This window comes from Homo sapiens, chromosome 14, assembly GCF_000001405.40.
Source record: "Homo sapiens chromosome 14, GRCh38.p14 Primary Assembly".
In the NCBI taxonomy this organism is placed as follows: domain Eukaryota; kingdom Metazoa; phylum Chordata; class Mammalia; order Primates; family Hominidae; genus Homo; species Homo sapiens.
This window is the reverse complement of record NC_000014.9, coordinates 76,673,798-76,880,967: the sequence shown is the minus strand read 5'-3', so window position 1 is coordinate 76,880,967 and position 207,170 is coordinate 76,673,798. Positions and strand designations below refer to the sequence as shown.

At 46.6% G+C, this 207,170-nt stretch overlaps 3 protein-coding genes, 2 long non-coding RNA genes and 1 pseudogene across 30 annotated transcripts, besides 13 other annotated features; 4 read left to right on the top strand and 2 right to left on the bottom strand.

Moving 5' to 3' along the window:
• Positions 1-10,663: 10,663 nt before the first annotated feature.
• On the bottom strand, positions 10,664-54,560 carry LRRC74A (leucine rich repeat containing 74A). 13 transcript variants are annotated; one of them, NR_169572.1, is made up of 15 exons: positions 54,234-54,560; positions 52,549-52,677; positions 51,805-51,877; positions 49,593-49,765; positions 44,654-44,761; positions 42,997-43,093; positions 36,496-36,545; positions 36,067-36,148; positions 28,518-28,603; positions 27,558-27,682; positions 23,493-23,588; positions 20,129-20,275; positions 14,893-15,000; positions 13,530-13,612; positions 10,664-10,843 (listed from the first exon to the last, which is right to left on the bottom strand). NR_169572.1 is itself a non-coding variant. In XM_017021035.3 (14 exons), the coding sequence occupies exons 1-14, from the start codon at positions 54,268-54,270 to the stop codon at positions 10,802-10,804; spliced, it is 1,491 nt and encodes a 496-aa protein (XP_016876524.1). In that variant the 5' UTR covers positions 54,271-54,560; the 3' UTR covers positions 10,664-10,801. The 13 variants fall into 13 exon arrangements, 11 of the variants coding, with proteins under 11 accessions (XP_016876524.1, NP_001372035.1, XP_047286968.1 ...); XM_017021035.3 differs by lacking the exon at positions 51,805-51,877 and having other exon boundaries at positions 13,472-13,612; positions 27,558-27,752; NM_001385106.1 differs by lacking the exon at positions 51,805-51,877 and having other exon boundaries at positions 27,558-27,752.
• Positions 47,988-48,282: a silencer, noted in NCBI's record as "tiled region #2360; HepG2 Repressive DNase matched - State 5:Enh". NCBI's record gives its function as "represses a minimal TATA promoter and a strong SV40 promoter by Sharpr-MPRA in HepG2 cells {active_cell/tissue: HepG2}" and the evidence as "EXISTENCE:reporter gene assay evidence [ECO:0000049][PMID:27701403]".
• Positions 51,949-52,636: an enhancer, noted in NCBI's record as "H3K4me1 hESC enhancer chr14:77294675-77295362 (GRCh37/hg19 assembly coordinates)". NCBI's record gives its function as "activates a minimal SCP1, AML or CMV promoter by ChIP-STARR-seq in naive H9 embryonic stem cells {active_cell/tissue: H9 hESC(naive)}" and the evidence as "EXISTENCE:reporter gene assay evidence [ECO:0000049][PMID:30033119]".
• Positions 58,154-58,934: an enhancer, noted in NCBI's record as "NANOG-H3K27ac hESC enhancer chr14:77288377-77289157 (GRCh37/hg19 assembly coordinates)". NCBI's record gives its function as "activates a minimal SCP1, AML or CMV promoter by ChIP-STARR-seq in naive H9 embryonic stem cells {active_cell/tissue: H9 hESC(naive)}" and the evidence as "EXISTENCE:reporter gene assay evidence [ECO:0000049][PMID:30033119]".
• Positions 67,897-68,470: an enhancer, noted in NCBI's record as "H3K27ac-H3K4me1 hESC enhancer chr14:77278841-77279414 (GRCh37/hg19 assembly coordinates)". NCBI's record gives its function as "activates a minimal SCP1, AML or CMV promoter by ChIP-STARR-seq in naive H9 embryonic stem cells {active_cell/tissue: H9 hESC(naive)}" and the evidence as "EXISTENCE:reporter gene assay evidence [ECO:0000049][PMID:30033119]".
• Positions 68,019-68,448: a silencer, noted in NCBI's record as "silent region_5959". NCBI's record gives its function as "represses an Ori minimal core promoter by ATAC-STARR-seq in GM12878 lymphoblastoid cells {active_cell/tissue: GM12878}" and the evidence as "EXISTENCE:reporter gene assay evidence [ECO:0000049][PMID:35858748]".
• Positions 68,086-94,959, top strand: ANGEL1 (angel homolog 1). Of its 4 annotated transcripts, none has more exons than NM_001370746.1 (12): positions 68,086-68,204; positions 71,325-71,909; positions 72,820-73,046; positions 73,466-73,535; positions 74,119-74,552; positions 75,966-76,083; positions 76,553-76,593; positions 77,056-77,182; positions 77,487-77,597; positions 89,602-89,671; positions 90,194-90,357; positions 94,376-94,959. In NM_001370746.1, the coding sequence occupies exons 1-12, from the start codon at positions 68,141-68,143 to the stop codon at positions 94,597-94,599; spliced, it is 2,235 nt and encodes a 744-aa protein (NP_001357675.1). In that variant the 5' UTR covers positions 68,086-68,140; the 3' UTR covers positions 94,600-94,959. The 4 variants fall into 4 exon arrangements, with proteins under 4 accessions (NP_001357675.1, NP_001357676.1, NP_001357677.1 ...); NM_001370747.1 differs by having other exon boundaries at positions 91,580-94,959; NM_001370748.1 differs by lacking the exons at positions 75,966-76,083; positions 76,553-76,593.
• Positions 68,471-69,045: an enhancer, noted in NCBI's record as "H3K27ac-H3K4me1 hESC enhancer chr14:77278266-77278840 (GRCh37/hg19 assembly coordinates)". NCBI's record gives its function as "activates a minimal SCP1, AML or CMV promoter by ChIP-STARR-seq in primed H9 embryonic stem cells {active_cell/tissue: H9 hESC(primed)}" and the evidence as "EXISTENCE:reporter gene assay evidence [ECO:0000049][PMID:30033119]".
• Positions 94,244-99,235, top strand: VASH1-AS1 (VASH1 antisense RNA 1). Of its 2 annotated transcripts, NR_104183.1 has the most exons (3): positions 94,244-94,883; positions 97,117-97,275; positions 98,192-99,235. It is a non-coding gene; the product is annotated as a VASH1 antisense RNA 1 (long non-coding RNA). The 2 variants fall into 2 exon arrangements; NR_104184.1 differs by lacking the exon at positions 97,117-97,275.
• Positions 96,097-96,146: an enhancer, noted in NCBI's record as "active region_8772". NCBI's record gives its function as "activates an Ori minimal core promoter by ATAC-STARR-seq in GM12878 lymphoblastoid cells {active_cell/tissue: GM12878}" and the evidence as "EXISTENCE:reporter gene assay evidence [ECO:0000049][PMID:35858748]".
• Positions 97,953-119,500, bottom strand: VASH1 (vasohibin 1). 8 transcript variants are annotated; one of them, XM_047431082.1, is made up of 9 exons: positions 117,838-119,500; positions 117,325-117,409; positions 111,496-111,679; positions 110,917-111,005; positions 109,722-109,778; positions 107,757-107,831; positions 104,695-105,076; positions 102,897-103,009; positions 97,953-102,022 (listed from the first exon to the last, which is right to left on the bottom strand). In XM_047431082.1, exons 6-9 carry the CDS (start codon positions 107,825-107,827, stop codon positions 101,950-101,952), a joined length of 639 nt encoding a protein of 212 aa, XP_047287038.1. In that variant the 5' UTR covers positions 107,828-107,831; positions 109,722-109,778; positions 110,917-111,005; positions 111,496-111,679; positions 117,325-117,409; positions 117,838-119,500; the 3' UTR covers positions 97,953-101,949. The 8 variants fall into 8 exon arrangements, with proteins under 8 accessions (XP_047287038.1, XP_047287039.1, XP_016876576.1 ...); XM_047431083.1 differs by having other exon boundaries at positions 117,325-117,390; XM_017021087.2 differs by having other exon boundaries at positions 117,325-117,370.
• Positions 104,471-105,429: an enhancer, noted in NCBI's record as "H3K4me1 hESC enhancer chr14:77241882-77242840 (GRCh37/hg19 assembly coordinates)". NCBI's record gives its function as "activates a minimal SCP1, AML or CMV promoter by ChIP-STARR-seq in primed H9 embryonic stem cells {active_cell/tissue: H9 hESC(primed)}" and the evidence as "EXISTENCE:reporter gene assay evidence [ECO:0000049][PMID:30033119]".
• Positions 118,974-119,243: a silencer, noted in NCBI's record as "silent region_5958". NCBI's record gives its function as "represses an Ori minimal core promoter by ATAC-STARR-seq in GM12878 lymphoblastoid cells {active_cell/tissue: GM12878}" and the evidence as "EXISTENCE:reporter gene assay evidence [ECO:0000049][PMID:35858748]".
• Positions 119,344-119,533: a silencer, noted in NCBI's record as "silent region_5957". NCBI's record gives its function as "represses an Ori minimal core promoter by ATAC-STARR-seq in GM12878 lymphoblastoid cells {active_cell/tissue: GM12878}" and the evidence as "EXISTENCE:reporter gene assay evidence [ECO:0000049][PMID:35858748]".
• Positions 129,541-130,100: an enhancer, noted in NCBI's record as "NANOG-H3K27ac hESC enhancer chr14:77217211-77217770 (GRCh37/hg19 assembly coordinates)". NCBI's record gives its function as "activates a minimal SCP1, AML or CMV promoter by ChIP-STARR-seq in naive H9 embryonic stem cells {active_cell/tissue: H9 hESC(naive)}" and the evidence as "EXISTENCE:reporter gene assay evidence [ECO:0000049][PMID:30033119]".
• Positions 137,636-137,836: a silencer, noted in NCBI's record as "peak2205 fragment used in MPRA reporter construct". NCBI's record gives its function as "represses an SCP1 promoter by STARR-seq MPRAs in K562 erythroleukemia cells {active_cell/tissue: K562}" and the evidence as "EXISTENCE:reporter gene assay evidence [ECO:0000049][PMID:32103011]".
• LOC105370577 (uncharacterized) lies at positions 154,257-170,538 on the top strand. Of its 3 annotated transcripts, XR_001750834.2 has the most exons (3): positions 161,968-162,382; positions 169,107-169,285; positions 170,153-170,538. It is a non-coding gene; the product is annotated as an uncharacterized LOC105370577 (long non-coding RNA). The 3 variants fall into 3 exon arrangements; XR_007064273.1 differs by lacking the exons at positions 161,968-162,382; positions 169,107-169,285 and adding an exon at positions 154,257-154,449; XR_007064272.1 differs by lacking the exon at positions 161,968-162,382 and having other exon boundaries at positions 168,971-169,285.
• Positions 160,309-160,468: an enhancer, noted in NCBI's record as "active region_8771". NCBI's record gives its function as "activates an Ori minimal core promoter by ATAC-STARR-seq in GM12878 lymphoblastoid cells {active_cell/tissue: GM12878}" and the evidence as "EXISTENCE:reporter gene assay evidence [ECO:0000049][PMID:35858748]".
• On the top strand, positions 190,170-190,952 carry H1-8P2 (H1-8 pseudogene 2; annotated as a pseudogene).

The following is a 207,170-nucleotide window of genomic DNA, read 5'->3' as shown; positions in this document are numbered from 1 at the left end:
GGGCTCAAGCAATCCTCCTGCTTCAGCCTCCCAAAATGCTGAGATTACAGGCATGAGCCACCTTGCTTGGTGACATAGGATGCTTATTGGTTCACTTGACAGGGAGGGGATTGGGACAGTGTTGCCTAGCGAGACTGCCTCATCCCATCTTTCTGCTCAGCCATCCTCAATGCTTTTGGTGATGCCACAATACCGAGCATTATATCCGCTTATTGAAAACCAGAGTGGAAGGGCAGGCTCTCCTGTACCTGTTCCTTTTATCAAGAAGGAAAAGCTTTCCCAGAAGCTCCCATCAGACATCCTGTTACATCTAATTGGCTCAGCTAGGTCACATGGGCATGGATAGCTACAAGGGAGGCTGGGAAATGGAGTAGCCTGCATTCTCAGTTCTGTATCAGTAGAAAACAGGACAGAGGAAATGGCACGGAGCTGGAAAGAGGTTATCTGCCCCTGCTTTATCTAGAACAGGTGCTCTCAACCACAGAATGATCAACATTCTGGCCTAAAAAATTACTGTGAGGGCAGGAAGTTTTGCAGCGTCCTTGGCCTCTAGCCCCTGGATGCACCCCTACACCTCTCCTCCAAGCTATGACAGCCCAAAACACTTCCAGACATTGCCAAATGTCCTGCTGGGGAGGGAAGTGAAATCACCCTCATCAGGTTGGTCTTGAACTCCTGGCCTCAAGCAATCCTCCTACAATGGCCTCCCAAAGTGCTAGGATTACAGGTGTGAGTCAAGGTGCCCAGCCCACCCTCCACTGAGAAGCACTGATCTAAGAGTCTTCACTAAGCCATACTGAGAAGTTAGGGAAGGTTTCCCTGGAGGAGGTACTGACTGAGCTCAGATGTGAAGGGTGTGGAGTTGTAGAGCTGGGGAAGGGGGAACACGGGCTGGAACCAGGTCTTTAAGCCCAGTGTTTCATCCACTATACCTGACGCTTATGAGGCAGCACTGATAAGGGAATTGCTACATGACCGATGCCCACTGCTACGGCTGGAGCCATTTTCCTGGCGATGTGGGCACACCAGTGGGCAGGAGGGGTTGTAGGAGAAACTGCCCTAGTCTTGGAGACCATGAGATTGATGACTTCTGCCCAGTGTCTCCTACCTCTGATTTCCTCCCAGCTAGACAGAGAGTCCTTGAGTTCTGGTGTGACAGTGACAACCAAAGACTAGAGTGGGGTCCTGTTGGGAGAGTCGGAGTTTAGTGCCTGCCCCCCTCCTTTGTTGTCAATCAGACACTTGGGGCCCACCTGTGCTGTCCTCGCACTGCCCACCCACCCCCACTGTTTTTGGGAAAGACTTTGCGGGGCCACCTTTTTGCTTGGTCACTTTCCAGAACCCCACACTCTGGGCTGTGCACTCACTGGGCTCTCCTCTCAGTCCCCTTTGCTGGGTCTTTCCCTCCTGGCAGTCTTCGTCACGCTGGTGTTCCTCGGGCCTTGGTCCCTTTTCTTCTCTGTCCGCACTCAGACCCTTCGGGACCTCATTTGGCCTCATGGCATTAAATAACATCTACACACACAGCACTCCCAAATACGCACCCTAGTTCACCACCCCCAGCCAAAGCCCACTTTTGGATGTTTTTTTTTTTTAATTTTTGAGACAAGGTCTTGTTCTGTCACCCAGGCTGGAGTGCAGTGGCGTGATCTCAGCTTACTGCAGCCTTGATCTCCTGGGCTTAAGCGATCCTCCCACCTCAGCCTCCTGAGTAGCTGGGAACACAGGAACACACTACCATGCCCAGCTAATTTTTTGATTTTTTTGTAGATACGGGATCTTACTTTGTTGCCCAGACTGGTCTTGAACTCCTGGGCTCAAGCGATCATCCTACTTCAGTCTCCCAAAGTGCTGGGATTACAGGCCACCACACCTGGCCCATTTTTGTATTTCTAATGGCCACCTGACTCCTCTCCACAATACCTAGTAGACTTCCCCAAAGTAATTCCTGATTTTCTTTCTCTCTACCTCCCAACACCCAAATCTATTCCACCAGTGTCTTCTCCATCTCAGGTGATGAAGACTTCATCCTTCCCATTGCTCAGGCCCCAAGCCTCGGGGGCATTCTTGACTCATGTTTCTCCAACAGTCCCTATCCCGTGTGAGGGAATCTTGTCTTCACCTTTAAAATATATCCAGGCTCTGCCCACATTTCATCACCTCCACTGCCTCCACCTTCTTCTCTTGCCTGCATTATTGCAATGGCTTCTCAGTTTATTTTCCTGATTCTCCCTGGGATCCCTAAAGTTGGTTGTCAACACACCAGCCACGGTATTCTCTTAAAAAAAAAAACAGAGATGGGGTCTTGCTATGTTGGCCAGGTTGGTCTTGGCCCAAGCAGTCTTCTCACCTTGGCCTCCCAAAGTGCTAGGATTACAGGCATGAACCACTGTGTCTGGCCCACAGTAACTTTTTTTTTTTTTTTTTTTTTTTTAAAGGACAGAGTTTTGCTCTGTCACCCAGGCTGGAGTGCAGTGGTGTGATCTCAGCTCACTGCAACCTCCATCTCCCAGGTTCAAGCAATTCTCCTCCTTCAGCCTCCTGAGTAGCTGGGATTACAGGTGCCCGCCACCACACCCAGCTAATTTTTGTATTTTTGTAGAGATGGGGTTTCGCCATGTTGGCCAGGCTGGCCTCGAACTCCTGACCTCAAGTGACCCACCTGCCTCAGCCTCCCAAAGCGCTGGGATTACAGGTGTGAGCCACTGTGCCTGACCCACACTATCATTTTAAAAAGGTCTTGGAGTATGCTATGACTCTGCCCTCACCCTGCAGAGCCGTCTCCTTTAGACACCCACGTTCCCTGATGGCCCTCAAGGCCCCACCTGACCTGGCCATGTTCCCTCTGAACTTGCTTGTACCACGCTTGCTCTCCTTCCCTCCATCTGCTCTGGCCACAAGGGACACACCAAAGGGCTCCTGCATGGAGACTTTTCTTCAGCTGTGCCCTCTTAAGTGCTTCCCCCAGATGCCGCGTGGCTTCCCACAAGGCCTGCAAGCCTGCCAGCCTCCTGGCTCTATTTTTCCCCATAGCACTTCTAATATACTGTATGATTCACTTATTTCTTACATTATTGGTCAGTCTTCTCTTGCTAGAATGCAAACTTCACATGAGAGACAGGTTTTGTCTTTTTTTATTCACTGATGTATCCCAAACACCCACACAGCACAGGACACACAGAGAGCCCTTAATAAGTATTTACTGAATGTCAGTGAAGTCATTTACACTTTGGTATAAATAAATGTGCATTCTCCCCCTTTACCCCAGATAATTTGCCTTCTGTTTTTTCCCTACTAATTTCTAGAAGGGGTTATTTCTTGCATCACAGTGCACTTGGGAAAGGCATTTTGGGGCTGTGGGTTTTACAGTCTTTTTTTTCTTTTTCTTTTTTTTTTTTTTGAGACAGAGTCTTGCTGTGTCGCCCAGGCTGGAGTGCAGTGGCACGATCTCGGCTCCCTGCAAGCTCTGCCTCCCAGGTTCACGCCATTCTCCTGCCTCAGCCTCTCCGAGTAGTTGGGACTACAGGCGCCCGCCACCATGCCCGGCTAATTTTTTGTATTTTTAGTAGAGACGAGGTTTCATGGTGGTCTCGATCTCCTGACGTGATCCGCCCGCGTTGGCCTCCCAAAGTGCTGGGATTACTAAGCATGAGGCACCACGCCCGGCCTACAGTCTTGAAATAACACTTAGTAGACTGAAGACCCACTGTGGGGCAAGGACTCAAGGAGAGAGAAGCCCAAAGAACTGCCTCACACTCCTCAAAATCAGAGGGGGTGGGTGGCAGCCTCCTGGGTTTGACAGAGAGGGAAGGAAGGGATAGCATCTCACCCACGTTTATTATGTGACCACAGCTGGCTGCTCCAAGGACAGGGAAGAAGAGAGAGGCGTGGAGAAATAGACAAGCTACTCGCAAGGTTGTAGTTGTATTCAGAAGGTGTCTGGTTGCTTGCCTGGACTTCCCTTCCTGCAGCTACTAGATGTGGCAGGTGGGCCAGAGTTGCTGAGAAGCTAAAAAAACTCAAGCTGCAGGGACCTGCACTGCAGTGAGGCCCCTTCCAAGGCCCTGGGGGGATTTGATGCTTATGGTCTTGTCAGCTTTAAGAAAATGTGTCATTTGTTGTGATTCTTCCCCCTCATTCTAAACATCCACTTTCTATCCCTAACATTGTATTTGTGAATTTGTATTTTTTTCTTTTTTTTTGAGACAAAGTCTCATTCTTGTCCCCCAGGCTGGAGTGCAATGGTGCCATCTCAGCTCACTGCAACCTCTGCCTCCCGGGTTCAAGTGATTCTCCTGCCTCGGTGCCTCCTGCCCCCCAACCCTGAATAGCTGGGATTACAGGTGCCTGCCACCATGCCTGGCTAATTTTTGTATTTTTAGTAGAGACACGGTTTCACCATGTTGGCCAGCCTGGTCTAGAACTCCTGACCTCAGGTGATCCACCCGCCTCTGCCTTCCAAAGTGCTGGGATTACAGGCGTGAGTCACCGCACCTGGCTGTATTTTTTTTTTAAAGAGGGCCCCTAAATTGTATAAGCTCAGCTCCCACAGAACCTGGACGTCGCAGGGAGGCTGAAGGCTATGGCCCAGGCTCCCCTGGTGCAATCTGTGTCACTGAAGCTGGCTGCATTGCTGCTTTTCTGAGGGCACCTAATAAGAATTTGATTTCCCTGAGCCAGTGTGGGGTCCTATTTTCTTCTGTGCATCTCAACTGAGCCTTAGGGAGCTGGGAAAGGCTATGGAGATGGGGTACTTGTGGGGTTGGAGCACCCTCTGCTGGGAAAGCAGAGGTACAGCCGGGAGTGGCTGCACTGAATCAGGGTTGTTAGACACAGGTCAGAAAGCAGGAGGGGCTTGGACTTAGCTCACAGACAAGCCCCTCTTTTGGGGCATGGGCACATTGGAGCACACACACCTCATCTCTGAAATTCAAATGCGAGTATGCTGCTGTGTACATGTGCTCCATTTCCATCCCACCTGGAGGAATACCAACAGGAGTAACCGCAATTCAGTTCTGACACTAACCCCCCTAGGGTTGGCAGCAGACTTTAGTTTTCGGGCTCAGTCCTCCACAAAACTGCCTCTGTTTCAGTACCAGCTGCAAGTTGGGCACCCAGACCACCTGCACTTCTGACCAGCCAGCTACAAATTTGAGCATCCCCACTGCTTCCCCAGTTTTGATAATTTGCTGGAATGACTCAAAGCTCACTGAAAGCACGATACTGTGCTTATAAAATCACAGCTTTATTACAAAGATACAGCTCGGGAACAGGCACACGAACAGTGACAGAGGGCAAGGTCTGGGAGGGAGCACAGAGCTTCCATGTTCTCTTCCCATGGAATCAGGGATCGCCAGCCTCTGGCATCTCAATGTGTTCACCAACCAGGGAGTTCTGCAGAGCCTCAGTGTGCAGAGTATTTACTGGGGTTTCATTGCCTAGGCTTGCTTGAGTGAACACTGGCCACATGACTAAACTCAATCTCCAGCCCCCTCTCTCCTTCCTGGAAGTCTATTGGCCAAAAGTACCAACCTCTAATCCTGTGGGTGGTCTTTCTGGTGACCAGCACCTGCCTAAAGTGATCTAGGGGTCCACCCTGAGCCACCTCTTTAGCATAACAAAGATTTTCATCTCTCAGGAAATTACAAGGGTTTTGAAGCTCTGTGCCAAGAACCGGGAAGAAGACCAACTATATTCTTTATCATCAAATAACACATCCACACAAGCACAAATCATGTCTCAGGTAGCCTGGACCCCACAGCATTTAGCCAGTCACTCTGTTTCATCCACAGACTGCCTAGGGTGGTGGCAACACAAGCCAAAGCCCTCTGAGGGTTCCCTGGATGACCTTCCATAAAAGGAGCTCCCGGGCCTGGGGCAGCCTCACCCCAGCTGCCCTTGGGTTCCCTCCCCTCCAGGACACCTGCTTCTTGAAGAATGGTTCAAGGCCACTGGGCAGGAGTTCGTGTTTAGGGCACAGGCTGGCCTTGCCAGTCATTGTGTTCTTTTGTTTAAAACAAAACAAAACAAATCCCAAGCCCCCACTTGGCAAGGCAGGCCTGGTCGCCTGAGGACACCACAGCTGCCACCATAGTCAGACACCAGAGGCTGCAGTTTGCATCGTGAACCTGCAGGCCCGGGACCATGAATGACACCCTGCACCGTTACCACTGCTGCCCCGGGAACTCCACTGAACTTCAACGTTGCAGCTACCACAGGGAATTCTCTGTAGCCCTTGGTTCTTTGGTGCCAGCTCCTGTATTTGGAGTGGCTATCTGGGTAGGCATAATCCTATGTCCCAGCTGCCTTCCCCAACACTTGTAAGGTAGGGCATTTTTCAGCCCAGGTGGGAAGCCAAAAAAAAAAAAAAAATGCCGGATGTCTCTCTGTCTCCTGTTCTTTCAGGCCTATGATACTGCGCTGCCCACACCACACCCCCCAGTGCTGCTGGCCCCTGGTCTTCCCACCCCACCCTCCAAGACCATGGACAAATTCTTCTGTTTTAATGCCAGCCTGAAGCCATGGCCTGAGATTGGAACACCCCCCATGGTATTTCCAACACCTATTAGTTGGGTGTTTCAAAGATAGCTGTTCAGTTTGGTCCCTCCTGTGCTCTGCTGGTCCTCCAGCTCCCCATACCTCTCCCTCTCAGGAGTGGAACACCACTGTAAGGAGGGCATGCTTATATTAGGCACTTACTGTATGCCAGGCCTTGGGCTTGGTGTTTCATGTGTGTGATTTCATTAAATCTTCACAGCCATGTTCTCTGATGGCCTTCAAGCCCCCACCTGACCTGAACACATTCCCTCTGAACTCACTTCCACCATGCTTTCCTTCTTTCCATCTGCTCCAGCCACAGAGGACACACCCTATAGAGGAGGTGGTACCACTAACATTCCTGTTTACAGATGAGCAAACTGAGATTCAGAGAGGATAAATGAATTGCTCAGAGTCAGAGATGGTAATTGGTGAAGCCAAACAGAATTCAAACCCAGGAGTGTCAAATGCCAGAATTCGCAGGCTTAATCCCTTCATAGTTCTAGTACACAGATATCCACACTCCGCTTCTCCCACCTGCTCCCAGCACAATTTCTGAGCCATGCAGCTGGTGGGGAGAGGGCATCAACTTGCCCTTGAGAATTTGGCCACACAGAGCACCATCTCAGCCTTCGCCGCCTTCCGTTAGCCAGTCCAGCCTGGCAGAGGGGCGGGGAGGCAACGTGGCTAAGCCCTCAGGGAGCCACAGCTGTATTGCCAGGGCCTGGATCTTGGCGTTGCTACTTACTGGCTGGGGCACCTTGGGCAAAATGCTTAAATTCTCCACACGCCCCCCTCCGCCCCCGTTTCCCTGGCTGCAAAATGGGGATTCTACAGTGCTCACTATGCAGAATCACTGTAAGGATGCTAGGAGTGAGTGCATGAAGCCGCATTGAGTCGGGTATGGAAGGACAGCAAGCACAGGGTGCCGTCTCTCTGGGTTGCAGCCTGACCACCTCTGAAGGCTGGGCCAGCGCCTCTGAGCCATCTTTGACCTTGACGCCCCTCCTGCTCCTGCAAGGCCCCTCTACCTCTGCCTCGTCCTCCATGGGAAAGCTGCAGCTGCTGCTGGGGTCCTCCTGCCTGCCAGCCTCCTGACCTGCCAAACTGACAAAGCGCTTGTGCAGTCCTGTCCTCATGGAGCAGGACTCCTCTCTGCGGTCTGCCCAGCTTCAGGGCGGGCTGACTGGAGAAGATGAATAAATATTCATGGAGCTCTTCCTGGGTGCCTGATTTTCTTCCTCACAAGGGTGCAAGATGGTCACAATGAGGACACGGAGCCTTGGAGAGGTCTGCCCAGGGGTTGGGCTGCTGGACCTTTCGAGGCTCAGATTCCAAGTTGGCGTTCCTCAGGGGCAGAAGTTTGGGAGATCAGAGAAACTTGCTAAGACCCCAAGTTTAGGAGAAGGCAAAGCACAATTCTCCGGATGACTTTTGGAGCTGACCTGACACCTAGCGGCCACAAGTGGGAATTACTCCACCTTTGGAGGCTCCCAGGGCCGCTGAGGCAGATGGGCTTGGCCACCCATCTCTTACTTGAGTGTCAAGGGGTGGCCTGGAGGGTTGGGGTGGGGTGTGGGGGAGATTTTAACTTCCCTGTAATCTCCATCATTTCGCCAAAGCCACCCAAACAAAAATAAGATTTGATAAGAACAACTGCTGCCTTTTCCATTTTATGCAAAAGATGAGAACAAAATTATCTTGAAAAAATGTGTTTTTATTGATCCATAAGCATTACAAATTTATAACTTGTCCATCACACATTTTGCTACTTCATAGCCTCTCCTTCTTGCCCACACATAACCCTCAGGGTTGCACCTGGGCACTCAGTTACAGGCAGGGAACTTGGAGAATTTTATGGATTATAAGAGATTTAAAAGACATGATCCCATCCAGGCACGGCAGCTCACGCCTGTAATCCCAGCACTTTGGGAGGCCAAGGCAGACAGATCACTTGAGGTCAGGAGTTCAAGACCAACCTGACCAACATGGGGAAACCCTGTCTCCACTAAAAATACAAAAAATTAGCTGCTCATGGTGGTGCAAGCCTGTAATCCCAACTACTCGGGAGGATGAGGCATGAGAATTGCTTGAATCTGGAAGGCAGAGATTGTAGTTAGCTGTGTTCACGCCACTGCACTCCAGCCTGGGTGACAGAGTGAGACTCTTTCTCAAAAAAAAAAAAAAAAAAAAAAAAAAAAAAAAAGACATGATCCCAGACGACAAGGACTTCACTTTATTCGGGGAGATAGAGCAGATGTCTACAGAGCACCCGATGTTATGGTAGATGTTTCAGCCCATAGACTCCTTATTGCATTTCGTTTTCTTTTCTTTTCTTTGTTTTTTGTTTTTTTTTTTTTTTTTTGAGATGGAGTTTTGCTCTTGTCACCCAGGCTGGAGTGCGATGGCGTGATCTCAGCTCACTGCAACCTCTGCCTCCCAGGTTCAAGCAATTCTCCTGCCTCAGCCTCTTGAGTAGATGAGATTACAGGCACCTGCCACCATGCCTGGCTAATTTTTGTATTTTTAGTAGAGATGGGGTTTCACCATGTTGGCCAGGCTGGTCTCGAACTCCTGACCTGAGGTGATCAGCCTGCCTTGGCCTCCCAAAGTGCTGGATTTCAGGCATGAGCCACTGCGTCTGGCCTTTGCATTTCTTTATATTCCTTTTATCATCCTCATTTTGACTCTGAGCCCCTAATCCACCCCGTTGATGGAAATTCCATTTCAGGAACATGCTCAGGGTGGTGCCACTGAGGCTCTGTGGTGCCCACTTGTCCCGAGAGGCCCTCTACCTATTGCTCACCAGTCCACACTGATTATTGCTGGGGGTCATTGGTCCCAACCCAGGGGGTCCCTACAGAGCTGCTGCTCTGATGCCCTCATGCTATGTTTGGGGCAGGGGAGCTCTGCCAGGCTGGGAGCCCAGACCAAGAGTCAGCCTCCAGGGCACAGCTCAGCTACTTGTTCTGAGGTCCTGCCGGACTTGAAGACCTCCCTCTCCTCCCGGCAGTGCTGGGGAAGCTCCTCTGAGGGCTGCTGTAACCCACCCTTCTCACTCTTCTCCTCAGTTCTGTTTTCACCAGTGAGCTTAGGCTGGGGGAAATGTGTACTAGGGAGGGATGAGTCTTGCTAGAAACTTCTATCCTGGCCCTAAACCTCATAAAGGCTAAGATTTTAATAAGGAAGAGAAAGGGGGGGAATACGGCACATGAGTGGGGACATAAATTATTTCCAATAATTCCGCTGCATGTGCAGAGGGGTCTTGGTGTTCACCTCCACCCTTGGTGAAGCCAAGTGAAACACAAGAGATAGTGACTTGGTTCCTAGACCCTTCGCTGCTGCGCCAAAGCGTGGGTTACCAAATATCAGCCTTCCCTCGCCCCCTAAACTTTCCCAACTTTCCACCACTTACCCCAAACAATCACCGGTGAATGTGCTCGTTCATTTCACAGGTGTTTATTGAGCATCTACTATGTGCCAAGCACTACATGGGGCTGCAGAGGGGCACAAGAAAGTTCCTGCCTTGCTAATCTACAATGGTGTCTGGTAAGATCAATCAAAACTCCCAAAGGTGCCTGTTCCACCCACTTAATCAGTGAATGCTGTTCTTGGCTATTCCTTTTATTCCTTCGCTAAGCTGTTCCTGTCTCCCCAGTTTCTCAAGGAATTTAAAGGTGAAATGCAGAATGATAGACTCCTAGACCGGACTGGGAAGGCTTTATTTCAGCTGCTCCATTTTCAAGGGGAGCCACTGGGGATCCAAGGTCATGTGGCCAGGATGAGATGCCCACTCTCTTGGTCTCCTGTCCTGGCTCCCTCCTTGTGACCCCACAGCATTTCTTTGCTTTTTAAAGGCCCCTGCCCTCATTCCCTCAGCATCTGTTCCCCCTGTCACTGCCTCCCACCAAGGAAGTCTCCCCTGGACTCAGGTTCTAATCACTGTGACAACTGCCCTCATGCTCTGACCTGCTCCCTGAGGCTCTTTCCCTGCTGCCTAGCAACCCCATCACGTTCCCAATTTGTCTGTGCAGCTCTTAATGAGGCTGCATTGACATGTCCCCTGGTGGTCACTAAAAGCAGAAGGTGGCCCCCTGGTGACGGGCACACCACCAGCAGCCCAAGACACCCAGAACCAAGCCAGACTTTATTTGCTTGTGCCCAGCCCCTGCCACAGCATCTGTCCATCGAGATTTCAGCCACCTCTTGCTCTCCTCCCTGCCACCATCCGACTTGCGAGGACTCCTCTCGCCGAGACTTCTTTCTAGACCAGACTTGTTGCTATGGCTTCATCGTGTTCAAGAAACTGGTACGAAAGGTAAGGGAAAGATGCTGAGCACCCGTACAGCCTCATGGCTGATGGGTGAGAATGTTAAGACAGGCTTAAATCCAAAGGAGACCATTTGTAAACCCATCTCTGGCCTTAGAGGTCATGCTGTTAACCATTATATCTCCCCCACTACACATGTGTGCATGTGTGTGCGTGTGCACACACACACACTTATAAGTATGTGGGAAAGGCATGCACATGTGCACCTAAGATCGTTTGCAAGAGCCCTTTGGGGAGGCAGAGTAAACTATGGAGGGAGATAAAAATGGACCTTCATTTTTTTTCCTTGCTATACTTCTGTGGGTTTAGAATTTTTTTTCTTTTCTTTTTTTTTTTTTTTAGATGGAGTCTTACTCTGTCACCCAGGCTGTAGTGCAATGGTGCGATCTCAGCTCACTGCAACCTCTGCCTTCCAGGTTCAAGCAATTCTCCTGCCTCAGCCTCCCAAGTAGCTGGGATTACAGGCGCCTGCCACCACACCTGGCTAATTTTCACTAAGTTTTGTGTTTTTAATAGAGGTGGGGGTTTCACCATCTTGGCCAGGCTGGTCTTGAACTCCTGACCTCGTGCTCCACCAGCCTCGGCCTCCCAAAGTGCTGGGATTACAGGCGTGAGCACCGCGCCCAGCCGGGTTTAGAATTTTTACAATGAGATATTATTTGTAACATAAAACAAAAATGAAAAGGATCATGCAACAATAAAAATTAAAACTCTGCTCTTCAATCACAGCTGATAAAGCGGCAGTGTGTGATCTGAAGGGCAATTTGAAGTGGCCCCAAGGGCTCCTGCTCAGGCGCTGAGACTCAGGGACCCAGACCCCAGTTCTGTCTCTCGATGGCCATGTGACCTTGCCTGCAAACCTGGGGACTTTGCTGGACGTGGAACCTGGTCTGGAGCCTCTGAGATGGGCACTTGCCATCAGCTTCCCCAGGAACAAGAGGTGCCACTTTAGGTACGGGGCAGGTGAGGAGGCACGGGGCAGGTGAGGAGGCACGGGGCAGGTGAGGAGGCACGGGGCAGGTGAGGAGGCACAGGGACAGGCCGCTGAGCAGCACAGGAGTGGGAGGCCCGGTGGTAGCAGGGCGGGCCTGAGCCACCTTTGGCGCCCTCTTGCTGGATGCCAGTGTCCCTACCGAGTGACGCCCCCTGTGCCAGCCGCTGTGTGCATTTCCCCCACTCACTCCTTGCAGCCCCCTCCCAGGTGCCGCGGTTATCTCCTCATTTTAAAGGGAGAGGAGATCCGCGCACAGCCGCAGCCTTGTTCCGCAGAGCAGGGCTTGCAGCTGGGTCTGGCTGCCTTTCTTGTCTGCATCGCGGTTTCTCCACGTGGACGACGCTGAGTGGAGCGAAGGAAAGAGGTACTGGGAGAAGGCTCGTGGGGCAGGGCCGGATGGGAGGCCTTGCTCCACAGAAGCTCTTAAGAACACAGGCCAGCCACAGGGCCACCAAGACAGATGGGAGCTCAGCTGCAGACCCAGGCTTGGCAGGGGCAACTGTGTCCTTCGTCTGGGCTGGGAGGTCTAACGCAGTGAGAGACAGAACAGGTGTGGACCCCTCAGGCCTGGAGTCTCGGCCAGAGTTGCCCTTCCCAGCTGCGAGAATTTGGCTGCTTTTCTTTTCTTTTTTATTTTTGAGACAGGGTCTCACTTTGTCGTCCAGGCTGAAGTGCAGTGATGCAATCTCGGCTGGCTGTAGCCTCTGCCTCCTGAGCTCAAGTAATCACCCCACTTCAGCCTCCCAAGTAGCTGGGACTTCAAGCATGCACTGCCATGTTCAGCTAATGTGTTTTTTTGGTTTTTAGTAGAGACGGGGGTCTTGCTATCTTGCCCAGGCTTGTCTCGACCTCCTGGGCTCAAGTGATCCTCCTGTTTCAGCCTCCCAAAGTGCTGGGATTATAGGCATGGGCTACTGCACCCGGTGAACTTGGCTTCTTTGCTGCACTTCTCTAGAGCTCTGTTTCATCACTTGCTAAGTGGGGTGATGGCAGCATTGCCATGGGGCACCGTGAGGCTGCAGAGCGTGCCTATTGGGCAAGTGGAGAGGACAGGCATGTGGCGGGGACTTATTATGGGTTGCTTACTGGCATCACCGTCATCATGGACCGGTCCTCTCTCTTCAAGGAGTTCAGTCTAAGATACAGCATCCCTCACTTGCCAAGCCATGGCAGAGTAGCGGGACCTGTAGTCCCTAACACACCGTTAGCATTTGGTGCTTGTGTGCCTCCGCCCTCTGTCTAGGTCTCCGTCTTGCCAGACTCGGCTGAAACATTGCCGCCTCCCGCCTGAGCGACACTTCCTCTTTGGGCTGCAAGGGCGCCTGGTACACACCCCTACGGCTCCTCTCACCTCACCAGGGCATAAAGATCTGCTCCCTTGCCTGCCCTCCTCCTGGGCTGTGAGTGTGGGCTCCGGCTCCTCCCGCTGGCATCCCCAGCATCCGGCCCAGCAGCCAGCAGCGCCTGATTGGGCTCAAGTTTCGCTGAACAAGTGAATTGGGGATGAGAAGGGGGGTAGACAGTGGGGCCCAGACTTGGCATGCAGGGAACAGGCAGGTGGGTGAAGCCTCAAGTAATAAAGTGTAGACAGGAAAGCTGGAGGAGCTCACATCAGCCCAGCCAGGGCCCCTTGCAGAGAACGGGGATCGTCGCGGGGCCTGGGCTGACCTGAAGTTCACCATGCCTGTCTTCTCATCGAGCTTCTTTATCACCTCCCTGACCTGGTACTGGTTCAGGGGGACCTTGTTTTGCTGAGGAGGTGGATGGAACATGTGCAGTTAATAGAACTCTGTTCACCCCTCCCTAGGCACACCCCCCCAAACACACTACCCCCCCAACACACACACCCCACCCCCCCAACACACACCCCCACACACACTACCACACACACACACACCCCACCCCCCAACACACACACTCCCCCACACACACTACCACACACCCCACCCCCAACACACACACCCCCCCACACTACCACACACACACCCCATCCCCCCAACACACACCCCCCACACACACACACCCCACCCCCCAACACACCCACACACCCCACACACTACCACATGCACACACACACCCCACCCCCAACACACACCCCCCCACACTACCACACACACACCCCACCCCCCCAACACACACACACACACACACACACACCCCACACACCTACCACCCCCCCCAACACACACACCCCACACAATGCCTCACTCTTGGGACCATGGAGGGCATCTGATTGAGAGCTCAGGGGAAACTGATTCCACAGCATGGAGGGGCTGGAAAAAGCTCCCTGCCCATGGGTCATTGTCCAGACTCCAAAGGGCCTCCCCTTTTTGGGGGCAATAAGGCAGGAGGAGATCAGAGTCAGGTGGAGCGAGTGACCGGGGGAGGGAACAGGACTCTCCTTTGCATCCTGTGAAGTTCATTCTCACTTCCTGCTGCTGAGTCCTGGCCAGCCTCTTCACCCCCGGCCTGGGCACCGGGCACCGACTGCCTTATCCGTCCCTGCCTGGGCCCCGGGAACTTCTCCTCTGGAGTCCTATTCCTGCAGGGCCCAAGTCTCTCCTGGGACGCTCTGATGATAGACCCCTTCAAGTATGCATTACAGGGGGCTTTCAGTACCTTTATTACATGGGGAGCGAGAGGAATGTGAGATTTCAGGAAAATGATTCCTAAGGTGGAAATGTTGGGACTTTGGGATGTGGTCTCCTCTCTCACTCCCTTTGTTATCTGCCCAGTAGTGAAATGCAATGGGGAGAAAAACCTCAAGATAGAACATGTGTCTCTGAGTGGCATCTCGGGTCACTGGTGGCATCAAGCCACAGCACAGGAATGACTTCAGCAGGGGTTGAGGGAGGTCTTAGGTTCCCCTCTGGGTCTAGATAAATGAGGGGAGTGTCCCATAGCCTGTCCCAGGAAGCTCTAGGAAGTGCTCACAAGCTCTTTTGCTCCTTCTCCTCCTCTCCCCTCTCTCTGACACACAAACTCACACTCACACTCACACACAGCCTGTTGCCACTAGGACCCAGCACACCTCTATCATCACTTTCTGGAACTCATCCACAGACATCTTCATTGTCCCAGTGGGGTTCAAGCTCTTGAAGAAGTCCACGATCGTGATTTTGTGTTGGTCTGCATAGCTCTGAGAGAAGCAGGAGAGACCAGGAGCAAACACTTGGTCTTGTAACAACGATCGCAGGTCCCCCTTCCCTCCCACAAAAGAGCGGCCCATGCTTCCAGGCCTAACAAGGCTAAAAAGGGCAGAAGGCCAAGGTGAGGAGCCTGCGTCTCCCGGGTGTTGGGTGTCCCCTAAGACCAAGAGCCGAGTGCAGACCCACCAGGCATGGCAAAGGTGCATGCCGGGATGATTCCTGTGTGCTCGCCATGCTTCTAGGAGCCCCTTGGCACTGCACAGACGCTCCCTCCATTCCAAAGTTGGAAGGACTGAAGTCAAGGCTGTTCAGGCACCGCAGTGCCACGAGGATGGGACAGTGATCATTATCTACAAACGCAATCTGTTAACACTGGTATAGATGGTGTGCTGTGGATGGCGCGCGGATGTTCAGAGATCAAAAGGTTAAATCACAGCTGTATAATGTGACAGTTTGGCTCTACGAATTCCTAGGATTCTCACAGTTTCACCTCAATGCTCATATGGAAACATACTTTGTTAGAATATTTTTAAAAGGATATTTCATTTTTTTCATTTAAAAAATATAGTCATCCCTTGATATGTGCAAGGGATTGGTTCCAGGACCCCCTCAGATACCAAAATCCACCAATATGAAAAGGCAGGCCCTCCATATCCGTGGGTTTCTCATTCCTCAAATACTGTATTTTGGATCCACATTTGCATATGCAGAACCCACAGGTACGAAGGGCTGACTGTATTTATTGAAAAAAATCCAAATACATAAAAGTGGATGAAATGGCACAGTTCAAACCTGTGTTGTTCAAGGATCAAGTGTATTATTACTCACGTTGCAAGGCAATTTTAGATTAGCAGGAGAAAATTTTAAAAATCACCCATAAATCCAATACCACCACACAGAGGTAACATCTTGGTGTGGACCCTTTTATCTTTTTAACTATCTATCTGACATCAATCTGTCTAACTTCTATCTATCTGTATAACATTTATCTATCTAATCTCTCATCTTTCTACTAAACCTATTGTTTTACAGAACCCACTGTTCACATATGAACACCTTTTCAATGTCATTATAATATTCTTTTCCTCTCTTTTTTTTTATTTTGAAACAGAGTCTCGCTCTGTCGCCTAGGCTAGAGTTCAGTGGCTCGATCTCGGCTCACTGCAACCTCTGCCTCCCAGGTTCAAGCAATTCTCCTGCCTCAGCCTCCCGGGTAGCTGGGATTACAGGCATGCGCCATCATGCACAGCCTATTTTTGTATTTTTAGTAGAGATGGGGTTTCACCATGTTGGTCAGGCTGGTCTTGAACTTCTGACCTCAAGTGATCCTTCCACCCCAGCCTCCCAAAGTGCTGGGATTACAGGCATGAGCTACTGCATCCGGCCTTACAATATTACAATATTCTTTTTGGTCCTTTTTAAGTATTTTTTTTTCTCTTCCCCGCACCCGGCCTTACGATATTACAGTATTCTTTTGGGTCCTTTTTAAGTACTTTTTTTCTCTTCTCCCCCGCCACCCCCCTTCCCCCCGCCACCCCCCCCCCCCCTTCCTCTCACTCTCAGAAACTCCCAGACAGCGTCCTACTGTATCGATAGCTATTTCTGGCAACGTCCTTCTCACGAAGCATTTCCTCAGGGTTCAGCCCTGGGGCCCTTGCTCTTTGTTCCCCACACTTCCCTTTCTGGAGTGCACGGCCTCCCACCCTTCCGGAGTGCCTCCCAAAGCTACATTTCCAGTTCTCCATCCTCCACAGCTGCTGGACACCCCACCGGCACTTCAATCAACACATCCAAAGTGCACCTCGTGCTCTGAAGCAGCACACTGCTGCTGAGCGCTATGGCAGATGCCATGGGTGAGCCCTCGGCACCCACTGCTGTTTCTTCACAGCAGGCTTCTCATCCATGCAGAGCCTGGAAAGCTGAAAGCGACATTCCCCAAGTCCCCTTGCAGCTGGGGGTCAGAATGGATGGCCTTTGCCAAGCACCTGCCTGAGATGTAAGTGTGAGGCTTGTGTCTGATTTGAGAGAGGCAGGTGGTGGGCAGCGGCTGTGGTTGCTTCATGACTGAGCGGGGCATTCCGCAATCATGCAGCTTCTTGATTATAGCAGAAGCAGCAACTCTTGGCAACTCAGTTGGGGTGCTTTGAGAGCCATTTCTGGAATCTAACAAGAGTCTGTTTGTTCAGCCCTCCTGACATTTCTTTGATCTCTCTCCTGTAATAAACCCCCGTGTGCTTAGCCTAGTTGGAGTAAATTCTGTGGCCAGCAACTAAGAACCTTGCCCAGCTACTTTGGTAGGTGCTACTACTAAGACCCCACACAGCCCTGCCCTGGAGGAGTTCACAGGTTGCAATGCAAGGGTGAAGCCAAGGGCTTCGGGAACACGAAGGGCGTTCGCTCTTGACCAGGGAATCCAAGAAGGGTTTCCCCAGGAAGTGACATTGTGTAGAGACCTGAGAACGGGTAGGAATGAGCGAGACCCAGAGGGCAAGAAGAAAAGTGTTCCAGGTGGAAGGACCTGCCCTGACCGTACACAGGCCTGCAGTGAAGGGAGAGCTGATGCAAAGAGGATCCGGAAGCAATCCAGTGGGGCTAGAACGTGGAGAGACAGTAAGGGCCAGGTGGCAGGCACTTTCCCCATCTGCACTTCCCTGCCTCTGGCAATCTTTCCTTCAGTCCCTTGGCCTTGAAATCTTGGGTTATCTTTGGGTTTCTTTTATCATCACAGGCCTTCCTATCCCAACACACACACACACACACACACACACACACTCACATGCATGCAATACACACCCCCACATATCCAACCATTCGCCAAGTCCTAGAGATGTTTCCATAATGATAGCTCTTACATCTGCCCTTCAATTCCATTGTTATTCTCAGCCAAGCCATCATTCCACATCTAGAGTGCTACAATAGTGTGCTTGTTTGGTTTCCTACTCTTTTTTCTTACCCTCTTCAATTCACTCCCCATTGCCAGAACTCCTCAATCCTGCTGGATTCGCATCACATCCACTGCCCAGCAGCTCTCACCGGCCCCCTGTTCCCGATGGAATCAAACTCGAACTCAGAGCCTAAAATCTGAGGGCTGCCACTTGCAGCCCAGCCTCCCTTGCCAGCTTTGCCTCTTGGGCTCCTCTATGAACCTGGAGTCATGTGTTAGTGTCCCCTGAACATGCTGTGTGCGGTTCCACCTCAGCACCTTTGCTGGCAGGAGCCTCTCGCCGGAACACCCTCCCACTCTCTGTGGCTCACCTCAATCTTTGACATTCTTCAAGGCCCTTACCCACTCCCATCTCTTCCAAGAAGTCATCCTTTTCTGGTTGCCGAATCCTACGTTGATCTCTTATTTGGATTCTGACTACATTTTCTGCCTCTGTCACTTATTTATTATTTATCACATGACACTTTTTTTTTTTTTGAGACAGAGTCTCGCTCTGTTGCCCAGGCTGGAGTGCAGTGGCATAATCTCAGCTCGCTGCAGCCTCCGCCTCCTGGGTTCAAGCGTCGAGCGATTCTTGTGCCTCAGTTTCCCAAGTAGCTGGGATTATAGGCATCTGCCACCACGCTCGGCTAATTTTTGTATTTTTAGAAGAGATGGGGTTTTGCCATGTTGGCCAGGCTGGTCTCAAACTTCTGACCTCAAGTGATCCACCCGCTTTGGCCTCCCGAATTGCTGGGATTACAGGCATAGCCACCGTGCCTGGCCATATGAAACTTTCTATGTTCTGTGGGTCGTCACTGTAGCCATCCCATCTTTCCAATGAGATTGTTGATCCCCTGAGGGGAAGGGCTATGTTGGACTCTGCATGTTTGGTCTCCAAGATTCTTTTTCTGTGTGTCTTTAAAACAAGAGGTGGGGTCCCCACTTTGCATCAGACAGCTCCATTCCTGTTCACTGGAGCACCCTGCTCCCCTTGCAAAACAGGTTTGCCTTGGTTCCATCTGAAGTCATCTTACCTGTACAAATACTGGACACCGCTTTGTCTTCTAGAATTTTTCACATAACAATTTTCATGTGGGAGCTCTTTTATTTAGTTCTAGAAACTGAGGCACAGAGCAGACCCACTGGGGGCAGGAAGCAGCCCGGGGACACACCCTGCAGAACGTGCATTGGCAGAGCAGCATCCCCACGCCTGCTCCCCAGGTAGTAACCGCTCTGCGGCCAGCAGCAGGCTCCTTGCCCCCACTGCAGGGTGAGAGGCCCGCTGTGGAAACACCAAAGCAGGGTCTGAGCACTGTTCTGCAAGACAATGGGACTAGAGGAGCAATAACATCCCTTTCGGCGCTACTATTCTCTGATTTTGTATTTCCACTGTTACATCTGCCTCCTGTGATTGCCAGAGCTAATCTAAGAAAAGATGAGTTGGGGGCAAGTTATCATTAGAAACAAAGGACTCGAGTGTTTCTCTTTGGCTGAACCCGCCAAATAGCCATCCTGACCACAAGGATGTCTTGACATCCTTACCAGCTGTTGGAAAGAACAGCTTTACCTCTGCCTCCTGTGATTGCCAGAGATAATCTAAGAAAACATGAGTCGGGGGCAAGTTACCATTAGAAACAAAGGACTGAAGTGTCTCTCTTTGGCTGGAGCTGCCAAATAGCCATCCTGACCGCAGGGATGTCTTGATATCCTTACCAGCAGTTGGAAAGAAACTATGTCTATAATAAGCAGGTGCTTGTTCTATACCAGGCATCCTTCTAAGCACTTCATGCATTTGACATAATTTGATTTTCCAAGCAATCCTACTGGGTGGCTACTGTTGTGTCCATTCTGCAGGTGAAGAGACTGTGACCCAGAGAGCTTTAGTAACTTGCCCTTGGTCATACGCTAGCAGGTGGAGGAGTCCGGGTGGGATAATCCATTCTGTCCACCTGCCCCCTTCAGCTAGATCTCAGCCCTTCCCTTCCTCTGGAGATCAGGAAGCACTGCTGAGGGATCTGGTAGCCACGGAGAATATTCATTCCATGTCTGCTGTCCAAGGGACTGAGACATTCCTTATCAGAGAGGGTTGTACAGACACTGTGGGGAGGGAGAAGTCTGGAAACTGATTTGGAGCCATTGGCCAGCTTTCCCCAGGGCTCCCTGGAGGCCCTGAGAGGAAGGCAGGAGCTCACCTGGATCAGTTTCATGGGGTTTGTCAACAAGAAGATGGTTTTCTTGGGAGAGAGGCCTTGTACTGCCTTGAATACCACGTCCAGCTGCGGGTGAACGGCATACACTCCGTCCAACGTTTTCATGAACTGCTCGGACACCAGCACGTTCTGTGACAGGGAGAGAGGGGACCCATGATGATGAGGGCACTGCCATCGTGCCTGCCCAACCAGTGCACCCTACCCCTTCCACCCAAGCCAAAGTCAGGAAGTTTTGTCTCTTCCAGTTTGTTCTCAGTGCTGCTCCTGGACTGGGATAGTTCGGGTATTTTAGAGCTTGTAAATTGACTTGTAAGTTTCCTGGGTAATTTTGATGGGATGTTTTTGTTGAGTGCTGGTGGCTTGTCACCTGCTGCCAGTTCAGCTCCACTCTCAAATGGCATCTGCATCTGACAGATGATTTACAGCTTTGGAGTGGCAAGATAGTCCTTAAACAAAGCCCTGAAATGTCCATGTCTGCGTGAGTGTTGTTTGTCAGAGAAAGTGCCCTGGAAGAGGATCCCTGATTCCAATAAGTGACCAGGGACAAAATGGAAACTTCCCCTTCTGGAAGTGCCCTCAGAGCTGGTTTGTAGGACATGGGAGAAAATGTGTCCTGTGAAATAGTGTTTGATCAAACCTGGGCTCCACCAGTTTGGTCAGCCTGCTTCATTCCTCAGATGTGGCTCGGAGTACATTTTGCCCTTTCAAAGAATTAAACCCCTGTTTAAGGGCAGAAGGCTTTGTAGAGATTCTAGAGAAAGTTCTAGGAGCATCTACAAAAGAGGAATTTCTATACTGTTCAGAGTTATGGAGGCATTGTTGACAAAAGGGAAGGAGAAGGCTAATACAGGCTCGATGTCTCAAGCCTGTAATCCCAGCACTTTGGGAGGCCAAGGTGGGTGTATCACTTGAGGTCGGAAATTCAAGACCAGCCTGGCCAACATGGTGAAACTCTGTTTCTACTAAAAATACAAAAAAATTAGCCAGGTGCGGTAGTGGGTGCCTGTAATCCCAGCTACTCAGGAAGCTGAGGCAGGAGAATCGCTTGAACCTGGGAGGTAGAGGTTGCAGTGAGCCGAGACTATGCCATTGCACTCCAGCCTGGGCGACAGAGTGAGACTCCATCCCCAACACCCAAAAAAAAAAAAAAAAAAAAAAAGGCTAATTCAGACCTATTTGTTCTGGTAGGCTTATTAAGTGCCACTGTGGTCACAGCTTACGGGTTTATGGGCCATCTAGGGCCTAAACAGCACCATTTCTTTTATGTTTCTTTTTTTTTTTTTTTTTGAGATGGAGTTTCATTCTTGTTGCCCAGGCTGAAGTGCAATGGTGCAATCTTGGCTTATCACAACCTCTGCCTCCCAGGTTCAAGTGATTCTCCTGCTTCAGCCTCCCAGGTAGCTATGATTACAGGCATGCGCCACCATGGCCGGCTAATTTTGTATTTTTAGTAGAGACGGGGTTTCTCCATGTTGGTCAGGCTGGTCTCGAACTCTTGACCTCAGGTGATCCACCCGCCTCGGCCTCCCAAAGTGCTGGGATTACAGGCGTGAGTCACCGCGCCTGAGAGAACATTTCTAATGTTCTCTCAAACACACCAAGGCAGTGCCTGGGTCCATGCCTTCCAACGTGTACTGCCTGGGAGAGGGAAATACAGATGCCAACAAAGTCTGAATCTGCAGTGGAGACTCAGGGGTGAAGGCAGCATCCTGGCCTGCAGATTGAGAACTGGAGCATGAGGATGGGGAAAGGAAGGAAGAGCCAGGAAGCACAAGAAGGGCCTGCGGCAGGGAGGACAGGTGAGAGAACAAAGGGAAAGAAAAGCAGCTATGTTTGACAATGTCTCAAAATCCGTGGCAAGTAAAAACCCACATTGTATTAATTATTCAGTTTTAAGGAGCTTGGGTTTACATATTCAAATGCCATCACTGGAGGCTGAGTGCAGTGGCTCACACCTCTAATCCCAGCACTTTGGGAGGCTGAAGTGGGTGGATCACTTGAGGTCGGGAGTTCGAGACCAGCCTGGGCAAAATGGTGAAACCCCATCTCTACTAAAAATACAAAAAATTAGCCTGGCATGTTGGCACACACCTGTAGTCCCAGATACTCTGGAGGCTGAGGCACAGAACTGCTTGAACCCAGGAGGCGGAGGTGAGCCGACATCACATTACTGCACTCCAGCCTGGGCAACAGAGTGAGACTCTGTTTCAGTTTACTTATATGTAAAATGGGAAAATGAGGAAAAGCACTTGTTATGGGTTGAATTTTGCCCCCTCCCAAAAAAAGATGTTGGAGTTCTAACCCCTAGGACCCGTGAATGTGAACTTGTTTGGAAACAGGGTCTTTGCAGATGGTCAAGTTAAAATGAGGTACTTAGGGTGGGTACTAATCTAATAAGACTGTGTCCTTATATCAAGGGGACATTTGGATACAGAGATAGGGAGAATGCCATGTGAAGCAGAAGGTAGAGATGGGAGTGTTGCTTCTACAAGCTAAGGAACACCAAAGCATGACAGGAACCATCAGAAGCCAGGGGAGAGGTCAGGAACAGATTCTCTCTCACAGCCCTAAGAAGGAATCAGGCCTGCTGACACCTTACTCTTGGACTTCTAGCCTCCAGAACTGTGAGACAATACATGTCTGTTGTTTAAGCCACCCAGTGTGTGGTACTTCACAGCAGCCTTAGGAAATTAATACAGTATTCTACCTACCTTCTAGAGTAGGATAAAAATGAGCTGGAATATATAAAATCACTTTGGGAAAAACAGAGTATAAAATGGTAGACAAGTATAGGCTATCATCAGATGCCACCTGTGTGCTGATTCAGGCAAGAGTTCCCAGCAGGATCTGAAGTCACCTCCTGGGGCTTTCCTCCTTTATCAAGAGATTTTCACCCAGAAATACTGCTCTGAGTCTAACAGGCCAACTCATGAAATGAAAATAAAGTATGTGTTTTAATACCCAGATTCTACAAATTTTGTGATTCTGGAACCATTCAGGGACCGAGGGCCACTCATCTGCAAAGCTGATGTTAAAGAATTCTGTTTTGGAGTCCTCCTGCCTTTCTTTTTGGCATTTTCTTATCTCTACTCTCAGGTTTTCATAGCCCTAGTTTCTAGCATCTGGTAAATTATTTCTCACTATGATGTTACTGACTAATAGCTACTCTTCCTAAAAGGATCCCTGGAGAGGGCAGAGCTGTAACAAAAGAAGTGACCCTTTCATGGAGCACTTGTGTGAGGGCCTGTGAGGGATAGAGCTGTTGGCTCTGGCCAACACAGAGTATAGAGTGGACAGGGTCACTGGCTTGTGCCCAGACGCAAGCAACTACCATTTGATCACTTACGGAAATATCAAGCTCTTCCATCCTGGATTTGGGGTTCCTCTTGATAGCCAGGATAAGTAAAATAGCCCCATCCATATTTATGGGATTCAGGAAAAGCTATAGAGGGAGAATCAAGACAAGAGGAGGCTGAGATGGGAGGAGAGGCTGGCCCAGAGCACAGTTTCTACATCTCATCAAATCACAACCTCTGTCTCACACCCAGACTTCACTGTAAGTAATTATCTCCTTGTCCTTCTGTTTGTTTATCCATCTGTCTGCCTATCTCACTGCTCATCCATCCATCCATCCATCCATTCATCCATCCATCTACCCACCCATTTATCCATCTCACTGCTCTCCCATCCATCCATCCATCTATCCACCTACCCACCATCTGTCCATCTCACTGCTCATCCATCCAACCATCTATCCATCCATTCATCCACCTATATACTCATCCATCTCACTGCTCATCCATCCGCCTATCCATCCATCCATCCATCCATCCATCCATCCATCCATCCATCCAACCACCAACTTATCCATCTCACTGCTCTCCCCTCCATGCATCCATCCACTCACCCACCCATCTATCCATCTCACTGCTCATCCACCCAACCATCTATCTATTCATCCACCTGTCCATCTCCTCATCCATCCACCTCTCATCCATCCATGCATCCATCCATCCATCCATCCATCCACTCACTTATCCATCTCACTGCTCATCCATCCATCCATCCATCCACTCACTTATCCATCTCACTGCTCATCCATCCATCCATCCATCCACTCACTTATCCATCTCACTGCTCATCCATCCATCCACCCATGCATCTGTCCATCCAACTGCTCATTTATCCAACCATCTCATCTACTCATCCATCCACCTGTCATCCATCCATCCATCCAGCCAGCCAGCAATCTGTTCATCTCACCGCTCATCCATCCATCCATCCATCCATCCATCCATCCATCCATCCATCCATCCAGCACATATTAATTAGAGGCTTGCCATATGCCAGCTACTGCACTAAGCACTGAGGGACACACAGGCAGACATGGCAAGGTTTCTGCCCTCGGGTAACTTAACACTGTAATTGGGGGAGACAGGCAAACAAGCCAATAGCATCAGAAGTGTTATGACAGCAGTGACAGAGGTACACCTGGGTACTGCAGGAGCAAGGAAAGGAGCATGCAGCATAGGGGAGGGGAACATGGAGCTAAGCCTTGCAGGACTAATGAGGATTAGTGAGGTCTGAGGAAGGGGGGCAAAACCAGAGGAGGAAACAAGATTCACCAAAGAAGAAAAGAGTAGGCAAGTGCAAAGGCATAGGGGTGTGAAACAGCAAGAGATGTTTGTGAGCAGAAGCAGAGAGAATGAGGCCACAGAGCTGGGATGGGCCACATCATGGAGAACCTTATAGGCTTGGAGAAGGAACAAGGACATTATCCCAGTGGAGCTAGGAGCTGCTGAAGCATGGATGGAAGTTAATGGAAGGGACTGTGGAGCCTGGTGGCTCTGCTTACCAGCTGCCTGGCCTTGCATTAATTCCCTGATCACTTTGTACTTATCACCTATGGCTGCTCTGAGGACTTACCATATCAATTCAGGCAAAGCATTAAAACAAGTGCCTGGTATGCAGTATGCTGTCAATGAACAATAGTTCTTATTATTGAAGGCTTTCAGCTAAGTGGCTTCAACATGAGGCAGCCAAAACTCTTACTGAGCCCCTAGTATATGTCAGCTGCGTCCCAGGCTCTGATGTACTCCAGTGAGAAAATGCAGACTAGGGCCTGGACCTCGTGGAGCTCAGCATCTGGAATCCTTTGCTGGACTCACTTCCTAATGGGAATTCCTTATTTTTCCAAGCTTAGGGCAAGGGGCATCAGGGCTGGATGTGGAGACCCATAGATAATTCCTGTGGCAAAGTTGATGTGGTCTCCATGATGGCCAAACTAAGAGTTTTGTCTTAAACTTTTCTCTTTTACTTCTAAAACATTTTAGAAAATTGAAATATATTCATTACATATGGTCATTGTGGAAAAATGAGAAAAGCGGTAAAAAATGGTTTAAACCATGTATACCCACAAAACAGCAAAGACCTCTATTGCCATTTTGCTGAGGCAACTGCTTAATCTTTTAAAATTCAGTTTCTCAGACTGTCCCTGGCTTCCTCAGCCACTGGGGCTGAGCCACCCACAGCCTGGGTCAGTCTCTGTCTGAGTTGTGCCTGGCCCCGCTCCACCCCAGCTGGGACTCCCAGATCTCCTGGTCACTAGATGGCCAGTCTGTTTGGTCTGTAGTCACTGTGCTCCTTCTGCCTGTCAGAATCTGGCTTCCTCCTGTCCTCTTAGCAGCTCCTCATGGTTGTCCTCTCAGATGGCAGCCCCTTCCTCACTGTCTCCTCACTGCTTTCCTTCTTCAGGACCCTCACATCTGTGGTCTCTCCAACCACCCTCACATCTTGAGGGAGTTGGAGTTGCCATGGAAAACCACGTACAGCAGGCTTCCCTCTGCCTCCTGCTACTTGTGTGGCATAAGCAATCACACAGCCTCAGTTTTCTCATCTGACAAGTGGGGCTAACAGAGCCCACATTACCAGGTGAGGCTATGAGTAACGACAGCTGGCTCTTGGCAGGTGCCCCAGAAAGGGGGATGATTAATAGAAGTCCTCACCTTTCATTTATTTTCCAACTGCTCAATAGCATCTATATTATAAATTAGCATCTACTAGTAAATTAATTTAAAATGAAATATGTATTCATTAATTCATTCATTCATCAGAAGCACACTGGGCTTCTACAGTGTGCCCAACACTATGCTAGGTATGAGGGACTAGGTATGAGGAGTTTAATGATGGGCAAAACCAGTCTTCATTCTTTTTTTTGAGACAGAGTCTTGCTCTGTCACCCAGGCTGGAGTGCAGTGGCATGGTCTCGGCTCACTGCAACCTCCGCCTCCTGGGTTCAGTGATTCTCCTGCCTCAGCCTCCCAAGTAGTTGGGATTACAGGCATGCACAATCACGCCTGGCTAATTTTGTATTTTTAGTAGAGACAAGGTTTCACCATGTTGGCCAGGCTGGTCTTAAACTGGTGACCTCAAGCGATCCACCCACCTTGGCCTCCCAAAGGGCTGGGATTACAGGCATAAGCCACCGCACCTGGCCCAAACACAGTCTTCATTCTGATGAAGCTTTCACATTTGAGGGGATGACAGGCGAGCAAAGAGCCCTCACATGCATGGAATTAGGAAGGGCAGCAAGTTCCATGGGAAGTAGGGAGCAGGGCTCTGGGAGCAGGTCCCCTAGACGGAGGATCCCAGCAGCAAGCAAGTGGAGGCGGAGTGGCCAAGCCTCTGTAGTAGGAGGAAAGGAGTGGAGAGAAGACCAGGGGGTCTTGGGTGCAGAGCAAGGGAGAGCACCGGGTGGACTGAGGCTGGAGGGGCACTTGGGGCTCAGCGAACAGGATCTGAGCAACAGGAAGCCATGCAGGGGTCTAAGCTGAAAGACAGGAGACTGAGGGGCTGGGGGAAGGGGAATGGATGTCAGATTTGTGTTCAAAAAGCACATTCTGAGGGCTAGGCACAGTGGCTCATGCCTGTAATCCCAGCACTTTCGGAGGCCGAGGTGGGAGGATGGTTTGAACCTGGGAGGCGGAGGTTGCAGTGAGCCAAGATTGTACCACTGCACTCCAGCCTGGGGGACAGAGCCAGACCCTGTCTCAAAACAAAACAAAACAAAACAAAAAGCACACTCCGGTGGCAATGTGGAGAAGATCCTGAAGGAGACCCAGATGGGAGGAAGGTGGAGAAGATCCCGAAGGAGACCCAGATGGGAGGAAGGAAGACCTGTTAGAAAGATCTGCAGTGTACCAGGGAGCACTGAGGGTGACACTGGCTTTATAGTAGAGAATGGTCACTGCATTTACAGTCAAGAGATGGTAAAAAGTACATGCATATATGAAGTACAGATATTCCCAATTATTCTCTCCAGTACTCTGCAGCCCCCAACTTATCCCAACACATACACAAACACACACACACACACACACACACACACACACCCTTTCCAGCTGAAGACTACCTTCAGAACTCTGAGGCTTTCATTGGATTCCAGTCCTTTGCTGATTTTGGAGGCCCCTTCATTGCCGATGTCATTGCCACCGATATCCAGGTAGACCAGGCAGCGGTTGAGTCGGAGGACTTCCCCTAGGGCCAGAGCCACCTCATTCCCAAAGCCATTCATGGAGAGATCCAGCTTTGTCAGGGTCACATTACCCTCCAGGAAGAGGGGAGAACAGCACCAGCATCAAGGTTACGCGTGACTCATCCAACCAAAAGGGTCCCGATTTCTACCCCCTGTTGGCATCCAGACCGGGTGCTCAGTGGTCCCCAGGACTGATGGGTCTGCCAGATCATTCAGAGCTCCCAGCTGGGCTCAGTCTCAAGTACTCATGAGACTCCCTCCCTTTGGCTTCTGGTCATTCCCTACCCACTAATTAAACTGTCCTCTTGAAGTGTATCCAAAGATGTCACCCTGGCCTCAGCAGATACGATTATACTAAAGAATAATGTGCAGGCCAGGTGCAGTGGCTCACGCCTGTAATCCCAGCACTTTAGGAGGCTGAGGTGGGTGGATCACAAGGTCAGGAGTTCGAGACCAGCCTGGCCAACATGGTACAACCCCGTTTCTACTAAAAATACAAAAAATAGCCGGGCATGGTGGCGGGCACCTGTAGTCTCAGCTACTCAGGAGGCTGAGGCAGGAGAATCGCTTGAACCAGGGAGGTGGTGGCTGCAGTGAGCCGAGATTGCACCACTGCACTCTAGCCCGGGCCACAGAGCAAGACTCCATCTCAAAAAAAAAAAAAAAAAGTGCATCCAGGAATTGTGGGAGGGAGAACAATAACTTGAAAAGTATTTGATGAGAGCCCAGTATGCCCTCATTGATGGTGACCATGAGGAAGAGGCTTAGGATGGCAGGATGGGAGGCCCTGGCTGTCCTCAACTGGGCTCCACACATCACTCCTGGAGAGTGCCTTACCCGGAGACCATTGCACAAGGCCACAGCTCCCCTTGTGTGGAAGTTATTCCAGCTCAGATCCAGTGACGTGAGCCCCACGTTGATGGCTGAAACAGGGAGGGAATCGGCTTAGCATCTCCCACAGCCCAGAAAACCCATTCTCAGAGTTAACAGATGTCCATGACACTGGGGATAAAGACCACTCAGTGGTCATGCAAGTAAAATTCTCAGATAATAATTTTTTTAGTTATTCATTTAAACACAAAATTGTAAGATGATCCCCAAAGCTGGCAAAGATGTGGTGAAATAATCCTCCTTACATAGTTTAGGTGGGAAGGAAATTGGTATAGTCTATTTGGCAGATATTATCTGATCACAGATATTTTCCCATTAAAATGTGCATACCCTACTCACCTCTGAGACTCTACCTAAGACTACAGCACAGAATATGGGAAGAGCAAGGTGCTTGTAGATGTTTACCATGGCATCATTTATAAAAGTAAGAATTAGCCAGGCACAGTGGCTCACACCTGTAATCCCAGCACTTTGGGAGGCTGACATGGGCAGATCACGAAGTCAAGAGATCGAGACCACCCTGGCCAACATGGTGAAACTGCGTCTCTACTAAAAATACAAAAATTAGCTGGGTGCGGTGGCGCGTGCCTGTAGTCCCAGCTACTCAGGAGGCTGAGGCAGGAGAATCGCTTGAACCCGGGAGGCAGAGGTTGCAGTGAGTGGAGATCACGCCACTGCACTCCAGCCTGGCGACAGAGCGAGACTCTGTCTCAAAAAAAAAAAAAAGTGAGAATTATTTGGCCAGGCACGGTGGCTCACACCTGTAATCCCAGCACTTTGGGAGGCCGAGGCAGGTGGATCACCAGAGGTCAGGAGTTTGAGACCAGCCTGGCCAACATGATGAAACCCCGTCTCTACTAAAAATACAAAAATTCACTGGGTGTGGTGGCACACACCTGTAGTCCCAGCTACTCAGGAAGCTGAGGCAGGAGAACTGATTGAACCTGGGAGGCGGAGTTTGCAGTGAGCCAAGATGGTGCCATTGCACTCCAGCCTGGGTGACAGAGCAAGACTGCATCTCAAAAATAAATAAATAAAAGCAAGAATTATTTATCTGGTGGAATATTATGAATTAAAATAGACAGAAGTAGCTGGAAAACATCTTCAGGGGCTGTATTTACACAGGAAGGCTGTGATGGACCTGGCATATTACGTCACATGATGCCTATCATGGCAGGCCACGGCTGCAGTGGTGACTCCAGAATTTCTCTCCAGCAGAGGCTCAGGGGCACAATCAGTTGGAAGTGGGGAGGCACCAGGCTTGGCGAGAAGCTGGGTTTGCACAGAAATCATACTTTTGTTTTGACCTGAAGATGATTTTGCTTACATGTTCCACAGGGTTGGAACATCCTATTTAAACACATTATTATTGTTGTTTTTATTTGGGGAGGGCAGTTATGCCAAGGAGGCCATTGATGGAAAGGCTAAAGTCCTCTTGAACCATTACTGAATGGGAGGATAATGGGAGGAATTGCCTTTAGGCCTCTGGCCCAGGAATAATGTCTTATTTCTTTTCTTTCTTTCTTTCTTTCTTTTTTTTTTTTTTTTTTTTGAGACAGAGTTTTGCCCTTGACAATCTCGGCTCACTGCAACCTCCGCCTCCTGGGTTCAAGCGATTCTCCTGCTTCAGCCTCCCGGGCAGCTGGGATTATAGGCGCCTGCCACCACGCCCAGCTAATTTTTTGTATTTTTAGTAGAGACAGGGTTTCATCATGTTGGTCAGGCTGGTCTCGAACTCCTGACCTCAGGTGATCCACCCGCCTCGGACTCCCAAAGTGCTGGGATTATAGGCATGAGCCACTGCACGGGCCTATTTCTTATTTTTCATGGACAGTGCACTACGTTCTGATCATGCTTCTCTTTGTGTCAACCCTGGGTGTGAGTTTTTAGTAAAGTGCACAACACCTTATATAATTTTGGGAACAAACTTTCTCCTGCCTTCATTACCCCCTCCCCTCCTTCACTCTCTTTTTACCCTTATTTCCTCTTCTCTGCCAATTCCCTCATTTAAGCTACACCTTGCACACCTGCATCACTCAAATGGCCACACAAGTTAGATTATAATTCTGATCTCACCACTTACTACCCATGTGATCCCAGGCAGGTTACTTATCCTTCCTTTACATCTGTTTCCTTATCTGTACGATGGAGATATCAACCTGTATAGAGTTGTTTTGTTTTGTTTTTTTGAGACGGGGTCTCCGTCTGTCGCCCAGGCTGGAGTGCAGTGGCGCAATCTCCGCTCACTGCAAGCTCCACCTTCCAGGTTCACGCCATTATCCTGCCTCAGCCTCCCGAGTAGCTGGGGCTACAGGCACCCACCACCATGCCTGGCTAATTTTATGTATTTTTAGTAGAGACGGGGTTTCACCGTGTTAGCCAGGATGGTCTCAATCTCCTGACCTTGTGATCCGCCCGCCTCGGCCTCCCAAAGTGCTGGGATTACAGGCGTGAGCCACCACGCCTGGCCCTATATAGAGTTTTTTTTAAATGAGGATTGATGTAAAATGCCCAATTTGATGCCTGTCACATAGCAATCACTTCAAATAATAAGTGTTGGGTTTTTTTTTTGTTTTTTGGGTTTTTTTTTTTTGAGGCAGAATTTCCCTCTTGTTGCCCAGGCTGGAGTGCAGTGGCACGATGTCTGCTCACTGCAACCTCTGCCTCCCAGGTTCAAGTGATTCTCCTGCCTCACCCTCCCGAGTAGCTGGGATTATACACCCAAGTCACCACGTCCAGCTAATTTTTTGTATTTTTAGTAGAGACAGGTTTTCACCATATTGGCCAGGCTGGTCTTGAACTCCTGACCTCAGGTGATCCACCCGCCTCGGCCTCCGAAAGTGTTGGGATTACAGGCATGATCTACCCCGCCCAGCAATAGTAAGTGTTTTTAAAAGCTGCACTTGCAGTACGATTATAACAATTTTAAAAGACAGCACAGGCCCGGGGCAGTGGCTCACATCTGTAATCCCAGCTCTTTGGGAGGCCGAGGAGGGTGGATCACTTGAGGTCAGGTGTTGGAGACCATCCTGGCCAACATGGTGAAAACCCATCTCTACCAAAAATACAAAAAATTAGCTGGGTGTGATGGCTTGGGCGTATAATCCCAGCTACTCAGGAGGTTGAGGCACGAGAATTGCTTGCACCCGGGAGGCAGAGGCTGCAGTGAGCCAAGATTGTGCCACTGCACTCCACCCAGCCTGGGCAACAGAGCGAGACTCCGCCTCAAAAACAAAACAAAAGAGAGAGCACAGTCTGTCTCATGTTAAATTTATGACCTCAGTTTTCAGACAGAGACTCAAACTGCCCCACATGGAAAGGTGCTTCCATTACATGTTGCTCCTCCCTCCTGCATGGTATTTTATACCTTCTGCTCTCCCATCAACCCTAGTGGTCTGAACTGAACTTTCAGCTGAAGATCTTGCCTCCTACTTCACTGAGAAAATAGCGGCAATGACAGGCTTCAAATGCCACCATGAAATCTACCCACTTACTGCACCCGCACCCACCCTTTCCTCGTCCATTTTTCAATGAATGAACTGTCCCTCCTGCTCTCTCAGGCCAGCGAGCTCCGCACTTTTGTTCTGGACTCTATTGCCTGCAGCCTTCTCATGGACTTTGCTCCTGTAATTACCTCCTCCTTCTTCTGTAGCATCAGTTTATTCTTCTTTCTTCCTCTCAGCATTTTCCATCCTTAAGAACTCTCCTTGGACTCTATGTCTCCCTTGGCTCCTGCCCCCTTTTTCTGTTCCAACCTTCCCAGCAGAACTTCTGTGGTTGCGTATAGTGTTCTTTTTGCTTTGCATCCTATTTTCTTTTTCTTTTTGGAGGACAGGGTCTCACTCTGTTGCTCAGGCTGGAGTGCAATGGCATGATCACAGCTTACGATAACCTCTAACTCCTGGGCTCAAGCAGTTCTCCTGCCTTAGCCTCCCAAGTAGCTGGGACTATAGGCATGTGCCACCATGCCCAGCTAGTTTTTGATTTTTTTTTTTTTTGAGATGGAGTCTCACTCTGTCACCCAGGCTGGAGTGCAATAGCAGGATCTCGTCTTTTATTTATTTATTTATTTATTTATTTATTTATTTTTGAAAGTAATATTTTATTTTATTTTTTTATCATACTTTAAGTTTTAGGTTACATGTGCACAACGTGCAGGTTTGTTACATATGTATACATGTACCATGTTGGTGTGCTGCACCCATTAACTCGTCATTAAACATTAGGTATATCTCCTAATGCTATCCCTCCCCACTCCCCCCACCCCAGGATCTCATCTTACTGCAACCTCTGCCTCCCAGGTTCAAACGGTTCTTGTGCCTCAGTCTCTCTAGCAGCTGGGATTACGGGCGCACACCACTACACCGGCTAATGTTTGTATTTTTAGTAGAGACAGGGATTCACCATGTTGGCCAGGCTGGTCTGGAACTCCTGACCTCAGGTGATCCACCCGCCTCAGCCTCCCAAAGTGCTGGGATTACAGGTGTGAGACACTGTACCCAGCCCAACTTTTGAATTTTTTGTAGAGAGTGGGTCTCACTATGTTGCCCAAGCTGGTCTTGAGCTCCTGGCTTCCCATCTTGGCCTCCCAAAGCACTGGGATTACAGGCATGAGCCACTGTGCCAGGCCTCCATTTTCAACTCAACCTCCTCCATTTGGGTTTCCATAACTCACCCACTCCACTAAAACAGCACTTTTTTTTTTTTTAAATTTTAAGTTCAGGGGTACATGTGCAGGTTTGTTATATAGGTAAACTTGTGTCACAGGGTTTGTTGTACAGATTATTTCATCACCCAAGTATTAAGCCTAGTACTCAGTTATTTTTCCCGTTCCTCTCCCTCCTCCCTCCCTCCACCCTCAGTTAGTCCCCCAGTGTCTGTTCCCCTCTCTGTGTTCGTGTGTTCTCATAATTTAGCTGCCACTTATAAGTGAGAACAGGTGGTATTCGGTTTTCTCTTCCTATGTTAGTTTGCTAAGGATAATGTCCTCCAGCTCCAACCCTGTTCCTGCAAGGAACATGATTTCAGTTTTTTTGTGACTGCATAGTATTCCGTGGTGTATATGCACCAAATTTTTTTAATCCAGTCTACTACTGATGGGCATTTAGGTTGATTCCCTGTCTTTGTTACTGTGAATAGTTAAAATAGGACTTTCAAAGCCACTAACACTCCATGCTGCCAAGTGCCATGGTTACTATTTTATCCTCGTCTTATTTGATCTCTCAACAGCATTTGATGCAACTGTCGATCTTCTTCCTGCACTGCACCCTTCCTCGGCTCCTGCCACCTCGCTTTTCTGGTTTCCCTCCTATTTGACTGACCACTCCTCAGACTCCTCTTCCTCCTCTGTGAAACCTAAAAATGTCGGAGTGACCCAAAGGTCAGTTCGACGGCCACCTACTCAACTCTGTCTACACTCCCTGACTAGATGACTTCATCTTGCCTCATGGTTTTAAATACATCTATATACCTATGACCCCAAATGTGTATCTTCAGCCCTGATCTCTTCACCCAGCTCTAAACTCATATAGCAAACCATCTACCTGACTTCTCTATGTAGGTTCAAATGGCCATTGCAAACATCACGTGGCCAAAATGGAAAACGGGGCTCCTATCTCCTGTCCCTGTTGCTCCCTGAGTTGTCTCCATCCACGTAAACAACACCATCATCCAACCAATAGCTGAAGCAAAATGACCATGAGTCTATCTCTCTCTTTCCCCCATTCTTCACATCAGCAAGTCCTTTTGGCTTTACCCCCAAAGTATATTCTGAATTCATTCACTCTTCTCTATCCCCACCTCCTCCCTGAGCTCAAGCTATTTTCCTGTCTTGCCTAGACTCCTGTGACAACTTCCTCTTTTGTACTCATTTGCCTGGGGATGACTATTTAGGTTGTTACTATTTTTTTTTCCTCTTTTATGGCGATGCTGTAATAACCTCCTCACACATTTCTCTGTGTATGTGTGAGAGCTTCTCTGAGACAATTCCCCTTGATGGGAGGGAATTTCTGCATCATAGAATAGACACATTTTCAAGTTTACCAAGGACCATCAAGTTGTTCTCAAAAGTGCCCGGCAGCTTGAAGTATTCTTATTTCGCTCGGTTGTCCGCAGCCTTTGACATTCACTGGCTTTAAAATTTCACAGCTTTAAAGATGACAAGGAGAACCTTTCATTTCTCTAACTAGTTAAGAGATGTGGGCACTCGACTTTCTTCTTTTGCTATGCATATGCCTTGACCATTGCTCTATTGAGGCTATTTATCATTGTCTAATTGAGCTAAGGATCTTTTATCAACATTCTGAATACTATTTTTTGTACTCTACAAATGCTGCAAATATCTACTCCCTGTCTGTTGCCTGTCTTTGTTTTTGTTTTTGAGCTGGAGTCTCCTTCTGTTGCCCAGGCTGGAGTGCAGTGTCGCCATCTTGGCTCACTGCAACCACCGCCTCTTGGGTTCAGGTGATTCTCCTGCCTCAGCTTCCCGAGTAGCTAGGATTACAGGCATGCACCACCACATCCAGCTAATTTTGTATTTTTAGTAGAGATGGGGTTTCACCATGTTGGCCAGGATGGTCTTGATCTCTTGACCTCGTGATCTGCCCACCTCGGCCTCCCGAAGTGCTGGGACTACAGGCGTAAGCCACCACGCCCAGCCTGTTGCTTGTCTTTTAAGGTTGTTCATGGTTGTGTGTCTTTTTATCATATGCATGTTTCAAATGTATTGTTGTCAAATATGGGAATTTTTAAAACTTTTAGGTTCAGGCCTACATGTGCTGGTTTGTTATATAGGTAAATTGCATGTCCCAGGGGTTTGGTGTACTGATTATTTCATCACCCAGGTAATAAGCATAGTACCCAAAAGGTACTTTTTCCATTGCTTTTGGACCGTTTATGCTTACTGGGCCATACTTAAGAGTCCTTAGCCTTCCTGAGTTGTTAGTTGTTTCTGTGTTCTTCTAATCATCGTAAAGTTTTACTTCCCATGTCCAGGTGTTTGCTGCTGCCCCTCCCCCTCCCTCTTCCCCTTCCCTTCCCCTTCTTCTTTTCCTTCTTCTTGTGCTTCTTCTTTTGAGACAGGGCCTCTCTCTGTTGCCCAGGCTGCAGTGGAGTGGCACAATCATGGCTCACTGCAGCCTCTACTTCCTGGGATCAAGGAATCCTCCCACCTCAGCCTTCCGAGTAGCTGGGATTACAGGTGTGCACCACCACACCTGGCTAATTTTTTGAAATTTTATAGAGACAGGGTGTCCCTGTGTTGCCCAGGGTGATCTTGAACTCCTGGGCTCAAGCAATCCTTCTGCCTCAGGCTCCTGAAGTTCTGGGATTACAGGCATAAGCCACTGCACCCAAATTCTGAATGTATTTTGGGCATGTTTACATCACTTTTATAATCACAACATTTAAAAATCATGTTTAAAAGGGAGATTCCGCTCTGCCAAGTGATTCTTCCCTATCCCTCCCCTTTGCTGTCCCTTCCTCCAGGGAGACTCACCCAGCATCTGGCCCAGGTGCTCCCCTCCTACATCAGAGAATTGGTTGTGACTGAGATCCAGCTTTTTAATTTGGTAATTGGTCTACAGAAACAAACAGGGGAAAGAGAAGGATTTTTTGTCTTCTGATTGCAAATATCTTACTTATCTCAGGGCAGTATGATGGTGGGGCTCTGATGTACCAAAAATTAGGTGAAGACAATGTCTTAGGCATTTTTTGTTGGACTGTTGATGGCTGCTGGGAGAACTTAGTGCCATATAAACAGCTCTACCATTTGCTGTGCCTTTGTTGGGGTTGGCAGGGTCTAAACACTCCCCAGTCCCTAACATGTGAAAGTAGCCTCACGTTACTGTGCCCATAGCAGCCCCAGGTTGCCCAGATCTCCCAGGGACATCGCCCACGTGGCTTGGCTGCACTCCCTGCCTCTTACCGACAGGGCTTGGCAGAGCAGTGCTGCGGAGTCTTCCTTGAAGTCATTTCCTGTAGTGAGGGTGGTGTGTCAGTGATGCACTGCTAGACCATGGCTCCCTTCCTCTCCCACCCCCTGCCCCTCCCAGTCCACTTCCCTTTAGAACAATCGAACAGAAAAAAGGTGGTAGGGGCCAGACGCATTGGCTTACGCCTGTAATCCCAGCACTTTGGGAGGCGGAAGTGGGAGGATGACTTGAGCCCAGGAGTTTGAGACCAGCCTGGGCAACATAGTGAGCCCTTGTCTCTACAAAGAATTTTTAAAAAAATTAGCCAGTCATGGTGGCATGAACCTGTGGTCCCAGCTACTTTGGAGGCTGAGGTGGGAGGATCACTTGAACCCAGGAGGTCGAGGCTGCAGTGTGCCATGTTGGTGCCACTGCACTCCAGCCTGGGTGACAGACCAAGATCCTGTTTTTAAAAAAAGAAAAGGAGCCTGGGTACTGTGGCTCATGCCTATAATCCCAGAACTTTTACAGGCCAAGGCGAGTGGATCACCTGAGGTCAGGAGTTCGAGACCAGTCTGGCCAATATGGCAAAACCCTGTCTCTACTAAGAATACAAAAATTAGGCATGATGGCGCACACCTGTGGTCCCAGCTACTCAGGAGGCTGAGGCACGAGAAATGCTTGAATCTGGGAGGTGGAGATTGCAGTGAGCTGAGATCACAACGCCACTGCACTCCAGCCTGGGTGACAGAGAAAGACTTCACCTCAAAAATAAAATAATAAAATCAAATAAAAAAGGAAGGGACAGGACAGGACAGGAAGGGACTTAAAGCAAGTATTACATGGACAAAAGAGAACAAGGCAACTGTTTACCCTCTCTTTTAACATTGCCTTTTCTCTCTGCCATGAACTTCCAGGAGTTGGTAGCATACCCTGTGCATTCATTAGCAGCATCAACCCCCAGCCTAGTGCCTAGAGTCTATAACATCCTAAAAATGCTCATCCAAGTTCAAGCAGCAGGACTGGGACACCTGTGAGTGAGACACTTACCATGTGTGCAAAATTTAAGAGGTGCCTAAAAACTCAGTAATCAAGAAGAATAATATCCTAATACAACATTTTAAAAAACCAAAATTAGTGTAAAATCATCTATATTGAACAAGTTTTTTTTTTTTTTTTTTTTTTTTTTTTTTTTTTTTGAGACGGAGTCTCGCTCTGTCACCCAGACTGGAGTGCAGTGCAGTGGCGTGATCTCGGCTTACTGCAACCTCCATCTCCTGGGTTCAAGCAATTCTCCTGCCTCAGCCTCCTGAGTAACTGGGATTACAGGTTGTGCACCACCACACCCAGCTAATTTTTATATTTTTAGTACAGACACAGTTTCAACATGTTGGTCAGGCTGGTCTCAAACTCCTGACCTTGTGATCTGCCCACCTCAGCCTCCTAAAGTGCTGGGATTCGCACCTGGTGTCTTTATAATTTTAAAATCTGACCCTGCACACACATGACTAGACCTTATTCACCTCAGTCCATTCAATCCCTGCTAGATGCTGTTTTTATTTAATGTCTTGATATTTTGCACATCAGGATATTTTGGCACTCCTTACATTTTGTGACCAACGCAAATGGCTCACTCACCTTACCTGAGTTGTGGCCCTGCTAAGCAATGTAAGACACTGGTGATTTCTGGGAAGTACATGACATAGAGCCTTATTCCCAAATTTCCTCCTTTGAACCCTCAATAATCTCTACCACCTAAATAGTGCTTGGCACATAACAGGTCCTTAGTAAAGTGAGTGAATGAATGAATGAATGAATGAATGAATGCATTCACTGGAACACAAATACTTGTTTGGCTGTGTCTGTTAGCAGTGCAATAAAGTGAGATAATAAGCTAGTCAATGCATAAAACTAGGTGATTAGTTATTCAAATTCTTGTGTTTAAATCAGTGGTTACAGATACTACAGAGCTGGTTGTAAGAGAATTATTTGTGAAATTTGATAAAACACAGATTCCAAGATTTCTCCTGCCAAAGATTCTGATTTCACCAGTCTGGGATAGGACTGGGTGATTTGTATTTTTACAAAGAACTTTCTGTACTATGTTAACACATTATGTTAGGGGTCTTAGCCAATGCAACCAGAAAAATAATTAGGAGATATAAATATTGGAAAAGAAAAAACTTTCATTATTTGCAGGTATAATCACCTATCTAAATAATTCTATAAAATTAATTAACAAAATGTTAGAACTCATAAGATAATTTAATAAAGTGACTGGATATAGAATTAATGTACAAAAATTAATAGCTTTCAGACACACCGGTAATGACCAATTAGAAAATGTGATAGAAAAAAACATTCTGTTCACATAAGATAAAATAATAGAAGACCTAGAAATAAACCTAATATAAATAATGCAAGGCTTATAATAGAAGAAACTAAAACTTTACTCAAGAATGTAAAAAGACCTGGGGCTGGGCACAGTAGCTCACACCTGTAATCCCAGCACTTTGGGAGGCTGAGGCGGGTGGATCACCTGAGGCTGGGAATTCGAGACCAGCCTGACCAACATGGAGAAACCCCATCTCTACTAAAAGTACAAAATTAGCTGGGTGTGGTGGCACATGCCTGTAATCTCAGCTACTCGGTAGGCTGAGGCAGGAGAATCGCTTGAACCCAGGAGGCAGAGACTGCAGTGAGCCAAGATCATGCCATTGCACTCCAGCCTGGCAACAAGAGTGAAACTCCTTCTAAAAAAAAAAAAAAAGAAAAAGAAAAAAAAAGAATATAAAAATACCTGAAGGAGTAGAGATAAACCATGTTCATAAATGAGGAGACTCAATATTGTGAATGTCAGTTCTTTCATAAATTAATCTAGAATATTAAATGGAACCCCAACCAAAACCCCAACAGGTGTTTTTTTTCTTTTTTTTCTTAAATAGAACTTGACAAAATGATTCTAAAATTCACCTGGAGGAGAAACTGCACAAGAATAGCCAAGACTACTATTACTTACAATACTAATAGCCAAGATTGCAGAATTATTTTGAAAAAAAATTCAAGATTACTTTGAAAAAAAGATTCAAGATTACTTTGAAAAAAGGGGTAGTCTTTGCCCACTCACACACGAAACATATTTATTGGCTGGGCACAGTGGCTCATGCCTGTAATCCCAGCACTCTGGGAGGCTGAGGCAGTTGGATCACTTGAGGTCAGGAGTTCGAGACCAGCCTGGCCAACATGGCAAAACTCTGTCTCTACTAAAAATACAAAAATTAGCTGGGCATGGCAGCAGGCGCCTGTAATTCCAGCTACTCGGGAGGCTGAGGCAGGAGAATCACTTGAGCCCAGGAGGCAGAGGTTATAACAAGCTGAGATGGCACCACTGCACTCCAGCCTGGGCGACAGAGGGAGACTCCGTCTCAAAAACAAAGAAATGCAAAATATTTATTATAAGATTTTATAACTTATATATTAAATAGTACATCATCATTTTTTGTATTAGTCACAACATCTTATGTTATAATATGTAGTAATTATAATTTTAATATTCTAAACAAATATTAAGACAATGCAGTGTTGACATAGAAATACATAAATAGGCCAGGTGCGGTGGCTCATGCCTGTAATCCCAGCACTTTGGGAGGCCGAGGCAGGCGGATCACGAGGTCAGGAGATCAAGACCATCCTGGCTAACACGGTGAAACCCCGTCTCTACTAAAAATACAAAAAATTAGCCGGGCGAGGTGGCGGGCGCCTGTAGTCCCCGCTACTCGGGAGGCTGAGGCAGGAGAATGGTGTGAACCCCGGGGGGCAGAGCCTGCAGTGAGCCGAGATTGTGCCACTGCACTCCAGCCTGGGTGACAGTGAGACTCCGTCTCAAAAAAAAAAAAAAAAAAGAAATACATAAATAGATTAATGAAATAAAATAGAGACTCTAGAAGGAAACCTATATTTATAATGGAAGTTTAATACATGATAAAGATGACATTTCAAATTAATGAGAAAAGGATCAATTATTACATTGATGATGCTGGAGTACCTGGTTATCAGTTTTGGAAATAAAACATCTGATTTCTACTTCATTCCATGCACAAACAAGTACTAGATATATTAGAGAGCTAAGAGTAGAAACCACAACAACAACAAAAATAGAAGAAAATAAAGGAAAATATTTTTACCTAATTTTTTTTCTTTTTCTTTTTTATAGATGGGGTCTTGCTATGTTGCCCAGGGGGGCCAGTCCTGGGCTCAAGCAATTTTCCCACCTCAGCCTCCTGAGTAGATGGGACTGTCGGTACATGCCACCACTCCTGGTTCAGGAAAATATTTTTATAAACTTTAGGAAAGAGTTTTAAAGCCAGGCTACAAAAATTAAATACATAAAGGAAAAAGACTATAAAACTTGACATCAATAAAAGATATAAACTTTGCTACAAGAAAGTACCATAAACAGGCTGGGCACGGTGTCTCAAGCCTGTAATTCCAGCACTTTGGGAGGCTGAGGCGGGCAGATCACAAGGTCAAGAGATCGAGACCATCCTGGCCAACATGGTGAAACCCCGTGTCTACTAAAAATACAAAAATTAGCTGGGTGTGGTGGCGGGCACCTATAGTCCCAGCTACTCAGGAGGCTGAGGCAGGAGAATTGCTTGAACCTGGGAGGCGGGGGTTGCAGTGAGTCGAGGTCGAGAAAGTACCATAAATAAAGCCGTATCTAACATTCTAACATTCAAGTATGAATATCTATAGTTTATGAAGAATGGCTAAAACTCAGTCACACTAACAACCCCATACAACAATTGACATTTCATAGAAAAGAAAATAGAAGTGGAAGTGAGCTTCTGAAAAAGTGTTCTATTTCAATAGTAATAGAATGTGTAACAGTAACAAAGACAATAATAGCGAGAAACACATTGAATACTTATGTACTAGGTATAGTTCTAGGAGTTTTAGATTTTAATTCACTTAATCTTCACAATAACCATCTGAGGTAATATAATTATCCTTATTTTATGAATGAGAAAATGAGGCACAAACTGTTTAAAAAACTTGCCCAGTGTCAAAGCTGGGATTTGAACCCAAGCACTGTGACTTCTACACCCACATGCTTAACCATTTTGATTCACAAATTGCTTGTTATTTCCCTTCTGGGGATGGTATAGGCAACAGTCCATTGGTAGAATTATAACCTGGCAGTCTTTTTAAAGGGAAATTTGGAAATCAGTTGTTAAGTTCACAAAAATGGATACATCTTCATATTCAGTAATTGTGCTCCTGGGTGTCGATCTAGAAATACAAGAACATGTGCCTAAAAGATACATGTACAAGAAAGTCCTTTAAAACATTACTTGAAGGCAAAATTAGAAATGACTTTAATCTCCTTTCTCCCAAATAGGGGGATGTTAAATAAACTATGGTATGTCCATAACTCAGAATACTAGCCAGCAGTTCAAGAGAATTAGATAAATCTATTTGTTCTGCCATAGAAAGAAATCCAAGACATATTTAGTGGAAAACAAGAAAAATTGGAGAACAATAACTGACATGTAAAAACATTTATGTTAAAAATACACGAACTAAGGCTGGGCATGGTGGCTTATGCCTGTAATCCCACCACTTTGGGAGGCTGAGGCGGGAGGATTGCTTGAGCCCAGGAGTTTGAGACTAGCCTGGACAACATGGTGAGATGGGGACAACCCGTCTTTATAGAGAAAAATACACAAACTTTATTTCTGTATTTTTTCCCTAGACACTCTTCAGATCTTCTCTGTGTGTTAATGGTTTTTCAGAGATATAATCAAGTGTGGATTCTTTTTTATATACCTTTCTTAGGAGTTACTGGGATTCCTGTATCTGCACATTTATCAATTCAGGGAACATGTTAGCTGTTATTTGTTCAAATATTGCTGCTCATTCATTTCTTCTCCTTCTGGAAACTAGTCATTCATTTCATTCTTTTATCTTTTATATTCTCTATGTCTTTGTCTTTCTATGCTGCAAAGATAGATAAAATGTTTTCCACTAATTCTATTCACCTGTAACTAATGTGCCATTGAATTTATTTGTTCAGTCTTTAATATCAGTGACTATAAATTTTTCATTGTAAGAAACCCTTGGTGTGGAGAGGAGGGGAGGTCTCTTTTTAAGTGATTTGTTCTTTTATGATTTTATTTTATGTTCTTAATCATATTAAACATAGTTTATGATTGGGTGCAAGATATCTCAGTTTGCTTGTGGTTCCAGTTAATTAATAGTTCCCTATTCAGTTTGGGTGGTAAAGTACATGATAAATTATTGTTTATATATCATCTGTAATGTCAGATATGGATGATAAATGGCGGGGGCTAGGGGAGTGTGACTGGGAGGGTTTAGCAGGCATAGATGCAGTATTCTGGTCTCCAAGACTAGAAGGACATGGTCTGGTTCAATGAGACATTGAATTCTCTGTTTTTCCCCTCTTCCCTCCCTCTGATTCCCAGTGTCTTCTCCCTCCCTTTCCATGTGCTCACCTGAAAGCTCAAGGCTCCAGATAGAAGAACTGTTTCTCTCAAAGAAATCTGAGATGATTCTGGCCCCCTCCAAACCAAGGTGATTGTTGGAAATATTCTAAAAGGCAAGAAAACACTTCGGTATGTAAAAAAGCTCACCAAAGGGCCCTCATGAAAAAATGATGTCTTTTGTGGTTTACTTGAGTCCTGTGCTGAGGGAGTAGGGTTGGGGTGGGAAAGGATTAGGAGGATTAGGGAGGTGCCAAGGACGAAGAGAAGGGCAATAGGAAACCGGGCTCTAGAGCCAGCTTTTCCAGGGCCTCCCGGTGGGACCCGTGGGCTAGCTGGTCTCAGTTTTTTGAAGTTGGCTTCAAGGACTCCCTGTTTTCCCAATTTAGCCTTGGTGCTTCAGATAAGCATACTATTTTGTTTCTTTGTATTAAAACCCAAAACAGCTTCATTTGGAGAGCTTGGCAGTGAAACAGTGAAAAATGAGTTTAGAGTGCATAATCATTGTAAATTCTACTCATTGATTTGGGAAGTATGAATTGTCCTTTTAAGCTAGTGGGAGAGACTTTATATAAAGTGGCCATTATTGTCTTAATTGGTTGTTCCCCCTTTTCTTTGAATTTCTTTTTATGATGGTAAAATAAGCATAACATATTATTTACCATCTTTGCCGTTTTTCAGTGTCCAGTGGCGTGGTATTAAGCATATTCACATTGTGTAACCATCACCGCCAGCCATCTCTAGGCACATTGTCTTTTATGACATTATTTCATGTCTTTACTTTCTTTAAGAAAGTTCACTTTAAGGCAACTATGCAGAGCTACATTTATCAATTTTTTTTTGAAACAGAGTCTCACTCTGTCACCCAGGCTGGAGTGCAGTGGCGTCATCTCGGCTAACTGCAACCTCTGCCTCTGGGGTTCAAGTGATTCTCCTGCCTCAGCCTCCCGAGTAGCTGGGATTACAGGCACACACCACCATGCACAGCTAAGTTTTTATATTTTTAGTAGAGGCGGGGTTCCACCATGTTGGCCAGGCTGGTCTTGAACTTCTGACCTCAGGTGATCTGCCCACTTTGCCTTCCCAAAGTGTCGGGATTACAGGCGTGAGCCATCATGCCTGGCCACATTTATCATTTTTAAGGGCTTCTAAGGTCCAGACAGAAGTGGTTTCTTTTTTTTTTTTTTTTTTTGAGATGGAGTCTCATTCTTGTCGCCCAGGCTGGAGTGCTGTGGTGCGATCTCAGCTCACTGCAATCTCCACCTGCTGGGTTCAAGCCATTCTCCTGCCTCAGCCTCCTAAGTAGCTGGGATTACACCACCATGCCTGCTAATTTTTGTACTTTTAGTAGAGACGGGGTTTCACCATGTTGGCCAGGCTGGGTTTGAACTCCTGACCTCAGGCGATCCTCCCACCTCGGCCTCCCAAAGTGCTGGGATTGCAGGTGTGAGCCACCGCGCCCAGCCATAAATTGTTTCTTAGGTTTTCCTACAGCCATAGGAAACACAGCCTCTCACATGTGGCCCTCCTCTAAGAAGTCGTGTGGGAAGGGCAGGGGCGGGCAGGAGCCTGGAGGCAGCCTGGGTCCTGGCAGGGCCTCTGGCTTGTCTCCAGTGGGTTGTGAATCCCCAGGGATGATGGTAAGAGCCAGCACAGGGGGGCACAGTACCATCTCCTGGAGGTAGTAGTTCTCTTGTAGCATCTCCACCAGGCTCAAGACGCCCTCCTCCATGATGCAATTGTCTTCCAGCTCCAGTTTGGTAACAGCCATGTTGGACTTCAGCCAGCACAAGGGGAGGGAGAGAGACACAGAAGTGGTTGGTGACCCAGTCAGTTCCCTGCTCGCCCTGGGCCAGCCATGTGAATGGGCGTGGAGATGCAGGCTAGGAATTCTGAAGGCCTGGCAAGGGCGAGGAGACCAGAACGGGGGCTGAACCAACCCGTGGAGTTTTGCTAGGACAATACGCTGATTCTGGGAGAATTTATAAAAGGATCCTGAAAGCAATTAAAACCCTGACAAGTTGGAGGCACAAGGATGAGCTAAACAGATTTTAACTATTTAGCCCTAAGGGGACAGAACTGTGACCTACTCCAAGATTAAGGAAAACTTGATACATTGAATAAGGATATTTAAACATAAAGATTCTTGCAAGGAGGTCCTTTAAAGCATTGATTTTGCTTTCTTCAGAGGCCTTTCTTCTAATTTACGCTTAAGTTTTATCTGGGACACTCTTTTTAATTTGTATTCATTTATTTATTATTATTTTTTGAGACGGGGTCTATGTTGCCCAGGCTGATCTCAAACTCCTGGGCTCAAGTGATCCTCCTGCCTTAGCCTCCCAAGTTGCTGGAATTACAGGCATGAGCCACCACACCTCGCTCTGGTACTCTCTTTACTAGGAGGTGACCTCAAGTCTGTTTGGAAGGAATTGGACATATAAATCTTTGGTGAATATCTAGATCCAAGATAGTCTGCATTTCTTTTTTTTTTTTTTTTGAGATGGAGTCTTGCTCTGTCGCCCAGGATGGAGTGCAGTGGCGTGATCTCGGCTCACTGCAACCTCTGCTTCCTGGATTCAAGCAATCCTCCCTGCCTCAGCCTCCTGAGTAGCTGGGATTACAGGTGCCCACCACCACACCTGGCTAATTTTTGTATTTTTTTGAGTAGAGATGAGGTTTCACCATGTTCACCAGGCTCGTCTTAAACTTCTGACCTCAGGTGATCCACCCGCCTTGGCCTCCCAAAGTGCTGAGATTACAGGCGTGAGCCACTAGTCTGCATTTCTATGAGGGGCAAGAGGAGAGAGAGGAAAGGATTCGCATTGCAGCATGAAGGACTTGGGTTAGCTCTAATCAGAACTTTGATCTTCCCTTCCCCACCTTGTTCCCAGTACACACAGGTACAGAGAACAGACACAGGTTTGGATTTGAGCATTTTCAAGGCCCACTAAGGAGCAAGAGAAGTAGCAGGTGGAAGGAGTGTTAATGCTGGTCCTCCGCCACCCTCTCCCCTGAAAAAGGAAAATGTGATAGTCCAAGCTATTGCAATGCAGGATGGTTCACCCTGGGGCTTCCTGAAATGTCTTCTGGTCTCAGCTCTCTGGGCTGAGCAAAATTCAATTGCCTTGAGTTGTGCTCAAAGGTGAGGGAGATGGCTCAGGGGGCCTCCCGTCTAGGTGCTATTTAGGAGTGTCTAGAAACATGAGTCGAATCACCACTGCCAGATTCATACTGGGGACCAGCACATTCCAGGGGGAAGCAGGAGGCCCAGTCCCCAAATCCATCCACATTTATTTCACACGGGCCATTGTCTATTTGTCACTATCTGTGTTCACTGCTGGGGAACAAGGATTAACAGAGAACATTCCCATTCTCACACCACCTGCTGCCCCCACATGCAAGGGTACAGTGCTAGGCTGTCGAGGGATACACACAAGGATGAAATACGATGCCTGCTATTAGCGTGCTCCTAATCTAGGCCAGGGAAACACAAACATGTGAAAAGTTAATCAGTACAAAGAGCAAATAGAAGTTCAGTCTACCAGAATGTCATGATGATTAATTGTCAAATGAATGATACAGAGAATGGGGGAAGAAGAAACTCCCCTCAAACAGAAACCGCTGTTACTACGAAACAAGTGGTCCAAGTCCTGAGAGGATGTCATTATCATCCATGTTTTTCCCACGAAGCTCATGAGGTAATGGTGCGTTCCTAACACTTCATTAATCAGCCTTTCCACCCTTGATAAATCTCAAGACGGCTTTGTTCTTTCTCGGCTCCTTTCTTCCCATCCCCGGAAAACAGTGCAATCTCACATTTTGTGTCACTTCTTAAAGTGCACACAAATGCTAAACGCAAATGCTGTTATATGTTTAAGAAAGAATGAGTGTGTTGGGGAAAGTGAGGAAAAATAAGACCATGTATTCTACAAATACACCATTCAATGCCAAGTGGGGGCTAGGCACTTGAATAGCACATAAGCCTATCCTTATCATACAAGGAACTTACATTCTAACAGTGATTACAGTAGTTCACCCCTATCCTTGGGGGAAAACATCAAGACCGCTGGTAAATGCCTGATACCAAAGATAGTACCAAACCCTAAATATACTATGTTTTTTTCCTATATATACTTACCCATGATAAAGTTTAATTCACAAATTAGGCACAATAAGAGGGTAACAATAACTAATAATAAAATAGAACATTTATTATAATATACTATCATAAAAGTAATGTTGCCAGGGCATGGTGGCTCATGCCTGTAATCCCAGCACTTTGAGAGGCCAAGGCGGGAGGATCACTTGAGGCCAGAAGTTCAAGACCAGCCTGGCCAACATAGTGAAACCCCATCTCTACTAAAAATACGAAAAATTAGCCAGGCATGGTGGTGCGCACCTGTAATCCCAGCTACTCGGGAGGCTGAGGCAGGAGAATCACTTGAACCTGGGAGGTAGAAGTTGCAGTGAGCTCAGATCATGACCCTGCACTCCAGCCTGGGAGACAGAGTGAGACTCTGTCTCAAAAAAAAAAAAAAAAAAAAAAAGTGATGTGAATGTGGCATCTCTCTCTCTCGTTCTCTCTCAAAATACCTTATTGTACTGTAAGAACAACTGAAACAGTAGACAGTGAAACTGTGGGTAAGGGTGGACTACTATACCTTCTAGCAACCAACAATGACAGTGTATTTCAAGACTTTTTGGAGCTTGCCATGTATTTCATAACTGAATAGACATGGACGCACAGAATTGCCTTCCTCATTCATCACTCTCTCAGATGTCTGCATCATTGAACTTGGCCAACTCAGTTTTCCTGCAGCTTGTGTTTGGCTGTCTCTACCATTCTGTAGCTTCTCCTGTCTTTCAGTCACTCATTCTCTATTGAATTCACTGACTCCTTTTCTTCTTTCAGATCCTTTATAAATAATATTTTTAAAGAATTATTTCTCAGTCCTGAAACTGTCCCTATCAACTTTATAAAATTGATCAGGGAAGAAGGGAGGGGAGAAATGGGAATCAGCCCAGCTTGCAGCACACACAGCATTGGTCATGAGGTCAGCTGCTCTCTGACCCCTTCCTCAGAGTTGTTTGCTGCCTGTTGCCCCAGAACCACATAGACTCTGTCACAGGATCATAGTTCCTTTTCACTGCTCTGCAGATAACATTGCAGCATTGTGAAATGTTCAGTTTTCCATCTGAGATGCTGGTGAAACTACTACTGACATCAGCTGGTCTGAAGGACCCCAAGAGGAGCTGACTCACCAAAAGCATGCAGCTGCTACCTCCTGATGATTTAATCCCCCTTGTCCCGACCAATCAATGATCCTAATTTTTCAGCCCCTTGTCCTCCAAGATCCCCTTAAAAACTGTTGGCCAGGCCAGGTCCAGTGGCTTATGCCTGTAATCCCAGCAGTTTAGGATCCTGAGGTGGGTGGATCACCTGAGCCCAGGAGTTTGAGACCAGCCTGGGCAACATAGCAAGACTCCTTCTCTACTAAAAATGCAAAAATTAGTTGGGTGCAATAGTGAATACCTGTGGTCCTAAATAATCAAGAGGCTGAGGCAGGAGGATCACTTAAGCTCAGGAGGTCAAATCTGCAGTGAGCCATGATCATGCTACTGCATTCCAGACTGGACAACAGAGAAAACCTGTCTCAAACAAACAACTCTAGACCAGAACTCCTTAGGGAAATGGATGGAAGGGTTCCTTTCATTTCCTTGCTTGGCCACCCTGTGATCATTAAACTCTTTCTTTGCTGCAAACTCTGCTGTTTCAGTGTATTGGTCCTTACTGCACAGTGAGCATATGAACCTGGTGGTCCTGTAAGTCCTCTTTATTTTTCTCTGTTCATTCTTTCCATGGATAATTTAACTATTACCAATTTTAAATGTCACCTCTAAAGACACATCTACCTCTCTACCTTACTGAGCTTTTTTATAATGGAATTTTCTGTTTACTTTTCTAAGTGGACAAACAGTGCTATGCTGACAGGCAGTTGTTAGGTTTTCTGTTTTTCTGTGATGGGAGTCAGTTTTGTGTGTAAATCAGTTATAATTATATAAAGTCATGATGAACTCAAGGTCAAGTCCTTGTTTGGTCATACCAAGCTGAGAGATAACACTATTTCTGTGGGAAAACTTGATTTACTCTACACCGTGGTCTTTATGAAATATAATGTTGCACAAGGCAGACATTGAATGGAATGGGTCAGTAGTAAACCCATTTACAGCAAAAGTGAGCTTTGGAATGAAGACCCAGGCTGGCATTTTGTTGGTGCTCTTACATTGATAATTGGGCCTGGTCACTTTTCCTGGGCCCAGGGGCTGGTGCCTTTGCTTCCTGAACAGCAAAGAGTATATAGACTTCTATTTTTTTCTCCTCAAAGTCTCTGCAAGGAGCATAGACTTCCAAGGCCCAGGTTGCTAGTAGCCTCCTACCAGGAGCTAAATAAATCATCTGGCAGCCAAGCAGAGCCCAGGGCAGTGTGGCATAAGGGCATAAAGTGTGGGTTTAGGCTCCATAGGAGGGGCCCTCTGAATCTTGGGCCTACCACTCTGCCAACCCTCCACCTCCTCCAGGTTTCATGAGCTCCCACTAGCATGCTCACCACCAGGGCTATAGCAATAGCCTTGGTACCCCTGGGGCCCAGGCCGTGGTGGTTGAGGTTCACGTAGGACTCCTCCATGTTCCGAATGAAGTAGGAGACAGGCACTACACCCATCAGCTTGCAGGCCTCCAGGTACAGCTCCTTTTGTCCAGTGGTGAAAAATTTCTCATCATCTGCAGAGAAAGATGGGCTGAAGTAGGATTTCTCTTCCACCTTTGCCTTCTCTCCCCTCTAGCCCCAGTGACATTCACTCATGTCTAGACTGTCCTCTGCCAGAGGATCTCTCCCTGTGGGTATGTGCTAAGAAGCCTGCTCCTGTCTGGGAAGTCAGTCCATGGTGGGAGAGGGAGACTCTAACTCCAGAAAGTCCCAGATGAATGTTTCCCTTTGGGTAGGAGATGAGGCCCATGGTTTTAGGCCAGAAGCTTTCCTAGAAGTGAGCAGTGGGCTTCACCCCACCTGCCCAGGTTGGCCACATCCAGTGACTGGTCATCAAGGACATAGAAGGCCCAAGCCCTCTTGCCCACCTTTGGACAATTCTGAAAGGCCAAACGCGGATGACTTTTGATGGTTGATGGAATCTTCATTTCACTTTTAGTTTCACCGCCACTATCACAAGGTTGTGAGTCATGAAAAAAGCTTCACCAAAGACTTAGAGAGGCACCAACATTTAAAAAGCCCAACTAGGACAGAGTGGACTTCTCAAAATGGCAAACCAGTGAATATGGAAAGACCTCCACATCAGCGAGAAACAAGCATGCTTGCATGTGAATGGTCTTTCTTCTTTCAAAAGCTTGCATGTCATTTTCCTTATAAAAAGGACTGTCATCCTTGCTTTATTGACGACAAACCTAGCCTCAAATAACACACAGTTGGTCAATGCTAAAACCAGCTAACAGAAGTGGGGACTGCACCTTTCCATTCTAACCCCTGGGGGCCTTTATTTCTTAGGCTTTAGGCCAGCCTGGCCCATGGTCACTGGGCATCGGGCCTCCCTGGATTCTGGGTGCCCCACAGCTGTGTCCTCATTAGGCAAGTCCAGCCTATGGCAGGGCTTCCTGAGGCCAGCTGGCGTCTATGTCTGCATCTGTTTTTCCTTCAGATCCCAGGGCCTTTGGCCAACCCCCTCCCCCTCCAAACAATCTAAGGCTGACAATGGGAGCTTTGTTGGTGAAAGGACAAGTGCTTTACAGGGAAGCTGATTTTGCAAGCACAACTACAAATTAGACTTCTCTTTGGGACGCTTGTACAGCAGCGCTTCTCAGCCTCAGCACTGCAGGTATTTTGGGCTGGATAATTCTGTTCTGAGGGCTGTCCTATACATAGTAGGGTGTTTAGTAGGATCTCTGGCGTGGACCCACAAGATGCCAGTAGCAACCCCCCTCCCCTAGTTTGCCCAATGTCCCCTTGGTGCAAAATTGCTTCCAGGTGAGAACCACTGTTGTGGAGAAAAACAGCTCATGGCAAGTGAGCAAACCAGGCTCGTCTCCCCCTTTTCTCTAGACTCACAGCCAGCACTGCTCCCAGCTGGCCCATTTCCCATGCCCTCCCTGCCCATTCCCAGTGTCTCAGCACCCACAGCAGGAGCACCAGGAGCCAGGGCTGCTGAGCCCCGAGTTACCATTCAGGACAGAGTTTTTGGTGCCACATTCAGCCATTAGAGGTTCCTGTTGGCAAAAGCAGGGAAGGTAACCCCCAGGTTTTGTCCCTGGGACTAATTCTGCTGGGTTTGATGCTGACCCTTTCTAGCTGTGTTCCCTATTGTTATATTTTATGGGCAGCTTGCGACAGTGTTAGCACTTGCTGCAGTCAGGGGAAGAGATGGGGGAATGAGATAGAAACAGGACCCTTTGGCCAAACATCCAGTGTTGTCCTTTGCTACCTTCTCCAACCATGTGAATGAAGTTGGGTGTTAGAAGCAACGTTAACAACAGACTTGAAGTGGACAAGAAGCCAGAAAAAGAGCAACAAGCTGCCTGGGGGTCAGCGGGGAGGAGGTCTGCGTAGAAGGGTGAAGATGTATGTTGTATGTTGACCATGGTGGGGAGGTTTATAAACTGACTCTATGCAGATGAACTTCACAGTTTAATTTGGCAGAACTGGCCTTCCTCCATCTCTGCTGCCTGTGAATCACTGCCCACCAGCCAGCTGCAAGGATGCAGGGGAGGAAGGGTGACTGGGCTAGGCTTGGCCTGGGAAGTTTGAGGCTGACCCTGTCAGATGGAACCAGCGTCATTCTCTTGCTTCACAAGTGTTCTCTTTCGGTGCTTCCCTTCTTGGGGAAACTGGGAGGAGAGAGAGGGTGGAGGTGTTATTTGCATTAACAGAGTCTTTGTTTCAGCTCAGCCAGTCCCGATACCCAGGCATGCTTAGATTTATCAAGAAAAGTAGGGGAAACCAGAGCTCTAAGGTGAGTGTGGGAAAGTCACTGGGATGCAAGATAGGCCACAGAAACACTCCAGGGGCCTGGGATATGGAATACAGAAGGCAGAACCATCAGAGTGAGTCAAACACGGGATCAGCCAACGTGCTGGGCAAACTCCCGCTGTCCCTGGGCAATGCCTATAATCTCTTTAAGGCCCAGTTCCTCTTCTGTTGAAAACTGGCAAAGATGCCTACCTCCTAGGACTATTGCAAAGATTGCATAGGATGCCCCACGTGGAAACATTTAGAAGATTAGAAAACCTTGTTTGTGTATTGATTCCGCTTTTAACAAGACGACGTGAGGGCACTGCTCCTGAGGCAGGTGACAAGCGTGGGAAGCTGCAGCTGCTCTCCCCTGCCAGCCCGGAGGAGGACTCCAGGCAAAATCGAGCAGGCCTTTCTGCCACATTTCCTCCACAGGCCATCCGCAGGGCAGACTCTGGAAAGGAGTGAGATGACAGCTCCTGGAAACCAGATTTCTCCAGTTTCTGAGGAGAAGCTGCCCTGACTGCCCCCAAATGCCCATGCTCGCCTTCAATCTCCAGGTCTGTTTCCGAATTCTCCCGGGCTGGTTTCACTTTTTCAACAGTCGGCGGGGATTCGGCCTCACAGTAGAGCATTTTATCGCTGCTCTGTCGTACTGGCTCAATTTCAATCTCATCTGGAAGAAAAAACTCATCTCCTTGATGCCAGGAATAAAACTTGCTGGCCTCCCAATAAAGCCTGCCGCTGCCGCCCCTCCATCTCTGCTCCCTTCCTCTGAGTCCCAGGTCCTCAAGGTGCCAAGCCCTGCCAGGGCAAGTCCACTCTACAAACCTCCCTTCCCCAATAGCGCTGCCTCCGGCTGCAGGGTCTACGGGAGCTTGTGAAACCAACTCCCTTCTGCTCCCTGGAGACCGGCTGCTCCTTCCCCCTTCCCTGTCTGAGGCGTGCCTTGGAGATCGGCTCCTTGCTCACACTTTCCCATTCTTAAGTGTTTGGGTGGGTTTTGGGGTGTGCTGTTACTCTTTCAGGTGAAAGGGTGGGTCCCGATACATAGGCTTCCTTATTGTCAGGCACAAATGGTGCCAGGGAGTATAAGGGGCAGGGCAGGGCAGGGGAGGTGACAACTTAGGTCAAATAGAAAATAAAATGGACCAGGAGCAGTTCCAGAGAGCAAGAGAGAGAACTTGATTCCTAAGAATTTGACTTAGCTTCTCTTCCTTCCAATCTAACATTGATTTGTGATTAGGAAGAAGGAGGGGCTTGAAAATCTCCCTTGGGTCGAAATGAATTACTATGATTAATTCATAGTAATGAATTAATCATATTCATTGCTGGGAACAGAGCTCCCCTCACACCAGTCCTCTGCACTTGCTAGATGTGGTTTTACCACCTCTGGGCCATTGACCTGGGATCAGCCATAGGCTCCTGAAAGCCATGGGCTTCTGGAAGCCACACATAAAATCCAGAGCTCAATCCTTAGGCACTGACAGGACTCAGTAGTTTCAAGAAGCCATGCCATGCCTCTGAATGACCTGTCAGAATTTAGCCAACCTACTCATTGGGTGGGCTGAGCATTTGTGGCAGGGGTCCCAAGTTTTGACCACCCAGATTCTAGGATGGTGGGGTTCCTAATGAGTCCATGCAGGTCTTTCTTAATCCTTGTCCATAGACCCAGGTTCCAACATTTATCTCCCAGACTGTCTGGGATACACAGTGCAGGTAGCAGTGGCCTGGTAGTTAGAAGACAGACAACAGCTTGGCTGTCAGACTGCTGAGTGCCCTTAGAAAAGTGATGAATTTCTGAGTGTTAATTTCCTTGTCAAACAATTTAGAATTCCATTCAACCAGTAGAATGCTGGTAAATTTTAACAATTGATTCTCCAGGAAAAAAAACAAACAACACCAAAAACATCCTGATTTATAGTGTTAGCCAATTCATGTGGTGTAAATATTCCCAATGTGACTGATTTCAAACTATAAATGTGGTATCAACTGGCCCACACAATAAAAATTAAAGCTGGCTAGAGCCAGTATGAGGTAGTTGTGGCATAGCACTGCAGCCAATTCTTCCTGTTTGCCAAGGCCTGAACCCAAGTCAGTATAACAAATCATCCTACTTCTAGAGGGTCCCAGGTGAGGAAAGAAGTGGGCTTCAGGGTCCTGTGATCACTAGGTGTTGTACTGAGGCAGCAGGGACGGGCCTGAGTGGTGAGAGATGGGATGCCCTTTCACCTTCTGTCTCAGGCTGAAGAGGCTTGTCATTGTCCATGGTGCCAGGACCCTCTTGAGGGCAGCTGCCAACTTCTTGCCACCTCTCGACTGCTTCCCTAAGAAGCACACCTGTCCATTCACCTCTGTCTCAAACTCTGTGAACTTCCCTCACCTGGGGGCATCCCAGGGGAGCCTGCAGTTATCCTTCCCTCCCAGCAAGCCCTGGGAAGAGTAGGCTTTGATGGGAATTGGATGTGCATGAATTTGACCCCAACTCTGTCTGGGAGAGGTAGCTACTTCTCCAGCTCATCTGGGAGAGTGGGACTGCTCTATTGCTGGGAGCCCTGTTGAAAGGATCCCCACCCGCCTGTGACTTTGTGACTCAGGAGCCACTTTCATTTCATCTTCAACATTCTGTGACCTCATGCAGTCATTGTGATTCACATGGTGGACCTGGCAACAGCAGGCTTCCCGCCCTCTGGGTGGTTCTGGCAGTCACCTGTTCTCATATGTCTACTGGGGCCAAGCCCAGGCTTGGCTGTGAGTGCTCAGGTGCTGTGGGGGGTTCCTCTCAGTGGTGTTGTATTTCCCTCTGAGTCAGGACCCAACCCAAGCCCCTTAATTAGGTGACTGTGAAGAGCTGCCATCATGTTCTTCTCGCAAGAGAGCTGTGCTTCAGGTATGAAGTATTTCAGTGACGGGTGAAGTCAGTTTTCTTCTGCCCAGCTCTTCTTCCTTTTTTCTTTTCCCCGTGGGAGAGCATCTTAACCTTGGAGCTGAAGATCAAAAGCACAGCGCAATGAACATATGTCCTATCACTACAGTTTGTTGCAGCCAAAGCATTGTTCAATCCAAACTATGGGGCTGCCTACCTTGAGACGGTTCAACTAGCATTCCCACACTCGGCCATTCTCACATGTGTTGGAGTTGAAGTCCAGTTGCAGTTTGGTTTCGGGAGAATCTGGAGGCACATTTGTTCTTTCTTGATAAGTTTTCAGGACATCAATGGTCAGGTCAGTGACTGGAGGGTTTGAGGATGTGAAAATTCCTTTTTTTTTTTTTTTTTTTTGCTACTCAGAATGAGGAAGATCTAGAAATGTGTGCAAGGAAAACATGATTAGAACCATGGATCAGAAGAAATATGTATACCTGAGATGTTACTTGTTCCTTCAAGCATTCATGCTGAGAAATACATATTGAGTCTCTATTACGTACGGGCGCTAAAATAGGCACCACTGTGGGGAAGGGATGCAGACATGATTAAGACAGGACCCTTTTAAGGCATGTGCAATGCATAATAGAAATTGACAGGGCCACCCTAGGGTGAGGGTCCTGGGCAAATATTTTTGGTAGAGTTCTTGCTTGTATAAACAATTTGAGTCACCCTAAATCGGCATGGCAGCACCATTCTGGTGGCCCAATCTCATGTGGTCCTTCTAAAGAAATACCAAACAGTCCAGGGAGAGTGATCAGCTCCTAGGATGATCAGGTAGACATGAGTCCTGGTGATCCTCAGGGCATCTGGCTGGCCCACACTATTGCAGAGGATAAGGAAGCATTAAGGGGGAGAAAGAGGGATCAGAGAGCATGTGTGTCCTGGTCTAGGGCTCTGGGTGCTCTACTTGGACGGCACCATCTGGTCTCAGGTACTGAAGGGTGAGTGAGAAAATCTAGAGGTAGGTGCTCCAACTAAGCCACTGGATAGAGGCACCACCAGCCTGGATCCAACAGCAGCAGGGAAACTGAGATGGGTCTTTGGGGAAATGCGCTGGGCGTTCAGGGGAGGGTGAGGTTTCTTCATATTGGGGAACTTGCTTGGGCTCTGGACAAGTAGAGTCTGGGGAAAAGGCATTTCCAGGAGGTCAGGATGAAGGAAGGCAGCAGCTCCCCGCATAGGAGTGCAGGCTGTGAAGACGAGTAGCAGAAGGGGAGGCCACCAGGGCCAGGGCAGCTTCAGGGAGAGATCCGAATGCAATTAAAAGGCAATAGGGAGACAATGAAGATTTTTGAACAGGAGAGTGACATCATCAGATATTTTCTTTAGAATGGTTGACAGCAATATTTTTTGCATAATAGTCAATTCTGGAAAAAATAAAAATGTTTAAGGACCATAATTTTTTTTAATTCTTTTTTTTTCTTTTTTTGAGATGGAGTCTCACTCTGTCGCCCAGGCTGGAGTGCAGTGGCGCAATCTCAGCTCACTGCAAGCTCCGCCTCCCGGGTTCACGCCATTCTCCTGCCTCAGCCTCCTAAGTAGCTGGGACTACAGGCATGCGCTACCACGCCCAGCTAATTTTTTGTATTTTTAGTAGAGACAGGGTTTCATTGTGTTAGCCAGGATGGTGTCGATCTCCGGACCTCATAATCCGCCAGCCTTGGCCTCCCAAAGTGCTGGGATTACAGGTGTGAGCCACCACACCCGGCCAAAAATGTGTATTTTTTAAAAACCCTGAAATGTAATACCTGTAAACTCTTTTTATAAGTTATTATTTTTGAAAATTTCTGTATTATTAAAGGGTATCTTTTTTTTTTTTTTTTTTGAGATGGAGTCTTGCTCTGTCTGTTGCCCAGGCTGGAGTGCAATGGCATGATCTTGGCTCACTGCAACCTCTGCCTCCTAAGTTCAAGCAATTATCCTGCCTCAGCCTCCCAAGTAGCTGGGATTACAGGCGCATACCACCACGTCTGGCTAATTTTTCATATTTTTAGTAGAGACAGGGTTTCACCATATTGGCCAGGCTGGTCAAGTGATCCGCCAGCCTCAACCTTCCAAAGTGCTAGGATTACAGGCGTAAGCCACCGTGCCCAGCCACTTTTTATTATTTTTTTTTTTTTGAGACAGACTTTCGTTTTATTGCCCATGCTGGAGTGCAATGGCACCATCTTGGCTCACCACAACCTCTGCCTCCCAGGTTCAAGCGATTCTCCTGCCTCAGCCTCCTGTGTAGCTGGGATTACCGGCATGCACCACCACATCTGGCTAATTTTGTATTTTTAGTAGAGATGGGGTTTCTTCATGTTGGTCAGGCTGGTTTGAACTCCCAACCTCAGGTGATATGCCCGCCTTGGCCTCCCAAAGTGCTGGGGTTACAGGTGTGAGCCACCATGCCTGACCCCAGCCACATTTTTTAAAATTAATCTTTTTATTTTGAAATAATTTTAGATAACAGAATTACAAATATAACAGAGTTCCCATTTACTCTTCACTCAGCTTCACCTTATGTTAACGTCTATAACCATGGAAAAATGATCAAAACTAAGTTAGTATCAGTACAATGCTATTAATTAAACTACAGACTATATTTGTATTTTACTAGTTTTCCCATTAATGTCCTTCTTTGGTGCCAGGATGCCATATTACATTCGTTATTGTGGCTCTGTTGATCTCCTCCAACCTGTGACATTTCCTTAGTCTTTCTTTTGTCTTTCATGACCTGGACACTTTCAAAGAGTACTGGTCAGATATTTAGAATGTCCCCAATTTTGGTTTGGCTGATGTTTTTGTCATGATTATTGGGAAGGGTGCCACATAGTTGATGTACCCTTCTTGGTGTGTGTCAGCAGTACGTGATGTCAAGATGTATTATATTGATCACTTGGTCAAGGTGGTATCTGCCAGCTTTTGCTACAGTAAAGTTGCTATTTTTCCTTTTTTACAGAATACAGACTTAGATACTTCAAGACTCTGCAAATATCCTCTTTCTGCTTAAATTTTTGCCCACTAATGTTAGCATCTATTAATGGATCGTGCCTCAACAATTACTGTGGTGTTCTCATGGTGATTTTCTGTATTCGCAATCCTTTTGCATTTATCAACTGGAATTTTTCTATAGGAGTTGCCCCTCTCTGCTACTTGTTTATTCAGTTGTTTGTATCTATAGGGACTCAGGTTTATTTTATTCCTTGGGTTACAATACAATACTATCATTTATTTTACTGTTCAAGTTCCAACTTTGGCCATTGAGAGTTCCTTCAGGTGGGCTCCTGTGCCCTTTTGTTTTTTTTTTTTTTTTTTTTTTTAATTTTTATTTTTTTTATTGATCATTCTTGGGTGTTTCTCGCAGAGGGGGATTTGGCAGGGTCATAGGACAATAGTGGAGGGAAGGTTGGCAGATAAACAAGTGAACAAAGGTCTCTGGTTTTCCTAGGCAGAGGACCCTGCGGCCTTCCGCAGTGTTTGTGTCCCTGGGTACTTGAGATTAGGGAGTGGTGATGATTCTTAACGAGCATGCTGCCTTTCAAGCATCTGTTTAACAAAGCACATCTTGCACCGCCCTTAATCCATTTAACCCTGAGTGGACAGAGCACATGTTTCAGAGAGCACAGGGTTGGGGGTAAGGTCACCGATCAACAGGATCCCAAGGCAGAAGAATTTATCTTAGTACAGAACAAAATGAAAAGTCTCCCATGTCTACTTCTTTCTACACAGACACGGCAACCATCCGATTTCTCAATCTTTTCCCCACCTTTTCCCCCTTTCTATTCCACAAAACCGCCATTGTCATCCCGGCCCGTTCTCAATGAGCTGTTGGGTACACCTCCCAGACGAGGTGGTGGCTGGGCAGAGGGGCTCCTCACTTCCTAGTAGGGGTGGCCGGGCAGAGGCGCCCCTCACCTCCCAGACGGGGCGGCTGTCCGGGCGGGGGGCTGACCCCCCCACCTCCCTCCTGGACAGGGCGGCTGGCCGGGCGGGGGGCTGACCCCCCCACCTCCCTCCCGGACGGGGCGGCTGGCCGGGCAGAGGGGCTCCTCACTTCCCAGTAGGGGCGGCTGGGCAGAGGCGCCCCTCACCTCCCGGACGGGGCGTCTGGCCGGGCGGGGGGCTGACCCCCCCACCTCCCTCCCGGACGGGGCGGCTGGCCGGGCGGGGTGCTGATCCCCCCACCTCCCTCCTGGACGGGGCGGCTGGCCGGGCGGGGGGCTGACCCCCCCACCTCCCTCCCGGACGGGGCGGCTGGCCCAGCAGAGGGGCTCCTCACTTCCCAGTAGGGGCGGCTGGGCAGAGGCGCCCCTCACCTCCCGGACGGGGCGTCTGGCCGGGCGGGGGGCTGACCCCCCCACCTCCCTCCCGGACGGGGCGGCTGGCCGGGCGGGGGGCTGACCCCCCCACCTCCCTCCCGGATGGGGCGGCTGGCCGGGCGGGGGGCTGACCACCCCCACCTCCCTCCCGGACGGGGCGGCTGTCCTGTGCCCTTTTGACATCCTCCTTCCCCTTTTTTTGAGCCCTCCCTCACTCTCTGGAGTCACAGAAATTACTTTTCTGGGCAGGCGTGGTGGCGCATGCCTGTAATCCCAGAACTTTGGAAGGCTGAGGCAGGAGGATCACCTGAAGTCAGGAGTTCGAGACCAGCCTGGCCAACATGGCAAAACCCTATCTTAGCTAGGTGTGGTGGCACGTGCCTGTAGTCCCAGCTACTCAAGACGCTGAAGCACAAGAATCAGTTGAACCCGGGAGGCGGAGGTTGCAATGAGCAGAGATCTCTCCATGGCACTCTAGCCTGGGTGACAGTGAGACTTTATCAAAAAAAAAAAAAAAAAAAAAAAAGGAAGAAGTTATCTCTCCAAGGAGAATTATATTTGGAAACCTAGATCTGGAAGCTTGTGCATTCATCACCATGTGGGTATCACTACTTCTAGACTTTTTGGTGAACAGAGCTAGGAAATGTGTGTGTGTGCATGTAAACTAATCCACCCATAACACACATATATATTTATTTCCATACCAGTCTATCTATATATGTACATTGAACAAAAACCATCTATAATGATGCCTCGATCCCCAGCCTAGCACTACATGACTCATTCATGCCTTCTCCTTTTTCATATTTGTCATTTCTTTCTCCTGGCCAGAAACCTGGCTCTTGTTTTCTACCATATATCTGCTTATTTGTTCATCTCTAATATATATACATAATTAGTTTCGGAATTGCTAAGCCATAGTCCTAGAAACAAATTTACTAACTAGAGCATGGTGTCAGTATATAAGTTGTGGTTGTTTATCCTTGTGGTAGCCAGTCAAAATACTTTTTTCCCCAGTTATTTAGGTCAACTCTTTCTTCCCACCCGCTTCAGTGGGTTATTTAATTCACTTGTAATACAGTTAGATTCATTTGTCAGAGTCTGCATTTCATCTTTCCCCAATATCCTGGTTGATTTTATTGTGGCTGACATATGGCAGAATTCATTCTTTGTGGTGTACAGTTCTACATGTTTTGACAAATCCATGAAGTCACATATCCACCACCACAGTCCAATTCAAAAGAGTTCCATCACCCTCAACAGCCTCTCATGCTGCCTCCTTTACCCCTCGTCCCTCCCTGTCTGCTGGAAACCAGTCTTCTCTTTTCTATCCTAATAGTTTTGCCTTTCCTAAATTATATTAATGAGGCCATACAATGTGTAGTTTTTTGAACTAGTTTCTTTCATTTAACAAAATGCATTTAAGAGTCATCCATGTTGCTGCAGAGTTCCTTTTTATGGCAGAGTAATAGTCTGTTACAGAGATGTACCACACTTTGCTTATGCATTCACCTGCTGAAAGACATCTTCATATTTTCCACTTTTTTGGTGATTATGAATAAAATGGCTATCAACATTCATGTGCAGGTTTTTGTGTGAACATGAGCTTTCTTCTCTCTTGAGTAAATACTTAGGAGTGGGATTGCTGTGGACTCATTTCTTTCCTTTTCTTTTTTTCTTTTCTTTTTTTTTTTTTTGAGACAGAGTCTTGCTCTGTCGCCTAGGCTAGAGTGCGGTAGTGCAATCTTGGTTCACTGCAACCTCCGCCTCCCAGATTCAGGCGATTCTCCTGCCTCAGCCTCCTGAGTAGCTGGGATTACAGGTGTGTGCCACCATGCCTGGCAAATTTTTGTATTTTTAGTAGAGACAGGGTTTCACCATGTTGGCCAGGCTGGTCTTGAATTCCTGACCTCAGGTGATCCACCCGCTTCAGCCTCCCAAAGTGCTGGGATTACAGGAGTGAACCACTATGCCCAAACGTGTATGCCCATTTTGAATTCCCACCAGGAATGTATGACAGCATCAGTTGCTCCACATCCTTGCCAATATTTACCATTTCCAGTTTTTGGTTTTGTTCTTCCATTCTAGTAAGTGTGTAGTGGTATTTCATGATGGTTTTAATTTGCATTTCCCCAATGATTAATGATGTTGAGCATCCTTTCGCATGCTTACTTGCCATTTATATATTTCCTTTGTTCTTGGTTCAGATCTTTTGCTCATTTCATTTTATTTACTATTTTTTTTGAGATGGAATTTCGCTCTTGTTGCTCAGGCTACAGTGCAATGGTGCGATCTTGGCTCACCACAACCTCCACCTCCTGGGTTCAAGCAATTCTCCTGCCTCAGCCTCCCGAGTAGCTGGGATTACAGGCATGCACCACCACGCCTGGCTAATTTTGTATTTTTAGTAGAGATGGGGTTTCTCCATGTTGGTCAGGCTGGTCTCGAACTCCCGACCTCAGGTGGTCTGCCCGCCTCAGCCTCCTAAAGTGCTGGGATTACAGGTGTGAGCCACCGCGCCTGGCCCTTTTACTCGTTTTAAGTTGGGTTGTTTATTTTTTTATTGCTGAGTTTGGCAAATTCTTGATATATTCTGGAAATAAGTCTTTTGTCAGAAATGGGATTTGCAAATATTTTCTCTCAGTCTGTGGCTTGTCTTCTCATTCGCTTAACAATGTCTTTCACAGAGTAAAAGTTTTAATTTTAATAAAGCCAAATTTTGTCAAAATTATACAAATATTATCTTTTTTTTCCTATTATGGATCACATTTTTGGTGTCATATCTAAAAATTATTTGCCTACCCCAAGGTCATGCGGATTTTCTCCTGTTTTGCTCTAGAATTTTTATAGTTTTGGCTTTTGCATTTAGGTTTATGATCCATTTAATTTTTTTATTGTGGTGAAACATGCATGATAAAATTTGCCATTTTAACCATTAAATTTAACATTTTAAAGTGTACAATTCAGTGAGTTTAAGTATATGCACAATGTTGTGCAACCATCACCCCTATCTATTTCCAGAACTTTTCCCGTGACCCATTTTGAGCTAGTTTTTGTATAAGGTGTGAAGTTATAGGTTGAGATTCATTTGTTTCACTTGTGGACGTTCAATTGTTCCATCGCCATTTATTGAAAAGACTATTCTTTTGCCATTTAATTGTCTTTTGACCATTGTTGAAAATCAGCTGAATTTGTACCTTTTCAATTTTGTTGTGGGGCTAGTATTTCAGAAACCACATAACCAGCATGTGCTGTACCCTCTGATTAAACTGTTGTGCTTTTGAACTACTGGTTTGTGAGGTAAGCCATCATGGTACTGAGAGGTGGGTCTGAAAGCAGTTAGGGGTGGGAGGTGCATTGACTGTACAGTTAATCCAAGGAGCTTGGCTGACATTTTGAGGACAGTGGGAGTTTGCACTAAAAGGTCTTAGGCAGCAGTGACCTGATACGATTCACACAGTGGAAAGATTGCTCTGGCTACAGTGTGGAAAATGGATCGAGGTAGGGGAGAATCAACACTAGTCAGGAGTGGCTGGAGGAAGTGGACCCATTGAATAAATACAAAGAAGGCCAAACCACATGGATCTGGGAATCAATCAGATATATAAGAGAAAGCAGAGAAGAAAAAAGCGGGGGCCAGGATAGCTCAGTACATGGCTGTGCAACTCCTAAAGGAGAGAACAAAGGAGCTGGGGCAGGGGTCTTTTGGAGGATGGTGGCGGGGAGGTGATGAGTACAGCTTTGACTGGGTTGAGTCTTTGAGTTGTCGCTGGAGTGCCCACTGGGAGAGGTCCACAGGCAAAAAGATTTATGGGTCTGTGACCCAGGAAAAGGATTTGGGTTAAAAATGTAGATGTGTGAGTTGTCAGCATATGGATGGTATTTGAAGCCATTGGAGTGGTGAGACTTTCTCAAGAAGGGACAGTGGAGTAAGAGGAGGGGAGAGGCCAAAGGAGAAATCCTAGGAACATCATCAGGAAAAGGGTGGTGGTGAGAGGAACAGAAGTGAAGGATACAAGGATAGGACATCCACCAAGACAAGCGGAAAACAAGAATGTCACAGAAACCGAGGGAAGAGAATCTTACAAGAAGGGGGAAGTTATGCAAAATTACAGAATATTCAAGAAATAATAATGCCTAGGGCGTGTTCTTTCTGCAGGACCCTACTATCCTCAACAAGGAAAGCATCAGGAACAGTGAGGAGGGAGTTTTGGTGGTGTAATGGTGGTGGAAGCTATATCTCAGTGGAATGAGCATGAATAAGAGTGAGGAATTGTAGACAGCAGCTGCAGACAACTCTTGCAAGAAGATTGGCTGTGAGAGGTGGGAACGCAGGGGCTAGCTGGAGGGGACCTGGCACTGAAGGAGGGCTTCTTGACAGGAGTGACTTGAGCATGCTTAAATGTTGATGACAAGGGGTCAGTGAAGGAAAGGAGAGGGGTAGTAGAAGGAACATCATCTCAGAGGAAGGGGGAGGGGGTCCGGAGCATGGTGGAAGTGCCAACTGCTGTGTTGGGAGAAGAGGAAAAGGTGGTTAGAGATGCTGGTCAATGCATTGTTGTGGCAACAGGGAGTAGAGAATTTACACTTGGTGGCTCTATTTTTTTCTCTAAAGTTGATGGGGAGATAATCTCCTAAGAGCAAGAAGGGAGGCAATAGGGCAGAAAGTTTGAGAAGAATAATCATTGTGAGAATGGGAGAGAAAGCTAATTAAAGAGCATAGAATTGCTGGGGAGGGTTGCGAGCAGAAGAGAGGTTGGAGACTAGCACACTAATGGCCTCAATCTTTGGGGTTGGTAATTTTATTCATTGTTGCTCAGCAGCCCAGATGTAAGAGCCAAGAAGAATAGTTTTACTGACCCACGCAGATATAATCTAAGAACAGTGGGCAGGAGAGTTGATGATATTGGGAAGAGTGATTTAAAAGAGGGGTCATGGGAATTCCATGTTGGATAGGGAAAGAAATGATGACTGAGGGAAAGCTTGAGAAGGACAGACTAGAGAAATCAAGGGTCTGATGGAGTTAAAAGAAAAGATGAAGTAGAAGTGGGAGAGGCAGAAAGCCATGAGAAAGCCATGCCATCAGAGTGGGTGTGTGAATTTATGATTTCAGACGGGAAACAGTGCCCAGTAATGACATATCCAAGGTGCAGCCAGGGAAGGGTGTGTCTGAAGCACATGGAAATGAAGGTCATTAAGGAGGTCATGGCAATGAGCTTCCAGGGGTTAGGATGGCTCATCCACACTGGTGACAGGAGGACTAGAGGTAGGGAAGAAGACTGTGAGTCCAGGGCTGAAGTTTCAAGGAATCGAGGAGTGGGCAGGAGGTCAAGGAAAGTCAAGGGTGAGGTTGGGGTAAACATTGATGACTGCCTGATAAATCTCTAATGAACACATGGATGCATGAATCAGTGAATAAGTGAGCAAATGAATGCATTAATTCAGACTAATCTGGCACATTCTGGGAATGCCTAGTCATAAATCTTGAGATTCCCAAAGAAAACACCAGGCTCAGAGAAGGCAGATTACTAGGAGTGTAGAGGCCTCAGGTTATCGTAAGAGTTGAAGATGAGCAAATCTTTTCAGCCTATCCTATCTGAGAAGCTGTTTGCACTCTCCAGAACAGCCCATGTTCAGTACGGTAGCTATTAGCTCCTTGCAGTATTCAGAACCTGAAATACGGCTAGTCCAAATTCAGATGTGATGTCCAAGTAAAATACACACTGGATTTTGAAGACTTAGTACAAAAAAAGAACATAAAATATCTCATCTTGAACTATTGATTACAAGTTAAAATACAAAATTTTTGGATCTATGGGGTAAAATAAAATATTATTAATTAATTTCACTTGCTTTATCAATTGATTTATTTTTACTTTTTACATGAGGCTACTAGAAAATTTTAAATTGCATATGTGGTTCACAACATATTTCTTTTGGGCAGCACTGTCCCAGGCGTTGGTCCGTAGCCTCTGTAATCCTGAAGAAAGCACTATGCCGCCCCAATATTTGCACATGTTCAACCAATAAGTTAATAAATGCAGCCACTCTGTTGGAATTCCACATATATTTGTTGTCATAAGTAAAATTTTAGCCCTCAAGGGCTTAAATTTCTTATAGACTGGAAATGTCCCTTTAAGAGAGCATCTTAAGTCTCTCAAAGTATTGCAAAACCTCCCACTTGCTCCATTACATAGGTTCTGCACCCTGGAAACCATGGTAGTGATGGATGCAGGTGCTCATACTTGTCTTCATTGTTAGCACAGCTGGAATGAATTGAGGGAATCGTCTCTCTTCTTGGGATATTTCTGAAACAATGAGGCTGGAGACTGTGCAGATTGCACTTGTAATTTTCCTCTGACTGGGGAAGCCTAAGGCTCCACTCCTTCGGCCAAGTCTCCTTGGAACCTGTAGTTATTGGCTTGCTTAGTAATACTCATTACAATTTGGAGGGCAGGAGCTCTATTTTAGCCAGAAATTGTGGAAGAAGATCCTACATCAGCCACGTCTGGAGCTGCTTTTCTGCCCAAATCCAAAAATGTAATAGTAAACATTGAGAGTTTATACTGGGTCAGGCACAATGAGGAAACTGAGGCCCCAAGAGCTTAGGCAACCTGAGAGATTCCACAGGTAAAAAGTGGCAGAGCCAGGATTTCAACTCAGTTGGTCTAACTCCAAAGCTTGTGATCCTTATATCACCCTACACCTTCCAACACGGCTGATTATGGACCAGGAAACAAAAAGAGGGAAGCCTCACTTAACTGGCCGCAGAAAAAGCCTCTGAAAGAACATAGATCAGTTGGGCTGACACATTGTGCCCACACTGTGCACTGAACAGCCCAGTTGAGACTGGATCCTTTAGCAGAGGTTCCCAAACCGTGCATTGGAATAAGTAAGTGTTTAAGGGCCTCATTCCAGGGCTGCTAAATCAGAACTCTGGGAGTAGGGCCTAGAAATTTGTATTTTGAAAGCATTTTCCCAGTGGAGATAAGGGAACCGTTACCCTTGATTAGGATCTGATTTGGAACTTGGACTTCTGGATAACTCATGGTACAAAATGGAAGGAGGGTACAAGGAGGGTTTTACTTAAGCTACATCAAAGGAGGGGGCCTGACCTCGGGAGCGCCTTTGGTAGATCCACCATTTGTGCACTAATTTCTAAGCAGCTTCCCAACCTTCAGATTGCTGGGCCTCTGTTTCATCTCAAAGGGATAAGTGCTGTTGCCTGAAGGCAGGCAGACATTGCCACCTCTAGAACTAAGGGTAAGTAGTGGGAAGGCCACAATACTAACTCTCTCCTTCTTCCTCCTATTAGCCTTTCAGTGTTATGATGTACCCAGCTGGTCCAGGATCTGGTGACTCCCCAGAAGGCTTCCCTGAACAACCAAGGCTCCAGCCACAAACTGGAAATCGTGCAACTCAGACACTGGGTACTGAAACTGGGTGCATTGTCCAGTCCCTCCTTCAGAGCCTGTTTGGGGTAGAAGATTGGGGGAGGGGGACTGGGGAAGAGAGACTCAAAGAGGTCGCAGGTGGCACAGAAGTGATGGCAGAACTGGCCTTCATTTAGTGACATATGCTTTGTTCAACCAGTCAGTAAAGGCTTATGTGGTGGCTAGTAGTGCTAGCGAATGCAGATTCGGCCGCTTGCAAAACCAACGAGCAAGGTCGTGGTATGGTAGAAGGAGACTGACTTTATTATAAACCAAAGCTAGCAGTGGGGAAAAACGATCCAGGCTTTTGCTTTAATGGAGCTGCTTCACATTTCCAAGCAAAATGCGAGGCTTTAAGAAGTTTTGGCATGGAGGGTATGCAAGGGGTGAGGCAGTGCAGGTCTTCATGACGAGTTCTGATGACTTGTCTTGAGTTACTGCCCATCTGGTGAATGGGCTGGCATCATCTCGGGCTGGGCTGAGTTATAAATTAACTGTAGCCTTGAATCAATCTCCTGGTGGAGATTTCCACAGATGCCTATATTGTTTCAAGATTTAGTCTCTGGAACTTTTAAGCGAACATACAATTAGATATGCTAACAGTGTGTATGGGGGGTGCTGGGGTGTCGGGGGGTGCCTAGTGGTTAACTGAACAAAAATAAAGAAATAGAAGTATATAACAAGAATATAACTTCCAAGCTGGGTACTTGGTTACAATAGGTGCTTGGATTGTATTAGAGATACCTCAAAGTGAGCAAACAACCAGCCAGAACTGGTCCCTGGCCTTGTGGAAGTTTCTCTCTTCTGTCTCTCTCCTCTCTCCCTTCTCTCTCTCCTCTCTTTGTCCTCTCTCCTTTCTTTCTTGACTTCCTTACCAATGGGAAACCCTGTTTTTCTAGATTAGGGAAAAGAAGGCCCGTTTAGAAAGTAGGGAAGGAGACAAAGTCTTACTTCCTGAAGCAAGGTAGGACTCAATTTGTGACCTAGAATCTGAGACAGGGAAGTAGAGGCAGGAAAACGGGGGAAATGGGGGAATAACTCGCTTCCTTTCTGGGTCGAGAAGGGCTAGAAGTCAAGGTTCAGTGGAGCCTTAGAGAAAGTCCAGCTCTTCATTTTACAGGTGAGGAAACTGAGGGGCGGAGAGGCTATAGTGTGGTAACAAGGTGGACACCTAGTCAGCTGCAGAAGTGGGAATAAACTGTGGCCTTTGAATAACACTATGGGGCCTCCAGTGAGGCGCTCAATTTTAATTCGGGACGCCTGGGTGGCAGCCGGGTGCTAGGGGTGGCTAGTTGCCATGGGAACCGGCTCCTCCCACTTCCTGCGTGCGCACCCGTAGACCTGCGCTCCCAATAAAGTTGTTGTTGAAGCGCGGCGGCGGCACCACGTGGGCCGGACCGGGCCGGGGGCGGGGCCGAGCTGAGGGAGGACCTGCTGGCTGCAGTGAGGAGCGGAGGCGGGCGCGGGCGGCCGGCCATGATCGCGTCGTGCTTGTGTTACCTGCTGCTGCCGGCCACGCGCCTCTTCCGCGCCCTCTCAGGTACCGGCCAGGCGTACCGACAGACAGGAGCCCGGCCAGGGCTCGCCTCTGCGGGGCTCCGCGGGCCTGGGGCGGCGTGCGGTTGGCCGGGCCTCACGACTACCGTGCCCCGGGCAGTGCCGAGGTGTAGGGAGGCGGTCCTGAGCCCCTGCCCCGCGGGCCCCTCCTGACCCCACGAGGCCTGGACCTGGCCGACGTCCCTCGTGGGCGGCCCCTCCTCCCGCCTGTTGTCAGATGGCGTCCGGCCGCGGTTAAGGTGGAGAGGAGCTGTGGACGGGCAGGGCCCTTTCCTGGCCCTGGGGGTGCAGAGAAATTGTGGGGTCGGCCAAGTCAGCACCCCGGCGGGTCGGGAAGGGGTAGTAGCTCGGACCTAGGCGAGTGCCCAAATTCTCAGCGGGCGAGGCGGGTCGGCTCTGGGAGGTTTATGGCCGAAGTACTGGACGCACCGATCTTCCCCAGGTTAACTTCACACTCGCCTTTCACTGCCACCTGGCAGCTCTCGCTCACCGGTGTCTTTGGTTGAAAAACGGACGTTCAATCAGAGACACATTTAGATCTCAGCTTTGGAGCATTCCTGCCCCCACTCCCGGCGGTTTAGAGGGAGATGTGCTGGGGTGGGGGCAATGCCCAGTCGATACCTCAAAGAGGGGGTGTTTATTTCGTTATTGTTTCATAATTTGTCTGCATTCTCTATTTCTGGGCTTTGAAATTACGGAGGGTTTTATGCGACCATCAGTTTCTGAGATCCCATGGAACTCGCAGACTTTTTGCCTTTAATTTATGGGACAGGACCAAGAAGTACTTAGGAATGAGGGCTCCAATTGTATATTCTGTGGTTTTCCTTTGTGGAACTTTACACAATTGGTACGCAATGTGTGTGTCATTGATAATATATATTTCATATAGAAATATTTTAAATTTTACTGTGTATCTGCCATTAGAATGCAAACTTCAGGAGCGCAGGGCCACGTCCATTTTGTTCGCTGTATCTCTGGTGTTAACACATTGCTTGGTATACAGTAGGCACTCAGTGAATTCAGGAATGTCTTGTGTGTCCATACTTCTGAGGAATGTGGGAAACTCCACAGAAGTAATTGTTTCCAGAGAACTAAACATATTCTTTTAACTATGTTGCTGTTTTTCCTGGAGCTCTTCTAATGCCTTAGTGATACAGTATACTAGTCCAGAGGTTTCCAGACCAGTAGAGTTCTAGGGATCTCAGAGGAGGGCCCCCCCCGCCCCCCCACCTACACATTACAGTAGTCCCACTTATATTTACTTGGCATATTTGGTTTCCAGATAAGATTTTTAAAAAACAAAAGCATTCTGCTGCTGAAAATCCACCACCACCACCACCAAAAGACATCTACCAAAATTGAAAGCTAGTAACTTCGTGCATATGAACCAAAGAACCTCTGCCATCTGGTATACACAGAGGATATTTCAAGGGGCAGATAATCAGGAAGTCCTTGAGGCTAAAGCTCAACGACCCAGCCCATACATAGGTTTAGAGCAGGGTTTCTCAATCTCAGCACTGTTGACGTTTTGGACCGGATCATTTGGTGTGGGTCTGTCCTGTGAATTGTTGGAAGTTCAGCAGCGTCTCTGTCCTCTAACCACTAGATGCCAGTAGCAATGCTGCAGTTGTGACAACAACAGTGTCTCTGAACGTTGCTAAATGTCTTCCGAGGGCAAAATCACCGTGGTTAAAACCATTGTTTAGAAGGACATAAATATACATAGACCCCAAACAAGATATTTGAACCGTCTTTCAATATTTGAGCCACTTTTAAGGTTTCTTCCCTTTAAAAAAAAATTGCCAATAAAATGAGTCTAGTGATTGAGGGCCAGCATCGTGCATGTTACTCGTCCTGTGCTGTAAATAAATGGTTGAGTGTGTGAGTGTAGGAGTTGTTTGCTCTCACCAAAATACTGTGCTCAGAGTTTGGGGGCTCTAATTTTAGAGTTTTTCCCACTTTCTTTCTTGCCTGTTGGCTGTCATTGGTGGCTGCAGTATCAGAGAGATGTCAGCTGTCTCTTACTGTCGATTGTTGGCACCTTGTAATTTATAGCCTCTGATGTGTTGTGGAATGGGAAAGCAGATAATGAAGTTTGTGAAGATTTTATTACAATAAGTAGCTTTGAGAAAAGGCTTAAGGGCCCTTGCTAAGATGTAAATTGTATAGATTTTTGAGACTGTCTACTTTAGGACTTTTTCTTTTGGAATACATTAATAGATTAGGGAATTTATACAGCTAGAAAAGCTCAGAGATTATCTAGTTCAAACTTGTCTCTATTTTTTTAAATTTAAAATTTATTTTTTTCTTTTCTTTTCTTTTTTTTTTTGAGATGAGGTCTCACTTTGTCTCCCAGGCGGGAGTGCAGAAGGGCAGTCATAGCTCACTGCAGCGTCAACCTGGGCTCAAGCAATCCTCTCATTTCAGCCTCCCAAGTAGCTAGGACCATGGGCATGTGCCACCGTACTTGGCTAATTTTTAATTTTTTGTAGAGATGAAGTTTCGTTATGTTGCCCAGGCTGGTCTCTAACTCCTGGCCTCAAGTGATCCTGCTGCCTCTGTCTCTGCCTCCCAAAGTGCTGGGAGCCACCACGCCTGGCCTCTTGTCCCCATTTTACAGTCAAGAGTAACTTCATCTGACTAGGGGCATTGTTCAAGGTCAGTTTTATTAATTTTGGTGCTAGATCATAACCCACAGTTCTGATTAACAGTCAGTTGCTGGTTGCAATGTAATGTGATTCTTAGAACCAAAGAGTTTGTTAATAGTAGTCTTAACTAAGTCATGTAAAAGGAGTGTGGGTATATGTGCCCATCTGTGTTCTAGATTATGTGAGACAGCTGTTCTTTCATGCACTGAATATTTATCAGATCCCTGCCATATAAATTAGTCAACACTTGTAAAGAACAGTGCCTGGCACATAGTGAATACTTTGCCCTGATGATGATGATGATGTTCAGGCATTAAGGTAGGCAGGCTCAGTGATGGTACAATGATGAGCAAGGTGGATATGGGTCTTGCTTTTATTGGGCTTATGTTTTAGCTGGGAGAATAGTGTGGGTTGGATGACAGTCTTATAACCTGGTATTTTGGCTTTCCTCCTAGATGCTTTCTTCACATGTCGAAAAAATGTCCTTCTGGCGAACAGCTCATCCCCCCAGGTAGAGGGCGACTTTGCCATGGCCCCTCGGGGCCCTGAGCAGGAGGAATGTGAGGGCCTGCTGCAGCAGTGGCGAGAAGAAGGGTTGAGCCAGGTGCTCTCAACTGCAAGTGAGGGGCCCCTTATAGATAAAGGACTAGCCCAGAGCAGCCTGGCACTTCTGATGGATAATCCTGGAGAAGAGAATGCTGCTTCAGAGGACAGGTGGTCCAGCAGGCAGCTGAGTGACCTTCGGGCTGCAGAGAACCTGGATGAGCCTTTCCCTGAGATGCTAGGAGAGGAGCCACTGCTGGAGGTGGAGGGGGTGGAGGGCTCCATGTGGGCAGCTATCCCCATGCAGTCGGAGCCCCAGTATGCAGACTGTGCTGCCCTCCCAGTGGGTGCCCTGGCCACAGAGCAGTGGGAAGAGGACCCAGCGGTGTTGGCCTGGAGCATAGCACCTGAGCCTGTGCCCCAGGAAGAGGCTTCCATCTGGCCCTTTGAGGGCCTGGGGCAGTTGCAGCCTCCCGCAGTGGAAATACCATATCATGGTGAGTCTGACAACTGGTTGAGTGAGCCAAGGGAACAGGGTGTCTCAGGTGTGGGCAGAGCCATTGCTAAAGAGAAGATTCTATGGTAGGGAGCTCTGCCACTGCATTCTATTTTTCTAAGAATCTTGGCATGTCAGATCTAGAGGGTCCTTACAGATCATCTCATCCAGCCCCATGGTTTTAAAGGTGAAATAATCAGAGTGCAGAGAGGTAGTAGAACATGACTAAAGTCATAAAGCCAGGTAGGGGAAGAACTGAAAGCATACTCTAGTTCTGATTCTCCACAATGTCATTTCTCTGGTGGTAACCCTAGGGCTTTCTGGAGGTAGGGATAGAGAGGTCTCAGGGCCTCTAGTCTCTGTCTCAGTCACAATTACCTCAGTTTTATTTGTGTTGTATATTGAGAGTCCGTTAAAATTTGAAGAATGGCGTCAATAGATTTGAAATCCACTATGCTGCCACATGCCATAGGGGAGATGGGGACACACCATAGTTTCTAGTCCCACAGACTCTTCCAGGTTTAGGGGTCAGAAAACACCCAGGGCTGCAATTACTCTAAAAATGTCTTTAACCTCAGGTGACTGTTAAGCACACTCATCTGAGTGATTCTCCGGAGATTCATGGATTTATCAAAAATGAGAGTGTGTCAGCTTCCATATATGGAGCATCTATTAGATGCTAGGTGCTGGGGATGTAGTGGTGAGCAGGCCAAGATTGTCTCTGGCCTTGTGGAGCTAACCATGTCATCTGAAGAATGTCCATAGAAATCAATTCCCCACAGAGAGGGATGGGTGACAGGGAAGATGGAAAAAGGAACTTCAGGCATAATATTACTGAGTCAGGAGTGGAGATGGCAGCACCTCTGCATTACTCATACTTGCCATTGAGTGCTTCTCCCAATCCTTTGCAGAAATTTTGTGGCGAGAATGGGAGGATTTCTCCACCCAGCCAGATGCTCAGGGCCTGAAGGCAGGAGATGGCCCTCAGTTCCAGTTCACTCTGATGTCTTATAACATCCTGGCTCAGGACCTGATGCAGCAGAGCTCAGAGCTCTATCTACATTGCCATCCAGACATCCTCAATTGGAACTATCGCTTCGTGAACCTCATGCAGGAATTCCAGCACTGGGACCCTGATGTGAGTGAAGAGGGGGAATTGCCATCTTGCATTGTTGCTGGACCTGGGCTGTTGCCCAGTGCTCTTAGAAGATGAGTTCAACCCATAGTTGTTCAAATGATTGGAGTCCTATCTAGGGCTGGAGCTTGCCTGCCTGGTGTCAGTGAGTTGTTGGCAGATGCTGAGAAGAATCTCCCTAGATGTGCACTTCCCAGCACCTTTATGCAGGAAGGGAGGCTTGAGGGATTCAAGGAGCAGGAAAATCCAGTGCACATCTCTAATCTCTTCAGCTTAAGTCTGGGCCTGTTCTTGCTGTTGGTGACTCTGGGAAGTTTCAGTGTGACCCAGCAGCTTCCCACCTGGCCTCAGGACCTGCTCCTAGAGGGTGGGGGTCACATTCCAGCACTCTGGAGTGATTGGGTTTCTTGTCAATTTCCCAGATCCTGTGTCTCCAGGAAGTCCAGGAAGATCATTACTGGGAGCAGCTGGAACCCTCTCTGCGAATGATGGGTAATGCAGCTCCCTGGGATGCTTGCCAGCTTTTCTTTCCACAGACTTGTCTACTCTCTCCTGAAGACCCCATCCTTTCCTTTTGTCTTAGTAAACCCTCAGTTTCACCTGTGAGCTAGCTCCTTCCATGTGTGCCTGAGAAAGTAGAATTCTGCAGTTTTATAGCAATTCTGACATACATTGCTATTTGATCCTTGAAGTAACCAATGTGGTGAGACTGTTATTCCCATTTTACAGATGAGGAAACTGAAGTTCTGAAAACTCATGTGACTTCCTCAGAATCACAAAGCTACAAAGCTAGTAGATGTGGAGCTAGGAATCCAGCTTGTCTGACTCTAGATTCTGTGCTCTTTTCTATCATGTTACATTGCTTCATACCCTTCCCTCCTTGCCCTTCCAGCCCCTCAGTCAGCTGGTTACGATGTAAGGGGGAACCTGCTGAACCAAGGAAGTGGCAAAGGCTCCTTTACTGAGTAGCAGGAACAATGCCTCAGGGGCATACACTGGGACTGCTGGTGCTGGTTGGAAGGGATTCAGGCTTTAAGGACTCTGACCCATCTCTTTGGTGGGATTTTCCTTGCAGGCTTTACCTGTTTCTACAAGAGGAGGACTGGGTGTAAAACCGATGGCTGTGCTGTCTGCTACAAGCCTACCAGATTCCGCCTGCTCTGTGCTAGCCCTGTGGAGTACTTCCGGCCTGGCTTGGAGCTACTTAATCGGGATAATGTGGGCTTAGTGTTGCTACTGCAACCACTCGTCCCAGAAGGCCTGGGACAAGTCTCGGTGGCCCCGCTGTGTGTGGCAAATACCCATATCCTTTACAACCCACGCCGGGGCGATGTCAAGCTGGCCCAGATGGCCATTCTCCTGGCGGAAGTGGACAAGGTGGCCAGACTGTCAGATGGCAGCCACTGCCCCATCATCTTGTGCGGGGACCTAAATTCTGTCCCTGATTCACCTCTCTACAACTTCATCAGGGATGGAGAGCTCCAGTACCATGGGATGCCAGCCTGGAAGGTGAAATGGGAGAGGCCACGGTGTGGGTGGGAACATGGTCTAAGAGAGATTCAGGCGTTAGCATCAGTGCTTCTTCTGTGGCAGGGACCTCAGTACACCTGCTCTGGCCTGCTCCTCCTTTTTCTTGTTATGTTGAATAGCTTGTACCCAAGCCTGGAAGTTAAGAATTCTTGAGTACTTCGGCATATTGGAATTTTTTTCAGTTTTTATCATTAATATTTTTAATTCACAAGTAATACGTAAGTACATACTTGAAGGAACTTAAACATTATACAGTAAGACACAGGCCTGTTTTATTACCCACATTCCCTATTCTATTCTCTTAGAGTAACATAATGACCGTTCTAAGTTTGGTGGTAGTCTTTTAGCTTGTTTTCTTTGCATTTACAGTGATATCTATGTTCCTATGATATTGTAATCAGTGTTTACATTTGTTAAGCACTTAAGTGTGTGCCATGTGCTATTTTAAGCACTTTATACTCATTAACTAATTAGTTTTCACAGTTTCCATCATGGCTTCCATTTTATAAATGAGGAAACTAAAGCTCAGAAAAGTGAAGTAATTTGCCCTAGGTTATGCGGGTAGTTAGTGGTGGAGCCAGGATTTGTAACCAGGTGGTCTGGCTGCAGAGCTCTTACCCTCAAATACTGTGCTGTCATTGCTTATAACAGCCAATATGTAATCTACCATGTGTGTTTTATAAACATGATACACTACTGTATGTTTCATTTGTAGCTTGTTTTTTTTCACTCAGCAATTTGCATATGGATCTCATTCCTTCTAACTGTTGAGTGTTGATGACAAACACCTCGTAGTTTTATCAGCTTGTGCTGATTTCTTTATGTCACTTAATCTCCTTGTTCCTCTATTTTGCCCCTACTGTTTCAATTTATTGACTAACTTTTGGCAAGGCACAATGGTGGAAGGACACAAAACGATTGTATTACTGTTGCGCACATGGGATTTTATGTAAATGAGCCAGATGTGTGCAGAGAAAGGCATGATCTTGCCCTAAAGGAGCTGTAATCAAGGAACTCAGGGAACGAGGAAAAGAATTTACTGACTGCCTGCCACATGACAGGCACTGTTAGGCATAGTGAATGAGAGCACTTGCTTTGAAGCCAGACAGTCCTGAGTTCAGATCCGTGCTCTGCCACCTTGAGCAAATTACTTAACTTTTTTGAACCCCATTTGCCTCATCTATACGATGGGGGATATAATGGGACCTGCCTCAGAGGTGTTTTTTTGGGTGGATTAAATAAAATAATGCGTGTAAAGTGTTTTCCAGTATCTGGCTCAAAGTCAGTAACCGGTAGTGATTATTAAGATTCTTAATTGTACATGGTATTATTATCCCATTTTATTTATTTATTTATTTATTTATTTATTTATTTATTTATTTTTTGAGACAGAGTCTCGCTCTGTTGCCCAGGCTGGAGTGCAATGGCACGATCTCGGCTCACTGCAACCTCTGCCTCCTGGGTTCATGTGATTCTCCTGCCTCAGCCTCCCAAGTAGCTGGGATTACAGGTGTGTGCCACCATGCTCGGCTGATTTTTGTATGTTTAGTAGAGACGGGGTTTCGCCATGTTGGCCAGGCTGGTCTCGAACTCCTGAACTCAGGTGATCCACCTACCTCAGCCTCCCAAAGTGCTAGGATTACAGGCGTGAGCCACTGCGCCTGGCCTATCCCATTTTATAGTAGGAGATATTGAACCCAAGAGAGTTAACTAACTTGCCAAAAGTCACACAGCTATTAAGTGGCCATTGAATTGCAGATCTGTTTTACTTCTGATGACATATTGAAAATTTATGCCCTTACAGGGCAAGGGGATTCTGTCTATTGCTGCTCTATCCCCAGCACCTAGCTAGTGTCTTTTGGCTTTCAAATATTTGTTGTTGTTAAATGGCATAAAGGGACTTTTGCTACACACGTTGGAGATGTGCAGATGACTGATGTTGCCGAATGTTTCCCCTACTACGTTTTGTCCGTTCCCAGGCTGCTCATTGGCTTTGACCGAGGATGGTGACGTAGATACGGTAAAGTGCTTTGGTGCTTTCCCATTTGGTTTGACCCTGTGGTTACCCAGTAATAGGTTCAGGATATTAGACCTTGATCCAGAAGATCCAAAGATGAGGATAAACCTTTAACCATTGCAACTTAAAGCCCCTGAGAGTTGATATTCCCTGTGGAGGAGAATTGTATTGATTTTTCAGAGGTAAAATTTAGGGAACCACATGTTCATACTATTCGATTCCCCTTGATTCAGTCTCTTACCCCTCCTCCTGTTTCATGGACATTTCAGTGTTGCCAGTGAAAAAGTAATGGTTTTAATTTGGTCCTTATTTTTAACCTGCCCCTGAGACTTATATGCTTGTTTATACCATGTACGTAGTGTGTGATTGTATGTGTTTGTATTTGTCCACATGTCCCAAAACATGGGCTGTTACTTCCTTTTTCTATCTTGGTTTCCTTATTCCCACCCTTCTTTTTCCACCCAGGTATCTGGACAGGAAGACTTCTCCCATCAGCTTTACCAGAGGAAGCTGCAGGCCCCACTGTGGCCCAGCTCCCTGGGCATCACTGATTGCTGTCAGTATGTCACCTCCTGTCACCCCAAGAGATCAGGTGAGCACATGTCACATTCTTGGTTGGCTGTGTCTTCATGCCCATTTTGGGAGAAAGCTGGTGTCTCAACGACAAGAAAAAGTGTAATCCCTCATTTCTCTTAGCAGATTCCTCTGTTTTCTCACTATCCTCCCAATGGCTGTCCAATGAAATGGACAACTTTAAATCATAGCCTTTGGAAAATCTCCTTGTCTTCTGAATGCTTCCTCTGTGTACCTATGCTGGAAGTTGCTTGGTACTAAGGAGGTCTCAGCATGTGGCTTCATCGTCTTTCTTTCACTATATGTCTTTTCCTGGTTTACAGAGAGACGCAAGTATGGCCGAGACTTCCTGCTACGTTTCCGCTTCTGCAGCATCGCTTGTCAGCGACCAGTAGGACTGGTCCTTATGGAAGGAGTGACAGATACTAAGCCAGGTAATGGGAACTAATCCCAGTTTCTTGGTCTTCTTTCTTCCTCATTCCTGATATTGGTCAGTTATGTGGTTTCCTGCTCTTTTCTAAGTATAATTCTTAGAGATTAGCTTCTGGTAATACGTATATTTAGAAGGAAGGTTAGTTGAGTTCAGTGGCCATTGCATGGATGTGCAGTGTGATAAGAGTGCCGGACCAGGAATCAAGACACCTGGGTTGTAACTAGCTTTGAGAGCTTGGGTAAGCCATTTAACCTTTTTAAGCTTAAGTTGCTAATGACTAGCATGTGTACAGCATATATAGGGGAGAAGTTACACATGATGGGGCTTTGAAAATCATAAGGTGACAGTGGTTCTGATTTTAATAAAAGTTGTTCCTACTGAGAAATTTCAGATTGAATATAGCAGAGTATACTTGACATTCTCCCCTTCTTGTCTCTGAAACCACTTCAAAGCAACAAGGAGAATGGAAAAAAGAAATGTAAACTCCATTGTAGACAAAACTGGGAAATTTGAAGATATCTGACACCAAGAACCACAACACAGAAGGAATGCCTGCAAGAAGCACTGGAGATCGTGCAGGGGTGCTAGAGGAAGTATAGAGAGACTTATCTGTGGGGATATGTGGATCTCAGAACTAGCTGAGTACTTTTTTCCATGTGGAGCATAAAACCCAAATCCCTTTTTTTTTTTTCAACAAGAGTAGAAAGCACAGGTCATGATAGGAGAGTCTCTGGACCCGTTTTGATCCTAAGAGGCAGTGGAGGAGGGACTGATCAAGGATCAAGCCATATTTCCATTAAGCAATCTGTTCAAGTGGTAGAGAGGGTAGATGAGATACTTGTAGAGCTGCCTATCTCTTTTGGCTTGGGAGAGAGAAAGATTTAAAAGGATGCTGACATAACCCTGTGTCAAAAAGAAAATTCCCGTTACTTGAAATACCCAGTCCTTCCCTTATATAAACTTTGTACAAATAGCTGGTGCAGAAAAACCTTAACTAATTCAAAGCTGGTTGTCAAAAAAGGAAAAGCATGGAATCTGTGCTAAAATACTGCAAGAAAAAAGGAACAGAAAAATAAAAGGCAGATAAAGAATGTTTAACTTCAAAGATAAAAATAATTGCCATGGAGCTCATAGAAATTACGATTACTTTCTCATGAATAAAGAAATTGTCTTTATTTTTTATTTTATTTTATTTTTTTTTGAGATAGAGTCTCACTCTGTCACCAGGCTGGAGTGCAGTGGCACCATCTCGGCTCACTACAACCTCTGCCTCCTGGGTTCAAGCAATTCTCTTGCCTCAGCCTCCCGAGTAGCTGGGACTGCAGGCACATGCTGCCACGCCTGGCTAATTTTTTTTTTTTCTTTTTTTGTATTTTAGTAGAGACAGGGGTTTCACTATGTTGTCCAGGCTGGTCTCGAACTCCTGACCTCAGGCAGTCTGCCTGCCTTGGCCTCCCAAAGTGCTAGGATTACAGGCGTGAGCCACCGCGCTGGGCCAAGAAATTGTCTTTATGAAAGAAAGAGCACAAAAATAAAATGGCTGCCTTTATAAAATAAGTTCAGGCATGTGGCAAGACATCAGAAGATGAAATGTAAGCTGCAGAGCTCAGAAAAGAAGTGGAATAAAAAATAAAAACATTACAAAAAATAAAGACAAAATTGTATGCAGCACAAGTAGGAATAGATAACTGTGGAAAACAAGGTAAGGAAATCCAAACAAAACAAATAAAAAAAACAGTGAGAAGTTAAAGGTTAGAAAGGATTAGAGAGAAAATGACAGTAGTGAAAGATAAAGGAGATTTAACTTATACATAATTGGAGTTCCCAAAGAAGAAAGCCTATAATATAATAACACAGAAGAAATATTTAAAGATAATTATCCAAGAAAGATTTTCCCAAAACGAAAAGATGTGAATTTTCAGATCGAGAAGACATGTGTCTCAGTAAAAAATGATACAGGAGCCAGGCACCCTGGCTCACACCTATAGTCCCAGCATCTTGGGAGACCAAGGCAGAAGGATTGCTTGAGCCCAGGAGTTTGAGACCAGCCTGGGCAACAAAGTGAGACACCGTCTCTACAAAAAAATCAAAAAATTAGCCAGGCATGGTGATGCATGCCTGTGGTCCTAGCTACACAGGAGGCTGAGGCAAGAGGATTGCTTGAGCCCAGAAGGTCAAGGCTGCAGTGAGCCATGTTCGTACCATTGCACTCCAGCTTGGGTGACAGAGTGAGACTGTGTCTCAAAAAAAAAAAAAAAAGATGTAGGAGAATTAATACTAAGACATTCCAGTGAGGTTCCTAGAAGTCAAAGATGAAAGAATCTTTTGGGCAGTTAAAAGATTGAGGTACTTTGAAGCCTAACGGTGATGAGGTTGACCTCAGACTTTTTTTTTTTTTTGAGACAAAGTCTTGCTTTGTCATCCAGACTGGAGTGTAGTGGTGTGATCGTGCCTCACTGCAACATCTGCCTCCTGGGTTTGAGTAATTCTCCTGCCTCAGCCTCCCCAATAGCTGGGGCTCTGGGCATGCGCCAGCATGCACGGCTAATTTTTTTGTATTTTTAGTAGAGACAGGGTTTCACCATGTTGGCCGGGCTGGTCTCAAACTCCTGACCTCAGGAGATCTGCCCACCTCATCCTCCCAAAGTGCTGGGATTACAGGTGTGAGCCAGTGCACTCAGAAGACTTCGGACTTCTTAATATTGACATCCAACTCTAGAAGACAGTGGATTAAGGTTTCTAGGAAAGGATATATAGTTCAAGAATATTATACTCAACTAACAACATTTCTTCAAGAAACTGCTAGAGGAGTAACTGAAGGCAATGGCTGGGAAAACTATAGTGAAAGGACTGCTGATGAACACTGAATTTATTCTCTTCTTGTAAGAATTTAACTTGAATTGGCATTTTGCACAGAGCAACAAATATGTCAGTGGCCCAGTTTATTTTAATTGCAAAGTCAAAGTATTATTACAGCTATGGCAGTAGCAATAGTGATAACAATGATGGCCACCCTGTATTGAGTGAACCAGCAGGTAGCAGGAATTGGGTTAAGTAAATTCTGTGTCAGTCAGGTTCAGCCAGGGGAGCCGTAGCTCAGTGATTTAGGATTATAAAAACAGTAACAGGATCTCACTTAGATAATTTCATAGTAAGAATAGGTTATTTAAATCAGTGATGTACTTGAATGAAACATAAAATAAATAGTAACAAAATTAAACCAAGACCTTTAAAATATATACTGACAATCACTTTGTAGGTAGAAAAGACTCATTCTATAGGGGCAAAGTAGCCAGTTCACCAGCGGTGCAAAATAACAGTATTTTCAAAATTGAGATTAGATTTGGGTAAACATACTTATTCTCCACATACTTTGAATGTACCCTTCTATTTGTTCAATGCTCCTACCCAGGGCTGAACAGGCTCTTGATGAATCTCAAATCTAATTTTTTTTTTTTTTTTTTTCATGACAGAGTCTCACTGTTTCACCCAGGCTGGAGTGCAGTGGTACAGTCATGGCTCACTGTGTAGCCTTGATCTCCTAGGCTCGTGTGATCCTCCCACCTCAACCTTCCGAGTAGCTGGGACTATAGGCACATGATACCATGCCCAGCTAATTTTTGTATTTTGTAGAGACTGGGTTTCACCATCTTGCCCAGGCTGGTCCCGAACTCTTGAGCTCAAGCCATCCTCCTGGCTCGACCTCTCAAAGTGCTAGAATTACAGGAGTGAGCCACCATGCCCAGCCAACTATCTTTATTTTAAAAGGGCCATGAATGGGCCGGGCGCGGTGGCTCACGCCTGTAATCCCAGCACTTTGGGAGGCTGAGGCGGGCGGATCATGAGGTCAGGAGATCGAGACCATCTTGGCTAACATGGTGAAACCCTGTCTCTACTAAAAATACAAAAGATTAGCCAGGTGTGGTGGCGGGCGCCTGTAGTCCCAGCTACTCGGGAGGCTGAGGCAGGAGAATGGTGTGAACGCGGGAGGCAGAGCTTGCAGTGAGCCGAGATTACACCGCTGTACTCCAGCCTGGGCGACAGAGCAAGACTGTGTCTCAAAAAAAAAAAAAAAAAAAAAAAAAAAAAAAAAGGAGGCCATGAATGGAGTACAACGAGATCTTAGTGTGTGAGTTCATTTTTCTAGAGGCTCTGATTAGATATGCTAACAATATTTCCAGTTCAGTACCAGAATCATCCAACCCAACTGTGCATTTCAAACCATGACAACTTAACTGTGACACTAGCTTGAATGGGGAGCCTCTGAGTACAAAGGAAGATTCAGTGCTAGGTAGTGATGGTTTGATTTTCCCATAAGCTGACATTGCATTGTACTGGAGCATTCTGTGCCATCCAATGTGTATAATAAAATACATTGTGATTCTTACTATTTCCAACTCCCTTTGTTTTTTTTTTTTTTTTTTTGAGACAGAGTCTCACTCTATCACTCAGGCTAGAGTGCCGTGACACAGTCTTGGCTTACTGCAGCCTTTGCCCCCGGGTTCAGGCAATTCTCGTGCCTCAGCCTCCCCAGTAGCTGGGATTACAGACATGCGACACCATGCCCAGCTAGTTTTTGTATTTTTAGTAGAAACGGGGTTTCACCACGTTGGCCAGGCTGGTCTTGAACTCCTGGCCTCAAATGATCCACCCACCTCGGCCTCCCAAAGTGCTGGGATTACAGGTGTGAACCACCAGGCCCAGCTCCCAACCCCCTTTGTAATGGAATAATTTGTAAAAAGGGTATTTAATTTTTAAGTCTCCCTCATTGTCAGCATTTCTATTATAAATGATTTCTTTTTTCCAGTATGGTTCTTAAAGATATTGTCTTAGTCCATTTGGGCTGCTGTAACAAGATACCATAAACTGGATAGCTTTTAAACAATAGAAATTTATTTCTCATGGTTCTGGAGGCCAGGAAGTTGAAGAGCAAGGCACTGGCAGAGGCTGGGTACAGTGGTTCACACCTGTAATCCCAGTACTTTGGAAGGCTGAGGTGGAAGGATTACTTGAGGCCAGGAGTTTGAGACCAGCCTGAGCAACATAGCAAAACCCCATCTCTACAGAAAATTCAAAAAGATTAGCTGGGCGTGGTGGCATGCGACTGTAGCCTTAGCTACTCAGGAGGCTGAGGTGGGAGGATCACTTGAGCCCAGAAGTTTGAAGTTACAGTGAGTTATGATTGCCCTACTGCACTCCCGCCTGGGCAACAGAGACCCTGTCTTTAAAAAAAAAAAAAACAAAGGCACTGGCAAATTTAGTGTCTGGTGAGGGCCTGGTTCCTGGTTCATGAGCATCATCTTCTCAGTGGTAGAAGAGGAAGAGGAAAGGGGTCTCTTGGGCATCTTTTATAAGAGCACTAATCCTATCCATGAGGACTCCACACTTGTGACCTAATCACCTCCCAAGGTGCCACTTCATCACCGTGGGGGTTAGGATTTCAACATATGAATTTGATTGTGGGGACACAAACATTTAGACCATAGCAGACATTAAAAGGAATTACTGTGTTTTCTTTCTCATAGACACTGGCACATTACACTGAATCTTGGGGCTTTAAGTCTTTTAACAAGTAAGAGCAAACCATGTGCACAATTTAGCACATTACAGAAAAGGCAATTGCTAATGGGCGATTTTTGTAAACTCCTAGTTAACAAACTGACCGGAAGGTCACACAGTCACACAGCAAAGGCTAAGGCTATCTGGTCAGTTCTCTTTCACACAGTCACACAGCAAAGGCTAAGGCTATCTGGTCAGTTTTCTTTTTTTTTCGAGACGGAGTCTCACTCTGTCACCCGGGCTGGAGTGCATTGGCGCGATCTCAGCTCACTGCAATCTCTGTCTCCTGGGTTCAAGTGATTCTCCTGCCTCAGCCTCCTGAGTAGCTGGGATTACAGGTGCATGCCACCACACCCAGCTAATTTTTTGTAGTCTTAGTAGAGATAGGGTTTCACCATGTTGGCCAGGCTGGTCTTGAATCCTGGCCTCAAGTGATCCCCCGGCTTCGGCCTCCCAAAGTGCTAGGATTACAGGTGTGAGCCACTGTGTCTGGCCTATCTGGTCAGTTTTCTAAGCAGAAAAGTTCTTTTTAGCTTGTTTGTTTTTTAACAAGCCTACAACTAACATCATAAAGAGCAGGAAAGTCCTAAATCCAGCTTCTTTACTGGCTGTTGTGTGATACAACTGAGGATCCTCTTCCCAAGTTCTTGCAGAGGAACTTGCATGCGTGGCTGCTACTATTGCTGAATGGGCCCAGGAAGAGGCTGTAGCTCATGTAGAGGTAGCAGCTTATGTGACCTGGAGCAGAGTAGGTGGAAGCCTTGAGTCCTGTATAACTGCCAGAGCAGTGCTGTTTGTTCACAGTGCTGCATGGTAAGAATGGTGTCTAGGGAAATCATGTTTAAGATCCTGCAGGTCACTGTGATTTTGTGTGTGTGTGTGTGTGGCATATTGTAATGACAAAGGATGTAACTTAAAGATACTAGTGTTAAAAATGTTTATGCTCCAAATAACATTGCATCAACAATCACAAAGTGAAACCATAGGCTGTAACATGGAGTAATAGACAATAACTAAAGGTAGAAGGCTTTAATTGATCTTTCTGAGTCTGCAGCAGATCAAGTAGATAAAAGATGACTAAGAATATAGAATAACTAAGTAACATGTCGGATGATAAATCTGATTCATATATATCAAACACCGAACATTGACAGCAGAGAAGACATTTTCTTTTTAAGTATTCATAGGAAATTCTTAGGAATTGATCATATGTTAGATCATAAAGCACATGCAATAAACATATAAGTTAAAAGTGAAAAGCTGGGCACAGTGGCTCATGCCTGTAATCCAGAACTTTGGGAGACTGAGGCAAGTGATTCCCTTGAGTCCTGGAGTTCGAAATAAGCCTGTGCAATGTGGCAAAACCCTGTCTCTACACAAAATGGAAAAATAGAAAAATTAGCCTGGCGTAGTGGCATGTGCCTATACTCCCAGCTACCGAGAGGCTAAGGTAAAAGGATAACTTGAGCCCGGAAGGTCAAGGCTGCAGTGAGCTGTGATCACACCCCTGCCTGAGTGACAGAGTGAGACCCTATCTCAAAAAAAAAAAAAGAAAAAGAAAAAGAAAAAAAATACTATGAACTGGACATTTAAAAAACTTTTTGATCAAAGAGGAAAATTTAAACGGAAATTGTGGAATATCTAGAAAATAACAATAATGAAAATACCATTATATTTGTTGGTTATAGCTAAAATGGTGTTCAAGAAAAAATTCATAGAATTACATAAAATATTTAGAATCATAGAGTTATATTAATAGATATGAAGGGATGAAAGTGAGTTAAGCACCCAATTCAAGAAATTAGAAAAAAGAAAGAAACTGAAAGAAAGCAAAAGGAAAGAAGATTCAAATGGAAATAATTTTAAAAACAGAAAAATGGAAGAACTCATAAATTCTTAAGAGTTGGTTGCTTGGATGAAAAATAGCTGTTGATTAAAGAAGCTCATTAGCTAACCTATGTAAGTGGGAAAAGAGCAGGAACAAGCATCCAGATGCAGCGGAATCAAGAATCACAAGGGTTTTTTGTTGTTTTTGCTCAACTAAGTGCAAAAGAAATGGAAAATTTGGATGGCATATAAATGTAATTTACTAAAACTGATTCCCATGGAGATTGTCTAAATAGACTAATGACCATGGGGTGAAAAGTAATAGGAAAAGTTCTCAGAGATACAGTCCCTCAGAAACACCAGGCTCAGATTGATAGGGAATGTCCTCAAACCTTTAAAAAACATATATTTCCATTATTGTTTAAATTGTTACAAAGCACAGAGAGAGAAAGGGGCCAGGTTATTTTTATGAAACAAGTATAATATTGACACTGACACCTGACAGTAAACACACAGAAAGAGAGAACTGCAGACTCTAATGTTCTCCACCTGTGAATATTGATGCAAAAAATTTTACATAGAAGATCAGGAAACAAAATCTAGCAGCATATTGAAAGACCAATATACCATAGACCAACTGAAGTTTAGTAGAAGTATAGGGATAGTTCAATATTGGGATATCTATTAATATAATTTTATATATATGTGAAATCTAAAATACATGAAACTTGTGCCATCCTCTGTATAGATGTTGAAGAGACATCTGTTAACATTCAACATCTATTCTTGATTCTTTTAAAATGAACCCTCTTAAGAAAAAAATGGATAATTTCCTACACCATTGAAATGTATTTATTTCAACTCCAAACAGCATCTTGATTAAAGAAAAAAACTCTAATAGCATTCCTGTTAAAGTTAGGAACAAGACAAGGACAAGACTATCATAATTTAACTGTGTTTGGAGATACCAGCCAACAGAATTAGAAGTAGAAAATAGAAATATAGCAAAATAGAAGGATAAAAATGGAAAGGAGGGGGTAAATTATTACTTGCTGATGATATTATTTTATAACTGGTAATCCAAGAGAATAAACTAAGCAGCATTAAGCATTAAGATAATTCTGGAAGGTAGATAGGTACAAAATTAATGTGCAGAACTTAGTAGTGTTCCTATATAGAAATACATGTTTATTAAAAGATATAATGAAAAAAATACACTGTGTAAGAGCAACAAAAAGAAAAAATATAGAAATAAATCTAACAGGAAGAATATAAGGCATATAAAAGGGCATTCCTTTCTTTTTTTTTTTTTTTTGAGATGGAGTCTCGCTCCGTTGCCCACGCTGGAGTGCAGTGGCATGATCTCGGCTCACTGCAACCTCTGCCTCCCATGTTCAAGCGATTCTTCTGCCTCAGCCTCCCGAGTAGCTGGGATTACAGGCACCCACCACCACGCCTGGCTGATTTTTTGTATTTTTAGTAGAGACGGGGTTTCACTGTATTAGCCAGGATGGTCTCGATCTCCTGACCTCATGATGCGTCCGCCCCAGCCTTCCAAAGTGCTGGGATTACAGGCGTGAGCCACTGCGCCTGGCCTAAAGGGGTATTTCATTTCATCTAAATTATCAGATATATTGGCGTGAAGTTGTTCGTAACATTCCCATATCCTTTTTTTTGAACAGCTTTATTGAGATGAAATTCACATGTCATAAAATCCACCCATTTTAAGTGTATAATTAATTGGCTTTTAGTATATTCCGGGTTGTGTGACCATCACCATGATCTAATTTTAGAACATTTTCATCACCCACAAACGAAACCTTACACCCATGAGTCACTTTCCATTTACTTCTCCCCTTGTCAAAAATCAATTGACCATAGATGTATGGATTTCTGGACTCTCAGTTCTGTTCCCTTCCTGTCTGTATCTGTCCTTATGCCAGAACCACACTGTCTTGGTTACTATAGTTTTGTATATAGTAGTCCGCCTTCTCAGTGATTTTGCCTTCTTTGGTTTCAGTTACCCCTGGTCAACTGAGGTTCAAAAACCTTAAGATACTTTGAGGGAGAGAGCGACCACATTCACATACCTTATTACAATATATTGTTATAATTTTTCTATTTTATTATTATTGTTAATCTTTTACTGTACATAATTTATAAAGTCAGCTTTATCATAGGTATGTTTAGGAAAAAAACAGTATATTTAGGATTTGGTAGTATCCATTGTTTCAGGCATCCGCTGGGGGACTCGGTATGTATCCCCCATGGATAAGATAGATTACTGTACTTTTGAAATAAGGACGAGTAAGTCCTCTGACTTTGTTGTTTTTAAGATGATTTTTGTCTCTTCTGGGTCTCTTGCATTCCCGTATGAAATTTAGGATCATCATATCCGTGTCTGCAAAAAAAGACAAAAAAAAAAAAACCAAAAAAACCAACCAGTTGGGATTTTGATAGGCATCTACAAATCTTTCCTTTCCTTTTTTCCTCCTCCTTTTTCTCCTCCTCTCCCCTTTCCTCCCTCTTCTTCCTTCTCCTCCCCTCCTCCTCCTCCTCCCCTCTCCTCTTTCCTTTTATCCCCTCTCCCCTCCTCTCCCCTCTCCTCTTTCCCCTCTCCTCTTTCTCCTCTCCTCTTTCCCGTCTCCCCTTTCCTTTCCTTCTTTCCTTTCTGTGACAAGGACTCAGTCTGTTGCCTAGGGAAGTATTGCCATTTTAACAATATTGTCTTATGGCCAATGAACATGGGCTGGTTTTCCTTATTTAGATCTTTAGTTTCTTTCCAAGTTTTGTAATTTTTAGTGTGCCTACACTTTTTATTAAATTTTTCCTAATTATTTCATTTTTGATGCTATTGTAGATGGAATTTTCTTTATTTCATATTTGGATTGTTCATTGCTAGTGTATAGAAGTATTTTTGTGTATTGATCGTGTACCTGCAATCTTGCTGAATTCATTTATTAGTTCTAATAGTTTCTTAGTGGATTTCTTAGGATTTTCTCTATATAAGATCATGTCATCTTACAAATAGAAATAGTATTCCTTCTACTCCAATCTGGATACCTTTTATTTCTTTTTCTTTCATAATTACTCTGACTAAAACTTTTGGTACAATGTCAAATAGAAGAGGTGAGAACAGACACCCTTTCCTTGTTCCTGATCTTAGGGGTAAAGCGTTCAGTCTTTCACCATTAAGTATGATATTAGCTGTGAGTTTTTCATAGATTCTCTTTATCAGATTGAGAAAGTTTTCTTCTATTCCTAGTTTTTTGAGTGTTTTTAACTCATGAAAGGGTGTTGGAGTGTGTCAAATGTTTTTCTTCTGTCTGTTTAGATAATCATGTGGCTTTTTTTTAAACTTAAGTATTCTATTGCGACATATCACATTATATGATTTTTCAGATGTTAAACCATGCTTACATTCCTAGGATAAATCTTATTTGGTCATAGTATATAATTTTATATTTTGCTGGATTTGGTTTGCTGATATTTTATTGAGGAATTTTGCATCTGTATTCATAAGGGATATTGGTCTATAGTTTTTGTTGTGACATTTTATCTAGTTTTGATGTCAGAGTAATGCCTCATAGAATGAGTTGAGAAGTGTCTCCTCTTTTTTTTGGAAGTGTTTGTGAAGGATTTGTATGAATTCCTCTTGAAATGTTTGCTGGAATTCACCAGTGAAGCCATTGAGCCTGGTGTTTTCTTTGTGGGATGTTTTAAAATTACAGATTCAATCTCTTTATTTATTATAGGCCTATTCAGATTTTCAGTTTTTTCTTGAGTTATTGTGCATAGTTTGTGTCTTTCTAGGAATTTTTCAATTTTATATAAGTTATCCAATTTGTTGGTATCCAGTTATTTATAGCATTCACTTATAGTTATTTTTTATTTCTAAATGGTTGGTGGTGATGGCCCCTCTTTCATTTCTGATTTTAGTAATTTGAGTATTCTGTTTTCTTGGTCTAGCTAAGGGCTTGTCACTGTTGTTGCTGATCCTTATTATCCTGTTAATGTTGGTAGGATCTGTACTAATGTCCCTTCTTTCTTTCCTGATATTGGTAATTTGTATCTTCCTTTTTTAACATTCGTGTGTATGATATGTATGTGTGTGTGTGCTTATAGATGTATACATATATGTAATATGTATGTATATATACATGTATGCATACATGCATAGACACACACAATGGATGGTATGTAATAGAAAGTCTTTGAAGGAATATACCAGGAATTTGGTAACATTGGTGGCTTCTGGAGAGGGGAATTGAGTGGCAGAGGAGGACAAGTGAGAGGGAAACTTCACTGATACTTTTTGCTACATTTTGATTTTGTACCATGTGACTATATGACTTATTTTTTTTTAATCAAATTAAAGAAAAACAAAGGTGAGGAGCCACAGAAGACAATGTCTGTGTTAGATGCCCTACATCTGCTTTCTGAGGTTCTTGACTTTGGTTTATGGTCATCTTCTCCTCCTCACTGTTTCTCCCTTTCTCCTTCTGGATCCTTCTGAAGCAATCCAGTCAAGGATCTGAGAGGGATTTTAGGGTGAAAGGTTCTGATCCTGCTTCACTGTCTGTGGATGAGAAAATGTTTTTCTCTCTGGTCCTCTGCAGAGCGACCTGCGGGTTGGGCTGAGTCTGTCCTTGAGGAAGATGCATCGGAGCTTGAGCCTGCCTTCTCCAGGTAACCTTCTCCAGTTCTCTTCTGTTTTCAATCCAGCCCTTGCCTAGGTGTAAGAGAGAGATTCCCATTGGTTGTCCTGAGGTTGACTTGGGGGAGCACTTTTTGATAAGCTCTTTTTCCCCTAATATCTGCTAAACTTATAGAGGGTTATGTAGGTATGCAGAAGCCAGAGGTGACCCACCCATGTTACTGCAGGTGAAAAGGCTATGTACTCTTTCCTCAGAGGGTAAAGCCTCACAGAAGAGGCCTGGGCCCCAGACAGGGGTACATTGGGGATACTTTACCAGGTAACAAGCAGATAGTGGGGGATTAGGAGTGTTAGGGAGTCTCAGTACAAATGTGTGTTTCTAGGCTAATTTTAGCTAAGACTGCCAGCCCCTTCTTAGCATGGGGAGGAATTGGCTGAGATTGAGTCATCTGAGATCATCCTTTTAAAAAATCTTCATAAAACCCATAGAAAAAGTGATCTAGGGAAAATTTAGTAATTTTTGTTAACTAATGTTTCCCCCTTCATCCCTGTAGGACTGTAGGTACCATCCAGCACTGCCTCCACCTGACGTCAGTATATACCCACTTCCTGCCCCAGCGTGGCCGCCCAGAGGTCACTACAATGCCATTGGGTCTTGGAATGACAGTAGATTACATCTTCTTCTCAGCTGAGTCCTGTGAGAATGGGAACAGAACTGGTAAGCCTGATGGATCCTGGGTTCCTCCACCCCCAGGTCCCTGGGAACAGCTAATGGTAGGTCAGGCATTTGGTAGCATGTCTTCAGCTGCTGGGATTTAACCAGCAAAGGAGCAGATTTCATACCTCCCTTGCACTGGTCATCCTTATCATTCTCCCCATAGGCCACTTGCCTGCCTTGTCTCTTTTTACCCTTGCAGCATTAAAGAGAGGAGGGTAGGACAGTCACTCCCAATCCCCATTTTAGAGGTAAAAATAGAGATCTAGGAATTGGTTGAGTTTGTTTAATGACAGCCACTGAATGAGGGACTTGGTTAGGTAAGAGACCTTATTTTCTGTCTCCTCTCCCCATACCAGTGGGCACAGTATAGCAATCTCCCAGCCCCATGCCTGTATTGTGTAAAGAATGTTTCTTTTTGGCCAGGCATGTGTATTACTGTTATGGCCAGGCACGTGTATTACTGGTTCACACCGGTAATCCCAGCACTCTGGGAGGCCGAGGTGGGTAGATCACTTGAGGTTAGGAGTGAGACCAGCCTGGCCACATGATGAAACCCCGTCTCTACTAAAAATACAAAAAATTAGCCGGGTGTGGTGACGGTGTCTGTAATCCCAGCTGCTTGGGAGGCTGAGGCAGGAGAATCGCTTGAACTCGGGAGGCAGAGGTTACAGTGAGCCGAGATCGTGCCACTGCACTCCAGCCTGGGCAACAAGCGTAAAACTCCGTCTTAAAAAAAAAAAAAAAAAAAATTAGCCAGGCATGGTGGCGGGTACCTATAATCCCAGCTACTCAGGAGGCTGAGGCAGGAGAATCGCTTGAACCCGGGGGTCAGAGGTTGCAGTGAGCTGAGATTGCGCCACTGCACTCCAGCCTGGACAACGAAGTAAGACTCCATCTAAAAAAAAAAAAAAAAAAATCAGATTTTATATAGAAAAGCTGGATCTCTAGCTTCTCTTGGAAAATCAAAAGATCTTATAATGGTGGGCTCTCCAGCTTGCCCCAGTTCCCCGGAACTCACCTGTCTTTATTCGTTGATGATATTATGGAGTATCTCTGAGAAAATGGGGCCTCCTCAGCCAGATGCTGCAAGAGGAGGTGAGGGGCAGTGGGCAGCCAAGGGGATGCAGCCTGCAGAAGGCGTTCCCAAAGGACTCTGCCACTGCCTGCCCATGCAGTGTGGCTGCGGCTGCTTTTACCCATTGGCTTCTGCTTTGTGCCCCAGATCACAGGCTGTATCGAGATGGAACTCTCAAGCTCCTGGGTCGTCTCTCCCTTCTCTCTGAAGAGATACTCTGGGCTGCCAATGGCTTACCCAACCCCTTCTGCTCTTCAGACCACCTCTGCCTGCTAGCCAGCTTCGGGATGGAAGTCACCGCCCCATGACAGGGCTCCCAGGGGAAGAGAGCTTCTCTTCCAGAAGAGCTCACTGGATCAGAGACTGTGGAAAAATCCCATGCATCTAGAAACTTAGATCCAAGAAACTTACATCCCCTCCCTTCCCCCTCCTCGTTCCCTTTTTCCCACGGTTAGACTTTCTCCAGGCCTGGCTGCGTTCTCTGCCTGTGGTCCTTGCCCCACCCCAGCCTCTTCCTAATCCTGTGCCACACACTCAGTGGCCCTGGGAGAGGCAGAAGGGGGGCTCCCCCTTCCTTCCATGTATCCAGCGCTCCCCCTTGATTTTTAATTACCAGGGTTATGGGAGTTCTTGATTTCATTGGTTATTTGCTTTCAGGCCGTTTCTTGATGTACCTTCTGACCTGACCTTTTCCCTGCCTTCAGGACTTCTGGGCCCAGCCCTCTTGCCAGGCATGCATATGTGAGATATGCATATCATGTATGTGTCCTCTTGGGGTGAGACTTCTGCACAGCCATGCCTGCCTCTGACCAGTCCACTTTTCATGTTGGGGCTGTAGGCCTGGGGCAGGTTCAGAGTCTACCCAAGTACCTATGTATGAGCAGGCAGCAGCAGGGCATGGCCCCATCTCTCCTTTTAGCCTCTGTGTTTCATTAGGCATTCATCCTGCCAACCAGGGCAGGCCCGGCGTCTGGGCTCTGGGAACAAATGGGGCCCACATCCTGGAGTGGCAAATTTTGGGGGATGCGCTACCTGTCCCAGCTGGCCCTGTGCCTCCAACCCAGAGCTCCCCACAGACCTGGTGTAATTTCACAAGGGCCATCCCTTTCCCCAGGCTTCCCTGAGGGAGGCGGAAGTTTGAACCCTTATGTGGGGTTCATTGGGCTAGGGTAGTGGTATGAGGTTTAAAACTATTTAAGGATTAGGAGGAGAAAGAGTCTTCAGGAAACTCTTGTTTCACTGGACTCTGCAGCCTGCAGAACTGGGGCAAGGGTAGGAGTTCCAGTAGGGGAAGGAGCAGGTAGACTCTTCAGCTGCCTCAGCTGGGACTGAAGACCTAAGCTGATTCTCTTTCCTCTCCACTCCTAAGAAGCAATTTTCTGTTCCTCTCCTTCCACCACTTTTTACTTTCTGCTATCTCCCATCTCCCGCTTCCCTTCCATTTCCTTTCTAGAAAACCCTGGTATTTAGCTCAGGCCAAACTGCCTCAGCAGAAAGGTGGCCTTGGACAAAACTGGTCCAAGAATTTGAAGTGGCAGTACTTGCGGATTGGCTCTGTCCAGCAAGGCCTCAGCTGCTTGTTGCGTCTGCTTTCCCTCCCCTAACAGAAGGGTACCCTGGCTTATTCAGGGGACTCCTTAGTCCACACTGTGTCACCTGCATGCCTTAATCTTTCATTGCTGGGGTGTGGCCTTGGGAGATCCTGGGCCAGCCCCTCCACACATCTCCCTAAGTCAGAGTGGCTGCTGGCCCTGGTAGATTTGACTTGCTCTTGCCTCACTCGACCTCCAAAGTGGGACTGAAGACAGTGGTCAAGAGACTTGAGTTCGGGACAGTAAGCCAGGGGTTAAGGTTCTTTCCTTTTTTTGAAAGCCAAAGACCCAGTTTGCATTGTGCTGCTGCATTCATGGTTAGAAGCTTTCCATGCCTAGGTTCTAGGGAATTTATTTTTCTATGTGTATATATTTTCAAACTTTGTTTCCTGGGTACTGGGCATGTGCCTGTCTGAGCCCCAGGTCTGTCTACACCCCACCATTCATTCTGTCTGTCTGTTCCCTGGACACTGCCTAAAAGGGTCTCAAGACAGTGCCCTGTGGGTTCCTAGGACTAGGGCCCATCACTGTTCTCTTCTGCTGGGAAATGCAGCTTTAAAATGGCTAACCACAGCAGAGGGCAGATGCTTGATAGATTATCTTTTCCTTGCTTTCTTGTTTCTGTTTTGAAAGTGAAATGGGGTTTTAAATTGTTATTTAAACTCTTTTTCCAAATAAAGGTTTACCTTTTTTCCCCCCAATGTTGTTCATTTTATTAGGATCCTGAAGGGATTAGGTCCTTGAGAGAGGGCCTGAAGAATGAGGTGGGCAGAGGAAGAGACTAAGGAGCTTTTGATCTTGGGGTGGGGTCTCAAGACATGAATCTAGATTGAGAAATGTGTTGTAAGATCTCCCTCTATTAGCTGAGGTAAATTCCCACTGCTGTGAGGCCTGGGAGGAACAGGGCTTGAGTGAAGCCTCCTGCCTTGACACTGCTGGGGTACAGCTTTCTTCTGTCCTTCCCAAGTGAGAGAATGATTCTTTGGACTGCTTTTCATTCTTCCTCCATCTGCTCCCCCCATGCCTCCTCCTAGTATCTTCTGCACTTCAGGAGGGTCTGTGCAAAGTGGGATAAGATGTGTGTTTTCCTGATTAAAGCTATGGCAGCTGCATGAGACATGATGCGGGTGGCACATGCCTCTTGCTGAGCATCTATTTCTGATCTCTTTTGCATTCTGGAGCCAGGGCTGAGCAGTGGGCCATCTGTCGCTGGAAAAATGTCTCTTCCTTCCTAGGCCTACCTCTGTTGGTGCTTTTGTCTTCCAACCTCCCTATGTAGTAAGACCAGCCAAGCCCACATGCCCACTGGGAGCCCTGAAACCAGATCTGGTTTTCTGTCTTACCTGAACAGGTTCCCAGAACCCACACCAGGCCTCTGAATCAGTCTCTGAGAATCTGATTGATTTAAAGCCACTTGGTTGCTTCCATTGCACTACCTGGGTTGCGATCCCCTCAATTGATTTAGTAAAAAGAAAACTTAGCGGCCGGGTGCGGTGGCTCACACCTGTAATCCCAGCACTTTGGGAGGCTGAGGCGGGTGGATCACCTGAGGTCGAGAGTTCCAGACCAGCCTGACCAACATGAAGAAATCCCGTCTCTACTAAAAATACAAAATTAGCCGGGCGTGATGGCGCATGCCTGTAATCCCAGCTACTTGGAGGCTGAGGCAGGAGAATTGCTTGAACCTGGGAAGCGGAGGTTGTGGTGAGCCGAGATCATGCCATTGCACTCCAGCCTGGACAACAAGAGTGAAACTCCATCTCAAAAAAAAAAAAAGAAAAGAAAAGAAAAGAAAGAAAACTCAGCTAGGAATTAGAAACATCATTTGTCCTCTTGGCCTGTTCAGCTGGTGACTGTAGGTAAGTTACTTAACCTCTCTGTATTTCAGTTCACATTCCTTGGTGAAATAGAAATTAAAGTTAATAATCACTTCTACTTGTGAAGAATTTTCAGATCTGAAATTGCTTTGTTTGGGCTTTGGCAAGAAAAAGGTGCTAAGAATTCCAGAGAATTATTGGTAGGAGTTGGGAGTAGATCGTTACCCCAGCCAGGCTGGACAGTTGGGCCCATTGGCTAGGAAGTATTTGAAAGCCCTAAGCTTTGAGGTATATCCCCAAGAACCTCTTCCTGGCAGGGAGGGTTCCTCCTAGTTGCCTCAGTCAGTTAGCATCTCCACAGCACTTCTGTTAAGTTTGCACAGTACTTCCACGTCAGCTAGCAAAGACAGTGGCACTGTGTGGTGGCAGTTTAGGTGGTGTTCAGATTCTACCTTTACACCTGAGGAAACAGAAATCCCAGAGATAGAATTTGAGAATCTCCTTTGGTTTATTTCTTACCACCCCAAGTTTCTCACAAGCCTTTCCAGGATCAGGCAAGACAGGTTATCTTGGAAGGCAGAGGCTGGTGGTGGGGGCCTGGGGCTGGGGGAGCTCAGAGGCAGCTTTTAACTGGAGACCAAGAAGGGAAATGGCCAGTCAGGAGGCTGCTGCTTTTTTTGTTTTGTTTTTCTCTCCAGTTCCTGCCCTGTTGTAGCTACTAACTAGAGGAATGTTCTGGTTGTTTTGTTTTTCCTTTTTAAAATTGACATGTGATAGTTGTACATATTTTGGGGCTGCATATGGTATTTTGATACATGCGTACAAAGTGTAATGACCAGTCAGGATATTTAAGGACATTTATCACCTCAAGCATTTATCTTTTCCTTGTGCTGGGAACATTCCAATTCTTCTAGCTATTTTGAAATATACAATAAATTGTTAACTATAGTCTCCCTACTGTACTATCAAATACTAGAACTTAGTCCTCACCATATTTTTGTACCATCCACCTGCTCTTCATTCTCCTCCCCTGCTTTTCCCAGCTTCTGGTAACCCCATTCCGCCCTCTATTGGAGGGTTGTGTTTTGATTGGCTGCGAAATGCACAGTGTGGCTTCTCTTCTCCCAGGAGTGGGAGGGGCCACCTCTAGGGTCCACCAGGGGGAGCTGCCCTGCAGCCCTGGGCTCCCATCACTCTGGTCCATCCCCTCTCCTCTCCCTCCTGAGCAAATGTGCTAGACAAGACTGTTCCAGGTATGGGCCAGCCAGATGGCAGCATGGTGGTGAGGGTGCAGATCTGCTGGAAGCAAGAGAATGTGGACTTCATGGGTTGTGGAGGGAACTCTGCACTTCTGTCCCATCCCCAGTCAGCTCCTATGACCCTAAGGCCTGAAGCCTCAGCTCGCTGTGGAGAGAACAGAGCCTACACTTAAAATTCTTGGAGGTTTTGTGCTTCCAACAACCAAGTCCTTTCAGGCTCAGGGTTGGAAAAAGTTTGTATATCTGTGTGCACATTGTCATTTGGACGGGGCTCAGAGAGGTGACCTGCCAGCTGACCTGACGTGGCCTCTCCTCATCTTCTGCCAGGCCTCAACAGCTGGTCCCCTCACCTTGCTGGCAGACACTAAGGGTTACAGGCAGCCTGCTTCTGGGCCATTCTGCTTGGTTCTTGGTATGACTGCTTCCTGTCACTACCTCCACGGTAGTGGTCCAAATGCCAGCTCCTGGTAAATGGGGCAGCAGAGCTTCAACCCCTTCATCGTCAGGCCTCTGAGAAGGGCCACCTGCACCCAAAGGTCTAACCCAGTTAGTCAGGTGCCTAAATTAGGCAGGTGCGTGCTGTGAGCCTGAGGAATGGGACAGCAGGAAATGAGGTAACCCCTTCCACCCCCAAGCAGGTCGGGTTCTGATCCTCCAGGAGTCTGCAATGACATTTCCTTCTGCTTTCTAAGAAAATGGCCAGTGTCCACAAAGAGCCTACCTGACTCATTACGTAGATTCTCACCCCAGCACTTACTTACCCAGCCCCTCATTTGTACAAGAGCAGGCCAGGGGCCCCACTGTGTATGAACCTGTCTTGTTGAAGCCTGAGGCCCTTTACTTGGTATCATATCAGCTGGACTTAAATATGAAAATTACAACACTGCGTCTATGAAAGGGTGTGCAATGCAAGGTATTCATAAATTCTGGTTACTTTGAAGTGCTTTTTTTGGGTAATGCTTTAGCTGGATTTAAAGGAGCCTGTAACAAAACTGCCTCCGTTTACTGGTGTACAGTCCCAGATGTCTATGGATTCCTGCGGGTCACCTCTCCTTTTCCTGCTGCCATGCCTCCTCCTCCCCTGGTCACTACCACACCACTGAAAATGAGGGGGTCTTGGCGGTGCGAAGCTACACTTCTAGCCACGATCTTGTGGGGACTGGCTGGGATGAAAAGTAAGAAATACACTGTTTCCTCTCTCACAGGTCTGGGTTTTACCCTTAAGCTGAATGAAAGGAGAGCTGAGACAAGGGCAGGAAGGGTTATGGGTGAAATATGCTGTGAAATCCAAAAGATATTTTCTGTGCAAGTCTGGTTTCAACTGTTTGGGCTTGTCTGAAAGTGTGGGAAGAGGTCCAGAGCTGGAGGGACAACAGAGAGGAAGAGTGGGGGGTGACGGATGGGACCCGAAGTGTTTTCCACCCCATGGGTTCTGGATGTCAAGTGATGAGAAGGTTGCTACGGTTTCCTGAGCTACACTCATCTCCCAGGAGAACATGCCCCATTTCTCCTTTGCTCCTGATGGACTGCTGTGGACTGAGACTGGAAGAGCAGGGTCCTGGAATACATCCTGGGTGCTAACTTGAGCCTCTGGAGGCCAGGCCCACTGTGTGAAGAGGGGGAAAGCACTGCTCACAGATCAGGGTTAACAAGGCCTGAGGGGCTTCAGCAGGCTGAGGAAGTCTGGAACCCCAGAAGTTTCATCATGACTGCAGGCGCTGGGAGGTTTCCTGTTCCCTGGCTTCAGGCTCACCTCAGGTCAGGCTCTTCCCAGAGCCAATGGGGCTAATGCCGCTGGGCTGGGGGAGGGCTCGGGCCCCAGCTCCAAAGGAAAGGAGACAAGGCTTACGTGTTGTGGTTTCTGCCCAGCCTACACAGCAGGAGCTGGGGAGACTTTATTCGTTTCGGGGAAAGTGACAACAGGAATGAGATGAAGTGTGAAAGTGAAAGGAAGGGGCAATACTGAGATGAGAACAGCCTGAACAAAGTCTAGTACAACACTGCAGCCATCCAGAGCTTGAGGGAGCGGGGAGGTCCATCACCACCAGGCCCTGTGGGCCAAGCACACCCATGTTTCTTCTCTCTTGTCAGATTTGATGAAAAGGAAACTTGGGACTCCGGAGGACCAAGATGGAGCGAGACGGTCAATACTGATGGACTTGCAGCTAGCACCATGGCAGCCCTGCCTGGTCTAAGGAAGCTGGCAGGAGGCGATGGTACCTGGCGGGGGCAGACTGCCCACCTCCCCACTCCTTCAGAGGACTGTTTCCTGCCCTTCACACCATCATCATGTTGGGCCCTGCATGTATGTTCCTGCACTTGGAGCGAGCCCAGGGACACAGGGCAGACACTGGGCTCACAGATGTTGCTGCAGCTGAGCCAGAAAACATTCCAGGCAGGAAAAGCAGGTGCACACATTCACACAGGCCTCTGGTCACTCGACCAGCCAGAATGAGACGGACTCCTTGACCTGGGAAGTCAAGTCCCAGTGGGAAGGGCTGGAAATCACACGTGGTCAACTTCTTGGCTCTCTCTGCTCCCCAAACCCTGGCCCTAGGCTTGCTTTATCATCACATCCCAAGGCCAGAGGGCTGCTGCTGTCCCCATCTTGGCCCTGCTAGAAGAGGGATAGGGGTGGCTGGCATGATGGGTGAGGGGAACATGAGAATATGCAGAGGCCTTGGAGGAAGAGGACTGGCAGTTATGACAGGAAGGCTCTCTATACCTGGCTCCCCAGTGTTCTGCCCCTGGCACTGAGCATGAGGAGCCAGGCTTTGGGGAGACTTTGCAATCACCCCCCCAACCTGGTCCATTTTCCACAGGTAGCTTTCTTGAACTCACCTTGACCCCTCCTCAGCCAGCAGCCCCCACCTCCAGGGGCAAAGGAGCTGAAAGACAGTCCTGAACTGGGGGGAGCTGGGATCACATCAGCCAGGCCCTGTCCCTCACAGGAAGTGAGATGAGGTGATACCATGGATGGTGACTAAGGCCCCAAAGTCCCTGCCTCTCTGCCTCCCCAGAAACCTCACAGCCAGGCCAGCCCCCAGAGCAGAGCCTGTGTAAACATGCCCAGGAGGGGAGGAGGGGTTGCTACATATGAGAAACAGTTAAAAATAAATTTAAAAAGCACCACTATGTCCTGTGCTGGTCTCCACAGCCCCGAAGTCTCAGCTCAGGAAGGGTGAGTGCTGGGGGATTATCAGCTGGGGCTCGGCTCCCTCCCTTGCAGACAGCAAGCAGGTAAGGGCTTCATTTTGCTGTTTTCTCCATGGAGGGCTCTGGGAAAGGATCCTGCAAGTTGGAACCTCCTAAGACTCCAGAACCAGGAGCGGCTCCCTCTCATATCTACTCCCCTCAAACCCTGTCATTCCCGGGAAGCTCCCAGAGGCAGCTGAGGCCACGCCCCTGCTCCTGAGCGGCAGCATCCAGACCCGGAAAGGACCTAGTTTCAGCCTGGCACCTCCCAAGGTGAGCCATCTCTTCTTAGGCATAGTAGGAACATGGAGACCACACTACCCCCACTCCCTGAAAGCTGGGATGGGATGGTGAGTCAAGGGTCACCATGCCCCTATTAGTCTGGCTGGAGTTAGGTTAGGCATCCTCCCAGGGCTCATTGACCCCAGGGGGAACTTGGGGAGGCAAGGGACTGACCAGCTGGCCTCCCAGGGTGCCTCTGGCCAGGCCATGCTGGATCTGGCTCTGGGTCAAGCGCTGCTGGTTTGAAGAGCTGCCAGCCTGTGGCGCCTTCCCTGACAGGCACTCTCATCAGCAAAGGCATCCCTGGTTCTGCCTTCCCTTCCTCTTTGCTTCAAAGGCACCATCCGTCTCCCTGGCAGGCCAAGAGCTACACTGTCTGTACTCCATGCGCCACCCCCGCTGGTGACCCAGCAACTGCAAAGGGCCTCTGGTTTGTCCCGCTCTGGGAGGAGACTCAGTGGCTTTTCCTCCTCCTCAGCTGCAAGGATCCTACCCCAGCCCAGCCCAGCTCTGAGAAACAGGACTTTGCTACAGCCCGCCTCAAAGCATCTTGGTGGACTTCTCCCCAGCACGAGCTCTCTCTACTTCAGGGATTGCAAACTGGCATCCTCTTTTGCCAGTATTGGGTTTTTAAGTTTTTTTTAAGTGATCACCAGCATTTAAAAATCCTATTTCACATAAAAAGTCAGAATTCTGGCCTCTGACAAAGCAGACAATCTGGCAACACAGGGCCGGCACTGTAAGAACAGCTGAGCAGCTGTGGCCCCTTTAACAGGGTGTGCCCTCTTCAGGTAGCCATAGTCCCCACACAGCCCTTCAGGCCTCCTTCTCACCGTTTGCTCGTCATTTGAGCTTACAACCCTAGTTCTGCTCTTCCTTGTGTAGCCCCCCAGCCCTTCTGCAGCCTTACTGACAGCTGTCCCTGGCAGACTTACAGCCTCTCAGTAAAACAAAACCTTAATGGTCATCTCATCCGTTTACCCTTCCACAATCTGAATCCTTTCTACCTTTCTACCGCCTCCTGACAAACAGCCATCTCGTCTCTGCTGTAGGTAACCCATTACTCCTCAAGCAGCCTGATCCTGAACTCTCCCCCACATCCCTTTCTCACTTGCATCCCCCAGTTCCCAGCTGTCCCTCAGTGGCTGCACTGCACCCTTTACCTGCACCTCCTTGTTGCTTGAGCCTCCAGAACCTACCCCTGGCTCTGCCAACCTCTCCGCATCCTCTCACTTTCCCACTGGGTATCTCATGCTGACGGGCAGGCTGGGGACAACCCCAGGTGCCTAGGTTCTTCCCTGCCAGGGCCCTGATGCCCTGCCACAAGTGACTGGCCCAGCCATCATTGCAACCCCAAGCCAAGATGGGCTGTTAAAGAATGGAAGGCAGGCCTGGGGCAGAAGCATCCTAGTCTGGTCTTGATTTCCCCAGCAAGGGCTCCTGGCACTGCTGGCGGAGAGACCCAGGCCCAAGCATCCCGCCCCATCACCCCATGTCCAGCCACAGCTCCTGGACTGGCACCCAGGGTTTGCTCAACTCCCACAGCCATGCTGGCCTCAGTGCCATTCTGGGTCCTCCGCCAAGCCCAGACCCTCCGCAGGGAGCCTGTGGGCTAGAGCAACAGGCAGAGCTGGGACTGAGCAAGTAGACGCAGTTAGGGCCTGGGAACTTTTTGCCCAGAGGTCCTTCCCTGGGCTCGCTCTCATATCACCCCTCCTCTGCCCACACAGCACTGCCCATGGGGGCCTCAAGGGCCTGAAGGCTCTCCTGAGCCACGAGCTCATGCTCTTGGGGCAGATGTGGCCTGTGCCAAGCTCCTGGTTAATGGGCTACACAGACCTTTCTCAGAAGGACTCCTACCCTGCTTCCCTTTCCCTGGGTCAAGATTCTGCCAGGGCAGGCAGAACTGGAGAAACATCTCCACCCCACCCCCACCCCCCATCACAGGCCTGGTAAGGCTGGGAGATTTCCCACTGATAAGATGCACCCAACTCCCAGAGAGAAGCCAGGGGCAGAGGCACCAGCAGAACCAGCAGTTTCCCTCACCTGGCCCCATGACACATGGATTTGTTAAGCACTGGCCTTCCCACCATCAGCAGATCCATTTGGACTAAGTTTTCCCCAAATACCTTAAACTTCAGTTGTAGAGTTAAAAACTCCAAATAAAATACTAACGGCCTCTAGGCCCAAAGTTAGGGGGCTTGGCTCAGTGGGAGCGAGAGCAGCTTGGGGGGCTGAGCTGGAACACACTCTTCCTGCAGCCTCTTGCCCTGCCTTGTCACCAGCCCCGCCTTCCCCATGCATAAGGCTGGTTCCAGCAGGTGGATCCTGGCCCCCAAGAGTGGGTGGGGCCTGGGGTGCTGGCATCCGCCTCAGACCCGGATCTGGTACCCGTTAAGGTCTGGCATGGCTTTGGGCTCGGAAGTCTTCTTGTCACCCGAGGGCCTGTGGGAGGAAGAGAGCAGAGCGGGAGGAGAGTGAGTGGTCTGTTAGGGAGATGGAGTTGGGGAGCCAGCAGCGGCTGCCTGGTGGCTTCCCCGCCACATTCTCCAAGTGGCCCTCCAACGCACAGCACAGTGCGTATGGAAGTGTGTTTTTGGACACCCTGGCCCGCCTGTGCTGTCTGAATGTGGCCCCGGCTCGCTCTCACAGGCTTTCTCGCTGCTGGAGGCTGGCTAATCTGGCTGCAGTTGGTAGGTAACAGCTTAAAGTATAAATCTGTCTGAGGGGAATCTGTCATCTACAAAAGCCTCTTAGATAAAAGTCACAGATGATGGATATTTTGGTGCCAGAGGCCTGCTTAGTACCCCACCCCTGAATTCATACCAGAGAGGTGGCTCCTGAATGACAATTATATTTAAAGCAAGAGTCAGAGTGATGTGTAGGAGCTGAAATCAGAGGAGGAGAGCTGGTATTTCAATGGCTTGTTCTTGCTACCTGGATACAGACAAAAACCAGACTCTTGGGTGGGGGGCAAAGTTATGTTCAAAGCCATCTAATATTCACGCCCTCCCCCATGACATTCCTGGGTGGCTCACTGCCTTGCAGGGGCCCCATCCTTTCTACCTTTTCTCTCACATAACCCATGCTCAGACTAGTGGGCTAGCAGAGTTTGGTTTCTCTGGGGAAGTAGAACTGCCTTGCTGTGGGAAATGTCAATACACAAACCTCTAAACCCACCATCCCAAGTCACCTCCCTTGGGTGGGAGCGAAAAAGAGAGAAGGGTGGGAGAGAGATAAAAAAAAAAAGGGACCCACACGATGAGAGGAAAGGAAAAAAACCCTCTTTGGACCCACCCAGGCGTGGTCCCTCTCTCACCGTCTTTCACTGCGGCTGTTCCTGCGGTGGGGGCTGGACTGGGCCCGCTGCGGGGAAGAAACATCCTTCTTCCGGTCCTTGGTGGGAGAGGGAGGGCCCGTCCCTTTGCCAATCTAGGTGCAGAGGAGGAAGCAACAGCATCACTCCAGGACTGCCCTGGAGCCCAACCTCTCCTTCCAGGAGCCACAGGTCCCTGGAGGCTGCCCTGGGGAAGGCCCGGGGAACCTCAAGCATGGCTCTTCCCTGTCTGGATCTTTCCCAACCTATTTCCCAGGCACTAAAGCTGCCAGAGCAGGAGTTCCTCCATGGGGCTGTCCAATCCCTGTGGGCTCCTGAAGGCAGAGTGGAAGTGGGGGAAGTCACTGAGATACCATAATATTGCAAAAAGTCCCCAACAAAGGCCAGGTAAACGTGCCAGTTGTGGGAGCAGCCCACACTGAACTTGGGGCTGAGATCCCACTCACCCCAAGGGTGATGCTGGGTATCTCCAGCCATTGAGAAGTCAGACTGGTAGCTTTAGCTCTGCTTAAGAAAAAAATGAGAAAAACAAAAGAGTCATCCTTTATATGGCACCGTCAGCTTGACTTGAGTTTTCAAAACGCAGGAGTGCTGGAGAGGGGCAAGTAACACAGGTGAGTGTTTAGCACTGAATAGGCTGGGAATCCATCACAGCTCTAAACACTAGGGAACTGTTGGCTCTCACCCTAGATCCAATCTGATGCCTTAAAGACACAATAGCAAACTGAGGAGCAAGAGCCAGGGTGCTGGGGGACCCAGAGCTAGGTGGGGAGCGGCAGCTCAGGGGCAGAAGAGAGCAGCCCCTCTCTAACGCAGGGTTGGCTGCAGCCTGCCTCTGCCCTAGGGGAAGGCACTGTCACCCCAGGAGATCTTGGCCTAGGGCTGGCAATGGCTAGGGCAGCCGTAGCTCTTACAAACCCCTGCCAGGACACCTGCAGGCACCTGCAACACACCTGGGTTCCCCATCACCCCATCAGGAGGCTGAGCTCCAGTCTGATCTGCCTCTCACTGCCAGTGAGCAAGACTCTGGGCTTCCAACCCTGAAAATGGAGCTACCACCTACCGCCCGCTGGCCTCCCAGGGCTGTCAAGAGAAGCAGTGCACTTGGGAGTGCAGAGGTCGGTGGTTGAGGCGGAGGCTCCAGGCTGCCTGGAGGGGCAGTCACAGTGCAGCAGTGACTGAGCTATGGAGATACCCAGCAGGGGGCCCTGGCAGCCCCAGGAGAACCCAGGCAGATGTCAGAATTCTGCCTGCTGAAAGGCTCTAGGGCTCAACAGCTCAGCCCAGCTGTTTTTGGTACAACAGCCCCCAGCCCAACTCCCTATCACCTCCTGCTCAAGTGTGGGTGGGAAGAGGAAGAAGGAACACTGCCCTCATTGTCTTCCACATGGTCTGACTTCCCTTTCTTCTGACCACCTCCTAGTCCTTTAATGGTTGCTAGGGTTGGGGGGCAGAGTCAGGATATGTTACAGGAGGAGTGGGGAGGCTGCCCATCACAGCACCCGATCACACCCTCCAGACAGGCCGTGATTCTCCACCAGTGACCTTGCCATGTGCCCAACACCTACCACCATCCAAACCCAGCCCACCCACCTCCTCCCTCCGCAGCCGTCCTGGTCTGCCCACCCCAGGGGACCACCTGAACAATATCGACCACTAAGCAAGGTCCCAGCACCCCAGTCCCCTGAGAAGCTCCCCAGTCCTCTCAATCCTCACATCGCCTCTGCTGGGGCGGGGGAGGGGGCGAGGGAGGGGGCGAGGGCGTGGAAGGCGGGCAGACCTTGAGCCGCATGTCGCGGGCGTGGCGCTCCAGCTCCTTGCGGAAGTCATCGCGGCCCAGGCGCTCCACGTCCAGCACCGAGTGCTTCCACTCGATCTGCTCCACGCTGTGCGGGTCGTGTGACACGCTCTGGCCCAGCTTCACCTTCTTGAGCACGTGCCAGCAGCGGCCGTAGGCGGCCTCGAAGTCCAGCACGAGCTCGCTGAGCGTGCGGAAGGCGGGCGGCTTGTACATCAGGTCCTCGCGCCGACTCATGCCCAGCGCACCGTAGCGGCCCGCGAAGTTCACCCCCAGCACGATGTGGCGGAAGTAGTTCCCTGAGAAGTAGGTCTTGAAGCTGATGGGGAAGCGCTCCAGGGTGGGCATGCTGTTGGTGAGGTAACTGGCCAGTGCCCCGCTAAGGAAAGAGCCAGGAGAAGCACGGGGCCAGCACACCGGGAGGGACTGGGACCGGGAGCCACGGGGTCCACGCACCGCCAGCCTTGGGGTGCAGACACCAGTCCTGCTCATCTCCATACGCCTGGCGTCTCCTCCTGGTATTCCTGCCATCTAGCATTGAGCCTGGTATCCAGCTGGAGCTCAATAAAGGGAACCTCGAATAGGCACGGGGCTTCCAGGGATTTGTGGCCACCGCTCTGAAGTCCAGCAGGGCTGGTGCCACACTGCAGGGCTTTCCAGAGCCCAGTGGCCCAAGGACGGAAGAGAAGCCTTCCCTCCCCTGCCTCACTCCCTCGCCCTCCATCCCGCACCTTGGCACACACACAGGCCACAGACGCGGCTTCACTCTTCTCTTACCCTCACCCTGTCCTCTCCCCATATCCACATGCAACCCTGCCTGTGGCCCTTCAAATACAATCACGTGTACTACTGAGGCCTGGGAGGTGCCCCCAGCCAGCCCCAGGCCCACTCCCACTTCCTACACCTCTGCCCCACCTGCTCACCTCTCCAGCCCCCGGGGCCTCCCACCTGAGTTTCTCACACCGGCCTTTTCCCCTGCCTGCCAAAGTTGGCTGCTGCTCAGGACTGAAGCTGAGCCTGCGCCACCGTCCACCTCCTCCACGGCACTCTCACCATGACCAGTGTTTACTGCTTCTTTTTCCTTACTTGCTTATTTTGTCTCCTCCACTAGAATGCAAACCTCCCAAGCACAGGGCCCTTGTCTGTCATGTTCTTCAGGGCCCAGCATCAAGCCGGGCACACAACAGTTACTCAGTGAAAGTTCTCGAACAAATGGGTAGAAGGACATGAATGGATAGAAGCGTGTAGCAGACACCATGTCCAGCACTGTGCTGCGTCTCACGGCACCGGCTCGGCCCATTGTCCTAACAACTCTACACACTGCCACTATCCCCCTTTGCAGAGGAGGACTCCCAGGCTCAGAGATGTTAAGGAACTTCCTTGGGGGTCACACAGTGAGTCAGCAGCCCAGCCACGATTCAAGTCCAGGTCAACCTGACCCCAAAGTCTGTGTTGAGACATTATGCCACGGTCCCTCCAGCACTACTCTCATTCCACCAATGCTTACTGAGCCTGACTCCTTGTAAGTGACCAAGGATACAGCGATGAGAAATGCACAGCCCGGCCCTGCAGAGGCTCAGAGTGCGGCGAGGACAAGACGTGAGAACCACGGCGTGTGCTGTGCCTGAGGGAGCTGTGGGGACACTGAGAAGGAGCCCCTCACCCAGATGGGGGCTGTTCCTATTTTATTCCTGCCCACAAGCCACCAGGTGACCCCTGAAAAGCTTTGAGACCATAGGACCCTGCCTGGAGTGACTTCTGTGTGTCCTCCTGGGGAAAAGGACCAGTCTCTCTCCTATGAGGGTGGGAGCCTCCACTTTGGTGTGTGACCCCTGAGGGAGAAGTGAACGTGAAGACATGAAGGAGGCACTGCCTGCAGCCTGAATTTCTCGGGTGGCCTCAGGCTTATCCCAGCAAAGAACCCCATAAACAGGGCAGGGATGTCGGGCTCCAGAAATGGGCCTGCCCTGTTAGCAAATGCCTGCCATAGTGGCGTTCCCTCCGAGACCTCTGCGGGAAGAGAAGGGCACCCGCAGCCTCTTTGTGTGAACTTCAGGCAGGCATGTCTGTGTGGGGGGTGGGGATGGACCCCTGGATCACAGTCCTCCCAGGACCTGCCCTCAGATGGGACTCCTGTTCCATCAGACCCCCTCCCCGTCACCCTCTTGGCTCCCACCTAATCTGTGCTCCTCTGCAGCACTGAGCCCAGTGGGCTGCCTACCCCAGGGGCGCAGGCAAAATGTTTAAAAGCTGGTAAAGAATACGGGCAGGGTGGAAGAGATGAAACAGAATTGGCTTTGAGTTGGTGAAGCTGAGTAACGGGTGCACAGGAGTTCATGATGTTGTTCTAGGTTTCACGTGTATTTATGACATTTTTAATAATAAAATGACTGAGAAGAAAAGGTAGGGCTCAGGCATTGACCAGTTAGGATGGAGAACCAGCCATAAACACTTCCTCCTCTCCCGCTGTTGACTGTGGGGCTGGGGAGGACAGCCTCTCCTGGTGGCTGGTCTGTCTCCAAGGCTACCCTGGTGACTCAGCTACAGGCCCCACTTCTGCCCTTTGGGTTGGAGGCGGGGGTGTGACTGGAAAACCTTGTTTGTGGTTTTTTTTTTTTTTAAGGCAGTTTTGCTTTAATATCTCGTCCAGAAATCAACATGTTCTGGAAATGCCAACATCTGGGCATTCCAACTGTGCCTCCCAGACTGTCTAGTTCTTGGAAATGGTACAACTGTCTTTGTGAGACACTGTGCCCTGATTTGGGGTTCAGAAAACGGTCCCTGTATCCACGTGACTCAAAAAAGAGCTGCCCAGTAAGCCTGGGAAGGTAGCAACTGAGATGTGGGGTACTGGGACCTCGGGGCTCCTCCATTTTGGGGGGTTCTTCCACTTTAGTGGGGTGCTTCTCCATCTTGGGGCCAAGCAGATGACTGCATATGGGAGAGCCCTGGAGCCCATTCAACCTACCCCACCCTCACTTTCAGAGCAGGAAGCTGAGGCCCAGAGAAGCCCGGACCCCTCCCCTTCAGGTGAGGAAGGATACATTCCCAGGATCACGGCTTCCAGGCATTTGATTGGCAGGGCCTCTTTGGTCATTTCCTTGGCCAGGTCCATCAGCCTGTGGGAAAGGGAGGCAGGTCAGTAAGGACAGCGCCTCCAGCCCCTCCAGGGGAATGTGAGAAGGAGGGGGCAGGGTGGACTAGAAATGCTAGAAGGACAGAGGCTGCCCCCTAAGCTGCTCTCAGCTCAGGCCCAGCACCTCCCTCCACACTCCCGACGGACGGAAGTCTGGAGCCTGAGGGGGTGGGAAAGAGGCGGCCACTGCTGATAGGAAGGAGGCCCACTCTCCCTGCTCTTCCCTTCTTTCACTTCCACCTCCCACGCCTGGCTCTTGCTCCAAAGAGCTCTGGGGGAGGGCAGCAGAAGCTGGGGGCAACTTCTCTCCAGCCACCAGGCTGGGGCCTTCTGCGAGGCAGTCGGGGGAGGAGGGACGTCAGCATCGATCTCTTCCCTTCTGAAGCACAGTAGACACCACTGACCCAACCATGGCTTCTCCCAGGAGCTTGTTAATTGACTGCAACTGCCTCCCCGCAGCTGCCTGAGCCTGGATGTGGGATCTTAGGCAGATAGTTACCTGCTGACTACAGATCTGCTCCTGAACTTGGAATTCAGGCCATTTTAAGACAGCCTTTCCCTGAGGCGTGGTTCCTCCCTCTGTCCCCAGCCTGGGAATTCAGCCTGGTCACTGGCTTTGCCCAGGAGGGCACCCAGACTCCTCCATGCCAAGTAAGGCTGGAGTGGTTCCCCAGCACACAGCAGCCACAGGCCAACAAAAGCAAAGCTTTGGGGATAGGGAGGGTGGACTCCATCCAGGGCCTCGGAGAGGGTGTAATTAAGTAATTTTGCTAATAAGCCATTTAAATGCATTTTCACAAAGAAGCAAACATAGATTATGTGTGGGGCAAGATGTAAACTTCATATGAAATTTTTTTTCTTTTTCTTTTTCTTTTCTTTTGAGACAGAGTCTCGCCCTGTCACCCAGGCTGGAGTGCGGTGGCGTGATCTCGGCTCACTGTAACCACCGCCTCTCAGGTTCAAACGATTCTCCTGCCTCAGCCTCCCAAGTAGCTGGGATTACAGGCACCCACCACCACGCCCAGCTAATTTTTGTATTTTTAGTAGAGATGGGGTTTCACCATGTTGGCCAGGCTGGTCTCAAACTCCTGACCTCATGATCCGCCCACCTCGGCCTCCCAAAGTGCTGGGATTACAGGTGTGAGCCACCGTGCCTGGCCAATTCACATGAATTTTTAAAGCCCAGGGGTCTTAAGTCTGTGGGCATCTTTGGGCAGAGCCCCTAGACCCAGCTGTGGCATTCACTCTTCACTCTCCTCTGCCCTCGGGGCTTCATGGGCAGAAACTTTCCAGGGGAAGTGAATCCAGGCAGGGGGCTACACACGGGGTGGCGGGATGGGAAGTGAGAGATGCAACATTCTCTCCAGGGAGCTCCCTGTGCTCAGACCCTGAGCCTGCTACTCAATGCCCAGAAAAGAGTCCACGGAGTAAGGCAAATGGGGTGACCATGCAAGTACCCTGCAATGGGAATCAGCAATGGGGAGTGCGGCAGCCGCAGAACAGAGAAGGGAGGGCTCTCTCCTGCAAGGTCCACCTCTCACTAAAAAACAAAAGATCTGAGGCTCACCTACAATCCACCTAGGACCACCCTCTCTCCTGGCCAAGGCAAGAGCTGGGGGCGGCTCTCCCACCCTCTAGCTCAGCATGGACCCGGGATTTCCTTTTCATCAAGGCAGCCCTGGCTGTTCATCTCAGCCGGATTTTTCTCTTTATGACATCCATAAGGCCCCAGGGTGGCACCTGCCCCCAAAGGCTGGCTTCCTTCAGAAGAGTCCCTGACTGCCCCATAAACTTCCTCTCCAAGGTGCACTATAGGGCTTTCAAGAAGCTCCAAGCCAGCCCTGGGGCAGAGGACTGGCCTCCCCATACTTACCCTGTCAGAGGTCTGCTCTTCTTAATTTCAAAGAACTGTGTCCCTGTGTGATTGTACCTGTGGGCACGGGTTAAGGGCTTCCTAGCTTGGCCTGAAGGAGGTTGACCCTCTCTTCCTGCCTATCCTGAAGCTCAAGAGCCAAGTCTCCTGGAGGGGAGATGGGGGCACAGCATGAATTCTTCTCCCCGCCTCACGCCTCCTTCTCTTTCCCTCTCCCTCACCCTCCTTGGCTTTCTCCCTTGTTCTCCCCTGGCTTCTCTTCTTAGGACAAGAGACATGGAGCAGGCGACCAGTTCGGCGAGGGCCAGAAAGAGGCTGTGGCTGGGAACAGCGCCCTACAGCACTTCATCTTCCAACCAGCTGAGAAGCCACAGGAACTGAGAGGAGGCTAGGGTAGGGGGTCCAACTCAGCCTTTAATTGCTCCTGAGCCAGCCACCTGCCTCACTGGACCAGTTTCCCCACTGGCAGAAGGAGGAGCTGGACCCGATATGCAGTCATCAGCCTGGCTTCTCCCGACCCAGGACCCATGCCTAGCTCTCCCATCTCTGACCTCTGCAGCCAGAAGCCTGGGAGAGAGGACCCAGGACACACAGCTCTGGGGCAGGGTGCAGGGGCAGGGTGCAGGGGCTAGAGCAGGGACACAGAGGAATCTGGGCCCAGGGGAGCCCAGCTCTTCCCCTGCTGGCCAACCATCCTACTGCCAGGGAAAAAAAGGAGAAGAACTGGAGAAAATTCTAGGATCCTGAAGTTACCTCCTGGAGCAGAAAATCCTTTTTCTCTGCCATTTTTCCCTTTATTCAAAATCAGACTTTTAAAAGCCCCAAGGCAGCTCCCTCTCTCCCCCTCTGCTAGGGCTGGGTGGACAACAGAGCAGATCTATCTAGACTTGGCCACCCCACCAGCAAGTCACTCAGGACCCATTTTCCTCTCTTTACCCCATCACACGGCAGGAGCGGGAAGGGGGTGGCAGAGAGTGCAGAGTGGGCCCTGCACTCATCAGACAAAATTCCTCCGACACCCAGGAGGCACACGCGCCGCGTCCCACAGCACCAGGGAGCACAGAGATGTCACGTGAATGGTGGCCCTGGCGTTGTGGAATGAGGCGGCTCTGCTGATACCTCTCCAGCTCTGCCTGGAAACAAGGCCCACCACACCGGCCAGAAGGTGGCCATGACCCTTGACCAGAGAGGATACTGCAGCTCTCTGATGTAGCGCTGCACAGCTTCCAGGCGCTCAGGGACAGGTGTAGACGGCTGGAACGTAGGCACACTCGGTATGGGGATCTGGGGACAGAGAAAGAGCTCCGGTCACAAGAAGAGGCTCACCTTGGAGCTTCCAGTCCACCAAACACCTAGGACTGGCCCCAGAGGCGCCCCACCCTGGGGAGGCACAGCCTCCCCTCCCTCCCACTTGAGCTTCCTTTCTTGGCACCCCACTCATTCGAAGACTCTTGCCAGGGCCCCAGCCCAGCCATTCCTTCCCTCCTGGGACTTAACAGCATTCCTCATTCAGAGTGTATGCTGATGTTCCAATTTTATGCTTCTTTAATAACTTCAGAAAAACATAGGTTAATTCACTGACTATTTTAAATTTTAAATATTCATTAGTTTCAAGACTTAAGAATATAATATTGGGGTTATTTTAGGTTTGAAGTTTGCTCTGGTTCAAGCGCCGGATCAAAGCTGGTATATCCGGGGTCCCATCTTCTCAGGTGGTGCCCTAGGCTTTGGGAGTGGTCCTGAGGGGGGTGAGCATCCTTGGTAGGGGACCCACCCAGTATCATGGGCATATTCGCCATGCCTTCCAGAGCACCAACTTGAACTGTCAAGGAGTCAGTCAGCGGTAGCAGGCCAGAAGGACATATTTTGGAACAGGTCTTGCTGTAGCTCTGTGGCTGGGGCATGCACAGAGGGGCCGGGTCCTCCTCCAAGTCTTCTCTTTCCTGCCAGCTCCACACCTAGTCAGTACAGGTTTCCAGGTACCCAGACAGTCTTCCTCCCCAGAACGCACTTTCCAGCACCCAGCCCAGAAATGGCAGAGGAGAGAACAGGCAGTGTTTCCCGATGCCTGGGAGCCTGGAGGCTGCTGGGGGTAAGGTCAAGAACAGCTGACCCCCAGGCTTCCCTCAGCCTCCAGTCTCCAGAAAAGAGACCATTATGCCAGTATGGGACCCTCTCCAGCCAGGGGAGCCCGGATCTGGCAGTTTGGCTGCCAACAAGTCAGTGAGGCCAAGGAGGCCAAGAGATACATCAGCTAGGGTCCTCCGAGGTTTCAGAACAGACTTCCTTGGGTAGAAGAACCAGACTTCCAGGGAAAAGGCCCACCCCTCAGGGCTCCCCCTTGTCCACCAGCACAGTAGCTGTAAGGCTCCCCACATAGAGAGGTCCCACCCCCTGCCCCCAAGCCTCCACCCGGCCCTCCAAGGCCACACTGAGCCCACCCACCCGATGGGACTGCTGAGAGTCACAGTCTGTGCTCAGGGGCACGTGTGAAGGGAAGGGGGTAGGGCTGGGTAAGGAGGGAAGGATGAAGCTCTTTTCCTCCTTTCCTGGGGAGGCTCTCGAGTGGTGGAGATGCCAGCCCAGCTTTTTAAATAATGTGACCGCAGTGGCTGGGGCTCTGACAAGGAGGGAAGTGACACTCCAGTTATCACTGCACACTCATGTCTGGGGTGTTGCTGATGGCACAGGCACACGGGACAGTGTCTGACAGACACCTCCTCTAAGGGGTGGAGACGCAGGAGGGAAGGGGCCCTGGTCCAGGGCCACAGCGTCGCCTGCACTTCCTCACCCTCCCTCCCGTCGGTCTTCTCCTTCCTGTCTGGGGAGTCCCTAGCAACCGCACTGGCTGCCCTGGCTCCTGAGCCGCTGACGTCTCTGTCTGGAGGGAGCCATTTCCCTTTCACATTGCTCCCCCTCCCCAAACTGGCACCACCACTTACAGTCACCAGCAAGATAAAACCCGGGGTGGGGGGCTCCCCCCTCTTCCTGTCTGGCCACTCTGTACCAAATGGGCCCCAGGGCCTGGCCTGGCCTCCCCATGTCAAGGATACAGGGGTGGGGAGGTGGAAGGGGAATTAGAGGAATTACTTAGCAATTTAAATAGCATGGCACATCCACCCAGTCACCTGATCTCTGCAGGTGGCAGCCCCTGCCAGGCAGGGAAGCATGCAGATTATCCCCATGCACAAGTGGGGATCCAGTGACCTTGAGGAGCTTGGGATAAAGATTGTAGTACACCCTCCCACAAGAAGCTGCAAAAAGGGAGCTGCAGTCCCAGGACTGGATCATTCACCCAGAGCCAGGCCTGGGCCGGGACCAGGCAGTACCCACGAAAGCACTAGCACCTGCTGTGCAGACAAAGGACCTAGGAGCTGGCTGCTCTGGGAGAAGGAAGGTCAAGAAAATACCTGGGGATTCAGAGGCAAGACCTTAAGGCCACCATCACCGAGGCTAGCTCCTTGACTCATGTCACCCCACTGCAGACAGCACCTGCACCTTTTTGTCTGAATGTTCATTACCTACATAGACTCGTTCACTCAAACACAAATAAGAAAGATTCTATATATGCAAATGACCAGGCCCATTTTAGGTCTTGCCCCTCACCCCCACCTCCGAAACAGGAGTCGGGAAATATTTCCTCACTGTTGAGTGGTGGGTTTAAGTGGGGCACGGTAAGGGGGAGTGGTATAGCCACCAGATCTCCCCAGGGAGCACTCCTCCTCCACAGCCAAGGCCAAGGATTCCCCCGGCTCCAGGAACCCCTAGTCCTGAGTTCTACAGAGACATTCTCACTGGAGGGGTCTATTTCAATCGAACACAATGAGGCCTGGGGGAGGTGGGGAGAGCTTGCAGCTGGATGTGTGCGCCCAAAAAGTGTGGCCTAGAGGGCAATAGGGCTGAGTCTCCAACTAGATCATCACTATGGATATTCAGCTCTGCCATTTACAGTCGTGACTTTTTATTTATTTATTTATTTATTTATTTATTTATTTATTTATTGAGACAGAGTTTCACCCTGTCGCCCAGGCTGGAGTGCAGTGGCTCAACTTCGGCTCACTGAAAACCTCATCTCCTGGGTTCAAGTGATTCTCCTGCCTCAGCCTCCAGAGTAGCTAGGATCACAGGCATGCACCACCACATCCAGCTAATTTTTGTATTTTTAGTAGAGATGGGGTTTCACCACATTGGCCAGACTGGTCTCGAACTCCTGACCTCAAGTGATCCACCTGCTTCGACCTCCCAAAGTGCTGGGATTACACCGCACCCGGCCTAGTCGTGACTTTAGTGAAGCTCCTGACCTCCCCTGTGCCTCAGACACTTCATTTATAAAGTGGGCACCAACACAAAATCAGCCTTATAGTGCGAATGAGATGCTGCAGGTCGAGGCCTTAGAGCAGGGTCAGGCACACAGCACAGACTTAATTTGTGTTCACTGTCATCATTATCAGTGTGCCTCGCACATGCTAATCCCAGCAACGTTACCCTTTTAGAGGAGATGTCCAGGCTGGGTGTAGTAGCTCCTGCCTGTAATCCCAGCACTTTGGGAGGCTGAGGCGGGAGGATGGCTTGAGCCCAGGAGTTTGAGACCAGCCTGGGCAATATAGAGAGACCCCATCTCAACCAAAAAATAAAAAAATTAGCCAGGCATGGTAGGGCACACCGGTAGCCCCAGCTACTCTGGAGGCTGAGGTGGGAGGATCACTTGAGCCCAGAAGGTAGAGGCTGCTGTGAGCCATGACTGTGCCACTGCATTCCATCTTAGGTGACCAAGCGAGACGCTGTCTCATAAATAAATCAAAGGAAAGCACTCTGGAGTCATAATAAGTAGCTAGAGGAGATGTCCAAATTCCCATTCTGCAGGAGCTCTGTGGCCTGAGCCATAAGAGACCATAAAAGACCTTCAGCAGCTGGGTCTGGGGTCAGTGGCCACTAAGCTTTTAAAGGGGGTGGAAGCCTGAAACATCAAGGACAGACTCTTATCAAGGAGCCTAAGCTGTTGCTGGATTTGGGATCTTTCTAGAAATTGTTGCCCTATAACATACTGGCATCATCCCTGTAAAGGCTGCTTCTCCAAAGCGCTAGTGGGGTGTCGATGAACACTCACTCCCTGCTCCATTACTGGGTATCTATTAGAGGCACTTAATGAAGCATCACATGCTTTGCATCATTAATTCCTCTAACATCCTCTTGATGGGCATTGCTATTAGCTCCATTTCACAGCTGCGGAAAACTGAGGCACAAGAAAGTTGCCTGTCTTCCTCATATAAGTAGTTATGGGAGATCAAGGATTTGAACATGGTAGCTTTGACTCCAGAGTGCTCTCCTTTTATGACACCAGCCTGCAGGGGTCCCAGACTCAACCACATGCAGGGGCCGGGCAAGTAACATACACGGGGCAGGCAGGCCTGGTAGGTGAGTGGTGGAGACAGTGGCAAGATGGGGGAGTAGGACTCACTCCCCAGCCCCAGCTGACAGCTGCCACGTGGGACTGCAGATTCCCATGTGTTCCCAAGTCTTCTTATTTTCTGAAAAGATGCCAAAACTCTGGATCTTTATGTGAGAAATCTCCCAATTTTCCCAACAAAACACTTCTTGAGCCCCACACTGTGTGGCCGCTGTAGGGAATGACCCTGTGCCAGCTCCAGTGGCATGGCCCCTAGGGATGGTAAGGGCGGGGTCAGCCCACCCTGCCACTGGCACCCTGGCACCCAGGCACCCAACCCACGCTGCTTCTCTCCAAGGCCTCCTGGACTCCACTGCACTCCCAGACTCTAAGGGTACCTTTCTACTCAGAGCCCAGGTAGAGGAGGGACCTCATGCAGACTCATGCGATTTATCTGAGATCTGTGGTTTGAAGAGGGGGAGGTTCAAATTTTTCCAAACCTCTCACAAAATTCCTTCTACCCTAGCGATGGAAGTCTAGGGGTCTGTCACAACACAGCCCCCACCCCTAGACTTCCTTCATCCGTGTCTTTCCTGTACATGAGGACTGAAGATGACAGAATGACATTACAGACCAGTTACTAGTGAGCTCACTATTTCTTTTTTAGTTCCCAGGAGTGGTGGCAGTTCTGCAGGGAACCATTCACACTCTTTTATGGCCTGATTTAGACATAAGCAAGATGGCTGGAGAGCTGCCCGACTTGTTCACGTGGGAGCAGGGTGTGACTCTGGCCTCATCGGGACAAATGATCTGAGCAAAACCCAGTCTTGCCGCTTGATAAAGCACATAAGTAAAGGTGATGGATGTCTGGCCGGGCGTGGTGGTTCACGCCTGTAATCCCAGCACTTTGGGAGGCTGAGGTGGGTGGATTACCTGAGGTCTGGAGTTTGAGACCAGCCTGGCCAAAATGTTGAAAATGAAACCCCATCTCTACCAAAAATACAAAAATTAGCCAGGTGTGGTGGTAGGTGCCTACAATCCCAGATACTCAGGAGGCTGAGGCAGGAGAATCACTTGAACCAGGGAGGTGGAGGCTGCAGTGAGCCAAGATCATGCCACTGCACTCCAGCCTGGTGGAAAGAGTGAGACTCCATCTCAAAAAAAAAAAAAAAAGGTAACTGATATCCAATAACCAGGTACTGGTTTGGGGCTTTACAGTTTGTTAAATACTTTAACACACAGTCTCTCATTTCTTCCCCACAATCAACCTCATCTTATTGATAAGAAAACTGCATCTCAAATAGGTGGAAGAGGCCATATAGATAAGCAGGTGACCCCTACCAATGTCAATATCCTTTGACGCAATACTTTCGCTTTCAGAATTTTTCCCAAGGAAATAATCAGAGATGAACCCCAAAATTTATATTTTAGAATGTTCACCATAGTATTCATTTTAGGAATAAAACTGGAAACAACATCCAACTCTAGGGGATTAGCTAAATAAATATTAAGTCAGTGCAGAGCACATTTATGCGGCCATTCCAAATCAATCTACATTTTGTTTCCCCTGGAAACATTAGGCAGTATTTAAACCTTCAACCTTTGATTCTCTTTTTCCCAGAAGACACTTTCTGATGGCTGTACCAATAACTTGGTAAAAACAAAACGGGCCACTTGTCCTCATGTCTAATTCACACTAACTTCCATTCTTCCTAGCCCCCTTCCTTCCAACCTGGGCAGGCAGGGCTAAGCACTGGGCTCTGAACTCAGTCCAAAGGGCTCTTTTTTGGAGATTTCAGGCCTCTGCATTTGGCAAAGTGCCTCCTAGTCTTGATCATGTTTTTTTTTTTTTTAATATCTGGCATGTATTTCCATATAGCAGCGTACAGCACAGAAACTCTCAAATACCCTTTCATTCAGCAAACACACACACTAGTGCCTGTTCTGTGCCAGGCACACAGGAGGCCTTGGGAAGACAAAGATGAATGAGATACAGCCTCTGTTTTCGTTGGTGACACAACTGAAGTATAGCTGTCATGGAGGAGGAGTTACAGCCAACACAGAAAAATTATTTCATTTTATGCTTCTCCATAAGACCTCTTCTAATGTGCTTGAATCTACTGTCCAACAGAGAAGAGGACCTGGACACTTCCCTCCACCACCACCCCCCGCCCTTCTCCTGAAGACCTGAAATTGAATCTCAGTTCTGCCACTTACTGGCTGTGGGATCTTGAGTTCCTACTTGAGTTTTCAGCTTTCTCATCTGTAAAATGGGAATCCAAACTGTACTTACGTCACAAGGCTGTTGGGAGAATTCAATGACATAATGCACGAAAATATTTTCTCAACATATGAAGCCCTGCATCTCCTTAGTCATTCATTACATTTGTCTGCTCACAGTTCTCTGGCTTGGCAAGTGTCATCAAGCAAATGAGACGTCAAGCCATCCTACTGTGTTTGTTAGTTCCATCTGCTGCTGTCCCCTCCTGTAAAACGTGGACATTTTAAAAGACAGCGGGGAGGGCCTCCTGGAGACAATGTATGTGAGCCTCCCTCCTAGAATGGCAGTGAGAGAAAGTTCTCCTAGACAGGTATGATATCACTGCATTTTAAAGATCTTACCGAGCCAGTGGTCCCCTGCCCCGTGGGAGGAGAGTGTGGCTTCACTCTTGGCCCCAAGGTCACTAAAACCTAGACTGTGCTATCACCCCCCTGACCCGTGTGTCTCACCTTGGGCAGGTCTGTGGCCCCACGGATCCGTTGCGCCACCTTCTCTCCATCGGGGTGGATCTTGGCCACGTGTTTCCACATCCTTTCCCAGGTGGCCTCATCCACAGGTAGCCCACCCCGGTTGACAAAGAAGGGGACGCCTCCGTCTCGCAGGTCCTCTTCCCCTTCCTCTTCTGGCTCCTCATCTCTCTGGGCTGAGGTTCCTTCGCTGGTCTCCAAACGCCTGACCCCAGAGGGGGCGGTGGCCGCAGCGGACGTTGGAGTGGCACCGCTGCTGCCACCCCCAGCCACCTTCTTCCCCCCTGGCATCCCTAAATCTTCGAGGGGGGTGGTGGAGGCGGGAAAACAACTGGCTCACAAGAGGCCTCCCACACACCGGCTGCAGAGATAACACATGGCCAGAGTGCAAGGCGCCTTTAAGAAATCAGGGCGTGGCTCCTGTACAATAAAATACGACTTGATAAAAAAAATCAGTGCAATAAGGTGAATTAGGGTCCGAGGGGGTGGGTTGTCTGGGGTCAGCCTTGGAGGCCTTGTTCTGTTTGAAAAACGGAATAAAGAGAACACACCCCAACTTGGCAGCCGTCACAAAGCACCCCCATCTAACTGCGAGAACAATGACGGGCAGCAGTGAGGGCTGGCAGAGCGGAGAAAAGTCGGAGGGAAACTGAGGCCAGACAGCTCGGACCAGCGGCTGCAGAAAGGACAGAGTCAAGGCACGGGTGCCCACTGGGCGCCCTGGGTCTCAGTTTCGGAGGGAACAAAATCCCCTACACAACTCTCGCACGCTCACATCTGCGCGCGCCCCAAGGAAGACCGAGGCGACTCCCGGCCGCGCGAGCTCGGAACCAAGACCCCCGGGCGGGAGAGCGGCGCTGGGGGGCGATTTCTCCGACGCGACGAGACAAGTCCGGGAGCCAAGACTCGCAGCTGGCCGGGAGCGGGGAGGGGGCGCGCGCCGACGCGCACATTCCCCGCCTGCGGCCAACTCCCTGCACAAAGTGGGCTTTGTCTGGGTCCCCTGTCCCCTCGTCCCCAGAAACAGCGGCGGAGTCCCCAGAAAGGGAGCGGGCGCGGCGGGGAGGCGAAGGCTGCGAGCCCCGAGGCCCAGCGGGTCCCCACTCGGGCGCGTCTCAGCGGGAGGACGGCTGGCACCTGGCGCCGCGCTGCACCAGCCGAGCCATCGCAGGGCACGGGGCCCGCGGCTCAGCGGGACCGGCTCGGGCGGCGCGCAGGGGCCAGGCTGAGGTCACTGAGCGGCGGGCTGCGGCCGCGGGGTCGCTGCCTGGGACTGGCTGCAGCATGGGCGGTGGCGCGGCCCGGGCGGGCGGAGGATGCTCCGTGGCTGTTCGCTCGGGCTGCAGCTGCCCTGGCTGAGGGTGGAGGAAGGACCGCGGGGCGGGGACCGCAAGCCCGGAGGCTCGCGCAGCCTCGGCCGGCGGATGTAGCTGGAGGCGAGTGACGAAGCCGGGCGAGCGCGCGCTGCGCTGGTGCCTGGGGAGCAGCCCGCCAACGCGGAGCCCGCCAACGAGAAGCCCACCAGCCGATCGCTGCTCGGCGAAGCTGGGGCCGCCGCTGCTGCAGCCCCGCCGCCCCTGGGCCCCGCTGCCGCCGACCACGTCCCCTGCCAGCCAGCCGCCCACCAGGCTCGACTACGGCCCGCGCCGCGCATGCGCTCCGTCCCCCCCTTAAAGGGCCAGCGCCTTCGCGCCCAGTCCTCCGCCCCCCGCGGCGGTGCCTCTGTCCCAAGTTACCCCAAGGACGCCGGTGGGCATTCGCTCCCTCCTCACCCAGCTGTCAGGGCGCCGCGAAGCCGGTGCGAAGCTGCGGAGGACGTTTTCAACGTGCCAGAGGGAGCGCAAACTCCATGGAGATTCCTAGCGCAGAAGGAATTCCTGCGGTCGGGAATTTCTTGAAAAAGATTCTTCGCAGGGGCCCTGAGCCGGTAGGACCGAGAGCACTGGCCTGGAAGACTGGGATTCTAGACCGGATTCAGTGCCTGTGTTGCTTTGGGACGTTCAGCAGTTCCCTTCCCTCTGTAGGCCTCAGTTTCCCCATATCCCAGCCGAGGTGGTCACAGTGAGTGAGCGCAGAGTCCCTCCCAGCGCGCACAGTTCTTAGAGGAGGACATCTAGGGATTGAGACGGGGGGTCACTATCTCTGGAAACGAAAAGGGTTAAAAGTCACCCTGTTTTATTCGATTGCCTGCACTGGTGGGAATGGGGTGCGCAGAGCTCACCCCTAGACCATCTGCCTAGACCGGGCTTTGGACGCTCTGGACCCCGCGGACCAGGGTGGGACCGCGACGTGGGCGTGGGAGGCAATGCTTGGGGAGGGTCCGCTGGCCTAGAGGAAGGTGAAAGTACAACCAGCTGTGGTGCGTGGTTGGACACTGGACGCACCCTCCGCCTCCCTCATGCCATAGAGTTGTAAATGGTGGGAAAGGCACTATCTCTAGGCTGAAGCCAAGAACTTTAGGAAGAGACGGCCGAGTGTGTGCTTTAAGATGCTCCCCCTCTCCCCTGCCTGTAGTTAGCATGAATCACAGTCTTGTGGGAGAATGCAGATTCCTTGGCCTTAGCCGGCAGATTCAGATTCCTTAGTTGTGGGGTCGTTGCATTTCTTGACAAGCTGAGGTTACTACACAAGGGCTGGGTTAAAGGCCTTAGAGAGACCCCAGGGCCTCAGTGGTTTCACATCTGTTCTCTAAAGCTGTCCCTAGTATCTGAACTTTCTGGGTACCCTGTGCTCCCGTAGCAACCTCTTACTACCTCCAGGGTCAGAAACCAAGGGTTATCAGTGATGGGAAGGATTGCAAGACTCCAAGAAAGTTAGTTCAGCCTGGATCTTCTTAAACTCACTAAGGCAAGAAGACTCCAAGCGTAGAAAAATCACTAGGGATCAACAACTATCACCCTGTATTGTATAAACCAAGTCTCAGAGGGTAATTTCCCCAAACTCACACAGCTAGTAAGTGGCAGAGCTAGAATGTGAACAGAAGTCTTACTTCTTCAGACACTTGTTTTTCACTCTATACATTGCTTCTTGTGTTAGCCAAGTGGTGCTGGTTTTAAAATTGGCTTGCAAGCTCTTGACCATTCTTTTCAAAAGATGGGATCTAATTCCTTTCCCCCTGAATGTGGGATGTACTTGGTGACTGGTGTCTAATGAATAAAGTGTGATGAAAGTGAAGCTGTATGACTCTTAAGACCAGGCCATAAAAAGGAGACAGCTTCTTCTTGGTTCCTCAGAAGAAACCAGCTACCATGTTGTGAAGAAGCCCAAGCCACATGGTGAGGCCACATGAGGGTGTTCTCGCTGACAGCTGCTGCTGGGCTCTCAGCCAACAGCCAGAGTCAATCACCAGATCATGGCAAACCGAGACTTCAGGTCTTGCCAGCCCTCGGCCTTTAAGTCTTAGAGTTGAGGTCCCAGACATGGAGCAGAGAACAACCAGCCCTGCTGTGCCCTGTCTGACTTTCTGTCCCACAGAAATTGAGAGAGGATAAGTGACTATTCTCGTTTTAAGCTGCTAAGTTTTGGACTAACTTGTTACGCAGCATGAGATAATACCATGTGTTTTCTGAAATGACAAATAAAATAGATGTAGGGTATTCATTCAAAGAGTAAGTACTCATAGAACATCTTCTATGTGTTTGACTCTGTACTGGGCACTGGAGAAGCAGTAGTGAACAAGAGGGACATGGCCTTTGCTCTAGTTGGACTTATGGCCTACTAGTGGAGGAGATAGTTAAGCATGATTTCCATAAGGTGCTCTGCCAGAGGGTTATTCAGGAAGCTGTGGGAGTGCATACCCAGAGCAACTTCCCAATCAGGTGAGGAGCTGGGAAAAGAAGAAATGAGTTGGGTACAAGGTCAGCATGGACTAGGCTAGAGAATTTTCTGGCATGTGTGCATAGAAGTGGAAGAGGGTATGTGTCAGGCAAGGGGGCTTGCAAATAGATTAGAAAATGGTGAAACTGGAAAGAGATGTGTATAACCCAGTCTTATCTAAGCCAAAAGCCCAGAGAGAACAAGTGACTTAACCTGGTATGGCACAACTTTTGAATTGGTCTCAGATCCTGGGTCCTTCATCAAGCCCTCCCATGACTCCCCACACCTATGCCTTGGGAACAACTCCTCCAACAGACACTTGGGTAACTCCTTATTTGGCTCAAAGCTTTCGTGACCGTTATTTTTCTTTTTTTTCTTTTTTTTTTTTTTCCCCTGAGACAGAGTCTCGGTCTGTCACCCAGGCTGGAGTGCAGTGGCTCGATCTCTGCTCACTGCAGCCTCTGCCTCCCAGGTTCAAGTGATTCTCTGCCTCAGTTTCCTGAGTAGCTGGAATTATAGGTGCCTGCCACCATGTCTGTCTAATTTTTGTATTTTTAGTAGAGATGGGGTTTCACCATGTTGGCCAGGCTGGTCTCCAACTCCTGACCTCAAGTGATCTGTCTGCTTCGGCCTCCCAAATTGCTGGGCTTACAGGCGTGAGCCACCGCGCCCGGCCCTCATGACAATTATTCCTTTTGCTGTCTTCACAAAAACCGTGGAAGAGTTAGGATGAGTATGATTTCCATTTTACAGATGAAGAAAGGATGCATAAGAGAAGCTAGGCAAATTACATACCTAGTACAGGAGCAGGCACATCTGAGCTGCTGGGTACAAGTCACTTTCATGATGACAAGGATGACGATAATGACGCCTAACTCATATCATGTGTCACATTTGTTATCGTCACACTCTGGACTAATGGTCTGCAAATGAACGCATGTTGTCTTAGGGCATCAACACTCATATTAATCTGCTCTGACACATTTTCTATTCTTGTGACACAGAAGCTAGAGTGAAATTTCCAGAGAGAAGAGTCTGTTGACTTAGCTTGGATCCTTGGCTAGAGGAGGATGGGGCAATTTCATTAGCCAAGACTACAGGTGGTTGGGGGAGAAGGACTGCCCTAAAGGTAAATGGGGTGCTGTTAGTAAAAGAGGGGCATGGAGGCACACAGGTATAGATGTGTTTATAAAAGGTAGATGTTCTGACTCAACTTTTTGCTGTTTTCATGTTCATAATTTATGAGGTAAAAGAAGAAAAGAAAAGGAGTTTAATCCCAAGAAAGAATCACAGAGCAGAACTGTCCAATAGAAATTTCTGCAATGGGCCAGGCGCAGTGGCTCATGCCTGTAATCCCAGCACTTTGGGAGGCTGAGGGGGGTGAATCACGAGGTCAGGAGTTCAAGACCAGCCTGGCCAATATGGCAAAATCCTGTCTGTACTAAAAACTACAAAAAAATAGCTGGGCGCAGTGGCAAGCACCTGTAATCCCAGCTACTGGGGAGGCTGAGGCAGGAGAATTGCTTGAACTCAAGTGGCAGGGGTTGCAGTGAGCCGAGATTGCATCACTGCACCACAGCCTAGGTGATAGGGTGAGACTCCATCTCAAAAAAAAAAAGAAAAGAAATTTCTGCAATGGTAGCCAGAAGTTCAGTATGGTAGCCAGAAGTCATATGTGTCTATTTAAATTTGAATTTAATTAACATTAAATAGAATTAAAAGTTCAGTTTCTCCAATCACGCTAGCCATATTTCAAGTACTCAGTAGCCATTATGGCTCATAGATACTGTAATGAATAGTACAGATTATAGAACATGTCCATCACTGCAGAAATTTCTTTTCTTTTTCTTTTCTTTTTTTTTTTTTTTGAGATGGAGTCTCACCCTGTCGCCTAGGCTGTGGTGCAGTGATGCAATCTCGGCTCACTGCAACCCCTGCCGCTTGAGTTCAAGCAATTCTCCTGCCTCAGCCTCCCCAGTAGCTGGGATTACAGGCGCTTGCCACTGTGCCCAGCTAATTTTTTGTAATTTTTAGTACAGACAGGATTTTACCATATTGGCCAGGCTGGTCTTGAACTCCTGACCTCGTGATTCACCCCCCTCAACCTCCCAAAGTGCTGGGATTACAGGCGTGAGCCACTGCGCCTGGCCCATTGCAGAAATTTCTATTGGACAGCTCTGCTCTGTGATTCTTTCTTGGGATTAAACTCCTTTTCTTTTCTTCTTTTACCTCATAAATTATGAACATGAAAACAGCAAAAAGTTGAGTCAGAATCTTCATTCATTTACTCAATAAACATATACTAAATATCTACTCTGAATCATACATGGTTGTAGGCACCAGGGATACCTGGCGAGGATCTTGGAGCACTTCTGGTCCAGTGGAGCTTACATTAGGATCACCCCAGGGGCTCTTAAAATTCTTGATCCTCAGTCTGCACCCTGCAGAAATCCTGATGAAACTGGTTTGGAGTGGGGCTTGGTACCCATAGTCTAGAAAAGATCTCCAGGTAATGCGAATGGTAGCTGGGCTTGGAACCACTGAGATCTAGACTGGCCAGTGAAACGATTTGCTTCAGGTCACCTGAAAACCTGAATCTGCCTGGGTCTGACTTCCGCTCTGGGGTTTGCGTGACAAAATCAGAGAGTTTTTCATGGATTTGGCATCTGTCTGAATTGACTGCTAAATTCTTAGAGAACAAGTCTGTTTTTCCTTAATCCAAACAGAATCCAGTTCACTTCAGGTAAAGTGCCAAAAGGACCTCTGGCTTGGGATTCATTTTAAATCACTGCTTTCTCAAACTGTCCGTTTTGTTTCTGGAACTGAATTACTCAGCCAAGTGAGTGAAAGTCTATAAAAATAGCTCCTCTTCACTGAGCCCCGAGTGTAGGTCCGGTGCTTTACCTGCAGAGTTTCATTTAATTCCCAGGTCAATCTCGCAGGGTAGGTATTGCTGACATCAGTTTACAAGTGGGCAAACTGAGATTCAGAGCCATTGAGGATTGTAATTTGTTCAGGGTGGCACAGCTGATATGATAATTTCAGAGTTCATGTTTTTTCCCCTACACCGCTCTGCAGCTACCCCACAGCCGAGAGCGTGGGGCAGCTGGCAGATGGCAGCATTCTACTCTGGCTTCACATAGGAAAGAAAGCTTTGTGCTGGTGAAGCTCCAGACATGATCCGGACAATTGTTACCTGAGCTCAGTGACAGTACTAGGGGCCTGGAGGAAAGGGAGACTTGGGGATAAGACAGATGAGCAGATTTGGAGTTGAGTTCTTTTTGTTGATGGTTATGCCTGGATTCCTTTTATTGAGGGATTTGGAAGAAGCAGCTAAGAGCAATGTGGCGCCTGAAGCAGTTAGTTCTAAGACACCTAGCAATGATGATGCATGCTTGGTATAAGCATTATCTATTCTTGGCCTGGATTCCCGTGGGCTGGCAGAGTGGCTGTGTTGCCATGTATCTTTGCAATCTGATCTCTGCCTGATACTTCCCGGGCAGCCTGGTGTGGCCTCCAGGGGCTCGGAAGGGCCAGGACTCATTGTGTCCATTCCAAAGAACTCTAACAGAGAGATCTCACCCCTGCCATTCTCTGGGGGCCACCTTATACAGTAGTAGGAGATCCAGGCCTTGACAAGCAGCAAGGGCTGGTCTTAGAATGGATCAGGGCTTGTCTGCATCTCATTCAGCAGGTCCATGTGGGAGCAAAGCCACGACTGCTGGTAGAAAGAGTGCAGAGTAGGCCGGGCGTGGTGGCTCACGCTTGTAATCTCAGCACTTTGGGAGGCCGAGGCGGGTGGATCACGAGGTCAGGAGATCGAGACCATCCTGGCTAACACAGTGAAACCCCATCTCTACTAAAAATACAAAAAATTAGCCGGGTGTGGTGGTGGGCGCCTGTAGTCCCAGCTACTCAGGAGGCTGAGGCAGGAGAATGGCGTGAACCTGGGAGGCGGAGCTTGCAGTGAGCCGAGATGGCACCACTGCACTCCAGCCTGGGTGACTGAGCGAGACTCTGTCTCAAAAAAAAAAAAAAAAAAAAAAAAAAAAAAAGAGTGCAGTAGAGCACAGCTCGAAAGACCCTTCAAGATTTTCTTGTCTAACTCTCATTTCATAGATAAAATACTGAGGCTCAGAGAAGTGACAGGATTTAGGATTACACAGCCAGCTGGTGGTGGGATTACACTTGAACTCAGGGCTCTCCTGATTCCTGGCCCAGTCTGCCTTCCCTGATGTGTCCACTAGCAGGGAAGAAGCTGGTAGTAGGTGAGCCCTTGAAAGCACTGCAGTGGCAAAAGGGAGAGAGAAGGTCTTCCCACATTAAGGGAGAGAGAAGGTCTTCCACATTAAGGGAGAGAGAAGGTCTTCCCACGTTTGTTTCAGGGTGTGGCCAAGCTGTGTGTGTCAATGGGTGGCTGTGGATGGGGTGTGTATTTAGAAAAGCTGTCTTCAACTTGAAGGACTGGGTGATGGCCACTCTCTTTTCCAGGCAAATCACACTCATCCAGACTTGTATCCCTCCCATTGTTAGAAAACATGGTATTTCCCCCAGCGTTTTTCTCCATGCACTGTGGCAGGTGTTTGGATAGTCGGGGAGCGATCGGCGATTGAGTCAGGCAGGAATGGCCAGGCTGTGGTAGTTTCTCTCAAACTGTGGTCAAGGCTCTGGGTGTCCCCGAAAGAATCAAAGTCTGATCTCAGCCTCCCTGTTCAATGGATAGGACCCAGACTTGGAGACAGGGAGAAACAGAGGGAGTTCTGAGATGCTGGTACATCCTGAAGACTAGATCAAAACCATTTACAAGATGCAAGTCTGTAGGTCCATGAGGTGGGCTGGGTTTATTTCTTGAGGCTTGGTTCTCAAGGGAGACTTCACTTTAATTCGACAACAGTTTCTGAGTGCTTATACTATATGCATGGTGTAGCATAATTTGCTGCAGGAGATGCAGATACGTAAGACATTGCTATGGCCCCCTGAGGTTGCGTCGAAGATGACACATCCCAATAACTTTTTGAACCCTTACCATGGGCCAGGGGCTCTACATTTATGTAATCCTTACCATAATCCTGCAAATGGGGATTCTACTTTCCATTTTTTAGATGAGGAAATGGCCTGAGAGAAGCTAAACAACTGTTCCTCTGTCATGGCCAGTGAGTGGCTGAGCACGTTCAGAAGCTGTGCCCTTTCTGCGGTACCAGGAGGCCACCAGCTAACCACAAGATGTGGCAGACTCAGGCCAATGCTCCAAACCAGGCTTCAACAAGGTGTTTGAGGAGCACAGAGTGAGTGATTTGTTCTAATCTAGGCAACCGTGTTTGGCTTTAAGCACTGTTGATATTTAAAGCTGCACACTTCTTTGTTGTGGGGCCTGTCCTGTGCACTGTAGGACGGCTAGTGGCATTCAGGCCCTGTACTCACTAGATGCCAGTGGCAACCTTTCCCATTGTGACACTCACTCCCACTTGGGAACCACTGGTTTTAGGTAAGAAAGGGTCTTCAACCTAGGCTTATAAAGATTTTGTAGACAAGGATTTCGCAAACAAAAAAGGGAAGAAAACACTCATTCGTCTCATGTTTTTCCATTTGACAAAGGGTGTCCACTTAGATTTTCCAATTTGGTCTTTGCATTTGTCCTGTGGTTGAGTGCATCAACTTACAAAGCAAATTACAGCGACATACAGTTGCTAGCAGGCTGCAGTGCAGGCTGGGGGCTTCTCATCCATTGCAAGTTTCCTCAGTACCCAGCTCCTCTGTGGCCTTTGTGTTCAGCCTGTGTTTAATGCCTATTTTCTGTCCTTCATCTACTCTCCTTCCAGGGGGCTTTTTAGGGTATCTATTTTATCATCAACAGCTGCCACCAACTACAGACACTCATTTGGGGGTTAACTCTGTGTTAAGGGCTTTGCATAGCACCCCTAGAGGAAAGGTGTCCTTATCATCCCCATTCTGGAGGAAATGAAGGTTAGGAGAGGGAAGAAACGTGCCCAATTCACAACCCTGCTAAGTAGGGGAGGAGGCAGGACTTGAACCCAGACCTTGCTGAGCCTCCTCTCTTCACCACTGTGCTCTGTTGCCTCCCAAGAATGCCCTTTCCCCATCGTGCTGCCCACAGGGCTCTATGTACCCCTGTGATATGCTCACAGGAGAACATAGGCAGCAGCCAGCTCCAGCTGGCTTGGTGGGGGTGGGGTGAAGGGGGGCGAGAGTGCCCTTCCTACCCATCAGTTGTGCTGGGAAAGGGAAGACATGTTTCTGGTGGATCCTCTCCCCGTTGAGGGGTGATTATCCAGCCTGCTTGGCATTCAGCAATGAGAGAAGGCTTCCCATGAGCAGGGCAGAGCGCCCAGCCAGACTGCAAGACAAATGGGTGGCATATGCACTCCAGCCCAGTGCACAATCAGCTTGTGATTCTGCATCTGCCAGCAGGGAAATAATGCTCTATTACTGCAGGAGGAGCGAAGAAACATAACATCCGAGGCTGGGTCCTGAGATTGTTTTTACCTCTGTCCTCATCCCTTCTCTCTGGGGTCGTGGCCAGATGCTCCCTGCTTTGGGAACATTAGTTATGAAGCTTGTAGGGGGTTTAGCTCCACAGGGTCAGACCTGCAGGTGCAAACAGGCCCTAGGCGAACCCCCTGGAGGAAACGTTGACATTCCTGTTCTGTCCAGCTCACAGAACACTCTTGTTCACTCCCTTATTGCTGTGGGGAAAGACAGGGAAAAAGTGATGGGACCACTGAGGTAGTCCCTGGAGATGAGAGAGAAGGGTGGCCTGTTTACATCCATCACAGGCAGGCTGGGTTAGGGACAACAAAGATGGTCAGGTTCCAAATTTTCTTGAGTCGGGACTAAAGTAGCATCTTGTTAGTGTTTGCTGGGTTGGATAAAGCAGGGCTTCTCAAACCTGAGTGTGCCTCAGAAGAACCTGGGGGGCTCCTTACAGCACAGATGGCTGGACCCTGCCTCTAGAGTTTCCTACTCAGCAGATTTGGGCGAGGTCTGAGAACCTGCATTTCTTTTCTTTTTTTTTTATACTTTAAGTTTTAGGGTACATGTGCACAATGTGCAGGTTTGTTACATATGTATACATGTACCATGTTGGTGTGCTGCACCCATTAACTTGTCATTTACATTAGGTATATCTCCTAATGCCATCCCTCCCCCGCTCCCCCGACCCCACAACAGGCCCCGGTGTGTGATATTCCCCTTCCTGTGTCCAAGTGTTCTCATTGTTCAATTCCCACCTATGAGTGAGAACATGCGGTGTTTGGTTTTTTGTCCTTGCGATAGTTCGCTGAGAATGATGGTTTCCAGCTTCATCCATGTCCCTACAAAGGACATGAACTCATCATTTTTTATGGCTGCATAGTATTCCATGGTGTATATGTGCCACATTTTCTTAATCCAGTCTATCATAGTTGGACATTTGGGTTGGTTCCAAGTCTTTGCTATTGTGAATAGTGCCGCAATAAACATACGAGTGCTTGTGTCTTTATAGCAGCATGATTTATAATCCTTTGGGTATATACCCAGTAATGGGATGTCTGGGTCAAATGGTATTTCTAGTTCTAGATCCCTGAGGAATCGCCACACTGACTTCCACAATGGTTGAACTAGTTTACAGTCCCACCAGCAGCGTAAAAGTGGTCCTATTTCTCCACATCCTCTCCAGCACCTGTTGTTTCCTGACTTTTTAATTATTGCCATTCTAACTGGTGTGAGATGGTATCTCATTGTGGTTTTGATTTGCATTTCTCTGATGGCCAGTGATGATGAGCATTTTTTCATGTTGTCTTTTGGCTGCATAAATGTCTTCTTTTGAGAAATGTCTGTTCATATCCTTCGCCTGCTTGTTGATGGGGTTGTTTGTTTTTTTCTTGTAAATTTGTTTGAGTTCTTTTTATTTTATTTTATTTTATTTTTTTATTGATCATTCTTGGGTGTTCTCACAGAGGGGGATTTGGCAGGGTCATAGGACAATAGTGGAGGGAAGGTCAGCAGATAAACAAGTGAACAAAGGTCTCTGGTTTTCCTAGGCAGAGGACCCTGCGGCCTTCCGCAGCGTTTGTGTCGCTGGGTACTTGAGATTAGGGAGTGGTGATGACTCTTAATGAGCATGCTGCCTTCAAGCATCTGTTTAACAAAGCACATCTTGCACCGCCCTTAATCCATTTAACTCTGAGTGGACACAGCACATGTTTCAGAGAGCACAGGGTTGGGGGTAAGGTCACAGATCAACAGGATCCCAAGGCAGAAGAATTTTTCTTAGTACAGAACAAAATGAAAAGTCTCCCATGTCTACTTCTTTCTACACAGACACGGCAACCATCCGATTTCTCAATCTTTTCCCCACCTTTCCTGCCTTTCTATTCCACAAAACCGCCATTGTCATCCTGGCCCGTTCTCAATGAGCTGTTGGGCACACCTCCCAGACGGGGTGGTGGCCGGGCAGAGGGGCTCCTCACTTCCCAGTAGGGGCGGCCGGGCAGAGGTGCCCCTCACCTCCCAGACAGGGCGGCTGTCCGGGCGGGGGGCTGACCCCCCCACCTCCCTCCCGGACAGGGCGGCTGGCTGGGCAGAGGGGTTCCTCACTTCCCAGTAGGGGCGGCCGGGCAGAGGTGCCCCTCACCTCCCGGACGGGGCGGCTGGCCGGGCGGGGGGCTGACCCCCCCACCTCCCTCCCGGACGGGGCGGCTGGCCTGGCGGGGGGCTGATCCCGGACGTCGCGGCTGGCCTGGCTGGTGCTGACCCCCCCCCACCTCCCTTCCGGACGGGGTGGCTGCCAGGCGGAGATGCTCCTCACTTCCCAGACGGGGTGGCTGCCGGGCGGAGAGGCTCCTCACTTCTCAGACGGGGCGGCTGCCGGGCGGAGAGGCTCCTCACTTCTCATACGGGGCGGCTGCCGGGCGGAGGGTCTCCTCACTTCTCAGACGGGGCGGCCGGGCAGAGACGCTCCTCACCTCCCAGACGGGGTGGCGGCTGGGCAGAGGCGCTCCTCACATCCCAGACGGGGCGGCGGGGCAGAGGCGCTCCCCACATCCCAGACGATGGGCGGCCGGGCAGAGACGCTCCTCACTTCCTAGATGTGATGGCGGCCGGGAAGAGGTGCTCCTCACTTCCCAGATGGGATGGCGGCCGGGCAGAGACGCTCCTCACTTTCCAGACTGGGCAGCCAGGCAGAGGGGCTCCTCACATCCCAGACGATGGGCGGCCAGGCAGAGACGCTCCTCACTTCCCAGACGGGGTGGCAGCCGGGCAGAGGCTGCAATCTCGGCACTTTGGGAGGCCAAGGCAGGCGGCTGGGAGGTGGAGGTTGTAGCGAGCCGAGATCACACCACTGCACTCCAGCCTGGGCGCCATTGAGCACTGAGTGAACCAGACTCTGTCTGCAATCCCGGCACCTCGGGAGGCCAAGGCTGGCGGATCACTCGCGGTTAGGAGCTGGAGACCAGCCCGGCCAACACAGCGAAACCCCGTCTCCACCAAAAAAATACGAAAACCAGTCAGGCGTGGCGGTGCGCGCCTGCAATTGCAGGCACTCCGCAGGCTGAGGCAGGAGAATCAGGCAGGGAGGTTGCAGTGAGCCGAGATGGCAGCAGTATAGTCCAGCTTCGGCTCGGCATGAGAGGGAGACCGTGGAAAGAGAGGGAGAGGGAGACCATGGGGAGAGGGAGACCATGGGGAGAGGGAGACCATGGGGAGAAGGAGAGGGAGAGGGATAGGGAGAGCTTGAGTTCTTTGTAGATTCTGGATATTAGCCCTTTGTCAGATGAGTAGATTGCAAACATTTTCTGCCATTCTGTATGTTGCCTGTTCACTCTGATGGTCGTTTCTTTTGCTGTGCAGAAGCTCTTTAGTTTAATTAGATCCCATTTTTCAGTTTTGGCTTGTGTTGCCATTGCTTTTGGTGTTTTAGACATGAAGTCCTTGCCCATGCCTCTGTCCTGAATGGTATTGCCAAGGTTTTCTTCTAGGGTTTTTATGGTTTTTAGGTCTAACATTTAAGTCTTTAATCCATCTTGAATTAATTTTTGTATAAGGTGTAGGGAAGGGATCCAGTTTCAGCTTTCTGCATATGGCTAGCCAGTTTTCCCAGCACCATTTATTAAATAGGGAATCCTTTCCCCATTTCTTGTTTTTGTCAGGTTTGTCAAAGATCAGATAGTTGTAGATATGCGGCATTATTTCTAGGGCTCTGTTCTGTTCCATTGGTCTATATCTCTGTTTTGGTACCAGTACCATGCTGTTTTGGTTACTGTAGCCTTGTAGTATAGTTTGAAGTCAGGTAGTGTGATGCCTCCAGCTTTGTTCTTTCGGCTTAGGATTGACTTGGCAATGCAGGCTCTTTTTTGGTTCCACATGAACTTTAAAGTAGTTTTTTCCAATTCTGTGAAGAAAGTCACTGGTAGCTTGATGGGGATGGCATTGAATCTATAAATTACCTTGGGCAGTATGGCCATTTTCATGATATTGATTCTTCCTACCCAGGAGCATGGAATGTTTTTCCATTTGTTTGTATCCTCTTTTATTACGTTGAGCAGTGGTTTGTAGCTCTCCTTGAAGAGGTCCTTCACATCCCTTGTAAGTTGGATTCCTAGGTATTTTATTCTCTTTGAAGCAATTGTGAATGGGAGTTCACTCATGATTTGGCTGTTTGTCTGTTATTGGTGTATAAGAATGCTTGTGATTTTTGCACATTGATTTTGTATCCTGAGACTTTGCTGAAGTTGCTTATCAGCTTAAGGAGATTTGGGGCTGAGACGATGGGGTTTTCTAGATATACAAACATGTCATCTGCGAACAGGGACAATTTGACTTCCTCTTTTCCTAATTGAATACCCTTTATTTCCTTCTCTTGCCTGATTGCCCTGGCCAGAACTTCCAACACTGTGTTGAATAGGAGTGGTGAGAGAGGGCATCCCTGTCTTGTGCCCAGTTTTCAAAGGGAATGCTTCCAGCTTTTACCCATTCAGTATGATATTGGCTGTGGGTTTGTCATAAATAGCTCTTATCATTTTGAGATACGTCCCATCAATACCTAATTTATTGAGAGTTTTTAGCATGAAGGGCTGTTGAATTTTGTCAAAGGCCTTTTCTGCATCTATTGAGATAATCGTGTGGTTTTTGTCTTTGGTTCTGTTTATATGCTGGATTATGTTTATTGATTTGCGTATGTTGAACCAGCCTTGCATCCCAGGGATGAAGCCCACTTGATCATGGTGCATAAGCTTTTTGATGTGTTGCTGGATTCAGTTTGCCAGTATTTTATTGAGGATTTTTGCATCAGTGTTCATCAGGGATATTGGTTTAAAATTCTCTTTTTTTGTTGTGTCTCTGCCAGGCTTTGGTATCAGGATGATGCTGGCCTCATAAAATGAGTTAGGGAGGATTCCCTCTTTTTCTATTGATTGGAATAGTTTCAGAACGAATGGTACCAGCTCCTCCCTGTACCTCTGGTAGAATTCGGCTGTGAGTCCGTCTGGTCCTGGACTTTTTTTGGTTGGTAAGCTATTAATTATTGCCTCAATTTCAGAGCCTGTTATTGTTCTATTCAGAGATTCAACTTCTTCCTGGTTTAGTCTCGGGAGAGTGTATGTGTCGAGGAATTTATCCATTTCTTCTAGATTTTCCAGTTTATTTGCATAGAGGTGTTTATAGTATTCTCTGAAGGTAGTTTGTATTTCTGTGGGATCAGTGGTGATATCCCCTTTATCATTTTTTATTGTGTCTATTTGATTCTTCTCTTTTCTTCTTTATTAGTCTTGCTAGCGGTCTATCAATTTTGTTGATCTTTTCCAAAAACCAGCTCCTGGATTTACTGATTTTTTGAAGGGTTTTTTGTGTCTCTATCTCCTTCAGTTCTGCTCTGATGTTAGTTATTTCTCGCCTTCTGCTAGCTTTTGAATGTGTTTGTTCTTGCTTCTCTAGTTCTTTTAATTGTGATGTTAGGGTGTCAATTTTAGATCTTTCTGGCTTTCTCTTGTGGGCATTTAGTGCTATAAATTTCCCTCTACACACTGCTTTAAATGTATCCCAGAGATTCTGGTATGTTGTGTCTTTGTTCTCGTTGGTTTCAAAGAACATCTTTATTTCTGCCTTCTTTTTGTTATGTATCCAGTAGTCATTCAGGAGCAGGTTGTTCAGTTTCCATGTAGTTGAGCAGTTTTGAGTGACTTTCTTAATCCTGAGTTCTAGTTTGATTGCACTGTGGTCTGAGAGACAGTTTGTTATAATTTCTGTTCTTTTACATTTGCTGAGGAGTGCTTTACTTCCAACTATGTGGTCAATTTTGGAATAGGTGTGGTGTGGTGCTGAGAAGAATGTATATTCTGTTGATTTGGGGTGGAGAGTTCTGTAGATGTCTATTAGGTCTGCTTGGTGCAGAGCTGAGTTCAATTCCTGGATATCCTTGTTAACTTTCTGTCTCGTTGACCTGTCTAATGTTGACAGTGGGGTGTTAAAGTCTCCCATTATTATTGTGTGGGAGTCTAAGTCTCTTTGTAGGTCTCTGAGGACTTGCTTTATGAATCTGGGTGCTCCTGTATTGGGTGCATATATATTTAGGATAGTTGGCTCTTCTTGTTGAATTGATTCCTTTACCATTATGTAATGGCCTTCTTTGTCTCTTTTGATCCTTGTTGGTTTAAAGTCTGTTTTATCAGAGACTAAGGTTGGAACCCCTGCCTTTTTTTGTTTTCCAGTTGCTTGGTAGATCTTCCTCCCTCCCTTTATTTTGAGCCTATGTGTGTCTCTGCATGTGAGATGGGTTTCCTGAATACAGCACACTGATGGGTCTTGACTCTTTATCCAGTTTGCCAGTCTGTGTCTTTTAATTGGAGCATTTAGCCCATTTACATTTAAGGTTAATATTGTTATGTGTGATTTTGATCCTGTCATTATGATGTTAGCTGGTTATTTTGCTCGTTAGTTGATGCAGTTTCTTCCTAGCCTCAATGGTCTTTACAATTTGGCATGTTTTTGCAGTGGCTGGTACCAGTTGTTCCTTTCCATGTTTAGTGCTTCCTTCAGGAGCTCTTGTAGGGCAGGCCTGGTGGTGACAAAATCTCTCAGCATTTGCTTGTCTATAAAGTATTTTATTTCTCCTTCACTTATGAAGCTTAGTTTGGCTGGATATGAAATTCTGGGTTGAAAAATTCTTTTCTTTAAGAATGTTGAATATTGGCCCCCACTCTCTTCTGGCTTGTAGAGTTTCTGCCGAGAGATCAGCTATTAGTCTGATGGGCTTCCCTTTATGGGTAACCCGACCTTTCTCTCTGGCTGCCCTTAACAATTTTTCCTTCATTTCAAGTTTGGTGAATCTGACAATTATGTGTCTTGGAGTTGCTCTTCTCGAGGAGTATCTTTGTGGCATTCTCTGTATTTCCTGAATTTGAATATTGGCCTGCCTTCCTAGGTTGGGGAAGTTCTCCTGGATAATATCCTGCAGAGTGTTTTCCAACTTGGTTCCATTCTCCCCGTCACTTTCAGGTACACCAATCAGACGTAGATTTGGTCTTTTCACATACTTCCATATTTCTTGGAGGCTTTGTTCATTTCTTTTTATTCTTTTTTCTCTAAACTTCTCTTCTCACTTCATTTCATTCATTTGATCTTCCATCACTGATACCCTTTCTTCCAGTTGATTGAATAGGCTACTGAAGCTTGTGCATTTGTCACGTAGTTCTCGTGCCATGGTTTTCAGCTCCATCCATGGTTTTCAGGTCCTTTAAGGACTTCTCTGCATTGATTATTCTAGTTAGCCATTCATCTAATCTTCTCTCAAGGTTTTTAACTTCTTTGCCATGGGTTCGAACTTCCTCCTTTAGCTCAGAGAAGTTTGATCATCTGAAGCCTTCTTCTCTCAACTCGTCAAAGTCATTCTCCGTCCAGCTTTTTTCCGTTGCTGGTGAGGAGCTGCGTTCCTTTGGAGGAGGAGAGGCGCTCTGATTTTTAGAATTTTCAGTTTTTCTGCTCTGTTTTTTCCCCATCTTTGTGGTTTTATCTACCTTTGGTCTTTGATGATGGTGACATACAGATGGGTTTTTGGTGTGGATGTCCTTTCTGTTTGTTAGTTTTCCTTCTAACAGTCAGGACATGTAGCTGCAGGTCTGTTGGAGTTTGCTAGAGGTCCACTCCAGACCCTGTTTGCCTGGGTATCAGCAGCGGAGGCTGCAGAACAGCGAATACTGGTGAACAGCAAATGTTGCTGCCTGATCGTTCCTCTGGAAGTTTTGTCTCAGAGGGTACCCAGCCGTGTGAGGTGTCAGTCTGCCCCTACTGGGGGGTGCCTCCCAGTTAGGCTACTCGGGGGTCAGGGACCCACTTGAGGAGGCAGTCTGTCCGTTCTCAGATCTCAAGCTGCGTGCTGGGAGAACCACTACTCTCTTCAAAGCTGTCAGACAGGGACATTTAAGTCTGCAGAGGTTTCTGCTGCCTTTTGTTTGGCTGTGCCCTGCCCCCAGAGGTGGAGTCTACAGAGGCAGGCAGGCCTCTTTGAGCTGCAGTGGGCTCCACCCAGTTCGAGCTTCCGGGCTGCTTTGTTTACCTGCTCAAGCCTCAGCAATGGCGGGCGCCCCTCCCCAAGACTTGCTGCCGCCTTGTGGTTTGATCTCAGACTGCTGTGCTAGCAATGAGTGAGGCTCCGTGGGCATGGGACCCTCCGAGCCATGCACAGCATATAATCTCCTGGTGTGCCGTTTGCTAAGACCATCGGAAAAGCGCAGTATTAGGGTGGGAGTGACCCAATTTTCCAGGTGCTGTCTGTCACCCCTTTCCTTGGCTAGGAAAGGGAATTCCCTGACCCCTTGTGCTTCCTGGGTGAGGCGATGCCTCGCCCTGCTTCGGCTCATGCTCGGTGCGCTGCACCCACTGTCCTACACCCACTTTCCAACAATCCCCAGTGAGATGAACCTAGTACCTCAGTTGGAAATGCAGAAATCATCCATCTTCTGTGTCACTCACGCTGAGAGCTGTAGACTGGAGCTGTTCCTATTCGGCCATCTTGGCGAGTCTCAACCTTTTTTTTTTTTTTGAGACGAAGTCTCACTCTGTTGCCCAGGCTGGAGTACAGTGGCACAATCTCAGCTCACTGCAGCTTCCAACTCCCGGATTCAAGTGATTCTCTTGCCTCAGCCTCCCGAGTAGCTGGGATTACAGGCTCCCGCCACAACACCCAGCTAATTTTTGTATTTTTAGTAGAGATGGGGTTTCACCATGTTGGTCAGGCTGGTCTCGAACTCCTGACCTCGTGATTCACCCACCTCAGCCTCCCAAAGTGCTGGGATTACAGGCATGAGGCACTGCACGTGGCCGAGAACTTGTGTTTCTAACAAGCTCCCAGGTGATGCTGTGGCCTGTCTGGGACTTCACTCTGAGAATTGCTATGTGAAAGTATAATTTTCAAAGAAGTAAAATTATGGCTGTCATACAAGTATAAAATGAACTTGTGTTGTAGATTTTATTTATTTAGCTCCTTAATTAATGAGGGAGCCAGAAAATGGTTAAATCCAGTTAAGAGTAAATTTAAAGAGACACATATAACCAGTAATGCTGAATTTGCCAATGGACAAAAAACTGGTTCATATACTATAAATTGGAGTGGGGTTATCTTTTCTAAAACTCTATGTATCTCTACTAGACAAAATTCATTTGTATATCTATGGATAAGAATAATTTGTATAATTGTCAGTTTTTCTGTAACTAAACTTCCGTCTTTATAGGGTTATAAAATAGCCTAGTCAATAGAAAGACAACCATAAATGTCCACCCTTATGGAGTCAGATAATCCTTGAAGAACCGCCAAATCATTTGGAGGACTTGGATTGCTGGTTCCCACCCCCAGGGTTATTGCTACATGGATGAAGAAGAGATCCAAGAAACTTTAATGGAATGATGTGGGGTAAATAACAGCAAAGTCTTTCTCCTTTTTGTGTTTTCTACGTCATCTTAATGTCCTGAGGACTTCATTCTTGGCCATTTTCTTCTTCAGACTGGTGGAAAGAGGAAGGAAATGAGAACTCCGTGGTGTCTCGGACAGGTAGGGCTTGGCAGGTGGAGGAGGGTGAAAGTGAAGCTGGGCTCAGACAGGGGGTATGAGTCACCATTCAAACTCAGAGGCAGCTGAAAGTGAGAGTGTCCCATTGCCAGCAACCATTCCCAGGAAGAAGCCAGGTGTCGCCTTCATCTGTTCTGCAGCTGGGGATTCCTGTGAAGATAGGAGGGAGGCAGAGAAGCTTAGCAGCGTCTTAGCCCACACTGAGGGCTGGTCAAGATATGGGAGAATTTTCAAGTGGCAGTTTCAGGCTGGGCGTAGTGGCTCACGCCTGTAATCCCAGCACTACGGGAGGCCAAGGCAGGCAGATTACCTGAGGTCAGGAGTTTGAGACCAGCCTGGCCAACGTGGTGAAACCCTGTCTCCTACTAAAAATACAAAAATTAGCCAGGTATGGTGGCGCATGCTTGTAATCCCAGCTACTTGGGAGGCTGAGGCAGGAGAATCGCTTGAACCCGGGAGGCGGAGGTTGCAGTGAGCCGAGATGGTGCCATTCACTCCAGCCTGGGCAACAAGAGTGAAACTCTATCTCAAAACAAAAACAAAAATAAAGACAGAAGTTCATAGATTGAGTAAGTCTTTGTATCAAGTCCATGTGTTTTGATTGAATCCTGTGTTTTTTTTTTTTTTCCTCGAGGTCATCTAGTGGCTGTTGGATAAAACTCAGATGGAGAACTCTTTTTTTTTTTTGAGATGGAGTCTCGCTTTGTTGCCCAGGCTGGAGTGCAGTGGTGCGATCTTGGCTTATTGCAACCTCTGGATGCCCCACAAGAGTGTGTAGACTGCTGCAGGCCTAAGGACTGGCCTAGCCATCGCAGCCACTGCCAACACCAGCACATACTGCTTGGGGGCCAGAGGTTTGTCCTGTCACTGCTACCGCCATCATCCACATCATGCCCAATGACCAGGTAAAAGAGCCCGCTGACCCACCTGGCCCACTGCTGCTGCTACTGGCATCTGAGCAAATCACCTGGAGGCCCAAGAATTGGCCTACCTGGACCCATTTATAGTAGTGGCAGCATACGTCTAAGGATAGGCATGCTTGGCCCATGGAGAGGCCCACCTGGGGACTCCATTTCCAGGAAACTTTACCATAGCCTCCACTAACAACTGAACCATAAGTGACTGAGGAAATCATAGACACCACTGATGCTGTTAATAGCCAAAAGAAAAATAAATCATGGAGAATATACTACTGCATGTATCCAGAATCAAAGCCAAAATGTCCTACCCAAGGAACACATCTTCAGGAAAAAGATCTTCCCTACCAAAACAAATTCAAAAAATTTGAAAAAGTGACTGTTATACCAGATAGGCAGATATCAACTTAAGGACCTGAGATACATAAAAAAAGTAAGGAAATATGACACCTTTAAAGAAATATGATAGTTCTCCAGTAACAAATTCCAATCAAAAAGAAATTTATGAAATCCTAGGCCAGGGGCTGTGGCTCATGCCTAAAATTCCAGCACTTTGGGAGGCTGAGGCAGGCAGATTGCTTGAGCTCAAGAGTTCAAGACTAGCCTGGGCAACATGGTGAAGCCTTGTCTCTACAAAAAATTAGCAGCATGTGGTGGTGCACACCTGTGGTTCCAGTTACTTGAAAGGCTGAGACAGGAGTATTGCTTGAGACTGGGAGGCAGAGGTTTCTGTTAGCCAAGATCATGCCACTGCACTTCAGCCTGGGAAGTAGAGCAAGCCCTCTGTCTCAAAGAAGAAAAAAAAAAAAAAACTTATGGAATCCTGGAAAAAGAATTCAAACTAATGATATTAAAGAAGCCGAGTGAAATACAAGATAATTCTGAAAAACAGTACAAAGAAATCAGAAAAACAGTTCAGGATATGAATGAGAAATTTACCAAGGAGACATCAAAAAAATAACCAAACAGAAATTCTGGAACTAAGGAATTCATTAAATAAAATACAAAATACATTAGAAACCTTGAACAATCCATTAGATTAAGCAGAAGAAAGAATTTCAGAACCTGAAGATAGGTCTTTTGTAATAACCCAGACAAAAATTTTAAAAAAAAGAATAAAAAAGAATGAACAAAGCATGCATGACATATGGGACACCATAAAGTGATCAAATATTTAAATTTTCAGTGTCCCAGTAGGTAAAGAGAAAATGAAAGGGATAGAAAACCTATTTAACAAAAATAATACCTGAAAACTTCTCAAGTATAGCAAGAGATTTAGATATCCAGATACAGGAAGCTCAGAGGTCCCCAAGGAGATAAAATGCAACAAGTTCTTCTCTGTGGCACATTACAATCAAACTGTCAAAACTCAAAGACAAGGAGAGAGTTTTAAAACCAGCAAGAGGAAAGCTTCTAGTCACTTATAAGAGAACCCTCATCAGACTAACAACAAATTTCTTAGCAGAAACCTTATAGGCCAAGAGAGAATAGGATAATACATCCAAAGTTCATAAAAGAAAAAAAAATTCAAATGTATGATACTATACCCAGCAAAGTTATCCTTCATAAATCAAGCAGAAATAAAGTCTTTCCCAGACAAGCAAAAGCTGAGGGAATTAATCATCACTAGATTGACCCTACAAGAAATGAAATGCTTGACGGAGTCCTACACCTGGAAGTGAAATGATAGGTATCATCATGAATAAGACACGTGAAAGTATAAAACCTACTGGTAGATCAAACATACCAATAAAGGAGAAAAATAACTAAAATATTACTACTACAGCAAACCACCAAACCACAATAATAAATGAGAGAGAAAGAAAGGCACAAAGGATATACAACACTACCAGAAATCAATTAGTAAGTGACAAGGGCTGGGCATGGTGGCTCACACCTCTAATCCCAGCACTTTGGGAGGCCAAGGCAGGCAGATCACGAAGTCAGGAGTTCAAGACCAGCCTGACCAATATGATGAAACTCCATCTCTACTAAAAATACAAAAATTAGCTGGATGTGGTGGTGCATGCCTGTAGTCCCAGCTACTCGGGAGGCTGAGGCAGGAGAATCGCTTCAACCTGGGAGGCAGAGGTTGCAGTGAGCCAAGATGGCACCACTGCACTCCAGCCTCAGTGACAGAGCGAGACTCCGTTTCAAAAAAAAAAAAATTAAAAAAATAAGTGACAAGAATGAGCCCTCACATATCAATAATAATCTTGAAAGTAAATGGATCAAACTTTCTACTTAAAAGATATAAACTGGCCAAATGGATAAAAAACATGACCCAACTATATGCTGCTTACAAGAAACACATCTCACCTGCAAATACACATATAAATTGAAAGTAAAGGAATGGAGAAAGATATTCCATGGAAATGGAAACCAAAAGTGAGCAGGAGTAGTTATACTTCTATGAGATAAAATATATTTAAGTGAAAAACAGTAAAAAGAGACAAGACCATTGTTGGATGATAAATGTATCAATTCAGCGGCAGGTTACAACAATTCTTAAAATATATGCACCCAACACCAGAGCACCCAGATATATAAAGCAAATATTACTAAATCTAAATGGAGTGATAGACTCTACTACAATGATAGTTGGAGACTTCAGTACCTCATTCTCAGCATTAGATGGATCATCTAGGACAGAAAATTAACAAAGAAATTGTTGAATTTAAATTGCACTTTAGACCACATAAGCCTAACCAACACAGAACATTTCATCCAACAGCTATAGAATACATTCTTCTCATCAACATAGGGAACATTCTCTAGGATAGACATATGTTAGGACAGAAAACAAGTCTCAGCAAATTTTTAGAAATCAAAGTTAATACAAAGTATCTTCTCAGACCACAGTGGAATACAACTACAAATCAATAACAAGAGGAACTTTGGAAACTGTACAAGCACATGGAAATTAAACAACATGCTCTTGAATGGCCACTGAGTCAAGGAAGAAATTGAGGAAATTTTTTAAAATCTTGAAACAAATGAAAATCAAAACATAACACACAAAAACCTACGAAATGTAGTAAAAGCAGGCAAAGAGGGAAGTTTATAGCAATAAATGCCTAAATCAAAAAAGTAGAGAGATTGAAAATTAACAATGTAACAATGCACCTCAAAGAACTAGAAAATCAAGAAAAACACAGACCCCAAATTAGTATAAGAAAATAAATAATGAAGATCAGAGCAGAACTAAATGAAATAGAGACCAAAAACCAATACAAAAGATCAATGAAATGAAATTTGGTTCTTCAAAAAGACAAACAAAAATCATAAACTGCTAGCTAGGCTAACCAAGAAAAGAAGAGAGAAGGCCCAAATAAAGTCAGAAATGAAAAAGGAAACATTACAACTGATACAACAGGGACACAAAAACTTATGAGAGACTATTATGAACAACTGTAAACTAAAAACTGAAAAACCTAGAGGAAATGGATAAATTCCTATATACACACAACATACTAAGATTGAATAAGGAAGATATAGAAAACCTGAGCAGACCAATAACGAGTAATGAAATTGAATCAGTAATAGAAATCTCCTGTCCAGAACTGGATGGCTTCACTGTCAAATTCTACCAAACTTTCAAAGAAGAACTAATGGTAACTCTCTTCAAATATTCCAAAAAATTGAAGAAGAGGAAATTCTCCTTAACTCATTCTATGAGGCCAGTGTTAACCTGATATCAATACCAGATAAAGGCACAACAAAAAAAGAAAGCTATAGACGAATGTCCCTAATGAATGTAGATGTAAAAATACTCAACAAAATACCAGCAAATCGAATCTAACAGCGTATCAAAAAGATAATACGCTATGACCAAATGGGATTTATCCTAAGGAGGCAAGGATGGTTCAGCATACCCAAATCAATAAACATGATACATCATATCAACAAAATGAAGGACAAAAACCATATAAGCATCTCAATAGATGCAGAAAAAGCATTTGATAAAATTCAGTATCCCTTTATGGTAAAAACTCTCAACAAATTAGGCATAGAAGAAACATACCTCAATATAATAAAGGCCATATATGACAAACCCATAGCTAACATCATACTGAATCTAGAAAAGCTGAAAGCCTTTCCTCTAAGAACTGGAACAAGACAAGGATGCCCATTTTCGCCACTCTTATTCAACATAGTACTGGAAGTCCTAGTCAGATCAGTCAGGCAAGAGAAAGAAATAAAAGTTTCCAAATTGGAAAATAGGAAGTCAAATTGTCCCTCTTTGCAGATATAATCTTATTCTAGAAAAACCTAAAGACTCCACTAAAAAACTCTTAGAGCTGATAAATAAATTCAGGAAAGTCGCAAGATACAATATTGACATACAAAAATCAGTAGCATTCTTATATACCAATAATGAACCAGCTGAGAAAGAAATCAAGAAGGCAATACCATTTATAATAGCTACAAAAAAGTAAAATACCTAGGAATAAATTTAACCAAGGAAGGGAAAGACCTCTCTAAGAAAATCCATAAAACATTGATGAAAGAAATAGATGAGGACACAAACAAATGGAAAGACATCCCATGCTCATGGATCAGAAGAATAAATATTGTTAAAATGATCATACTGCCCAAAGCAATCTACAGATTCAAAGCAATCCCTATCAAAATACCAACGTTATTGTTCACAGAAATAGAAAAAGCAAATACAATTTGTATGGAATCGAAAAAGAGCTAAAATAGCCAAGGTGATTCTGAGCAAAAAGTACAAAGCTGGAGGTATTACATTATCTGACCTGAAAATATATTACAAGTCTATAGTAACCAAAACAGCATGGTACTGGTATAAAAACAGACACATAGACTGAGGAAACAGAATAGAGAACCCAGAAATAAATTCACATATTTACAGCCAACTGATTTTCAGCAAAAGTGCCAAGAACATACATTGGGTAAAGGACACCCTTTTCAATAAATGGTCCTGGGAAAATTGTATATTCATATGCAAAAAAATAAAACTGGATCCCTAACTATTACCATATACAAAAACTAACTCAAGATAAAGATTTAAATTGTAGACCCAGAACTCTAAAACCACTAAAAGAAAATACAGGGGAAACACTTCAGGACATTAGTCTAGGCAAAGATTTTATGGCTAAGGCCTCCAAAGCACAGACAACAAATCAAAAAACAGACAAATGGGACTGTTTTAAACTAACAATCTTCTGCACAGCAAAGGAAATAATCAACAGAGTGAAGAGGCAACCTGCCGAATGGGAGAAAATATTTGGAAAGTATTCATTTAACAAGGAAATAATATCTAGAATATACAAGAAACTCAACAAAACTCAACAGTAAAAAAAAAAAAATCTCCCTACTAAAAAAAGTGGGTAAAGGACATAAATAGACATTTTTCAAAAGAAAACACAAAAATGGCCATCAAGTATAAGAAAAAATGCTCAACATCACCAACCATCAGAGAAATGCACATCAGTGAGATATGCACACAGTGAGATATCATTTTACCCCAGTTAGAATGCCTTAAGTTATAAAAAAGACAAAAAATAACATGCTGATGAGAATGCAGAGAAAAGGGAACTGTCATACACTGTTGGTGGGAATGTAAATTAGTACAGCCACTATGGAAAAGAGTATGGACATGACTCAAAAAACTAAAAATAGAACTACCACACAATCCAGCAGTCTCACTACTGGGTATCTATCCAAAGGAAAAGAAATCAGTGTATCAGAGGGATGCCCACATTCCCATGTTTATTTCAGCACTGTTCACAATAGCAGAGATATGGAATCAACCTGTGTCTATCACTGGACAATTGGATAAAGAAAATGTTGTGTGTGTGTGTGTGTGTGTGTGTGTGTGTATATACTATTTAGCCATAAGAAGAATGAAATCATGTCATTGCAGCAACATGGATGGAGCTGGAGATCATTATATTAAGTGAAATAAGCCAGGCACAGAAAGACAAATACTGCATGTTGTCACTCACGTGTAGGACTAAAAAAAAAGTTAATCTCATAGAGGTAGAGAGAAAAATGATAGATCCCAGCGTCTAGGAGGGGTGTATGTGGTGGGAGGTGGTGCAGGGAGATAAAGAGAAGTTGGTTAATGGGTACAAACACACAGTTAAGTAGAAGAAATAAGTTCTAATATTCAATAGTAGAATAGGGTGGCTGTAGTTAACAACACTGTATTGTATATTTCAAAATGGCTAGAAGAGAAGACTTGAAATGTTTCCAACACATAGAAATGGTAAATACTTGAGGTGATGGACACCTCAGATAACTCTAATTTGATGATTACACAGTCTATGCACGTAACTGAATATCACATGTACCCCATAAATATGTATAAAAATTATGTATCAATACAAAATTTTTAAAAAAGAGTGTATAGATTTCCAAAATGATGTGTTCAGTGCTGTTGGTGTGAAAGAATACCTCAAATTTGTAAAAAGTTTTGCATTTTGCAAAGTATTTTCCTTAGACATTATCTCATTCAATTAATATCTTTAATGTTTGCTAATTACAATAGCCTAAAAACACCATATATATAGGAATAAATCTAATAAAACGTGTACAAGTCCTCTTCATTAAAAATGGCCTATAATTATTGAAATAAATTAAAATCTAAATAAATTGAGGGCTAGACCATGTTCATGGATTGGAAGACTTAAGACTGCAAAGAAGTCTGGGTGCAGTGGCTCATGCCTGTAATCCCAGCACTTTGGGAGGCCGAGGTGGGTGGATCACCTGAGGTCAGGAGTTCAAGACCAGCCTGACCAACATGGCGAAACCCTGTCTCTACTAAAAATACAAAAATTAGCCCTCTCCCTCTCCCTCTCCCTCTCCTCCCTCTCCCTCTCCCTCTCTTTCCACGGTCTCCCTCTCATGCCGAGCCAAAGCTGGACTGTGCTGCTGCCATCTCGGCTCACTGCAACCTCCCTGCCTGATTCTCCTGCCTCAGCCTGCCGAGTGCCTGTGATTGCAGGCGCGCGCCGCCACGCCTGACTGGTTTTCGTATTTTTTTGGTGGAGACGGGGTTTCGCTGTGTTGGCCGGGCTGGTCTCCAGCTCCTAACCGCGAGTGATCCGCCAGCTTCGGCCTCCCGAGGTGCCGGGATTGCAGATGGAGTCTTGTTAACTCAGTGTTCAATGGTGCCCAGGCTGGAGTGCAGTGGCGTGATCTCGGCTACAACCTCCACCTCCCAGCCGCCTGCCTTGGCCCCCGAAAGTGCCGAGATTGCAGCCTCTGCCCGGCCGCTACCCCGTCTGGGAAGTGAGGAGCGTCTCTGCCTGGCCGCCCATCGTCTGGGATGTGAGGAGCCCCTCTGCCTGGCTGCCCAGTCTGGAAAGTGAGGAGCGTCTCTGCCCGGCCGCCATCCCACCTAGGAAGTGAGGAGCGCCTCTTCCCGGCCGCCATCACATCTAGGAAGTGAGGAGCGTGTCTGCCCGGCCGCCCATCGTCTGAGATGTGGGGAGCGCCTCGGCCCGGCCGTGACCCCGTCTGGGAGGTGAGGAGCGTCTCTGCCCGGCCACCCCGTCTGAGAAGTGAGGAGACCCTGCGCCTGGCAACCGCCCCATCTGAGAAGTGAGGAGCCTCTCCGCCTGGCTGCCACCCCATCTGGGAAGGGAGGAGCGTCTCCGCCCGGCAGCCACCCCGTCCGGAAGGGAGGTGGGGGTCAGCCCCCGCCAGGCCAGCCGCCCCGTCCGGGAGGGAGGTGGGGGTCAGCCCCCCACCCAGCCAGCCGCCCCGTCCAGGAGGTGAGGGGCGCCTCTGCCCGGCCGCCCCTACTGGGAAGTGAGGAGCCCCTCTGCCCGGCCACCATCTCGTCTGGGAGGTGTACCCAACAGCTCATTGAGAACGGGCCATGATGACAATGGCGGTTTTGTGGAATAGAAAAGGGGGAAAGCTGGGGAAAAGACTGAGAAATCGGATGGTTGCTGTGTCTGTGTAGAAAGAAGTAGACATGGGAGACTTTTCATTTTGTTCTGTACGAAGAAAAATTCTTCTGCCTTGGGATCCTGTTGATCTATGACCTTACCCCCAACCCTGTGCTCTCTGAAACATGTGCTGTGTCCACTCAGGGTTAAATGGATTAAGGGCGGTGCAAGATGTGCTTTGTTAAACAGATGCTTGAAGGCAGCATGCTCCTTAAGAGTCATCACCACTCCCTAATCTCAAGTACCCAGGGACACACACACTCTGCCTAGGAAAACCAGAGACCTTTGTTCACTTGTTTATCTGCTGACCTTCCCTCCACTATTGTCCTATGACCCTGCCAAATCCCCCTCTGGGAGAAACACCCAAGAATGATCAATAAAAAAAAAAAAAAAAAAAAAAAAAAAAAACGAAAGAAAAAAAAATACAAAAATTAGCCGGGTGTGGTGACGCATGCCTGTAATCCCAGCTGCTTGGGAGGCTGAGGCGAGAGAATCGCTTGAACCTGGGAGGCAGAGGTTGCGATGAGCTGAGATTGCGCCACTGCACTCTAGCCTAGTCAACAGAGCAAGACTCCATCTCAAAAAAAAAAACAAAAAAACTACAAAGATGTCAGTTCTCTCCAAATTAATCTTTAGATTCAATACAACCTTTTTCGAAGTACTAGCAGATTTTATTAAAATTTTTGAAATTGACAAGCTAATTTCTGAAACTCATATGGAAATACAAAGAGCCGAGAAGAGTAAAGACAACCTTGAAGAAGAAAAAGAAAGTTGGAAAATGTATACCAGATGAATAGACTTATTATAAATCTATAGTACTAGGACAGTGTGAAATTCTTTTACATTTTACTCATTTGCATGGCTCTGAAGGCTGAGCCCTACTGGGCAGAGAGAGTGGAAAGCATTTGAGTTTCCACTGTACATCCACCAGTGGGGGTTGGTGGTATCATTTTTGTATGTGAAGGACAGGGCATGGACCCATTCTTTCTAGTAAAGCCAGAGAGCTACTTTGTTCTGTAAACCAGTGATTTTGTCTTGTTGGTTGTTTATAGCAGGAAGTCATCTGATAGTCTAGCCAGCAGTGCCATGGATGCCGCACTGTGTCCAATGGGATGTTTAAAGTCGCCAGAGGCCATTGACCCTAGATGCTGCATTTGCTCTCAATTTTGTGTGTTGGCGTTTGCATAAAATGGAGCATTTATTTATGCTTACAAATTTCTTTGTTGAAATAGCTTTTCATTTGTAGCAAAAGAATAAATCTTAGGTATTGAAAATTTAGAAAATGCAGATAGGCAAATAGAAGGACATAAAAAGCAGGCAATCTTAGCACTCAGATATCAGGGCTGACCTACCCATTAGGCACAGGAAGCACCCAGGGCCCACAAATGTTTTAATTTTAATTTCTCTTGAGAAGAAAAAAGTGCATGTAATAATAATGAATATATAATAGTAAACCTAGCCAGTGTTATGTTCATCTTTATACCAAAGCAGTCATCAAATATAATTTTCTACATTTTTTTATGGAGGAAGGGACCTAGGAAGGCAAAAGTGGTTAAGGCCAACAGATGTAACCCTGGCAGAAATTACCATTTTGTTTTCTTTTTTGTATATTATGCTAATCCCCCAGCATCTCATGTATACAATACACCTACGTACACATACACATATCTATATCATTTTTATAAAAATGTGATATTTGCTGTTTGTATTTACATATAAAAATGTGATATATAAAGAGTTTTATGATTTTAAAAACTTAACAATATACTGTTCATGCCTTTCTATGTTATCAAATGTTTTTCTAAAGTATTTTTCTTTAATGTTTTATTTTTAATTGTAAAAGTAACACATACACATACAATTTTTTGAAATGGAGTCTCACTCTTGTCACCCAGGCTGGAGTGCAGTGGCGTGATCTTGGCTCACTGTAACTTCTGGCCTCCCAGGTTCAAGCGATTCTCCTCCTTCAGCCTTCCGAGTAGCTGGGATTACAGGTGCCTGCTGGCTAATGTGTGTGTGTGTGTGTGTGTGTGTGTGTGTGTGTGTGTGTGTGTGTGTGTGTGTTTATTAGAGGTAGGATTTCACCATGTTGGCCAGGCTGGTCTAGAACTCCTGACCTCAAATGATCCACCCACCTCGGCTTCCCAAAGTGCTGGGATTACAGGCGTGAGCCACCACACCCAGACATACTTACTTTTTTTTTTTTAAAAGAGATAGAATCTTGCTTTGTCACCCTGGCTGGAGTGCAGTGATATGATCATAGCTCACTGTAACCTCTAACTCCTGGTCTCAAGTGATCCTCTTGCCTCAGCCTCTCAAGTAGCTGGGACTACAGGGATGCACCACCACGCCTGGGTAATTTATTTTATTTTAGTTTTTGTAGAGATAGGATCTATCTGTATTGCCCAGGCTGGTCTTGAACTCCTGGCCTCAAGTGATCCTCCTGCCTTGTGCTGGGATTACAGGCATAAGCCACTGTGCCCAGCTGTACAACATCATTCTTGATGGCTGCATAGTGCTCTAGTGAATAGATGTATTGTAAGATATTTAACCTATTTTGGGTGTTTCCAGGATTTTGCTAAGATGAATGAGACCAAGATGAACATTCTTCCAGCAAAATCATTGCATCCATGATTATTTCCTTGGAATAAATTTCTAGATGTACAGTTTTGAAATTTGACACTAAAGGAGTACAAACATGCCAACCCCCAAATATACTGTCCTGGCATATTGACTGTTTTGAGTTAAAGGCACTTAAAAAACAGGGGGTACTCTTAGAAGATCCCTCTGACCTTCCTTTTGTTTCTTAAAAGCAGGAGATGAAATTGTCATGTGAAAGATATCTTCCTTATACCAGAAAAAAAGAATCATTCTTGTCATCAAGAATAGGAAGTCGAGGCAGGGGAAATCTGTACTTGGTAGACTAATTCTTATCTTCCTAGTCACTCCTCTACCCAAGTAACTACCCTAGCCCAAGCCCCTTTGTCTTGTTACATTTTACTACTGTTTGCCCAATTTAGTATATAAATGTTCAACTATGTGTCTTTGAGTCTTCATTTCCTTATGAGTGCCCCTGGGTCATGTAAACTTGTATTGAATGAAGTTGTATGCTTTGCTCCTCTTGATTTTCTCTTATTATGTCATTTAATTTGCAAGCTCAGTTGATAAGCCCTAAGGAAGGTAGAGGTAAAATTTTACTCCTCTACATCACATTATGCTGCACTTAATTTAACAGTGTAAGAGCATCAGTGCAACGTGGGTCATTTGTGATGCTACCCATAAGATGTCCTGGGGCCTTCTCCTATATCAGCAGTACTGCAGTGGCCTCTCCTTGGTTTAGGAAGGACACCTTCCAGTGTGATCACTGGAAGCTTGGGGGACCACTGTGTACAACACATAGTATAAGCTCAGTCATTATTTGCCAAATGAACAAATAAATGAATATAGACTCAGTATGACTACTGGTCCACAAATGCAGATATTCAAGAATACAACATTTCTGTGTACTCCTCAAGTCAACGTGGATTAATCCCACCTGTGAAAGTGGTGGGAAGTTAAATTTCAGTAATTACTGAGTCTCTCTGACAGTGTTCCACCTGCCCCAGGTCATTCAATGTTCTTAAAGCCTTAAGCACTAAAGACTCATCTGGGATTTGCTGCCAGTCCCCTGCCCCACTGGTCACTCTGCGACCTCTGTGTCTCAGCTTGAACAGTCCCTTTCGGCTCCTGCTCCTGCTGCATCCATGCCACACTTGGGGCAAGGGACTCTTGGGAAAACTTGAGGCCCTTAGTGCCTGGAGTTCAGCACCCTTAGGTGTACCAATAGCCATCTGTCTCTTTAGATCTTTCCAGAAAGAGATGCATGGCTCCCCATTGCAGGCTAGGGGATTCTCTCTTTGAAACCAGACCAATTGTTCCATGGAACTGATGTTTATGGTTTCTTTGGAATAAACATAGGAATGGACCCTCCCAGTCTTAAAACATGAGGAATTTACATTTGTCTTATTCAAGTTCCTTTCTCAGGAAACCAACCATCAAGCCTCCCAGACAGTATCAAAGAACTGAAACTTACCAGATCACCACGTCTGGACAGTGAGATCTCTCACCAGTCATGATTGCCTCACAGACCACCTGCTGTCTGTTGACCAACTCTTTTTTACTCTCCCTAATTCCTGTTTTCCCACACATAGTTACATTCCTTCCTTGCTATATAAACTCCTAATTTTAGTTGATTGAAGAGACAGATTTGAGACTGACCTCCCATTCTCCTTGGCCACAGCACCCAAATCAAGCATTCTGCTCTGGTAATACTTGTAGTCTCAGTGATTGGCTTTCTGTGCAGCAAGGAATGGGACACCTGGCATTCTGTGCAGCAAGCAATGGGATGCCTGGCATTTCAGTAACATCTTCTGCCCCTGGAGCTGTACCCCACAGGCTTAAGGAAATTGGTCACGGGCTGAGCATGGTGGTAATCCCAACACTTTGGGAGGCCAAGGCGGATGGATCACTTGAGGTCAGGAGTTCGAGACCAGCCTGGCCAATGTGGTGAAACCCCATCTCTACTAAAAATACAAAAATTAGCCGGGTGTGGTGGTGCATCCTGTAATCCCAGCTACTCGGGAGGCTGAGGCAGGAGAATTGCTAGAACCCAGGAGGCGGAGGTTGCAGTGAGCCAAGATCGTGCCACTGCTCTCCAGTCTGGGTGACAGAGCAAGACTCCATCTCAAAAAAAAGAAAAGAAAAGAAAAGAAAAGAAAAGAAAAGAAATTGGTCACTGACCAGAAACCTTGAGCTTGACTTACAGGATGGTAGATAAGGAAACAGCTTGATACAATCCCCTCCAGTTGCAACAATAACTGGCTCACTGGCTGAAACTGGAACCAATATGGCTGACTAGAGTCTTCCCAGAATAGACTTACTTGCCCAGTGGGTGACTTTTGACATCACAGCCAAAATTTCCACTGCATATTTCATACCAACTCACCCTGAATTTGCGTGTGTGACTCATGAAGAAGCTTGAAGACACAACTATACACGTTCAAGGGCCTTTCCAAAATTCCTCTCCTTTGCTGCCAATCACTAACCACCCCAAAGCTCCTCCTCAGAATCTCTCCCTTAAATATACTGCTTCAAGGCTGGTCTTGCAATGTACCTTTCTCTACAGAAATATCTGCAAAAATGCTCCAGGGTGTGGCTTTCCATTGTGCATGAGCAAACAGACTCAGTTTGGTTCAGCAACACCCCTTGCTACTCTTGTTCCCCTCTTCATGTAGAACACATCTCTTTATTACATTTATCCCATTTCCCCTTACCCTACTGCCACCAGCAACGAAGGAGACATGGACTTGAAGCTCTTTAGCTTTCTGTGCTGCGAAATCTCAAAGGCAAGCAATTCTAAAGGGTCTGGCTACCCACTTAAAATCAGAGCAGGGACGAATCTATGGGAGAGCAAGACCAAACTATAATCTCAAATGATTGTGCTGCAAATGGATTCATAAAATGTTAAAGAGGGCGGTAATGCCTCAGAAAAGAGAATCCTCATTGTGGTGATTGAGCTGGCTTTAGGATGCCCACGGTAGTGATACATCTCACCGTGGAGAAGGGAGAGGTGGGGCTCTTTGGTCATTTAGGTCACTTCTGCACTGTGGTAACACGTTTACATGCCACAAATGCATGGTTAGGCAAAAAGGTGTTTTTTCTTGTTTAATTTTTCTTTTCTATTTCTCTCTCCTCTGGGATTGGTATTTTCCAACATTAAGCAGATTAATGTGCATGTGTTGCAGATTTCATGTGGCTTAGAGTTGTGTGGTATAGGGGAGGCAGAATTTTACCCCTACCTTTTTAAGGTTTTTCAGCTGGGCCTGAGAATTAAAGTGACATAAGACAGATCCACAGGATAAAAGAATACTAGTATATTTAGTACAAGTTTTCCATGGCATGGGGGCCTTCATAAAGAATTGAAGACCCAAAGACACAGCTAGAGTCGAACACTTACATACTGAATTAGACAGAATAGTAGAATTGTGAAAAAGTAACTAAATTCAGTGGGGAGGCTAAAAAAGGTAAGTTATTTTAACAAGGTCTGTACAGAATTCTCTCCACTAAAGCTTCCATTCTTGATAATAAGACTGTTACTTTCCTTGTAGTATAGGGAAAGTATACTTTCCCTATACTGTGGGAAAGAAAGCATCTTTCACATGGCAGTTTCATCTCCTGCTTTTAAGAAACAGAAGGAATGTCAGAATGATCTTCTTGCACCTGCTGTTTTTCAAATGCCTTTAACTCAAAATAGTCAATATGCCAGGGCAGCATATTTTGGGGAAGGCATGTTCTTATCTCCTTCAGTGGGAATGAGACAGTTGGAAACATTGTATGATTTGGAGAGGAAGCCCTGCATTTTCAGAGGCCTTTGTTTTGGGTGTGCCTTAACTGCACCTGCATTTCTTGCCGTTTCTTACAAAGAAACTTCCTTTTGAGAATCAAAATATTTCAGCTGAAGTTATTTTCAACCACAGGGAAATGTTTGAAATGTCAGCCTTTGTTAGCCCAAAGAATATTGTTTCATGAACAGTGATCGAAATAGTCATTTCCTTTGGGAAGCCTCTGCCATTGAAACAAACTTTGATTTTGGAAGCAAAATTTTGGCTTTAAAGATGTCATCCAAGTGTTACAACTTTTTCTAATAGCTCCCTGGCCATGTATTGTAGAGCTATGATAGGTTGTTTGGGTTTGAACAAGAAAACATGTTCTGGCTAGGTTGGGCAGTGTTAAGAGGAGGGACAGTATAGTGGTGGGGAGCAAATCCCTTACAGCCGGGCTGCCTGGATTTGCAATCCTCGTCATGCCACTGCAAGCTGACTCTTCGGCAAGTTATGTAACTGTTCTGGTCTCAGTTCCTGCATCTATAAAATAGGGGTGATGGTAGTATTTACTGCCTATGATTGTTATAATTATTAATTAGTGTATTAAAAAGCACTTAGAGGCTAGCACAGAGGCTAGGCGTTATAATTATTAATTAGTGTATTAAAAAGCACTTAGAGGCTAGCACAGAGGCTAGGCATGGTGGCTCATGCCTGTAATCCCAAAACTTTGGGAGGTGAAGGCAGGAGAATTGCTTGAGGTCAGGAATTTGAGACCAGCCTGGGCAACATGGTGAGACTAAGTCTCTACAAAAAATACAAAACTTAGCCAGATATGGTGCTGCACACCTGTAATCCCAGCTACTCAGGAGGCTAAGGTGGGAGGATCGTTTGAACCCGGGAGGATAAGGCTGCAGTGAGTCGTAATTGTGCCGCTGCACGCCAGCCTGGATAACAGAGTAAGACCGTGTCTCAAAACAAAACAACAACAACAACAAAACAACAAAAAAACAAAAAAAAGCACTTAGAGATGGCTAAATGCTAATCCAATAAGGGCTGTAGTTTAGTTAATAGTATTGCATTCATGTACATTTCCTGGTTAGATACAGGAGTGCTGGGAAGGGAAGGGTGTAGTTCTTTTAAATGATAGGGAAGGGAGAAGGGAAGTGCTGGGTAGAGGAGGGCGTGGTCTCTGGCTAGGGCTCCACCCCCACCGACCTAGGTGAGGACAGGAATTTACTGCCCAAATGTTGCATTTTCCAAGACCACCCTGGCCTGCCATGCCCCCATCCTGTGCCTATAAAAACCCGAGACCCTAGCAAGGCAGAAACAGCAGCAGCTGGAAGTCAAGAGGAGTGCTCTGTGGAGGAACACACCCACAGGCACCAGCATGCCGGCAGGCCACTGACTGGCAAAACAACGCGGTGTTTGGCTGGGGCAGTCGGAGGAGCGCTCGGGCCGCCAAGCAGACCGACTCCAGGGAAAACCATCTCCCTTCTGGCTCCCCCATCTGCTAAGAGGTACTTCCACTCAGTAAAACCTTCCGCTCATTCTCCAAGCCCACATATGATCCGATTCTTTGGTGCACCAAGGCAAGAACCTGGGGATATAGAAAGCCCTCTGTCCTTGCAATAAGGCAGGGGTCTAATTGAGCTGACTAAAACAAGCCACCTATAGCCGGCCAAACTAAAAGCAAAACTAAAAGAGCACACTGGGCTAGGTGCGGTGGCTCACGCCTGTAATCCCAGCACTTTGGGAGGCCTCATGAGGTCAGGAGTTTCAGACCAGCCTGGCCAAGATGGTGAAACCCCGTCTCTACTAAAAATACAAAAATTAGCCGGGCGCGGTGGCGGGCGCCTGTAATCCCAGCTACTCGGGAGGCTGAGGCAGAAAATTGCTTAAACCCGGGAGGCGGAGGTTGCAGTGAGCCAAGATCACACCGCTGCACTCCAGCCTGGGCAACAAAGCGAGACTCGGTCTCAAAACACACACATACACACACACACACACACACACACACACACAGTAACACGCCCACTAGGGCTTCAGCTGTAAACATTCACCCCTAGACACTGCCATGGGGTCGGAGGCCCATAGCGTGCCTGTCTGTATGCTCCCCTACAGGTTTGAGCAGCAGGGCACTGAAAAAGCAAGCCACATCCCCATCGCACGCCCTGCAAGGGGGACAAGGGAACTTTTCCCATTTCAGTTGTGATGATTGTACTATGAATATGCAGGATGTTACCATTGGAGGAAGCTGGATTAAGGGTACACGGGAACTATATAGTATATCTATGTGCACTTCTACATGAGTCTAAAATTATTTTAAAAATACAAAGTTAAAAAGTACTTAGGGAAACTATATTTGGTAGTATGATTCTTTGAGTAAGGTTTGTCTTTGACAGGAGACTGTGGACTGTAAACTCTCTGAAGTTAAGGACTATTACTGTTTTCCCCAGCACCTAGTACAGTGCATGGCACATAGTTGGTCTTCAATAACTATTTGCTGACTGAAAATGAATAAAGAAGATACTAAGGGTACCGGCCAGCAGAACTTTAAGCAACAAAAGAGAGACAAACCAGTTCCTGCATTAAGGTGGGAGGAAAGAGGTGAGAGGGCCATGCACCAATATTTGGTAAGACCTTCAAAACACATGCACACACACATGCATGCCCGCAAACACATGTACACACACAACATGCACCTGCCCCTGTGCAAATTAGGGAGTGGTTTGAGTGCCACGGATGGGTCAATGGTATGTGTGCCAACAGCAACAACAGCAGGATGGCAAGGTGATTCCTAAAGTGATGTGATTCTGCAGATGCAGCTCAGAGCCAGTGGTGAGCACAAGAATTTGGGATGAATCCATGTTATCTGGATTTTGGGTGGCTTGGTGAACCCAGCTGACAGTTTTAGTAAATAAACCTAGACGATCTTTTTCTGTACTCAAATGTTAAATGTAAGGACAATTGTTTAAACATCGTTCTAGTCTAAGGAAAGCTAGAATGCTACCTAGTTTGCTAGAATATACCCAGAAACAGGGGAAGAGGGTTGATATGGTTTGGCTGTGTCCCCCGCCAAATCTCATCTTAAATTGTAGTTCCCATAATCCCCACGTGTCATGAGAGGGACTTGGTGGGAGATAATTGAATCATGGGGGAACTTATCCTCATGCTGTTCTCGTGATAGTGAGTTCTTACAAGAGCTGATTTATAAGGGGCTTTCCCCCTTTTTGCTTGGCACTTCTTCCTGCCACCATTTGAAGAAAGATGTGTTTGCTTCCCCTTCCATTGTCATTGTAAGTTTCCTGAGGACTCCCCAGCCATCTGAACTGTGAGTCAATTAAACCTCTTTCCTATATAAATTACCCAGTCTGGGGTATGTCTTTATTAGTAGCGAGAGAACGGACTAACACAGGGTCAAATTCAAGAATTAAGCTATGCTGCTGGTAATATCAGGGTCACACCACATATGTGATAAGCCTATCAGAACATCACAGGGTTTAAACTGATACTACCATTTATGATTTGGAAAGGTTCTAGAAATTAAGAGATGCTTTGCTGCATTTGTAACTCTAAGAAATACAAAAGGTTTGGGTGTGAATTAGGTTTCTCTATTATATACAGGGTGTTAAATCAGACTTTGCAAACAATCCTAGGCAAAACTTACAAGGTCTGAAAGCATTTCCCAGAAGCTATTCACAATGCCTGACTTAAATACTCTGTATATAAAATTATAATGTAAAACTGTTGTTCCAATTTTTTTTCATAAAAGCCAAATACTTAAAACTCGATGTTTTATTTCAATATCTATCATATCATTGGGCAGGTTAGGATATGTAACAAATATTCTAAGCTCCTAAGAATGGATGGAACTATGTCACCTGTCTGTGTCTTAGCTGCCCAGGTAGAAACTTGGTTCTTTAAAGCTGTAGGGGAAGAAAATCTTTACCTCAACCATCTTAGGGTTACTGGTTGGGACTGATAATTAAGATGACATAGGCAGATGAACAGGAGAAAAGCACACAGGTTTTGACATGTACATGGGATCCCCCAAAGGAAAATGAAGATCTAAAGAACTGGCAAAACCTAAGTGCTTATATACTAGGTTGAACAAAGAGAGGCAATTGTGGAAGAGTAACTAAAATATACATGAGGACTAAAAGAACGTAAGAATTATTTTAACAAGGTCTGTATGTACAGATTTCTCTTGGTCTCAACTTCCTATCTCTGATGATAAGAATGTTTCTTTCCTCCTGGTATAGGGAGGGGACCTTTCACATGGGAGATTTATCTCCTGTTTTTAGGAAGAAAAGGGGAGGTCAGAGCACCCCTTTTGCAAGTGCCTTTAGTTCAAAATAATCAAGGCAAGTGGCATATTTTGGGGATGGCATATTCTGCCACCCTTCAAAGCCATGGACTGTGTGTATGACTGTGGATCTATTTTTCATGTTCTCCATCCCCTTCCTATATACCATGTTGTTTTGCAAATAGTTGATGCACAGTGAATTTTGGTAGATTTTTAAAAGCTCTTCACTGTACTCTATTAGCACAGATAGTCTTACTATTCAGTTGCATTTCTAAATGCTGTTAGTGCAACTATTACAAATGCAATATGTGTTCATTGCAACAAGTGGAAAAAGTACAGAAAAGTGTAAGGAAAATAAAAATCCATCATGATTCCACTGTATACCAATAATCACTGCTGACAGTTTCACATATACCAGACTCAGATGTTTTTGTGCATGAGTGGATTTATATAGTACACAGTTGATAACCTGTTTTTTTTTCTGAGTATTGTCTATAGAATTCCCATCATTAAGTATATATCAACATCACCATCTTTACTGACTTCATAGTATTCCATTTATGTATGTGCTGTAATTTCAATCCCTATTGCTAAATATTTAGGGTATGTCCACATTTTCTCTACTATATGCTGCAATTCAGCAAATATCTCTGAACATACATTCTTGGGAAAAGTTCTCAAGAGTGAAATTGCTGTTACTTTCAGTTTAAAATTTGATTATACTCCAAGTTGTTTGATTTTTAAGGATGTTGAACACCTGTACATATGTCTAGTTTCCCTACTTTGAATATAAGCTTCTAGAATAGAAGGAAGAAATCAAATCTTGGAAGTCTCTGTATCCTCTACAAGTCCTAGCACAGCTCTGGGTGTTGGAAATGCTTTTGACTGCAAATCATGGAACACCTGTGCAAGAGTAGCTTAAATCAAAAAGCCACTTAATCATCGCCCATAATTAAGAAGCCTGGGTGTAGACAGTTCAGGGGTTCGTGCAGCAGCTCAGCGAGGTCCTTCCACCCTTTTGGCTTTAGCACACTTCCTGCCCTGCCTGAGCGCCAGCACATTGTCTTCACTCGGCACGCCCAACCCAATCTAGAAACAAGGAGGTGGGCAAAGGAGCTCTCCTCTTGCCCCTCTTTTTTTTTTTTTTTTTTTTTTTTTGAGACAGAGTCTTGCCCTGTCGCCCAGGCTGAAGTGCAGTGGTGTGATCTCAGCTCACTGCAACCTCTGCCTCCCAGGTTCAAGCGATTCTCCTGCCTCAACCTCCTGAGTAGCTGGGATTACAGGCACGCGCCACCACGCCTGGGTAATTTTTTGTATTTTTAGTACAGACGGGATTTTGCCATGTTGCCCAGGCTGGTCTTGAACTCCTGAGCTCAGGCAATCCGCCCACCTTGGCCTCCCAAAGTACTAGGATTACAGGCGTGAGCCACTGTGCCTGGACTTGCCCCTCTGTTTTTATCAGAGAGGAAAAGATTTTCTAAAAACAACCCAGGAGAATTTTTTTTGTATCTTATTGACTAGGCTACTTCTAGCGCAGAAGAGGCTGGGAAGGTATCTTTGGCCTTTCATCCCCTATGATGAAAGGCAAGCTCATGGGAAGGAGTCAGGGAAAGACTGTTGCGTTGGCCACCAACAAAAATGGGGCCCAGTGATAGGACTGAACATATTCCCAGAGTTGGCATGTAGATCATCTCCTGCCCCCACTCCTCTTCATCTCTCAGGGAAGAAAACGAGTTTTTATGGTGTCACCAGCCATGGGATCTCTGGGGACCCAGTGTCACCAATTCTGCCTCCCTCCTTAGCGTTTTGGTGGGGCTTTCCTGTTCTTGTGGGTGTCCTCCAGGGGAGACTGGTCCTACAGGGGGCCCAGGGCTGTGGGAGGTGCCGTCAGGGCATCTCAGCAACTGAGAGAGACTTGGGCCACACCCGTTTTTCAAGCTCCCTATAAATTAAAAATACAGGAGAAGAACCCTAACAGCATTATAAAGTTTGCAGTTTGGCCCGGCCCGGTGCCTCATACCTGTAATCGAGCACTTTGGGAGGCCAAGGTGGGCGGATCACCTGAGGTCAAGAGTTTGAGACTAGCCTGGCCAACATGGTGAGACCTCGTCTCTACTAAAAATACAAAAATTAGCTGGGTAGGGTGGCAGGCGCCTGTAATCCCAGCTACTCGGGAGGCTGAGGCGGAAGAATCGCTTGAACCCTGGAGTCAGAGGTTGCAGTGAGCTGAGATCTTGCCACTGCACTCCAGCCTGGGCAACAGAGCAAAAACTCCATCTCAAAAATAAATAAATTAATTAAATAAAGTTGGCAATATATTTTAAATGTTTGCCACTAACAGATTCATTCCTTAATACAAAGAAAACACTGCAATAAAATTGGACACCATGGCCTTTAAATTTATGAAAAATACTGACTCAGTGTAGTGTAGCTGGTGTGACCCAGGATGGGGACAAGTTCAAAATTGAAGGTTGAGCAATCTTTTTTTTGGCAACGGAATCTCACTCTATTGCTCAGGCCGGAGTGCAGTGATGCAATCTCCACTCACTGCAGCCTCTGTCTCCTGGGTTCAAGTGATTCTCCTTCCTCAGCCTCCCGAGTAGCTAGGACTACAGGCGCTTGCCACCCCGCCTGGCTAATTTTTGTATTTTTAGTAGAGACAGGGTTTCACCATGTTAGCCAGGTGGGTCTCGAACTCCTGACCTCAAATGATCCACCCACCTCGGCCTCCCAAAGTGTTAGGATTACAGGTGTGAGCCACTGTGCCTAGCAGGCAGTCTTCTTACAATGCAGGTGTTTTGTTTGGAGGTCTTTGCAAATCTAAATTTGAGGTGCTTCATGAATCGAATATATTTTGTATTTTTAGTAGAGACAGGGTTTTGCCATGTTGCCCAGGATGGTCACAGCAAACAGTGCTCCTGGGCCCCCTGTGATAGGCCCCAGGGCAAGAGTTAAGGCCCAAAAGGACTGAGGCCTCAGGTGCCGCAATTTCAGAATTAGTTACTCATTTCCTTCCTCTCCTCCGGTCTGATTTTCCCTTCCCCACCAGCCTCCTGCGCTCCTCTCACTTCCCTTTCTCCCCTCCTAAATTCTCCATCCTCTTTTCTGACCTCTTCCTGCCCTCCCCTTCCTCCCTTCCTTCCCTCCTTTGAAAGTCTGGTCCTCTAGAGCTGTGGAAAAGACTGGAATCTGAGCCCTGGCCTGCAGCCAGCAGGGAGCCAGGAGGAGCAGCTGCAAGGTCAGACCAGGGTCACATCAGCTGCTGAGAGAGAGAGGAAGTGAGGCTGCCTGGGCTTCCTGGCCCTCAGGGACAGGCTTACTCCACATGGCCCCTCTCTGCACCCCTGTTCCTGCTGAAAGGTGCCAGGATATGCCACCCCAAAACATACCACTTTGGCATAAGGATTATTTTGAGCTAAAGGCACTTGAAAAACAGCAGATGCAAGAAGGGCATTCTAATCTAGTTTCTTCCTGAAAACAGGAGATACGGACTTTCATTTGAAAGATGCCCTCCCTGTACCAGGAGAAAAGAAACATTCTTTGAGTTACTCAGAAGACACTCTTTGTTTGCTGGGAAGATTGTGGCTTATTTTAAAAGCAAAAGCAGCATCCCTCACCCAGCATCACTTTGCTCAGGGCTGCCTTTTGTTAAGGAGCTCCTTAAAACCAAACTCAGGAGGCATTTTCTTTTTTCTCCTATGACCAGAGTGTGTTGGCAAACAGGCTGCTCCATGCCTAGTGTGGCCACTCCCAGCGCACTGGTCGGGAATGGGAGGGAGGAGACTCTGTCCCCTTGACCCAGTTTTGGGGCGAAATCCAAGAGCCTCCTTGGCTCTGTGCGTCTGCCTCTTTGAGTGTCTGCAGCACCAGCTCTCCACTGGTTGTTTTAGAGTTTCAGGGTCTTAATGATGTCGAGACCGTAATGGTGCCAGGGCATTGGTGCTGGTTATTGGTTCCACAGGTCACTCCTGGGCTGGCCCTCAGTCTTGTCCACATGGCTCTGGGGAGGTATGGGGGTCACTCTGCCGCTTCATGTCACAGAGCCCTCCATGCCCCGTCGAGTCCTGTCCACGCAGGCCTTCTCTCTTGGGTTGCTCCTCCTGAGACCCATCCCTTCTCTGTTCTCATCCTCTCCCCTCCAACACCAGCCCAGGAAAAACCTTTCCTACATTTTGGGTCCTTACCTGTAATCTCCTCTGTTCTTCCCAAATGTTTAGACTTTAGGGATTGGAAGCTGGGAGTTCTTAGACTGCTATCGACTTTCTTTCCTTCCACCACTTTCTTCAGTAAAGGAGCACAGAGCCCAGGATCTGCTTTAAAGGGGCGGAAGGAAAAACGGGGCAAGAATCTCGAAAACGTGGCCCCACTTCTGAGTGCTCGTCACCTGGCACAATACCTGGTACACAGCAAACAATTGTTAAACCAAAAAAAAAAAAAAAAAAGCTGGGCACAGTGGCTCATGCCTGTAATCCCAGCACTTTGGGAGGCCGAGACGGGTGGATCACCTGAGGTCAGGAGTTCGAGACCAGCTTGACCAACATAGAGAAACCCTGTCTCTACTAAAAATACAAAATTAGCTGGGTGTGGTGGCACATGCTTATAATCTCAGCTACTCAGGAGGCTGAGGCAAGAGAATCACTTGAACCCAGGAGGTGGAGGTTGCAGTGAGCGGAGATCATGCCATTGCACTCCAGCCTGGGCAACAAGAGTGAAACTCCATCTCAAAAAAAAAAAAAAAAAAAAAAAAAAAGAAAAGAAAAGAGAAACATGGCAGCAAGAGAATGAATAAATGCAGGCCACCTGGCTCAGAGCCGCAGGACTTGAATTCAGATCCCAGCCCCCTGGCTGACCTCCCTGTGTAAGTTCTACTGACCTAATCCATAAAGGAGGGGAGGGATGAGTTCATCGCTGGGATTCCTTCCAGCCCCCAAACTCAATATTTTGTATCCACATAGGAAAAAGAAAGAATATTTATGCAGTCGTCCCACTGAACTGGAGCAGGGAAGAAACCTGCCTGGATGATTCAGGCTCACATACACAATCATCTCCAAATATGCTTCCCTTCTGTCAAATGCCATCTCCTAAATATCACCAGAGCAACCTGCGGAGAAGGCAAGGCTGAGTTGATTGTTCACCGTGGTAAGGTAGAGTACCCCCTCCACAAAGCCTCAGTAGCTTCCCAAAGTGGGAGGGCAAAGTGATTTTTATTGAGACTTTGAGGCCTGGTTTAAGGTGGCTCTTTCAGTGCAGAGGTGGCATGCTTGATGGGGGTTGCTAAGATCATGATTGGTAGACACAGCAAAGTGAGGATTTCTGGCTGAGGCGTTCAAAGAACCTTGGGGTATAAACTGTCTTCCTATTGAACCTATAAACTGATGCTTCCTGTTGAAGACATGGTGTGTCCTTCAGGAAGTTCCTGGGATGAACAGTAGAGTTATTTACAGCTTTTATCTTCCTGGGCAAGCATTTTCTGGAATAATAGTGAAGTTACTTTGATGAGGACAGTGGAATAGTAAAGTCATGTTAATATAGACAGTGAGCTATGAGTGGTTTGATTCTCATCCCAAGCTGTCTTGGTTCGCTGTTTGAATGACTGTGATGTCCCCTCCACCAAGAAGGCTGACGCCTATGAACATGTGTACTCCCTTTCCCTCTTGGTCCAGCTGGATTTGGCCCATGAAGGCAGGGAGCAGAGTGAGGCTGGAATATTCATTTCTGTTCTCTTTCTGCTGGTATTACCCAGCAAGCAATGGGCTCACTGCCTGATGCACACACAAGCCAATACCATGGCACTGAAAACCTTTATTGGGAATTGACTGGCAAGACAGGAGGCAAGGCTGAAATCTATGTCGCCTAGCTGGTGGGCTGGGGCAGGTTTTATAGGCGAAGGGTAATGAACCATGATCTGATTGGATCTTGCAATGAGGTGATGCTGGGGAGGCATGATCTGACTGGATCCTGCCACGGGGTGACACTAGAGCTCAATCTGATTGGATCCTGGATCCTGCCATGTGCAGTCCACCTCTGAAAGCAGTCCTTGCTCCCGGCTTCCAGCACTTAGGTTCCACTTGTGGTTGCACACTTGGTTCATCTGGGCATGTTCAGGTTACTTGACTTTCAACTTGGGGATCCATGGCAACCAAAAAACAACTCACGACTTTGTTACATAAAAGTTGAACCAGGGCTGGGCACGGTGGCTCACGCCTGTAATCCCAGCTCTTTGGGAGGCCGAGGTGAGCAGATCACGAAGTCAGGAGATCGAGACCATCCTGGCTAACACGGTGAAACCCCGTCTCTATTAAAAGTAAAAAAAATTAGCCAGGTGTGGTGGCAGGTGCCTGTAGTCCCAGCTACTCAGGAGGCTGAGGCAGGAGAATGGTGTGAACCTGGGAGGCGGTGCTTGCAGTGAGCCAAGATTGCGCCACTGCACTCTAGCCTGGGCAACAGAGCGAGACTCTGTCTCAAAAAAAAAAAGAGTTGAACCAGATTGGTCTGGTGTGATTACACTGGGTTGCCCTGGGTTGGTTGCCTCCGCCTGTTTCAGCCCTCAGCTCCTATCACCAGCCTTCTCAATAGCTTCTCTCTTGAGTTGGGGTAACTGCTCCCCGACTTGCCCTTTTATGCCTAAGGGAGCCTAGCTCCTAGTATCCCATGTGGCTCTTTCTCTCATTTCTTATTCCCAATGAGCATGTGTTGCTTTCCTAAAGGCATTTCCATAACATTATACTTTTAAAGTCAACTGTGTGTGAGTATAAATGCTATTGGACATCAGGGGAGAACTCGGAAAAAAAAAATGTTCATTTTTATTGATAAACTTTTTAACTAAGGCAATTTTCAAAGAAAGCTAAAATCATGACATTCCTACAAACATAAAATGGACATGTTAAAATTGTATTTAGTGCATCATTAATGAAGGCTGGTAAGATGTGACAACCGGTTCAAATGAGAAGTCAAAAGAGGCACAAATTTATATGGAGAAAAGCAATGTTGAAGTGTATTTACGAATAGAAGGAAATATATTTACGAATAGAAGGAAACATATTTCAAATAGAAGGAAACTGGCTTTCCTTTGGAAAATAGGAAGTAAATTGAACCACCTCGGGACAGAATGTATTTGCATGCCTGCAAACAGGAATTATTTACATTGCTATCAGTTATCTACAATTTACAGATTTGAAAAATAGCTCAAAGGCAATGAATGGCCCAGAGACCCTAAAGCATCGCACTCAGATAACCTGGAAGGGTATGCTCTAAAGGATACACAGTTTCCCAATGAAGCACACATTTTTTCCTACGTGACATTTATTAAGCAGTTAATACTTGCAGGCAGTGATCCAATCCATGGGGACTGATAGTCTGCTTGGAGATTTAAGACACAAAAGAGCTGAGCCGTCTCCCTCCAGCAGTCTGATTAGTGGAGTGTTTATTATACTTCCTCTCAGTGACATAAAGATACTCCAAATTGAGTTCCATCATCAAGCTTTCCTCTTGAGAAAAACAAAAGTTTCCACTGCTTTCAAAAGTTTGAAAGCCACCAACCCATGTCCAGCAGGTTCATTTTATAGAAGAGAAAATGAAGGCTCAGAGAGGAAATGTGGTCTGCCCTGGGGCGCGCAGCTTGTTAACTCATGTCTGGTCGGAAGATGGGCTTTCAGGGCCGAGAAGGTGCTCCTTTTTGGCATTATTAGGTGACAGAAAGAGCTCCTGGAAGGGAGGATTTAGGAAGCAGGCTGTGACAGATGGTTTTCATCTCCTGTGCTCTGGGAAATCGCTACCACCCTCTAATTGGATGTTGGGAGCTTCAAGCAAACTGGCAATCTACATTGTATCATTGTTCCGTATCCCTAATTATCCCTTGGGATTTGGCTTAAGTGCAGCTTAGAGGATGTTCATTAATAGTGTCGACAGGGACACTCAGCATTTGTAAAATTCTTTACAATAATTGAAGACCTAGCATTGTTCTGGTGTGGTAAGGAAGCATGTTTGCTCCCAGCCGAAAGATGACTTAAGCTAAGAGGGTGGAGACTGGCTGACTTGGGAGTTGTTTTTCTAACGTCCAGGTCTGAACTCACAGTTCTACAATCCTTGTTTTCACCGGCTCAAGGAAGCTCCTTGATGAATTACATGAGTTCAGCTTACTAATGGGCTTACTTCACCAGAGTCAGAGTGATCTGTCCTTGGCATTTCATAACCCACTTCAGTTTCCTATCTCTTGGCCACCGTATTGTCAAAAACCTCATATTCCTGTGGCCATGACCAGTTCCAAAAGAAGCTTTGTCTCCACAGACAGATCGTGGTTCCATCTGGGCCTACCACCAAAAGCCTTGTGATTCCAGATGGAAAAATCCCCACACCCCCCCCCGTTTCCAAAGCAGCCCCCCATCTCGATTGTTTTATCTACAGTCAGCAGCACGAATCCTCCACAATCAGAGTCTCTCCGGGGGTGGAAAGAGTGGCTAATGGGGGATACAGCTCATCTTCAAACCCTGTGCCATGTGAATGGAAAAAAAAAATGCACACATCTGGCTGGGTTAGATAAAGAGGAGGGCTGGGGCAAAGAAGCCGGGAGTGGTGGTGGGGGCTTCCCTCTATCAAAGAAAACATTAAGAAAAAGGCTGCTTTTATTGCAGAGGAAAATTAAAACTTTACATTGTGACTGGAGCTGTTCAACCATCTACATTTGGCTGGGCACGATGGCTCACGCCTGTAATCCCAGCACTTTGGGAGGTCGAGGCGGACGGATCACCTGAGGTCAGGAGTTTGAGACCAACCTGGCCAACATGGTGCAACCCCATCTCTACTAAAAGTCCAAAAATTAGCTGGTCATGGTGGCAGGCGCCTGTAATCCCAGCTACTCAGGAGGCTGAGGCAGGAGAATCGCTTGAACCCGGGAAGTGGAGGTTGCAGTAGCCAAGATCGTGCCATTGCACTCCAGCCTGGGCAACAAGAGCGAGACTGTCTCAAAAAAAAAAAAAAAAAAATCTACATTTTTGTTGTTGTTGTTTTCAAAAGATATCCTTGAGGAACCCCAAGTATTTGGCTGGAATCCTTTGGTGACAGCCAGTTTCCTTCCAGGAGGTTGGAACAGAGCTGCATGTGTGTACATGTGTTTGGGGGGATACAAGGAATTGAGTGGTTTTCTTTCAATCATAGCCTCACCCTCCTGCCATTTGAGGAAGACGGAGGGAGAAGGACAGGATGGGAGGAGATAATTTCTGAAAAAAATTTTTTTTTTTTTTTGAGTTTCACTCTTGTTGCCCAGGCTGGAGTGCAATGGCGTGATCTTGGCTCACTGGAACCTCTGCCTCCCGGGTTCAAGCGATTCTCCTGCCTCAGCCTCCCAAGTAGCTGGAATTACAGGTGTGCACCACCACGCCTGGCTAATTTTTGTATTATTAGTAGAGACGGAGTTTCACCATGTTGGCCAGGCTGGTCTTGAACTTCTGACCTCAGGTGATCCACCCACCTCAGCCTCCCAAAGTGCTGGGATTACAGGCGTGAGCCACCATGCCTGGCCTGATGATTTCTGAATTTGAGGAATGAAATTTCAGCTGCCAAAGAGCACCTGGAGATGTGTTTCCTCCTCCCACACCCTCTTTCTCTCCCCACAGCCCCTACTTACCCCAGTCCCCAGAACCGCCTCCCCTGGAGGCATCTGGGACATCATTCTCACTACTCATTTCCTCCTTCCTCAGCTACAGGGGAGGCCAGCTTTCTGGTCTTCTGTTGCCCATATTGGACTTTATTTGGTGCTCCAAAGGGAGGTAGAAATTGCAAAGGACTCCCCTGCCCTTGCATATTCTGTAGATTCCCATCGCATGCTTCAAATAAGCCGTGTCCATTCTTCCCCCAGAGCCTTGCCTCTGTACCACCCCAGCTTCCCCCACTTCCTTTTTGCTGAGAACTTTCTCTGTATTCATGAAAGTTCTCCCTAATAGCCTGAATAAAATAATCTCCTTAATTATCCGGGGCATTTCTTTCACCCTGTACTGCCCACACCAGGAGTCTGAAATAGAACCATAAGCACCTTCAGCGTTAAGACAGGGAATTACCTTAAGTGGTTTCAGGAAAGATGTGAGCAGGAGCTACTTAATGGGGTGAAGGTGAGGCTGCCTTGAAGATGAACCCTCCTTTTGGGCAGTGTTTCACTTCAAAACCTCAGAAGCGGTGACCCTAAGGAGATTTTTATTAACACACCTACGAAGCAAACATAAACCCCCCTCTGTGTGCGTGTGTGCACGGATGTGTGCTGGGGGGCAGTGCAGGAGAGGAGGGGGTGCTGGAGAATCTCCAGGTGAAGGGGGATGCAGTTTTGTTCCCATTACAAAGACCCCTTGTCAGCCCGCTGGCCAGGCTGAAAGCGCCGGCCACTTCCCATTCAATGCCAGCTCTCCTAAGTGGGCCGGGTGGCTGTGGCCTCGGTTAGGGCGGTTGTATATTTGCACAGATCTGCCATTTGTCATGTTCCCAGAGGTCTTCAGGACAATGACTTTTGTGGGGGTATGCTGGAGGAAGGTAGCTTTTCAAAATTGGGAACCTTTTCGGCTTGCTAAACGGAAAAGGACAATGGCCTCTTTGTCCCTAGTGTAAGACAGCTGTGGGGAGCCCTAGGAACCCACCAATGGTAACTTTAAAATGCTGCCTTAAAGGTATTGAACAAGTCTGGGTGTGATGGCTCATGCCTGTAATCCCAGCACTTTGGGAGCCCGAGGCGGGAGGATCACTTTAGCCCAGGAGTTCAAGATCAGCCTGGGCAACATGGTGAGACCCCATCTCTACAAAAAATATAAAAAGTAGCCAGGTGTGGTGGTGCACACCGTAATCCCAGCTACTCAGGAGGCTGAGGTGGGAGGATCACTTGAGACTAGGAGGTTGAAGCTGCAGTGAGCTGGTGATTGCACCAGTGTACTCCAGCCTGGGTGACAGAGAGACACCCTGTCTCAAAAAAAAAAAAAAAAAGAGAAAATAAAATTAAAAAAAAAAGATAACAAAATAATAATAGCCACTAGTTTAAAGAAAAACACTACCCATAATTGTGACATTGAAATACAGTATAGTAACTGATTAATGTTTCCATTTTTATATATTAGGTTCCAATCTCACATTTTACAATTGGGGTAGTGCCAATTTATGTCTTTTCACTTAACATTATGCCATATAATCATTTTCTTTTCTTTTCTTTTCTTTTTTTTTTGAGGCAGAGTTTCGCTTTCGTTGCCCAGGCTGGAGTGCAATGGCTTGATCTCGGCTCACCGCAACCTGCACCACCACGCCTGGCTACTTTTTATATTTTTTGTAGAGATGGGGTCTCACCATGTTGCCCAGGCTGATCTTGAACTCCTGGGCTAAAGTGATCCTCCCGCCTCGGGCTCCCAAAGTGCTGGGATTACAGGCATGAGCCATCACACCCGGACTTGTTCAATACCTTTAAGGCAGCATTTTAAATTTACCATTGGTGGGTTCCTAGGGCTCCCCCCAGCTCTCTTACACTAGGGACAAAGAGGCCATTGTCCTTTTCTGTTCAGCCTCCTGGGTTCAAGTGATTCTCTTGCCTCAGCCTCCCGAGTAGCTGGGATTACAAGCATGGGCCACCACGCCCGGCTAATTTTTTTGTATTTTTAGTGGAGATGGGGTTTCTCCACGTTGGTCAGGCTGGTCTCGAATTCCCGACCTCAAGTGATTCACCCACCTTGGCCTCCCAAAGTGCTGAGATTACAAGCATGAGCCACCGTGCCCGGCCCCTAATCATTTTCTTATAATACTATAATATCTAATTCTATTGGGTCAATGGAGCATATTTATTATGGTTGAACCTTTCCTCTGGTGTTAGACATTGTCTTTTAGTCTCTTTTTTCTTTGCTATTGTAGATAATGCTGAAATTAACATCTTTGGATATACAATTCTCTGCTTCTGAAGAATGAAAAGATAAATAACAGAGCTAAGAAAGGGACTGATGAAACTTACAACAGCAGGTCTCAAATTTTTGGTCTCAGGACCCCTTTATGCTCTTAAAAATGATTGACAGCCTCCAAGAGCTTTTGTTCATGTGAGACATTTTTATATTTGCCTTGCTATATTAGAAATTATAGCTGGGAAAATTCAAATATTTATTAATACATGTAACAATAACTGTAAAAATCCATTGCATGTTAACATAAATTACACATTTTTACCAACAATAGCTATATTTTCTAAAACAAAGACATTTGCAGAGTGGTGTTGTTTTATATTTTTGCAAATCTTTTAAATGTTTGGTCTACAGATTCTCATATCTCCTTCATTCCATCTCTTGTGATTTTTTTTTTTTTGAGATGGAGTCTTGCTTTGTCACCCAGGCTAGAGTGCGATGGCGCAATCTCGGCTCACTGCAACCTCTGCCCCCCGGATTCAAGCGATTCTCCTGCCTCAGCCTCCTGAGTAGCTGGGATTACAGGCGCCTGCCACCAAGCCCAGCTACTTTTTGTATTTTTAGTAGAGACAAGGTTTCACTGTATTGGTCAGGCTAGTCTCGAACTCCTGATCTCAGGTGATCCTCCCACCTCAGCCTCCCAAACTGCTGGGATTACAGGTGTGAGCCACCACGCCTCGCTGACATGTTGTTTTAACTGAAGTCTATGAAAAAAACCTGTCCTTGAATAGATACATAATCGGAGAAGGGAGAGGGTACGCTTAGGGGTCCGACCACACTTTGAGAACCCATGTCCTGCAACATTCCTCGTGCTCTACAGGACACTTCTCTTGTATTACTTTTTGCACTTACAGATTTAGATGATAGAGTGAATCCAACGTCCCCTTTTTTTGAAATCAAGGTCCCAAGAAGCAAGTCCCTTGGCTAAAGTCACCCAGCTGGTTGTAGGGACTCCACTTTACTTCCTTACAACCAACTCGGATGTCTCATTTGTCCTTTTACCAGGCTTTGGTAAGGCTGTGAGAGCACAGAGCTGAATTAGGGATCTTGGACTTCAAGTTACTGACTAGCCCCAGCACTCGCCAAGCTCACAAAGAAGACAGAAACGAGGTAAACATCCAACCATGTTTATGGAAGAGTTCATCTCTCTGTCAGCATTACGTACATGCAGAAAGGTGTAAAAAATCATAACAGCGCTGTTTGCATTTTTCAGAAACGGAACACACCTATATTATGTCTCTTTTTAAGGAGGTTTTTGGGTGGCTTTTGTTTAGAGGCAGAGTAGAATAATAGAAAAACAACCTGGGGTTTACCTTTAGGACTCTCTCTCTCTCTCTTCTGTAAATGTAAGGTTCGGCAAAAAAATTCATTAAACTTTTGTCCACCTTTAACATTCTATGAGTTTTAATGTGTTTGGAAGCTTTGGAAGATTGGATTGCTAGAGTACTGGTCAGGATCATTTCTGTATTTAATAAAATTGGGAGAGCTAGCGAATAAAGCAGGAAGCCTGCCATCTAGTGGCAAATGTGTACATTGCTCTTTTGCTTGGACTCGGGCTGAGTTTTCAGAACCAGAGTCCTTTTCTTCTGGCCCCCACCTTCCTTAATTACAGGGGTTTTAATTGCGCCACAGTTAGACAATACTTAATTGTCTTAGCTACATTGTAATGAGTGAAGGGAATACACTTGTGATTTGGCTGAACGCAGGAGAGAGAGGCCCCTTGCATTCATAGTTAATTGCTTCAAAACTCTGCCTGCGGCTTTGCCATGCCCTCATTCGCACTTTGGGCTAAAATTATAAGGATCCATTAGATACTGTCTCTGCCTCCAGACTTCAGGCTGCAGGGAGGGGGACGCCAGCTGGAGTTTTTTTCTGACAGCTTATTTATTTATTTTTCAGATGGAGTCTCACTCTGTCGCACAGGCTGGAGTGCGACCCTGCAACCTCCGCTCACTGCAACCTCCACCTCCCGGGTTCAAGCGATTCTCCTGCCTCAGCCTCCCGAGTAGCTGGGACTACAGGCGTGCGCCATCACGCCCAGCTAATTTTTGTATTTTTAGTAGAGATGGGGTTTCGCGATGTTGGCCAGGCTGGTCTTGAGCTCCTGACCTCAGGTGATCTGCCCACCTCGGCCTCCCAAAGTGCAGGGATTACAGGCGTGAGCCACCGCACCAAGGGGGATTGGTGGAGCTCTCCCTGCAGCCCACTGATTCTTGGGTGTTTACTGGTGAGATGGGCAGAGGCTCTGGACATGGAGTGGGGCAGGGAGGGGAAGCAGCATCGTGGGCTGGGCTTCGATGGAAGAAGTGGCAGGGTGGCCGGGCACAGTGGCTCACGCCTGTAATCCCAGCGCTTTGGGAGGCCAAGGTGGGCAGATCACCTGAGGTCAGGAGTTCGAGACCAGCCTGGCCAACATGGTGAAACCTTGTCTCTACTAAAAATACAAAAACTAGCCAGACATGGTGGCATGCGCCTGTAGTCCCAGCTACTTGGGAGGCTGTGGCAGGAAAATTGCTTGAACCCAGGAGATGGAGGTTGCAGTGAGTTGAGATCGTGCCACTGCACTCCAGTCTGGGCGACAGAGCAAGACTCCATCTCAAAAAAAAAAAAAAAAAAGAAGAAAAAAAGCAGTGGCAGGGTGGTCTGGAGGCACCGCTGGAGGCGAGTGTGTACGGCGACAGGGGAACCAATGTGGCATTCTGAGGGCTCTTCAAAGTCGCATCCCTTTCATGGTTCCCCACCCAGAGCCTCGTGGTGGTGAATCAGGGAGAGAGAAAAATATCAATAGACAGTCTAGTCCTGGCTGGCAAAGTGTACGGGAAACTGCACAACATGACAGAGGCTTTGGCAGGGGACGCATAAGAGTGGTAGCACCCAGCCTTGAGCCAAGTGGTAGCACCCAACCTTGAGCCCAGGAACCAGTGTACAATGTTATGTGCCCAGGCAAAACTCCTTCTTGAAAAACAAGAATAAAAGGCACCTACAGCTTAGGGGAATAAAATAGAAATTGGTGGATTATAAAATATAAAAGGCTGATAATTACTGGTTTGTTAACTGATTATTAATTTAAAATAATTGGCTGGGCACTGTGGTTCATGCCTGTAATCCTAGCACTTTCGGAGGCCAAAGTGGGTAGATCACCTGAGGCCAGGAGTTCATGACCAGCTTGGCCAACTTGGTGAAACCCCGTCTGTACTAAAAATACAAAAAAATTAGCCAGGCGTGGTGGCATGTGCCTGTAATCCCAGCTACTCAGGAGGCTGAGGCAGGAGAATCACTTGAACCCAGGAGGCAGAGCGCTTGTGAGCCAAGATCGCACCACTGCACTCCAGCCTGGGCAACAGAGCGAGACTTGGTCTCAAATAAAATAGAATAAAAAGTAATTATCGAACATTTCCCAGAGGCCAGGCCCTGTGCTGGGTGCTGGGGCTAAAGGTGGTAGGAACACAGTCCCTACCCTGGTGGAATTTACAGTCTAGCGATGAAGACATTGAACAAGTAATTATACAGCCGTGCATTGCATAGCAATGTTTTGGTCAACCACAGCCTGCAGATACAACAGTGGTCTCATAAGATTGCAGTGGAGCTGAATTACATAGCCTAGTGAGGTCATAGCTGTGGCAACGTCATAGCTCAATGCATTACTCACAGGTTTGCGGTCATGCTGATGTAAACTAACCTACTGCGCTGCCAGGCTTATAAACGTCTAGCACATACAATTACATACAGTGCATAATATACTTAATAACAAATGACTATATGACTCCTTTGTGTATTTACTATACTATACTTTTCATTGTCATTTTAGAATGTATTTCTTCTACTTACAAAATAAAAAAGTTAACTGTAAAATGGCCTTAGGCAGGTCCTTCAGGAGGTATTCCAGAAGTCACTGTTATCATAGGAGGACAGCTCCATGTGTGTTATTGCCCCTGAAGACAGTGGGACAAGATGTGGAGGTAGAAGACAGTGATACTGGTGATCCTGACCCTAACGTGTGTAATGTGTGTGTTCGTGTCTTCATTCTAAGAAAACGTTTTGTACAGATGTACAGTGTGTTTGAGTTTAAGCTAAGTGTTATTTCAAGAGTCAAAAAGTTAAAAAAATAAAAAAAGTTTATATGGTAAAAAAAGTTACAGTAAGCTGGGTTGATTATTTTGAGATAGAGTTTCGCTCTTTTGCCCAGGCTGAAGTGAAGTGGTGTGATCTCGGCTCACTGCAACCTCCGCCCCCGGGTTCAAGTGATTCTCCTGCCTCAGCCTCCCAGGTAGCTGGGATTATAGGCATCTGCCACCATGCCTGGCTAATTTTTGTATTTTTAGTAGAGATGGGGTTTCACCATGTTGGCCAGGCTGGTCTCGAACTCCTGACCTCAGGTGATCCCCCCGCTTCAGCCTCCCAAAGTGCTAGGATTACAGGCGTGAGCCACCGCGCCTGGCAGAGGTTAATTTATTATTGAAGAAAGAAAAATGTTTCTAAAAACAGATTTAGTGTAGCCTAAGTGTACGGTGCTTATGAAGTTTTCAGGAGTCATGTCTTAGGCCTTCGCATTCACCCACCACTCACTCACAGACTCACCCAGAGCAACTTCCAGGCCCGCAAGCTCCCTTTGAGAGGTGACAACGGTACTAGCAGCCCTCACTCGCTCTCGGTGCCTCCTCAGCCTCGGGGCGCTTGAGGAGCCCGTCACTCACCGTTGCACTGTGGGAGCCCCTCTTTGGGCTTGGCTGAGGCCGGAGCCGGCACCCTTTGCTTGCCAGGAGGTGTGGAGGGAGAGGCGTGGGGGGGGGAACCGGGGCTGCATGCGGCGCTGGCGGGCCAGCCCGAGTTCCGGGTAGGCGTGGGCTTGGAGGGCCCTGCACTGGGAGCGGCCGGCTGGTGCCGCCTGCGCGGGGCAGTGAGGGGCTTAGCACCAGGGCTAGCAGCTGCGGAGGGTGCGCTGCGTTCCCCAGCAGTGCCGGCTTGCCGGCACCGCGCTCAAATTCTCACTGGGCCTCAGCTGATTCACTAGGTGAAACCAGCTGGGCTCCTGAGTCTAGTGGGGACTTGAAGAATCTTTATGTCTAGCTAAGGGATTGTAAATACACAAATTAGCACTCTGTATCTAGCTCAAGGTTTGTAAACACACCAATCAGCACCTTGTGTCTAGCTCAGGGTTTATGAATGCACCAATCAGGCGCTGTGTCTAGCTAATCTTGGGACTTGGAGAATCTTTATGTCTAGCTAAGGGATTGTGAATGCACCAATCAGCACTCAGTATCTAGCTCAGGGTTTGTAAATACACCAATGGACACTCTGTATCTAGCTAATCTATTGGAGACGTGGAGAACTTTTCTGTCTAGCTCAGGGATGGTAAACCCACCAATCAGCACCCTGTCAAAATGGACCAATCAGCTGTCTGTAAAACAGACTAATCAGCTCTCTGTAAAATGGACCAATCAGCAGGATGTGGGTGGGCCAGATAAGAGAATAAAAGCAGGCTGCCTGAGGCAGCAGTGGCAACTGGCTCTGCTCGCTTTTCATTCTGTGGGAGCTTTGTTCTTTTGCTTTTTGCAATAAATCTTGCTACTGCTTAGTTTTTGGGTTCACACTGCATTTGTGAGCTATAACACTCACCGTAAAGGTCTGCAGCTTCTCTCCTGAAGCCAGGGAGACCACTAACCCACCAGCAGGAAAGAACAACTCCGGACCCGCCGCCTTAAGAGCTGTTAACACTCACCGCGAAGGTCTGCAGCTTCACTCCTGAGCCAACGAGACCATGATCCCACCAGAAGAAAGAAACTCTGAACACATCTGAACATCAGAAGGAACAAACTCCGGACACGCCGCCTGTAAGAACTCTTAACACTCACCGCGAGGGTCCGCGGCTTCATTCTTGAAGTCAGTGAGACCAAGAACCCACCAATTCCGGACATACCTTCATAGTAAGTGCCCTATACAGATGAACCATTTTTTCTCTTTTATACTGTTTTTATTGTACTTGTCCTATGTTTAGATATGTTTAGATACACAAATGCCTACAGTATTCAGTACAGTAACATGCTGCACAGGTTTGCAGCCTAGGAGCAAAAGGACCGTATAGCCGAGGTGTGTTGTAGGCACTAGGTTTGTGTAAGTGCACTCCATGATGCTCACACGATGACAAAATTGCTTAACGTATTTCTCAGAACATGAAGTGATACATGACTATGTCATATACACATCAAGTGATACATGACTATGTCATACACATCAAGTGATACATGACTATGTCATATACATCTAGGGAGTCAGTGACACTGGTGATCCATGTGAGTTAGCAGGGAAGATGTGTGTGTGTGTGTACCCATCCACATATGGTTGGGTGTTCCAGGCAGAAATAAAAGCAGGTGCATAGTGCTGAGACAGCAGGAGCAGGGTGTATCCAGGGAACGAAAGAGGACCAGTTAGTTCTTCTGAGAGGGAGGGAGAGCGGATGAGATGAAGCTGGAGGGTCAGGAAGGGGCCAGTTCACAGCGTTGTATAACCTGCATCCTAGAAGGGTGGGAGGCAAGAAGAGGTACACGATCAGATTTGCATTTTGAGGCCGGGCGCAGTGTTCACACCTGTAATCCCAGCACTTTGGGAGGCTGAGCCAGGCAGATCACTTGAGGTCAGGAGTTCGAGACCAGCCTGGCCAACATGGCAAAACCCCATGTCTACTAAAAATATAAAAATTAGCCAGGCATGGTGGCGGCTGCCTGTAGTCACAGCTACTTGGGAGGCTGAGGCAGGAGAATCACTTGAACCCGGGAGATGGAGGTTGTAGTGAGCCGAGATCTTGCCGCTTCATTCCAGCCTGGGCAACAGAGTGAGACTCTGTCTCCAAAAAAAAAAAAAAAAAAAAAAAAAAGATTTGCATTTTGAAATCTCACTCTGGCGGCAGTGTGCTGGACAGACTGCACAAGGGACAAGGAGGGGCCAGAGGAGACAAGGGGAAGCCAGTTAGGAGAGTGCTGAAATAACTCCAGGGCAAGGTGGTGGCAGCCAGAGAGAAGTGACAAAGGAGTAGAGAGGCTGGGCACGGTGGCTCCCGCCCGTAATCCCAGCACTTTGGGAGGCTGAGGGGGGAGGATCACTTGATGCCAGGAGTTCGAGACTGGTGTGGGCAACACAGAGCTATCCCGATCTCTACAAAAAGTAAATAAACAAAAAATTAGTTGAGCATGGTGGTGCCTGTAGTCCCAGCTACTTGTTTTTTGTTTGTTTTTCTGAGACAGTGTCTTGCTTTTTCGCTTTGTCGCCTCAGGCTGGAGGGCAGTGGTGCAATCTCAGCTCACTGCAACCTCCGCCTCTCAAGCTCAAGCAAGTCTCCCGCCTCAGCTTCCCGAGTAGCTGAGATTACAGACCTGCGCCACCATGCCTGGCTAATTGTTTGTATTTTTAGTAGAGACGGGGTTTCACCATGTTAGTCAAGCTGATCTGAATTCCTGACCTCAAGTGATCCGCCCTTCTCGGCCTCCCAAAGTGCTGGGATTACAGGCACGAGCCATGGTGCCCAGCCAGTCCCAGCTACGTGGGAGGCTGAGGCAGAAGGATTGCTTGAGCCTGGGAGATGTTCAAAGCTGCAGTGAGCTGTGATGGTGCCTCTGCACTGCAGCCTGGGTGACAGAGCAAGACCTTGTCTCTTAAAAATAAAAAAAAAAAATGAAAAAGAAGAAAGAAAGAAAAAAAAGAAAGGAGGGAGGAAAAAGAAAAGAAAGGAAAAGAAAAAGAGAAAAGGGAAGCAAAGGAAAGAAAAGAAAGAGTGGAGAGAGCCTGGGGTTTTCAAGCCCGCCTAGTGACCCCATCTCCAGGGTATCTGCAGGCTCCTGGAATGAGGGGCTGTGATTGTCAGGACCTTGGTAAATGCCTGTGCATGGTGGCTAAAGGAGACAGGCTCCTTTGGTTCTGAGCAGTGCCTGAGAGAATCATTCTTTTAATATAAAGAATAAGACAAGTTTGCCTGTTATCACTGCTAATGTTGAACATTTTTTGGAAGTCCTTACGAATGAAATAAGAAAAGAAATGAAATAATCTGTATGAGTATTACCAAAGAAGGAAAAATCATATTTTCTTTTTCTGGTCTGGTAGAATTGAAAACCCAGTCTAATAGCAAATTAGTAGAATTAATAACGATTAAAATTAATAATAGAATTTTGTAAAGTGGCTATGTGTAAGATAAATGTACAAAAATCAATAGCTTTTTTCTATACTAACAAATGGAGAGACATTCCATATTCATGGATGAAATGACATAAAAATATAAACTCTTCTAAAGTTAACATATAAATGTAATACCCTTCCAATCAGAATCCCAACGTGTATGTGTTTTCGTGTGCTTAAATCAGGATGCAATGATTTTAATTTGGGAGGCCAAGGTGGGCAGATCACACGAGGTCAGGAGTTTGAGGCCAGCCTGACTAACATGGTGAAACCCTGTCTCTACTAATAATACAAAAATTAGCCAGGTGTGGTGGTAGGTGCCTATAACCCCAGCTACTCAGGAGGCTGAGGCAGGAGAATCACTTGAACCCGGGAGGCGGAGGTTGCAGTGAGCCAAGATCGCACCACTGCACTCCAGCTTGGGCAACAGAGCGAGACTGTGTCTCAAAAAATAAATTAAAAAAATATTTTAAGCACTCATCTTGTTGATTAGGTTGTTTAGATTTTGACATATATGCTTAATTTTTGTCCATTTGACCTGTCTCCTACTGAGAATGGTGCGTTTAATTCTCCCTATAGGTATTTTTCTCTATTTTTCGTTGCTTTCCCTCTAGCATCTGCTTTATATAAGTGTAATGTGTACTATCTCCACCGAAGGACAACCACTATCTTGACTTCTCATCTTGCACATTAATGATTTGCATGTTTTGTCTTTAAATAAATGGAATCACATAGCATGTATGCTTTTTGGTTCTGACTTATTTTATTCAGCGTAATTTTTGTAAGACTCATTCATATTGTTGCATGTAGTTATAGATTGTTCATTCTCAGTGCTGTATTGAATCCCGTTGTGTTTATATGCTACAATTTATTTATCCCATCTACTGTTGATGGACTTGTGGGTAGTTTTGAGTGGTGTGCTATTACAGAGCTGCTACGGGAATTCTTGTGTGTATCCTTTGGTGCATATTTGTATGCATGTCTCCTGGGCATTAACCTAGGAGTGGAGTTGCTGGGTTGCAGGTGGCAATCAACTTTTGATGTCTCACTCTTAAATATGAACAGACAGCCAAGGTCACCCAGCATTTGAGGAATGCCCTCTGCGTAAAATAAAGACACAAGCAAACACACACTCAGCAAACAAACCAACAAATATGAGTGTGCTTAGTCCCAAGGAGCCTCACCCTTTCCCTCGCCTGATACTCCTGTTACCTTCCTCACATGTCGCTATAAGAATAAACATCGTAGTGGCTCCAGTCACCATAGCTGGACTCATAGATTGGATGGGATGTACAGTTGGGTCATCAGACAGGTTTGTCTCATTTCTCCACTTTTGAACCAGACGCTGGCATACTTTTCCTTTTTGGCCTTGGTGTCATACATGGAGACTTTTCTCAGCTTTGGTACACACTGTCCTGGTTACATCCATTACACCACATGCCACGAAGGCAGTGCTGGCTGCAGAGCCAAATGGGCGGTTTCCCAGAGGAGGGACAACTGGGAGGTGGACTTGTTGGTTTTGGCCAAGATGATGTTACTTCTGGCTTCTCCAGTTGGATGTATGACCTAGAGGCCTGATTCATCAAGAGAGAAGTCCAAATCTTGCTAGGAGGAAGAAGTATAGGGAAAATCATGGTTATAAGCTGCATTTGGCTATAGGCTAGTTTGGACCTTGTTGGAGGTAATATTTACCCAGCACATGTTGTTGGAATTGATGCAGTTATAATAAAGCTGGTTCTTGTTCTTGGCCATTAATTCCAGAGCTCTGTCCTGAATTAACAGACCTGTAGAGATTGTGCCACGGAACTGTTTTAATCTGGTGTAGTCTTTGTAAAAAGAATATTTAAGGACTATGGGGAAAGAATCAATGCTTTTCCAATACTGAACCTTTGGCCTGGTTCCAGGGAGGGGTCCTTGCCCCAACCTCCATCTTTGAAGGGATGGTGTAGAGAACAAAAGCGTGGCTGAAGCTGATGATGCCTTCATTAGCACAGGATCCTGAGGGCTGGGAAAGGAATGGATTGAGTCAGAGACACAGTGCCCAGCTGGGGACATGGAGCTGGCCCGTGGTGAGTTCTAAAGGTATGAGGAAGGAAGCCAACCAGTGACCACTCTATCTCGGGTGGAGAAAACTTTGGGAAAGGAAACTCTAAAACTTTACTTTTGGGGTGCCCATTCCCTGGAGTCCCCTCACCTTGGGCTCTTGTTGGGTTATTGTATTAATCTGGCAGGGCTGCTGTAACACGATACCACAGACTGGATGACTTAAACAACAGAAATTTACTCACAGTTCTGGAGGCTAGAAGTCCAAGATCGAGGTGTCAGCAGTTTTGGTTTTTTCCAAGGCCTCTGTCCTTGGCTTGTAGATGGCCTTTCCTCTGTGAGTGAACATCCCTGGTCGCTCTTCCTTTCTTATAAGGACACCAGTCATACTGGAGTAGGGCCCACCACATGATCTCATTTAATCTTAATCATCTCTTTAAAGGCCCTACTTCCAAATTCGGCCATATTCTAAGGTACTGGGGATTAGGACATTAGTGTATAAATGCGAGGGTGACACAATTCAGGCCATACCAGTCATCTGATGAGGAGATGATCTGACCAGGTGATGTGGCACACCGCACAGGCCAGGATTCCTAGATTGCTTGGGTTAAGTTGTTCATGGCCTTGAGTCATGGTCCTGGGGTTCAGGAACAAACCTGCTGATAATGTGTGTTGTGCAGGATCTAAGGTTGGGGGAATGGAGGAAATAACCCACCAAGGAGGTTTCCTGTCCCACCCAAGTCAGATCTTGTCATGTGTTCTTGAGAATTGGACTTGGACTTACTGGAGGCCCAGATTCTGTCACTGCCAGGTGAACGATAAACACGAGGATGAAATGGCATCTAGCTACCTTGCGTCAGATTTCTCTGGACTATGGGATGTTACCTTTTAGAAGTTTAATCTTGGCTTACCTCAATCCAAGTATATTCTCTCTCTCTTTTTTTTTTAAAGACAGATAGGTTTAACACAAAAATAAATATGGTTGTCTCAAAGACTGGAACCCAAAATTTGCTTTCATTTTAAAGATAAAACCTGAGTCTTCAAAAGAACAAAATTTGGTTGAAACCTCTAGAAACTCGGGGGATGTGCTGTTATTCTTTTCTGTCGGAGGCAGCGCCTCTGAGATACTGAGCTCATCCCTGCTGTAGGGTTTTTGCCCCAGCTGTGTCGGCTGCTCCACTTGCTCTTCCTCCAGGTCTTCACGAGGTGAGTCCTCATCACTCAATCTCTGTTAAAATGTCCCTTCCTTCCTGACCACCCAGCAGTGTGGCTCCCCAGGTGCGGCCTTCCGTTTACTTCCTCAGTGGCATTTATCAGTGTCTGATATTTTCATGTGCATTCTTGATTGATTTGTCTTCTCTCTCCCTCTATTAGAAAGTAGGTTCCACCAAAGCAGCCAACAATCTCCCTCTTTTACTGCTGCATTTCAGCACCTAGAACAGTACATGGAGTCAGGCACCCGGCAGGCATTCTCCAATGCTTTGTTGAGTGGATAAGTGAGCAAGTCACTCTGAGTAAGCTGGGCCACTCCATTCATACAGATCTTCAATTTGCCAGGACATTGCATTCCCCAAGCATTCTGAAATGTTGGCAGCTGCTTGTGTTGGCCTTGAGGGCTGGGATATAATTATCCCTGTTAACTTTAAGAAGAAAACCACACACAAGATTTATAAATGCAGAAAGGAGAGAAGAGTTTATTTCTTATAACGGGGGTACAGCAGGCTGGAAAGGGTGCCTCTGGACAAGACCAGAGACAGGCATTTCGAAGGAGGAAGGCTTGGGGTAGGAGCTTTATGCTGAACAGGTTGGCTAAACATACATATTCAACAGGTTACAGGAGGAGCTGTGAATATTCATGAGGCAATCCTGATGCATGTGCATTGAACGAACATGCATGTAACATATGACCCACTTTGGGGTGGGGACATAACTTTTAAACGTATTATGATTAGGCCCTATACATCAGAAGGTCTTTTCAGGATCCAGAAACATGCAAGTGTGCAGTCTCTGTAAACTGGCCAGAACCAGTCCATGGTTGGTGGTCTTATCTGGAGAAAGTTACTGAAATCAGTCTCTTGTCCAGTCAAAGCTGTAGTTACGGCTTGTGGAACAAGGGTCAGGTAGTTAGCCTCTGTGAGCTGGATGAACTGTAATTGTTTTAATATTGCTTATCTCAAGGCCAGCGCTCTAGTTTAGCTGCTAGAGAAAAAGAAAAACCTTGTGGCAGTTGGGACATAGTTTATTCTATAAGTGTAGGAGTGGGTGACTTAACCTTTGCCTGGCATGGCCTTAGGTTCTGTTTATAATTTGATACCTTATTGCCACAAAGAATCTGTTCTGTCAGTTTTAGAATCTCTGTTTTAACATTAAGGCTTGTCAGTTGTTGTGTCTAAACCAGAAGAGGGAGGGGGTGTAACGAGGTGTCTGATCTTCTGTCCCGTCATGGCCAGGAAGTCAGTTTTAAGGTTTTAATGGGGTCCCCTTGGCCACAAGGGGATCCATTCAGTCAATGGGGGGGCTTAGGATTTCAAGTTTATACCCCAAAGAACAAGGCAGATTCTAGTTTCTTAAGGCTCACAAAATGGAAAGAGCCCTTCCTTATTCAGCTCTTCTACTGCTGTGTTAGTCCGTTCTCACATTGCTATCAAGAACTACCTGTGAGTGGGTAATGTATAAAGAGAAGAGGTTTAATTGACTCACAGTTCCACAGGCTGTACAGGAAGCGTGGCTGGGGAGGCCTTAGGAAACTCACAATCATGGTAGAAGGCAAAGGGGAAGCAGGCATGGTCTTCACATGGCTGGCAGGAGAGAGAGAGCGAAGGGGGAAGTGCTACACACTTTTATACAACCAGACCTTGTGAGAACTCACTATCATGAGAACAGCAAGGGAGAAATTCACCCCAATGATCCAATCACCTCCCACCATGTCCCTCCCCCAACTTTGGGGATTACAGTTTGTCATGAGATTTGGATGGGGATATAGAGCCAAACCATATCAATTGCTTTTCTTCAGTTTCGGCCATTCTGGTCCTGTGGTCCAAGAAATACACCCAAGAGGTGGGCTGATGGGAGAAGGCCCAAGATCAGGCACAGGAGCTGAATTTCCCTTCCTATCTACTCCCTCCTCTGTGTTCCTCCACAGATCACGCCCCATATCCTGTGAACCCAGCAGCTGCTTCATACCACCCAGTGCGAGAAGGGAAGGGAACACCGAGGGCACACTTGAGTGGGTACCCCAGTCCCTGCCATGACATGGGATCTTAAGGAACAGAGGGGCCTACACTCACTTAGCCCACCAAATCCCTTGCCTCTGCATTTTGGAAATCCAAGGGCCTTCACACTGCCAGCTGGGGGCATATATCTCAGTCTAATTCCCAAATATGAATGATATACAGAGCACTGCGCAGGGTATTGTGGGTAGGTGGGAGCCTCAAAGATGAACACAGTCTCAGAGTAAGGACGAGGAAAGCCTCACGCATGAGTGACTGTAACTCAAGAAAGGATACATGAAGGCAAGTTGTGAAAACAGTTACTCTTTTAAGGCCTTCTGAAGAGACTGGTTAAAGAAGAGATCTTTATGCAGACTTGGGGTAGTGACAGGGAGATGAGGTCTGGATGGGGCACCCTCATCCTAGCAGACACCAGACCCACTCTGACTTTGGAGAAGTCATCTCTCCTATCTGGGCCTAACTGGGGGGAAAGAAATACTAGATCCCTAACCTACCTTTTGTACTCCCCAAAATTTGTGAAAGTTCTAGAAGAAATCAAGAAGTGGGGGAAGCTTTCTCAGCAGGGCATAAAACCCCAAAGAAAGGAGATTGATATAGTACATGACTCATAAAAAAATTTTAAACATCACTGTGGGAAAAAAATACCATACATAGTCCAAAGACCAAGGACTGCCTGGGAAAATATATCTGCAGCATATTCATTGGGCAAAGATGTCATTTCCTTCTTTTACAAACAACATATGCAAATTGTCTTCGATGGGACTCATTTCCCTATCTGTATGAACATCTTGGTGAATGCTTGGTGACCAGTGTTCACCAAGAGCCCAGACTTCATGGACATTGCCCACTCTTTGAGGCTTCTTGGGGGTGCATATGGCTTAGGCATGGCTGGGAAGAGCAGGGATCACTTACCGGTCTCTGGGGAGCAGAACCCTGCCTGGCTGCCTGCCAGCTGACCCCAGCCACCGGGTTGTCCCTAATCCAGACTGGTTTCTGAGGATGAGCGGTGTGGGGTAGGGCAGAGCAAGATCAGGGCTGTGCCCACTGACACTCACCTGCACCCCATGTTCAAGGCCCCTGAAGACTATTTTCCAGTTGAGCCTAAAGCTGAAGAAAATTGTTCGTTTGTTGAGCTCCAGGTGCAAGGCACATTTCTCTCTACTTACTGAGCACCTCGTGTGTCAGACACTGTTGGGTACTGAAAGGTTCCCAGGCACAGAGAGCTGAACGTCCTGAGAAGAGCCTGATGCTCGAGTCACGTCTGAACCTCCTACCTGGGAGACCAGCTCATTCCAGTTTGCCCAGGGCTTTGCTACCTCCCAAGAAACCCCACAGTCCCAAACAAACCAGGATAGTTAGTCACCCTAAGCCTAGCTGAGCCTCTGTCTCACCTGAACAGCTTTTAAAAGTGACAGACTCTGGGCCTTACCACAAGAGCTTCTGTTTGCCTACATCTGAGCAGGGCCCACAGGTCACCCTGAGGCTAAACGGGTTTGGGAGCTACTGATGTGGTCACATTTAAGACACACATGGGAAGTACTTCGAGAGACATAATGGGATGGTTTTGTAGTGGAATACAGGTCTGCTTGCAAAGCCCAGTAACAAGGGCGAGGAAAGAAAGTGACTTTATTTATCAAAACTAGCAATGGGGAAATGACCAGAGTCATATCCAAAGTAACCATTTTGAGTTTCTGGGGAGAAGGCAAGAGCTTAAAAAGGGAAACTTGATCTGGGAGGCAGGCAGGATGTATGTTGAGTACAAGGTCTGTGTGTCTTGTTTCGGTGGCTGTCTTGGGTCTTGGTCCACCTGGAACGTGGGCTGACATCATCTCAACAATAGCTGGGTTGTTGAGTAGCTGCCTGGAGGTAATTGCTGGAATTTTGCAGCTGGGTCTCCAGGCTTGGTCTGTCTGTCTCAAGATTGGTCTGTCTGTCTCAAGATTAACCCCTGGAACCTTCTAAGTAAGCACGTAATTAGATACTAGCATACAGTTAGATAAATGTGAAGAGAGTATATGGTGGGAAAGGGAGGGGTGTGGAGTCTAATTTAAGGTTAAGGGAAAAGGCTTCTACCATTTGCTTCAAGGTTACGTCTCGAGACTAGGGAAGAAAGACAAATGGGGAGAAAGGTTTTAAAATGCATTTTGAAGTGAAACTGCCCAGTTACAATGTGAGACACCTTAAATCCCAGGTCGGCTGCTGTAGCTGTGTGCCCTTGGGCCAGGCGTATAACTTCTCTTGGCTTCAATCTCCTCATTCATAAATGGATTAACAGTGGGACTGATCTCTTAGGGCTGTGGATTCAATGAGCTAATATATGAAAGGGCTTAGCTGAGTTCCTGGTGTGTGGGAAGTACTCAGAGGCTTTACCTGTTCCCTTTACAAGAATCCATGTAGGTTTGATGTGCTTTGGGAGCCCAGAGAAGGGAGTATAAACTTCCCAGGGAGATCCAAGCATTAGGCATTTAAGATGGGACATGAATAAGAGTTCCTGAGGCAGCAAAAGGGGAAGGGCATGTATGTATAAGGATATGAAGGTTGTCAAGGGCTGACCCTGTGTGGCTGAGCAGAGGTGAACAGGGAAGAAACCCTGAGGAGGGGAACTGGGACGGGGCCTTGTCTCTGGGCCTTGAATACACAGGAAAGGCTGGCACATGGGGAGACATCGAATGTTATCATCAAGGAGAAGTGGGATCAGATTTGTGATTCAGACAGATCATGTTGGTGTGTGGGGGAGGACAAGTGAAGGGCTGCTGGAATGTTCCAGGTGAGATATAATGAGGGTGTGAACTCACTCTGGACAGTGTGGCTGAAAGAGGGATGAAGGTGTCATCTCGCCGTCCAGCCCAGCGCAGGCAGGTGACCCAGAGCACTGCCTCCCCAGCCTGGTCACACAGAGCGGCTGTCTCACTGCTGCCAGTGCCCCATGGCTCTGCAGCCTGGACTTGGCTAGCCTTCCCCCCCCTCCCTTGGTGATCACCCTGCGTCCACTGCAAGGCTCTTCTTACCTCTTCATCTGATCTGATGGCCCAGCTCCAAGCGCACCTGTGGGGAATGGGGACTTCCCTGGTTTTCATCCAGATGAGGGAGAAGGTCTGCGTTGCACACCTCACGGTAAAATTCCTTAGAATCTCCTTCAAACCTCATCATTCTTTCCTCAGTTTCTCTTCAGGTGCCAGGCACCCGTTTCCTCTATTTCCCTCTTTCTGCCTTTATGGCTTTTAAAATCTTTCTTCATGCCCTGAGCGATTAAACTCTGGCTCTCAGCTTGGGGACCGAACTTGTTAGATCAAAAGCCCAATTGTTCGTCGGCCCCATCACTTTAGAATGCAGGTTAGGGACTATCTTTGTATACTCAGACACATATATAGGACACAATTTACCAAAGTACCAAAAAGCAAATGAACAACGATAGTGACAGCAAACCCCACAGGCTCTGCCCCCAGGGCAGGGCTGCGGAGTAGGCCCGACTGTGGTACATCTGTGTGTGCTGCTGGTGGGGTTCCGCATGCCGACATGCAGGGTCTTCCTTCCCACGTGGGATGCCTTTTCCAGAAATGCTTCAATTTAAAGGGAAGGGGAAATGTGTGTGTGTTTCTGGGAATTGGCTTTTATTTTATTTTTTAAAATAGAGACAGGGTCTTCCTATGTGGCCCAGGCTGGTCTTGAGCTCCTGGGGTCAAGGGATCCTCCTACCTCAGCTTCCCAACGTGCTAGGATTACAAGGATTACAGGCATGAGCCACCGTGCCTGGCCGGAACTGTTTTTTGTTTTGTTTCGTTTTATATGGAGTCTTGCTCTGTCGCCCAGGCTGGAGTGCAGTGGTGCAGTCTTGGCTCACTGCAACCTCTGCCTCCTAGGTTCAAGTGATTCTCATGCCTCAGCCTCCAGAGTAGCTGGGACTACAGGCACGTGCCACCACGCCTGGCTAATGTTTGTATTTTTACTAGAGATGGGGTTTTATCATGTTGGCCAGGCTCGTTTCAAACTCCTGACCTCAACTGATCCACCTGCCTCTTAGCCTTCCAAAGTGCGGGAATTACAAACGTGAGTCACCGCGCCTGGAGCTGGTTTTTCAAAACTGATTTTTAGACCTTGTAAATCCCGGGAATGAACCACCTTCACAGCCCCCAGAAGAAAGAAGGAAAGAAAGACAGAAAGAAAGAGAGAGAGATAGAAAAAGATAGAGATCATAAAATGGAGGTGGCGGCCAGTCTAAAGAACCATTTGCAGTTCTTTAGCTTCGGGTTTGTGAGGCTGAATTGGGATCCCAGGAGTATGGGCCTGCCCCTGCACCAGGAGAGCTGAGCCCTGACCCTGGCCCTCCAACCCCTGCCAGCCCCCTGCCTCAGGCACAGAAGCAATTCCTGGAAGCAAAGCAGAAACTCATCCAGGTAAAAAAAAATAACATTCAGGACTCATCAGTTTGCAGGGATATTTTCCTTTTGAAAAACTCTAAATCCTCATAAACAGAATTAAAAGACAAATGGCAAACAAGAAAAAGCTGTCTGTACAAATATGACAAAATGGTTATCAATCCATGAGGGCAGCACTAAAATTGAATGGGGAAAAACAGCAGTGGACTGTAATTTATAGAAGAAATAAAAATGCCATTCAGCTACAAAAAAGATTCACCCTCTCTAGTAATCAGAGAAATACATATTAAAATAAGACATAATTTTTATCAATCAAATTGACAAATGTTTATAAATAAAATGTAGTATGTACAGTGACAAAAGTACTCGGACAATTTTGTCAGAATGTGAACTGGTATTATCTTTCTGGAAAGACACCTGGCAATTTTTATCTATCTAGAGCTCTTAATTTTATTTATTTTAGAGACAGGGTCTCTGTCACCCCAGCTGGTGGAGTGCAGTGGCGCAATCATGTAAACTCAAACACCTGGGCTCAAGAGATCCTCTTGCCTCAGCCTCCCAGGTAGCCAGGACTACAGGTAGGTACCACCATGCCTGGCTAATTTTTGTATGGGGACAAGGCCCAGGCTGATCTCAAACTCCCGGCCTCAAGTGATCCTTTTGCCTGGGACTCCTGAGGAGCTGGGATTATAGTATTTTGCCACCACAGCCAGCCTTATCTAGAGCTTTTTAAAGGGTCTCCACATCAGCCTAGTAACTCCAAGTGTCAGAATCTTTCCTAAGGAAACAATTAGCCACTCAAGCGAGGATGTTCATCATGGGATTGTCTATGACAGCAAAAAAATCAAAAATAGGGCCGGGCACGGTGGCTCACGCCTGTAATCCCAGCACTTTGGGAGGCCGAGGCGGGTGGATCACCTGAGGTCAGGAGTTCGAGATCAGCTTGGCCAACATGGTAAAACCCCATCTCTACTAAAAATACCAAAAATTAGCCGGGCGTCGTGGTGGGTGCCTGTAATCCCAGCTACTCAGGAGGCTGAGGCAGGGGAATCGCTTGAACCTGGAAGGCGGAGGTTGCAGTGAGCCGAGATGGCGTTGCCAGCTGGGCAGCAAGAACAAAACTCCATCACACACACACAAAAAGAAACAGGGTCTTACAGATGTGATTAAATTAAGATTCTTGTGACGGGAAGATTATCCTGGATTATTTGGGTGGGCCCTAAATGCCATCAAAGTGTTCTTCAAAGAGGGAGGCAGAGGGAGATTTGACATAGACAGAGGAGGAGGCGGCAATGTGAGCACAGAGGAAGAGATTGGAGCGATGTGGCCGTAAGCTGAGGATGCAGCCAACCCCAGAAGCTAGAAGAGGCGAAGGACGGATTCTCCCTTCCAGCCTCTGGAGAATGCTCCGCCCTGTCACACCTTGAATTTGGCCCAGTGATAAGGATTTCAGACTCCTGGCCTCCAGGGCTGTGAGAGAAGAGATGACTGCTGTGTGTTTTTTTTGTTTTGTTTTGTTTTTTTTGAGACGAAGTCTCGCTCTTGTCCTGCAGGCTGGAGTGCAATGGCACCATCTCAGCTCACTGCAATCTCCACCTCCCAGGTTCAAGTGATTCTCCTGCCTTGGCCCCCCGAGTAGCTGGGATTACAGGCATGTGCCACCATGCCCGGGTAAGTTTTGTATTTTTAGTAGAGACGGGGTTTCACCATGTTGGCCAGGCTGGTCTCGAACTCCTGACCTCGGGTGATCCATCCGCCTCGGCCTCCCAAGGTGCTGGGATTACAGGTGTGAGCCACCGCACCTGGTCAGATGACTGCTGTTTTAAGCCACCAAGCTGTGGTAATTTGTGAAGACAGCCACAGGAAATAAACACCCCCTCCAAATACAGGGAATCTGACATCTGACATGTTCCTGTAGTAAGGCCACTGCCCGACCTCCCTCCTTCCTGCCGGTTCCTGCCTCCGCTTCTCTCTCCTGCCCTAGATGAGCCACCATGATGAGGGGGAAGGATGAAGAGGTGTCTACACCGGGAGGGACGGGATGGTAGGGAGGAGGGTAGGGAGCACACATCTCCAGGTTTGTATTGGTTCTGCAACCCGAGAAGTGAGTTCTCTTTTTTTTCCTTGTATCCACACATACGCATTCAGGGAAAGATTCTGATTGGTCTTCTTGGGTCTAGTAATCAACTCTTAGGCCAATGAGTGTGTCCAGGGCTAGGGCCCAGCACTCTGATTGGCAGCCTCAACAGAATCCCATGGACTCTGAGAAGGACATCACCCCCAAAAGAGCAGATGAAAGGGATGTTGGGCAAAGCAGCAGAAATAGTGAAAAATCTGTATTTGCTCTATAAACAGAACACTGGGCTGGGCACGGTGGCTCACACCTGTAATCCTAGCACTTTGGGAGGCCAAGGCGGGTGGATCACCTGAGGTCAGGAGTTTAAGACCAGCCTGACCAACATGACGTCTCTACTAAAAACACAAAAATTAGCCGGGTGTGATGGTGCATGCCTGTAATCCCAGCTACTCGGGAGGCTGAGGCAAGAAGATTGCTTGAACCTGGGAGGCAAAGGTTGCAGTGAGCCGAGATCGCTGCCACTGCACTCTAGCCTGGGCGACAGAGAAAGACTCTGTCTCAAAAAAAAAAAAAAAAAAAAAAAAAAAAAGAACACTGTAGTCTTCCATAAGCTTTGCTAGAATCCCTCTGAGTTTTCAAATAATAGCCAGGATCATAGATTGTTAGAATGTGAAGTAATAGCAAAGGTCATCTGGTCCAATCCCCTCATTTTACTAGGAAACCGAGGCCCAAGGCAGGAGAGTAACTTTCCCTAAGGCTGCACAGCTAGTAAGCTGCAGAGCTGGGGCAGAATCTAGTTCCAATTCATGGCCAAGTGCTCTTTCAGCTTCTCTGTCCCCATCAGCGGTTAGCACGCTATCTATCCTCCAGCACCTGCTACGCTGAATCGGGCCCAGGGTCTGGACTGGGGAGGGTGGCTAGCTTCTGAATCCCCAGAACAGGCCAAGCTGCCTCCTCTTCTGACCTCCTCTACTCCAGCCTAGCAGGCTGGGACACAAGACACTCTGGAACGGCTGGAAGGACTGGTTCTCCTGGGGACATCCTCCACTTCAAGTACATACTGAAGCAGGTCCTGGCCACCAGCGTGTACCTCAACCTCCTCGCCAGGCCCCTCAACTCCAAGGCTGGGGGGCTGCTGGCAGCTTCAAATTCATTCCCAAGTACAAGATGAAAATTCAGTCTAGGAAGATGGCTCCCCCGGACAGCCCCCAGGATAGCTAATGAGGCCAGGGGAAAGGGCCCCAACAAACCAGGTGAGGCAAAGAAGGACCCTCCCAACTCGGGCAAGGTGAAAAAAGCAGCCAAGAGGCCAGCAGAGCTGCCGACGTCTCCCAAATTAGATGCAGCCAAGGAGAAGCCCCCACCCCCCCCAGCAGGGCAGTGAGGCTGAGGACACAAAGGCAAAGCCATGTAGGCCTCTTCCTGTGCCAGTGGGCTCAGCAAGAAGCCAAAGGCCAAAGGCAGCAGGAGCAGCTAAGGAGACGCTGAGGCTCACAGGAATATCAAAGCTGGGAGTAAGAGTTCAAAACCCACGGCTAGCAAGGTCAAGAACGGTGCTGCTTCCCCCACCAAAAAGAAGGTGGTGGCCAAGGCCAAGGCCCCTAAAAGGGCAGCTGCCCAGGGTGCTGGGCAGGAGCCAAACACCAAGGCAGCTTCTCCTGCTAGGGGCAGTGGGTCCAAGGTGGTGCCTGCACACCTGACCGGGAAGACAGAGGCCTCCAAGGGCCTGAGAAAGCCTGGGTTGTCCATCAAGGCCTCATCATCCAAAGTGTTCAATCAGAGGGCTGAGGCCTAGCGCCGGGGTGGAAATGGAGAGAGATTGAGCCTCTGCCCTAGTTTTTATTCCCCAACAAACCCACTGCTCTGTTTGTATAATTGTAAGCTATTTATCAATAAAGACTTTTATTTCTTTTCCCACCCCTTGCCCCCAGAAAGAAGCCCAGGGCAGGAGAGTAGCTATCCCCAAGGTGACACAGCTAGTAAGCTGCAGTTGGGGCAGGATCTAATTCTGATTCGTGGCCCAGTGCACTTTCTTCTTTGTCTTCTTGGGTCAGGTGTCTCTGTGTCTGTCAGCAGACCTCCGGTCCCTGCTATCCTGAAAGGTGTTTTTGTCTCTCTTTCTCACTCCACCTCCCCATCTGGGAAGACACAGATGTGTTCCCGGAAAAATGCACTAAGATCCAGCATTTCAGCTCCAGTTGTGCCACTCTTATGATGTGATTTTTGGCCCCAGTTTCATTATCTATCGATTAGGGACAAGAATTTTTACTGGAAAGCATCATTCTGAGGACAATGTGGAATGTATCTGAAATTGCCATCCCTGTGACTGTAATAATATTCCATACACAGTTGTCAAGTTTTCAATTACAGGCAATGACTTGACTGAGATTCCCTAAGATCGTCTGTTTGCAGGGCCTCAGCCCATTGAAATGAATTTTCTTTGCTACTTACTTAGTTTCAGGCCATCTGCAACTTTGTCCTTCCTTTTTCCAAGTCTATGTGGTAACTAAACTTTTCTGCACCTAATCATTTTTTTTGATGTTGATCAAGATCAAACCAGATCAAAATGCTATTTTGCAGCTTTTTTCTGTCTGCTACTCCTTCCTCTGTGGCCCCATCTAATAAAGAAACAACACTTTGCTTTATTCTCTTTTTTTTTGCAATATCTTTGATGACTTTTTCTGAGCCTATTATGTACTCAGTTCATACATTGTTTCAGTTTTTGCTTTGGTTTTCTGGTTTTGTCTCCCTAAGTTTTCAGCAGTGTATCATTTTTTTTTTCTAGCAAAAAAGCTTACATTATAAAAAAGGGAGAGATCATTTCTGAAGTATTACATTGCTTACAGCAATGCATGGGTTCATGGAAAACAAACAATATATGACGGTGACAGTTAATTCTGGGATTTTTGGTTCTCGTGACTTCACTCACTCAAACTTGAATCGACACAACAGTTTTGTTGGTCTGATTTAAGAAAGGAATATATTCTAGTTTGATATTCTACTTGCTTGGTCACGAATTCTTAGATATGACGCTAAGAGCATGATTCATGTAAGAAATGGTTAATAAATTGGACTCCTTCAAAATAAAAAAAATTTGCTCTGCAAAAGACCCTGTTAAAAATAATAATAATAAAAAGCAGGCCACAGATTGAGAGAAAATATTTGCAAACTACATATAGGACTAGTATCTCTAGTATGTATTTTAAAACCCTCAAACTGTAACAGTAAAAAAGTCATCAATTTAATCAGAAAATGAGCAAAAGACATGAAGAGACATTTCACTGAAAAAGATATGCAGATGGAAAATAAGCACATGAAAAGATGTTCAATAGCACTGGCCTCAGGGAAATGCAAATTAAGGCCACAATGAGAAATTACTACACATCTATCGGAACAGCTCAAATGCAAATAAGTGACAATATCAAATCCTGGTGAGGATGCAGAGAAACTGGATCTTCTATATATGGCTGGTGGGAATGTGAAATTGTATAGCCACTCTCGAAAATACTTGATCAGTTTTTTAAAAAAGCAAACATATACTTACCATATGACCCACAAATAGCACTCCTGGGCATTTATCCCAGAGAAACAAAAACTTAGGTCTGTTAGCAGCAGAATGTATCTGAGTCATGTGGCACCAAAGTATGTTACCAACCACAAATCCATACAAGTCTGCAGTAACCTCAATTCTTGCCTCCTCAGAAGAAAGAATTCAATGGAGAGGCATAAGGAGGGAGAGACTGAGGCAAGTTTTAGAGCAGAAGTGAAAATTTACTGAACAGCTTTAGAGCAGGAATGAGACGAAGTAAAGTACACTTGGAAGAGGGCCAAGCAGGCAAATAGAGAGATCCAGTGCACTGTTTGACCTTTGACTTGGAGTTGTATACCTTGGCATACGTTCAGGGTCTTGCCTGGCTTTTTTCCTGATTTTTCCCCTGCAGTGAGCTGTAAGCATGTGTAGTGGCCTGGTAGCACTTGGGAGGGGGCGCATGCGCAGTATGTTTGCTGGAGTTGTACGCATGCTCACTTGAGGTGTTCTTCCCTTATCAGTCTAGCATTCCTAGAGTTAAACTCTGTCATTTTGCCTCTTAGTGCACATGCTTGAGCCCACTCGCCCAATTCTGGAGATCTTATCAGGAAGCTGCTGATCACCAGTTTCAGGTTTTTTCTATCTATTCGGACACTGCCTTTCCCTGGGGCAAGCTGTGACCAAATATTATTTTAGAGAGACAGCTGGCAACTGCCTAATCATCACCTGATGGATGCCTGACATTCCTGGTGTGTGTGTGATGGGGGAACCCTTTCCTGCCTTGTTTATGTCTGACTAGCTACCTACTGTAAGATGTCCACAAAAAACCTGTATATGATTGTTCATGGTTCCTTTATTTTTATAGCCAAACCTGGAGACAATCAGCTGATTCTAAACTCCATATGGAAGTGTAACATAGCTAGAACAGCTCAGATAATTTTGAAACAGAAGAATAATGTTGGAGGACTTATGACTTGATTTAAAGCTTAGTATAAAGTGGCATTATTTACTGAAAATGTCTGGCATCCAAGCAAAATTTACTAAGCATGCAAAGAAGCAAGAAAATATGACCCAAAACAATATATTGATAAACTAAACTTTATCAAAAAAATTTCTGCTTTTCAAAATATACTGTTAAGGAAATGAAAAATAAAGCCAGACTGGGAGAAAACATTTGCAAATCACGTATCTGATAAAAGCCTGTAGCTAGATTACTTAATGAACCCTTAAAACTCAGTAATAACAAGTCAGGCATGGTGGTGTGCATGGGCAATCCCCAGCTATGTGGGAGGCTGAGGTGGGAGGATCACTTGAGCCTGGGAGTTCCAGTCCAGGCTGAGCAACATAACAAGACCCTATCTCTGAAAAATGCAAAACAAAACAAAAAATCAACTCAGTGGTAACAAAACAAACAATAAAAATATGGGTAGAAAATTGGGCATATATTTCACCAAAGATATACAGATGACAAACACATGAAGAGATTGTCAACGTCATTAGTTATTCAGGAAATGTGAATTAAAATGTCAATGAGACACCACACCTCTTAAGAGTGGCTAAAATTAGAAAGTATTGATAAGAATGTGGAGCAACTGGAACTCTCAGACCTTGTAAGGAATGTAAAATGGTACAACCACTTTGGAAAGCAGCTGTGCAGTTTCTAAAACTTTACACATACACATAGAATATAATCCAGCCCCATTTCCCTCCTAGATATTTATTCAAGGGAAATGAAAGCCTATGTGCATTCAAAAATTTGCACATAAATGTTCACTGCTGCTTTGTTTATAATAGCTTAAAATTGGAAAAAATTCAAATGGCCACAAACAAGTGTGAGTGGATAAAAAAACCTGGGGCATATTTATGATAGACTACTACTCAGCAATAAAAGGAGAAAAAGATCACAAAGGGGTATGAGGAAGCTTTGGAGGTGATGACTATGTTGATTATCTTGATTGCAGTGATAGGTTCTCAGATGTGTACATGTGTCAAAACATATCAAACTCTTTACATATTAGCAGTTTATTTTTTTTGTCTTTTTATGAAAGATAGTAATTTAATATCTGGTCTTTTACAAATTTTATTGAAGAAGTAAAAGATAAAACATATTTTCTCCCAAATGAAGAATCTTTCTATTTTATATAAGTGTGCCTGGTCTTCCTCAACAGTTCTGCAAAAATAGATTATTCTCAAACAGGAACCTAGGTAAACAAATGAAATTTATTTGTCATGTAACAGTTTAGATATTACTCTTCCTATATTTTAGGTGCAGTTAGCTTGTGCTATATATACGAATATATAGTATGGCATTAGGGTAAAATCAAGTTAAGGTTATAATTTTTTTTTTTAATTTGTGAAACAGTATTCATTTTTTTCTCTTTATGTGTTTTTTTTAAATTTTATTATTACACTTTAAGTTCTAGGGTACATGTGCACAACATGCAGGTTTGTTACATATGTGTACATGTGCCATGTTGGTGTGCTGCACCCATTAACTCATCATTTCGCATTAGGTATAACTCCTAATGCTATCCTTCCCCCCTCCCCCCACATATTAGCAGTTTATTATAAGTCAACTATAGCTCAGTAAAACTTAAAGAACAAACAAATAAACTTCAGAGAATGTGTTACCACAAAACCTGAAACAAAGCAAAAGGTATTTTTTCAGAAGAAGCTGAGATGTCAGAAGGAATAAAGAACAATGAAAATGATAACTAGTGGGTAAATCTAAATAAATATTGACATCATAATAATAGAACTTAACTCATTTTGAAATATACATGGAATTAAAATATATTACAACAATGGCCTATAAATCAGGAGGGGGAATGGATTTAAAAGGTTCTGAGGTTCTTGCATTTATCCAAGAAGAGACAAATATAACAGTTAATAATAACAGACAAATTCATAGGAGAATCAATATTGTCAAAATGTTCATACTACTGAGGTGATGTACAGATTCAATGCAATCTCATCAAAATTCCAATGGCATTTTTTTTACAGAAATAGAAAAAATAATCTTAAAATTGGTATGAAACCACAGAAGACACCAAATAGCCAAAGTAATCTTGAGCAGAAACAAAGCTGGAGGCTTCACACTTTCTGATTTCAAATCATATTGCAAAGCTATAGCAATCAAACAGTTTGGCACTGGCATAAAAACAGACACATAGATCAATGGAACAGGATAGAAAGTTCAGGAATAAACACATGCATATGTGATCAACTAATCTTTGACAAAGGTAGCAAGAATATATAATGGAGAGAGGATAGTCTCTTCAATACATGGCTTTGGGGAAACTGGATATCCACTTGAGAAATCAAACCAAACAAACCAAAAACAATGGAATCAGATCCTTATCTCACACCATACACCAAAAATCAACTATAAATAGATTAAAGGTATAGACTTAAGACCTAAAAATATAAGATCCTTAAAAGAAAACATAGGAGAAAATCTCCAGTGGTCTTGGCAATGATTTTTGGATAAGATACCAAAAGCAGGCAATAAAAACAAAAATAAACAAATGGGACTACATTGAACTAAAAGTTTCTACACAGCAAAAGAACCAGTCAGCGAAGTGACATGACAGCTCACATAATGGGAGAAAATATTTGCAAAGGGATTAATATCCAAAACATATAAAGAACTTATTCAACTCAGTAGAAAAAACCCTCAAATAACTGCATTTTAAAATGGGCAAAGACCAGCCTGGGAAACATGGTGAAAACCCGTTTCCACAAAAACACAAAAATTAGCTGGGCATAGTGGTGCACACCTGTGGTCCCAGCTACTTGGGAGGCTTAGGTGGAAGGATCACTGCACTTCAGCCTGGGTGACAGAGTGAGACCCTGTCTCAAAAAAAAAAAAAAAAAAGGAAAAATTAAAAAAAATGGGCAATTTGATATTTTTCTGAAAATGACATACAGATGGCTAACAGATACATAAAAAAGGTGGTCAGTGTCTCTAATTATCAGGGAAATACAAATCAAAACCACAAGGAGATACTGCCTCAAACTTGTTAGGATGGCTACTATTAAAAAGTCAAAGGATAACAAATGTTGGTGAGGATGTGGAGGAAAGGGAACCCTTCTCCATTCTTGTGAGAATGTAAATTGGTACAGTCATATGGAAAACAGTACAGAGGTTCCTCAAAAAGTTAACAATATAATTATCATATGATCTAGTATTTCTACCTCTGGATATATATTCATGGAAAATAAAATCACTATATCAAAGAAATATTTGCACTCCTATGTTCACTGCAGCATTATTTATAATAGCCAAGATATGGAAACAAACCAAGTATCCATCAAGGGATGAATGGATTTTTAAAATGTGATATATATATGTATATACATGTACATATATACATATATATATCACATTTTAAATGAAATATATCACATTTAGATGAAATAAGCTAGGCACAGGAAGACAAACGTTGCATGATTTCACTTATACATAAAAAAGTAGAACTCAGAGACACAGAGTACAATGATGGTTTCCAGGAAAGAGGTGGGGGAAATGGGAAATGCTGGTCAAAAGATGCAAATTTGCAGTTATAAGATGAATTAGTTCTAGATACCTAACATATAGCATAGTGACTATAATTAATACTAACATTTTACTTAAATATATACAATTTTTGTCAATCATACCTCTAAAGCTGAAAAAAGGAAAATAAATGGACAGAGAGAAAAGGGATGAATCAAGAAAGCATGTTGTAATCCTTATTGTCAGTAGGACATTAGCAAATAAGACATAAGCAGAAATGTGAACGGCACCTGTGCATTCAGTCTTTCTCTCTTATTGTTCTAGAGACCCTTGCCATGGCTGCCATGTGAAGAAGCCTGTGTTGGCTTGTCTTTCAATGATAGATGTAGGGCTCAATTGTCTCTATGCCCAAAGGGCCAGCCAGGTAAGCATTGGAAACAAGCCATCCAGCTGACCAGCAGCTGGCTGTAGAAGCATGAGTGAGCCCAGCCCACACCAGCAGATGAACCTATTGGCTAAATACAGCCCAGATTATGGATCCACAAAATTCTGAGCTGAACAAATGATTGTTGTTTTAAGCCACTAAATTTTGAGGTGGTTTGTTATACAACATGAGCTGATTGATGGAGAAATTGACACCTATAAGTGGGGTGCTGCTGAACTAAAAACCTGAAACATGAGCCATTGTCTTTAGGACTGAGTGACAGAGGATAGAAAAGCAGCAAGGGAACTATTTCCAAAGCTTGGAAAATTTGCAAATAAACAGTTGTGGAGGCTGGAATGTAATGAGGAAACTGCTCTAGAAGGCTGGGAAATTGAGGATCTGTGTTGAATAGTAGTAACATTTGACAAAGCTGTTGTTGCCCATGGTAACTGTATAATAGAAAATAAATCTAATAAACTTGGACATTGGCAAGGTGATTCCCGGAAGAATGTTGAAAGTGTTTTAGAATGTTTTAGCTGCCTGTGATAAGGTATGGGAAGAGAGAGATCAGCTATAGAAAGAATTGTTCAGTTTGCGACAAGAGTAGCTATAGAGAAGTCATAAAGTAATGGGTTGAAAACCAAAACTACTTCTTAATTCTGGTGTTTCAAGCCAGTAAATTATTTTCAAAGTAAGTAATGGCCTCAGGGTAAAGAATTAAGAGCGTAACTGTGGGATCCTTAGATAAGACCTTGATAAGATTTATGGTGGCTCCTAGTAGATCCTCTCTACTAGATAAAAGGGATTTAGTTTGCCAAAATTAGCAAGAGGCTATCTAGGAAAGAATTTTAAATGTGGCTCTATGGCGTGAAGCTGACCAGAATCAGATAAACTGGAAACCCACAAAGTCTTTATGAGAACTGCATTGGCAAAAGCACTGCTGGCTAGGACTAAAAGGCTTTGAGACAATTTGAAATACTATACTTTAATACAAACTAATTCTAGCTATATGCATTAACACAGATAATGACCAGTTAGGCTTATCGTAAGAATGCAAAGTTGGTTTAATGTTAGACCACTGAATAAGGTAATGCATTATAGTAACAGATTAAAGGTGGAATAAACATACAATTTTTTTAAGTGAAGAACTGTTGGCAATATTAAAAATTAGATCATGATAAAAAACTTTTAGCAAATGATGGATAGAAGGAATCATCTTTAACCTAACAGAGGGAAATTAATTATATATTTTCAGAAAAGTACAAAGCATACTTAGTGGTAAAATGTTGAAAGCATTCTGTTTAAGGTCAGGAATTAGATGTAAATGTTAGTTACCATCACTTACATACAATATCATATTAGAAGTCTTAATAATTGTGGTAAGATAAGAAAAACATGTATATAAAATTTGAAAAAAAGTTACCACCATTTTCAAATGATACAGATGTCTATAAAAAATACCAAACTTTTTACAGATACAAATTTAGAATTAATAAGAGTATTTAGCACAGTTAATGGACACAAAATCAATATTCAAGCCAATTGCATTCAGCAACAATCCAAGAGTTCCTCTTGCAGGAGACATATTTACCAGGAGTCTTATAGAAGAATTTTCATTGTGTCTTAGTTTATAATAACAAAAATGGAAAAGAATGGAATAGTTATCAATGGTAAAATAGCTCTATACGTTAGGATATGTTCATACAACAGAAAACTACATACCACTAAAAACTAATAAACTGTAACTGTGTATATGAACAGAGATCATTCTCAAAAACATATGGTCAAGTAAAAAAATCATGTCTTAGAATAATAATACTGTATTGTCCCATTTACATAAAATTCAAAACCAGACAAACCAAAAAAGTATGTATTAATAGCTTAGTGACACATATACAGGAAGAAAATTAAAAGTAAAAACGAATGAAAAACAAAACATTTGAGGTCAGAGAGGTACTTCAAAGATGTGGAAGCTGTTCTATTTCTTAGGCTGGGTGGTGGGTTCACAGGTGTTTACTATTTTTAAATGGTACGTATACATCATTTATATTATTTTCTGTATGATACATTGCATAATTTAAAAGTTTTAAGAAATATTTAGTCTATGGGACATTTCCCCTATGAAGCTTTCACAAAACTGACTTTCCATAGGAACAGGTGGGTACGCCTTTTATTTATGTTCCCACAGATTCACCTCTTTTAAAACTTGTAGCAAATTATCCATCACTGTATATTTGTTGGTGTTCCCACCTAAATGGCGAGATCCTTGAAGACAAGAATTGCTTTTGTTATAAATAAAGTTTTGGTGCTGCAAAAGAAATAGCACTTGAATATAAAATTTTCTTTTTTTCTTCTCAGCAAGGCAAATTACTTCTATAGAAGGGTGTGCCCTCACAGATGGAGCAGTGGTGAGTGCACACCCGAACAAGGGAGGGGAAGGGGGGTCTTATTCCTGACACACGTGGCCCCTGCTGCTGTGTCATTCCCCTGTTGGTTAGGGTTAGACCGCATAGGCTAAACTAATTTCGATTGGCTAATTTAAAGAGAGTGACGGGGTGAGTGGTTTGGCAGGAAAAATGATTATGGCAGAGCAGGAAATCGGAATGAGTCAGGGTGGAGAATGAGCAGGTAATCAGAATGAGTCAGGGTGGAGCAGGTGATTGAAAAGGTTGCTTTACGAGGAAGTTAAGTTTAAAAGTAGAAGGCAAAGAATTGAACATACTGACATTGATTCTTTGAAGAGAAATTTAGAACTCATGTCTAACAATTTTCTTATCTATCTTAGTATCCTTGGCACTTAGCACATGGTCTGGTTAATAGTATGTGCTAATAAAGATTTCTTTTAGGGTGATGAGGGGATTAATTGTTGCTGAAAAGTAGTAAACCATACATATCCTCATGCACATGCATATACACAGCTTATTTTCTTTTCAGATTTGTCTTATATTACAGTCTAGTAATTTTCCAAATCTTGGTTTTTGTTTTTTTTTTTTGAGATGGAGTTTCCCTCTGTTACCCAAGATGGAGTGCAGTGGTGCGGTTTCAGCTTACTGCAGCCTCTGCCTCCCAGGTTCAGGAGATTGTCGTGCCTCAGCCTCCGGAATAGCTGATATTACAGGAAAGGGGTCTCAATCCAGACCACAAGAGAGGGTTCTTCAATCACGCACAAGAAAGAATTCAGGGCGAGTCCACAGTGCAAAGCAAAAGTGAGTTTATTAAGAAAGTAAAATGGTGAAAGTGTTACAGGAAAGGAGTCCCAATCTACATCCCAAGAAAGGGTTCTTGGATCTCGCACAAGAAAGAATTCAGGGTGAGTCTGCAGTGCAAAGTGAAAGCAAGTTTATTAAGAAAGTAAAGGAATAAAAGAATGGCTACTCCATAGACAGAGCAGCCCCGAGGGCTGCTGGTTGCCCATTTTTATGATTATTTCTTGGTGATATGCTAAACAAGGGGTGGATTGTTCATGCCTCCGCTTTTTAGACAATACAAGGTAACTTCCTGATGTTGCCATGGCGTTTGTAAACTGTCATGGTGCTGATGGGAGTGTAGCAGTGAGGACATACAGAGGTCACTCTCGTGGCCATTTTGGTTTGGTGGGTTTTGGCCGGCTCCTTTACTGCAAACTGTATTATCAGCAAGGTCTGTATGGACCTCTATTTTGTGTTGACCTCCTATCTCATCCTGTGACTTAGAATGCCTTACCCATCTGGGAATGCAGCCCAATAGGTTTCAGCCTTATTTTACCCAGCTCCTATTCAAGATGGAGTTGCTCTGGTTCACACACCTCTGAGAAAAGAACAGCTAGAGTAGGGCATTCCCGAAAGTAAGAGGAGGAACACGTCCACCCTAGGTACAATGCTTGTATATATAGGATAAAAAAGATCCTGGGGAGATGTGCTCTGCTACAAGGGTTTGTGATAGAGGATTAATTTTCTTAATGACAATATTTTGCAAGAATCGATATTATCATATTATCTTTAAAGCAAAATTAGGAATGTCTTTGTTCCCAAGGTATCAGGATATTAGGATACTCTCAAGTCTGAGTCTGTTTAGTAAACATGATCAATTTGTTCCTTTAACTGTAAGCATCTAGAGTTTAGGAATACCTAACTTTCTGGGAATGCGGCCCAGCAAGTCCCAGTCTCATTTTCCTAGCCCTCACTCAAGATGGAGTCGCTGTGGTTCGAACACCTCTAACATTAGGATTACAGGCCTCCACCACCACACCCAGCTAATTTTATATTTTTAGTAGAGATGGGGTTTCACCATGTTGGTCAGGCTGGTCTCTAACTCCTGACCTCAAGTGATCCACCCACCTTGGCCTCCCAAAGTGCTGGGATTACAGGTGTGAGCCACCATGCATGGCCTCAACTCTTGTTTTTATCATAATATTTTCTTAAATTCAGAGTTTTCTGGTGTGTGTGTGTGTGTGCACGTGTGTGTGTGTGTGCACGTGTGTGTGTATACACCTGCATGCATGCATACAAAGGCTGAGGAAAGGAGATTGGAGGGGATGAGTGGGGAGAGTGTACAGAGGAAAAGGAGAAGGTGTAGATATTCAAAAGCAAATAATCCCGTTTTCCAGAGTAAAAGCCAGTCTTAGCAAAGCGGGGGTGTAGGTAATGTTAAACAGACCCTTGGAATTCCCCTCAGTTTGTCTTTTGGTCCCTTCCTGCCCCCTACTCTAGCCCTGCTCCCCACCCCCACCTTTCTTGTCTTGTATCTCACTCTCAAAAGACTGACATGTAAATTTCTTTTTAGATGTCAGTTGAGACCTAATGTACTCCTCCCTCATGGACATTTTCTTTTCAACAGGGGACCCCCTAAGGCGGAAAAGCTTGTAAAACTCAAGAAACACAACTCCAAAGTGCTATTTTAGGCACTGTAACAGATTGATGCAGAAAAAAAAAAAAAGAAAGATTTCACTGAAAAGTATCTCCATTTCTGGTTTTTCTTTTTCTTTCTTTCTTTTTTTGGGACATAGTCTCACTTTAGTCGCCCAGGCTAGAGTGCAATGGTGCAATCTTGGCTCACTGCAACCTCCGCCTCCTGGCTTTAAGCCATTCTCCTGCCTGAGCCTCCTAAGTAATTGGGATTACAGGCGCCCGCCACTATGCCTGGTTATTTTCTTTTTCTTTTTTTTTTTTTCTTTTTTTTTTGTATTTTTAGTGGTGATGGGGTTTCACCATGTTGGCCAGGCTGGTCTTGAACTCCTGACCTCAGGTGATCCCCCCAACCTCGGCCTCCCAAAGTGCTGTGATTACAGGCGTGAGCCACCGCGCCTGGCCCATTTCTGGATTTTCTCGGAGATAGGATGCTATGGCCTCACTGTGCCCATCTTCCTATATGGCAACTATTGCATGGTGCTGGGAAGCAGCCACTCTTAATTTTTTTGGTTTGTTTTTCATTTTTTATTTTTATTTTAGTTTTTTGAGACATGGTCTCCCTCTGTTTCTCAGGCTGGCCCTTTAAACAGGCTGTCATTCTGAAGCTCTTCCCGGTCCCTGTGACTCGCTTCATTCAAATGCATCATCTGTCTGTTGGAGTTGGTGAGGCCTTGCTCTACAGCATGCATGAAGTGTAGGAGGGATGAAAAAGGAGAAAGTGCATCCAAGAGAGCTCTGTGCCATGCAAGAAGCTCTTACAGATTTTCTTAAGGGGACTTGTAATTAAAAAACAACTTCAGTGATTCACTGATTGCTGTACACTGTTGAAAGGGATCACAGAAGATTGCTTGTGGGTGTGGTAATAAAGATGTTAATGGTGATGATGGTGGTGATGATGGTGAAGGCTGTCCTTGCATTGCTATAAAGAAATCCCTGAGACTGGATTATTTATAAGAAAAGAGGTTTAATTGGCTCACGGTTCTGCAGGCTATACAGGAAGCATAGTGCTGGCATCCACTTCTGGGGGGGCCTCCGGAAGCTTTCAAATATGGTGGAAGTCACATGGTGAAAGCAGGAGTGAGAGACAGAGCAAGAGAGTGAGAGAATGAGACACCACACACTTTTAAACAGCCAGATCTCAGGAGAACTCACTCACTACCTGGCAGACAGCACCAGAGGAATGGCGCTAAACCATTCATGAGAAATTCACCTCCAAAGTCCAGTCACCTCCCACCAGGCCCCACCTGCAATACGAGGGGTTACAATTCAACATGAGATTTGGGAAGAGACACAGATACATATTCCAAACTATATCAGTGGTGGTGGTGATGATGATGGTGATGAGGATGGTGTAATGATGATGAGAATGATGATGACGATGGCTGTGATGATGATGACAGCTACATCCAGTACCAGGCTCTGTGATGGGCACTTTAGATGCTTTGTCTCTAGTCGTTAGAACAACCTTACAAAGTAGGTGGAATTATTACCATTTTACAGTAGAGAAAATTGAGGATCCAGGGAGTTACGTACATCAAGAGCCCCACACTTGGGATGTCTCCAGACACACTTTTACAGTCACAGAATTCCTCTATCGATAAGAATTTTTTTGAGCATGCATGTGCCTCCTTTTCCGTCTATTTATCCATAAAGCATAAATTAGTACCGTGATTGTTAGTTAATATCTCAAGACACAGAATATGCCCAGGGCAAAGTTTACTGTGAATAATAGTGGATGTAAATCCACATTTCAAATAGTCTTCTTGATAATTTTTTACTCTTTTTTTGGGGGGGAGTGGGTGGCAGTTGCTTGTCAGATGTGATTAGATCAACATTATTTTTACCTCATCAGATGGTTGACAAAGAGCTTGGAGTGGGAGAAGTTTCAGCTCCGTCATTTTTCATGTCAACTTGCAGTTTGAGCTACGATTTCTAATTGTCCTCTTTGTGAGGGCAATTCAGTTAAAACTAGATAATACTGCCTGTAAATTCACTTAACCAGCCAAAGATAACTGCAACTGGCCAACATGCCAGCGCAGGCACTGCAGCTCGCTCTTTAAGGCCCCTCCCTTGCTCCTTACCCCAAGTCTTGGTGGCCCTGGGACAATGAGAGACCAAGGCCCTGGGACAATGAGAGACAAACTTAATTTCCTTCTTTTTGTTTAGATTTGACAACTGGTGAATAGTTCTAAAAGCTTCCAGGGGCCTGGGCGCAGTGGCTCACACCTGTAATCCCAGCACTATGGGAGGCTGAAGTGAGCAGATCACAAGGTCAGGAGTTCGAGACCATCCTGACCAACATGGGGAAGCCCCATCTCTACTAAAAATATAAAAAAATTAGCCAGGCGTGGTGGCACATGCCTGTAATCCCAGCCAGGCTGAGGCAGGAGAATTGCTTGAACTGGGGAGGCGGAGGTTGTAGTGAGCTGAGATTGCACCACTGCACTCCAGCCTGGGTGACAGAGCAAGACTCCATCTTGGGGAAAAAAAAAGGCTTCCAGCATTCCAGTGCATCATCTTGTGCCCCCTTTTTTGAGGCCCATGGCGGTGGTCCTAAGATCCAAACACAGGGCATTTTCTCTCTTTCTCTCTCTCTCTCTCCCCTCCCCCCCCCCCGTTTCTCTCCCCATCACCCTAAGACCTGTGCTCCCACCATGGTAGACTGCCTTGGTGTCAGTTTTGGTCATTAGAGCAAAAATGTTTGGAACCAGGAGTTAAGGCCCACCTTATCGCTTTGTCTTTCTTTCTCTTCCTTTTCATATTTTGTTCCCTGCCAAAAGAAATATGCTGGCTTTGAATTTGAAAAAATGAAAAAATAAATACATAAATAAAAGCCCTTCAGTGGAATAGAAAATGTAAAGCTTTTAGGTCTTTTTTTCTAGAAAATATCTGCATGTTGCTTGACTTCCTCCCCTCCCATCTCCCTGATTCTGAGGGGTTCAATAGATCAATAGATGTTTGTAGAGTAAATGAAGGAGGAAAGAAGAAATGAAGGAGTGTGTTGGGGATGCCTGAGATGGTTAAGACTAAGAGGAAAATTGAGAAATGATGGGATGGCAGGACTTGGAGAGAGAATTGGGGGCTTCAGAAGTCCTCAAGCACCTACCTTTGAGAATTAAATGACATCTAACCTTGGTCAGCATTTGGAAGGACACTTTTTGTTCAAAAAAGAAAAACGGTACAGTACACTGTGATAAGACCATTTCCTTTCTCACAGCGTCTCCTTTAATGTCAGGTCTGAAATATGAAGTCATTAGGGGATATTAAAACAGTGCTGACAAACTAATTAACAAAAGACATTACGCCGGATGGGCTCAATTTATCCTTTTTAATGGTTCTTATAAATGGGTGCCGCCAATTAAAATTAATAAAGATTTACCAGCGATTGCCCGGTGTACATTGCTAAGAAGCGCCGCTGAAGGTCGGCTTAAAGTCAGCTTTGTCAAAGCTGCAAGTTCAGCTCCTGAGCAGCAAGTCCCACACAGTCCCTGGCTTTTTTGTTTCCCCCTAGCTGTTTCTCCTTCAGCTCCCTCCTCTCGACTTTCTATCCTTGGCTCTGAGTTGTTTGCCCACCATCTCTTCTACCCCACTGTCAGCTCAGCTCCATCCTAGGCTGACTGAGATGCTCAAAAATGAAATACATAAAGGAAAGAATAAAACACTCCTCCCAGTCTCACAGTAGCTGGTCCGATTTGTCACAATTTGCATTGTGGCATTTCTGCTGTTACTTATGGAAAGTGCCTTCTGGGTTTGTTTAGCAGAGCCCATTTCTTGAGATCCACCCAGCCTGGCTTATCCTAAAACGTTCTTGGTGTCCGCAGATTCCTGAGAGATCCAACAGGATGGGTGCGTGGTCGTGAAAATGCTGTCCTGAGGGTTGTCCCAAAGCTGGAATGTGCTTTAAGTGGGTGGGGGTTTGGAGAGAGTGGTGGTGGCCGTTATTCAGGGAACGTTCTGGTCATTCTCCTTTTTATCAAGTGAAGATTTCTTTTATGATGCATTAGACAGTTCCTAATTGATCTCTGTCTTAATGCAAGGGATACCTGTGATGTCCATGCAGACTGGACCACTGTTCTAAAGCTCCCCGCCTCTTCTTTCTGAACACTTCTCCAGCTCAGGGCTGAGCAGCTGCTCTGCTAGAACTCTTCCTACCCCAGATCCAAGCTGCTTCTATCCCACAGTTAGGCCGGCCTTGGCTCTGCTCAACATCAGCCTCAAGGGTGAGTTCTTTATAACCAGCATTCAAGGAGTGGGGCCAGGTGAGCGCCTGAAAAATACCTTCTTTGTCTTTCTTGTAAACAGGGTTAAGTTCTTACCTCCTCACATCTGGATATGGTGGTCGTAGCAAGGGTTGGGGATGAGATAAAGTGGGAGGCTCCAAAGAAGTGAAATCTTAGAGGCACTTGTCCGGGGGCCACTTGTACAGCTGTCACTGGCTGCATGAGGGAGTAAAGATTCCACCTCTCTGTTCAAGCCTCGGAGGAGCCTGTGTTTGAGGGTAAGTGATAGTAAGGGAATTCCTTTAAGGCAAAAGCCAACAGGTTGGAGTCACAGGAGCCTGAAGTGTGGTTCCCAGCGCTGCCAGAATGTGATCTGAAGGATACCAAATGGTCTCTTCTCCCTATGGGCTGGTCCCATGCCCCTTGGCTTGAAGTTCTCAGGGTAGGAATCACTTGAAGGTTGCATGCCAGGTGCTGATCTTGGCTCTAGAAAACCTCATTTAATGCTGCTTCCCTGGTTCTCTTGCTGAGCTCCAGGAACTCAGGTGAGTTCGTTAGATAAACCATGTGACACCTG

Coding starts and splice junctions, on each gene's coding strand:
- LRRC74A (XM_017021035.3), bottom strand. CDS start 54,270: ATGGACAATGACAAGCCTCTTCAGCCTGAGACAGAAG. Junction 43,094..44,653: donor ACTACTACCTCCAGGAGATG/GTACTGTGCCCC, acceptor CTTGCCTTTTAG/AATATTTCCAACAATCACCT. Junction 13,613..14,892: donor TCCAGAAAGTGATGATAGAG/GTGTGCTGGGTC, acceptor CCACCTCCTCAG/CAAAACAAGGTCCCCCTGAA.
- ANGEL1 (NM_001370746.1), top strand. CDS start 68,141: ATGATCGCGTCGTGCTTGTGTTACCTGCTGCTGCCGGCCACGCGCCTC. Junction 73,536..74,118: donor ACCCTCTCTGCGAATGATGG/GTAATGCAGCTC, acceptor TTTTCCTTGCAG/GCTTTACCTGTTTCTACAAG. Junction 90,358..94,375: donor TGAGAATGGGAACAGAACTG/GTAAGCCTGATG, acceptor TTACCTGAACAG/GTTCCCAGAACCCACACCAG.
- VASH1 (NM_014909.5), bottom strand. CDS start 118,146: ATGCCAGGGGGGAAGAAGGTGGCTGGGGGTGGCAGCAGCGGTGCCACT. Junction 109,779..110,916: donor CGCTACATCAGAGAGCTGCA/GTATCCTCTCTG, acceptor CCGTGCCCACAG/GTACAATCACACAGGGACAC. Junction 105,077..107,756: donor GAAGCCGTGATCCTGGGAAT/GTATCCTTCCTC, acceptor GGCACTGGCCAG/TTACCTCACCAACAGCATGC.